The 288,358-nt window shown below is 43.2% G+C and overlaps 1 protein-coding gene across 3 annotated transcripts; it reads right to left on the bottom strand.

Annotated features, from left to right (window-relative positions):
- Positions 1-121,320: 121,320 nt before the first annotated feature.
- PGPEP1 (pyroglutamyl-peptidase I) lies at positions 121,321-265,850 on the bottom strand. Of its 3 annotated transcripts, XM_073595859.1 has the most exons (6): positions 265,653-265,850; positions 255,670-255,722; positions 240,280-240,393; positions 222,453-222,685; positions 219,203-219,403; positions 121,321-121,619 (listed from the first exon to the last, which is right to left on the bottom strand). In XM_073595859.1, exons 1-5 carry the CDS (start codon positions 265,684-265,686, stop codon positions 219,211-219,213), a joined length of 627 nt encoding a protein of 208 aa, XP_073451960.1. In that variant the 5' UTR covers positions 265,687-265,850; the 3' UTR covers positions 121,321-121,619; positions 219,203-219,210. The 3 variants fall into 3 exon arrangements, with proteins under 3 accessions (XP_073451960.1, XP_073451951.1, XP_073451970.1); XM_073595850.1 differs by lacking the exon at positions 121,321-121,619 and having other exon boundaries at positions 217,747-219,403; XM_073595869.1 differs by lacking the exons at positions 121,321-121,619; positions 255,670-255,722 and having other exon boundaries at positions 217,747-219,403; positions 265,653-265,841.
- Positions 265,851-288,358: the final 22,508 nt, after the last annotated feature.

Here is a 288,358-nt window from a genome sequence, read left to right as displayed (position 1 = left end):
TGTAGCATATCCAATATAGGCTTTAAAGGTTTGCTGCAAATCTGTGCATTTTTTTCTTTTAAACTTGAAACAAATAGTCAAACAGTCAGTATATAACAAATGTTTTATTTCCACAAGTAGTTTGCCTGCTCAATCCCTAAGACATTGTGGTCTGTCCAAAAAGGCATAATAGCTATGGTGCAAAACTGTAAAATTTTGCCCTCTTCATTCTCTGTGTCAAGACACTAACTTATTACTTACAGTTGCAATATGTACTCTCAGTTGCTAAGAAATTGCAGCCTGTCCATACAGGATTTACAGTATTTCTGTAGTGCAAAACTGTAGAACGTTTCCCTCAGTCTCTGAATCAAGATACAGATTTTGTTATTTTCAGATGTAATATACCAATCAGACTTTCCATACAGGCTTAATATCTGTGGTGTAAATCTGTAACATTTTTCCATCTTCAGTCCCCTAAAAATACGCTTTTTTTATTTCCAGACTAGATGTAATGTGCTTGCCTTCTCCCTCAAAAATTGCTGCCTATACAAGAAAGACTTAAAAGGTGTATTGATAAGGTGGTATGGGTATTACAGCACTACCATTATTTATCTAAGGACACTAGTCCACTCAGGATTATTATATTAAAGATCTGAGTTGTAGTTACTCAAGCAGTTTCACTAGGCATATACAGTGCCTTGAAAAAGTATTCAAATCCCTTGACATTTTCCAGATTTTGTCATGTTACAACCAAAAGGGTAAATGTATTTTATATTGTTTTTATGTGATAGACCAACACAAAGTGGCACATAATTGTGAAGTGGAAGGAAAATGATAAATGGTTTTCAATTGTTTTTACAAATAAATATCTGAAAAGGGTGGCATGCATTTGTATTTAGCCCCCTTTATTCTGATACCCCATAATTAAAGTCTAGTGGAACCAATTGCCTTCAGAAGTCACCTAATTAGTAAATAGAGTCCACCTGTGTGTAATTTAATCTCAGTATAAATACAGCTGTTCTGTGAAGCCCTCAGAGGTTTGGTAAAGAACCTTAGTGAACAAACAGCATCATGAAGACCAAGGAACACACCAGATAGGTCAGGGATGAAGTTGTGGAGAAGTTTAAAGCAGGGTTAGGTTATAAAAAATCTCCCAAGCTTTGAACATCTCACGGAGCACTGTTCAATCCATCATCCGAAAAAGGAAAGAGTATGGCACAACTGCAAACCTACCAAGACATGGCCGTCCACCTAAACCGACAGGCCGGACAAGGAGAGTATTAATCAGAGATGCAGTCAAAAGGTCCATGGTAACTTTGGATGAGCTGCAGAGATCCAAAGCTCAGGTGGGAGAATCTGTCCACAGGACAACTATTAGTTGTGCACTCCACAAACCTGGCTTTTATGGAAGAGTGGCAAGAAGAAAGCCATTGTTGAAAGAAAGCCATAAGAAGTTCAGTCTGCAGTTTGCGAGAAGCCATGTGGGGGACACAGCAAACATGTGGAAAAAGGGGCTCTGGTCAGATGAGACCAAAATTGAACTTTTTGACCTAAAAGCAAAATGCTATGTGTGGTGGAAACTTAACACTGCACAACACCCTGAACACACCATCCCCCACCGTGAAACATGTTGGTGGCAGCATCATGTTGGGGGGATGTTTTTCTTCAGCAGGGACAGGGAAGCTGGTCAGAGTTGATGGGAAGATGGATCCAAATACAGGGCAATCTTAGAAGAAAACCTGTTAGAGTTTGCAAAAGACTTGGGACTGGGGAGAAGGTTCACATTCCAGGGAGACAACGGCCCTAAACATACAGCCAGAGCTACAATGGAATGGTTTAGATCAAAGCATATTAATGTGTTAGAATTGCCCAGTCCATACCTAAATCCAATTAAAAATCTGTGGCAAGACTTGAAAATTGCTGTTCACAGACATTCTCCATCCAATCTGACAGAGCTTGAGCTATTTTGCAAAGAAGAATTGGCAAAAATGTCACTCTCTAGATGTGCAAAGCTGGTAGAGACATACCCAAAAAGACTTGCAGCTGTAATTGCAGCGAAAGGTGGTTATACAAAGTATTGACTTAGAGGAGCTGAATACAAATGCATGCCACACTTTTCAAATATTTATTTGAAAAAAATGTGAAAAACATTTATTATTTTCTTTCCGCTTCACAATTATGTGCCACTTTCTGTTGGTCTACCACATAAAATCACAATAAAATACATTTATGTTTTTGATTGTAACATAACAAAATGTGGGAAATGTCAAGGAGTATGAATACTTTTTCAAGGCACTGTAGTTTACTTTTGATGTCTTTGATTGGCACAGGATATTGTATTCCAGGGAAAAAGGATTGTTTGTTTTTTACATGTTAAAGTGGTTGTTAAGCCACTCTAACCTGTATACACCATCAGCACTGCCTCCTATTGTAGTATGCCGCTCTGTGTGTGATTTATAAAAATAAATGCTGCAAATAGCTAATTTCACTGCTGAGATTGCAATCACATGACTGGCCAGCTTTCTGCTTTCCTCCTCTGAAAGATGCAGCAGGCGGGGCTGAGATTCCTCTGCTTATGTCAGTCTGGAGGGGAGGAGGAGGTGAGGAGGAGGGGAGGAGGAGAGGAGGAGAGAGCTGGCTGGTCACGTGATTGCAATCTCGGCTCTTAAATTAGGTATTTACAGCATTTATATTTATAAATCATTCACAGAGGGGGAGACTACAATAGGAGGCAGTGCTGATGGTGTATACAGGTTAGTGTTATGAGAGCAGCAGGAGGGGGGAGGGGCGTCTCATACACAGACAGAGAGGGGAGGAGGATACAGGATCAGTGAGGAGAGCAGATAGCAGGCTACTGATGACAGAGGCACGTAAACAGACTACGCTGTCAAGGCTCAGCAGCCATAATACACCATGGTCAGTTTACAGAGGGGTGGGGAGGGAAAATGGCTAATTGGGCCCAATTTGGACATTTTCACTTAGGGGTGTACTCATTTTTGTTGCCAGTGGTTTAGACATTAATGGCTGTGTGTTGGCTGTGTGTTGAGTTATTTTGAGGGTACAGCATTTATTTTTGGGGGGGTTAACAAACGCTTTAAGTTAAGACAGAACCCAAAATTCCTAGGTATTTAAATAAATGGGAACAAAGATGAGGAATTACTTTAAAATGACCATCAGAAAGTAAAAGTATTGAAATTAGCAAGTTTTCCTTTTGTTGGTTTGAAAACTAAAGAATGGAGTATTAAGTTGTTATGAGATGGAATATACCCCAGTAAAGGGACAGAAGCTCTAATCAGAGATATCACCTTTGTTGAAGAGGGTGCGACTCCCTTGGAACCTTGTGCATATATGGTGGGCGTGCGTGTTTTAAGGAAAATTTGTTAATAATGTCCAGCATATAACAGGTATTAATATACTTATGGAACCTTAGTGATACAGGTATATCAAAGAAACAGTATAAGAAGCCACTTGTTCCTCATTTGCTAAATGCTGCTAAGTGACTTATTCCACTGTATTGGTAATAGGTTATACAGTATATGCTGTATGAAATAATTAAAGAAGGCACATACAGATATCCTTGAAATATTTTTGCTGATTTGGAAAGATTGGTTAATGTTTAAAAATTTAGCAAGGAAAGTAAAGTAAAAAGAATAGTAGAGGTACAGAAATAATCTGATGTAGGTGGGGTATAGCTTTGGTATGTGTATTAAAATAGGATATACAGTATCTCATAAAAGTCAGTACACCCCTCACATTTTTGTAAATATTTTATTATATCTTTTCATGTGACAACACTGAAGAAATGAGACTTTGCTACAATGTTAAGTAGTGAATGCACAGCTTGAATAACAGTGTAAATTTGCTGTACCCTCAAAATAACTCAGCACACAGCCATTAATGTCTAAACCACTGGCAACAAAAGTAAGTACACCCCTAAATGAAAATGTCCAAATTGGGCCCAATTACCCATTTTCCCTCCCCGGTGTCATGTGACTCAGTGTTAGAAGGTCTCAGGTGTGAGTGGGGAGCAGGTGTGTTAAATTTGGTGTTATCGTTCTCACTCTCTCATACTGGTCACTGGAAGTTCAACATGGCCCCTCATGGCAAAGAACTCTCTGAGGATCTGAAAAAAAGAATTGTTGCTCTACATAAAAATGGCCTAGACCAGTGATGGCCAACCTTGGCATCCCAGATGTTTTGGAACTACATTTCCCATGATGCTCATGCACTCTGCAGTGTAGTGGAGCATCATGGGAAATGCAGTTCCAAAACATCTGGAGTGCCAAGGTTCGCCATCACTGGCCTAGACTATAAGAAGATTTCCAAGACCCTGAAACTGAACTGCAGCATGATGGCTAAGACCATACAGCGGTTTAACAGGACAGGTTCCACTCAGAACAGGCCTTGCCATGGTCGACCAAAGAAGTTGAGTGCACGTGCTCAACGTCATATCCAGAGGTTGTCTTTGGGAAATAGACGTATGAGTGCTGCCTGCATTGCTGCAGAGGTTGCAGCATACCATACGCCGCAATTGCATCAAATTGGTTTATATGGCTGTTGACCCAGAAGGAAGCCTCTTCTAAGTATGATGCACAAGAAAGCCCGCAGTTTGTTGAAGACAAGCAGACTAACAACATGGATTACTGGAACCGTGTCCTGTGGCCTGATGAGACCAAGGTAATCGTATTTGTTTCAGATGGTGTCAAGCGTGTGTGGAGGCAATCAGATGAGGAGTACAAAGACAAGTGTGTCTTGTCTACAGTCAAGCATGGTGGTGGGAGTGTCATGGTCTGGGACTGCATGAGTGCTGCCGGACTGAAGAGTTAGAGTTCATTGAGGGAACCATGAATGCCAACATGTACTGTGACATACTGAAGTAGAGCATGATCCCCTCCCTTCGGAGACTGGGCCACGGGGCGGTATTCCAACATGATAACAACCCCAAACACACCTCCAAGATGACCACTGCCTTGCTAAAGAAGCTGAGGGTAAAGGTGATGGACTGACCAAGCATATCTCCAGATCTAAACCCTATTGAGCATCTGTGGGGCATCCTCAAATGGAAGGTAGAGGAGCACAAGATCTCTAACATCCACCAGCTCTGTGATGTCATCATCGAGGAGTGGAAGAGGACTCCAGTGGAAACCTATGAAGCTCTGGTGAGCTCCATGCCCAAGAGGGTTAATGCAGTGCTGGAAAATAATGGTGGCCACACAAAATATTGACACTTTGGTTCCCAATTTGGACATTTTCACTTAGGGGTGTACTTACTTTTGTTACCAGCGATTTCGACATTATTGGCTGTGTGTTGAGTTATTTTGAGGGGACAGCAAATTTATACTGTTATACAAGCTGTACACACTACTTTACATTGTATCAAAGTGTCATTTTTTCAGTGTGATGTCACATTAAAAGATATAATAAAATATTTACAAAAATGTGAGGGGTGTACTCACTTATTGAAATACTGTATATGCTGTTTTCTCATGTTTACTGATTAGATATTGGGATAGCTGAATATTTCAATAAGTGGATTTTTTAAGGGATGTTACATTTTTTAAGTGGTAATATTAATTAGGTATAAAGAAAATAATAAAAATAAAAAAGACGTGTTGCCTTATTTATGACATCTTAATCACCTTTCATTATACATTAGCTTAAAAACTGCTATCATAAGCTATATAATGTCAAAAAAGATACTCACCACCCTCAACCAGAAATATGCCAAGCATATATTAGGGATTACTTGGCACAGGTTTACCTTCCCTCTTTTTATCATCCAGTGCACTAAAATCTTAGAAGCTGATATTACTGAGAAATACACCTTCCAGGCACTGAAAGCTACGGCATCAGGTAGGGCCCCTGGCCCTGACGGCTTCACAATTGCCTACTGCAGATTTTTCCAAGGTATTCTGATCGCTCATTTACCATCTTATGTTAATTCCATTGAGAAGAGATTATATAGTGCATAGTGGGCAAATGTGCATGTAGGTAGCTTCCTCACATACAGTTAACTGTGACAGGACAGTCTTGCTGGCTGAGAGGAGAAGTGGGATTACAATTGTATCATACTTGCTTCCTCATGCAGAAATGTCATATTATATTCAGAATGTGTTTGAGTTTTCCTGCTGTTTTGTGAAATCCTGTTGAGGCTGTAACTTCTCTGAATTTGTCTCCAGCAGCCATCTTGGAGAAGCTTCATGTTCTGATTGGTACCAAGTTATCTCAAGATTTTGTCCACCATTTTCTGTTAGCTTCCATATAAAAGAGGGCCCAGCCACCATTTTGAGGAGACATGTGTGTGAAATGAGTGAGGGAAAGGTATACTGCCTGTGAGATAAAAAGCTAGACCTTACTCAGGGAGCGTGTTCCAGCCTGTAGGAACAGATCAGGGTTTCTCAGGAGTTCAGCCTATCAACACTGCTGCTGTGCTTGTGATAGAAGCTCATCTAAGACTGTGTATTTTCCTGTTAAATCATCTCTGCTGCATCTGTGGAACCTGCTTATGACAGCAGCCTATGGCAAGTAATCAAAAAGTGTCTTGTATACCACTGATGTGACTGAAGAGAGGAATAATAACTACAGTGCCAGTTTACTGAGCTACATTCTGTATCTTTGGTGAATGGACTGTGAATCTGCACCTTATATGCTAACAAGAGAACTGTTTACTCCACTGTTGTAAATATAATTTTCCATTGTTGCTTATCTGGCAATTAAAGTTACTTCATTTACAATAACACGCAGTGTGTTTCCCTCTATAATACAGCCACGCTAATTCCCCCGCTTACATGCGTATCCATAAGTTTTATACATATTATAATATTTTTGTATACTTGTACTGACATGTATTCAGTTTTTATTACTTGTATTTTATTATATATATATATATATATATATATATATATATATATATATATATATATATATATATTGTGTGTTTGTTTTTTTTATATTAGAGCTAGCTATATTGTTAATATTAATACTACCATTACTATTAATACCACCTGGCTTTCTATACATGCTCATGGTTTGTGAATTGTATAAGTGGGACACAGGTCTAGTGAGCATGTGTAGGGTGTAGATGGTGCAAGGCATTGTATGTACATTTTGCACATTTAAGCACCATTTTTAATTTTTTACTTACTGTAGATTCATAATCATCATACTATATAATATATATGTGTGTGTGTGTGTATATGTAGGAAGGCCAGTATGGTGGCCTGAATTTATGGGAGGAGCCCGGGGGGGTATTTAAGCAGCCCGCTCACCTGTGGTGCTTGTCGGTTTCCTGTGCGCGATATACGTCACTAGGCCGACAATTCAAGTACCAGCGTCCGCAAGTTCTTGTCTCGCAAATTCCCGCATTCGCAATTTCCGTTTTTTTTCCGAGAGTTTCGAAGTCCGTGTTACCAATTCGTAGTTCGTACCACGCGTCTGGCTCGGCTGTCGCAGGTAGGGTCCCGTCGGACTTTTGTTTTCACGCATTGTTAGATATCATGTCACTAAACCGTGATATCAAACTCACGAATCACTCGCAATTTCACAACGTAACCGCAATGCATACCACTCGCACCATCGTTATGTTACCATTTCTCGTTATTTGAATAAACCACCGCGACGTAGACGTCGCTTTATTTCAGGCATGTCTAAATTGTTACCACGCGTCAGTAGGCAACCGTTGTGATTCGCAATTCACAATTTCTTATCGACATCAGTTCGATACCAAGTCATTTCTCTTTTCAGAACATTTCTAAACATTTCTAACATTTCAAACCATTTCGAATCATTTCATTCATTTCAGTCACTTACCGCGCTCCGATTCGAATCCAGTCGCATCTAAAGATGCACTGATTCGCTCCGGTGTGCCCCAGTAGTTACGGCCTCATTTCAGTACATGCTCCAGAGTCACGTTCATTGTCAGTCGCTCGTCACGACTCACCGATTCGTACCTCTGTCATGGTTATCATTTCACTGCCACGTATCACGTTCCGATACGAATTCAGTCGCATGAAAATGCACCGATTAGTCTCGGCATGCCCCAGGTATTTGCCACATTTCAGTACATGCTCCAGAGTCTGATTCGCAGTCAGCCGCAACAGCGGCATGATCGATTCGCGCCTCTGTCATGGCAAACAAACTGTTACACCTGCACTTACCGCGCTCCGGTTCGAATCCAGTCGCATCTTCGATGCACCGATTCGTTACGGCGTGCCCCAGGGCTCGGCCTCATTTCTGAACATGCTCCAGAGTCCGGTTCGTTGTCAGTCGCAGTTTGCGGCTCACCGATTCGTGCCTCTGTCATGGGAAATCATTTCACTGTCATGTATCACGTTCCGATTCGAATCCAGTCGCACCCATGATGCAACGATTAGTTTCGGCGTGCCCCAGGTATTTTCGGCCACATTTCAGTACATGCTCAGTCCGGTTCGTTGTCAGTCGCAGTCGCGACATGATCGACTCGTGCCTCTGTCATGGCACGTGCCTCTACCATGACAAATCATTTCATTCATTTCAACATTTCACTCATTTCGCTGTCACGTACCGCGCCCCGATCCGAATCCAGTAGCATCCGAGATGCACCGATTCGTCCCGGCACGCCCCAGTTGTCTTGGCCTCATTTCATTCGTGCTCCATAGTCCGACTGTCCATTGTCGCAGTCCAAAAAAAAAAAAATAGAAAAAAATATATATATATACAAAAAAAAAATTGATACAAAAAAAAAAATAATAAATAAAGTAGTATAAATAAATAAAACGTTTCGGCCTCGTCCAACACCTGCATCAGAGCTTGGTTAGCTATCAGTCGCAGTTGCGGCATGACCAATTTGTGCCTCTGTCAGAGCAAACATTTCACTGTTACATACCGCACTCCAATTCAAATCCAGTCGCATCCGTGATGCACCGATTTGTTCCGGCATGCACTAGCGTTTTTCTTTTGCCTCATTTCAGTACATGCTCCAGAGTCTGGGTCGCTGTCAGTCGCAGCTGCCGCACGACCGATTCGTGCCTCTGTCATGGCGAAACGTTTTCATTCATTTCACTCTAATAGGGCGTACACACGGTCGGACTTTGTTCGGACATTCCGACAACAAAATCCTAGGATTTTTTCCGACGGATGTTGGCTCAAACTTGTTTTGCCTACACACGGTCGCACAAAGTTGTCGGAATTTCCGATCGACAACCACGCGGTCACGTACACCACGTACGACGAGACTAGAAAAGGCCGGTTCAGAACCAAGCGCGGCACCCTTTGGGCTCCTTTCGCTAATCTCGTGTTAGTAAAAGTTTGGTGAGAGACGATTCGCGCTTTTTCAGACTCGTGGCTTTCAGATCGTTTTCTGCCGTTCAGTTTGTGCTTGTGGGTTTGTATCTGCTCTTCAGTGCGTGCAAGCAAGTTCCGCGTGACTTTAGGTAGTCATTGTATTCTTGTTCGTTCGTTACTGGTTTTCAGGTCGCTCTTCACAGGCCTTGCTGTTCTTCAGTGCGTTCTGTTACTTCGTTCTGAGCAGCCGACCGTTTTCTAGCCATGTTTCGTATGCGTACTCCTCGTAGAGTTTGTGCTGGTGTTGGGGTCCTGACCTTGACACAAGTCCAGTCCATGAACAGGGTGAGGAGGAGTTCATGGACCAAGAATTGGTTGCTTCAGCGTGACCAGTTCTGTCATATGCCTTCGCTCCGTGAGATCCGTGAGAATAATCCTGATAATTTCAGGAACTTTCTCAGGATGACGGACCCCGTGTTTCACCGTCTGTTGGCTTCGCTGACCCCCTATATCAGCAGGCAGGATACCTGCATGAGGCAAGCCATCACTGCGGAGCAGAGGTTGGTCGCTACCTTGCGGTATTTGGCCACAGGGAGAAGCCTGCAGGACCTCAAGTTCTCGACAGGCATCTCCCCCCAGGCTCTGGGGATCATTATCCCAGAGACCTGTTCTGCCATCATACAGGTCCTGCAGAAGGAGTATATGAAGGTAAGATTTTTATCTTTTTATATCACATTTTATTGTATTTAATGTTTGATAATATATTGTATTTCTTTCCTCATTCTCTAATTACCATGATTGTAATATGATGTGAATGTCCCCTTTGTCCTCATGCATGCTGGATTTTTATGTAATTATTATTTTAGGTCCTTCATACATATTTGCCCTTCAATAACCTCTCCAGCATGGTGTCTCCTGCCCCGATATTCACCTCATGTAGTCACTTAACAATGTATTTTATCAGCTCTATAGTAGTGCTTTACCCCAAACACCCCCTAAAATGTTTGGAAATGTTATTTTTTATTTAAATTCAGGCAGAGTGCCAGAGGGTTTTTTTTTTGTGGTGTCCCCAAATTTTTTGTAACCCTCCCTCCCCCAACTGCTAAGTCAGCTGATCCCAATTCTCTATCCTCAATCATCTATCTGCTGACTTTGCCAAACCCATACACACTATACCCACCTCTTTACTGGTCAGATTTATGGATGAATTCCCCAAAGCATATAGTGCAAGGGCCTGCCTGTATACTTTCCAATGGTACTGTTTAAAGTTTTTGTATCCTATTATTATCTTGCTAGGTAATAGCAGAATGTTCAAATGTGCTCAAATGTGTACAGTGTGTATTTATATCTTTGTATTATGACACTTCTTACCTGTCCAGTGGCCTGCCAATAGTGTAACTAAGGAGGGTCTGTTCCAAGTAATACCCTGTATTTAGGCATTCATCTCTCAATGAAGTGAAGAGGGTTACCTGTCCAAGAGTTCCCCCCCCTATAATGTTAGAAATGGCCCATGAGGGGGGGAGGGGGGATATGATAGGTGTACCTTATACTTTGTTGTTGTTAAATTCCCCTTAATAAATGCTATCTGGAGGTTGCCCCATAATGTTTGTGTCTAATCTGCTTGCCATGTTTCTGTGAAAAAATAGTAATGTTTATTGTTTTTTCCTCAACAGTTTCCTTCAACACCACAGGAATGGCAGACTGTGGCCTCCCACTTTACCCAGCGGTGGGACTTTCCTAACTGCGGAGGGGCAATTGATGGGAAACACGTCCACATCGTTCCACCACCCAACTCGGGGTCGTACTATTATAATTACAAGGGGTTTAATAGTATAGTGATGTTGGCGGTGGTGTCGGCTAATTACGAGTTCTTGTATGTGGACGTGGGGAAGAATGGCCGGATGTCCGATGGTGGAGTGATCGCCCAGACGGAGTTTTACAGGCGTCTCCAGAATGGCAGCTTGGACTTGCCACCTCCAGAGGACAATGTTGAAGGTCTCCCATTTGTGTTCTTTGCTGATGAAGAAGGGTTTTTAATTACCGGCTGGCCAGAGCCCGAAGAGTGGTGGAGAACACATTTGGAATCCTGGCCAGCCGGTTCCGATTATTTCTGACACCCATCCATATGGCGGAGTATAAACTGAACCATATAATACTTGCCTGCTGTGTTCTCCATAATTTTTTAAGAAAACATTCAGCCAACTATGCTGGCTCAGTTGGGCCTGAGGCCGGAATCCCAAATCCATCAACACTGACGGCGCTTGAAAGTGGCCGTCCTGGCTTGCCCTCCCTGAGTGCCCGTGATGTCCGGTTACGCTACCTGGAGTTCTTTGCGGGTAGGGGGGCTATCAATATGCCAGACAATCTGTGAAACCTTTTTCAAATAAAAAACAACCAAAAGAAATTCTTTGTGGACATTTACTGCTTGTGTTTGTTTTAGCTGACCCTGACAGAAATGTGTTGAGTGCAGAAAATGGCGTGATTGGGTAACCTTATAAAAAACAGTGTTGGCTGGTACTTCCTAAATGCCAAAACACATTTCACTATAAGTGCACTTGCAACTGCACTGAACCTGCACTTGTAGTGCAAAGTGTATTTGCCCTTAGGAAATAACCCCCATTTTTGCATAAAACAGCAATTACATCACCCCAAAAGTGTTGTAGTGTTGAGACAATAATCCACACATTCTTGAGTAAGGCACTTTTTTATACCTGCACAATCACATGTGCATTTACGAAAGGTTTTTAAAACAAACCAACATGTTTGTTGTATAACAATTTTTGCAGTAGCATTATCAAAAATCAAAATATCCATTTCAGATAAAACAGGCCTGTGTAAAACCAACAAGAAAGCCAAAAAACTTGAACTTACAAAGTTCACATTTGGTAGAACTTGAAGGCTATATCAGACATGAGTATTTAGGAACTGGGTTTGATATAGCGTTCAGATGGGGGGAAATCACCCCTGGAAAAGCCAAATTTGGAAGATGCACACCAATTTACGAATGTCAACATGTGCTATCTGCCATCAGGGGGGATCAAGGGACGTGTTTTGGGGGAGCAAGCCCTTCCTCAACGCGACTTTATAATTGAGGAAGGGGTTGCACCCCCAAAACGCGTCCATTGATCTCCCGTGATGGCAGATAGCACATGTTGGCACACTGTGTGCATCATCCAAATTTGGCTTTTCTAAACATTGAAAAAATTTTTGGAAGATTGGACCACAATAAAACAGGTGATTTTGTGGGGTTTAAATTCGCCCCAAAACATCAATGATGTTATTATTTTTTTTAATAACATCACTGATTTGTTGCTGTATGTTGTGCAATTCGAGATTACACCCCATGATCTCCCCGATCAGTATCTGGGCACTTTCAGATGTGAAACGTTCTCTCTCCCTCACATCACGATCACCTAAAAAGAGATAAAGAACAAAAAAAAAAGGTCTCAAAAATCTGCCACCATCCATCTCTTTTACCTGAGCCTGTGGTCGCAGACACTCACCTGTTGTGGTGCCAATCTCCACCACATCTTCTTCTTCCTCCTGCTCAGCTTCTTGTGTTTGCGGTATTTCCCCTTCTTCCAGAGGTGGGGGGTCTGTGTTCTCCTGGGATGAGGGGTGTCCTCTGAGTCTTTTCTCCCCTATGTAAAACAAAAATGGTATACTTAGCACACAGATATTTGATGGCAGAACTAGAACTAGGAAACATTGCTTGGAAGTGGGGTACAATTGTCTATTTTAGCAGAGTTCCAAGATGTATATTTTTTATTGCCCTTTGTCAAGCTGCAATACTTTACCTGTTTGGTACAAGCTTCACAGATGTAGCCCCCCTATAGTATACACTGGAGCACCTGTGTGCCCCCCCTAATAAAAATGGTGTTCTTGTGTCCCACACTAGTGCTCCAGTGTCCAGATGTGAAAACAGCTGCTCAGTGTCCTCTCCTTACACACAATCTAGTTGGCATTTTATTCTAGTAACAAACCCATCTACCCAAACAAATATTTGGCATCCAAGTAGGCCCCAAAAAATGTGGGAAAATGCATATGGCCTAAACAATGGTGTTCTAGAGGCCGAAAGAAAAATGTTTGATACGAACGAATAATGGGCCCATGAACATTAAAGTTGCCCTTTTAAACGTTACAATTAATAAAAGCATATGGAGCAGAACGAACGGAATAAAGACAGAAAGAATAGGAACACAGCACAACTACTTACTTTTTTGCAGCACTCTCCGGATCTTTCAGTACTGCTCTGGCTCTCTCAACTTCAGGTCCGACCACCGCTTCCTGAGCTGATCTTTAGATCTTCGTACCCCGAAATTCCTCTCAAGACTCCTGACCACTTTCGCCATGATCTTGGCCTTTCGGATGTTGGGGTTGGGGTAAGGCCCATATTTTCCGTCATAGTCGGACTTCCTCATGATGTCGACCATCTCCAACATCTCCCCAAACGACATAATTGTGGCCTTAAAACGTCTCCTTCTGGATCGGGACATGCCTGGATCCGGCCTTTCCTCCTCCTCCTCCTCGTTGCTAGAATTAGCATGCACCTGCTGTAACTCCGCCATCATGCTCTTCACCCACTGCGCCGAACGAAAAGGGGCGGGGAATAGACTAGAAAGAACGTCAGGGGCGGGCGGAGTTACACGCATGCGCAGTGTGTATAAAGCGTAACGCGCGTGCGTATTACGTACGATCTGTGAGCGGAGGAAGGAGCATTGGACGCGCCGATCGTAAGAACGAAGGTAAGAGACAAACTTGTGCCTATACTGCTTCTAGATTGAGGCCTATATTGTAACAAGATTAGGAGAGTTTTGTCTGACATTAGGCTTTGTCTTGTGTTGTGTCTTGCAGTGAACATGGATATCTTAATGAAAGACAATGACTTCATGTCAGTATCCGTAGAGATGATAAGTGAGCTGCCCTGTCTGTGGGAGATTACCCACCCCCATTTCAAGAACCAAGCAAAGAGGAAGGCAGCACTGGAGCAATTGTGTGAAATTGTGAAGCAGGTGATCCCCATGGCAGACATCACTTATTTAAAGATTTTCATTGGTGGCCTGAGGAGCACATATCTGAGGGAGCGCAAGAAAGTCCAGGATTTGCAGAGATCCAGAGCAGCAGATGACATCTATGTCCCCAGGATGTTGTACTACGACAGGCTGCACTTTCTGGCAGGTCAGACTGAACCCAGGCCAGCACTCTCCAGTCTTCCTTCCACGCTTCCTTCCCCCCCGGCTGAGGCTTCTGACGCCCAACCTGGCCTTCCAGGCAACAACACAAGGAGGAGCCCAGATTGAGCCAGGTATAGCATAACTCTAAATATTTCTGCTTGTCCAATCAATGATGTTAACTAGATGTTAGTTGGGAGTACTAATTTAGGATTGTGATTGATGATGCAAAACATTACAACTATGTCCCTTTTTCATACACAGGGAAGTCTCAGCCAGGAGGTGGCCGGGCCGAGCCGGCTGGCTGATATCAAGGTCCCTCCACCCCCCCTGAAAACAGAAAGTGGCAGTAGGAGGAGTACCCTAGTGGAGGCTGCTATAGCATTCTTTTGGAGGGCTACAGAGGTCCTGGGAGCACCCCACACCATGGAGGAGAACATTGCTGCCTTCATAGCCTATAAAATGCAGAGGATGGAGGAGGGACAAAAAGTCATGTGTGAGGCCCTCATATCGGAGGCTCTGGAGAAAGGTATGAGGGGCCAAATTACACCTCACACACATCTTTGGGATGGTCCTCCTCCTCCTCCTGCAGGTCCTCCTCCTCCTCCTCCCTCTCCTCCAGGTCCTCCCAGTCCTCCTCCAGGTCCCCCCAGTCCTCCTCCTCCTCCAGGTCCTACTCCTCCTCCTGCCACATCTCCAACTGCACAGCCACAGCCCGGAAGGAAGCGTGGAAGGAAGACCAGACAGTGATTGCCCTGGATCCAGTCTGGTCGGCCAAAAGATGCAGCCTCTTGTGGTACCACAGCCTGGGGACACATATGTCATCTGCTGCTTTCCAGATCTCTGCGAATCCCGGACCAGACTGCCCTCCCTTACATATGGACTCCTCAGGCCACCAATTTTGATGTTGAAGAATTGATGTCTGCCGTGGGGGTCCCAGGCTTCACTAATTTCTCATGTTGATCCAGTGTTGCCTTCCTCTTTGTTTGGTTCTGATCCCTTTGAATTATACTCTCCTATGTGTTTTACTTCAAAAATGTCAGTTTGTTTGTGAGGATTCAGGTACATTTCAAATATACAATGTGAAATGAACAAGGGACACCAACAACAAACAATCTCCTGGAGATTAAATAATACAAGATATCAATGGTGTTGGGGTAACTTGACACACAAAACACAGACAAAAATATTCTGGAGTAAAAATAAAAATAAAATTGAACAAAGATCAGCCTTGGAAAAAATCCAAACATTAAAGAAAAAAAAAGGCTGAAAATCCATAAAAAAAAAATAAAAAAAATATAAAACTGTCAGATGTGACAACTAATAACAATATATTCAGGGAATCCCACTAAAAAAACACAAATAAAAGTTTGTGAGAAGTGTGTGTGAATATGAGCAGCAAAACTACTTAATTCTTGTCACATTATAAAGAAGAAGAGAGTGCGCTGTATTAAACCATTTTTAACATTGCAGCGTGACGAAAGTGCTGTATCCATTGCGAACGCTAAGTTTACCAGAACGAGCTGTCCCGTGTCGGAATTTCTTCTGAGCATGCGTGGCACTTTGTGCGTCGGAACAGGCCACACACGGTCGGAATTGACGCGATCGGATTTTGTTGTCGGAAAATTTTATCTCCTGCTCTCCAACTTTGTGTGTCGGAAAATCCGATGGAAAATGTCCGATGGCGCCCACACACGGTCGGAATTTCCGACAACACGCTCCGATCGGACATTGTCCATCGGAAAATCCGACCGTGTGTACGGGGCATAAGGCAAACTTTTCATTCATTTCGTTGACGCATGCCGCGCCCCGATTCAAGTTTAGGGCATCCATCAGGCATCAATTCATCCCGGCAAGCCCCAGTTGGCTTGGCCTCATTGGCGCAGTCATGGCACACCGATTCGTGCCTCTGTCATGGCATAAACATTTCACTCATTTTATTTAATGTCATGCACCTGTCACTTAAACATGTTACAAGTTACCTTTCAAGTCAGGTAGTCAAACCCTTCACCGGTTGTCATCTGTCATTTTCCTCTAGGTTAGGCAAGTTCAAAAAAAAAAAAGGGGCCACACCCCGTCTTCCTTCGAAGCTCAGTCATGGTCCCGATTCATTCATTGAAACCTTCGCCTCACTACTATCCCCCTCATAGTCACAGCACACATCCAAGCACAACTTCTTGCAATCGTTGCAAGTACGCATCCAAACATAACTTCTTGCATTTCATTGCAAGCACACATCGAAACATAACTTCTTGCAATTGTTGCAAGCACATATCCCATCATAACTTCTTGCAATTGTTGCAAGTACGCATCCAAACAGAACTTCTTGCAATCGTTGCAAACACGCATCCAATCATAAACTTCTTGCAAACATTGCAGGCATGCATTCAAGCATAACTTCTTGCAATCGTTGCAAGTACTCATCCAATTACAACTTCTTGCAATCATTGCAAGCACACATCCAAGCTTAACTCTTGCAGTCTTGCAAGCACATGCAGCAATACAAACTTTTCACAGTCACTACAAACACATCTCCAGCGACAGGAACTCCCTTGCAATCGTTGCAAGCACACATTCAAGCACAACTCTTATAGGGCGTACACACGGTCGGACTTTGTTCGGACATTCCGACAACAAAATCCTAGGATTTTTTCCGACGGATGTTGGCTCAAACTTGTTTTGCCTACACACGGTCGCACAAAGTTGTCGGAATTTCCAATCGACAACGTACACCACGTACGACGAGACTAGAAAAGGCCGGTTCAGAACCAAGCGCGGCACCCTTTGGGCTCCTTTTGCTAATCTCGTGTTAGTAAAAGTTTGGTGAGAGACGATTCGCGCTTTTTCAGACTCGTGGCTTTCAGATCGTTTTCTGCCGTTCAGTTTGTGCTTGTGGGTTTGTATCTGCTCTTCAGTGCGTGCAGTCAGTTCGTATCAGAGTTTTCTGTGTGATCTTGCCTGCTCGTTGCTGTTTTTCAGGTCGCTCTTCACAGGCCTTGCTGTTCTTCAGTGCGTTCTGTTACTTCGTTCTGAGCAGCCGACCGTTTTCTAACCATGTTTCGTATGCGTACTCCTCGTAGAGTTCGTGCTGTGCGGGGGCTTGGTGTTGGGGTCCTGACCTTGACACAAGTCCAGTCCATGAACAGGGTGGGGAGAAGTTCATGGACCAAGAATTGGTTGCTTCAGCGTGACCAGTTCTGTCATATGCCTTTGCTCCGTGAGATCCGTGAGAATAATCCTGATGATTTCAGGAACTTTCTCAGGATGACGGACCCCGTGTTTCACAGTTTGTTGGCTTCGCTGACCCCCTATATCAGCAGGCAGGATACCTGCATGAGGCAAGCCATCACTCCGGAGCAGAGGTTGGTCGCTACCCTGCGGTATTTGGCCACAGGGAGAAGCCTGCAGGACCTCAAGTTCTCGACAGGCATCTACCCCCAGGCTCTTCTTTGTGGACATTTACTGCTTGTGTTTGTTTTAGCTGACCCTGACAGAAATGTGTGGAGTGCAGAAAATGTCGTGATTGTGTAACCTTATACAAAGCACTGTTGGCTGTTATTTACTAAATGCAAAGACACTTTTCACTACAAGTGCACTTGCAACTGCACTGAAACTGCACTTGTAGTGCAAAGTGGATTTGCCCTTAGGAAATAACCCCCATTTTCTCATAAAACAACAATTACATCACCCCAAAAGTGTTGTAGTGTTGAGACAATAATCCACACATTCTTGATTAACAATCTTTTTAATACCAGCACAATCACATGTGCATTTACCAAAGGTTTTTCTGACAAACCGACATGTTTGTTGTATACCAATTTTTGTGGTGTCATTATCCAAAATCAAAATGTGCATTTTATAGAAAACAGGCCTGTGTAAAACCCACAAGAAAGACACAAATCTTGATCTTACAAAGTTCACATTTGGTAGAACTGGAAGGCAATATCAGACATGAGTATTTAGGAACTGTGTTTGATATAGCGTTCAGATGGGGTGAAGTCACCCCAGGAAAAGCCAAATTTGGAAGATGCACACAAATTTCACAATGTCAACATGTGCTATCTGCCATCACGGGGGATCAAGGGACGTGTTTTGGGGGAGAAAGCCCTTCCTCACCGCTACTTTATTATTGAGGAAGGGGTTGCACCCCCAAAACGCATCCATTGATCTCCCGTGATGGCAGATAGCACATGTTGACACACTGTGTGCATCCTCCAAATTTGGCTTTGGGAAAAATCACAAAAACATTTAGCACATTGTAGCACACAAAAGAAGAAAGTGATTTGGAGGGGTTTTAAACTCGCCCCAAAACATCAATGATGTTTTTATATTTTGGAATAACATCATTGATGTTTTGCTTGATGTTTTCCAATTGTAAATTACACCCCATGATCTCCCCGATCAGAATCTGGGCACTTTCGGATGTGAAAGGATCTTCATCCACAACCTCACGATCACCTAAAAAGAGAGGAAACCCAAAATAAATTAGGTCTAAAAAATATGCCGCCATCCATCTCTTATCTGAGCCTGTGGTCGCAGACACTCACCTGTTGTGGTGACTAGTTCCACCACGTCTTCTTCCTCCTGCTCATCTTGTGTTGGTGGGATTTCCCCTTCTTCCAGAGGGGGGGGGCTCTGGTCTCCTCGGATGAGGGGTGTCCTCCGAGTCTTTTCTCCCCTATGTAAAACAAAAATGGTATAATTAGCACACAGATATTTAATGTCAGAACTATAAAGATGAAACATTGCTTGGAAGTGGGGTACAATTGTCTATTTTAGCCGAGTTCCAAGATGTAGCTTTTTTAGTGTCCTTTGTCAACCTGCAATACTTTACCTGTTTAGTACAAGCTTCACAGATGTAGCCCCCCCTATAGTATACACTGGAGCACCTGTGTGCCCCCCCTAATAAAAATGGTGTTCTGGGGTCCCACACTAGTGCTCCAGTGTCCAGATGTGAAAACAGCTGCTGAGTGTCCTCTCCTTACACACAATCTAGTTTGCATTTCATTCTAGTAACAAAGCCATCTACACAACTCAATTCTTTGAAGACAAATATAGGGCGTCAAAATGGTGGCCAAATGCATATGGCCTAAACAATGGTATTTTATCTTCCGAAATAAAAATGTGTGATCCGAACGAATAATGTGCCCATGAACATGAAAGTTGACATTTTAAACTGTACAACAGTTCCTAAAAGCACATGGAGCAGCACGAACGTAATAAACACAAAAAAATAGTAACACAGCACAACTACTTACTTTTTTGCAGCACTCTCCGGATCTTTCTGTACTGCTCATGTTCTCGTAATTTGAGGTCCGACCACCGGTTCCTGAGCTGATCTTTCGATCGTCGTACCCCGAATTTCCGGTGCAGACTCTTGACCACTTTCGCCATGATCTTGGCCTTTCGGACATTGTGGTTGGGGTAAGGCCCATACTTTCCATCATAGTCGGCCTTCTTCAGGATGTCCACCATCTCCAACATCTCCCCAAAGGACATATTTGAGTCCTTTAATCTCCTTCTGGATCGGGACGTTTCAGGCTCCGGCCTTTCCTCCTCCTCCTCCTCCTCGTTGCTGTAATTAGCAGGATCCTGCTGTCTATCCGCCATGTGCTCTTCCTCCACTGCGCTGAACGAAAAGGGGCGGGGAATAGAATAGAAAGAACGTCAGGGGCGGGCGGAGTTATACGCATGCGCAGTGTGTATAAATCGTAACGCGCGCGTCTTACGTACGATCTGTGAGCGGAGGAAGGAGCATTGGAGACGCCGATCGTGCTAACGAAGGTAGGATCTAAACTTGGGCCTATACTGCTTCGAAATGGAAGCCTATATTGTAACAAGATTAGGGGAGTTTGGCCTGATATTAGGGTTTGTCTTGTGTTGTGTCTTGCAGAGAAAATGGATGGGTTCAACGACCACAATTTCCTGCCCCTGTTCATTGACAAGTACAGGGAGCTGCCCTGTCTGTGGCAAGTGAGACACCCCCACTATAATCACAAACAGAAGAGGCAGGCAGCGCTGGAGAAACTGCTGGAGTTGGTGAAGCCGGTGGTCCCCACAGCAACCATCCCCTATTTAAAAGCAAAAATTGGTGGCCTGAGGAGCACTTATCTTAGGGAGCGCAAGAAGGTCACGGATTCCCAGAGATCCGGAGCTGCAGCAGATGACATTTATGTCCCCAGGCTGTGGTACTACGAGAGACTGCGATTTCTGTCAGACCACACTGAAGTCAGGGAATCACTCTCTACTCTTCCTTCCACTCTTCCTTACACCCCAGCTGAGGCTTCCGATGTCCAACCTGGGCCTTCCAGCCAGGATGAAATGGAGGAGCCCAGCTGGAGTCAGGTATAGCATTCTTCTACAGATTTCTGGGCAATAAATAAATGATGTTTACTAGATGTTATTATTGATCATTAATTGCTGATTAAAAAAAGTGTTTTACATATCAATAGACAGTAGTGGGCACCCAAAATTGGGACAAGAATGCAAAATGCTGGGCTCAGAAGGATAGTCTGTTATATTTGTTAACATTCAATTTGCAACAGTCAGGAGGTGAAAATTGTGTGTGATTGATGTAAAAAATACTAAAACTATGTCCCTTTTTCATACACAGGAAGACCTCAGCCAGGAGGAGGCTGTGGAATGTGGCAGTCAGGAGGAGGCGGGGATTAGTGGCAGCCAGGAGGAGGCGGGGATTAGTGTCAGCCAGGAGGAGGCGGGGCTAAGTGGCAGCCAAGAGAAGCCTGGGACAAGTCGCAGCCTGACTGAGTCTCAGGTTCCTCCCCTCCGCCTGCCACATAAACGAGCCAGGAAGATGACTCCCAGTCCTGTGCAGGATTCAGCATACAGGCTGATCCAGGAGGCTTCGGCGTCCCTCAGAGCCTTCCCCAGTCCTGAAGAGGCCTTTGCCTGCATGGCTGCCACCAAATTGCAGGGCATGCAGGAGGGCCAACGCAAGATCTCTGAGGACCTGATTTATAAAGTCCTACATAAGGGGGAGAGTGGGGAACTGACACACAAGACGGATGTCATTGAGATCGACGATCCTCCTCCTCCTCCTGCTGCCACAACTCCACCACCACAGCCAAAGGCTGGAAGGAAGCGTGGAAGGAAGACCAAAGAGTGATGACTCTGGGTTCAGTCTGGTCTGACAGAAGATGCAGTCTCTCGTATGACCACAGCCTGGGGACACAGATGTCATCTGCTGCTTTCCGGATATCTGGGACTTATGGACCAGACTGCCCTCCCTTAGATATGGACTCCTCAGGCCACCAATTTTGCTTTTAAATAATTGATGTCTGCCCTGGGGGTCCAAGGCTTCACCCACTTCTGCAGTTTCTCCAGTGTTGCCTCCCTCTTTGTTTATAGTTGTGACCCCTTAATAAAAATTTTTAGGTAAATTATACTCTCCTGTGTGTGTTTTCATCCAAAAAGGACAGTTTGTTGGTGACGATTCAGGTACATTTCTAAAGTACAATGTGAAATTAACAAGGGACAACAACACCAAACAATCTCCTACAGATTAAATAGAACAACATATCAATGGTGTTGTGGGAACTTGTCACAAAAAACACACAAACATTTTCGGGAGTACAAATCAAAATCACCAAAAAACAAAATTAAAAAAGAGAAACACAAAAAAAGAATCTACATTAAAGTAAAAAAAAAAAAAAAAATGTTGTCAGATGTGAGAAATCAAAATATATTGAGGGAATCCCGATAAATAGTAACGAAAGAAGTTTGTGAGAAGTGTGTGTGAATATGAGCATCAAAACTACTTAATTCTTGTCACATTATAAAGAAGAAGAGAGTGCGCTGTATTAAACCATTTTGAACATTGCAGCGTGACGAAAGTGCTGTATCCATTGCGAACGCTAAGTTTACCAGAACGAGCTGTCCCGTGTCGGAATTTCTTCTGAGCATGCGTGGCACTTTGTGCGTCGGAACAGGCCACACACGGTCGGAATTGACGCGATCGGATTTTGTTGTCGGAAAATTTTATCTCCTGCTGTCCAACTTTGTGTGTCGGAAAATCCGATGGAAAATGTCCGATGGAGCCCACACACGGTCGGAATTTCCGACAACACGCTCCGATCGGACATTGTCCATCGGAAAATCCGACCGTGTGTACGGGGCATTACAATCATTACAAGACACGCATCTTAGCATAACTTCTTGCAAACGTTGCAAGCATGCATCCAAGCATAATTTCTTGCAATCATTGCAAGCACGCATCCAGTCACAACTTCTTGCAATTGTTGCAGGGACACATCCAAGCATAACTTCTTGCAATCATTGCAAGCACGCATCCAAACATAACTTTTTGTAATCGTTGCAAACACGCATCCAAGTATAACTCCTTGCAGTCCGTGCAAGCACATGCAGTAATACGGACTTCTCGCAGTCACTGCAAACACATCTCCATTGACACAAACTCCCTGGCAATTGTTGCAAGCACGTATTTAAGCACAACTCTTGCAATCATTGCAGGGCTCGCATCTTAGCATGACTTCTTACAATCAGTACAAACACATTTCCAGTGGCACACAATTAGTCACACATCATTCTTCAGTGGCACTTAATCGGCCAGTTGTCTCCAGTGGCATCTTCATACGAGCCACTCATCAATTTCTGTATAATTTCTCGCTTAGGTCAGTTGAGTTCAGGTTCCATCCCGCACCAGGTATCGTATTGCCACACACAGCTGGCTCCTCATAACACTATCAGGCTATACCTAGCCAGCATACAGCATTTCTTGTCTTTACAGGACCCCAGAGAGTCATCTGTGTTTACGGCTCATACAGTAGGATCCTTTCTACGTGGCGTCCAGAAGCATCAGCCCATAGCTAACGGCAAACACTTGCCCATCACAACTGCCATCTTTAGGGACATGTCAAAACCCTCAGACATTCCCCAGTCTAGTCATACAAGCAGCCATCTACCTGGCCCTCTGTGGTTTTCTACGGCCTAACAAATTCACTTTTACTGGCACAGGCAGCCAGGTACTATGTAGACACCACTTGACTCGCTGGTAATACCATTATGTCCTTCAGCTTGTAGTCTCTAAAACTCAACAATCCGGAACCAAGGTCTACAATAACCTCTTCCGAATTAACAAACTCCACGCAGGCCGGCCTCCCCCTTGACAAGCTGACCCACATTAGGCCAGTTCCCCAAGACTTCACCCATACACGGATGTGTACTAAGAAGTAGCTGCAGTCTTTCCTGAGAATGCGGACCTATCAATGTCAGAAGGTCCCGTACTACGTGGATCGGTGTATCAATGATTATACCATCTACATCGCCCTTGTCACCCCAGGTAGTGACAGATGCCACAGCCGCCACAGGCATTGCTGCAATTTTTGGCCACCATTGGTTTACAAGTACATGGCCTCCAGAGACACTCCTAAACCCCGGGTTTTCCCGGACTTCCTCCCTCTTCAAGCTACACCCGGTCATGGCAGCCGCTCAACTCTAGGGTCTTATCTGGACAGGACAGGCCGTGGCTTTGCCACTGACATCTGGTCCGAGGCGAGCCTCTTGATGAAGCCAGGTCCGCATCGCTCTGTTATGTCCTTCCTGCGCAGGCTGGTGTAATTATCTTGGCAACACCAGTTTAATGTCCACTGCACGTTCGTTCCAGGCTGCCATCTTCTGGGACATGTCTACTATATTAACCAGTTCGCCATTTGGCCTTCTCTCCAGTTTGGTCATACAAGCAGCCATTTACTTAGCCTACCACGGGTTCTGGCAGCCCAGCGAGTTCACCCGCAGCAATCCCGCAGGCCAAGTTCTGTGTAGTTGGCTCGCTGCCAACACCATTTCATCCTCCACCTTGCAGTGTCTAAAACCCAGGATTCAAGCTCCAGGATAGACATCCATCTCTATAAAAACAACGTCCGGTGTCCAGTAACCATACTCGACCGCCTGCGGTCACTCCTACCGGAACACTCAAACTCTAGTCCCCTATTACCTTTTCCGGCAACCCTCGAGTGCCTGCTAGTTCATCAAACACCTGGGGGTTCTTCTACGCTGCCTACACCTCGACCCCAGTCAGTACTCCGGTCACTCTTTAGTATTGGGTCAGCCTTGGCAGCATTTCGGCATGGGTCCCAGACCACGTCATTAAGAGACTTAGCAGGTGAAACTCTGCCTACCTTGCCCGGTACGTCCCCACTCCTTAGGTGGAAATGGCACAAGCATTCACCAAACTTGCTCAATAAATAAAGCTAACACTAATAAAACTACACCCCTGCCTGAATGTTTTTGCCCCCTTATTTTGGCATACCGACCAGCAGACCAAGACACATTTTCAGGTCCATTTCATATGGTAACTCCACACTTCCAGGTCTATTTCCAATGGTAAGTCTTATGTTAACTACAAATGTTATCTATGTCCATACCGGACTTAGGGCTCCAACCATAAGTAGGAAGGCCAGTATGGTGGCCTGAATTTATGGGAGGAGCCCAGGGGGTATTTAAGCAGCCCGCTCACCTGTGGTGCTTGTCGGTTTCCTGTGCGCGATACCCACCCTCCCATCCCCATTTCAAGGCATTTCTCAACTATTCATTTCTCTTTACAGAATAATCATTTCTTAAACTAGGGTATGCCCCCTTATTTTGGCATACCGACCAGCAGACCAAGGCACACTTTCAGGTCCATTTCATATGGTAAGTCCACACTTCCAGGTCTATTTCCGATGGTAAGTCTTAACTACAAATGTTATCTATGTCCATACCGGACATAGGGCTCCAACTATAAATATATATATATATATATATATATATATATATATATATATATATATATATAAAATTTAAGATTCATTTATTGCCATTTTCATTGACTGATCAGTGAACTAGGACCAAATACCATAATTGCCTCCCATACCGTCCCATCTCTTAGAGGATTTGAAACAATAATTATTATTTGATGGGTTATGACATAATTGTATTCACTTAACCTTTGCCAAAGTGCATTTTAATGTTATTTGTAGTGTATTTTATTGTGTATTTATATGCATACTACTATTTTCTAAGGTCATATCCTCCATCACATTAAAGGAGAAGTATGGCCAAAGCTCCTTAGAATAACAGGAGTGCGTTTTTCCCAACTGTGACCCAGATTCAGCCGACAGCGGGGACAGCAGCTAGTCCAGGCTCTGCAGAGATCCTAACAATAATGTCGGGATCTACCCAGATGCTGGCTCAGCCTCTCAGAGTGCAGCTGAGAGCCTGAGCCAGCCACTCCCACCCCCTCCACAGCCCAGCACTCCGGTGAGTGCTGGAGGGGCAGAGCAGAGACTGACTGACAGTTATCTGCTCTCTGCTCACTGTAGACTGAGAACTGAGTGATTGGCAGTCTTTGATCGCTGAGTTCTCAGTATAGAGGCAGTGGAGGACAGATGGGAGCATCAGATCGATGCTGCATCTACCTAGGTGAGTATTTTTTTTTTTTTTTGAATCCTGGACTTCTTTTTTAAGTGAGCCTTTCAGTCTACACAATGACACACAACAAAGGTTTGCTCTTTCCTCATTATTGTTCACCATATCCCTAGAACCATTCCTTTCCACTATCAGAAATAATCTGAATATTCATGGCATCCAAATAGCTGACCTAACCCATAAATACTGTATGCAACTTATGCAATATCTCATTTTATATTCAACAACCATGAATATCCCTTCCGAATTTAATGCTGGCATTTTCATCCTTTGTAGAGATTTCTAACTTTAAAATTAATCCTAATAAGATGGAAATCCTGAGCATCGCTCTCTCTGGGTCAGAAGTTTGGTGAAGTAAACCTTCCCTTTTTCTTGGAAATCGCAATACTTAAAATGTCTAGAGATGAACCTCACTGTCCATATAGCAGATCATTTTAAAGCTAACTATATACCCCTATTCAATACAATTAAAGGAGATTTACATTTCTGGTCCCCACTTTAGAACTCCGGACTAGGCAAAATTAATATAGTTAAATTGAATACTCTCCCAAGAGTATTATTCCTTTTCCAAATTATGACTCTGGGACTTGGACATTCTGATGAAGATATATGGTTGAAACACAAGTCACGTGCCATTCGACAAGGACTGGTGCCGCCACGGTTCCCTGAAACAGTGGGTTCAGGTGGGATGACTTCTAGCAGGGGCTCAGCTGGATGCGTTGCCTTGGTGCCAGAAGAATTTGCCTCAAAGGATTTTGAGCCTCCCACTGTGGGGGAGACATGGCGGATTGCCCAAAAAGCCTTTCATGATCACTCTATAGCGCCCACTCGCTCACCGCTCACCCCAGTGATAGGGAAACCAGACTTCAGTCCAGGACTCAGCGATCACAGATTCCAGGATCTAAAGGAGCACCAGAGACACCAGGTCTGTCATTTCCTCACAAATGGACCAGGCAACAAATCATGGACGACCAATCCTTGATGGGTCTCTCCTTCTGTCAAAAACTCAAATTAGCCCATTTTATGGGCTCTCTACCTTCTCGTGGACTGTTCTGGAGGAGACTCACGACCTTCGAGCTATTGTGCCTGGAAAAGTCTCCTACACGTCACATTGTCTCCCAGACGTACCAACTGCTATTAACACACCCCCCCGAACTTCAGACCTCCCTTTATATTGAAGTGGGAGCAGGAATTGGGACTTAAATTCATGAAGAATACATAAAACAGGAGAGTTGGGACTTTAAATGAGGTGAGCAAAGAAGACCAGGGGAGCAGTCAGACATAGCATAAAACACTTTATTGATACATAATAGTGCAATGACACAATTGTAGTTCCAGTGTAGATTGTCATAACAAGTCGTGTAGCAGTCACATCCTAACTGATACATGGCAAATATGGTAAACAACCCCCAAATGGATGCAGGGAGAATAATACTATTCTGGAAGAAATGTTCACTAAAGTAGTCATAGGGTGATAAAAAACTTGTAAGTATGTGGTTGTCTGGTGCATGTGGTAAGTCTGACGCGTTTCGTGTATTGAACACTCTTCAGGGGCGATATAGCACCAGAATCTACAAAGGAAAAGAAGAATGGGGTAAAAACTGTATATAAAAAAAACTCAAATTAGCCCATTTTATGGGCTCTCTACCTTCTCGTGGACTGTTCTGGAGGAGACTCACGACCTTCGAGCTATTGTGCCTGGAAAAGTCTCCTACACGTCACATTGTCTCCCAGACGTACCAACTGCTATTAACACACCCCCCCGAACTTCAGACCTCCCTTTATATTGAAGTGGGAGCAGGAATTGGGACTTAAATTCATGAAGAGGTAAGTGGAGAGACTGCTTCTCTTCTCTAGTAAAACTTTGCTTTGTGCCAACCACCAGGAGGCAGGTTATAAGGTGCTGACAAGGTGGTACTACACACCGGTGAGGATCAATAGGATGTTCCCTCAGAGTACAGACAGGTGCTGGAGGTGTGGAGAGGAACCGGGTACTCTCCTCCATATCTTCTGGTCCTGTTGCCTCTTGCTCCATTACTGGCCCGAGGTCCACCGCATTGTCCAGAAATTCACCGATAGAGAGTTGCCTTTGGCCCCCGCATTCTTTCTTCTGCACCACCACGAGATTCCGAGCAAGATCTATAGAAGATTCATCCTGCCTCTCCTGCTCACTGCAGCGAAGAGCTGCATCCCCTTGTTCTGGAAGCAGACACAACCGCCGGCGGTAGCCGGCTGGGTAAAAAGAGTAGCAGAAATCAGTACAATGGAGGACATGGTGGCCAGGGAGAGGGGCCTCCTCAAAAAGTGGTTTTATTGGCACCAATTCGTATACTCTGAGGAGCATGTTGGACTGGTAACTGGACTTCCTAAGTAGTGAGGACGAACTAACCGGGGACCGGGGGTACTGGATGATAGCTGACTCCCTCCCCCCATTTTTTTCTCTTTCCCTCTTCATCCCCCCCTCCTCCCGGCCTGTCTTTCCCCTTTCCTAGCATCTATTTCCCCTTAGTAGCCTGACCTCTAGGGTCATACCTACTCTGTACACAATCTGAGTTAACATGGTAATAACCGTCAAAAATTGTGCGGGATGCGGAGACTTCCCAGATCCTGATGCCCAATGTATGGATAGCTATACAAACGTTTATAATAGTGTGGACAATGTAATGTCCGTGCATATGGTCTTGTATGTTGAAGTGATCCAGTGGATGTTTACTAATACTATGGTCTCTGTATTGCCGTATGTCTTAAATAAAGAATTGATAAAAAAAGAAAAACAAGGCACTTTATTTGATAAATTTTGATGCACTGTGGAGCACGGAACACTTTTACATATTTATGAACTTATATATCATATGAATTTTGAAGATGATGGATTGCAATATATAAATAGACACCTACTGATTTGCACATGTCACAGATGAATTGACTTTGATTTATTGATTTATTTGCACATTTATTTATTTATTTTATGAATTAGCACAATTTTTTGGTTTGTGAAGCAATAATAAGTAGGGATGAGCTTTCTGTCCAGGTCGAACATTGGCTGTTCAACCGTTCGTCGAAAACCGAACATTATGGGCCGTTCGCGCCAAATTCGAGCTGCGCGTAATGGCCCATAATGCACTGCGGGAGCGCAGTGCATTGCTGTGTGATGATTGGCCAAAGCATGCACCATGACCTGCATGCTTTGGCCAATCCCAGAGCCCTCAGCTAAGAGAGCCATAATTGGCCAAAGGCAGGGTGCCTTTTGCCAATCATGGCTCAGGAGGACTAAGTTCATGCCCCACACTATATAAGGCTGCCTGCACGTCGGCCCCATGTAGTGTGTTGTGAGAGAGAGTGTCATTTAGATTCAGCAGGTAGGCAGGCTATTCAGTTAGCTGCAGTGTATTTAATATATATATATACAGACAGTCTCGTATATATATATATATATATATATATATATATATCCACTGTATCCAGTTTAGCTATATCTGACTGCAAGCCGTTCCTGGTGTACTTTTTCTAATATACTTCTGGCAGGCAGGTTATTCAGTTAGCTGCAGTGTATTTAATATATACCGTATTTATCGGCGTATAACACGCACTTTTTTCCCCTTAAAATCAGGGGGATATCGTGGGTGCGTGTTATACGCTGAGCCCCGCTGACCCCCCCCCGCTGATTATGAGCGGAGGAGCGAGCGCTGCCGATATACTGTACATACATAGCTGAGTGTACTCGGCTAGGCTCGGCTAGCTCCGTTCACAGTCACACCCAGTCCCACCCTATGATGGACATAATACAGCGACTGGGCGTAACTGTGAGCGGAGCTAGCCGAGCACAGACGAGTACACTCGGCTATGTATGTGTATCAGCGGCGCTCACAGTCACGCCCAGTCCCGCCATTGGACCTGTGTTATGTCCATCATAGGGAGGGACTGCGAGAGGAGCCGAGATACACAGGACCGGCTCTGTGTATCTCGGCTCGGCGGCGCCATATTTAAACTGCAGTGACAGTGACAAGGCTGCAATGTCACTGACAAGGCTGCAGATGGACACTGATAAGGCTGCAAATGACAAGGCTGCAGATGGACACTGATAAGGCTGCAAATGACACTGACAAGGCTGCAGATGACACTGACAAGGCTGCAGATGACACTGACAAGGTTGCAGATGGACACTGATAAGGTTGCAGATGGACACTGATAAGGCTGCATTGATGGGCATTTAAATGTAAGTTTTTTTCCTTAAAACGTTTTTTTTTCTTAAAATTCCCTCCTAAACTTGGGGTACGTGTTATACACCGGCGCGTGTTATACGCCGATAAATACGGTATATACAGACAGTCTCGTATATATATATATATATATATATATATATATATATATATATAGATATATATATATATATATATATCTATCAACTGTATCCAGTTTAGCTATATCTGACTGCAGGCCGTTCCCGGTGTACTTTTTCTAATATACTTCAGGCGGTATACACAGTACACAGTACTGTGCACCCATAGTGCAGTTGCTACTACTTTTCTGGTGGTGTACACAGTACAACCATAGTTGTTATTACACTTCTGTTGGTGTACACAGTACCGTGCACCCATAGTGCAGTTGCTACTACTATTCTGGTGGTGTACACAATACAGTACACCCATAGTTGTTATTACACTTCTGTTGGTGTGCTGTACACAGAACTGTGCACCCCTATTGGAGTTGCTGCTACTTTTCTGGTGGTGTACACAATACATACAGTGCACCCATGGTTGTTATTAAAATTCTGTTGGTGTACACAGTACTGTGCATCCCTAGTGCAGTTGATACTACTTTTCTGGTGGTGTACACAGTACACAATACATACAGTGCATCCATGGTTGTTATTACACTTCTGTTGGTGTACACAGTACCATGCACCCCTAGTGCAGTTGATACTACTTTTCTGGTGGTGTACACAGTACACAATACATACAGTGCATCCATGGTTGTTATTACACTTCTGTTGGTGTACACAGTACCGTGCACCCCTAGTGCAGTTGCTACTACTTTTCTGGTGGTGTGCACAGTACACAATACATACAGTGCCCCTATAGTTGTTATTAAACCTCTGTTGGTGTACACAGTACTGTTCACCCCTAGTGCAGTTGCTACTACTTTTCTGGTGGTGTACACAATACAGTACACCCATAGTTGTTATTACACTTCTGTTGGTGTACACAGTACCGTGCACCCATAGTGCAGTTGCTATTACTATTCTGGTGGTGTGCACAATACAGTACACCCATAGTTGTTATTACACTTCTGTTGGTGTGCTGTACACAGTACTGTGCACCCCTATTGCAGTTGCTGCTACTTTTCTGGTGGTGTACACAGTACATACAGTGCACCCATAGTTGCTATTAGACTACTGGTGGTGTACACAATACTGTTCACCCCTAGTGCAGTTGCTACTACTTTTCTGGTGGTGTACACAATACAGTACACCCATAGTTGTTATTACACTTCTGTCAGTGTACACTGTACCGTGTACCTCTAGTGCAGTTGCTACTACTTTTCTGGTGGTGTACACAATACAGTACACCCATAGTTGTTATTACACTTCTGTTGTTATACATAGTACCGTGCACCCCTAGTGCAGTTGCTACTACTTTTCTGGCGTTTTACACAGTACACAATACATACAGTACACCCATAGTTGTTTTTACACTTCTGTTGGTGTACACAGTACCGTGCACCCATAGTGCAGTTGCTAGTGCTACTACTTTTCCGGTGGTGTACACATTACACAATACATACAGTGCACTTATAGTTGTTATTAAACTTCTGTTGGTGTACACAGTACCGTGCACCCCTAGTGCAGTTGCTACTACTTTCCTGGTGGTGTACACAATACATACAGTGCACCCATAGTTGTTATTACAATTCTGTTGGTGTACACAGTACTGTGCATCCCTAGTGCAGTTGATACTACTTTTCTGGTGGTGTACACAGTACACAATACATACAGTGCATCCATGGTTGTTATTACACTTCTGTTGGTGTACACAGTACTGTGCACCCCTAGTGCAGTTTCTACTACTTTTCTGGTGGTGTACACAGTACACAATACATACAGTGCACCCATAGTTGTTATTACACTTCTGTTGGTGTACACAGTACCGTGCACCAATAGTGTAGTTGCTACTACTTTTCTGGTACTGTACACAGTACATAATACATACAGTGCACCCATAGTTGTTATTACACTTCTTACATAGTTACATAGTTACATAGTAGGTGAGGTTGAAAAAAGACACAAGTCCATCAAGTCCAACCTATGTGTGTGATTATGTGTCAGTATTACATTACATATCCCTGTATATTGCGGTCATTCAGGTGATTATCTAATAGTTTCTTGAAGCTATCAATGCTCCCCGCTGAGACCACCGCCTGTGGAAGGGAATTCCACATCCTTGCCGCTCTTACAGTAAAGAACCCTCTACGTAGTTTAAGGTTAAACCTCTTTTCTTCTAATTGTAATGAGTGGCCACGAGTCTTATTAAACTCTTTTCTGCGAAAAAGTTTTATCCCTATTGTGGGGTCACCAGTACAGTATTTGTAAATTGAAATCATATCCCCTCTCAAGCGTCTCTTCTCCAGAGAGAATAAGTTCAGTGCTCGCAACCTTTCCTCATAACTAAGATCCTCCAGACCCTTTATTAGCTTTGTTGCCCTTCTTTGTACTCGCTCCATTTCCAGTACGTCCCTCCTGAGGACTGGTGCCCAGAACTGGACAGCATACTCTAGGTGCGGCCGGACCAGAGTCTTGTAGAGCGGGAGAATTATCGTTTTATCTCTGCAGTTGATCCCCCTTTTAATGCATGCCAATATTCTGTTTGCTTTATTAGCAGCAGCTTGGCATTGCATGCCATTGCTGAGCCTATCATCCACTAGGACCCCCAGGTCCTTTTCCATCCTAGATTCCCCCAGAGGTTCTCCCCCCAGTGTATAGATTGCATTCATATTTTTGCCACCCAAATGCATTATTTTACATTTTTCTACATTGAACCTCATTTGCCATGTAGTCGCCCACCCCATTAATTTGTTCAGGTCTTTTTGCAAGATTTCCACATACTGCGGAGAAGTTATTGCCCTGCTTAGCTTAGTATCGTCTGCAAATACAGAGATTGAACTGTTTATCCCATCCTGCAGGTCGTTTATGAACAAATTAAATAGGATTGGTCCCAGCACAGAACCCTGGGGAACCCCACTACCCACCCCTGACCATTCTGAGTACTCCCCATTTATCACCACCCTCTGAACACGCCCTTGTAGCCAGTTTTCAATCCATGTACTCACCCTATGGTCCATGCCAACGCACCTTATTTTGTACAGTAAACGTTTATGGGGAACTGTGTCGCAAAATCCAGATACACCACGTCTACGGGCCTTCCTTTATCTAGATGGCAACTCACCTCCTCATAGAAGGTTAATAGATTGGTTTGGCAAGAACGATTCTTCATGAATCCATGCTGATTACTGCTAATGATATCATTCTTATTACTAAAATCTTGTATATAGTCCCTTATCATCCCCTCCAAGAGTTTACATACTATCGATGTTAGGCTAACTGGTCTGTAATTCCCAGGGATGTTTTTTGGGCCCTTTTTAAATATTGGTGCTACATTGGCTTTTCTCCAATCAGCTGGTACCATTCCAGTCAATAGACTGTCTGTAAAAATTAGGAACAACGGTCTGGCAATCACCTGACTGAGTTCCCTAAGTACCCTCGGATGCAAGCCATCTGGTCCCGGTGATTTATTAATGTTAAGTTTCTCAAGTCTAATTTTAATTCCGTCCTCTGTTAACCATGTAGGTGCTTCCTGTGTTGTGTCATGAGGATAAACACTGCAGTTTTGGTTACTGAAGCCCCCCGATTCACTCGTGAAGACTGAGGAGAAGAATAAATTCAATACCTTTGCCATCTCCCCATCCTTTGTAACCAGATGTCCTTCCTCATTCTTTATGGGGCCAATATGGTCTGTCCTCCCTTTTTTACTGTTTACATACTTAAAGAATTTCTTGGGATTTTTTTTGCTCTCCTCCGCTATGTGTCTTTCATGTTCTATCTTAGCCATCCTAATTGCACCCTTACATTTCTTATTTCTTATTACATTTCTTATTTCTGTTGGTGTACACAGTACCGTGCACCCGTAGTGCAGTTGCTAATACTTTTCTGGTGGTGTACACAGTACACAATACATACAGTGCACCCATAGTTGTTATTAAACTTCTGTTGGTGTATACAGTACCGTGCACCCTAGTGCAGTTGATACTACTTTTCTGGTGGTGTACACAATATATACAGTGCACCCATAGTTGTTATTACACTAATGTTGGTGTACACAGTACCATGCACCCCTAGTGCAGTTGCTACTACATTTCTGGTGGTGTACACAGTACACAATACATACAGTACACCCATAGTTGTTATTATACTTCTGTTGGTGTACACAGTATCGTGCACCCCTAGTGCACTTGCTACTACTTTTCTGGTGGTGTACACAGTACACAATACATACAGTACACCCATAGTTGTTATTATACTTCTGTTGGTGTACACAGTATCGTGCACCCCTAGTGCACTTGCTACTACTTTTCTGGTGGTGTACACAGTACACAATACATACAGTACACCCATAGTTGTTATTACACTTCTGTTGGTGCACTGTTCACAGTACCGTGCACCCCTAGTGCAGTTGCTACTACCTTTTCTGGTGGTGTACACAGTACACAATACATACAGTGCACCCATAGTTGTTATTAAACTTCTGTTGGTGTACACAGTACTGTGCACCCCTAGTGCAGTTGCTACTACTTTCCTGATGGTGCACACAATACATACAGTACACCCATAGTTGTTATTACACTTCTGTTGGTGTACACAGTACCGTGCATCCCTAGTGCAGTTTCTACTACTTTTCTGGTGGTGTACACAGTACACAATACATAGAGTACACCCATAGTTGTTTTTACACTTCTGTTGGTGCACTGTTCACAGTACCGTGCACCCCTAGTTCAGTTACTACTACTTTTCTGGTGGTGTACACAGTACACAATACGGTGTAGTGTGGTTTTGCTAATCAAAATTTACAGCATGTCTGGAAGGCCACCAAGGAGAGGCAGGTGCTCACAGGCCACTAAAAGAGGGCAAGCAGGCTCTGTGTCTACAGTTGACAGTGCTGATCGTGGACATGGTACATCCTCAGCACGTGGCCGTGGGACACGCTTGTCCTTTTTTTCTGCAGCTGGCCATGTTATTGAGCCACAACATGCAGAAGAGTTGGTGGAATGGATAACAAGGCCCTCCTCATTCTCCTCATCCTCTCTCACCCAGGCTCAGAGTAGTTTGCCAATGCAGCTGCCAAAACGGCCTATTCCATCAGCTCCATGTCAATAGTCACTCCTTCCCTAGCCCCACCATCATGCACGGAGGAGTCCCCCGAACTATTCGACCACAGTGTTGGGTACATGCGCAGTGATTTAAAGGCTCCGATGATGGTACCCAGGTTGAGGAAGGGAGTAACGTGAGCCTAGAGAGAGGGGGTGCCCAAGAAGGTCAACAAACTGGCAGTCATGTTCCCGGAGCTGCAGCATACTGCCTAGTTTGCTCCAGTGATGAGGAGGGAGGGGATGATGAGGCCACTGACTCTACTTGGGTGCCTGATAGAAGAGAGGTGGAGGAGGAGGAAGAGGAGAAGGCACATCTCCAATGAGGCAGGATGCCCTCCAGGGGACAGCTTAAGGGCAGCCACCCTATTGCATCATACCGCAGAGCTAGGTAGGTGCAGGGCGCTGCTGACTCCCCACATATTTTAAAATTCTTTGGTGTGGGCCATTTTTGACACGTGCAGCAGATCGCACCGTTGCTGTTTGCAACATATGTCTGAAGCATATCAAGCGTGGCCAAAACAGCAGCCGCTTGGGCACCACATGCTTGACCAGACATATGACAACCTCCCATGCAGTCTGTTGGCAACAGCACTTTAAAGACCCACATCAAAGAACAAGGCGAACCTCTTCTTGCTCCTCATCAGCTGGGATCTCCAACCCCACTATGCCTCCAGTCCTCTCAGATACCTGCACTGAGAGAAATGAAGGTATAGAAATAGGTGTCCCAAGTACTTGCTGTCAATCTGCTAGCGGTACACCAACATCAGATTTTAGCAGGCAAATTTCCCTATCCCAGTTGCTAAACCGTTGAAAGAAATTCAGTCCCAGACATCCACATGCTCAGCGTCTGAATGCTAGCCAAATTGCTAGCACTGCAACTGCTGCCTTTTCAGCTGGTAGACTCTGCCCCCTTTTGTGAATTTGTGGAATGTGCGGTACCTCAGTGGCAGGTTCCCAAACGCCATTTCTTTTCATGGAAGACCATTCCGGCTCTCTACCAGCATGTGGAAGGCAATGTCTTGGCTTCGTTGGACAGGGCGGTCAGCAGTAAGGTGCATATTACTGCTGACTCATGGTCCAGCAGGCATGGACAGGGACGTTACCTTTCTTTCACGGCACACTGGGTATCTCTGCTGGCAGCTGGGAAGGCTGCAGGACAGGGTTCAGTATTGTTGGAGCTTGTTCCACCACCACTCCTCCAAAATGCTAGTGGTGATTCCACAGCCACAGCTCTCTCCTCCACCTTTTTTCTTCCTCTATGGCCTCTTCTTCTGCAGATTTCTCCTCTGAACCAGCGGTGCTCTGTAGGCATTCAAGGGGCTACGCAAGCACTCAGGCAAAAAGATACCATGTGGTGCTTGAGTTGGTCTGCTTAGGGGACAGGAGCCACATTGGGGCAGGGTATCTGTCAGCTCTGCAGGGGCAGGCTCAGAGGTGGTTGACGACACGCCAGCTTCAGCCAGGAATGGTTGTATGCAACAATGGCACCAACCTCCTCTCCGCCCTCCGACAGGGATACTTGACCCATGTGTCAGAAACATCACACTTGTTTATTAATAAAAATATAAAGGTAAATAGAGTAAGCGTAGTCAAAGCACAGCCAGAGTCCAGTAACCGAATCGGGTAGTCAGCCAAGCCAGAGTTCAGTAACCAGATCGGGTAATCAGCCAAGCCAGAGTTCAGTTACCAGATCAGGTAATCTGCCAGGCCAGAAGTCAGGGATCCAAGTAGAGGAACAGCAAGCAGGATAAGGAGCCAGAAGGGATGTCAGCAAAGCCAGTCTTTAAACAGGAACGCAGGAGATTTTCAAGGTTTATTGTGATGTGACCAAGGTGAAGGCAGGAATGAAGTGAGCTGGAGATCTTTAAGGAGGCGGGATTGATGAGCAGATCCACAACAGCTGGTTAACTGTGGAGAGAGATGAGAGCTGGCAATTAGCCGACAGCTGAGCGGCCAGCTCAGAGAAGGAAGGGCTGAGCCAGCCCTGACACCATGTTCCCTGTTTGGCTCATGTCCTGAATATGGTGGTGCAGCGGTTCTTGAGTAGGTACCCTGGCTTACAGGATCTCCTGAGGCAGGCCAGGAAAGTCTGTGGTCACTTCCGCTGGTCATATAATGCCAGTGCTCGGCTGGCTGACATTCAAAGAGAATGCAACCTGCCCAAGAACCGCCTCATTTGTGACATGCCCACCAGGTGGAACTCAATGTTGGCAATGCTGCAACGGCTGCACACGCAGCAGAGGGCCATCAATGAGTACCTGTGTAAGTATGGCACCAGGACAGGGACAGGGGAGCTTGGCTTTTTTTCACCACGCCAGTGGCCACTGATCAAGGATGCATGCACTGTCCTGTCACCATCTGAGGAGGCCACGAGGATGGTGAGCATTGACAGTGCATGCATTAGTTATACTGTCCCTCTTGTCTTCCTGTTGGAGCACACGCTTTGTGGAATAATGGACAGGGCACTTGAGGCAGAACAACGGGAGGAAGAGGAGGACTTACTTACCTCTCAAGGCCCCCTTTATCCAGATACCAGTATTCCTGCAAGCCTGCTGATCACACAGGAAGAAGAAGAGGAGGAGGAGGATTATGTCAGCATGGAGGTGGAGTATAACACTCAGCATCAGCAGCAGTCTTCAAGGGATCGTTTGCAGTCCCCAGAAACCCATGGAGTTGTACGTGGCTGGGAGGAGGTGGTTGAGGATCATGTGATCCTTAGTGACCCAGAGGACTCAGGATCGAATGCCTCTGCAAACTTATGCTGCATGGCTTGCCTGATCCTGCAAAGCCTGCGAAAGGACCCTGGGATTCATGGTATCAAGGAGAGGGATCATTACTGGCTGGCAACCCTTCTTGATCCACGTTACAAGGGTAAGGTTGCAGACCTTATCCAGACTTCGCAGAGGGAGCAGAGGATGAAACACCTTTGGGAGGCCTTGCAGAAAGGTTTGTTCAATGTGTTTCCAGAGCCTGGGAGGTTACAATTTCCTGGTGCTGGACAACGTGTTGCTGAGGCTTCGTTCAGTCACAGAAAGAGCAGTGGAGCAGGTGGCCGGCTGACCGATGACTTCAGACAATTCTTCAGTCCTCAGCGCCCAGGTCTGATCGGTTCCAGCAAACATCGCCAGAGTCTGAATTACATGGTGCAGGAATATCTAGGGGCAAGATCAGACTTGGAGACCTTTCCACCAGAACATCCACTGGGTTACTGGGTCTTGAGGATGGACCACTGGCCAGAGCTTGCTCAATATGCAATTGCGCTACTGGCCTGTCCTGCATCCAGCGTTCTTTCTGAACGCACATTCAGTGCTGCCGGAGGCTTTGTAACCAATCACAGAGTGCGCCTGTCCACAGACTCTGTTGATTGGCTCACATTCATAAAAATGAATCAGTCTTGGATCACCAGCTACCAAGCACCTGATGCTGATGTAACCGATTGATTTTTCTGTGGATGTGGGATCCCTTGAAGACTGCATATGCTGAGTGACTATCCTATTATGCTGAGTGACTATCCTATTCCTCCTCATGCTTCATGATGATAGCTTCTAGGACTATTTTCAGTTCAGGGCACCACCACCACTGCCTAAGGCCCAATTTTTCTGCCTCTTTTCAACAGGGGAGCGTAATTACAATTTTTGGTCTAATATTTCACAGCAGGGCCTGTTCCTGCACTCAACAAAAGTATCTGTGAGGCTTTACAGTGTTGTGCCACTACCACCACCACCGCCTAAGGCCCAATTTTTATGCCCCTGTTTAACAGGGGTGCGTAATTACAATTTTTGATCTAATATTTCACAGCAGGGCTTGTTCCTGCGCTCAACAAAAGTATCTGTGAGGCTTTACAGTGTTGTGCCACCACCACCACCACCGCCTAAGGCCCAATTTTTATGCCCCTGTTTAACAGGGGCGCGTAATTACAATTCTTGATATAATATTTCACAGCAGGGCCCGTTCCAGCACCCACCAAGAGTAACTGTGAGGGCTTACAGTGTTCTGGTACCACCAACACCTAAGGCCCAATTTTCCGCAGAGTCAGGCAGGCCGTATAGTATATACAGGCATACCCCTATTTTCAAACATCCGACTTACAAACGACTCCTACTTAGAAATGGAGGGAGACAACAGGAAGTGAGAGGAAATCTACCGCTAAGAAGGGAAATTCTCTCCTGTAAGAGTTAATTTTTTTTTTCTTTCTTTTTTTCTGCCACATCAGCGAGGTGTTTATCCGGGAGACATATTTCATTTATTAAAAATTCAAACTCGTCCCTTCATTTTGTCACATCATAGTGGCAGTTTTTATCTGCGTTTTTACAAAACAAGTATGTCGCTGAGATATATATATATATATATATATATATATATATATATATATATATATATTACACTATAAAGCCCTCCTTTAATCCAACCTAGAACACTCCCACCACCTCCCTACCCCCAGACCGCCCCTCCCTTATTTCACCCCTCCTTTCCCACTCCCGCTCCATTCTCCTCTTGTCTTCCCCGATGTCTGCACATCACCCCTAATCTGTTTGTCATTGTCAGTCGAAGTCCCATACCCTATGCTAGATAGCCCATACCTCCGCGGCTCTAAGTGAGACCTTAAACTCCCCCCTAGCCTTCCACTTCGTCTCAAATATCTCCATTTTAGTCCCCTCGCTAAACATAAGAGGCTTTGGATTTCATTGATTTTGTTGAACCATTCACTCATCACGGGTCTTCCTTTCTTTTGCCAATACCTGGGTATGAGACTTTTGGCCGCGTCAGTGAGCTGTGGAAGTAGCGTTTTCAGGTAGGTTTTTGTGGGCATTTCGCTCTTATGAAATAGACATTCCCAGGGGTCATCAGCGATGTCTATACTAGTGATTTCTTTAATAATTCCCCTTACCTCGGCCCAGAATTTTTTGATTTCCGGGCAAGATCACCATATATGGGCCATTGACCCTATTTCTTTGCATCCCCTCCAACAAAGTTGCGAGGTTTCCTTCTGGCATTTATGCACACGATCGGGGGTCATGTACATTCTCGCTAAACACTTATAGTTCAGCGCCAATATTTTGCAGTTAACCGAGTTGGCGTTCGCTCTCCTCAGTATCTGCCACACTTCTGGGTCTGTAAGCTTACTATCCAATTCCTTCTCCCACCTCCTTATGTATGCTGGGACGTCTGTGTTCCCCAGCTCTATTAAAACTTTGTAGGTCTTAGAGAACCCCCCTTTTGTTGATTTCCGTGCATAATTTCTCCAATGGGAGTAAGTTGTCTGCCGCTCTAATTGGCTGTGGGAGAGAGTCAATGAAACTGACTTTAAGTTCCTGAAATGAGCAGATTTTGTCCTGACGCATTACGTCTTTTAATTGAGCGTTTTCCTCCAAAATCCACCTTCCAAACCACTCCTCCTTCCCCGGTGCAAAATAATCTTAAGTGGTATTAGGGGTGAGTTAAACCCCCAGTGCTCCCTTTTGTGTAATGTGTCCCAAATTTTAAGGGTGTCTTGTGATGTCTTGTGTTTCAGCACTGAATTTTCTAAAGTGAGGTGGTATGCATACAATTTTGTTCAATTTAGTTTTACTAATTATATTTTCCATTTTTACCCAGTGTTTTTCTACATTATTTTTAACCCAATCTATTACCCGTGCCAAGGCTATGGCCTCGTAATACTTACAAATGTCTGGTGCTCCCCATCCCCCCTTACCCTTCTCTTTAATCAATTGTGTGAATTTTAAACATGTTTTTTTTCCTCTCCAAATGAATTTTAGAAACAAGCGTGTAAACTTCTGAGGTATGCTTGTGGAAGTGTTATTGGAAGCATCTGCATTTTGTATGTAATTTTAGGCAGTATTACCATTTTATATATGTTGATTCTCCCTGCCCAGGATAACTGTCCGCGTGAGATTTTATTTAGTTCTTGTTTTATCTCATTGAGAAGGGACATAAAATTTGCCTGAAACAGCGCCTCTTTTGATGTAGTAATTTTGACCCCTAAATAATTGAGTTCTTTATTCCCCCAAATAAATGGGAAATGTTTTTGGTATGAGAAATCTCTAAGTTTGCTGTTATTGATACCAAACGTTTCTGATTTGGTTGGATTAGTCTTAAAATTGGAAAGTTTCCCATATTCTATTAGTGTGGAGACGATATTCGGGAGGGTTATCCTTGGACGCGTGACAAATAGCAGGATATCGTCCGCAAAAGCGGCCACTTTATACTCATCTTTACCGATTTTAACCCCGCAGATATCTGGATTAGCCCTAATCCTAGAGAGTAGGGGTTCCAGAGTCAGCAAGAATAATAGCGGAGAAAGTGGACACCCCTGTCTCGTGCCGTTGAACATTTCGAACGCCGCCGAAAGAGAACCGTTAACCCTAACTCTCGCCGTAGGTCGGGAGTACAGTGCTTTTATCCATCTAAGGATTCTATCCTAAAATCCAATCTCTTCGAGTGTGCCTATTATGAAGCCCCAGTCTACTTTGTCGAATGCTTTTTCAGCGTCCACTGACAGTAGTAGACTTGGGGCTCCACTCTCTTTAATTTTCTGTACCACTAGTAGTGTTTTAATACTATTATCCCACCCTCTCTTCCCGGGAAAAACCCGACTTGGTCTGGGTGTATGATCTTGTTTATTATTTGTTTCAGTCTTTCTGCAAGCACTTTAGCGAATAATTTTGTATCCACGTTTAAAAGCGATATGGGTCTGTAACTGGAGCATAAAGTACTGTCTTTATCCTCTTTGAGAATTAAAGCTATGTTGGCTTCCAAGGCTTCTCCCCTCATCTCCCCTTTTTCCCCGATTTCGTTCATATATGAGCACATTTTGGGGATTAAGTGATCCTGGTATTTTTTGTAATATAGGACTGTAAGCCCATCGGGACCTGGACTTTTGCCAACTGGCGTATCCTGAAGAGCCTTTCTTATTTCTTCTTCCGTTATGGGGGCCTCTAAGTTACTTTGGTCGATTTCCGTAATTTTAACCAACCCACTTCCTTTTACGTAGCTTTTGATCTTTTCTTGTTTTTGTTCCCTCCCCACTTGGGTGTCATTTTTATTGATGGCATACAACTCCCCAAAATATTCTTGAAAGATTGTCGCGATATCTTTGTCTGCGTATCTAAAATCTCCTGTCCTTGTTTTAATTTTTTCAATGTAGTTGGTGTTTTTCTTTTCTCTCAGTGCCTTTGCCAGAAATCCACCTGGTCTGTTGCCCCCTATATATCTTTCTTTTTTTACAAGGTTATAGAGTTTTCGGGTTTCTTGTTTAATTAAGATCCGCATAGCCTCTCTCCTTCTTAATAGATCGGCTAATACCCTCTTATCCCCCGTTTGCTTGTGTGATTGTTCGAGATCATGGATTTCTTTCGTCAGGGCAATTTTGTCTTTCTCCTTTCTTCTCTTTTCTTCAGAACCTACCATCACATAGATACCTCTAATATATGCTTTGTGTGCCTCCCATACTGTAGCCTCTGAGGTCTCCCCCGGCACATTCATTTTGAAATAGAGTTCCAGCTCATCTTTAATTCGCTTGTCAATGACACTGTCGTGAAGGAGATCCTCATCTGATCTCCAATTATTACACTAATTTTTTCAGCTGTAGACTAATAGGCGCATGGTCAGAAAAAGTCATCGTACCGATGTCTGAACTCGCGACCTCCTCGAGGAGGCAATGGTCCACGAGGAAGAAGTCCAATCTAGAGTACATCATAAGCACGGGGGAGTAGAATGTGTAGTCTCTTTGGTCGTAATGTTGCGACCTCCACACATCCACCAGTTGGCATTGGCGCAACTTCTTTTTTATTTTATGCAACCACGCCCCACCTGTCCCCCGTGCAAGTGACGTACTATCTTTGCCTGGTTCCAAGCACAGGTTGAAATCACCTGCTATTATGGCGCACCCTTTCCTAAATTCCTCGAACTTTGTGAGGGTGCTCAGGAGGTATCTACTAGAATCCTTATTCGGGCCATATATGTTAGCGAATGAACACTCTAGCCCGTTTACTTTACCTCTAAGAAACAAAAAATGCCCCTCAGGGTCAGTCATTCTCTCCTCTAATTTGAACGATACTTGCTTGGCAAACCCAATCGCCACTCCTTTTGAATCCCTAGTCGGGGAGTCCCCGTAGAACCAAGTTGGGAAATCCCTGGAAAAAATACTCTGGCTCTTACCCAAGAAGAGGTGCGTCTCCTGTAGGAGAACCACATCTGCTTTCAGGAATTTCAACTCGCCCATTATGTTGGCACATTTAATGGGAGAGTTTAGTCCTCTTACGTTGTATGATATTATATTTACCCTAGACATCTCTTTTTTTGAGCCAAAAGGGGAAATTTACCTTTCCTTGAGGATCTAAGGAGTGGGAGATGATGGGGTGAATACAAACCTTCCGCCCCCCCCACCTTTCCCTACCACACCCACCCACCCCCCTCTCCCTCCTCCGCCATACCCATCCCCCGAACCCCCCACCGCCCCCTTGCATTGATACCCACTTGGGGGTAACAGGCCTACCCATGGCCTAGATAACCGTGGCCCCACCAACACCTCCCGGCCCCTCGGTTGTCCCCCTGGAGGTTGAGCTCGGAATGAGCGTCACTGAATCCAATACACCCCCCCTGTATTGGGAGTTTCCCGTGCCTGTCCACCCACCCCCCCCATCCCCCCCCCCGCCCCTGCCCCCCTCCCGGCATCACCGTCTAATGTATTTATAGAACAATGCATTATTTTCAATTTCCCTTGAGCATATTTCTTCTTTGCTTATGATCTTTTCATTTTAAATACTGGTTTCCAGGCTTGCTGTTCCTCGATAGTTTCTCTATCTACTATTTTTTCCCACCAGGGTTGCCGAACGACCTTCTTTACGTCCAATTAGGCAGGCTGGGAAGCCCCAAGAGTATTGAACATCATATGCTTTGAGCTGCTCCGGTAGTGGTTTCAGGATTCTTCTCCTGGCCAGCGTCTCTGCTGCCAGGTCCGGAAAGATCTGCAAGTTTGTCTCTCCATACTTCGCTGGAGAGTTCTTTTTCAAGTTGGCCTTGATCTGCTCTTTGTCTTTAAAGTTATGGAATCTTGCAATAACAATCCTTGGAACCTCCCTCTTATTTCAGCTGGCTTTCTAATCCTATGGACTCTTTCAAACTTTATTTTTCTACTTGAATCCAGGGGATTTATCATACCACCAAAGATTTCATCTATTTTCCCTTGTAAATCCTCTTTTTCTCCTTGTATCTCTGGTAGGCCTCTAATCCGTAAATTTTTCCTTCTGTTCCGGTTTTTGTGGTCTTCCATTCTGTACAGTATATTTCTCTGTTCTTTCAGTATCTCTTCCATCTGAAATTTAAGGCCTTTTATCTCATCCCCTTGCCTATCCATCCTTGTTTCTGCATCTTTAACTCTTTTTAGAATATGATTCACATCTTCACGTAAAGAGTCTATTTCCCCTTTTAAAGATATTTCAAGCTTCGCAAACATTTCTGCCATATTACCCTTTGTTGGAAGCTGTTTTTTTTGTTGGGGTTCCGTTGTTATTTCCACTAGTGTCTTGCTGCTTGCTGTGTGGGTGTCGACCTCAGCTAGCTGTCTTCTCGTCCCTATCTTTGATGGGCACTCTGGGGATTTTCTTTTAGTCTCCTTTTGTTTACCCTGGCTCTCTTTGCCGCTTTCATGTACCATATATTTTCTGATGGTTCCCGGGCTTGCACTTGTCCTAGGCGGGTTAGCTGTCGCCCCCTTCGTTGATTTACCCCTCATTTTTTCCTAGTTACTGCGTTTAGCACGTTCGCCCGCTCCCCACCTACTCCTCCCCTCCCTTTTTTTTTGTTTCCTCCCTCTGCTGCCTGCACTCCTCCTCCAATCTCTGTCCCGAGCAGGCTCCCACTAGTATTACCTCATCTGAAGTAGGCTCTTGGGTGTATTGTAGAAAAAGTTTATGAAAAGTTCCCGGGGAGCACCCAGTTTTACCAAGGTGGGGATTCCAGATTTTTATCCTCTTGTAATCTATACACCCGTGGCTATTTATATGGGTAGAAGCGACTCTCGCGACCAATACCGCTGAAATACCACTATAATCACTGATCTCGTTTCTCTTGTTTTATTTATTTATTATTATTTTTATTATTTATTTTTTTATTTTTTTTTCCCTCTGAGTTAGTATCTCACCTTAGCGTGCTTTTGGCAGGTAACTTATGTAGGTTAGATCAGCATAGTCCTAAGAAAATCACTTCTCTCGTAAGTATTTTTACACCTGATGCACCAACCTGCTTACTCCACATTACTTAGCGTTCCGTGTCACAATCCCTACATCAGTCCACAGTCCATGCAGCGGTCCCATAGTCTACACAATTGTCCATGCTTCCGTGCGGCAAAGCCCTGTATACACAGCCTTTTGTACTGCTATGAATTTACTATGAAATTGACTTCACCTATAGTAATATGCACCCCAATATCACTTCAATTCAGACAGTGAAACAAACCCTGTCTGGCTTACTTCCGCGTGCAATATATGTTTTAACTGAGTATGCGTGTAAACAATGTGCATGTTTAGGGCAGATATTTGTTTTTCAGATGAAAATGCGCAACGGAACGGAAGCCCCGCAAATCTCGTAGTACGTAAAACCATCTATGCTCTACCTGTGGTTAATTTGGCTTTATAGAATTGTCCTTGTGCATTTAACATAAAATCTCCTTCATTATTAAACAAACAACATTGGTTACAGTTGATTAAAGTTGATTAAAGTTTGAGATTACTTGCCGGTCTCCGTGTGTTCGCTGGTCAGGGAGTCGCTGCTTCCCATAACTCCTATAGCTCACTTACCCCCTCATATGAGCTTGCGCAATTCGCCAGGCTCACGCCTCCTACGAAATAACAAACACCTTCGCAGGGTTCAGGGAGATCTTTGTGGTGTGCTACCAGGGAGAAATGACATAGGATAAAGCATCAGATCATGAAAAACTCTGTAAGTCTCCTGGGGCGTGGAACAGTCCAAGGCCCTCAGGCCCACAGATAGCCGCACCCGGCACAGCCTGACTCCAAACATCAACCTTATACATCAAACCCCCATTCTCATTAAATCATAAGCAGTCAAAGTTATAGTAAATATATTTACAATTGCGCTACTTGCCACTCTTCATGTGTCCGTTGTACAGGGGGTTGTTTCGTCCGGTATCTCCTGTAACTCCAGTATCTCCTTATAGTGCACTTACCCCATCGATTGGACCATAGTGTTTTTCCAGGCTCTCACCTCCTGCAGCTTTGCTTCTCAGCTTAGTTATCTCGGGCTCCCGACTACCATGAGCGCCATATCCGTGCCTTGTACTGAGCCTTGACAGGATGAGGAGAGCAGAGCAAGGCGGGATAGCATCGGCTCCACCTGGTGCGCCTGCTCGAATCCTTCTCACGTTATCTCCGGTGAGCTGGGAACTCCCTCCGCTCGGTCTCACAGCGGAGATACCGAGGGGGCATAAGCTTTGGGTCGGGGGGGGGGCGATGGGGGATCGAGGTACGGCGGCCTCTGCCTAAGCAAAAGCCGGCATCACGGGGAGGAGGTCTCCAGGCATCCCGGGCTTAGCATCGAATCTAGCCCAACGCCCACATCCGGCTCCTCCCTCCTCCTGTAAGAAATAATATGGGAAAAAGGTGTCTCCACTGATGCTTTATCACCAATCCTTGTTTCCCTAATAACCCAAAATTTTCTAAATCCAATTGTTATTGGTACAAAAAGTGAGGTGAAATCTTCTGAACAGGGGCACAGACAGCAAAACAAATGTTACAGGGGTGATGATAACCCTTCCCTATGTTATCCAAAAAGCTTAAAAATAGATTTTTTGGCTGGAGCTACACTTTAAAAATGTACCAGTTCCAAATTACAAACAGATTCAACTTAAGAACAAACCTACAGTCCCTATCTTGTTTGTAACCCGGGGACCGCCTGTATACTGCTGCTGTTCAGAGTATATAGGGCCTGGGGGCCCCACGCCTTTTTTTTTAAATTTGGGTGCGGGGTTCCCCTTAATATCCATACCAGACCCAAAGGGCCTGGTAATGGGCTGGGGGGGGGGGCAACATTACATTACAGCCGCAAGCAGTTTTAAATTACTTTTATTCCTTTAAAAATGTCATTTTGTGCAGGGACTGTTCTAAACATGGGAAAAATGTGCCACTTTACAGGCATACTATAGTCACCCCCCAGGCATGATATTTAAAGAAATATTACACTTTTATTGTTTCACTTTAAGCATTATTAAAATCACTGCTCCTGTAAAAATGTACTTTTTTAAAACTGTTTTTGGCATTGATTCATGTCCCCTGGGGCAGGACCCGGGTCCCCAAACACTTTTTATGACAATAACCTGCATATTAGCCTTTAAAATTAGCATTTTTGATTTTTCACGTTTAAAGTCCCATAGACTTTACCGGTGTTTGCACAAATTTTTTACCTGTTCGCATGTTCTGCTGCGAACCGAATCGGGGGGTGCTCAGCTCATCCCTAATAATAAGCAGTGCTGTCATATATTTATCTTTAATTACTTAATAACTAGCACCCATACTGCATCTATACCACACCCAGACTGCACCTGTACCACACCTAGACTGCACTTGTACCACACCTATATTGCATGCTAGTTTATCAAGACTGTCGTTAAATGCACCAACGCTTCTTAAAGGGCCCCAACTATAGCCAGCAGAAGAACATCATAAAGGACTGCCCCTACCAAGCCCTTCTACTAGTCCCTATTCATTATTCATTTAACAGGTACCTCCACCCAGTGAACCTAGGCCTAGCATAGTCTCCTGAACACAGTTAATTAAGCTACATTACTGCTCATTGCTAAAATTCAGTGGCCTTGTTACTGTTTACACTGATCTGGCGTATAGGGTCCTCCAATACCTAGTGCTTGCTACTGATCACACTGTATGCCAGATTGTGTCATTTTATTTGCCCATTCATCTTTATGCATTCTTTTGTTACTATCCACACTGTGTGACAGTACAGCGGTTAGGAGGGTACAGTACAGGAGGGCACAGTATGGGTGGGGGCGCAGGGGGCACAGTAAGGGGGGTAGGAAGGTACAGTATGGGGAGCAGGAGGATACAGTACAGAGGGGAGCAGGAGGGAACAGTACAGGGGGAGGGTAAGCGGACACAGTACAGGGGGCAGGAGGGTACAGTATAGTGGCTGTAATGTATAATACAGTTATGGTCTCCTTAAGCAGAGCTGCACAGGGAAGCTGCTGTCACAGATTCTAACATTTCTGGTAGGCTGTCACTGGGCTAAATATACAACTGGAATGATATCTCCCCATCTACTTTCCCCTCCAGAGTTTATGGCTCTCTTCTGGTGCTTTGCAGGGGTTAAGGAAGAACCCAGGGGCCGAGCATTTTATTACTACTGCTGCTTGTGTGGGCGGGATGTGTACTGCACCAAACACATGGGGTGAATAGGAGAGGAGGGTCAGCGGGTATTGGCGCAGTAAACATCCTGCCCACACAAGCAGCAGTAGTAGTAAGATGTTCCGTCTCGGGTTCTTCCTTAAATGCTGCAAAAAAATGGGGGGGGGGGATGGGAACCATGGGTTAGCGGAGGAGGAGGGTTGAAAACAGGGGGGCGTGGGTAGGAGATGAGGGATGGGTAGAGAAGAACTGGATTGAAACTGGGGAATCCTAGTCCGTAAAAAATTAGGATTTGGCATGAGGGAAGAAGAGGAGAGGAGGAGAGGCAAATAGATGAGGGTCAAGGGGACTGGAGAGGGATGGTCAAGGATGGGCATGGGGAATACTATTGGCTGGTGAGGAATAGCCATAGTATAATTAAAGCAAATGGGCTGGCTGGCCATTGACTAGTGAATAGACAGTGTTGGTGGGTGTTCAGGGTGGGGGATTCTGGTCATTTACAGTGTTTGTGTATCCTGGGACACACACCTGTTTACAGGGGACGTGCCTCCATAGAAGAAGGGGGGTGGTGAGGGAAAGTGAACTGGAGGGACTATTGGGAAAGTGTTATGAAGAGAATTTCGACCAGCTGGAGAAGAGGCTGTAAATTAGCAGGGCTGCTAGATGTCAGTAAACTGGCTGGCTGGGAGAAAGGAGCAAGGCTTAACAAGGACCTGAGGGAGAAGCAGTGTGACAGGCAGAGATGGATCAGTGTGAGAACGAAAGGGAACAGGATCGGATAGTGGCTGAGGCAGGGAAGAAGATGGTGGGGAGGGAGAGAACCATCAAGACAGCTGGAGATGTGAGAAATTAGATAATGGAACTGACCTGTAGGAGAAGCAAAAGAGCCGGCCAAAGTGAGGGAAACTGCGGGGAGGAAACTTCAAGGCCCCTCCATGCATCTAGGGCCCCTTTGCAGTCCCCAGACGTGCCTGTACATTAAGACATTCATTAACAAATAAAATTGTTGGGACTTTGTATGAGACAACAACTGCTACAGAGTTTATATGTCTCTATCCCTGAATCATAGAAAAAAAGAGGGGGGGGGAGAGGGGAAAGGTGAAATGGTGGGACTTTATATGAAGCACAACACCAAAACGAATGAATCAATCGGTAGATATTATAAAATATTTAATGGTGCACATGGATGCATGTGCATTTTCAACACTTATATGTGTGTGTACATTTCTATATATGTATTATATTACTTTATTATTATGTTATTTGCTACATGTTACTTACGGTCCCACATGCATCCATGTGCACCATTAAATATTTTATATTATCTACCAATTGATTCATCTGGTTTTGGTGTTGTGCTTCATATAAAGTCCCACCATTCCCCTCTTTCCCCTCCCTTTTTTCTGTGCGTTAAGACAGACCATTCCCCCGCTCTCAGTCCAGACACATTCACCTGTTTTCCCTCAGTGCCTGGCGGGACGGAAAGCCGGCAGTGCTGCGGGGGGGGGGCACATACGGGGGATCATATGTGGGCCAGACAGGGAGGCGGATCAGTGTGGTGTGGCAATTACCAAAACAATGCCCTGTGTGTTTCTCCCTCCAGCAGCTGAAAGCCGGTGGGAGAGAAACCGTCTTTCAGCTGCTGGAGGGAGAGACACACAGGTCATTGTTTCAGTAATTGCCACACCACACCGATCTGCCTCCCTGTCTAGGCCCCCCCCCCTGTGCTCAGGCCCCCTACCAGAGGACTGGTGGTCCCTCCCTATCAGTGGCCCTGCATACTGTATACCCAGTGAAATAACTGGCCTCGGGTGATACACAGAAATGAAATAAATTCTCCCACATAAGGTTTAATGGTTTATCTGCAATCTTCTCTTCTCTACATTCGTTCAATGTCCCAAATGTTTAAAGCTTGTCTGAGCTGTCAGAAAACAGGAGGCAGAGAGCTGAAATTACACACTGCAGAGCTGAGTGAGGAGAGCTCTGAGAGCTGATTGGAGGGAGGGGACACACTCCAATCACAGTCTGTGTGCTGAAGCTCCCTCCCTGTGACTTTATTTCTCTTGGTTTCAGAAAAATTTGTTAGAAATGACTTAGACAGATAGAAGAGGCTTGAGGTAGCAGACAGAAATGACAGTGCTCTGGATTGAGACAAGTACACACTATAGAGGGATATGCTTTGTTCACATTTCATGTTTGAGTTTTACAACCACTTTAAATCAGTGGATTTAGTTCTGCTTTAATTGCTAGTTTGGTTTATTCGTTGATGTCTAGGCTTGCCTAAACAATACTGATAGGACGTCCGGGAATCCCATTACCTCTATCTCTCTGTTAAAAAATCATCACGTCAAACTTTAATGATAAGACAGGTATTTACTACAGCATGTGTTCTGTATGTATACATATCGATTATAGGTAGATCTCTGTGTATATAGGTAATCTCTCACTTCTTTTATCACAACTCTCTACGACTGAAGTTACCTGATTCAGCTATCTACTTCACGTCAGTATCTGGGCCCAAAGTCGAAACTTGCAAGCCACATGTGATTGTAACCAAAGCTCAACAGCCTTAAGTTACACTATTAGCTTTGCTCTGCACTTTGCTGTCACTTTGAAAGCAGGAAAATGAAAATTCTATGTTGTTTTTGTTCAACAGCAAAATAATCATAGCAGCAAAAACTTCCAAAAGAAATTGGAACCTACATTGTAAATTGTTTAAAAAAAAATGATGTCTCTTCTTTTAATTTTACTTACAATTATAACTGAAAATGCAGGCAAACAGTATAAAGTAGGACTTCTTCCATTAAAAAAAAAATGTAATAATAAGTGCATTTGCACATAGTTTTCTGATAGTCCACAAATTTCTGTTGAACCTGGCAATAAAGTCTACCTAATTCAGCTTCCTGTGATGGTGTGGCAAAGTTATGCACTGCTCCTGTACAGGGCTCCCTTCCGTGTTGCAGAGGCAAGCCTATCAGCATTATCACTTCTGATTTACACGCGTACAGCTTGTCATCCAGGTTCTGCTCACTACTTTTTTGATTTACTAGACTGCATCTGCAGATTTTTGGGTTCAGATTTACCAAAACCATGTAGTGCAAGGGCCTGCCTGATTGCATACAAATTGAAACTCTTAAGGTTTGACCTCATTTTTTAATACAAAAATCTGCAGAAAATCTAATAGTGTGTATGGGGTATAAGGCCTCGTACACACGATACGAAAATCAGAAGGGAAAATTTGTAAGATGAGTTGTCTGTGGATTTTCGGATTGTTAGTACAATGGTTTCGACAGCCGATTTAACTTTTTTGTCAGACAAAAGCTGGATGTGCAGGCTATAAAATTTTTGTCGGATGTGAACTCAAGGTCTGATTTTCAGATGGTCAGTACAGAAATTGGCACACAAAAGTCAAAGTACAAACACGCATGCTCGGAATCAAGGAACGACTGGGAAGAGTTTGGTCTTGTAAACTACTGTTCGTAATCAAGAATTAACATTTGTAACGTGGCAATTGAAGAAATGTCAAAATGCAGCGCATATTCTCATCTTCTTTAATTGAATAATAATGAAGCTGCTTTGCTGGTGATACTGTTGTGTTTATACCAAACGTATTTTAAAAGGCATTTGTTTTGTATGATCTGAAAATCGTGAATCAACACTCACCAAACTTCTACTAACACGAAATTAGCAGAAGGGGTCCAAAGGGTGGCGCTTGAGAAATTAACTTCCTCTTTATACTCTCATAGTACAAGTACATCACTACGTTTGTGTTTGTCAAACGACAATTTGTGGATAGTTAGTATGCTAGACAAAATCCTGCAAATGCGCTTTTGACAAAAATCAGACACTCGGTCGTACAACAATCAAACCGTGTGTACGAGGCCTAAGTTGCAGTGTCTGTGAGGGGATGGGGGGGGGTTGCATGTGAGCCACAAATGAATAAGGATTTCGCTACATCAGGGAAGGTATAGGAAGGGTTTTTTTAAGTTTATGAAGCTTGTGCCTCATAGTAACTGGATTTGTTGTACTTGTTTAGACTGTTATACGTGAGCCTTTAGTTGTACCCTCAACTAATGTTCTGATTTTCTGCACAGCTAAGGATGTCAATGTACCATACCCTAGTTGCCAATTCAGGCAAGGTGGTAGGTGACAAAAAGGTGATACAGGATACTGCACTGCTGAACAAGAAAGAGCATGTCACCTTGTGACATGCCTGGTGGAGATGGAACTGGTAGAGGGCTTCTCTTCACCTCTTGTCCAATACCACTGCTAGTGGTGAATGGAGATATAAGGACACAGATTGGCATGAGGGCTGATGTTGCAGGCAGTGCAAGCTGTTGGATGTGAGGTGACTGTGGACCACTGGTTGAGGGCCAAAGGCAGAAACATGGCAGCAGTAGACAGGAATGAACCCAGGACACAAGCAGAAGGTTGTCAACAGCCAGTTAGCGAAGTACTAAATCAGAAGGCAGAGGCAGTGTCAGGATACAGACAGCTAACAGTCAGCTAACCATCAGGCAATAAGGTACTGAACCAGAAAGCAGGTGCAATGTCCAAATCACAGGCCAAGGTCACAACAAGCAGACAAGAATCCCGAGGTGTACAGTTTTTACAGATACATGGTTCATACATAGCAAAACAATGAAAAGCAAGGCGCTAACACATAAGTGATAATTGCATATATAACCAAAAATGACAATATACTAAAAAATGTGAAGCTGCCCCTTTAAGTGAATACTGTATACCGCCTCTGAAAAGCAAAGTGTTAACACATATGTGATAATTGCATGTGAACAAAGGAAGAAAAAAACAATCCAAATATACTTGAGAGTCCAAAAGTGAAAAAAAAAATTATTTGTAGGAATTATTAATAAATATTGCACAGTCCAAAAAAAACTTTTTTTATATTTTATTTTACTGAAGAAAGCTCTAATCACCATGCTCCTAGTTTTAAAGGTGCCTCAGATACTCCTTATATAAGTGATGGTTGGCAGCTGTTACCAAATGGTTAATGATGCCATTCAAACAGTGGGAGAAATATTAGTAAGCCCTGGCACCAACCAAAAAATCACAAAATGCAACAAAATATGAAGCTGCCCCTTTTAAGTGAACAAGCCACCTCTGAAAAGCAAACAAATGAAAGGCAAGGTGCTAACACATATGTGATATTTGTATGTGAACAAAGGATAAAAAAAAATCCAAATATACTTGATAGTCCAAAGATGAACAGAAAAAAAAATGTATTTATACAAATTATTAATTAATATTGCACAGTCCAAAACATTTTCCTAAATCTTGCTGAAGAAAGTTCCAGTCACCACGCTCCTGGTCTTAAAGGTGCCTCAGATATTCCTTATATAAGTGCTCCACCACAAAGTGTACAAAATTCACTCTTACCAACAGCATCTATGATATGCGCATTTGGTGTCATAGGGTACCACCTTTTTTGCACGTTGTTTTCACAAAGTCCCACCTTAAGAATGGTATATGGGAAACTACCACCAGCTGATCTCCTCAAACATCAATAACCGAGACCCAGGGAGAGATAATAATCCAGGATAGTGTGATACTGTTTTAGTAAAAGTAAAACAAGGATTAAAAATATAAATTTGCCACTCACATTTAAAGGTGCTATAGTAAGCACCAACACAACCAGCCTGTTCGATTATCCTGCCCACAGCTTGGTCCGAGCCGGCGTGCTTACCAAAGGCCGAATGTTCAAATCAGAACAAAACCCGGAAATGAGGAAATAACATCACATATGGTGGACGTGCAGCCTCAATACATTTTGCTTGTCAGCATCGTCAGCTTCACATACAGGACTCCACAGATCCCAGCAGCACAGGAGCGCAGAGAGAACAGACATAAAGCTCATTAGCCAATTAAAAAATCAATCTCCAGCATAATACATTTTTTTTTTTAAATATATGTGAGCTTTGTTATTTTTATATGATTTAGGGGAAAGAAAAAAAAACTGCAATACTACTTATGCAGACGTGTTTGCTTTTCTTCCTCAAATAAGTCAATGTGAATAAAAAGCAAATCGAAAGGCATTTTAGAAGTAAATTAGAAGCATCTCAAATGCAAGCCTGTTACATCTGGTTACACAAACCTTAAAAAGATTGGCTTACCCAGAATTTACAAAACCCAGTACTTATAAAATAAGCAATCTGTGACAGAATGCAAAGTGCAAGTAAGTAAAACAACAATGGAAATACAATCATTTTAATAGTACCTATTTTAACACAAAGGTTTAATTTCAATCCTCTATTCATGGTAATCGAAACACAACATTATGCAATGCACTCCAACATATTACAATGTTCCCTGTCTAGTTCTGACTCAGCAGGAGACATGTTGGACCTCTGCAGAGGGAACACTTTCGATATTTGATGAACCTGGTAGGAAGATGGTACTGAATTTAGCACAAAAAGCCTACTAAAATCTATTGGAGTTGAATCTTGTTATTTTTCCTAGCTATTATAAAGGCTAATTTGCAAGACTTACTTACAAAAACAGGCATTGGTCATTGGTAGCTGGGTACTACCATGGAGGATGAGTTCCAATGGAAACATTTAAAAAAAAATACCTTTCATCAGAGAGAGGTCTCTTATTGCAACAATAAAAATACACAAATCTTTTAAGTAACATGCTTGGGTCTGCCATAAAGCTGCAGTACAATTTAAAGAGGAAGTAAATTCTTCCTTTTTTTTTTTACCTGCAAAGTAAAGGCATAATGTGCTAGTATGCATCGCATATTAGCATATTATGTGCAACTTATCTCCAAACGAAGCCCGCGTCATCCCCGCTGGAGGCCACGTCTATCTTCTCCCTTCTTCCTTCCGGGTGTTGTGGAAATATTTATTAATGTATGTTGTCAGATGTCCCCCAGTGTTTGTTTTGCTGTAATACACTCAAGCGAGCGTGTTCGCACATACAGACATTGGTGGAAGACCATTGGCTGCGGAAACCTTCCCGTGGACATGGCTGATCTGTTTGCTCTTTTAGGGATATTCGTTTATGCCTCACAAAGAGAATGGCCACCTAATGGCGATTGCATTAACACTCCTAGCAAACAGATCTGCGTACATGGGAACCATAGCATAATCATACATAAATTATGGCCCACTGAGCCATGATAGAGTACCGCTCGCATCATTGGTAGCAGTGGGAATGTGCACATCGTGTTCAGAGCCCTGTAAGTAGTGTTCAAATTGTGAGACACTTTGTGTCTCAACAAGAAGCTGTCCGCATGGCTTTGCACAGGACAGTCTGCACATGTGACTACTGGAATTCTATTAGAATATCTACATGTCTGTGTGATCGGTTCTTTTGAAAGAATACCAGTGTCTGGCTGATTCTGAAGCCACCACCATCCTTTGTTATTCATGTTTACAGTATAAATAAAAGCAGCAGATCATGCTAGAGAGGATTTGGCTAAGCTCAACGTGATACCAGCGTCTGTCTGTGTTACTTGGAGATATACAAGTGCGCTTTCCCGAAATTATACAAGAGAGCTGTAAATTGTGCTTTTCAGTGCAACGGAATTATTTGTTTTATAAAGAGAAGCTTATAACATTTCCATAACAGAGATGGCGGGACAGGAATTTCAGAGCCAACAGAACTTTCTTATCCAGCAGACCTTGAGGAGGAATAGGGATCTAGAACCAGATCAGCAAAGGCCAGCCTATGGTAAGACAACCATACTTCAAGTTTTTTGAACATTTTTGCTGTTCTGTGTTCGGGATCTTGATTTCTCTGCCCGCTGTATGGGGTAAGTTCTGCTAGGCAAAAGAACTTTTTGTTTTTTTATCACTTTCTGTATAATGGCGGGACTTTAATTGTGGGTTATATTTTTGTCATTGTAAGTAAAAGGATCACACACCTTTAAACACTAGTCCTGACTGCTTCATATCCAAATATATCTCTATATATAGGAAACAGCGTACATGAATAACTCATGCTCAAAATTGCTTCGTACACTGTTCAGTTTATTATCCCGGACATGGTGTTAAATAGTGGTTGAAAGGTAGGCGTTGCAACCACCGTCCACCAATAAGGGTACATGTTCAAATTACGTTGTCAATCACAATGTCACTCACAATGTCACAATGTCATTATGTCACCTATATATACAGTATATAGGCACAGACTATCTCCTGACACATACGTTACATAGTTACATAGTTACATAGTAGGTGAGGTTGAAAAAAGACACAAGTCCATCAAGTCCAACCTATGTGTGTGATTATGTGTCAGTATTACATTACATATCCCTGTATATTGCGGTCATTCAGGTGATTATCTAATAGTTTCTTGAAGCTATCAATGCTCCCCGCTGAGACCACCGCCTGTGGAAGGGAATTCCACATCCTTGCCGCTCTTACAGTAAAGAACCCTCTACGTAGTTTAAGGTTAAACCTCTTTTCTTCTAATTGTAATGAGTGGCCACGAGTCTTATTAAACTCTCTTCTGCGAAAAAGTTTTATCCCTATTGTGGGGTCACCAGTACAGTATTTGTAAATTGAAATCATATCCCCTCTCAAGCGTCTCTTCTCCAGAGAGAATAAGTTCAGTGCTCGCAACCTTTCCTCATAACTAAGATCCTCCAGACCCTTTATTAGCTTTGTCACTTCCTATGTCTGGTTTCATTTTAAACACAAGACCCATTAATACAATAACACATATTTTTGCTTAAATCAGCAACAATGATAACTTTTAAAGGAACAGTCGCATATTTTTTATTTATTTTTTTTATTTATTTATTTCAGGTACTTATATAGCGCCGTCAATTTACGCAGCGCTTTTACATATATATATTATACATTCACATCAGTCCCTATACCCTCAAGGAGCTTACAATCTAAGGTCCCTAACTCACATTCATACCTATACTAGGGCCAATTTAGACAGGATCCAATTAACCTACCAGCATGTCTTTGGAGTGTGGGAGGAAACCGGAGTACCCGGAGGAAACCCACGCAGACACAGGGAGAACATGCAAACTCCAGGCAGGTAGTGTCGTGGTCGGGATTCGAACCAGCGACCCTTCTTACTGCTAGGCGAGAGTGCTACCCACTGCGCCACTGTGCCGCCCAGTTTACAAAACACAAGGGGGCTTTTTTATGATCCTTTCAGTAAGTAGGTCTATTAATTGGGGGGGCACCTATATTTAAATCTTCTATAGGTCCCATTTAATACAAACCTGAAGCATATGCTGTGTATGACTGAGCAGGCTGATAAGTAACTGCATGTTGCGTAATAAGTTTGTGATATATATGAGAAATAGAAATGTATGAATTGTGATTATTACCTATGTATGGGGCCAACAAGTCAGTTGCGTAAATTGTTTAACTGATACAAGACACATGTCCCCATAAGTTTGTAATAATAATTTTCACCTACAAATGGTTAAGTGAACTTTGATGTCATTTAGAAAAGGTTTAGTTTGAAGTTGTTTTGAAATGACTTCGTAGGAAGTTGTTTTTTAAAAAAATGGCTGCCACATATTCAAGTGGCCATGTGGCTGAGGGGGGGAAGGGCGGCAAAGCATTGCTGGGACATGTTTTACAGGTTACTGGGCAATAGCATTAACAATAGCATGGGGGAGCTCTATTGTTTTGAGATGAAAAGATCATGCATGCAACCATCGCTGTTTGTATTTCTCAATGTCTTGTTCCTGTGGAAGCTGATGCCAGAGTTAAGTATATGACCTTTCTTTGGGAACAGGAGTGTATGTTTGAGCCAAGTTATTTCGTGTTTTATGTAACTTTGGCATTTTTGGATGTGTTGTTAGGTTGGAAAGCCTGTGTTTTAGTCCTCCTATGTGCCCTAGTTGATGTAGCCTAAAGCAGTGTTTCTCAACTCCAGTCCTCAAGGGGACCCAACGGGTCATGTTTTCAGGATTTCCCTCAGTGGAAACAGCTGTGGTAATTACTAAGGCAGTGGATCTGATCAAATCACCTGTGCAAAATAATGGAGAGCCTGAAAACATGACCTGTTGGGGCACCTTGAGGACTGGAGTTGAAAAACACTGTCCTAAAGTGTTTGTCTACAGTTAAGTATTCATTCAGTGTCTCAATTGTGTAGTCAGTTTTTGTGGGGAGAAATTTAGGTTTTCTAGTGAAGAAATCTGGGTTTGTGTTGGTTTTGGTGGGATCAGCGACTGTTTTTTTTTCATTTTGTTGTAGTCCGGATTTCATCCACCATGTTGTTGTGGTCCGGCTTTCGTCTGCCATTTTGCTGTAGTCTGGATTTTATCCACCATTTTGTCGTGGTCCGGCTTTTGTCTGCTATTTTGCTGTGTTCCGGATTTCATTCACCATTTTGTCGTGGTCCAGCTTTAGTCTGCCATTTTGCTGTAGTCCGGGTTTCATCCACCATTTTATCGTAGTCCAGCTTTCATCGGCCATTTTGCTGTAGTCCAGATTTCATCCACCATTTTGCTGCGGTCCCACTTTCGTCTGCCATTTTTCTGTAGTCTGGATTTCATCCACCATTTTGTCGTGGTCTGATTTTCATTTGTTGCCATTTCGTGTCTGCTGTATTTTGGTTTTGGGTGGAATTGCTCTGCTTTTGGGCCAGGTTTCAGCATTTAGTGAGGGTGAGCCATCTTTTTGCAGGAGTTTCCGATTTTGGCTTTGGTTGCGTTGTTGTTGTGTGGTATTTCTGTCTCAAAACTTGTGGTCTGACTGCCCAGGGGATATGGGAGTCGAGGGGGATTCCCTCCCATTTGCAATATGTGGTGTTTGTTTCTCCCTTTCCTAAACAAAAGGCTTTTAGAGATGTTGACATTTCCTATATGATGTTATAAAGTCCAGAGGGGGGTAGCCATAGATTTTTTAGTGTCTTAATAGACATAATATGAAGTTCAGGGAAGCCAGGCTTCCCCTTCCTGTCCATTGATATGTAAATAAACCAGTTGGATGGGTTTTTAGAGCTGAGCAGAGTACCGGAAGTTCTTTGCAGGATGTGATGTATGCAACAGGAAGTTCTTTGCAGGATGTGATGTATCAACAGGAAGTGGTGGTAAAGGATTGGGGTCTTTTGAAACAAACATGTGGACACAAAGGGACTTGTATTTGGAAGGACGATGGAAATCACTTTGCTTTTTTAATTTAATTCCAGTTGTTTTACGGAGTTTTATACTGTAATTTAGTTTTGGGTAGAAAGTAAACATTCTGTGAGTAAACAGAGGGCATCCACATTATTGTTGTAACATCTAGGTACAGATAGAAGCCATAATATTGTTTTGAATAGTGGAGGATTTCATGATGCTTTGTAGTTGTCTGCCGAACACATTTAGAGGGCTGTATATCGTGAGACCGATCTGGCCGTGTATAATAGTCGGAATTCCAGTGCACGATTGTATTAGCGATAAAGGCGCAAACAATAACCGCTCCGAAAGTAAAGCGCAGGGTTCTCTGGAAGCAGAGTCTGCCAAAAAAAGTGATTTGAATCGTATAGGCAATGGGCCGTCCGTGCAGGGGTGGGAACTAGGCACCCCAGTCAGACAGCTGCATAGTACATGAAATCTGGGCATGAGGCTAAGGCCATTAGACCCCTTAAAGATTGGCATATATAGTCAGAGGGTACAGTAAGGTGTATTCCTTTGCAAGGTGCTTTTGATGTCTGGAGGTACGAGTACACAAATGTTATATTGTTTGCCATTCTTTGCAGGTTAAAGATGAAGGTCCAGTGAGTTTCTGAAAGTGTATGACATAGAAAGCAGGTGTATGTAGATAGCTGTACACATGCATAAATACACTTGCCTGAAAGAAGGTAAAAGTATAATAGGCTGTTTCATTGTTTCACTGGGTTTTTTTTTCTGCACCATTCTAAACTCTGCATCTCTTCCTCCGGTTTGTAATGAGGAAGTCATTGGGGGAGGGATAATGATAAGAATAACAGTTTTCAAACTAATAATACTAACCTTTCTAATTCTAACCAAGTTTGTGACCTTGTAGGATGACATGTTCCACAACTGTCTTCTTTGATGGAATATGAATCAGCAACCAGCAGTCCAGGTGAAGGAGGCTCCCATCCCAGATGTTAAGAACCTTTTTGTCAATGGTTCGCGGTATTACACCCCAGATGGTAAGTCACACACAGGTTCAGTGACCACAGTTGGTGAAAAGTGTAAAAGGGTTCATTGAATTCCCATATGTCTGGTTCATCTCCATAAGAGGTTTGTTCGGAAGTCAACAAAAAACAGGGTTGTACTCAACAGCTGGCGTCTTTACATTCTCGGCTGAAAGGGTATGTGTAGTCACTGCAACGTGAGCTCCAAAATATCTACCACAGAGTTCATGAGTGCCTTCCAGACCCTGATTTGATAACCAGTTTACATTCTATCTAACCAGGTGACTGGGTCGTTGTAAAGAAAACATCAGAAGATGGGATTTGAATCAAGATACCTCGGGCCATTCCAGGTTCAGCTGACCACGCCGACCTCTCTAAAGCTTGAAGGATGGAATCCACGCAAGCCACTGCAAGAAGCTGCGCAACTATACCAAAGAATGAAGAGTATCTTTTTTATTTATGTTTAGTTTAGTGTATTTTACCAAGTGTAACGATGAAGAGCATGCCAACTTATTGTTTAAAGTGTATTCTCCAACTAGCTAAGAAAGCGAACAAGACCAATTGCTGGGTCTACTCTGATTCTCCACCGAACTTTAGTACCCCAGCGATGACAGCGGTACATGCTATATATGATGTTCAGATTGGTATCAGGAATTTTGAAAAACGAGTAAAAACTCCAAACAGACATTTGTCAATAGAACGATACATTCATAGTTACATAGTTAGTCAGGCTGAAAAAAGACACAAGTCCATCTAGTTCAACCATAAAAAATAAATAAATAAAATAAAAAATATCATACAATCCTATATACCCAATCCTATACCTACAGTTGATCCAGAGGCGAAAAAAACCCCAGAAAAGCAGGATCCAATTTGCTACAGCAGAGGAAAAAAATCCTTCCTGATCCCAGAGAGGCAATCGGATTTTCCCTGGATCAACTTTACCTATAAATGTTTAGTGCCCAGTTAAATTATGTACATTAAGGAAAGAATCCAGGCCTTTCTTAAAGCAATCTACTAAGCTGGCCAGAACCACCTCTGGAGGGAGTCTATTCCACATTTTCACAGCTCTTGCAGTGAAAAAACCTTTCTGTATTTGGAGATAAAATCTCTTTTCCTCTAGATGTAAAGAGTGCCCCCTTGTCCTCAGTGCTGACCGTAAAGTGAATAACTCAACACCAAGTTCACTATATGGACCCCTTATATATATATATATATATATATATATATATATATATATATATATTCCTAGAGGGTAAAATTAGTTAGTTTTAACAATAGCTAATGGTTTTTGCCAGTTTGGGTATTGGGACAACTAGGTAGCCGACAAGTACGCTTCAACTTTAGTTTCCTTTTAATTATCAAAAACACCTGGTGCCAAGGGCACGGTGGAAAGAACCCCTTAGGGTCTTTAATAGATAGACCAAAACATGAAATATAAAAAGTATGAATTTTTGGAAGATTTCTAAAAATATACATGTAGAAAAAATACATTGGACATAAGAACAATATCTGATACCCAAAATGATACAGTTGTATGAACTGGTCACAGTTTCCTTTTAAGGGTTTGGGAAACTGGGGATTTTTTATTTTCCATCTGATCATAGTTGAAGGAAGTAGGGGTATATATACTCATGTTGTCTTTGTGTCTATTCCTTCTATATGTCGTGATGAGGTGCTCCTGTTGCCTGATTGGATGAGTGAACAGAGCCCGAGCAGATGACCACATCTTCCTCGCTGAGATGAGATGCCTTGAAGCCCAGCCCAGAGGATACCAGACCGACCAGCGATTACTACAGCTCACCATGTCGTGTCCTCCCTATAATGCCGCATACACATGATCGGGATTTTGGTCGGAAAAAGGTATGATGGTTTTTCCGATGGGATTCCGCTCCAGCTTGTCTTGCATACACACGGTCACACCAAATTCCAACCGTCAAGAACGCAGTGACGTACAACACGTACGACGGCACTAGAAAAAGGAAGTTCAATAGCCAGTGCGCCACCCTTTGGGCTCCTTCTGCTAATCTCGTGTTTATCTCATCTTAGTAGAACTTTGGTGAGAGACGATTTGTGCTTTTCAGCTTTCGTGCTTTTCGGTCCATTACTGCTCTTCAGTTTGTACTTGTGGGTTTGTATCTGGTTTTCAGTGTGTGTAGTCAGTTCGCATCTGTTTTTCAGTGCGTTCTTGTCCGCTCGTTTCTGGATTTTCAGCTCACTCTTCACAGGCCTTGCTGTTCTTCAGTGCGTTCTGTTAGTTCGTTCTGACCAGCCGACCGTTTTGAAGCCATGTTGCGGGTACATACTCATCGTAGAATTTGTTCTATGCGGGTGCTTGGTGTTGGGGTTATTACTTTGACCCAAGCCCAGTCCATGAACAGGGTGGGGAGGAGTTCATGGACCAAGAACTGGTTACTCCAGCGTGACCAATTATCAGGAGCATAGTCAAAACAAGCCAGAGTTCAGTAACTAGATCGGGTAGTCAGCCAAGCAAATGTCAGAGAGCCAGAGATAAATGTAGTAGTACAGCAACCAGGATCAGGAGCCAGAAGGAATGTCAGCCGAGCAAGTCTTCAACAGGAACGCAGGAGAAGGTCTCTGTGATGTTGACAAAGGCGAAGGCAGAGATCAAGTGAGCTGGACGACTTTAAGTAGGCAGGACTGACGAGCAGAATCAACAACAGCTGGATAACTGTGGAGAGAAATGGGAGCTGGCAATTAGCCGACAGCTGAGCGGCCAGCTCAGAGAAGGAAGGGCTGAACCCAACCCTAACACCAATTCTCTCATATGCCTTTGCTGTGTGAGATCCAGGAGAATAACCCTGATGATTTCAGGAATTTTCTCTGGATGACGGACCCCATTTTTCACAGTCTGTTGGCTTTGCTGTCCCCTTATATTACAAAGCAGGACACCTGCATGCGGCAAGCCATCACTCTGGAGCAGAGGCTAGTCGCCACGTTGTGGTACTTGGCGACAGGGAGAAGTCTACAGGACCTCAAGTTCTCGACAGGTATCATTATCCCAGAGACCTGTTCTGCTATCATTCAGGTCCTGCAGAAGGACTATATTAGGGTAAGTTTTCTCCTTTAGCATCACATTCTATGTATTTAATGTTTGCTAACGTCTTGTATTTCTTTCATCATTCCCTAATTACCATGATTGTAATATGCTGTGAATGTCCTCTTTGTCCTCATGCATGCTGGAAGTTTTTAATGGTCCTTTTTTGTCCTTCATGCATATTTGCCTTCACTAACCTCCCCAGTATGCTATCCTGGGGCCATATACACCTAGCCTAGTCACTTAATAATGTATTTTGTCAGCTCCATAGTACTGCTTTACCCTAAACAACCCCTAAAATGTGTCCAAATGTTTTTGTTGTCCTTAAATTAAGGCAGAGTGCCAGAGGCTTTTTTTTGGCTCCCAAACTCCTTTATACCCCCCCTAAAATTTTTCCAATGGGCCATCAGAGGGGGTGAGGAATCTAATAAGTGGACCTTATATTTTTGTCTTTAAATACTCCTTAAAATAAATGTTATACTGATGTTGGTCAAGAATGTTTGTGTCTAATCTGCTTGCAATGTTATATGCCAAAGTATTAATTTTTTTTTTGTTTTGACACCACAGTTCCCTTCAACGCCACAGCAATGGCAGACTGTGGCATCCCACTTTGCCGACCGTTGGGACTTTCCCAACTGTGGAGGGGCAATTAATGGGAAGCACGTCCACATCGTCTCACCACCCCACTCGGGGTCATATTATTTTAATTATAAGGGTTTCAATAGTATCGTGTTGATGGCGGTAGTGTCAGCGACATACGAGTTTCTCTATGTGGACATGGGGAAGAATGGCCGGATGTCAAATGGTGGAGTCTTTGCCCAGAGTTCTACCAACGTCTCCAGAGTGGTGGCTTGGGATTGCCACCTGTGGAAGAGAACGTGGAATGACTCCCGTTTGTTTTTATTGTTGATGAAGCATTTGGTCTGGGTGATCACCTGATGAGGCCATTCCCCCAGAGGACCCTCACCCCAGAGAAGAGAGTTTTTAATTACCAGCTGGCCAGAACCAGAAGAGTCGTGGAGAACACCTTTGGGATAATGGCCAGCCGGTTCCACTTATTTCTAACGGCTATAAATATGGCAGAGTACAAACTTAACCACATTGTGTTAGCATGCTGCATCATGCACAACTTTTTAAAGCGAAATGCTACTAATTATGTTGTCTCAGTTGGGCCTGAGGCCGGACTTCATGAACCAACAATGACAGCCCTGGAAGCTGGCCATCCTGGCTTGCCCCCCCAAAGCGCCCATGAAGTGCGTCAAAAATATGTGGAATATTTTATAGGTGGGGGGCCATTGCTATGCCAGCAAATTTTTAAATATTAGCAAAATTAAAAAAATGATATGATAAAATCTTGAATTTGATTTACTGCTTGTGTTTCTTTTATCTGTCTCCTAGGTTCTCCTAGTGCACTTGTAGTGCTAAGTGGTTTTTACATTATTTAAATAACACCCATTGTCACTGTAAACACCAACTTAATACAAAAACTGGTATTGAGCATTAAAAGAAGCCACACATTGTTGAGTATAAAACATTTTACTCCGTGCACATTCACATGTGCGTTGTAAAACCGTTTTTGGTAAAAAAATAACATCTTTGTTTTATAAATTTTTACCTTGAAAATTTTTTTTTGGTACATGAACAGGCATGGTTCAAAACATAACATACACAACTCAGGAACTTACAAAGTTCAACATTGAAAAACTGAAGGCAATTTAAGACATTATAGTGTCAAAAATGTCTTGATCTTGCCTTCATCAGATGGGGTGATGTCACCCCTGTAAAAGCCAAATTTAGAAGATGCACACAAATTGGGAGTCAAAATAGGGATTTCCCTCCTGATCCCATGCCTAATGTCAACATGTGCTATCTCCCATCATGGGGGATCAATGGACATGTTTTGGGGGTGCAACCTCTTCCTGTCACCTACTAAAGTTGTGAGGAAGGGATTGCACCCACAAAACGCTTACATTGATATCCCCTGATGGCAGATAGCACATGTTGACACACCGTGTGCATCTTCCGAATTTGGCTTTTAAAATGTATAAAAAGGTTATTTAAATTTTCTATTAAAAAAAAAAATGTTCTTCAGTCTTTGTTCAATCTCCTTGTTTTTTTCCTTTATGAGGTCAAAATTCCGACTACGCCACATGATGTCCTGGATTAGCCTTTGTGCACTGTCAGTCGTGAAATGAGTAGATTGTTCTTCCACAACATGCACATCTCCTAAAAGAAAAAATACACACCATGTTTTATAAATATGCAGGCATACATCTATTACCTGAATCTGTGGTGTCAGACACTCACCTGTTGTGGTGACAATCTGAACCACCTCTCCTTCCTCCACATCCTGAGGTTGTGTCCTCCGTTCCCCTTCTTCAGGAGGTGGGGGGGTGGTTCCTGGAGTCCTCAGACGTTCCAAAGCTTTTCTCCCCTATGAGAATGAAACAAAAGGTATACTTAGCACACAGATATTTGTGGCCAGAAATATGAATGTGAAACATTGCTTGGAAGTGGGGTACAATTGTCTGTTTGGGCAGAGTTCTAAGTTGAAGACATTATTTATTCCCTAAACAAAGCTGCAATACTTACCTTTTTCGGAAAAGTTTCACACACGTAGACACCCCAAGTATCCACTGGAGCACCTGTGTGGGACACCCTAAAAAGTTTATTCTTGTGTCCCACACTAGTGCTCTGAGTCCAGATGTGTAAACAGTTGCTGAGTGTCCTCTCCTTACATTACACTGAATCAAGTTTGCTATTCATTCTAGTTACAAACACATCTAGACAACAATGTCCTAAACTTCTTTTAAAAAAATTTGCATGACCAAATGTAGTTAACCCTGTATCTGCCTAAAACATCGTATTTAGTTGGTGAATGAACAATGTTTATTGTGAACGATTACTGTGCCCACGAGCCTGAAAGTTGCCATTTTAAACTGTACAATAGTAACGAAAAGCACATGGAGCAGCATGCAAGTAATAATAATAATCGCAACACATGACAACTACTTAATTTTTAGAAGCACTTTTTTGATCCTTCTGTACTGATCCTGCTCCCTCAATTTAAGGTCTGACCAGCGTTTCCTCAATTGCTCCTTGGATCGTTGCACCCAAAGATTCTGTTGCAGACTCTTCACAACTTTAGTAATGATCTTGGCCTTTCTCACATTTGGGTTTAGGTATGGTCCATACTTCCCGTCATAGTCGGCCCTCTTCAATATGTCCACCATCTCCACCATTTCTACAAAGGCCATATTTGAGGCCTTAAATCTTCTCCTCTTGGATCGGGATGTTTCTGGCTCCGGGCTTTCCTCCTCCTCGTTACTGCTATTACTTTATTATTATTATGTTCATCTCCCACTGCGCCGAAAAAGAAGGGGCGGGGAATATTCTAGAAAGAATGTCAGGGGCGACATGGGCGGAGTTTCACGCATGCACAGTGTATATAAAGCTAACACGCGTGTGTCGTACCTACGTTCTGTGTGTGTAGGAAGGAGGACCGGAAGTGCCAAACGTTCTAACAAAGGTAACATTTTAACTTGGGACATCAGTGGCCTATACTGATTAGAGATTGAGGCCTATATTGGGATAAGATTAGGAGAGTTTAGCCTGATATTAGTGTTTTGTCTTGTATTTTGTCTTGCAGCAAATTCGAAACAATTCAAAGACCCTGATTTCATGGGCCATTTCATTGACAAACACAGGGATATGCTTAATTTGTGGGAGGTTAAATACCCCTTATATCCCAATAAACCAGCTAGGAAGGCATCGCTGGAGAAACTGCTGCAAAAAGACACAGGTCCCCAAGGCAGACATCTAGTTTGTGGAGAGGAAAATCGGTAGCTTGAGAAGCACGTATAGGAAGGAGCTTAATAAGGTCCAGGCTTCCATGAGATCATCTGTGTAAATCCAGGAAGTGAATAGGCAGCCACTTCAGCTGCCTACATTTAAAATGGATGCAGCCAGACGAGCAGCAGCAGAGGATGTGTATGTACCCAGTCTGTGGTACTACAACAGGATGCAGTTTCTGGAAGACCAGATGGAAGTCAGGGAATCACTTTCTACACTTCCATCCAGCCTTCCCTCAACACTTCACTCAAACCCAGCTGAGGCCTCCGAGGACCAACCTGGGACTTCCATCCTGGAAGAAGTTGAGGAGTCCAGCTGGAGCCAGGTATAGTATTCTTTAACATATTTATTGTCCGTAAATTATTGTTGTTAACTAGATGTTATTATTGATAACAAATGAATGATTTAACAAAAACTGTTTTACATATCAATAGACAGTAGGGGCCAAAAATGATTGTGATAAGAATGAAAAATGCTGGGCTCAGAATGATAGTCTTTTCTATTTATTAACATTCAATTTGCAACAGTCATGAGCTGAAAATTGTGATTGATGAACCAAAAACTAATGTTGTTGTGGAAACTTGACACACAAAAAAAAAATTATGGATATCACTAGAAAATAATTTAAAAAATAATCCAAAAAACAGATCTTGATTAAAAATAAAAAAATGACTATAAAAAATAATTCTAAACATTATTATGGAGATCTGGCTTTAAAAACCAAAAATATTATTCAGGAGATCACTGGAATTCCGCCAGCAAAAGTCCGATGGAGCATACACACGGTCGCATTTTCCGACCAAAAGCTCTCATCGGAGTTTTGCTGGCAGCATTTCCGATCGTGTGTACGGGGCATTAGTCCTCTTTCCTGAAGAACAGAGTCTACAAGTCAAGCTGTGTTATGAACTCATATGGACTGTAGTAAGGACTGATTCATTTCCAGGTGTAAGAAGTAGATCAAGATTCATCAAGGGACACATGGGAGCATATGACAAAGAGGAGGGACTGTTGTGGAAATTTTTATTAATGTATGTTGTCAGATGCCCCCCAGTGTCAGTTTTGCTGCAATACGCTCATGCGAGCGTATTCGCACATACAGACGGTTGTGGAAGACCATTGGCTGCGGAAACCTTCCCGTGGACATGGCAAATCTGTTTGCTCTTTTAGGGATGTTCGTTTATGCCTCACCAAGAGACTGGCCACCTCAGGGCGACTGCATTAACGCTCCTAGCAAACAGATCTGCGTACATGGGAACCATACAAAAATTATGGCCAACTGAGCCATGATAGAGTACGGCTTGCGTCATTGGTAGCGGTGGGAATGTGCACACGATTGTGTTCAGAGCCCTGTAAGTAGTGTTCCAAAAAAGGTGCAAGTTTAGGAGACAGTGGCCAGTGATCTGTTATTTAGTAGTGGTAGCACTAACACTGCTAAATGACAGCTCTCTGGCCAGCTTATGTTTGTAAACAAACCAGCCAGGGACCTGTCATTTAGCAACAATAGCACTACTGATGCTAAAAACTGCCACCCTCTTGCAAGGAATGAGGTCTGGTATGGCTCAGGATTAGGGGTGAACATTCACTGCCATCCCTTACCTGGACACCCAGGGTGCATGCCTAGATATAAGAACCCTAATTTAATTTTTTGTCTTTGTTTCAGGAGTTTTCAAATTGTGTTGATTAGTACAGTGTGTCAAGGGCACGTTGAATGGTATGGTTCAGCTTGTCAACCGCCTTTTTTGCTTGCCTGGCTGCATACTTGGATAATGATCTAGTATTGATTTTTGGGGGGCATCTTACACTTTTTTCTTGCTTTTTTTTCCTAGGGTTCCCCTTAAAATCCATACTGGATCCAAAGGGTCTGGCATAGAATTTGAGGGGGACTTAACTCCTGGTATAAATTAGAGGGGGGAACCCCATACTGTTTTTTTGTGTGTGGGATGCTCAGCTGCCTAATTTAAAAACTAAACAAAGTGGCTGGGATCTATCAGTAATTTAAACACACTCTTTTCTTTGTGTTTGTTAATTTTGCTGCAGTAGGTTTTATATTTCAAGGACACAGACCTCAAAGGGTCACCCCCCCAGGTATGTTATTTAATGGAGTTCAGGCAGATGAACGGGCCAAATATAGCCATTTGTTTGGCCGTCTGCTGCACTGAGAACATGCTGGGTTTGGGTCTATCATTTGAACCGAAGCTTATAATTGCTTACTAAACTTCTTGTATTTGTGAATAATTTAATCCATCATTACATTTTTTGCATGTACTGTAGATTTTCTATATCATTATTTTGTGCAATCAGGATGGTAAATATTATTAGTTTTTGTCTATAACATCTCTGTATCAAATTCCATATCTCTTCCCCCATTTTCTCCTATTTTACTCTTCAGTAGCATCTGACCTCTATCTCACCCTTATATCAGTTTAAATAATCCCCCAACCTACTCCTTTCTCTTCCAGCTATAATCCTCTTCTGAAGCACAGCAAACCCCTTTCATTCAGGAGTAAGCTATGATAAAACATCAGCTTTAATGCTCTGTACACATGGTGGGACATTGATCGGACATTCCGACAACAAAATCCATGGATTTTTTCCGACGGCTGTTGGCTCAAACTTGTCTTGCATACACACGTTCACACAAAGTTGTCGGAAAATCCGATCGTTCTGAATGCGGTGATGTAAAACACGTACGTCGGGACTATAAACGGGGCCGTAGCCAATAGCTTTCGTCTCTTAATTTATTCTGAGCATGCGTGGCACTTTGTGCGTCGGATTTGTGTACACACGATCGGAATTTCTGACAACGGATTTTGTTGTTGGAAAATTTTATAGCAAGCTCTCAAACTATGTGTGTTGGAAATTCCTATGGAAAATGTGTGATGGAGCCTACACACGGTCGGAATTTCCAACAACAAGGTCCTATCACACATTTTTCATCGGAAAATCCTATTGTGTGTACAGGGCATTAGGTTGATTGAGTATGGGAGGGGTGAGTAAAATATACTGTGGGCTTCCCAGTCAATTGTTACTTTTGTAGGGGTTGCTGGAAGGGCAGCAATTCAGTCTCTTCTCTAGGAGTGTTGTTCCACTGAACACAAGCTGATGTATTGATAGTTTGAACATTTTTCACATTATTGTGTTTGTTTGTATGCATAGAAATTCTTGTTTTGGGATGTGCCTTCCCTTCCTCCTTACCTGTGGTTCCTGTCAATCACCTTTTGGGTCTCCCTGGTGAGAAGAACTAGATATCTGGGTTGGTGGTTGGTGTAGAACATGTTCAATAGTAGAAAGGGGCTGAGAGTTGAGTCCTGGATCCAGTCTTGTGTTAAGGTGTGTAGTGGAAAACAAATTATAGGAAAATGTCCTTTGTTCTGATCGGTTGCCACATTGTGATTAGGGCTTGGATTTGTCAGGGTTTCTTTTGTACTGTCATGATTCCTTTTTATTCTTAGTAAAGTTTTGTGTCTCTGTGTAGCTACTTTAGGTTTCGGAAGCAGTTCTTTCTCTAGTCTTCATAACCTGTTAAAAATTTGCTCATCTAGCTTTTTGTAGGATGGTAAATGGTTACAAAATACTGCCATTTTGCCAATAAATGGTTAAAAATGCAGCAGGAACCATGAGCTTGTTTTAACTCTGTTTACCATGCCATTTATAAATGTGCCCTGCTAGACAAGGGGTTAAAGAAATTTCTGATAATCAGAAGATAGAGTTAGTAAACTTTTTTCCGTAAGGTGACCAATTATTCTCTTTGCCTATTCATGTCAGGTTAAATTTTTTTGCTGAGTAACAAACTGCCTGTGGGCAGGTTGAAACATTTAGTTAGGTGCTGTCCGGCCTGGAGGGTGGGAGTTAGTGCCTTTTCCAGTTATTTGGTCTTATTGGTGGGTTTTTATCTGGATCTGGTCCACTTATCTTGTGACATATAAATTGGGACAGTGGTCCAGCACAATGGGTTCCCCCATAGGGAATCCCAGAGGGAGGCAGCAGGAGAAGGAGGGGAAGGATGCTATCTACCTAGAATCCAGCATCTATCCAGGAGTAGAGCTATCGGGACCAGGGGTTCGCCCTGAAGACAATTCATTCTATACGAAATTTGAATTTCAGAAGACATCTTCCGAAATTCGAATTTCGTATAGAATGAATTTAAATTCGAAAAGAAAAGTTTGGAATAGAATAGAAAAGAATAGCAAAGAAAAACAATAGAACAGAATAGAATAAAATACAATATATGTTTTTCTAGTTTATTCTTTTCTATTATTTTCTTTTCTATTCTAATGCCGTTTACACATGGGTGGACTTTTCGACCGGAATGGTCCGACGGGACGAATCCGTCGGACAATCCGACCCTTGTGTGGGCTTCATCGGACCTGCAGTGGACTTTTTTGGTCAAAAATCAGACGTACTTTAGATTTGGAACATGTTTCAAATCTTTCCGACGGACTAGAGTCAGGTTGAAAAATCCACTCGTCTGTATGCTAGTCCGACGGACGAAAACTGACGCTAGGGCAGCTATTGGCTACTGGCTATGAACTTCCTTATTTTAGTCCGGTTGTACGTCATCACGTACGAATCCATTGGACTTTGGTGTGATTATGTGTAGGCAAGTCCGTACATTCAAAAGTCCGTCGGAAGTCTGTCAAAAGTCCGTCGGAAAGACCGTCGGACCTTTGATGCCGGAAAGTCCGCCCATGTGTACACGGCATAATCTTTTCTATTCAAATTCGATTTCATTCTATATGATAATCGAATTTCTGGTCTATTCTTTTCTATTATTTTCTATTCAAATCTTTTCTATTCAAATTCATTCTATACGAAATTCGATCTTCAGAAGCCATGTTCCCAAATTCGAATGTCGTATAGAATTAATTCAAATTTGAATAGAAAAGACTTTTATAGAATAGAAAATAATAGAAAAGAAAAGCATAGAAAAATAATAGAACAGAATAAAAAAAATATTATATATATGTATTCTATTGCTTTATTATTTTATATTCTATTTTATTGTATTTTTTAGAAAATCGATTTCTATTGTTTTCTAATTCAATTCGAATTTGCTTTTGAATTCGATTCGAATTTGTTTTCGAATTTGATTTGAATTTGTTTTCGAATTCATTCGCTTTTTTCAGATTCGTTTAAATTTTTTACTTTTGTAATTCGGAAATTCAGATGCATACGAATTTCCGAATAATGAAAAATTTGTCCGAATTTTGATTCAGAACGAAACGGAATGCACATGTCTACTTATCTTTGCTTGCACTACAACTTTAAAAGTATGTTGGGGCAGCACTTAAACCTGTAGTTAAAGTTAGGGAATAAGAAAGAACAATGCCTTTATCTGTTGGACTGTGAAATGTCTATTTTTCACTTTCATAAAGCGGACCATCAGTCATTTTTTCAACTTTCCATCTATTAAATCTTCTGCCCTTGTTGTTTTAACTTTGAATAGTAAAGCATTTTTTTCCTGCCAGTAAATACCTTATACAGGCCTACTTCCTGTTTCTGGTAAAAAGCCTAGGCTCATGACATCATGCACAGCTCTCTCTCTCATGAGAGTTTGCCTGAAAAGAGGGAGGATGAGTCATAAAGGGCCAATGAGAGCTGCAGGGCTGCAGAGCTGGAGGTGTGCCTCTGTGTGTCTGTGTAAATCCAGTCAACAGGCAGCAGCTTCAGCTGCGCACAGTTAAAATGGTTTCAGCCAGTTTCAGTGGAGGGAGAATCCTGCAGCATATTTGGCTAGTACAGAATCACAGTATATATAAAATAATATTCAAAGTGGTTGGAGGGAAGCTTCAGAATGGCAAAGATGTTTCTATTACAAATTATGTGAGCAGACTGCAGTTCCTCTTTAAGCAAAGTGCTTAAACCTTTGTCCTTGCCTGGTCTGAAGTTACTAATAGGGATGTAATGTAAGTAACCACCACAAATACTGTAGTTCGCCAAGTCAGTCTTAAACACATTGGGGTATGAAGACATTGGTGTGGAGTGAAGTGGTGTGAGGACACCAGTGGTTACCTAGAGTAACGGAAGTTTAACAAGCAGCCTATCGATAGTGTGTACCTGTTATAGGTGGAATGGCCTTTAGCACCGAGGAAAATGTTGTTGGCACTCCTTCCGCTAGCGGTTTGTCTCCCACAGCAACGGGAGTGAATTCGCACCACAGTGGTTCCCATCCTGTATGGAGGCACAGAGGCTCAAGAGTTAAGTGCACGTGTGGAGCCCGCACAGAGTGCACAGCGGGGCCCACTCTGCTACTGGGGAGTAATAGCGGAAAATGCTGGACAGATGGATGTAGGCATTGGCTCAGTGTGTCCCCCCTAAATGCACAGTGCAGAGAAGGTGTACATTGGCACAGGGAGATGAGGGTCAACCGGAGAACAGTTGCAGTGTGAGTGTTAATGGTGCATGTTCATCTGTAAGCGTGGGGGCCCACCTTAAGGTTGAGTATTCCCCCACGGCAGCCTCAGCCTCAGGCTTTTTCCAGGGCATTGATAAAGGCAACCCAAAACAAAAGTACCCCATGTGTGCAGTAAAATGGCCTTGTAAAAAGTGCTTAACGTAGCCCAGAAGAACCCACATGGAGTAGGCCTCTCATTTTACCCAGTACTTGGTACCCAACGCGTTATTGGGAAAACATGGAGGACATAACTAACAACTTATGTACCCCTGTATACTCCAGACCACACCTGCCTACATGCCCACCAGTCTCCCTTTAATGTTCTAACATTAAAGCAGTTGTATCCTCCTCTTGCACATATTTACCTATAGGTAAGCCTATAATAAGGCTTACCTGTAGGTAAAATGAATATCTACTAAACCTGTACGGTTTAGCAGATATTCACCTTGCATGCAGCCACTGACGTCAGCGGCGCATGCACTTTAAAGGTCCGGTGGATGCTGCCGGAAAATCAGAGCTCCTTGCCGGAACAGAGGACACCCACACATGCGAACCCAGAAGAAACGCTGAGGCAACATGTCAGCTCCCTCAGCGGTGACCCAGAGGCGGTGCAGATGCTTCGTTCTAAAGGAAGTATTTCATAATGAGCTAGTATGCGGCGCATACTAGCTCATTATGCCTTTGCCTTACAGGTTTTATTTTTTTTGGTCAGGGCATACAACTGCTTTAAAGCCCAACTCCTAGAACATTAAAAATCCTCCCTTGCAATAGAGCTGCACCTGCAGTGCAAGAGTTTACTGTTTGTTTAGTCAAGCAGAGAGTAAAAGCACCTTAAAATGATTGTAAAGGCTCGTTTTTTTTTTTGTTTTTTTTTTAAATAACAAACATGTCATACTTACCTCCACTGTGCAGCTCTTTTTGCACAGAGTGGCCCCAATCCTCGACCTCTAGACTCCCTCGGCGGCTCTTGCAGCTCCTCACTTCAGATAACCCCCAAGGAGAAGCGCTCTCCCGAAGCGCTCCTGAGTCCAGCATTTGCGTCCATAGACATGAATGCCGGACTCCCCGGCACCCATGTCATTGGATTTAATTGACAGCAGCGGGAGCCAATGGCTGCGCTGCTATCAATCTATCCAATCAAGAGTCGGGACCCCATGCAGAGAGGGTCAGCGCATCTCCGGCGTGGGAATTATGGGGCTCAGGTAAGTAAAATGGGGGGAGGCTGGGGGGCCAGTGACTGCCAGGATAGGATGCATGAAGGTGGAAAAACATGAGGGTTTACAACCCCTTTAACTTATTTGATCCTTCACATCCCATGCTCCAGTGGTGGACTTTTCCTCAGTGTCATCACATCCAATGCAGGGCTATGGACCTTAGACCGCTGGAGCTTGGGGGGAGGAGCAAAGGATTAGGTAATCAGATCTTTTTTCTATGACTCCTAGGCATACATGAGCAATTAACACTTGCAGTGTGGGCCCAACCCCAAGGGATAATCTTTACCTTCCTGAAACCGGGCTTTAAGAAATAAACTAAGAAAGTCCAATGTATTAACAAACACTTATTCATGTTTCTATCATTTTAGCTCATTCTTGCCATCTAGTGTTTTGTTCAACAACTACAGCACACACAGATTTTCTTTTCCAATAATTTTTATTGAAAATAGATTTAGGCAAGCAATAAAGTACTAAGTTGTACAAATGAATATCAAACAAGGGTGTTACAATGGGGATTAACAGAGCCATCATTTTCAGATCATACCATGATTAAACAATATTAAGTGACTGTTCACGACCATCTCCACCCAGAGAGGTAAGATGGAGGCGTGTGAAAAGCACAAAATGCAGTGGTTAAGGTTGTCCATTCACTATAAGGTGCACACAGATGTTCAGTGAAGAAGGCTGATTTAGAAAATCTTCCTTGCAAATACCGATGAGCAATCAAATTATCTTGGTTTTTCCGAAAAGAAAGTACAAGAAAGTACTCAAAAGGCATCATACTAGATCTGAGGAAGTTTTGCTAGAAGACAGGGTATGAGAACTTAATTCAGAGAAAAAAATAACCAGAAAAGGAAATAATAAAATTATGTTATGTGCACTGAGGGTTTCTTTTTAGTTAAAAGTTGAATCTGCAGCTTTGTCAATTTTTCTAAGGATACATAAAGGTGACAATAATCCAGAAAAATCTGTTCAGTGGGTAACTTCCATTCTATGCTCCTTGGTTTGCATTTTGTCACATTTAAAGATCTAAAAAAAGTTGGGCCTTCATATGTTGTGTAAAAAAAAAGCACAGACATCAAAGATGCAAAGTCGTTTTTGTAACAAGTCGTGTATTCTCTTCCTTTGCATTTAATGGATATGGGATATAATAAGGAAGTAATGAAGATGATAGGGAATGCCTTATGTCAATATTCTTGGTGGAACAATACAGTATTTAAAGTCCACGAGACTAAACTAAAATCCCTGCATCTATAGACACCACGGATCTAACACTATCCTCTCTATCCCTGTAAAGAAGAAAAAACGAGTATACATACCTTTTTGGAAGCCGATCTGACCCGCTCCGACCGGATCCCACACTGAGCTTTCAGCTTCACTGTAGAGGCGGGTGCAGAGGAGATGGACAACGAATACCCCATAGTAACTCTATGGGTGACGTCACTTCCAGTTAATTTCACAGCCGTTGTTGGCCGCGTCCTCTGCAGAGCTTCCGCCGCTGGAGAGCGGGTCGGAGTGGGTCACATTGGCTTCCAAAAAGGTATGTATACTCATTTATTCTTTACAGGGATAGAGAGGTTAATATTAGATCTGTGGTGGCTATAGATGCAGGGATTTTAGTTTTTGCATGGACTTCCACTTTAATTGCTGAGTTATGTATGGTTTCACTGCTCATTGGTTCTGTCTGTCTACATTTTATGGGAATGTTAGCAATTGTGCATCATCTCATCTTCTATCTGAAAGCTGAGCTAAACCCTTAGGCTTCATGTACACTGCTTGTACACTGCTGCTGCTAAATGAAAGTTTAGGAGCAGTTTGGCATTTTTTTCAACTGCTCCTGAACTCTCCCCTATGTTATCTCATTAGTACATGTACACGGGCTCATTTAAGTCGTTTCTAGGCAGCTGAGTTTAGAGGCCTTTTTTGGAAAGCAAAAAAATGAGTTCGGACGCTGAGTTTAAAGGTATTTCAAGTGCCAAACTTTCTAAACGTGGGTAAACGCGGTAACTCGCATTTAGCCTTGTTTCGTGTACAGACGTTTTTCATTTGTGGCTATTTTGGAAAAAAAAAAACGTGGCAAAACGCCACTAAACACGGCATGTAAAGGTGGCAAAACTGACGTTTTAAAAGTGGGTTACTATCTGTCAAGGTAAATCGTTCAGGAGAGGTTGTAAAAAGGTCCCGTGTACATTAAGCATAATTCCATCATCCCAGAGGCAGAACCCCAGCTATTCCAAATAATATATTAACTCTCATCAGTGCCTTTTTGTTTCTTGCCACTTCTCAGTAACACTGCTCAGTAACAACTGTCATAAACCATTCAATGAGCAGGCTGTTCACTCATATCTTCTAACTGCAGTCACCACTTACACCTCTCTATACTTGCTGCTTCCAAATTGTTTTAGTAAAGCCTTCATATAGGCTGGGTCTACTGTATAAAAGCTTGCATGTTTAGTTGGTTGTGTATGCCCAACAGACCAAAAGTTCCCAATTCTCCCTTACTGCTAAGTGGGTTGAGCTTACTGCACAGTGCTGAGTGTAAAGGGGTGCATAGTAGCATTTGCTGGGTGCATACAATGAAGTGCTGAGTGTAACAGGGTGGGATAAGTATGTTGGAATGAATGATGTGGTATGTTGAATGCATTGGGATGCTTAGTGGGGTTACCCAAATGTTACTTGGTGCATTCTGCATAGTGCTGAGTGTACTGGCGTGCAAGTTGAGATGTGCCAGGTGTTACTGGCTGCATGCTGATGAGTATATTATGGTGCAGTCTACAGTTTCCTGAGTGTATTGGGGTGCTTGTTGCTGTGTACTGAGTGTGGACTGTATTACGGTCAATGATGCTGTCTGTCTGTCTGGTGAATTGGGGGTGTATGCAGTGGCTTACATGTAGTGAGGTGCGGGGCATAGTGTGTTTATTGTACTTTAGGTGCATGGTAGGGTGTGCAAATGTATTGTGTGATGTGCAATGTCTGACTCTCTTCCTGCAGCCAGCCTGAAAGACTCTTCCTTCCTAGTTGGCCTAAAGAACCAAAATAAATGTGGAGGCATGCATTATGGGAGTGTTATGTTGTGTGTGGGTGATTATGCTGAAAGCATGTAGTGGCTGAAAAGATACTTCTATTTATCCATGCCCCTTTGAACATACTTGTTTTGTTACCCACAACTAAACACCAACACTTAAGGCCTTATTTTTTTTATATATGTTCCTCCTAGTTATAGTCCTGTTTTTGTTAACATGCTGCTTTGTAAAGGATGTTAGCTTATGGGGCCCTAATCTATTTTTTTGCTTAGAGACCCATTTTGATTAAGGTCAGCCTTAATAGTGCAAGCATTTGTAAGTTAATACAAATTTAAAAAAGGAAAAGGAGGGCCTATGATTTAGTGAGGAGGGCATGCTGCCTTTATACACTACTGGCTGCACACTGCTGTAAACAAGCAGGTAAGCAAAAGGGAATAAGGGGTAAATGTAATGTGACTGTCACTGAACTACAGTATTTGGTGAAGATTATCAAATGGTAAGCAAAATGTGTCTTTGTGCTAAAAAATGTGGCTGCATGAGGGTTGGACAATGTGGTCTGGAGATGACAAAATGCCGCAATGCAGCCATATGGAAGATGGAGAAAGATTGTGGTTTATGAGGGGATTAGATGCTACTGTAAAGATGAATTTGGCTAACTGGGGTTAAAGCCCAACTCCAACATACTCCAATCAAACACTATAAATGTGCATTGGCTGTGGTCAGAAAGGGTATAATCCTATCCAAGTGATCCTCATTCCCTTCAATGCTTGTCCTGGCGTCATAGGGGTGTTAGTGAAACACACAATGAGGGTAAATCTCTCCAGCCTGTCACAAATTGTCACAACCAGCAATAAAAAAACTGATAGAGGTTCTACATTTTCCACCTCTATTTAAAGTTTAAAAAAAGTTGGATTTAAAAGACTGCAAATTACACCTATAGGTAAAAAATCAGCATACCAAGGGTTTTTGTATTATCTACCTCAAAGCTATAGTGGCAGCTGAAAAAACCCCACAATCCCAATGGGGAAACAACATATAAGTAAAAACAGCGCTCACTAAAAATAAACAAAATCTACTCATAAAGTCCCAGTCCAAAAAGTATCCTTCCAAAGGATTTATAACATTACCAAGTCCAAAATGAGACAAGCAACTCCAGTCATATCCCCTCTGATGAAGCTTCTTTGTGATGTTTCCCTCCCATCTATGAGAAATCTCAAAAGAAAAAATACTATATATGGTGTAGTATGTCTGATACCATCAGTAAATACCATGCATTTATATTGTGCTTATATCAAATAAATCTCCATCAGATCCAAATGTGTTCATCTACTGTATATGTACCCTTATCCTCATATATCTCAAATAAATTATTTCATAATATTCGCATTCCTCTGTTGTAGTTTGTCTCAATCTCTCCTCCAGGTGTATTCTTTCCCTCCTCACCACAATACGGTGTGTTAGAAAAATTGTTCAACTGTAAAATCATATTACTCATAGAAGTGCATCAATATGTGCATGTATCTCTTTAAACCCAGTATCAAATCCCTTGTGTATATATATATATATATATATATATATATATATATATGCCCCAGACGTACCTTACCGAAGATAAGATTATAAGTGCATCCTCAAATGACCCTCTCTGATGAACTTCAATCACTTTTGCATCCAAACAAAATGCATATAGCCTATGATGTCTCTTGAAGCCCAATGTCAGGTCCCTTATGCATATATATATATATATATATATATATATATATATATATATATATATATAGCATCAGCTGCTCTAAATCCCTTACCAGAGGCAAGATTATAATTGCAGCCTCAAATAATCCTTTCTGATGAACTTCAATCACTTCCACATCCAAAGAAAACACAAATAACCCTTAAAAAAAATAAAACATAAAAAAATAGTGTAATACTGCTTTAAATTTTTTTAAAATGTGCAAAGTGCCAATCCATTCACATGGTATTACATGGTCAACTACCCAAAAAAGTGAAATATTACTCCCAGCCACCTGGTATAGATTTAGTCACACCATGCACCTTACCAGAGTGTTACAAGTAAACGCTGTCTTAAATACTCTTGCCGGTCCTCCATCATCCAGGGTTAGGGCTCACTCATGCAAGGTAATAAAACAGGGCCCATAGTTCAGCAGTAAAAGCAAAGAATCCAAAGTTTAATGTTCACAATCTACTTACAAACAATCAAAAAATACAAACAATACAAAAAAACGCCTAAAAACCACATTTGGTACAGCTGGATTTTGATGTGTCCACCACCCCTTCTTACTGTTCTGCCATGGACATTAGCCCACATTTAGTATAGAAAAACCTTGTGCTAAATATAGGTAAGACTGCTGCACTTTTACTACTTCTTAAATATGAGGAGGTGAAGATACGGTGCTCAAAATATAAAAGATATGCGCTGTCTCATGTAAATCAATAAAGTGAAGTATTGTGAACAAACACAAAAATCACCACCATGTGATTAAACAAACATAATAGCATAATATGAAACCAAATTCATCAGAATATTATTCATCAAAAAGATATTATTCATCAAAAAATTAAAGTTCATCAAAAAAATTTAATTATATTTTGTTATCAAAAAAATATACATATAAAGTGTCCTGGTGTTTTCATTTCAATCCACGTTCAAATCTTTCTATAAAATCAAGTGAACCACTTCCAGTGAAAGAATATTTTCAATCCGTTTTTCTAAATATAATTAAATGTGCCGCTTACCAGATTCCAATGATCTCCAAGTTATAAGAGATCATTTATCGCATGAGGTGAATTTGTGGATTACTTCTGTATGTAACCCGACCTCCTCAATGGATCACTCCAGCAGCCTCCTAATTAGCTTCTCAGCCCTGCACACTCAAGCCTGAACTCGCTTGATGCCCTCCTCTCGGTGCATGTGTGGGGTTTAAACATAGGGAAGGCTTATCGTATAATACATTTACAAAAAGGTTTATTGAAGCTAAAATAATGCACTTACAGCAACTAGGATAAATCTAGGCAATAGAGAGGGTAATCAAACCAAGAGATCATCAACAAGTATGGATCATCACATCACAGCTCCCATCTCCTTCTGGGAATGGAGGATTGACATGAAAACACCAGAAGACTTTATATGTATAGTTTTTTGATAATTTTTGATTAAAAAAAATATAATTTTATTTTTTTAATGAACTTTTATTTTTTGATGAATAATATTTTTTGATGAATAATATTTTTTGATGAATAATTTTCTGATGTTTTTGGTTTCATATTATGTTATTATGTTCGTTTAATCACATGGTGGTAATTTTTGTGTTTCTTCACAATTTATTGATTTACATGAGACAGCGCATATCTTATATATTTTGAGCACCATTAGCCCACATGTATCCTATCATAATTGTTCTTGTGGGGATGATTGATGTCATGATAGTGTACTTATTAAGTTATACAATGGCAGACTTTTTTTTTTTTTTTTTTTTTTGGGGGGTGGCAAACAACCACCCCCCCGGGGTCTCGTGGGGGGGTTGTTTGCTGGATGACCAGTGCTCCTCCTTCACATCATAGCAGCTTCTGCTGTGCATCTCCTCCCTCCTCCTCCTAGGCGTCCAATAGGATCACCTGACTTTCCAGCCAATCTGGTGATGGGTCTCACGACCCGCTTCATGATTGGATGAGTGCTCTGCACCCCAAGCCCACACTATTTTGAAGCCTATTAGAATCTTTGGCTCTAATCACGTGCTTAAAAAAAAAACACACACCCCCATTGGAATCCATGCATCCGGCACCCCCGAATGTAGATCAAGGGGCCGGATGCATGGATAAGGGGCGGCGCCTGTGCGCCCCTAATGGATGGGCCACCACTGCAGTTATATCCAAGTGGCTAAAAACTTCCTACATAAAATCCTCCTTCATGTTAAATTGTACTCCTATGAAAAAAGAACTAAGTTCATAGCAGTTGCATGCAAATACCCAGAACGTTTACTCTACAATGATTAAAAATTTTCAGCATAAAGGTAGAACAAACTTTAATGGGAAGAGTTGTCCAATAGCAGCCTGACTAGACCCATGTCATGTATCTCTCCTTTGAAAAACTGTTCAAATCCTTGAACATATAGAACAGAACTTTCTGCACTTTTGCTATGCTTAACAGGGCATGGACCAGTGCATTTTTACACAAAGTTTAAAGCACTTATCCTTCACATGCCTACTTCTCTTCATCACCCTGAGCATTTTTGTATTGTAATTTACTTACTTGTAATGCAGCTTCCTGATAATCTTCACTGTTTTGCCTACCTGACACCACTCACTCCTGGATCAAAATCTTTAAGGTTCCAGTCTGTGTCTACAGTGCATAATTGGCTTTGACTCCATAGACTTTAATAAAAAACCTGTCAACAGCTTGATTGGTGGCAAATGGGCTTTCCACTGAAGTAACTGGAATCCAAAGTTTGCTTTGAGAGGGGAAATGTCTGCTTGTGGGGAGTTGTTTAGCCGGGGGGGGGGGGATTTTTTCTAGGAAGGCGGAGGAAATTTTGCTTGGGAGGGGGAAGAGAGGGGTAACTCTTGCTCTTGCCGGGCGGGGGGGGGGGACTGGTTGAGGGGAATTTATTCCTGGGGAGATGAGGAGAAACGTTTGCATTATGAGAGATGAACATTTTCTTGGAGATGTAGTGCAGCAGTCAGGAGTATAATGTACAGTGTGATTTACATACTCCTTATCGCCATACTCTGTACATTGTGCTGTATGTTACATATGCATGGCTGCTTACCCTGTAAGTTGTTGCATAGTCCTGACTGCTGTACTCTCTAAGCTGGGCTGGACATTACAATCTACTGACCACTGCAATTTGAATGCTGGTCTGTATGTTACACACTCCTGACCACTTTGTAGGTGTTTGTGGGACTCTCGCTTGTGGTACCTGATAGGAACATATTTTGTGGGTACAAGGACTGTGGCATACTACATGTACAGCAAGTAGAATCAGGTTATATTTAACCATACGCCTTTTATCCCCTCCAACTATCATTTGCTGGGTCAAGCTATACAAATTGCGTCACTGCATTCCTCAGGGTGCCCGAGAATACCCCTGGACAAATAATTCACCACCTCTGCTGCTGGAGATTGCACCTCCATGTTTACTGAAAGTGGAAAACCCCTTAAAGCAAAAAAAAAAAAAAAATGCAGAATGCTAGTTAAGTGTGCTATTGGCAGGAAGTTGCAATGTCTGAGTAATAGATTACTGACTATGACTACAGCTCTACATTTTTTCCATACCACTCGCATGTAATAGGTTAAAACACTTTGATGATTTGTCTTTGCCTATTGCATTATTTTTATTATATATTTCCTAATGAAACTTATGTCACAGCTCAAATATTTCTGCACGGTTGGAATTTTAAAGCTAGCATCTGTTTTAAACCATGAGAGTCAAATTTGGAAATTATGTAGAAAAATGTTCCAACTTCTGTCTTCAGTTTTAGCATACCAAGCATTAGGGCACCAGGTCTGCAGGGAAACATAGCTTTAATAGTGAGGAATGGTGCCAAAGTTATTTAATTAGACTGCTCTGGGCATTCTTTAGCAATGAAGCCTGAGCTTTTAACTGGGCTTTACAGCAAAAAATGATAATATTTTTATAACAAAATTGGCTGGTTAGCAAATAAGCACTGGGCACAGATAATGCATGGTGTTTTAAAGAACCAAACATCTAAAGTAGTTTCAAATAGTATTTTTTACTAATCTTATGTTAATGTAATGTTTTGACTTGCCTGGTTTAGTTTGGATTTAACAAGAAACAATGTGGCTTTTTAAATTAAATTTTTGCTATGGCCTCGATCAGACAGCCACTGAAGCGATTACACAGTTCACTATAAAACCCCCAATCCTAAAATATACATATGCTTAAACTCAAGGGGTCACAGGGACCACCCTCAAGTCAACATGGCAAAGCACTGCATAGCTACTTACTTGCCTGGGCCGCTCTGCCATGGCTACAACAAAATAGACTGGTAAGACCCAACCACAACAAAACTTAACAATATTATTAATAAATATAGATATATTGTAACTGGTTTAGACAACCTTTGGTTGGATGTGCGGTCCATGATGTGAGAGTACTGCCATGTACACACGATCGGATTTTCCGACAACAAATGTTGGATGTGAGCTTGTTGACGGAAAGTATGCTCCATCGAACATTTGTTGTCGGACTTTCCGCCAACAAATGTTGGCTAGCAGGTTCTCAAATTTTCCGCCAACAAATGTTTGTTGTCAGACTTTCCGATCGTGTGTACACAAGTCCGTCGGACAAAAGTCCATGCATGCTCGGAATCAAGTACGAGCCGGAAGCGCTCGGTCTTGTAAATGTTGGCCAACATTATTTTGTGACCGTGTGTATGCAAGACAAGTTGAAGCCAACATCCTTCGAACAAAAATCCACGGTTTTGTTGTCGGAAAGTCCGATCGTGTGTACGGGGCATAATAATACATAAAATTTAAATATAACAGACCCATCACATCAAGTCCACACACCCTGTTAGGATAGATGCAATCTGTAGCCAGTTGTTTTATAGTTTTTGATCTGGCTGAGAGCTTTCTGTTCTGTCATATACAGATTGCTGGTCCTTTTGTTTTTATTTATTTTTATTTTTGAAATCCAAAGTAGAATATGTGGATTGTGAAATGAAGTTCCCCCATTCCTTGTAAGTGCAGAGGCATAAGCAGAAGAATACTTTGGATTTATTGGACATCTCTGCATGACCGCAGGGTATTGTTATCATTTATTATGTTATGACATCAGGAAAATAATGTCAGATGGAAATTAAGGACTGTTAAGGTGTTATCTAGCTAAAACTAACAGAACAAGCAATGAAAAATTATAATATTGCCAGGAAAAAGTTGTCTTTTTGAAACATGAAACTGAAGTTCTGACACAAACAGTATGATAGAAAACAAGCCATTGTAATATATTTATGCAAGCTGGACCCAGTAATGAAAGGTTCACCCCAATATATCAGAGCTGTAGCTTTAGGCAAGGGTGCTGTTAGACAAAGTTACAGACATTATTTTGGTCAAATATTTAATTTTTAATGGTCCCACATTCTGCGCAGCAAATATACAGCTAACTAAATGTTTGTCTAATGAAAGGTTCAAAATATGAATTTGTTTTGTTTGTTTATGCACAAATCTAACAATGAAAAATGCGTACATTTGAATCAAGCCACCTTATTGCCTCTATTGGAGGAGGCTGGAGACAAAGGAAGCCACATGTGTTAAATTGATGACGTGGGAATCAGCTGCTGTGAGCCCAGTGCAGGTCACATTCCCTGAAGACCCAGATATTTAATTATTTGTAGATTTGATCCCGGATTTATACTGAGGATGGCAATACCCATACTGAGTATGCAGTTTATCACCCAGAAGGATACGCTGTATTTAGAGTCATTGGATCCTTTTTCCCCAGCTCAAGAATCAGAGCTCCGTGTTTTAGCAAGCCTGTGAGCTATAAAAAAAAAAGAGTATATATTTATATAGATTGTCGAGATATAGAGAGCTTTTGGTTCCATTTGAAGGGCCAGAAGTTTGTTTTTACTTTGGCAGGTAAGCCAATCAAGCATGCTAAGTTAATTTAATTGGCTGTGTTCAGCCTTCCAGGTTCTTGCTGACGTAGCCGTACTAACATTAAAATTCACACATGGTAGCAGACCTTGAGACTAAGGATGCTGCATTACAGCCCCGGACACTTGCTGGGTCTGTGCAACTCACAGATTCTACCCTAGTTCTGGCCCAGTATAGCTGGGATTAATAATTCAACTTTAAGGACCCCAGAACGAAAAGAATAAGTGGTCCACAGTGGGCAACTTCTTATGAAACAGGATTTTGGAAAAATGTGATCTTATGTCTGCCAGTCACTCTTTTCCCTCCAGCTTGACAGATTGACCGTGTCATCAGTCACAAGCAGTTATGGCTGCCTTAGTAAATGAGCATGGGATAGAGCCAGGGTTCTCCACAGTTGTTTTTTTTTTTTATAACATACCACTTCTTGTTTTACCTGTTAGCAAAGGTGTTACCAAAAGCTGAACAACCCATCCAGAAATTACAAAAAGATATATCCAGATGCCCAAGTCAGGATCTTACTAGTATGCATTTTGTCTGTATGGACATGTTTTCTGGATGTCCAGTGGCAAATGCTACTGCAAAGGCCACAGTAAAAAGTGTTATCAGAAGTAGTTTGTAAGTACCAGAATCTACAATAGAGGAAATCATTTTTATAGGAGAGTCATTAGTAGAAGTTTTGAGGTTTTAGTTTTACACTCCCTACAGTCTACAATAAAGCGGAAAAAGTAAAGTAAGAAACTAGAAAATTTTTACCTGAATGTTTTCTTATATTTTATCAAGATCCTAAGGGAATGTTAGACTCTCTCCCTATGGGATTTTGACTAAATTAAAGAAATCTCTGTGTTTGATTTGTTTCCCTCTTGGACTCAGTCTAGGGTACTATTTATTCGAATACTTTAATTGTAAGGAATATATATATAATGTGATTTGAAAAGTAGTTTAGCCATGTTGAAGTCATATTTGTCTTTTGTACATCTTCCATTTTAGGTAGAATTGTCTGTGTTTACATATGCTGATAAGACAGCATGCCAACAATTAAGCTAGAAGGCCATTCTGACCACAGGAGTGTACAGCCAGTGCTCTTTAAATATGTCTTATCGATCATTTGTTTTTTACAATGAAAAGTAATTTTGTAATGAAAAAAGCTGCTCAGCTATTATATTCTCCACAATGGAGTTTTGCCTCTTTGGCCAGGACTACCTTCACTTAAGTGTGTGAAGGTTCCATGTTAAAGGTGATAGCAGGTATGGTTATTGATCAAAATATTGATCAAAGGAGAGGTGACTGTAAAGGAAATGCGTAAGTTCTGTATATAATTGTATTCTATTTTGTATGTATTGCACACTGCCCTCACTGTGCACACAACACTAATAATGTTTTTATTACATGTTTGCATTCTTTCGAGTCCTGATTAGAATTAGTCTGCCTATGTTATGCCCCTTTTTACCATAAATGTACAATTGTAATATTAATGTGATACCTACGTAATCATGTGTATAAAAAACCTTCAATTGCGTCATAATAAAGCAGAACAGTTATTTGGAAAGATGTGGAGTGTATCTTTTGTGTCTGTTCCCTATGCAGTAGTTATTATTAATTTGGAACCACTAATCAATATGAGGATAGGAGTTGCCTATCTATAAAATTCCATGTCAATATATATCTTAAATTGACATTTATCTTATAGACATATGCATATGCATCAACTCCTGATGAAGCGAGCCGAGCTTGCAAAACGCGTTGAGTTTACAGATGCATGTGTATACCTTTTATAACTATCATTGTAAATATATGTGTATGGTTGCAAGCACTTTGTATCATGCTGTTTTCAATGGGTTTTGACATCCATGTCTATGTTCATTTCGTTATGATGTTTATAATAAATTCAGAGAACCTGTTTACTCTATGTACTTCTTTTGACCTTTATGCTCACCTCATATAAAGTCCCACGGGCTAAAGTTGGTTGTATTGTAAGTGGCTAAGTAATGTGCTGAAGCGCCAATTTATGCTGATCAGACACAATTGAGGTAATCTAGAGGATTATCTTTCACAGTCTCTTTTTCTAAATATTCTAGATTTTTGGAGAAGGGATATAAAGAAAAGGCTCTAGATATGATTATACAGCAGGTAGGGGAAATGAAAAGAGAATCTATTCTGGAATTAAAGGTAAGAGATTATCAGGAACAATGAATCAGACTGAGACAGAAGTATACAGTGGGGCAAAAAAGTATTTAGTCAGCCACAAATTGTGCAAGTTCTCCCACTCAAAAAGATGAGAGAGGCCTGTAATTGTTATTATAGGTATACCTCAACTATGAGAGACAAAATGTGGAAACAAATCCAGACAATCACATTGTCTGATTTTTGAAAGAATTTACCGTATTTATCAGCGTATAACACGCGCCGACGTATAACAAGCACCCCAAGTTTAGGAGGGAATTTTAACCACTTGACGACCGCCTCACGCCGATGTACGTCGGCAAGGTGGCACAGACAGGCAAAATCACGTACATGTACGTGATTTGCCTTCCGCGGGTGGGGGGTCCGATCGGACCCCCCCCGGTGCCCGAGGCGGTCGTCTTTTGTCCCACGGCGATCGGAGGTGAGGGGGAGGCCATCCGTTCGTGGCCCCCCCCTCGCGATCGCCGCCGGCCAATCGAATCATTCCTTTGCTGCTGTATGCTAAACAGCAGCAAAGGAAATTATGTCATCTCTCCTCGGCTCGGTAATTTGCGTTCCGGCCCGAGGAGAGAAGACAGGTATGTGAGTGCACAACACTACACACACACAGTAGAACATGCCAGGCACACAAAACACCCCGATCCCCTCCCCCGATCGCCCCCCGATCCCCCCCCAATCACCCCCCCCCCGTCACAAACTGACACCAGCAGTTTTTTTTTCTTTTTTTTTCTGATTACTGCATTGGTGTCAGTTTGTGACAGTTACAGTGTTGGGACAGTTAGTATTAGCCCCCTGTAGGTCTAGGATACCCCCCAAACCCCCCTAATAAAGTTTTAACCCCTTGATCACCCCCTGTCACCAGTGTCGCTAAGCGATCATTTTTCTGATCGCTGTATTAGTGTCGCTGGTGACGCTGGTTAGGGACCTAAATATTTAGGTTCGCTGTCAGCGTTTTATAGTGACAGGGACCCCCATATACTACCGAATAAATGTTTTAACCCCTTGATGGCCCCCTAGTTAACCCTTTCACCACTGATCACCGTATAACTGTTACGGGTGACGCTGGTTAGTTTGTTTATTTTTTATAGTGTCAGGGCACCCGCCGTTTATTACCGAATAAAGGTTTAGCCCCCTGATCGCCCGGCGGTGATATGCGTCGCCCCAGGCAGCGTCAGATTAGCGCCAGTACCGCTAACACCCACGCACGCAGCATACGCCTCCCTTAGTGGTATAGTATCTGATCGGATCAATATCTGATCCGATCAGATCTATACTAGCGTCCCCAGCAGTTTAGGGTTCCCAAAAACGCAGTGTTAGCGGGATCAGCCCAGATACCTGCTAGCACCTGCGTTTTTCCCCTCCGCCCAGCCCACCCAAGTGCAGTATCGATCTATCACTGTCACTTACAAAACACTAAACGCATAACTGCAGCGTTCGCAGAGTCAGGCCTGATCCCTGCGATCGCTAACAGTTTTTTTGGTAGCATTTTGGTGAACTGGCAAGCATCAGCCCCAGGCAGCGTCAGGTTAGCGCCAGTAGCGCTAACACCCACGCACGCACCGTACAGCTCCCTTAGTGGTATAGTATCTGAACGGATCAATATCTGGTCCGATCAGATCTATACTAGCGTCCCCAGCAGTTTAGGGTTCCCAAAAACGCAGTGTTAGCGGGATCAGCCCAGATACCTGCTAGCACCTGCGTTTTGCCCCTCCGCCCGGCCCAGCCCACCCAAGTGCAGTATCGATCGATCACTGACACTTACAAAACACTAAATGCATAACTGCAGCGTTCGCAGAGTCAGGCCTGATCCCTGCGATCGCTAACAGTTTTTTTGGTAGTATTTTGGTGAACTGGCAAGCACCAGCCCCAAGCAGCGTCAGATTAGCGCCAGTACCGCTAACACCCACGCACGCAGCATACGCCTCCCTTAGTGGTATAGTATCTGAACGGATCAATATCTGATCCGATCAGATCTATACCAGCGTCCCCAGCAGTTTAGGGTTCCCAAAAACGCAGTGTTAGCGGGATCAGCCCAGATACCTGCTAGCACCTGCATTTTGCCCCTCCGCCTGGCCCAGCCCACCCAAGTGCAGTATCGATCGATCACTGTCACTTATAAAACACTTAACGCATAACTTCAGCGTTCGCAGAGTCAGGCCTGATCCCTGCGATCACTAACAGTTTTTTTGGTAGCTTTTTATTGAACTGGCAAGCGCCAGCGGCCTAGTACACCCCGGTCGTAGTCAAACCAGCACTGCAGTAACACTTGGTGACGTGGCGAGTCCCATAAGTGCAGCTCAAGCTGGTGAGGTGGCAAGCACAAGTAGTGTCGCGCTGCCACCAAGACAAACACAGGCCCGTCGTGCCCATAATGCCCTTCCTGCTGCATTCGCCAATCCTAATTGGGAACCCACCGCTTCTGCAGCGCCCGTACTTCCCCCATTCACATCCCCAACCAAATGCAGTCAGCTGCATGAGAGGCATTTTCTTTATGTCCTCCCGAGTACCCCTACCCAACGAACCCCCCCAAAAAAGATGTTGTGTCTGCAGCAAGCGCGGATATAGGCGTGACACCCGCTATTATTGTCCCTCCTGTCCTGACAATCCTGGTCTTTGCATTGGTGAATGTTTTGAACGCTACCATTCACTAGTTGAGTATTAGCGTAGGGTACAGCATTGCACAGACTAGGCACACTTTCACAGGGTCTCCCAAGATGCCATCACATTTTGAGAGACCCGAACCTGGAACCGGTTACCGTTATAAAAGTTAGTTACAAAAAAAGTGTAAAAAAAAAAAAAATATATATAAAATAAAAAAAAATAGTTGTCGTTTCATTGCTCTCTCTCTCTCTATTCTCTCTCTCTATTGTTCTGCTCTTTTTTACTGTATTCTATTCTGCAATGTTTTATTGTTATTATGTTTTATCATGTTTGCTTTTCAGGTATGCAATTTTTTATACTTTACCGTTTACTGTGCTTTATTGTTAACCATTTTTTTGTCTTCAGGTACGCCATTCACGACTTTGAATGGTTATACCAGAATGATGCCTGCAGCTTTAGGTATCATCTTGGTATCATTCCTTTCAGCCAGCGGTCGGCTTTCATGTAAAAGCAATCCTAGTGGCTAATTAGCCTCTAGACTGCTTTTACAAGCCGTGGGAGGGAATGCCCCCCCCCCACCGTCTTCCGTGTTTTTCTCTGGCTCTCCTGTCTCAACAGATAACCTGAGAATGCAGCCGGTGATTCAGCCAGCTGACCATAGAGCTGATCAGAGACCAGAGTGGCTCCAAACATCTCTATGGCCTAAGAAACCGGAAGCTACGAGCATTTTATGACTTAGATTTCGCCGGATGTAAATAGCGCCATTGGGAAATTGGGGGAGCATTTTATCACACCGATCTTGGTGTCGTCAGATGCTTTGAGGGCAGAGGAGAGATCTAGGGTCTAATAGACCCCAATTTTTTCAAAAAAGAGTACCTGTCACTACCTATTGCTATCATAGGGGATATTTACCTTCCCTGAGATAACAATAAAAATGATTAAAAAAAAAAATATGAAAGGAACAGTTTAAAAATAAGATAAAAAAGCAAAAAAATAATAAAGAAAAAAAAAAAAAAAAAAAAAAGCACCCCTGTCGCCCCCTGCTCTCGCGCTAAGGCGAACGCAAGCGGCGGTCTGTCGTCAAACGTAAACAGCAATTGCACCATGCATGTGAGGTATCGCCGCAAAGGTCAGATCGAGGGCAGTAATTTTTGCAGTAGACCTCTTCTGTAAATCTAAAGTGGTAACATGTAAAGGCTTTTAAAGGCTTTTAAAAATGTATTTATTTTGTTGCCACTGCACGTTTGTGCACAATTTTAAAGCATGTCATGTTTGGTATCCATGTACTCGGCCTAAGATCATCTTTTTTATTTAATCAAGCATTTGGGCAATATAGTGTGTTTTAGTGCATTAAAATTTAAAAAAGTGTGTTTTTTCCCCAAAAAATGCGTTTGAAAAATCGCTGCGCAAATACTGTGTGAAAAAAAAAATGAAACACCCACCATTTTAATCTGTAGGGCATTTGCTTTAAAAAAATATATAATGTTTGGGGGTTCAAAGTAATTTTTTTGCAAAAAAAAATAACTTTTTCATGTAAACAATGAGTGTCAGAAAGGGCTTTGTCTTCAAGTGGTTAGAAGAGTGAGTGATGTGTGACATAAGCTTCTAAATGTTGTGCATAAAATGCCAGGACAGTTCAAAACCCCCCCAAATGACCCCATTTTGGAAAGTAGACACCCCAAGCTATTTGCTGAGAGGCATGTCGAGTCCATGGAATATTTTATATTGCGACACAAGTTGCGGGAAAGAGACAAATTTTTATTTTTTTTTTTGCACAAAGTTGTCACTAAATGATATATTGCTCAAACATGCCATGGGAATATGTATAATTACACCCCAAAAAACATTCTGCTGCTTCTCCTGAGTACGGGGATACCACATGTGTGAGACTTTTTGGGAGCCTAGCCGCGTACGGGACCCCGAAAACCAAGCACCGCCTTCAGGCTTTCTAAGGGCGTGAATTTTTGATTTCACTCTTCACTGCCTATCACAGTTTCAGAGGCCATGGAAAGCCCAGGTGGCACAAAACCCCCCCAAATGACCCCATTTTGGAAAGTAGACACCCAAAGCTATTTGCTGAGAGGTATAGTGAGTATTTTGCAGACCTCACTTTTTGTCACAAAGTTTTGAAAATTGAAAAAAGAAAAAAAAAATGTTTTTTCTTGTCTTTCTTCATTTTCAAAAACAAATGAGAGCTGCAAAATACTCACCATGCCTCTCAGCAAATAGCTTGGGGTGTCTACTTTCCAAAATGGGGTCATTTGGGGGGGGTTTGTGCCACCTGGGCATTCCATGGCCTCCGAAACTGTGATAGGCAGTGAAGAGTGAAATCAAAAATTTTCACCCTTAGAAATCCTGAAGGCGGTGATTGGATTTCGGGGCCCCGTACGCGGCTAGGCTCCCAAAAAGTCCCACACATGTGGTATCCCCATACTCAGGAGAAGCAGCTGAATGTATTTTGGGGTGCAATTCCACATATGCCCATGGCCTGTGTGAGCAATATATCATTTAGTGACAACTTTGTGCAAAAAAAAAAAAAGTGTCACTTTCCCGCAACTTGTGTCAAAATATAAAATATTCCATGGACTCAATATGCCTCTCAGCAAATAGCTTGGGGTGTCTACTTTCCAAAATGGGGTAATTTGGGGGGGTTCTGTGCCACCTGGGCATTCCATGGCCTCCGAAACTGTGATAGGCAGTGAAGAGTGAAATCAAAAATTTACACCCTTAGAAATCCTGAAGGCGGTGCTTGGTTTTCGGGGCCCCGTACGCGGCTAAGCTCCCAAAAAGTCCCACACATGTGGTATCCCCATACTCAGGAGAAGCAGCTGAATGTATTTTGGGGTGCAATTCCACATAGGCCAATGGCCTGTGTGAGCAATATATCATTTAGTGACAACTTTTTGTAAATATTTTTTTTTTTTTTTTGTCATTATTCAATCACTTGGGACAAAAAAAATAAATATTCAATGGGTTCAACATGCCTCTCAGCAATTTCCTTGGGGTGTCTACTTTCCAAAATGGGGTCATTTGGGGGGGTTTTGTACTGCCCTGCCATTTTAGCACCTCAAGAAATGGCATAGGCAGTCATAAACTGAAAGCTGTGTAAATTACAGAAAATGTACCCTAGTTTGTAGACGCTATAACTTTTGCGCAAACCAATAAATATATGCTTATTGACATTTTTTTTACCAAAGACATGTGGCCGAATACATTTTGGCCTAAATGTATGACTAAAATTTAGTTTATTGGATTTTTTTAATAACAAAAAGTAGAAAATATCATTTTTTTTCAAAATTTTCGGTCTTTTTCCATTTATAGCGCAAAAAATAAAAACTGCAGAGGTGATCAAATACCATCAAAAGAAAGCTCTATTTGTGGGAAGAAAAGGACGCAAATTTTGTTTGGGTACAGCATTGCATGACCGCGCAATTAGTAGTTAAAGCGGCGCGGTGCCAAATTGGAAAAAGACCTCTGGTCCTTAGGCAGCATAATGGTCCGGGGCTCAAGTGGTTAAGGAAAAAAACTTTTAGGAGGAAAGTTTAAGGAAAAAAACTTACATTTAAATGCCCATCAATGCAGCCTCATCAGTGTCCATCTGCAGCCTTGTCAGTGTCCATCTGTAGTGTTGTCCCTGATTGCAGCCTTGTCCCTGATTGCAGCCTTGTCCCCATTGCAGCATTGTCCCCCATTGCAGCCTTGTCCCCATTGCAGCCTTGTCCCCCATTGCAGCCTTGTCTGTAGTCTGTGCATCTTTGAAAATGGCGCTGCTGTTCTCGGCCGGTTTTGGTCATTCTCGGCGGCTATCGGCCGCTTTCGGCCATTCTCGGCGGCTCTCGGACGCTCTCGGACGCACTCAGCTTTCGGCTGCTCCCCTTAGGACTGTGAGAGGCGCCGAGAATGGCCGAAAGCCGTCGAGAATGGCCGAGAGCCGCCGAGAATTGTCGAAAGCGTCCGAGAGCCGCCGAGAATGGCCGAAAGTGGGCGAGAGCCGACGAGAATGGCCGAGAGCGGCCGAGAACGGTGGCGCCATTTTCAAAGCCGCCGAGAAAAGCTAAAAGCCGCTGAGAGCGGCCAAAAAGCTTACAATCGGCGGGGGTCGGCGTATAACACACACCCACGATTTTCCCCTGATTTTCAGGGGAAAAAAACTGCGTGTTATACGCCGATAAATACGGTATTTGCAAATTATGGTGGAAAATAAGTATTTGGTCAATATCAAAAGTTCATCTCAATACTTTGTTATTTATCCTTTGTTGGCAATGACAGAGGTCAAACGTTTTCTGTAAGTCTTCACAAGGTTGTCACACACTGTTGCTGGTATGTTGGCCCATTCCTCCATGCAGATCTCCTCTAGAGCAGTGATGTTTTGGGGCTGTCACTGGGCAACACGGACTTTCAACTCCCTCCAAAGGTTTTTATGGGGTTGAGATCTGGAGACTGGCTAGGCCACTCCAGGACCTTGAAATGCTTCTTACGAAGCCACTCCTTCGCTGCCCGGGTAGTGTGTTTGCAATCATTGTCATGCTGAAAGACCTAGCCACGTTTCATCTTCAATGCCCTTGCTGATGGGAGGAGGTTTGCACTCAAAATCTCACTATACATGGCCCCATTCATGCTTTCTTGTACACGGATGAGTCGTCCTGTTCCCTTTGCAGAGAAACAGTCCAAAGCATGATGTTGCCACCCCCATGCTTCACAGTAGGTATGGTGTTCTTTGGTTGCAACTCAGCATTCTCTCTCCTCCAAACACGGTGAGTTGTGTTTCTACCAAACAGTTCTACTTTGATTTCATCTCAATCCTCTTCTGGATCATCCAAATGCTCTCTAGCAAACCTCAGATGGGCCCGGACATGTACTGGCTTAAGCAGGGGACACGTCTGGCACTGCAGGATCTGAGTCCCTGGCGGCGCAGTGTGTTACTGATGGTAGCCTTTGTTACCTTGGTCCCAGCTCTCTGCAGGTCATTCACTAGGTCCCTCCGTGTGGTTCTGGGATTTTTGCTCACCGTTCTTGTGATCATTATGACCCCACGGGGTGAGATCTTGCGTGGAGCCCCAGATCGAGGGAGATTATCAGTGGTCTTGTATGTCTTCCATTTTCTAATTATTGCTCCCACAGTTGATTTCTTCACACCAAGCTGCTTGCCTATTGCAGATTCAGTCTTCCCAGCCTGGTGCAGGTCTACAATTTTGTTTCTGGTGGCCTTCGACAGCTCTTTGGTCTTCACCATAGTGGAATTTGGAGTGTGACTGTTTGAGGTTGTGGACAGATGTCTTTTATACTGATAACAAGTTCAAACAGGTGCTATTAATACAGGTAATGAGTGGAGGACAGAGGAGCCTCTTAAAGAAAAAAGATACAGGTCTGTGAGAGCCAGAAATTTTGTTGTTTGTAGGTGACCAAATACTTATTTTCCACCATAATTTGCAAATAAATTCTTTCAAAAATCAGACAATGTGATTGTCTGGATTTGTATCCACATTTTGTCTCTCATAGTTGAGGTATACCTATGACGACAATTACAGGCCTCGCTCATCTTTTTAAGTGGGAGAACTTAATACTTTTTTGCCCCACTGTAGTTTAATCACACTTGTTTAATAATAATAATAATAAGGTAAACAGAGTAAGTGTAGTCAAAACAAGCCAGAGTTCAGTAACCAGATCTGGTAGTCAGCCAAGCACATGTCAGAGAGCCAGAGAGAAACGTAGTAGTACAGCAAGCAGGATCAGGAGCCAAAAGGAACGTCAGCTGAGCAAGTCTTCAACAGGAACACAGGAGAAAGTCTCTGTGATGTTGACAAAGGCGAAGGCAGAGATCAAGTTAGTTGAACCACTTTAAGTAGGCAGGACTGACGAGCAGAATCAACAACAGCTGGGTAACTGTGGAGAGAGATGGGAGCTGGCAATTAGCCGACAGCTGAGTGGCCAGCTCAGAGAAGGAAGGGCTGAGCCCAGCCCTGACAGCACCCCCTCCTCAACGACCCCTCCCCCTCAGAGGGCCACCGGGCTTGAGTGGAAAACGTTTATGGAAATCACGGAGGAGGACAGGGGCATGTACATCCTAGAATGAGACCTAAGAGCGTTCCTCCGGACCGTACCCCTTCCAATGCACCAGGTACTGTATGCGCCCACGGAACCTACGGGAGTCAACAATGGATTGTACTTCATACTCCTCATGGTTCTCAACCGGTATAGGGTGAGGACGTGGCACAGAGGTGGTGAAGCGATTGCAGACCAAAGGTTTCAATAAGGAGACATGAAACACATTTGAGATGCACATACTAGGAGGAAGGTCCAAGGTGTAGACCACAGGGTTAATCCTGCGAATGATACGGAAAGGCCCAAAAAAAAGAGGTGCGAACTTTAAAGAAGGAACATGAAGTCGGAGGTTGCGAGACGACAGCCAGACTCTGTCCCCAACCTGGTAGGAAGGTGCAGGCAGGCGTCCAGAATTGTTGGGAAATGGCCCAGACGAGTTGATTCTTCCCAGGGTGGCCAGCTTCCTTGGGAGAATGGTAAGTCTGGAGCACGACAGTATGGAGATTCTCTGGGACAAAGCAGCGGTCACAAGGTTTCTCAGGTGGAGCATGGACCTGAACAGCAAGAATTTTGTCACGCAAAGGAGAAGTAAGGCTGGTGCGAACCGTAGCCAGAATACGATCAGGAGGAATCACAGGAACCAGAACCGACTCCAACTTGGAAGTGGAGGAAAATTGTTCTGACAAAGCGTCAGCCCTTACATTCTTAGTACCGGGTAAGAATGAAACAATCTATTTAAAACTCGACAAGAAAAGAGACCATTGCGCCCTTCTGGGAGAGAGGCACTTAGCCTCAGACAGGAATGTGAGATTCTTATGGTCAGTAAGAATTAGAACCGGAACAGTGGTACCTTCAAAGAGATGTCTCCATTCTTTCAGGGCTAAAATGATCACCAACAGCTCTCTGTCACCAATCTCGTAATTGCACTCTGCAGGTGACAATTTCTTGGAAAAGTAGCCACACAGATGCATAGCGCTCTCAGAGTTAGGACATTGAGACAGAAGGGCCAACTCCAGTCCCAGAAGCATCAACTTCTAGGATAAAAGGCAATGTAGGATCAGGATATGCCAACACAGGAGCAGAAACAAAGGCAGCCTTGAGATTCTCAAAGGCCTTAATGGACTCCGGAGACCAACTCTGTGGGTTACCGTCCTTTCTGGTCATATCAGTCAGGGACTTGACCAGAGACGAGAAGTTACGAATAAACTTCCGATAATAGTCGGCAAAGCCCAGGAAGCGCTGCAGAGAACGTAAACCCACGGGTCAGGGCCACTGTAGGACAGGAACGCAGGAGAAAGTCTCTGTGATGTTGACAAAGGCGAAGGCAGAGATCAAGTGAGCTGGACGACTTTAAGTAGGCAGGACTGACGAGCAGAATCAACAACAGTTGGGTAACTGTGGAGAGAGATGGGAGCTGCCAATTAGCCGACAGCTGAGTGGCCAGCTCAGAGAAGGAAGGGCTGAGCCCAGCCCTGACATAGATAAAGTCTGATTTATTTTGCCCATTAATCACAAACTTTTCATATTCAACACACCCTGGTAAAACATATTATTAATAGACATTGGAGTATTTTTAAAAAGTGATCTAGTTATCAATACTCTTCTTCCTAAAAATTCAGATGTAGTGTTTCGTAGGGCACCTAATCTGAGGAACAAAGTAGCCCCCAGTGTAGTGGATCCTCCATGTAAAGTAGGGTTTCTTAGAGACCTTAAGGGATTTTAATAATTGCATAATGTGCACGTTGGAAGATACAAGACTTAGAAAATGTACATTTATGTCTGCAATGACAGGGGCAGAATATGATGTGACCTTATTTATTACTTGTAATACGAGATATGTGGTTTGTTACAGTGACCCTGTAATTAGCAGTATATTGGTAGGACCACTAGGAAGTTGAAGGACCGTCTAAGAGAACAAATATACAACATTAGAAAAGGCTTTAGAGGTCACAATTTATCGGTACATTTTCGGAAACATCACCAGAGAGATTTCACAGGCATTTTTTTAACTCTTTTTATTAAAGTAGAACTATTGGCTTTTTTCATTTTGGATAGAGCAAGGGAGGGTTATAGCTCCTGTCATATTTTTTTCACCATCTTTGTCCCATTGTGGAGATTTCCATTCACTTCCTGTCCCAAAGCCAACCAGGAAGTGAGAGGAAATTCCTGCAAATTAAGGGAATTCCTTGGGAACCCCCAGGTCACCAGAACTGGTGTCACCATTGGAAGATTACCCTTCTTTCAAAGATAATAGTAAACAGGACAAATAGACAGGGTGAATATTACTAATGGAGCCACAGACAGCAATAAAAACTGACGGGGTTCTAATCCCTCTCCACTCTATCCAAAACAAAAAAAAAGTTTTGCCTTTAAATATACTTTAAGGAATTAAAAAACAAATTACAGTAACTACACTAAACTGCAAGGTAAGCCAGCTTGCCAGACAGACTAGTCACATGACACTCTCAGACACAACCAATTACTACTCCTCCCGCCCTCACCTTTTCTAACATAAATACCATATATATATATATATATATATATATATATATATATATATATATATATATATATATTTTTATTTTTTTTTTTTTTTTTTTTTTTCAAAATGTTTATGTCATTAGAATGTAGATTTTATGATTTGTATTTTATTAACTGTTATTTAGCCCCATAGGCAGCCTGCTACTTGATGAATACATCTTTTATGATGGTAGATTATATATTATTACTACTGGGCTTCATTAACATGACCGCCATTTATTCAGGCTTCAATATCATGAATTGGCTCCATTACCATGGCTGCCCTTACACTGGGTTTTATCATTAGTTATGACATCCAATAATATGGCTGCCATTTTATTGAGATTTATTGACAGGGAAGGACTTCAATATCAGGGCGCTCACCAGCTTTCCTTTTCTTTTTCTTTTTGCCTATTTGAATGGAGAGGCGGTCAGTAGCAGGCTACTTAAAGGAAGCTATGCAATATGTTAGCACAAGAGAGTCCAGTGAAGATGTGCCTTTGTGCAAAACATGCTGGGAGGAGCTTTGTGTGCTGATGTCATGTTGCCTCATCGAGCTCATACGGCAGCCATATTTTTGAGTGCTTTTCTCTCTTTTTTTACTTCAGATTGAGTTTTTATGGTTACATTTATGCTGGAATGTACTTACAGAGAATTTATAAATAAAAATATTGTACTATGATCTTCCTAACAAAGAATATGTAACATCCATGCTGAGACACTTGAATTAAAAAGCCACCGGTGATAAATTGTAGATTACAAATCACTAATAATAGATAACCTTATGCGGCGCTAAAACCAAAAAAACAATAGTCCAAATATAGTCCATAAAAGTATTCAGCCTTCAAAGGAACCACAACACTTGATCGCCACACATGCATTGGTCACCAGCCTCAGCAAATATAGCAATGCACCCCCCCCCCCCCCTTGAGGAGCGTCTTGATGTATCAGGTTTTTTGTTCATGTGCCACAACTCTACGAACTGCCCTGTCCTCTCTGACACATTTGACTGGGTAGAGGTTAGCTGCAGGCACAGATTTTTACAGTCAATTGCAGCTCCCACAAGTAGGTTTCCTACTTGTAAACAATAATCTGGCAAACAGGAAGTGCAGAGACATGGCTTAAATCAGGAAATTCATGGGAGGAGCAAAGAGTTCAAGGTTCAAGGCAGAATCATTTAAGGAATTGTCCAGGAAACCGTCCAGCATTTCAGGTGGCTCAGCAAGAAGAGATATTGCCTGACACAGCAGATATTTCGGGTTCAAATCAAGGCCCTGACACCTTTCCAAAGCCTTATCCTTATCTTCTTCTTCTCCTCTTATTCCTATCCTAGGACATCCTGCTGGAAATGTCTCAGATGTATAGAAATAGGGAGGATGCGTTTCGTGGGAATGTTGCTTCTTCAGGACCTCTTTGGCCTTTCTTGTATTTACATATAGCACAATGTAAAGTTAAAACTATAAACAAACAAAATGTTCAAATTAATAACATAAACAAACATAATTTCATACAATCATAATCAAAAACATAGGTTCAGAAAATACATACAATTGTGTGAAAAGTATTTGCCCCCTTTCTTATTTTTTTTTTTTTTTTTTACATATTTGTCACAACTTAAATGACTCAGATCATCAAACAAATTTTATTATTACACAAAGATAACCCGAGTAAATACAAAATGCAGTCTTTAAATGATGGTTTCATTTATTAAGGCAAAAAAGCTGTCCAAACCTGCCTGGCCTTATGTGAAAAAGTAATTGCCCCCTAAACCTAATAACTGGTTGTGCCACCCTTGGCGGCAACAACTGCAATCAAGCATTTGCGATAATTGGCAATGAGTCTATCACATTGCTGTGGAGCAATTTTGGCCCACTCTTCTTTGCAGAATTGTTTTAATTCAGCCACATTGGAGGGTTTTCCAGCATGAATGGCCTGTGTAAGGTCATGATACAGCATCTCAATTGGATTTAAGTCCGTGCTGTGACTAGGCCACTCCAAAACCTACATTTTGCTTTGTTTGAACCATTTGGAGGTGGACTTGCTGTTGTGTTTTGGATCGTTGTCCTGCTGCATAACCCAAGTGCACTTGAGCTTGAGGTCACAAACTGATGGCCAGACATTCTCCTTTAGGATTTTCTGGTAGAGCTCAGAATTCATGGTTCCATCAATTATGGTAAGTCGTCTAGGTACTGAAGCTGCAAAGCAGCCCCAGATTATCACCCTACCACCACCATGTCTGACTGTTGGTATGATGTTCTTGTTATGAACTGCTGTATTAGTTTTATGCCAGATGTAACGGGATGCACACCTTCCAAAAAGTTAAATTTTTGTCTCATCAGTCCACAGAATATTTGCCTAAAAGTTTGGTCAGCGGTGGCTTTGGCCTTGGAACTCTCCCATGGATGCCATTTTTGCCCAGTCTCTTTCTTATTGTTGAATCATGAACACTGATCTTACCTGAGGCAAGTGAGGTCAGCAGTTCTTGTTGTTCTGGGTTCGTTTATGACCCCCTGGATGAGTCGTTGTCATGTTCTTGGAGTAATTTTTGTAGGCCGACAACTCCTGGGAAGGTTCACCACTGTTCCAAGTTATCTCCATTTGTGGATAATGGGTCTCCCCGTGGTTCACTGGAGTTCCAAAGCCTTAACCGGTTCCCGACCGGCTCCTGTAGATATACGTTGGCAGAATGGCACGGCTGCGCAAAGTAACGTACCCGTTTGAATTTGCCGCTGTGTGCGCGCCTGCCGCCAGCTCCGTGAGTCGAGTCGCCGGTCCAACGGACTCGATCGCCGCGGGCATACCCCCGATCACCTCACGGAGAGGACGAACGGAGAGATGCCGTTGTAAACAGCATCTCCCCGTTCTGCCTAGTGACAGTGTCACTGGATCTCTGCTCCCTGTCATCGGGAGCAGAGATCAGTGACGTCACACACACAGCCCATCCCGCTGGCAGTTAGAATCACTCCCCTAGGACATAATTAACCCCTCCCCGCCCCCTAGTGGTTAACCCCTTCACTGCCAGTGTCATTTACACAGGAATCAGTGCATTTTTATAGCACTGATTGCTGTATAAATGACAATGGTCCCAAAAATGTGTAAAAAATGTCCAATGTGTCCGCCATAATGTTGCAGTCACAATAAAAATCGCTGATCGCCGCCATAATTAGTAAAAAAAAAATTATTAATAAAAATGCCACAAAACTTTCCCCTATTTTGTAAACGCTATAACTTTTGCGCAAACCAATCAGTAAATGCTTATTGCGATTTTTTTTACCAAAAATATGTAGAAGAATACATATCGGCCTAAACTGAGGAAAAAAAATGTTTTTTAATATATTTTTTGATGATATTTATTATAGCAAAAAGTAGAAAATAATGCGTTTTTTTCAAAATTGTCACTCTTATTTTGTTTATAGCGAAAAAAATTAAAATCGCAGAGGTGATCAAATACCACCAAAAGAAAAATCTATTTGTGGGAAAAAAAGGATGTCAATTTTGTTTCGGAGCCACGTCGCACGACCGCGCAATTGTCAGTTAAAGCAACGCAGTGCCGAATCGCAAAAAGTGCACTGGTCAGGAAGGGGGTAAATCCTTCCGGGGCTGAAGTGGTTAAAAATGGCTTTGAAACCCTTCCTAGACCGATACATGTTTGTTTCTAATCTGATTTTTTTAGATTGTGGCATGATGTGTGGCTTTTTGTGATCTGTTAGTGTGCTTCACTTTGTCAGACAGCTTCTATTTATGTGATTTCTTGATTCAACAGGTCTGGCGGTAATCAGGCCTGGGTGTGGCGAGTGAAATTTAACTCAGCTTTTCAAAAAATTGTGGTTAATCACAGTTCATTTATGAATCAGCATGGGAGGGGGCAATTACTTTTTCACATAGGGCCAGGCAAGTTTGAACAGCTTTTTTCCCTTAATAAATGAAATAATAATTGAAAAACAGCTTTTTGGATTTACTTGGGTCATCTTTGTGTAAGTAGCAGCGCTAAGTACACTATATAGTGCAAAACATACACCAATGATATTTAACAATGCGCAGTATGAAAACTAGAAAGGCTAAAAAATGAATAAATGTCCATCATCATAAGTAGGCAGTGCTCAAATGATTGACCAGATCGTTAAAGTAGTTCAAATGATTTATTTCATCCTCCACCGCACCACCAGTGATAAACCACACAAAATGCTTGCTTACCAGGCGGCAAGCTTTATAAGCTTGCGACCTATACCCGGCCAGGGCCTTTATCCAATGGAGAGCCAAGAGGACAGATTCCGGGCAAAACCCCTCTAGATGGTCAGCATGCAGAGCAGAGACCGTCAAACTCGCCAGTCACAGATCGTAAATAACGGTAGAATGTGGTGGCATTCAGATGTTCCCAGAACGAGAAAGGATCACCATAGCATAATACTGGTAAACATAGTTTATTTGTGTATAAAGAATGTCACTTACAATGTTCCGAAGTGCTAAAAGCAAATCAGCCGGCTGGCTAGTACAAACTCCCGTCCCTCGAATGGTACACGCGAGACGTCAGCACGTCAGCTCCTCCCGACGCGCGTTTCGCCATACGATGACGTCGTCTGGGGCACGGGCGACGCACTGACGTGTCGCGTATAAAAACCAATAGCATTAAACCAAGCCTCGATGTGAGTCCAGACCAGGAAATTATCTAGCGTTCCACACTAAAACATGGCACAAGCCCGGATACGCCATATTAGGTGCTAGAAAAGTAATCCCCTACGGCGGGCCGGACACAAAAAAATAATAAATCCAAACCTCAAAGTGGTATAATCATGTTCAACTTTATATTATGCCTAAAAATTGGCAAATAAACGGCACCAGTCACATTCAACATCTGCACCGAGAAAATACCAATATTAAAAACTAAAAACTGCTTTGGAATACCAATAAGTAGTGACATAAAAAATAGAGAATTAATTTAAAATGTGTAGAGGACAAGAGAACCAAGCTAAACCTAACAGATTAATATTGGATGTTTAATAATAAATTTTAGTGGGTAGCATATCACTGTAAACGATAATAGAAAAAGCTATCAGGCAATCAAAACCTGTCTGAATGTTTGGCTGTAAGGCCCGTGTGAGGGGACAACATATTGTAATCAGTGACCATTATCTTCCACCCCCCATGCATACAACCATTAATGGCAGGAAGAAATGTCACACCATCATTACAATAAAAGGTCAAAGATGATTTCCTCTGGCCCACATGGAGTCCAATTTGTATTATATAATTAGGTCCAATAACTGAGCCTATAATATATATAAACTGAGATATCAAAATAACATGATGTCAATCAAAGATAGGAAATCATCACAAAAAGGTGTAAAAATAAGAATATACATGAAGGTACAGGTGTATAATCTTCCCACAACGTCAGGCAAAAACGCCCTCATGAGTTATCTATAAAGGCATTTGTATCAATATCCACGTTGAGCCCATATGGGGTATAACATTTAATTTTATGGATCCATAGCATCTCAAGTCTAGAGATACTCCTGACAAGAGAGCTACCTCTCCAATGGGGACGGTATTTATTAATCCCCAAGAAGACAGTATTGGAGGGATCTTTGTTGTGTGTGATTAAATAATGTTTTGAGACTGAATGTTTTGGGAATCCATTTTTGATATTAGTGATATGCTCGTTAAGTCTGATGGAGAGGTGTCGTCTAGTAGACGAATAGACAAATAGACGAATACGTAGACGAATGCGAACTAAAAAGAAAAAAACTTTAGCTGGGATAGGTATTTTTAATCCAAGTACAGTCATTTTAAACGATAAAGAAAAACAGGTACTCGATAAAGGTCTTAAATTTGCACCCCCTCATAAACTTAACAAGCTTGAAACATATATGGATGTCCATAAATTTATCCGAAAAGTCAATGATAAACGTTATATGCTTTCCAACCCAGTTGCAGACAAAAGGGAGATGTTTAATGATTATCAACATACAGTACTTGGGGGGCGATGGCTCCGTCTGTAAAAGTGTTTAGAGATGTCCTACTTAGAGATCTTGAGAAGATGCCTATTAAAAGGGCAAGAAATAATAGGGAATTTCAGGCGGGTCTCGACTCACTATGTAACAACAAGGAGATAGTTATCAGACCTGCCGATAAGAGGGGGGGAATTGTAATCCTCAATCGAGGTGATTACTTAGCGGAGATGTATAGAATCTTGAATGATAGGGATACCTACACCCCCTTGAAATCAGATCCAAAAATTCCTTATCTTGGCGAACTAACCAAGATAGTAGATAGCGGTTTTTCACAAGGAATTAATAAAAAAGAGAAGCTCTATCTCATTCCGAAGACACCCCGCACGCCCGTTATATACTATTTACCTAAAGTTCATAAACATTCTACTTGCCCCCCGGGACGTCCCATTGTGAGCGGGATAGATTCCCTCAAATCCCGGGTGGGCAAGTACATAGATTTCTTCCTGCAGCCTCTAGTGGCCAAAATGCCCTCTCTCATCAAAGATTCAAGACATCTAATCAACATATTGTCAAATCATACTCCTACTCCGTCTATGTGGATGGTCACCGCAGACGTAACATCCTTGTATACGGTAATAGCCCATGATTTGGGTTTCTTTGCGGTTGAGTACTATCTGAGGCGAGACTCTGAGTTGTATGATGAGCAAATCAATTTCATCATGGATCTTTTGAGATATGCGGCATCACATAACTATTTCTGGTTTAATAAACAGTTTTACCGTCAAGACCAGGGAGTAGCTATGGGGGCTAAATATGCCCCCAGCCTCACAAATCTCTTTATGGCCTTGTGAGAGGAGGATGTCATCAATGTTTGCCGGAGGCCCCAGCTCAAGCTGTGGGCTAGCTACATTGATGACGTCCTCCTCCTATGGGATGGAGTCTGTAGCGAATTAGACCTCTTTATGGAAGACATAAATAAGAACAATAGAGGTATTTTTTTAACTTTGAGGCTAGCCAGTCTGGTATTAGTTTTTTGGATCTGAATATAACCATCCGTCATAATCAGTTTACCACCTCTACGTTTTTTAAAAGCACGGACCGCAACTCCTATATTTCTATAGACAGTTGCCAGTCTGTTCCCAAGAGCCAGTTTATACGCCTTAAGCGTAACTGTTCAGATGCCACTGAATATCTTGAACAGGCAGATGTTCTTATTGAAAGATTCCTAGAGAAAGGCTACCCCCTAGAAACTCTGAAATCCACCTTAGATGCAGTAAAAAATTTGGACAGAAGTGAACTGTTAAGCGATAGGCCACCTCGTGAGTGGAATTCTTCCCGCATTCCATTTATTACCACTTACTCAGTGCAGCATAACAGTATTAAAAACTTGGTACAAAAACATTGGCATATTTTGGAAAATGACCCCATCCTTAAACCCATCTTGCCTGCCAGACCACAGGTGGTATTTAGAGGAGCATCGTGCCTTAAAGACAGACTGGCCCCTAATGTCTTGGACCCTCCTACTACGAAACTAAGTTTTTTTGGTAATCTGACAGGATACTATAAATGTGGCAGGTGTCGAGTGTGCTCTAACAACATAGGCACACAAAGACGCACCCACAGGTTTATTGCTCATAGTACACATATGGAACATGAGATTGAGCCATTTATTACATGCTCGATGGAGGGGGTCGTCTATCTGCTCCAGTGCCCTTGCGGGTTACAGTATGTTGGTAGGACTAGACAACCCCTCTCCGTCAGACTTAACGAGCATATCACTAATACCAAAAATGGATTCCCAAAACATTCAGTCTCAAAACATTATTTAATCACAGCACAACAAAGATCCCTCCAATACTGTCTTCTTGGGGATTGATAAATATCGTCCCCATTGGAAAGGTAGCTCTCTTGTCAGGAGTATCTCTAGACTTGAGATGCTATGGATCCATAAAATTAAATGTTATACCCCATATGGGCTTAACGTGGTAATTGATACAAATGCCTTCATAGATAATTCATGAGGGCGTTTTTGCCTGACGTTGTGGGAAGATTATACACCTGTACCTTTATGTATATTCTTATTTTTACACCTTTTTGTGATGATTTCCTATCTTTGATTGACATCATGTTATTTTGATATCTCAGTTTATGTATATTATAGGCTCAGTTATTGGACCTAATTAAATAATACAAATTGGACTCCATGTGGGCCAGAGGAAATCATCTTTGACCTTTTATTGTAATGATGATGTGACATTTCTTCCTGCCATTAATGGTTGTATGCATGGGGGGTGGAAGATAATGGTCACTGATTACAATATGTGGTCCCCTCACACGGGCCTTACAGCCAAACATTCAGACAGGTTTTGATTGCCTGATAGCTTTTTATATTATCGTTTACAGTGATATGCTACCCACTAAAATTTATTATTAAACATCCAATATTAATCTGTTAGGTTTAGTTCTCTTGTCCTCTACACATTTTAAATTAATTCACTATTTTTTATGTCACTTCTTATTGGTATTCCAAAGCAGTTTTTAGTTTTTAGGTTTTAATATTGGTATTTTCTCGGTGCAGATGTTGAATGTGACTGGTGCCGTTTATTTGCCAATTTTTAGGCATAATATAAAGTTGAACATGATTATACCACTTTTAGGTTTGGCTTTATTATTTTTTTCTGTCCGGCCCGCCATAGAGGATTACTTTTCCAGCACCTAATATGGCGTATCCGGGCTTGTGCCATGTTTTAGTGTGGAACGCTAGATGATTTCCTGGTCTGGACTCACATCAAGGCTTGGTTTAATACTATTGGTTTTTATATGCGACACGTCAGTGCGTCGCCCGTACCCCAGACGACGTCTTCGTATGACAATACGTGCGTCGGGAGGAGCTGATGTGCTAACGTCTCGCGTGTACCGTTCGAGGAACGGGTGTTTGTACTAGCCGGCCGGCTGATTTGCTTTTAACACTTCGGAACATTGTAAGTTACATTCTTTATATACAAATAAACTATGTTTACCAGTATTATGCTATGGTGATCCTTTCTCGTTCTGGGAACATCTGAATGCCACCACATTCTACCCTTATTTACGATCTGTGACTGGCGAATTTGGCGGTCTCTGCTCTGCATGCTGACCATCTAGAGGGGTTTTGCCCGGAATCTGTCCTCTTGGCTCTCCATTGGATAAAGGCCCTGGCCGGGTATAGGTCGCAAGCTTATAAAGCTTGCCGTCTGGTAAGCGAGCATTTTGTGTGGTTTATCACTGGTGGTGCGGTGGAGGATGAAATGAATCATTTGAACTACATTCACGATCTGGTCAATCATTTGAGCACTGCCCACTTATGATGATGGACATTTATTCATTTTTTAGCCTTTCTAGTTTTCATACTGCACATTGTTAAATATCATTGGTGTATGTTTTGCACTATATAGTGTACTTAGCGCTGCTACTTATTGCCTTATTTACATTTGTGTGTATCCCACTTCTAGCAGTGGCTCTTTTTGATTTTTATTTTACATGTAATTATTTGCATCTTATCTCCTAAATTCACTCACAGCGCGGTATTTTTTGTTTAATATTAAAATTTGTTTGATGATCTGAATCATTTAAGTATGAGAAATATGTAAAATATTTTTTCACACAACTGTATATTGGATGGCACCCACATGAAGTCAGGAGATAGTACTGTTTTCCCAAATGTGGGGACTGGGGTGGCCTGTGGGGGGAGGGGTGAGGAATATCTCGACAGACGAACATGCACAAATTCAATCAATTGAACCAAGGCTGACAAATCCAAAAGGGTAAAAGTATATTGGAAAAAAAAAAATATACAGTATCTCACAAAAGTGAGTACACCCCTCACTTTTTTGTAAATGTTTTATTATATATTTTCATATGACAACACTGAAGAAATGACACTTTGCTACAATGTAAAGTAGTGAGTGCACAGCTTGTATAACAGTGTAAATTTGCTGTCCCCTCAAAATAACTCAACACATAGCTATTAATGTCTAAAGCGCTGGCAACAAAAGTGCGTACACCCCTAAGTGAACATGTCCAAATTGGGCCCAAAGTGTCAATATGTTCTGTGGCTACCATTATTTTCCAACACTGCCTTAACCCTCTTGGGCATGGAGTTCACCAGAGCTTCACAGGTTGCCACTGAAGTCCTCTTCCACTTTTCCATGATGACATCACGGAGCTGGTGGATGTTAGAGACCTTGAGCTCCTCCACCTCCCGTTTGAGGATGCCCCACAGATGCTCAATAGGATTTAGGTCTGGAGACATGCTTGGCCAGTCCATCACCTTTATCCTTAGCTTCTTTAGCAAGGCAGTGGTCATCTTGGAGGTGTGTTTGGGGTCGTTATGTTGGAATACTACCCTACGTCCCAGTATCTGAAGGGAGGGTATCATGCTCTTCTTCAGTATGTCACAGTACATGTTGGCATTCATGGTTCCCTCAATGGACTGTAGCTCACCAGTGCCGGCAGGACTCATGCAGCCCCAGACCATGACACTCCCACCACCATGCTTGCCTGTAGGCAAGACACACTTGTCTTTGTACTCCTCATCTGGTTGCCGCCACACACGTTTGACACCATCTGAACTAAATAAGTTTATCTTGCTCTCATAAGACCACAGGACATGGTTCCAGTAATCTTTGTCCTTAGTCTGCTTGTCTTCAGCAAACTGTTTGTGGGCTTTCTTGTGCATCATCTTTAGAAGAGGCTTCCTTCCGGGATGACAGCTATGCAGGCCAAATTGATGCAGTGTGTGGCGTATTGTCTGAGCACTGACAGGCTGACCCCCCAACCCTTTAACCTCTGCAGCAATGCTGGCAGCACTCATACATCTCTTTTTCAAAAAGACAACCTCTGGATATGACGCTGAGCATGTGGACTCACTTCTTTAGTCGACCATGACCAGGCCTGTTCTCAGTGGAAACTGTCCTGTTATACCGCTGTATGGTCTTGGCCGCCATGCTGCAGCTCAGTTTCAGGGTCTTGGCCATCTTCCTATAGCCTAGGCCAGTGATGGCAAACCTTGGCACCCCAGATGTTTTGGAACTACATTTCTCATAATGCTCATGCACTCTGCAGTTTATCTGAGCATCATGGGAAATGTAGTTCCAAAACATCTGGGGTGCCAAGGTTTGCCATCACTGGCCTAGGCCATCTTTATGTAGAGCAACAATTCTTTTTTCAGATCCTCAGAGAGTTCTTTGCCATGAGGTGCCATGTTGAACTTCCAGTGACCAGTATGAGAGAGTGAGAGCACCAAATTTAACACACCTGCTCAGCATTCACACCTGAGACCTTGGAGGGAAAATGGCTAATTGGGCCCAATTTGGATATTTTCACTTAGGGGCGTACTCACTTTTGTTACCAGCGGTTTAGACATTGATGGCTGTGTGTTGAGTTATTTTGAGGGGACAGCAAATTTACACTGTTATACAAGCTGTGCACTCACTACTTTACATTGTAGCAAAGTGTCATTTCTTCAGTGTGTCACATGAAAAGATATAATAAAATATTTACAAAAATGTGAGGGGTGTACTCACTTTTGTGAGATACTGTATATATACATAAACTTAACCAAAATAAATTAAATTAGCTTATCATTCCTATATTCCACTGAACCTAGGTTTTTGATGATTGTATGAAATTATATTTGTTTATGTTATTAATTTGAATATTTGTTTGTTTATAGTTTTAACTTTACATTGTGCTATATGTCAAATGCAAGAAAGGCCAAAGAGGTCCTGAAGAAGCAATATTCCTGCGAAACGCATCAACCCTAATTCTATACATTTGAGACATTTCCAGCAGGATATCCTAGAGATGTTTTCCAGATATTTATGGCCAAGTATATGCACCAGATTTGTTATGTATTTTATGATATATGGAATGATCAGGAGTTTTTATGCTTTTTAACATACAAATAAAATTTTTTAAAAAGGTGTTATTACTTTTGGTCCCATACCAAATTTACTTTTTTTCTGTGTGCATGTACAAGACCAAATTCACGCTCTCCAAATGTATGCCCGTATTGTATGAGTTTTACAACAAATGTGGAAAAAATCCTGGCAAGAACCCTTAGATCCCAATGGGATAACTTTTACATTCTTAAAATCTCCAAAGGCTAGAGGAACGAGGCATTCAAATCAGCTGAAACAGCTGACGTATTCAGAGAGCATTGTTCCTCCTTTTTTAAATCCTCCAGCTTGGGATCTCAGTGGTCTGCCCTCACAGAAAGGATAAATACTTCTCTGATCAATGCAAATCTTCTGAGCTTCCCGAGGGACATTGGACTCTCTGGAGCAATATTTCTCAACTCTAGTCCTCAAGGCACCCCAACAGGTCCTGGTTAAAGGGCTCCCCATTATTTTGCACAGGTGATTTGATCAGTTTCACTGCCTTAGTAATTACCACAGCTGTTTCATCTGAGGGAAATCCTGAAATAATGACCTGTTGGAGCACCTTGAGGACTGGAGTTCAGAAACACTGCTCTGGAGGAATCAATAACTTTTAAGGAGTTCTCTGTGGTGATCCAACAAACACAAACTGGAAAGGCCCCCAGGGCCTGATGGTCTCACTCTTCCATACTACAAAACTTTATCTCTATTTCTTAGTCTCTATTTTGCTAAGGGGCCTAAATTTCTAAATTAGGGTTATCGATTAGTGCCGACATGCCCCACTCAAACAATGAGAAACAGTAGAAAAGTGAGCATCGAATATCCTCTTAGCCATACTCCCTGATAATATCCCACCTGCAGTTAAATCACACTCTAACATTGGCACTACTTGGACTATTTGTAGGAGATTTTTCCCCAAGACAAATATCTCTCCTTCACCCTCACCTCCCCCCAATACTAGGAAATCCACTTTTCTCTCTGGGATTGGAAGACTCTGGCTTTCTGGAACTGATCAGCAGAAATACTCAATTTCCTATGCATCCACAGCTTATTCTCGCTTGAACATCTGAGCACATGTCTCTTTAAGGTTTCTGAAGAACAGTTCAACTATCTAATTTTCTCTGGTCCTTGTGCCCAGTGAGTGATACTACCTGACTACTTACAATATTTGAACATAAATGTGTTCAACACAACGGGAACCTCTCAGACATACAATTTCCTTGATGTACACACACAACAAGGCTTCATCCCTCTGTACATCACTAAATGCGAACAAGATCTTCATCTCACTTTAATGCCAGAACAGAGGGGTTACATCCTTTTTCACACACATAAAACTTCTCATAACACAAAATACCAACAGCCAGGATGCAAAATATTGACACAAAGGTACATGACCAAATTGGTCCCAAATGTTCCCATTGTTACTGCTCCATGTTGGAGATGCAGTCTGGTTACGGAATCTTACAAATGTACAGGTCTTGCCCTTCTTTATGCACGTCTGTGCAGAAGTTAGCCAGATTTCTCAGTAATGTATAGATTTTGCAATATTGGATGACCCCTTTATTTCACATTAATTGTTTTCCCAGGAAAAGATATAAGAAATCTATGCTCACACGCCTATTAAATGCAGCCAGAAGCTGTAACTCAGACCTGTGGAAGCAAGCCTGTGCACCCTAGCAATGTAGCAATGTGGTTTGCTAAAATAAGATTGCATGGAGGAATGTATATCTTTCAGTAAAAGCAAATGTGGTTTTACTGGCTTGAATTTCTAACCCCCAAATCATTTTAAATCTCCCCTGACTTCTTTACCCTTTCACTCTACTAATAAGCATCATTACTTAATTTACATACTTCGATGAAGTTATTCTACAGAAACCAGTGCACATGTGCGCTGGCTGGCAGGAGTATCCACCGCCATTTTTCTTTTGGAAAAAGCTACCCTCTTGTTAATAATGAGGGACAGAATCCCGGGAAGATCTATAGATCTCCAGGGATAATTAGAAGGGCTCAAACAGCCCTGGAGGTTTGGTCAGGCAGAGCCTCCTTTGCCTGGCTCTGGATCGTCCTTCTCTCTGCTTCTTGGGACAGGTGAGCTTTCCTTCAACGCCCCCTGCTGTTTGTTTCAGGTATGGCACCAAAAACCCCTCCCAAAAAAACAAACCCTGTATTTGTATGTGTGTATGCACGTATTCGTATGTATATGTATGGGCAATAGTTCATCTATCTTTCTTTTTTTCAGCTGGCCATCCTATTTGCCCTCAAACCATGAGTCAGTCACCATTTATACAAAAGACCCTCAAATTCAAAGGTGGGAGACCATCATGTGGTAAGTTTCAGGAAAAGAGTGCCCCCTTTTGCGGATTGCTTTGAATTTTTTTCAGCCCTGCATGCTCATGCTCTCTAAGTTCAAGAGCCACGGAAGGCGGATGCTCTTTGGAGGAACATAGCCTTAGATGCCACTCCCATTCAAGGGGAAAGTTCCAAGGATGACGTCTTATCACCTCTTCCTAGAGCAACGCTACCATCCCAACAAAAGTCCTGCAGCACCTGTGGCGCAATACCTATTCAATAGGTTGGTGAGTAAAGACTGCTTGGAGGAGTTTGCAGCTGACAGGTAACACTCAAATATCATTGTTATCGAAGAGGGTGGCGTGAGATTATATGCTGTACTTATTTAAATTATCACTAGGCAGACCCCTCCTAGTTACCTGTCACTAGAAGAGCATCCTGGCACCTCGGCAGGTGGCATTTATCCACTTAGTTAAGCTACTCTGGCGAGTGGACAGCCTGCGGATAGTAGTAGCTCCTCTTCATCAGAGGAAGGTCCCGAACTGCTTGGCTTCAGTTATCCCTCCATTAAACTATGTATCCAGACAGTCAAGCAGGCCAATTGTATCGGTAAAGTCATATTCCTCCTTTCTTCAGAATGGCACAGTCCAGAGAAAATCTCCTTTTTTTGTCTATAAAGGTTTTATCCTCGTTAGAGATTGGATAGCATCGGTTTAATCCCTGCCTACCCCTGATGTGATGTTTGAAACTTTGGGCTGCGTTTGTTTTCTCAGGCAAGTTCGGCGTAAGATACCTTATAACAGGAAATCTCTGTGTTGGTAGGAAACTTAACACAACAACACCAGGAGTGACAGGAAGTCCGTCCTGCTCCCGCAGGATGGGAAGCAAAGGGATAAGGAATGTTCCTCCTCTCAGCAGGTTCCATTCTTCTAGGGGCAACCTTTCCCAAAGCCCAAAATTAAACAACACTTAGCACTTGTGAGGTGAGAGCTAGATTGGCGCGCTTTATGGGTATCTGACAGCAAGTGGGGCAGATTCTTGGGTGAAGGTATCAGGCACTTGTGGTCATTTTGGGAGATTCCTCACTGCTCTTCCTCCAGACCATTGCTCTCCCACAAAGTTGCCAGATTTACCACAGAAGCAGATGGACTGCTATAATACATACATATCAGACCTGGGGGGGGGGGGGGGTTGTCCCGATTCCATTCACAAAAAGCGTATACAGGCTTCAATTAAACCCTGTATGTAGTTTGCAAGGGATGGTGGCTAGCGTCCGGTTGTAGATCTGAAGACAATAAACTTTTCTATCCCCTTAGAGATCTTCAAAATGGAGTCCATTAAACCAGCACAGCCAGATGGCAAAATGCTATTTTTGGATCTTCGCAATGACTATCTTCACATGCCAAAATATTTTTCTTTCATAATTGGTAAGCTTGCGATCAGCTAGACGCATTTCCAGTTTAACATTCTGCCTTTTTTCCTATGCAGGTCTCAAAGAATGTTCACAAGGGTTCTCAGTGCAGTGTTAGTTGCACTCAGAGAACAAGTTCTCTGGGGGTGTCACTACCTGGACAACATTATCCTTCTATCCAGAGGTCTGAAACAATTGCTAACGCACCAAGAGATTCTCATAAACACCCTGCAGGGATATGGCTGGTTTACTAACTCTCCAACTTAACAGTTAGTATCCTGGGAGGTACTCTGCCAACTCCTCTGTTCGGCTTCTACCAGAGAAAACGGTGGCAGTCAAAGAAGGTATGCTGAAGACAGTAATCTCCACTTGTGTGACCATTTCTCAGTGCCTCAATCTTTGGAGCACAATATCATCATACCAATAATCCTTTGGGCGCTCTGACTTCAACAATTAAAGCTGGGATTCTTGGCACAATAGAGGAAACAGAGTCTGGCACAGTTATCAACTGTCACTCAGTATGAGTAGGAGTATACGGTGGTGGCTGAAGAGGGAGAATCTGATGAAGTCGCCCCGTTAGAACCATTAGACTAGATCACAATTACTATTCATCTCGGCAAAGATAGCCTGGAAGGCAGACTGCAAGGAATCGTCGGTTCAGTCCAATGGGAGATTCCCAGTCAAGCGGGGTAGTCTTAAATATCCTAGAAATTCAAGCAGCTTCTTTAGCACCTTTTGCCTTACTACACAGAATCAAGGGAAGATCAGTCTCTCGCCAGTTGAACAACATGGCAGCAGTTGCCGATATTCATCACCAGGGAGGAACTTGTGGCAATATGTTATTAAGAGAGGTGAACCCCACGTTGTCGGGGTCAGGAAATCACCTTCAAATTCCAAAAGCAGTTTACCTCCTAGGATACTTGAACACACAGACAGACTGAACATCATGCAAACTTTCCAGAGCAGGACTCTACACCGTAGGTCTTCTATGGGCTGGTCCACAGGTGGGGCCAACCACAGACAGACTACATTGCTTCTCACAGCAATTACAAACTTAGGAAAGATGTCTGACTCGGTTCCGCATGGCAGAGGGGGCAAATGCTTTGATTTTCTTCATGGATCTGCAATCTAGCCTATATATTTTCCCCCAACATTTGTCATAATGAGATTCCTCTTGAGGCTATCGAGAGTGAACATGGTAGTCATATCCATTCCTCCATTTTTACAATGAGGGTCTTGAGTTTTCGTGGCCATTCATCTCATGAGACTAAAGCCAATTCCCCTTCCCACATACGCAGGCTGTGGCTGCAAACAGGACGACTGAAAGGGGAAGCTTGAGAACCTAGCCTGCTCCAGGATGATCTCTACCTTGTCGAGTGTGAGAAGGCACTTTACTAACAACATCTATGCCAAAATCTGGAACAAGTTTGTGCTATTTCTCAGCAGGGCGAGATATTGATACTACTGCACCTCCAGTGACAGCTGTTCTGGACTTCTTGTAGACCAGATTAGACCTGAGTCTTAGCCTATATTCCTTGAGATTGCAAGTGTCGACTAGGTCGGCAATACCAAGGCTTAAATGTGCTGGAAATCCTTTCGTTTGCACAAATTTTGAACACGGTCAGGAGGTTTTGACCAACAAAAAAAGAGGATCTTTCCTACTGGAATCAATCACTGTTGCTGGATTTCATATCAGTTCAATCATTTGCTCCAACAGAACAGTGTTCAGTTTGTGACATTACGTACTAGGCAATATCTATCGCAAGATCTACAAACAGAAGGATGTCAGAGATTCAAGCTCGGAGAGCTTCAGAAAAAGATATTGTTTTCTTTCCAGAAGGAGTAGACTTGTTTCCGGTAGATCATCTTGTATCAAGGTTACAGCCCTTCATCTAACAGTCATCTGGCCATTGCCTAACTTCCCAGTGGATCACTCAGGAGGGTCACACAAAATGGACATGTACAGAACTTGAAAGAAGTTCCTATCCGCAATTGCCCTTTTTAGATCATGTAATAAGCCTTTCATCTTTCCAGCTGCAATTTGTCAGGGAAAAGAGGCTACCTCCTGGACTTAGTAGGCTTGGTCGCGCATATAGGGTGAGGGGTCATGAACCTCCTTCAGCAGTGGATACATACTCTCCCAGAGAGTTTTCAATCCCATTGGATGCCCATTCGAAGGCGTCCATGGAATCCATCTGCAGGGAAGTATCATGGTTGCCCCAGGATACCTTTTCAAGTGGTACAGAGTAGATCCAGGGGTCTTTCCATTAGTGGACTGCAGAGGAAGGACTATTCCATCTTCTGTCCCATTCTAATTAAAAATTGATTCGACAAGTAGAACCCACCCTGTTAGCTAGTTATTTATCACTAGTATGCTGCCATATTGGCGTCAGAAAAATGGAAAATTGTATCAAATACTTACTGTAATTTTCCTTTCCTGACGCCAAACCATGGCAGCATACGGACCCACCCTTGTACGTTTCGGTATGAAGCTAATTACAAAGAATGGGGTGGGGCCTAACTAGGCCTTTAATTTATGCTATTCACTGGTCCTGAGGGAGTGGAAGAGAGGCAGAGCCTATCACTAATATGCTGTAGTCTAACTCTGAGGAAGGGGGTGCGCCCCAAAACACACTAGCTGTACCCCGTGTTCTGTGTATGTCCATGCATTGTTTTTATGGCATTTTGTGAGTACCCACTTTTATATAAAACATTTTTATTATTAAATTATCTTTGGTAATGCACTAGGTGCGCGCGCCTGTTTTTCTTGTATTTAGCAAATGCATTCAATATTTTGTGATATTTAGCACTTAAATTTAGTGTTATTTATATTAGTGTTTTTACATACTAACATTGCACCAGAAGAAGATAATTCTGTAAATGAATGCACACAGAAATATTGTGAAAGTGTGAAAACATATTAGTGTGCTTTCATTCACAGAATGATCTCCTTCTAGTGAAATATTACAATTTTTTTTTATTCCTGAGCTCAGGGCAGAACATTTTCACACTGATACATTGTATACTTTTAATTTATTGGCCAGAGTCCCCCTCATTGTTATTTTCCCAATTGCTAAAATACTGTCTGCCTATGCCAAGTGATAAATAACGAATGCGTGTGTTTTTTAGTGAATTGACTTTAATTTAATGATTCATCTTTTTTGGCGGTATTTACCTCACATTTTTAACGAATGTGCAGTTTCTACCTCACATTCAATATTTGACTTTGAAGAATTGACTAGTTTATCTCATGCGGCGTTTCCGAATAAAGAATCAAGTGACCTCCATATTGCATGCAGAATCTTTTAGTGAATTGACTCCCATGTCTCTTGGGGAGATTTCACCTCATGGCCTGCACTGGAAAAACAACAAAAAGTGAGAAGAAATCTCTCCTAGGTGAGGGGAATGCTGTCACCTTAATGGACCAAAGTACATTGTTATGGAAAAAATGTTTTATTATCCAACGACTTTCTGCTGGGACCCATTTTTTTCTAATACAGTTGTCACTAGAACAGGTGTTTCCACTGGAAGTTTTCCTCTCACCTCCTGCAGTGACAATTGTGACATTTCATATTTCCCATCGGCCAATGGTTGCTGTAACTAAGACAAATAGACAGGGTCAATTTCACCAGTGAAATCACAGAAAGCAGGAGCCCACATTCTGAGGTGAAAAAATTGGTTTCCAACTGTAGAGGTTAATGAGAAAGGGGTACAGTAGATATTTTTTTAAATTTAACTATAGCAAATATCTAGCTTGGCAAAGCAAATCACGAAAGGCCAAATTCAGACGATAACAGCTGTAGCTGATATACTGTTGATGACATTACACTGGCTATAAAAACAATGTGCAGACATACTGTTAAGTTATAAATTTTAAAATATGACATTTTTAAATACAGCAACATTTTGGGGTTTAAAAACAATGTATGTTATGTTTAGTCATAGTCTGTAAACACTTGGAATACTTGCCTCAAAGAAAAAAAATCTGAATACGTGGGTGGAAAACAAACACGTTTGGGCAGTGGCGTGTGCAAGAGCATACCTTAGTGTAAAGATTTTCTCCACTCCTTTGTTGGTTTAGAAAACTGTTATCCTGACGTAGCAACTATTCTTGAGCTAAAAATGTATTTAAGATGAGACACAGACCAAGGTGAAGTGTTTTGTGAAACTGATAGCTTGCAGACACCTGAATCACAGAGCTTATGGCTTCCTGTGCATAGCGAAATGTCAGAAGGGATTTTGTCACAGTGTAATTCATGTTCAGTGTATAATTCATAGATCAGAAAAAGGCCATTTAAAGGCTGAGAGAGAGAGAGCGTGAAAGGACTTTACACCTACATCCATACTGCTTCAAACTAGCAACATGGGGTGGTTCTAACAGTACTTTAAAAAAAACTATAAATAGCTGCTCAGAAAAAGGTTTTTCCAAAAATGGAATGTACAGGTACCCACATTCTAATTATCATAGGTAAAAGCAACAAGTGAGGTGTGGCAACAGTACCATCATATGACATTATAAAAAGGTTAAAATCACAAAATTTTATTGTTTACATATAATTTACAAAAAAACATAATAGGCCATGTAAACAGACAAATATGTAAAATAATTGTTGTATCTCTTGACGGTAATTACACCCCCAAAGTTGAGGTCACTTCTACCTGGGAAGATACTCCAGAGAAGGGATATGAGTGTATATAAAACATCATAGTACTAATGATAGAGCAATTTATACAAACTTTGAAAAGGTAATGATCAACAATTACATTGACCTACATATGTAATTTATGCAAGGCATATTAATTCAGAGGAGTGGTGTAGTAAGCACTTACTCCAGGGCCAGACAGGGTCAGCCAACAGCCATCATGGAGGCATCAGGGCATACATTGCTGGGCGAGCCTGGGAGCAAATAGAGTAGGGCCACTGGAATTCTATAAATGTATATGTGCATAAAATGTATTATTAGTCTAAATGCAGCAAGTAGTATTCAGAATAACAGAGGTACTAGGACACAAGGTATACACCAAAGTGATTTAAAACCAATAGCCAATTCTTTTATAGGCGGTGCAGTATATGGAGTATGGTAGGACTTCAAAGGGTTAAGATGATGTATTAAATATTCAATGCCCAGTAGAGTAGATAAACCCCTATTCAGTACTTTAAAAAAGTATTTGTGTCAATGACCCACAGTCAGGGACACATTAGGGGCACTATATAGTGACCTGCTACTCATTTAGACCTGTAATCAAAGTGTTTGTCACAAGGTCTTCCAGCACCAATTTTCTTTTTGGGTTTGGGATGTCATTTGAGCCAATGCCTGGGGCCACAAAAGAAATATACTTTCTTTAGCACATAAAAATCTGTCCCTGGATGTTTGTGGGGGGTACCCATAATGCTATTTTAATAATCTGTCAGTTTTATTAGGTGGTGGAATGTTTGCATTATTTGTAATATTTATAGTATTTATAGTGGAATTTACAACAAAGATGTTGCCTTTTATGAAAAGATGTACTGTGTAAGCATCTAAAAAACCCAAGCTGAGATTGGGCATGAGTGATTAGTGCATATTTTAAGGATGTCTAAATTTAGGAGATGGAGAGAGGTGGTAAAATTGGTTTAATTGTTTAAAGAGGAACTGAATTCTGAAAGTTGTTCCAAACAAAAGGAAAGGCAGAAGGCAAATTACTAGTCAACAGTATTGCCTGTGGTCTCCCTTTAGTTGATTTTTACCTTCTTACTGACTTACTATGTTTTATTATGCACTGGTGTATGTGATGGCGACCATCTTTGTAGAGAGGGCTTTGCTTCCTTATGTCAGAATTTCCAGCAAGGAGAACACAAGGAGCACAGTAAGCGATATCACCAAAAAACCACTCCAAATCTCTTGAGAGTAGCAGTCAGTACCTTAGAATCCACACTTCAGACATATCATAACTCCCAACTGTCCCTCATTTCGAGGGACTGTCCCTCTTTTGGAACCAAATCCATCTGCCCCTCTTTCCTTCTCAGTTGTCCCTCATTTCATAAATATGTGTAAGTCTTTATAATAAATGCAATACTTAACTACAAAAAATGTTCCATTACACTATATCTTTTACGCAAATCTTTTTATCATTACATTATTGTTTTAAAAATCCAGTATAAAGGGAACATAGTGATGAAAAAAATCACTTTTGGGTTTAGCCCATCATTTTTTGCTTATTAATTCTTTATGGGCGTGGCAGGAGGGTGACTTTTACCTACATCCTTTGTGTTAAAGTGTGTCCCTCTTTCCCATCCCAGAACGTTGAGAGGTATAGGTATAAAAGGTATAGGTATACAGCTATGGGACTGCATGCACAGTAATGCTTGGAAGCACACTGCTATTTTTCAGGAGGGATTTTAGGCAAGTTCATCCCAGCTTCAGCAATTCCTCTCAACTTCCTGCATTATCAAACCTCATTATGGCACCTCGTCCCACTATCCAGTTGTCAGAAACCATGAAATCAGATCGAGACAGAAGTACAGTTAAATCAGACTTGTTTAATAATAAAAGTAAAGAGAACAAACATAGTCAAAACATAGCCAAAGTTCAGTAAACGGAACGGATAGTCAGTCAAACCAAAAGTCAGGGATCAAAGTAGTGGAACAGCAAGCAGGATCTGGAGCCAGAAGGGATGTCAGCAAAGCCAGTCTTTAAACAGGAATGCAGGAGATAGTTTCTTGTGATGTGACCAAGATGAAGGCAGAGCTCCTCTGGACTGGACGGCTTAAGTAGGCAGGTTTTGTAGACATTATCCGGTCTTACTACTTTCATTATCTCTAGAATTAAATGTAAATAAAAAAAAAATGAAGTATAATTACCTTTTTTTATTATTATTATACATAATTAAATAGGGTCAACAGCTTGTGCAGCCAAATGGAGGCAGAGAGTACGGTTGCAATACAATTCAGTACAAGAAGATTCAGAAGGCCCTGACTGTTAGAGCTTACAATCTAAAAAGAAGGGTCAAGTGATCCAAAAGGTAATAGCTGTGTGGGATGAGCTGACAGAGAAAATAAAAGTTTACTTATTAGTTAAAGGCAGAATAGTCCTCTCTGAAGAGGGCGTTGGAGGAGATGACAAAGGAGCTAGAGAGCAGGAGGTCTTGGGAAGGGTGAAGAGAATGGTTTGGTTGGTATTTTTAGACAAAGTTAGTGATGTAACTGGCGACAGAGTTGTGGAGGGGTTTGTAGGTTGTTAATATTTAGAATTTTATTTGTTAAGTGAGCGGAAGCGGATGGAGGGATTGGCAGAGCGGGGTAGGAGACACTGAATTGTTGGTAAGGTAGATGAGTCTTGAAGCAGCATTCATGATGGACTGAAGGGGGATAGCCTATGTAAAGGTAGGCCATTGGGAACAAAGATTAAAAAAAACACTATGAACTAAAGATACTGTATATAGGAGGTCAGTCATTTAGTAATATTGAGGAGTTCTCTAGCCAGCTGGTGAAGAAATAACAGGAAACATCCAAAACATATCTCAATGTAAAGTGTGGAAGACAGTAGAAAACACAAAGATGGCCTTCAGTTACAGAAAGGGACACATGAATGTAGATTATCACACACACAGCAAAGTTATCTCGCTGGTCATATTGATTGATGTCACATATTATTAAGTCTCTTTTCCTTGGTTCACCATGATGTGGTGAATTATTAAGTTTTTTTCATTTTTATTATAGTTGTCAATCTGTTATTGTAGGTAATACAGCTATATCTGATGTTTGTAAATCTATATATTAAGAACACAGCTCCATGTAGGGAAAATAATTCTTGATTTAGCTCTCAAGGTATGCATTTTACCTATACTGCAATTGCAAAGCTCTGTACATAATATACGTAGCAAATGAAATGCCAGTGAATATCACAGTTTTGCACATTCAGCAATGACTATAGCATGACTGAAACTGAATCTTTGGCCACACTAATAAATTGCTGTGGAAGACAAATTTGTTTTAAATATTTACACTGTCTGTTCCAGGTGCAAGTAGCTCCATGTTGACTTAAAGAAGGCATAAATAGATCAAGGATTCCTATATCATGCGTCATTATCCAAAACAAACTGTTCTGAACCTATCAGTAGATTTTACAATAACCTGAATGTTTCTTAGCACTAGTCAGGGCTTGAAGTTAAGAAATTATGACTACATGTCTAAAACTTACATTTTAATCAGCCAAATCTAGAGACTCATGAAAATATCACATTCAAATATGGAACACGTACAATAAAATAATATTAGAACTGCATTGTACATTATGGTTACATAGGGAAATTTGTATTAAATGTTAATTGCATGAATAATAATAATAATAATATAACTGACATTTAAACTTCATAAAGTGGACTTAAAAAAATGTAGTTCTTCAAAAGCCCATAACAAGGATTCCCAAGCTATAAAAATACCCTTTTATTAATAAAAGCTATCAAACTATCTAACTGCTCAGCATATAATTCAGATAATTTACTCCACTTCTAGATAATTGTTAAAAAAAATACTTGGTGCCCAGACCAATGCAAACCAAGTTAAACTTATACATCCTTTGCACGCCTTATACAATATATGAAATGATTCTAGTTCACCACCTAAACAAAACCATACTGTCATTATATGTCATGAACTTCAATATATTAAAAACTTTTGACAGTCTTTCCTGGCAATAAATTCTGCAGTCAAATTATTCTAAGCCTTAAGACCTATTCACCTTAGGTTTGGGGGATATCTTCGTTATCACCACATAGCTACAGGTTTATTTGCTTAAAGTGGAACTACACTGCATGTGAGCACCACAAAATAAAAACACTATTTAATTCATTTTTTGTTATTGGTACTAATCTCCCCCATCCATCCATCCATCCATGTCTCCATGCTTTATTTTGTTGAGAAATCACTTTGAAAAACACCACCTTAGCATTTCTGCCTGCAGCCATCTTGAGTAAGGAAATGTAGCATTTACTTCCTGGAATCTATCTGCCCTTCACTCATGCATACATGTGCTTGGAAAACCCCTCCTTCCCTTCTGAAGCCCCCTGGGATGTATGACATCATTTGCCCAGGCATGGAAACCAGGAAGTAACTGAAGAAATGTAAAAAAAATAGTTTAACCCCTTCCCGCCGAGTGTATGCAGATGTGCGGCCTCGGCTTTCGGGGGTTATACCGGGATGTTGCCCGCAGCTGCAGGCATCATCCTGGTACTGTTTTTTAGAGCCGGTGATCGGCTTTCCAGGGATAACAACTGATGCGGCTAAAAGCTGCTCGTCTGTTATACCGGTGGAGCGGGAGGGGACGTCTCCCCATTCCGCCGCCTCCCGCCACTCTTACCGGGCTTCCCGTTCCACCGGGAGGCCCGATCAACAATCCGCCGCCTTCGGCAGCTAGGAACAGGCTGGAACAAAGTAGTAAGTGGCTTCATTTCAGTCTTCTAATTGTAAACACAGAAGCGACGTCATGACGTCACTTCCCGTTTACTCGGCTGCCAATGGCGCCGGTTTAAAAAAAATATACAGTATTCAGAATCGCCGAAAATGGTGATCTGAATACTTTGTGCAAAGTGCAAAGGAGGGATCCGGGGTCTTTTAGACCCCGGATCCCTCCATAAAGAGTACCTGTCACCACCTATTACTGTCACAAGGGATGTTTACATTCCTTGTGACAGCAATAAAAGTGATCAAAAAAAATGTTTTTTTTAAAACACAATTTAATAATATAAAAATAAATAAGAAAAAAAAATTTAAAGCGCCCCCGTCGATGTGAGCTCGCGCAGCAACGAAAACGCATATGGAAGTCGCGCCCGCATATGTAAACGGTGTTCAAATCACACATGTGAGGTATCGCTACGATCATCAGAGCGAGAGCAATAATTCTAATTCTAGACCTCCTCTGTAACTCTAACCTGGTAACCTTAAAAAAATTTAAAGCGTCGCCTATGGAGATTTTTAGGTACCGTAGTTTGTCGCCATTCCACGAGTGCGTGCAATTATAAAGTGTGACATGTTTGGTATCTATTTACTCTGTGTAACATCATCTTTCACATTATACAAAAAAATTGGGCTAACTTTACTGTTTGTTTTTTTTTAAATTCATGAAAGTGTCCCTTTTCCCAAAAAGTTCCTTTAAAAACACTGCTGCACAAATACCGTGTGACATAAAATATTGCAACAATCGCCATTTTATTCTCTAGATTCTCTGCTAAAAATATATATATAATATTTGGGGGCTCTAAGTAATTTTCTAGCAAAAAATACGGATTTTAACTTGTAAACACCAAATGTCAAAAATAGGCTTAGTCATGAAAGGGTTAAAACAAGTAAATATGATAATATTTCCTATTTATTTACTAATGCTAGCAGCATAAGATTACAAATAATAATTCATGTTGATTGAGAGAGTTTTAAAATGGTAATACACTATCCAGTTTCCTCTGTATTCCATATGAATACTGTATTGTTGCAAGCAACCTTCCAAAGATCTGATTGCTGACCATAAACCCAGAGGTGGTTTAAAAGCGTGTTTTGACTGAGCTTAGGTGCAAGGTCACACGCTCTAAGGTGATCGCATACACCAAAGGGGAGCACAAGAGTGGACACAAGCACTTTACTGTTTTATCATCTGTTTTATCATCTGCAATGAGCACCAGAAGAATGAAGTAGTTATGAATGGACTTTATGTTGCAATTCTGTGGACACAGATTAATGCATGAATTAGTTTGGCACAAGAGCACTTTAAACACGGTTCACTTTATTTCTCTATTGATTATTGTATATTGATGCACTTTTATATAGATTTATCCCTTTCCTGACTAAGCCTATTTTTGAAATTTGGTGTTCACAAGTTAAAATCCATATTTTTTGCTAGAAAATTACTTAGAGCCCTCAAACATTATATATATATATATATATATATATATATATGTTTTAGCAGAGAATCTAGAGAATAAAATGGCTATTGTTGCAATATTTTATGTCACATGGTATTTGTGCAGCGGTGTTTTAAACGCAACTTTTTGGGAAAAGGGACATTTTCATGAATTAAAAAAAAAAACAAAAACAGTAAAGTTACCCCAATTTTTTTGTATAATGTGAAAGATGATGTTACGCCGAGTAAATAGATACCAAACATGTCACGCTTTATAATTGCACGCACTCGTGGAATGGCGACAAGCTACGGTACCTAAAAATCTCCATAGGCGACGCTTTTAATTCTTTTTACGGTTACCAGGTTAGAGTTACAGAGGAGGTCTAGAATTAGAATTATTGCTCTCGCTCTGACGATCGTAGCGATACCTCACATATGTGATTTGAACACCGTTTACATATGCGGGCGCGACTTCTGTATGCGTTTTCTTTGCTGCGCGAGCTCGCGGGGACGGGGGTGCTTTAAAAAAAATTTTTATTTATTTTTATATTTATAAATCGTGTTTTAAAAAAAAAAAATATTTGATCACTTTTATTGCTGTCACAAGGAATGTAAACATCCCTTGTGACAGTAATAGGTGGTAACAGGTACTCTTTATGGAGGAATCGGGGGTCTAGAAGACCCCCGATCCCTCCTTTCCACTTCAAAGTATTCAGATCGCCGAAAACGGCGATTCTGAATACTGTGTATTTTTTTAAAAACCGGCGCCATTGGCAGCTGAGTAAACAGGAAGTGACATCATGACGTCGCTTCCGTGTTTACGATTAGGAGGCTGGAACCAAGCCGCTCATGGCTTCGTTCCAGCTCGCCCCCAGCCACCGGAGGTGGCCGATTGGTCATTGGGCCTCCCGATGGAACGGGAGGCCCGGTAAGAGCGGCGGGAGGCAGCGGGAGGGGGGGCATTCCCTCCCACTCCTCCGGTATAACAGCCGAGCGGCTTTTAGCTGCATCGGTTGTTATAACTGGATAGCTGATCGCTGGCTCTAAAAAACAGTACCGGGATAATGCCTGCAGCTGCGGATATTATCCCGGTATAACCCCGGAAAGCCGAGTACACAAATCTGCATATGCTCGGTGGGAAGGGGTTAAGTAAATTACAGGTTGTCACTGCAATTATCGCAATTATCGCACAGGGTTGCATATTTCTCTGTTGCATATGAATGCAACATGTGTATATAGAGGTGTGCATGCTACACAGGTTGACATTGGGAGTATCGCATAGGATTGCAATTTTTTAATTGTTTATGATCGCAATTTTAATCGCATAAGATTTCATTATTATGTACACTAGATTTTTACATAGGAATGGAATATCTCACCACCAATATTTAACTGCAGTCAGTAATATTAGGATTTAGTACGATTATCATTAGATTACATTTGGATAGCGCAGCATTATATTTGTATGAATTCCTATTTGGCACGAGCATATGAGACGTGGTCAATGCTAGCAGCTGTCCTTTAATCATCTCTAATTATCATTTGGATTTTCACACGATAGCTCACAAGAGTGTGTTTGTTTTTTAAATTTTATTATTACAAATGTAGCACTAACTCACGGTGGAGCATTAACTTTAACCCACAATATACACTTACAATTAGGGTTACCTCTACCAGGGTGCTGGTAGCTCCACCTGTAGGAGAAATGACAACACTGCACACAAACTTCAATAATGATCAAAAATAACTTCTTTCTTTGAGTAAGTAATATATTTATATAAAGAGTTATTTCAAAGAATATACTATCACACCAAGGTAGTGTGATAGTATAGGAAATGATTATGACAATCAATAACAATCACAGAAATGTATATGTATATACTGGTATGAATCTATACCCGGGAGCTCCCTCTGCTCTAGACTTTAAAGTCACTATACTAAAATGCAGGGTCCTGCAATGAAAAAGGCAGTCCAGACGTCTTCAGTTTTCGCTAGCTTTTATAATTGTAATCCGCAATGGGTTCCTCCTGGGTGTTGCGCAGTGTAGTATAACACACTAAAACAATTGTAATCCAACAGAGTAACTAGGTGTCTTTATACGAAGAAACAAACATCTAACATCCACTCTTGAACACTGAAGTCTATTCGGTTGCAATGCTCTCCGACTTAACTTGTTCCGTGGGACTATCAGTCCCAGCAACACTCTGTACAGTTCTAAAGATGTGTGTGTAATACTCAAATAAACTTCTGGGTGTCAACCCTCTCACGACACAGGATCCAAACAGGTGGATATCTCCGGTTCAGCAGTTCTCAGTTCCGTATGGAGGCATCACCACGCCGTCACACTGTTCCGTCCACAAACAACCGGGAGTCCTCGGTTATCTCCCCATGGGTCTTCCGGAACGATCACGTCTCTTGTCCAGCTCACTACGATGCGATGGCAGGATACTACAGCTGCTCCCACAACCCTGTGAGACACACACACACCCACAGAGTTCTGCTGACAGGCCCCGCGTCCCAGGAACAAGAGACCTAAAATGGCTGCTTCTTACCCTTTTATATCCCCCCACAATGCAGTTCAGTTCTGACTTTGTCCAAGAGCATTGTGGGTGGGTCAGAGCTACAGTTCCAAAGTAAACAATGAATCACTTCCGTGTCACTAAATCCTGAGACATAAACTTATTGTACTTTATCAATTGTCCACAAGATGGCAATAACACGACTATTGTACTGAATAATACACATAGAGCTAGAAACAACAGTTGTCAGCACTACACAAAGATAACCCGAGTAAATACAAAATGCAGTTTTTAAATGATGGTTTCATTTATTAAAGCCAAAAAACTGTCCAAACCTGCCTGGCTTTATGTGAAAAAGTAATTGCCCCCTAAACCTAATAACTGGTTGTGCCACCCTTGGCAGCAACAACTGCAATCAAGAGTTTGCGATAACTGCCAATGAGTCTTTCACACTGCTGTGGAGCAATTTTGGCCCACTCTTCTTTGCAGAATTGTTTTAATTCAGCCACATTGGAGGGTTTTCCAGCATGTGTAAGGTCATGATACAGCATCTCAATTGGATTTAAGTCCGGGCTTTGACTAGGCCACTCCAAAACCAAAATTTTGCTTTGTTTGAACCATTTGGAGGTGGACTTGCTGTTGTGTTTTGGATCATTGTCCTGCCGCATAACCTCAAGTGCACTTGAGCTTGAGATCACGAACTGATGGCCAACATTCTCCTTTAGGATTTTCTGGTAGAGCTCAGAATTCATGGTTCCATCAATTATGGTAATTTGTCCAGGTCCTGAAGCTGCAAAGCAGCCCCAGACCATCACGCTACCACCACCATGTCTGACTGTCGGTATGATGTTCTTGTTATGAAATGCTGTATTCGTTTTATGCCAGATGTAACGGGCCGCACACCTTCCAAAAAGTTAAATTTTTGTCTCATTAGTCCACAGAATATTTGCCTAAAAGTCTTGGGGATAATCAAGATGTTTTTGGTAAATGTGAGATGAGCATTTGTGTTGTTTTTGGTCAGCAGTAGCTTTGGCCTTGGAAATCTCCCATGGATGCCATTTTTGCCCATTCTCTTTCTTATTGTTGAATTATGAACACAGATCTTACCTGAGGCAAGTGAGGCCTGCAGTTCTTTAGATGTTGTTCTGGATTCTTTTATGACCTCTTGGATGAGTCGCCGTCATGCTCTTGGAGTCATTTTTGTAGGCCAGCCACTCCTGGGAAGGTTCACTACTGTTCCAAGTTATCTCCATTTGTGGATAATGGGTCTCCCCGTTGTTCACTGGAGTTCCAAAGCCTTAGACATGGCTTTGGAACCCTTCCTAGACCGATACATGTACATTACTTTGTTTCAAATCTGTTCTTTAATTTTTTTTAGATTGTGGCATGATGTGTGACTTTTTGTGATCTGTTAGCATGCTTCACTTTGTCATACAGCTTCCATTTATGTGATTTCTTGATTCAACAGGTCTGGCACTAATCAGGTCTGAGTGTGGCAAGTAAAATTTAATTCAGTTTTCCAAAAAATTGTGGTCAATTACAGTTCATTCCAGATTCAGCGTGGGAGGGGGCAATTATTTTTGCACATGGCAGGTTTGAACGGCTTTTTTCTCTTAATAAATTAAATAGTAATTTAAGCAGTAATAAAACTGCATCTTGGATTTACTCGGGTTATCTTTGTGTAATATTAAAGTTTGTTTGATGATCTGAATCATTTAAGTGTGAGAAATATGCAAAAAAATAAAAATTCTGGAAGGGGGCAAATACTTTTTCACACAAATGTATGTAGTGGAATAATGTTCTTACAGGATGTCTCCAAATTACAAACAGACCTTAATGCACTGTTCATTTGGCAGCTATCTAGCAAAACAGGTTTAATGTTGATAAAAAATATTTTTTAATTTAATATTAAAATTATGCATTTGGGGGGGGCTAAAAACATGCGTGCATCATACATTCTAGAAGCTTGGGGAGTCAGTGGTGGAAAAACAACTGGGTGTTCTGGTAGATCATACAGTAGACTTCAAAATAGCACAAAATGCCAAGCTGCAGTTTTTAAAGCAAGCAAAATACTTTCCTGAGATAAAAGAGGTATAGACTCCAGAGAGAGAGACATAATTTTTCCCCTGTACAAATTATTAGTAAGACCTCACTCATCTAGAATATGCAGTTCAATTTTGGGCACCAGTTCATAAAAAGGATGGAAAAAGACACACCTGTGCTCCAGGTGAGACCAGGAAGCCTAATGATCCAGTAGATGCTCGCCTCAGCTCGCCTCCGAACACACTGAAATTAGAAGAAATGGCCGCACACCATTGTAGATCAAAATCCTTTTTATTTGGACATCCCAAAAACTACAAGAATCAGAATCATTACAACTAAGCGCACATGCAGTGTGCGAAACGCATCTACCCAGCATTCTGATTCCTGTAGTTTTTGGGATGTCCAAATAAAAAGGATTTTGATCTACACTGGTGTGCGGCCATTTCTATTAATTTCATAAAAAGGATATTGGGAAATCGCCCGTTCCATATGACGACTTTTAGCCACTGCGTGTGTACCTGTCCTGGTGTGAATCAGGGTTTCTCTGGGTACTGCTTCAATCAATAGGGGAAACAAACACTTTTTGGTAGTGTCTACAGACACTCTTAGCCAGTTTGATGGTAACAGGCACTTTTTTGCAGAATATATTTCTTCCTTTTAATTTAAAGGGCTAGTTTACCAAAAAGCTTAGCCATGACTAAGGACTAACATTCGAAACACGTAGGCCGTTTTACAGCATTGTACATCTTACTTAATAAAGAAATACTATTTTAGATGTCATTCTGATTGTTGACCATCCCTTTACTTACTCTGGTAGGTTGGAGGTGTCGGCAGCCTCAAGGTCTGAGCACCAGGCGGAGCTTTTATGTGGGAAGGTTGTAGTGCCTATACACCTGTTTTCCTTTACCGAAAAACTGCCTATATAGAAAAAAAACTGTAGATAAAAACAAACTGTGCAGCTCTGACTACAGTTGAATTATGCCCTTGCTATAGGTGTAGGCAATTTACATACCTCATGAAGCCTGACTGGAATACTCCAAGGACATTACTAAGTGATGCCTAGTCGTTACTGCTCACCTCCACCATCACAGCTGTGAGCTCTCAAATGCTGAGCTCAGAGCTACTGCATCAGGGAAGAGAAAGAGCATAAGAAGAGGTTTGAATCAGAGATAAAGCTCACTACTGTGATGGTGAGGTGAGCAGTAACAACTATGCCACACTTAGCATAGTCCTAGCAACATTCTGGAAATATGACAGTCAGGCCGTGATGCATAGTTTGTTTTTATCTCCAAATATCCCTTACCTGCTCAGGCAGTTTTTTGTAAAGGTGAACTAACCCTATAAATGTCACATGAACACATTGTGTTATGTTTGAAGATAAACTTTAGGAAAACAGCTAAATACACAGATTAAGTACATATATGGGAGCTGTCCTGTCAAAAGATTATATTTTTGTTCACCAAGGTTGCCAACTGTCCATTTTTTTACATATCACTTGTAAAAGAAATTACCATGATTTCTCCCATCCATAAAAGTCCATTGTAGAAAAAAAAAGGTGTCTGACTGCAGCTGTCAGTCCAAGCTGAGTGTCTGTGACACTCTCTCTCACAGTGCCTAGCCAGTAACATGCCGACGGCCATCTTTAATGTGGCTAAATAGAGCTGCTCTGAACCTGTGCACAGACCCAGCCTCTCTTCTACTTAGACTACCCTTTGACAACTTCCTCCTGAACCTCCTCCATCCAGCCCGGGACACAGGAAACCACCGGCACTGCTGGGTGCGATGACACCGCGCCTCCCAGCTTCTGCCCTGGATCTCTGCAACAACTTGGCCAATGATTACAGATGTGCCTATATTCATCACTGTCTAGTGAGTGCATTACCTTTTAATAAAACTTGTTTGTGATATTGATACACTCAGATTGGCGCTGCTTCTCTCTCCTTGTCTCTTCTGCTCTCAAACGGGCTGCCTCTCAAGTTTGTGCAGAAGGATTACTGTTTTTTTCCTCCTGTGGGTACTACCCAGGACTAACGGACCAGATATATTATACATGGACTTCCTCCCTAACCCCTGATCTGGGTTTACTTATCTAATACCTATTGTGGCATCCACGCCATATCCCTACCTAGAGGTGTCCTCGCTCCAACTATAGAGTGCCTAGCACTCCAATCAATTGGTTTTAATTTGAGGTTTATGTGCGTTTGTGAGTCTGTCACTTGTAGCACAGTAATTAGGAGTATTTTGTGGGTGCAAAGACATGGGCATAGGCAGGTAGTGTATACAGTAATTGAATTAAAAAAGCCTTTGTTTAAGGATAATTAATAATGAATAAATAAATAAATAAATATATTCAAATATAGCCACCGCAAGTTTGTAGTGAAAAATCAAAAGTGCAATATAAGTGTAGTAAAGGTGCAAGTGAAATCTGTCTGCAGCAAAATCTAATAGTGTTCACATCACACACAAAGAATAAGTAAAATCGATAATGATCTCGTGCAACAGTATAAACAAATCTAATTAAAAATACTCTAAAGTCCAAATAAAAGTGATAAATTAATAATAACAATAAAAATAAATTAAGGAAGTATTTTGAGACACTCGGAATAAAGTATAATAATAAATAAGTCCATGTAGTGTTAAATAAATCCTCTTCTAATCAGGCATCTTTCTAGTTAATGGTTTTCTCAAAAATACTCTCATAAATATGCTAGGTTATCCGCAAATCCTTATGGGTAATGCCCCGTACACACGGTCGGATTTTCCGATGGAAAATGTCCGATCGGAGCGTGTTGTCGGAAATTCTGACCGTGTGTGGGCTCCATCGGACATTTTCCATCGGATTTTCCGATACACAGAGTTTGAGAGCAGGCTATAAAATTTTCCCACAACAAAATCCGATCGCGTCAATTCCGACAGTGTGTGGCCTGTTCCGACGCACAAAGTGCCACTCATGCTCAGAAGAAATTCCGACACGGAACAGCTCGGTCTGGTAAACTTAGCATTCGCAATGGATACAGCACTTTCCTCACGTTGCAATGTAAAAAATGGTTTAATACAGCGCATTCTCTTCTTCTTTATAATGTGAGAAGAATGAAGTAATTTTGCTGCTCATATTCACACACACTTCTCACAAACTTCTTTCTTTATTATTTATTGGGATTCCCTTAATATATTTTGATTTGTCACATCTGACAAAAAATTTTTTTAAAGCCATTTTTTTGGAGGATTTTATGTTTGTATTTTTTCAAAGGCTGATCTATGTTTAATTTTATTTTTAGTTTTACTCCATAATATTTGTGTGTGTGTTTTGTGTGTCAAGTTACCACAACACCATTGATATCTTTTCTATTATTTAATCTCAAGGAGATTGTTTGGTGTTGGTGTCCCTTGTTAATTTCACATTGTATTTTTGAAATGTACCTGAATCCTCACAAACAAACTGTCCTTTTTGAAGGAAAACACACATAGGAGAGTATAATTCAAAACAAAATTCCTTTATTAAGGGCTCAGAACCAAACAAAGAGGGAGGCAACGCTGGAGAAACAGGAGAAATTAGGGAAGCCTTGGACCCCCAGGGCAGGCATCAATTCTTGAACATCAAAATTGGTGGCCTGAGGAGTCCATATGTAAGGAAGTGCAGTCTGGTCCAGAAGTCCCAGAGATCCAGAAAGCAGCAGATGACATCTGTGTCCCCAGGCTGTGGTACCACAAGAGGCTGCATCTTTTGCCAGACCAGACTGGATCCAGGGTCATCACTTTCTGGTCTTCCTTCCACGCTTCCTTCCTGGCTGTGGCTCTCCTGTTGGAGATGTGGCAGGAGGAGGAGTAGGACCTGGACGAGGAGGAGGACTAGTAGGACCTGGAGGAGAAGGAGGAGGAGGACCTGGAGGAGGAGGAGGAGGACCATGTGTGAGGTCACAAAGGTGGGTATCAGATGTTATTTGGGCCCTCAACCCCTTATTGAGAGCCTCCAACATTAATGACTCACACATGAGTTGTTGCCCCTCCTCCATCCGCTGCATTTTACAGGCAATGATGGCAGCAAAGTCCTCCTCAACGGTGTGTGGTGCTCCCAGGGCCTCTGTAGCCTTCCAAAAGAGGCCTATGGCAGCCTCCTCTAGGGTACTCCTCCTCCTGCCACTTTCTCTTTGCAGGTGTAGGGGAGGGACCGGCATATCAGGCAGCCTGCTCGGCCCAGCCACCTCCTGGCTGAGACTTCCCTGTGTATGAAAAAAGGGACATGGTTGTAATGTTTTGCATCATCAATCACAATCATAAATTAGTACTCCAAACTAACATCTAGTTAACATCATTGATTGGACAACCTGAACTATTTAGAGGAATGCTATACCTGGCTCAAGCTGGGCTCCTCCACATGTTGCTGCCTGGAAGGCCCAGGTTGGGCGTCAGAAGCCTCAGCTGGAGGGGAAGGAAGCGTGGAAGGAAGACTGGAGAGTGATGACCCGGGTTCAGTCTGGCCTGCCAGAAAATGCAGCCTGTCATAGTACCACATCCTGGGGACATAGACGTCATCTGCTGCTCTGGATCTCTGCGAATCCTGGACTTTCTTGCGCTCCCTTACATATGTGCTCCTCAGGCCACCAATTAGGATCTTCAAATGTGTGATGTCTGCCGTGGGGATCACCTGCTTCACAATTTCCAACAACTGATCCAGCGCTGCCTTCCTCTTTGTTTGGTTCCTATAATGTGGGTGGTTGATCTCCCACAGACAAGGCAGCTCTGTATCATTCAAGATATCCATTTTCACTGCAAGACACAACCCAAGACAAACCCTAATGTCATCCAAAACTCTCCTAATCTTATTACAATATAGGCCTCAATCTAGAAGTAGTATAGGCCCAAGTTTGTCTCTTACCTTCGTTATTACGATCGGCGCCTCCAATGCTCCTTCCTCCGCTCACAGATCGTACGTAATACGCATGCGTGTTACGCTTTATACACACTGCGCATGCGTGTAACTCCGCCCGCCCCTGACGTTCTTTCTAGTCTATTCCCTGCCCCTTTTTCGTTCGGCGCAGTGGGTGAAGAGCACATGGCGGAGTCAGAGCAGGTGCGTGCTAATTATAGCAACGAGGAGGAGGAAAGCCCGGATCCGGAAACGTCCCAATCCAGAAGGAGAAGATTTAAGGCCACAAATATGTCCTTTGGGGAGATGTTGGAGATGGTCGACATCCTGAAGAAGGCCGACTATGACGGATAGTATGGACCTTACCCCAACCCTAATATCAGAAAGGCCAAGAGTCTGCACCGGAATTTCGGGGTACGTCGATCGAAAGATCAGCTCAGGAAGCGGTGGTTGGACCTGAAATTAAGAGAGCCCGAGCAGTACCGAAAGATCCGGAGAGTGCTGCAAAAAAGTAAGCAGTTGTGCTGTGTTCCTATTCTTTTTGTCTTTATTACGTTCGTGCTGCTCCATATGCTTTTCTTAATTGTTGTACAGTTTAAAATGGCAACTTTAATGTTCATGGGCCCATTATTTGTTCGTATCAAACATTTTTCTTTCGGCCCCTAAAACACCATTGTTTAGGCCATATGCATTTTCCAACATTTTTTAGGGCCTACTTGTCTGAAAAATATTTTGTTGTGTAGATGGGTTTGTTACTAGAATGAAATGCAAACTAGATTCTGTGTAAGGAGAGGACACTGAGCAGCTGTTTTCACATCTGGACGCTGGAGCACTAGTGTGGGACACAAGAACACCCTTTTTATTAGGGGGCCCACACAGGTGCTCCAGTGTATACTATAGGGGGGGTCTCTATCTGTGAAGCTTGTACAAGACAGGTAAAGTATTGAAGCTTGACAAAGGACAATAAAAATGCTACATCTTGGAACTCTGCCCAAATAGACAATTGTACCCCACTTCCAAGCAATGTTTCATCTTTATATTTCGGCCATCAAATATCTGTGTGCTAATTATACCATTTTTGTTTTACATAGGGGAGAAAAGACTCGGAGGACACCCCTGATCCGAGGAGACCAGAGACCCCCCACCTCTGGAAAAAGGGGAAATACCCCCAACCCAAGCTGAGCAGGAGGAGGAAGAAGATGTGGTGGACACTGACACCACAACAGGTGAGTGTCTGCGACCACAGGCTCAGGTAAGAAATGGATGCCGGCAGATTTTTGATACCTGTTTTTGTTTGGTTTCTCTCTTTTTAGGTGATCGTGATGTTGTGGATCGAGATCCTTTCACATCAGAAAGTGCCCAGATCCTGATCGGGGAGATCATGGGGTGTAATTTAGAATTGGAAAACCTCAAGAAAAAAATCAATGATGTTATTCTAAAAAACAATAACATCATTGATGTTTTGGGGCGAATTTAAAACCCCACAAAATCACTTTGTTTTTTTGTGTGCTACAATCTTAAAAATTTTTTAGCGATGTTTCGAAAAGCCAAATTTGGAGGATGCACACAGTATGTCAACATGTGCTATCTGCCATCACGGGAGATCAATGGACGCGTTTTGGGGGTGCAACCCCTTCCTCAATAATAAAGTAGCGGTGAGGAAGGGGTTGCTCCCCCAAAACACGTCCCTTGATCCCCCGTGATGGCAGCTAGCACATGTTGACATTCGTAAATTGGTGTGCATCTTCCAAATTTGGCTTTTCAAGGGGTGACTTCACCCCATCTGAACGCAATATCAAACACACTTCCTAAATACTCATGTCTGATATTGCCTTCAAGTTTTACCATATGTGAACTTTGTAAGTTCAAGATTTTTGTCTTTCTTGTTGGTTTTACACAGGCCTGTTTTATCGTAAATGGACATTTCTATTTTTGATAATGCCACCCCAAAAATTGTTATACAACAAACATGTTGGTTTGTTTTAAAAACCTTTTCTAAATGCACATGTGATTGTGCAGGTATTAAAAAGTTTGTTAATCAAGAATGTGTGGATTATTGTCTCAACGCTACAACACTTTTGTGGTGATGTAATTGCTGTTTTCTGTGAAAATGGGGGTTATTTCCTAAGGGCAAATCCTCTTTGCACTACAAGTGCAGTTTCAGTGCAGTTTCAAGTGCACTTGTAGTGCAAAGTGTCTACGCCTTTAGTAAATAACACCCAACAGTTCTTTGTAGAAAAGGTTACACAATCACGCCATTTTCAGGACTCCCCACATTGCTGTCAGGGTCAGCTAAAACAAACACGAGCAGTAAATGTCACCAAAGATTAGCTTTTTTTTTTTTTATTTGATAAATGCTTCACAAATTGTCTGGCATATTGATGGCCCCCCTACCCGCAAAGAACTCAAGGTATCTTAACCGGACATCACGGGCACTCAGGGAGGGCAAGCCAGGACGGCCACTTTCAAGCGCCGCCATGTAGAATTCCGGCCTCAGGCCCAACTGAGCCAGCAAAGTTGGCAGAATGTTGGAGTAAAAAGTTATGTAGAACACAGCACGCCAGGATTATATGATTAAGTTTATACTCCGCCATATGGATGGGTGTCAGAAATAGGCGGTAATTAAAAACCCTTTGTTCCGGGGTGAGGGTCCTCAATGGGAATGGCCGCATAAGATGGTCCCCAGGCGCAAATGCTTCATCCGCTACGAAGACGAATGGGAGTCCTTCCACATTGTCCTCTGGAGGTGGCAAGTCCAAGCTGCCATTCTGGAGTTGCCTGTAGAACTCCGTCTGGGCGATGACTCCACCATCGGACATCCGGCCATTCTTCCCCACGTCCACATACAAAAAGTCGTAATTAGCCGACACCACCGCCAATATCACAATACTATTGTGGGACGATGTGGACGTGTTTTCCATCAATTGCCCCTCCGCAGTTAGGAAAGTCCCACCGCTGGGCAAAGTGGGAGGCCACAGTCTGCCATTCCTGTGGCGTGGAAGGAAACTGTTGAGGAAAACAAAAAAAAATTAGTATTTTTGCACATAAACATGGCAAGCAGATTAGACACAAACATTCTTGGCCAACTTCCAGATAGCATTTATTAAGGGGAATTTAACAACACCAAAGTATAAGGTACACCTATCATATTCCCCCTCCCCCCCCCTCTCATGGGCCATTTCTAACATTATAGGGGGGGAATCTTGGACAGGTAACCCTCTCCACTTCATTGAGAGATGAATGCCTAAATACAGGGTATTACTTGGAACAGCCCCTCCTTAGTTACACTATTGGCAGCCCACTGGACAGGTAAGAAGTGTCATAATACAAAGATATAAATACACACTGTACACATTTGAGGACATTTGGACATTCTGCTATTACTTGTCAAGATAATAATAGGATACAAAAACTTTAAACAGTACCATTTGAAAGTATACAGGCAGGCCCTTGCACTACATGCTTTGGGAAATTCATCCATACATCTGACCACAAAAGAGGTGGGTATAGTGTGTATGGGTTTGGCAAAGTCAGCAGATAGATGATTGAGGATAGATAGAGAATTGGGATCAGCTGACTTAGCAGTTGGGGGGAGGGAGGGTTAATAAAAATGATTTGGGGACACCACAAAAAAAATGCCTCTGGCACTCTGCCTGAATTTAAAGCACAAATCACATTTAAAAACATTTTAGGGGGTGTTTGGGGTAAAGCACTACTATGAAGCTGACAAAATACATTGTTAAGTGACTACATGAGGTGAATATAGGGGCAGGAGAGCATGCTGGGGAGGTTATTGAAGGCAAATATGTATGAAGGACTAAAAAAATAATTACAGGAAAATCCAGCATGCATGAGGACAAAGGGGACATTCACAGCATATTACAATCATGGTAATTAGGGAATGAGGAAAGAAATACAATATATTATCAAACATTATATACAAAAAAATGTGATATTAAAGGATAAAAATCTTACCTTTATATACTCCTTCTGCAGGACCTGGATAATGGCAGAACAGGTCTCCGGGATAATGATCCCCAGAGCCTGGGGGGAGATGCCTGTCAAGAACTTCAAGTCCTGCAGGCTTCTCCCCGTCGCCAAGTACCGCAGGGTAGCGATGAGCCTCTGCTCCGGAGTGATGGCTTGCCTCATGCAGGTATCCTGCCTGCTGATATAGGGGGTCAGCGAAGCCAACAAATGGTGAAATACGGGGTCCGTCATCCTGAGAAAGTTCCTGAAATCATCAGGATTATTCTCACGGATCTCACTGAGCAAAGGCATATGAGAGAACTGGTCACGCTAAAGCAACCAATTCTTGGTCCATGAACTCCTCCCCACCCTGTTCATGGACTGGACTTGTGTCAAGGTCAGGACCCCAACACCAAGCCCCTGCACAGCACGAACTCTACGAGGAGTACGTATACGCAACATGGCTAGAAAACGGTCGGCTGCTCAGAACGAAGTAACAGAACGCACTGAAGAACAGCAAGGCCTGTGAAGAGCGACCTGAGAAACAGTATCGAACGAACAAGAACACAATGACTATAAGTCACGCGAAACTTGCTTGCACGCACTGAAGAGCAGATACAAACCCACAAGCACAAACTGAACCGCAGAAAACGATCTGAAAGCCACGAGTCTGAAAAAGCGCGAATCGTCTCTCACCAAACTTTTACTAACACAAGATTAGCAAAAGGAGCCCAAAGGGTGCCGCGCTTGGTTCTGAACTGGCCTTTTCTAGTCTCATCGTACGTGGTTGACGTCACCGCGTTGTTGGCGATTGGAAATTCCGACAACTTTGTGCGACCGTGTGTACACAAAACAAGTTTGAGCCAACATCCGTCGGAAAAAATCCTAGGATTTTGTTGTCAGAATGTCCGAACAAAGTCCGACCGTGTGTACGGGGCATAAGAGATATGTACAATCCAGAAAACGAGCTCACAGAACTCTCACTTCAACTCCTTCTGGTAAACCCATTCCTCCACGAAATAAACAGAAAAATCTTAAAGATGAACTATTCCGTGTGTCTCAAAATACTTCCTTAATGTATTTTTATTGTTATTATTTTTTGTTGCCGACCAGTGCATGGCGATATCCGTCGGCACAATGGCACGGCTGCGTAAAAGGGCGTACAGGTACGTCCCCTTTAAGACGTGGCATTGTAGGTGCGCACCCACCACGTATATCCGTGACCGTGCCCGTGGGTTTCACGGATTTATTGTCCGCCGGTGTCACAGAGCCTAGTGACATGACAGAGATCTACTGCTCCCTGTCATCAGGAGCAGTGATCGCTGTCATGTCAGTGGTAGCCCATCCCCCCACAGTTAGAATCACTCCCAAGAACACACTTAACCCCTTGCTCGCCCCCTAGTGTTTAACCCCTTCCCTGCCAGTGTCATTTATACAGTAATCAGTGCATTTTTATAGCACTGATCGCTGTATAAATGACAATGGTCCCAAAATAGTGTCAAAAGTGTCCGATGTGTCTGCCATAATATCGCAGTCATGATAAAAATTGCAGATCGCCGCCATTACTAATAAAATAAAAATAATAATAAAAATGCCATAAATCTATCCCCTATTTTATAGACGCTATAACTTGTGCACAAACCAATCAATATACGCTTATTGCGATTTTTTTTTTAACCAAAAACATGTAAAAGAATACATATTGGCCTAAACTGAGAAAGGAATTTGTTTTTTTATATATATTTTTGGGGGGGTATTTAATACTTTATAGCAAAAAGTAAAAAATATTGCTTTTTTTTCAAAATTGTCTCTCTTTTTTTGTTTATAGCCCAAAAAATAAAAACCGCAGTGGTGATCAAATACCACTGTCGAGTCCTTGGTGCGAGGCCGGATTGCTGAGAGGGCGCCCCTTGTGGTTAAGTGCAGCGTACCCCTGGGAATGAGACAGGGAGTACGGTGCCCAAAGGTGCATGGATTGCCGAATGCTGTTTGCTGGGTAGCTGGGTTGCTGAGGGCAGCTGGGGTGCGCTGGTAAGCAGATTGGGCAGCGTGGAAGGATCCCAGTGGAGCAACCAGGAACAGGGTCAAGCCAGGCCGGGGGTCATATACCACAGGATCAGTCCGAGAAGAGGTATAACAGGATCAATCAGGAACAGAGTCAGTAGCCAGGCCAGGCATCAAACACCGTGCAGACAAGCGAAGGTACAGGGGTGCAGATGGGAGCGTAGTATAGTCCAAGCCAGGGGTCGGTGCAGGCGGAGAGCAGGAGGAGTCAGGCAAGCTGAGTAGTCAACAGGAATCAGATAATCAGATACAGGCAGCAGGTACAGGAGACACAGGAAGCTGATGATAATCCAGCAACTTGCATACATCTGCAGCAGGCTTAAATAGGCCAGAGGGCGCCAACCAATGTCACTGTGCGCTGGCGCGCATCTGTGTGCACGTCTGCGCACACCTGCCTTATTGCATCTACGTGTACCCATCGTCGCGCACCTGCGTGGGTGCATGCGCCCGGGGATTCGCCCGACATGACCATGATGGTTACTGGCAGGATCGCTAGTCCTACGGCTATTTCCCTGACAGTGCCCCCCCCAAGGGGCAGCCTCCGGATGCCCAATCGGCCCATCTCTCGGGATGGCGAGCTCAGAACCTCTGCAACAGTCTGGGGGCATGAATATTATTTGCTGGTTCCCAAGATTTTTCTTCTATAGCATAGCCTTTCCACTTAATAAGGAATTGAATTGTCCTACCTCTCCGCCGACAGTACAGAATGGCTTCCACTTCGTATTCTGTTTCATCTCCCACTGAGGCTGGAGGTGGTGGAACTTCTTCTCTTCCTGGAAAGGGACTAGAGACAACAGTTTTAAGCAAAGAGACATGAAATACTGGATGTATTTTATAGGAACTTGGTAATGCCAGTTCAAATGCCACTGGGTTAATTTCCTGTTTAATTATAAATGGCCCGATAAACCTAGGACCCAGCTTCCGGGAGGGACAAGGAAGCTTCAGATTTGCAGAAGAGAGCCATACATTATCTCCAACCTTAAACACAGGGTTCTTCCTTCTTTTGTCATACTGCTTTTTGTAATCCTCCTGGGCTCTTTGCATAGTTACCTGGAGGGTCTGATAGTTAGCCTGGATAGCGTTTATCCTGTCCTGAACTGCTGGAACTGAAGCCTCCGGAATGACATTGGGCAGAAATGAGGGATGGAACCTGTAGTTGGCCCAAAAGGGGGATTGGTTGGTGGTTGCATGAATTGAATTATTATATGCAAACTCTGCACACGGGAGTAAGGAGATCCAGTCCTGGGAAAAAGAGCAGAAGCAGCGTAAATATTGTTCTAAAGTTTGGTTTGTTCTTTCGGTTTGACCGTTGCTTTGGGGATGATAACCAGAAGATAGATGCATTTTAATTGACAGAATTTTGCAGAGCTCTTTCCAGAATCTGGAGGTAAATTGTACCCCTCTATCGGACACAATACTGTTAGGTAAGCCGTGTAGTCTGACTATTTCTCTTATGAAAGTCTTTGCTGTGTCTGCGGCAGAAGGTGTACCCCTCATGGGCAGAGAGTGAGCCATTTTGGACAGACGATCCACGACTACCAGAATAGTTGTGAACTTTTCTGAGGGAGGTAACTCTACAATAAAGTCCATTGAAATTTCTTTCCATGGTTGCTCTGGCACTGGCAATGGACGTAAAAGACCCCAAGATTTAACGTTGGACCCCTTATTCCGCTGACAGGTGGTGCAGGAGTCAATGTATTTCCTACAGTCAGACTTCAGAGACGGCCACAAGAAAGATCGTTGGACCAGCTCCATTGTTTTTCGCACCCCAAAATGGCCAGCAAGTTGATCGTCATGCAAGGTCCTTAGGACCTGGATTCTGGTTTGCTGCGGGACAATGAAGCAACCCATCCAGGGTTCTTAGGGAAGAAGCTTCTGGTTCTGAGCAGTGGGAGGAAGCCTGTCTGAGTGAAGAGCTTAGGTCGGGTTGGATCATAAAAAAGTTCTGTGGTGACAGAATGGTGCTGGGATCCACCTCTTCGGGAGTATCAGAGAACATTCGGGACAGAGCATCTGCCTTCCCATTCTTGGATCCAGGGCAGAAGGTTATGTGGAAATTGAATCTGGCAAAGAACAGAGCCCACCGAGCCTGTCAAGGTCTTAACCGCTTTGCAGTGCAAAGGTACTCTAGGTTACTGTGGTCCGTAAATATCATTATGGGTTGAGAGGCACCTTGAAGTGGATATCTCCACTCCTCCAGAGCAGTCTTAATGGCCAAAAGGTCTCGATCAACCACATCATAGTTCCTTTCGGAATGGCTCATTTTTCGTGAAGAGAAGGCCACGGGATGCAGTAACGACTTAGGCCCCTGGCGTTGAGACAGAACTGCCCCAGTGGCAACTTCAAAGGTGTCAACCTCCAGGATGTAAGGCAGAGTGGGATCAGGGTGTTGTAGGATTGGGGCTGACGTAAATAGAGACTTCAGCTTGTCGACGGCAGATTGAGCTTCTGGAGACCACAGGAACAGAGCATGTAGACGGGTTACTTGGGTTACAGGTAAGATAATAAAAGAGAAGTTCTTAATAAACCTTCTATAAAAATTTGCAAAACCCACAAATCTTTGCACCCCCTTCTTGTCTGACGGAGTTGGCCAATCTAGGATTGCCTGCACTTTTTGTGGATCCATGGCTACACCACCCATGGAGATAATTAACCCCAGAAATTGTATGGACACCTTTTCGAAATCACACTTCTCTGCTTTCACGTAGAGTCTGTGTTTTCTCAGTGTGTGGAGTACTGTCTTTACATGTGTCCGATGAAGCTCCAGGGTAGTTGAAAATATGAGGATATCATCCAGTTAGATGATGACGAAGAAATCTAGGTATTCATGGAAGATATCGTTTACAAAATGTTGAAACGTGGCTGGGGCGTTGCATAGTCCAAAGGGCATTACCAATTACTCAAAATGTCCGAAGTGTGTTCTGAACGCTGTCTTCCATTTGTCACCCTCTCGGATGCGAACAAGATTGTAGGCCCCCCGTAGGTCAAGTTTAATGAATATCCGGGCAGTACGGAATCTCTGGAAGAGTTCAGGAACGAGGGGGAGAGGGTAGCGGTTCTTTATGGTAATTTTGTTAGGTTCCCTGTAATCCACACATGGCCTTAGGGTTTTGCCCTTTTTTTCAACTAAAAAGATTCCGGCACCAGCAGGAGAATAAGAGGGCTGGATGAAGCCTTTTTCTAAGTTTTCATAAATATATTGACGCAAGGGTTCCTAATTCCATCTCAGAGAGAGGAAATATATGTCCAAACGGAATTTCGGCTCCAGGGAGTAATTAAATCGGACAGTCATATGGCCTATATGAAGGTAGAACATCAGCTTTTTTCTTATCAAAGACATCTGAAAATTCGTGATAGATTGATGACACATTTGGATAACTGACCGATGTAGGTTGAACTGACAGACAACTGGTAGTGTCCTTGTGGCTAGGTGCTAGGCAATGCTGCAAGCAGTAAGGAGAGGAGAACACAATTTCTCTCTTGGCCCAATTGATCTGAGGGCTGTGTGCTTGGAGCCAAGGAGTACCCAGGATGACTGGAAACATGGGTGAACTCAGGACATCAAAACGTATGAACTCCTGATAGCCGTCAGGAGTAGTGACAGAGAGGAGCAGTCTCTTGGGTAACAGGACCAGAACTAGGCAGGGTACCATCGGCCAGGAGAACTTCCAGCCTATGTTTCTTGGGGAGCAGAGGTAGGCCAAGTCTTCTTGCCAGGTTCAGGTCCAGGAAGCAGCTGCATGCCCGGGAATCAACTATGGCCTGCAGCTGAACGCTCTCTTCCGCCAACTGCAACATATTGGAAACGACAAGGTGGGAAGCGGAAGTTCTGGAGACCTGAAAATACATTGGGGTGTATTTGAGTGACTTGCAGGGCCTAATGGGACAGTTGCACAGGAAGTGTCCATCTCCTCCGCAATAAAGACATAAGTTGGCTTGACAACAACGTTTCTCCCCAGGGGTCAATGCAGCTCGCATCATACTAATGGGCATAGCCCCAGTCTCTGGAATAGATGTACAGAAAGTCTGTGACCATTCGGCCTGGAGCTCCCGTAGACGTCTATCCAACTTGATAGCCCTTTGAATGAGACCCTCAAGAGTAGTAGGAATACCACTTCTGGCCAATTCATCCTTGAGATATTCAGAATGTCCTAAATGGAACTGATGTTTTATAACAGCCTCATTCCACCCTGTATCTGTAGACCACCGACAGAAGTCTACGGTGTGGTCCTCCACCGGCCACCGTCCCTGCCATAGAGAATGCAGAGCGGCTTCAGCAGTGGCTGTGAGCTGGGAATCCTTGTAGAGCTGTGACATGGCTGCGAAGAAGGTGTCCACTGTGCGGATAACTGGGTCTTTTTGTTCCCATAAACTGTGGGCCCATGCCTGGGGATCACAAGATAATAAAGAAATAAGGAACTCAACTTTAATAGTTTCAATTGAGAATGTCCGGGACTGCAAAGCCAGATATAGCAAACAGGAATTTTTAAAAGATCTGAACTTTAGTCGATCTCCAGTGAACCGCTCAGGAGTTGGTACTTGTGGTTCTGGAGGCGGGATCATCACCGTAGGGGTAGCTGGTTCCATTAATAGTTGTAGCCTACCCTCTAAATGCAGGTATCCTTCCTGTAGTTTTTGAACTTCTTGAGTAAGGGTAGAAGCCTGTTGGCACAAAGCCTCTACAGGGGACGCACCTCTGCCAGCCTCAGTCATGGCTGGATTATACTGTCAAGTCCTTGGTGCAAGGCCAGATTGCTGAGAGGGCACCCCTTGTGGCTAAGTGCAGTGTACCCCTGGGAATGAGACAGGGAGTACGATGCCCAAAGGTGCATGGATTGCCGAATGCTGTTTACTGGGTAGCTGGGTTGCTAAGGGCAACTGGGGTGCGCTGGTAAGCAGATTGGGCAGCCGTGCATCGAAGGATCCCAGTGGAGCAACCAGGAACAGGGTCAAGCCAGGCCAGGGGTCATATAACACAGGATCAGTCCGTGAAGAGGTACAACAGGATCAATCAGGAACAGGGTCGGTAGCCAGGCCAGGGGTCAAACACCGTGCAGACAAGTGAAGGTACAGGGGTGCAGATGGGAGCGTAGTCAAGTCCAAGCCAGGGGTACATCTGCAGCAGGCTTAAATAGGCCAGAGGGCGCCAACCACTGTCACTGTGCGCTGGCACGCATCTGTGCGCACGTCTGTGCGCACCTGCCGTATTGCATCTGCGTGTACCCGTCGTCGCGCACCTGCGTGCACGCATGCGCCCAGGGATTTACCCGGCGCGACCATGACGGTTACTGGCAGGATTGCCAGTCCTACGGCTATTTCCCTGACAACCACCAAAAGAAAGCTCTATTTGTGGGGAAAAAAGGACATCAATTTTGTTTGGGTGCAACGTCGCACGACCGCGCAATTGTCAGTTAAAGCGGCGTATCGCAAAAAGTGCTCTGGTCAGGAAGGGGGTAAGTTCTTCTGGGGGCTGAGGTGGTTAAGCTAGGCGGATTACTTGTTGCAGCATTGTTAATGTTTTCATATGGTTTATATTTTTTAAATATCAATTCTCCCAGTTTCCAATAATAGTTTGTCATATGTTAAGTTGTCAGTAAAAATGTGCCCTGTTAGTAAATTTCCCATGTTTTGTCAGAGAAAAGAATTGTGGGGGGGATTGGCAACCCTGATGTTCACCTAACCTCACCACAAAGTACAGTAGCCTCGTGACACAATTTTTCTCTGCTCCAGTTAAGCAACACAGCTTCATCACCTCCCTGACCCTAGTATTACTTAACAAAAAAACGGAAAATTTATATCAAATACTTACCGTAAATTTCCTTTCCTGATAGGCTCCATGGCAGCAAACGTGTGGGTTGACCCCGCCTCGTTAATTACCCAATAGGATCCCTCCCTATAAATTTCAGCTGTGAGCTCCCAGCTGTGTTTCGTAACTAGCCTACTCCAAGCATTGGGAGGGACTCCTGCTGCCATGGAGCCTATCAGGAAAGGAAAATTACGGTAAGAATTTGATATACATTTTCCGTTTTCCTGACAGGCGCCATAGCAGCATACGTGTGGGAAATAACTCGCCAAACACACCCGGATGGGCACAATGCTGAGCAAAAAAATACATTTATTTAACACTGTCAACTGACAGCACTTCCAAACCAAAATTAACGGATGACAAGGTGGCAGGTTCAACACAATAGTGGGAAACAAAAGTATTAATAGATAACCAAGAAGCCGCTCTACATATAACTTCAGGCGCGACATGACGAGAAGCTGCCCAAGCCTCTGCCTCTGGAGGAGCCAAGCCCTTCTCTTTATAGGCCTTTTTAATGGTCTGTACTATCCAAGCAGAAATGGATCTAATTGAAGCCCGTTTTCCTTTATTTTTTCCATGTATAAGAATGAAAAGAAAGTCCGTTTGTCTAAAAGATTCCGTAACTTCCAAATATTGACTCAAAGTATGTCCCACATCAAGGGGATGGACATCTTGACCCTCTGTTGTCCCAAAGGTAGGTAACACAATTTCTTGATTTTCGTGGAAGATAGATGTTACTTTAGGGTTTGAGCCCAGCATGGGAATTAACACTGCTCTATATGGAAAAAAGGTCAGGAAAGGTTCTTTTGAACCTAAGTTTCTGATTTCAGACACTCTTTTGGCTGAGGTTACTGCCACCAGGAAGACGGTCTTGTGTGTGAGGTCTTTGACTGATAGAGGTTTGTCAGGATCTGTTCCAAGCGTGAAAAGAAAATCTAGAACAAGAGGAAGATCCCATTTAGGAAACCTCAGTTTTCTTTGAGGTCTTAGCCTGATAGCACCCTTGAAGAACTGACGAACCAGGGAGTGGTTAGCCCATGAAATTCCTGTAAACGCCGAGATGGCTGATATTTGTACACGAAATGAACTCACTGCTAGAGGCAAATCCAACCCTGTTTGCAGAAAGCTAAGGATATCCTGGACTTCTGGAGAACCACAAGGATTAGGTCTAGAGGACATGTGTTCTGTGAACTTGGACCAGATACGCTCATAAACTCGATTAGTGCTCTTCCGTCTGGCATTAAGAAGAGTTGGAATGGCTTCTTCTGGACATCCTAAGGCTTCGAGCCTTCCCCTCTCAAAAACCAGACCCTGAGATGTAGGTGAGCTGGACATGGATGCAGTGTTGTGCCTTGGGACAGAAGATCCGGCCTGAGAGGCAGAGGAATTGAATCCCGATAACTGAGGAGTGATAAGAGGGGAAACCATGGCCTGTTGGGCCAAAACCGTATTATTGCTATGACTTCCACCTCCTCTGTTCTGAGAAACTGGAGTATCACAGGTACCGGAGGGAAGGCATACGCCTTGCTGAACCTCCAACGGTCCATGAGGGCATCTATCCCATAGGCTTGGGGATCCCGGAACCTCAAATAATACTTGGTCAGCTTGTAATTGCATGGGGATGCAAAAAGATCCACTTCTGGAGACACTCCCAGTGTTAGGAGCCATTTGAACACCTCTTTGTGTAGGGACCACTCGTTGTTGTCCATTTGAACACGAGATAGAAAGTCCGCTTGTACATTCTGAACCCCTGGAATGTAGACTGCCGAAATGTTGGACACATTCTTCTGAGCCCAGTTCATGATTGGCTCTACCTCTCATAGGAGAGACCAGCTGCGGGTTCCACCTTGCTTCCTTATGTAAGCCACCGCAGTTGTATTGTCCAACTGGAGCATCACTGAGGAGTTTTCTATCAGGTGGTGGAAGGATCTGAGCGCCTGAAAGGCTCCAGCAGTTCAAGTATATTGGATACAGTCCCTTGAGATGGTGAGTTCCATCTGCCTTGAGCCACTTCTGATGTTATTGTAACCCATGTGATGGGAAGAATCAAGTGGCAGTTGCAGAGATTTTTCCCTTGGAGCCATCAAAGGAGAGACTCTCTCATGGATGGAGTGAGGAGGATGCGCTGACTCTTGCTGGGGGAATCCCATTGTTGGAGAAACCCTTTCTGGAATGGGCGAGTGTGCCATTGCGCCCACTTCACCATGGGAATGGTGGCTGCCATTGTGCCAATCACTTTCAGACATTGAAGAGCGGACAGGTGAGATGAAGCGAGTGTTGAGCGGATCCTGTCCCCGATCACCACAATCTTCTCCTCGGGTAGAGAGATGGTGCCTTCTAACGTGTTGAGATGGGCACCTAGAAATATGAGAGACTGAGATGGATTCAGGTGACTTTTCTCCAAATTCAGGAGCCACCCAAACTCTTGGAGAGTGGCAATTACTAGACTCCTGGGCTCTAGAAGATGGCCTTTGTCCTGGGCTAGAAGGAGGAAGTCGTCTAGATAGTGGTGAAGACGAACTCCTTTGACTCGGAGCAGAGCAACAACAGCTAACAGAACCTTGGAGAACACCCGAGGTGGTGTCATGAGACCGAATGGAAGGCAGGTAAACTGTAAGTGTTGATCGCTCACTGCAAAGCGAAGGAACTTTTGGAAGTCTGCCGCCACTGGAACGTGAAAGTAGGCATATTTCAAGTCTTTTGACACCAACCAGTCCCCTAGATGAACTGACTGTTGAATCGTTAATAGTGATTCCATCTTGAATTTTTCCTTTCGGATAAACTGGTTGAAAAAAAGAAAGAGAAAACCTGCGCTATCAAGCAAAAAATTAATATAACTGCAGCTGCAACAAAACCACAAATATCAATGAGGTGAAAAATTACATGCAAAGAAAAAATTGTGCGCTTGCATTAGATATTTAAATCTATATTACTACATGATTATCATAAGTAGATAAACAAATAAATAAAAACATAAATAAAAAACACCATCAAAGTTAATTGTGAGTGAATTAGAAAGTCGCTATGCAAACAGCGATATGTAAGTCAAATACTAATATTGACCATTGCATACATATAAACCAACAATAAAGTTATAAACTGGTGTGCAAAAAAGAAAAAACAAAGGTTATTCCACCCAAGTGCAAAGTCATAAAGTTCAAAATTGCATCCTGAGTCGCAGGAAAAACGCATATCCAAAGTACATGAATTGCATTCCTTAGTGTGTATAAACATATATATAAATAAAAAACACCATCAAAGTTAATTGTGAGTGAATTAGAAAGTCGCTATGCTACAGAGCAAACAGCGACATGTAAGTCAAATACTAATATTGACCATTGCATACATATAAACCAACAATAAAGTTATAAACTGGTGTGTAAAAAAGAAAAAACAAACAAACAAAGGTTATTCCACCCAAGTGCAAAGTCATAAGTGAAAAAGTTCAAAATTGCATCCTGAGTCGCAGGAAAAACGCATATCCAAAGTTCATGAATTGTATTCCTTAGTGTGTATAAAGGAATAAGGGGACGTGAAGGGACCTCCAACCACCAGTGGATCCGAAGGTTGATAATAGATGTATCCTTACCAGATGCGTTGGACCTCCTTTATAGCAAGGTCTTAGAAGCATGCAGATTTAGCCCTCTGCAGGGACAGTAGATGTCAGCTCACCACACAGCTGGAGATGGTTCCGACACTTCCGCATTAATGTAAACACTCCCTCGTTTGGACTCGTAGGTAAAGAAGGGGAGAAAGAAAAAACTCCAATGGTATAGTATGTAAAAAAGGGGAATTTTATTGCCTCAGACAACTAGGCATCTTTAACCACTTGAGCCCCGGACCATTATGCTGCCTAAGGACCAGAGGTCTTTTTCCAATTTGGCACTGCGTCGCTTTAACTGCTAATTGCGCGGTCATGCAATGCTGTACCCAAACGAAATTTGCGTCCTTTTCTTCCCACAAATAGAGCTTTCTTTTGATGGTATTTGATCACCTCTGCGGTTTTTATTTTTTGCGCTATAAACGGAAAAAGACCGAAAATTTTGAAAAAAAATGATATTTTCTACTTTTTGTTATAAAAAAAATCCAATAAACTAAATTTTAGTCATACATTTAGGCCAAAATGTATTCGGCCACATGTCTTTGGTAAAAAAAATGTCAATAAGCGTATATTTATTGGTTTGCGCAAAAGTTATAGCGTCTACAAACTAGGGTACATTTTCTGGAATTTACACAGCTTTTAGTTTATGACTGCCTATGTCATTTCTTGAGGTGCTAAAATGGCAGGGCAGTACAAAACCCCCACAAATGACCCCATTTTGGAAAGTAGACACCCCAAGGAAATTGCTGAGAGGCATGTTGAACCCATTGAATATTTATTTTTTTTGTCCCAAGTGATTGAAAAATGACAAAAAAAAAAAAAAAAAAAAAATATTTACAAAAAGTTGTCACTAAATGATATATTGCTCACACAGGCCATGGGCCTATGTGGAATTGCACCCCAAAATACATTCAGCTGCTTCTCCTGAGTATGGGGATACCACATGTGTGGGACTTTTTGGGAGCCTAGCCGCGTACGGGGCCCCGAAAACCAATCACCGCCTTCAGGATTTCTAAGGGTGTAAATTTTTGCTTTCACTCTTCACTGCCTATCACAGTTTCGGAGGCCATGGAATGCCCAGGTGGCACAAAACCCCCCAAAATGACCCCATTTTGGAAAGTAGACACCCCAAGCTATTTGCTGAGAGGCATATTGAGTCCATGGAATATTTTATATTTTGACACAAGTTGCGGGAAAGTGACACTTTTTTTTTTTTTTTTTTTTTTTTTTCATAAAGTTGTCACTAAATGATATATTGCTCACACAGGCCATGGGCATATGTGGAATTGCACCCCAAAATACATTTAGCTGCTTCTCCTGAGTATGGGGATACCACATGTGTGGGACTTTTTGGGAGCCTAGCCGCGTACAGGGCCCCGAAAACCAATCACCGCCTTCAGGATTTCTAAGGGTGAAAATTTTTGATTTCACTCTTTACTGCCTATCACAGTTTCGGAGGCCATGGAATGCCCAGGTGGCATAAAACCCCCCCAAATGACCCCATTTTGGAAAGTAGACACCCCAAGCTATTTGCTGAGAGGCATGGTGAGTATTTTGCAGCTCTCATTTGTTTTTGAAAATGAAGAAAGACAAGAAAAAACATTTTTTTTTTTCTTTTTTCAATTTTCAAAACTTTGTGACAAAAAGTGAGGTCTGCAAAATACTCACTATACCTCTCAGCAAATAGCTTGGGGTGTCTACTTTCCAAAATGGGGTCATTTGGGGGGGTTTTGTGCCACCTGGGCATTCCATGGCCTCCGAAACTGTGATAGGCAGTGAAGAGTGAAATCAAAAATTCACGCCCTTAGAAAGCCTGAAGGCGGTGCTTGGTTTTCGGGGTCCCGTACGCGGCTAGGCTCCCAAAAAGTCTCACACATGTGGTATCCCCGTACTCAGGAGAAGCAGCAGAATGTATTTTGGGGTGTAATTTCACATATTCCCATGGCATGTTTGAGCAATATATCATTTAGTGACAACTTTGTGCAAAAAAAAAAAAAAAAAATTTGTCTCTTTCCCGCAACTTGTGTCGCAATATAAAATATTCCATGGACTCGACATGCCTCTCAGCAAATAGCTTGGGGTGTCTACTTTCCAAAATGGGGTCATTTGGGGGGGTTTTGAACTGTCCTGGCATTTTATGCACAACATTTAGAAGCTTATGTCACACATCACCCACTCTTCTAACCACTTGAAGACAAAGCCCTTTCTGACACTTATTGTTTACATGAAAAAGTTTTTTTTTTTTGCAAAAAAATTACTTTGAACCCCCAAACATTATATATTTTTTTAAAGCAAATGCCCTACAGATTAAAATGGTGGGTGTTTCATTTTTTTTTTTCACACAGTAATTGCGCAGCGATTTTTCAAACGCATTTTTTGGGGAAAAAACACACTTTTTTAAATTTTAATGCACTAAAACACACTATATTGCCCAAATGTTTGATGAAATAAAAAAGATGATCTTAGGCCGAGTACATGGATACCAAACATGACATGCTTTAAAACTGCGCACAAACGTGCAGTGGCAACAAAATAAATACATGTTTAAAAGCCTTCAAAAGCCTTTACAGGTTACCACTTTAGATTTACAGAGGAGGTCTACTGGAAAAATTACTGCACTCGATCTGGCCTTCGCGGTGATACCTCACATGCATGGTGCAATTGCTGTTTACATATGACGCCAGACCGCCGCTTGCGTTCGCCTTAGCGCGAGAGCAGGGGGCGACAGGGGTGCTTTTTTTTTTTTTTTTTTTTTTTCTTTATTATTTTTTTGCTTTTTTAATCTTACTTTTAAACTGTTCCTTTCATATTTTTTTTTTTAATCATTTTTATTGTTATCTCGGGGAATGTAAATATCCCCTATGATAGCAATAGGTAGTGACAGGTACTCTTTTTTGAAAAAATTGTGGTCTATTAGACCCTAGATCTCTCCTCTGCCCTCAAAGCATCTGACCACACCAAGATCGGTGTGATAAAATGCTTCCCCAATTTCCCAATGGCGCTATTAACATCCGGCGAAATCTAAGTCATGAAATACTCGTAGCTTCCGGTTTCTTAGGCCATAGAGATGTTTGGAGCCACTCTGGTCTCTGATCAGCTCTATGGTCAGCTGGCTGAATCACCGGCTGCATTCTCAGGTTCCCTGTTGAGACAGGAGAGCCAGAGAAAAACACGGAAGACGGTGGGGGTGGGGGGGGCATTCCCTCCCACGGCTTGTAAAGGCAGTCTAGAGGCTAATTAGCCACTAGGATTGCTTTTACATGAAAGCCGACCGCTGGCTGAAAAGAATGATACCAAGATGATACCTAAACCTGCAAGCATCATTCTGGTATAACCACTCAAAGTCGTGAATGGCGTACCTGAAGACAAAAAAATGGTTAACAATGGTTAACAATAAAGCACAGTAAACAGTAAAGTATAAATAATTACACACCTGAAAAACAAACATGATAAAACATAATAACAATAACAATAAAACATTGCAGAATAGAATACAGTAAAAAAGAGCAGAACAATAGAGAGAGAGAATAGAGAGAGAGAGAACAATAAAACGACAACTATTTTTTTTTTATTTCATATTTTTTTTTTTTTTTTACACTTTTTTTGTAACTAACTTTTATAACGGTAACCGGTTCCAGGTTCGGGTCTCTCAAAATGCGATGGCATCTTGGGAGACCCTGTGAAAGTGTGCCTAGTCTGTGCAATGCTGTACCCTACGCTAATACTCAACTAGTGAATGGTAGCGTTCAAAACATTCACCAATGCAAAGACCAGGATTGTCAGGACAGGAGGGACAATAATAGCGGGTGTCACGCCTATATCCGCGCTTGCTGCAGACACAACATCTTTTTTGGGGGGGTTCGTTGGGTAGGGGTACTCGGGAGGACATAAAGAAAATGCCTCTCATGCAGCCGACTGCATTTGGTTGGGGATGTGAATGGGGGAAGTATGGGCGCTGCAGAAGCGGTGGGTTCCCAATTAGGATTGGCGAATGCAGCAGGAAGGGCATTATGGGCACGACGGGCCTGTGTTTGTCTTTTTGGTGGCAGCGGGACACTACTTGTGCTTGCCACCTCACCAGCTTGAACTGCACTTATGGGACTCGCCACGTCACCAAGTCTTACTGCAGTGCTGGTTTGACTACGACCGGGGTGTACTAGGCCGCTGGCGCTTGCCAGTTCCCCAAAACGCTACCAAAAAACTGTTAGCGATCGCAGGGATCAGGCCTGACTCTGCGAACGCTGCAGTTATGCGTTTAGTGTTTTGTAAGTGACAGTGATCGATCGATACTGCACTTGGGTGGGCTGGGCCGGGCGGAGGGGCAAAACGCAGGTGCTAGCAGGTATCTGGGCTGATCCCGCTAACACTGCGTTTTTGGGAACCCTAAACTGCTGGTGACGCTAGTATAGATCTGATCGGATCAGATATTGATCCGTTCAGATACTATACCACTAAGGGAGGTGTACGGTGCGTGCGTGGGTGTTAGCGGTACTGGCGCTAACCTGACGCTGCCTGGGGCTGGTGCTTGCCAGTTCACCAAAACGCTACAAAAAAAACTGTTAGCGATCGCAGGGATCAGGCCTGACTCTGCGAACGCTGCAGTTATGCGTTTAGTGTTCTGTAAGTGACAGTGATCGATCGATACTGCACTTGGGTGCGCTGGGCTGGGCCGGGCGGAGGGGCAAAACGCAGGTGCTAGCAGGTATCCGGGCTGATCCCACTAACACTGCATTTTTGGGAACCCTAAACTGCTGGGGACGCCAGTATAGATCTGATCGGATCAGATATTGATCCGTTCAGATACTATACCACTAAGGGAGGTGTACGGTGCGTGCGTGGGTGTTAGCGGTACTGGCGCTAACCTGACGCTGCCTGGGGCTGGTGCTTGCCAGTTCACCAAAATGCTACCAAAAAAACTGTTAGCAATCGCAGGGATCAGGCCTGACTCTGCGAACGCTGCAGTTATGCGTTTAGTGCCTTGTAAGTGACAGTGATCGATCGATACTGCACTTGGGTGGGCTGGGCGGAGGGGCAAAACGCAGGTGCTAGCAGGTATCTGGGCTGATCCCGCTAACACTGCGTTTTTGGGAACCCTAAACTGCTGGGGACGCTAGTATAGATCTGATCGGATCAGATATTGATCCGATCAGATACTATACCACTAAGGGAGGCGCATGCTGTGTGCGTGGGTGTTAGCGGTACTGGCGCTAATCTGACGCTGCCTGGGGCGACGCATATCACCGCCGGGCGATCGGGGGGCTAAACCTTTATTCGGTAATAAACGGCGGGTGCCCTGACACTATAAAAAAAAAAAAAACTAACCAGCGTCAACCGTAACGGTTATACAGTGATCAGTGGTGAAAGGGTTAACTAGGGGGCAATCAAGGGGTTAAAACATTTATTAGGTAGTATATGGGGGTCCCTGACGCTATAAAACGCTGACGGCGAACCTAAATATTTACCTCACTAACTAGCGTCACCAGCGACACTAATACAGCGATCAGAAAAATGATCGCTTAGCGACACTGGTGACAGGGGGTGATCAAGGGGTTAAAACTTTATTAGGGGGGGTTAGGGGGGTACCCTAGACCTACAGGGGGGTAACAGTAACTGTGCTAACACAGTAACTGTCACAAACTGACACAGCAGTAATCAGAAAAAAAAAAAAAAAAAAAAAACTGCTGGTGTCAGTTTGTGACAGGGGGGGGGGGTGATTGGGGGGGGATCGGGGGGCGATCGGGGGGGGGATCGGGGTGTAATGTGTGCCTGGCATGTTCTACTGTGTGTGTGTGTGTTGGTGCACTTACTCACATGTCGTCTCTCCTCGGGCCGGAACGGAAACTACCGACCCGAGGGGAGATTACATCACTTCCTTTGCTGCTGTTTAGCATACAGCAGCAAAGGAGTGTTCCCATTGGCCGGCGGCGATCGCGAGGGGGGGGCCACGAACGGATGGCCTCCCCCTCGTCTCTGATCGCCGGGGGACAGAACGGGACCGCCTCGGGCGGCGGGGGGGGGGTCCGATCGGACCCCCCACCCGCGGAAGGCAAATCACGTACATGTACGTGATTTTGCCTGTCCGTGCCGCCTTGCCGACGTACATCGGCGTGAGGCGGTCGTCAAGTGGTTAAAACATCCAAAACATAAAAGCCGGCAAAATATAAAAACAACAACAGAGACGCCCGTGCTAGGTTACATGGGGCTCTATGGCGATCTGGCGTACACTGCGTAGCCACGCCCATAAACTGGTTGAGATGAGTCAAGTCTATGACTGGCCTCCATGTGTCGTTCTTTTTCTGCACCAAAAATAGAGGGAAATACATGCCTTCGCCTCGTTCGCCATCTAGAACATGAATGGCTGCGCCTTGAGCCAATAAAGAGCTTAAGTAAGCTAAAAGAACTTGTTTCTTCTCCTCTGAACTTGGAAGATTTGTTGGCATAAATCTTAGTCTGGGAGTACTGTTGAAAACCCAGGTGTGGCCTGAGGAGACCATCTTGACGGTCCAGAAATCCCGAATTGAGGCCGCCCAAACATGCCGGAAGTGGAGAAGGCGAGCCCCCACCTGACATGTTTGAGTGGGCTCAATTTTAAAAGGACTTAGTGGAGTCCTGGTTACCAGAAGAAGCCTCTTTTGTGGGCTTTTTAAAAGAGGACTGCCTGGATTTCCAAGATCTTGAAAATTCACGACCAGCCCTGTAGCTGCGTGCTTCCCTTGCACAGTCGGTGTTCTGCATTCTTGAAAAGGTGCGTTTCTGTTTCTGATTCTGTAAACGCCTATCCTGAGGGAGGAACCCCGACTTACCACCCGTGGCCCGGGTTATGGCGCTATCAAGTTTGTTGCCGAAGAGAGACGAGCCCTCAAAGGAAATACAGCACCAAGCTTGTTTAGAAGCTGGATCCGCCAACCAGGGTCGGAGCCACAAGGCCCGACGAGCGGTGACCGCGGACAACATCACCCAAGCCACTAAGCGAATAAGAAAAGGCGGAGGCCAGCCTGATTTCCTGAATAGGGGAGCTCTTGGCTGCTTCTTCAGAGATACCTCTTAGAGATTCGTTCACATTGTCTGACCATGCCTCTAAAGCTTTAAAGACTGCTGCTAAGGCCAGGACAGGTTTGTGCCTGCTGTCAAATGATGCTTGGATTTACTGCAGGTGAACAGAGAATGCATCAGACACAGCAGGAAAAAGTGAACAGACAAAATTCAGACCCATCTGAATTGCACTTACCTGGGGTAAGCTCTGCAGGTGCTCAGGAAAGTCGCCGCTATGCCCACAATCATTCCCGAGATCTGCAGGCCTCCCCAGGCATTTTAAATTTGGTGCCGCATGACGTCACAGCCACGCCAGGCCCGCGATCCTAGTGCTCATGTGTGAAACCAGGCCTCGCTTTCGTTCCGGGACCGCGCATGCACAGACGGAACCCGGAAGTAGGAGGGAGCGGCGGCTGGAACGCACAGGGAGCCAGCCGCTACATAGGCATATGTATATATGAAAAGAAAAGGCATATAAGGGAAAAACAAACCACAAACATACACACTGCTGGCATGAAGGCAATACATGCTTACCACCACCCACGATCGGTTCGGCCAGGAACACACCGGGCTTTCAGGCAGATAGTGGCCACCTGCAAACTGCTAGGCAAACAGGCCTATGCGCGCTCGTCATCTCCAATGATTCCAGCTCTTCAGCGCTTACTCTGCAATACACTCCATACCCTGCTAACAATCAAGGCTTATCGGAGGGACGTGACATCACATCGTTCGGCCGATACAATTGTAGGACATCGTCTTCAGGTAGGAGAACCAAAACATATGGTCCTACAGAGGAGGACAAAAAAGGAACAGGGCTGGGAGCTCACAGCTGAAATTTATAGGGAGGGGTCCTATTGGGTAGTTATGGAGGCGGGGTCAACCCACACGTATGCTGCCATGGAGCCTGTCAGGAAAGTAACAATTCATGGAACAACATAATAATAATTTAATTACTCCAGTTGTGTTTTTTCTCCTTATTGTTACTAACATGCCTGCAGATTTAAGCCATTCCACTTTGCTTTGCATGTATGACCCCAATTCCATAAGAGCTGTGACGTTTCGTAAAATCTACATAAAAACAGAATGCAATGATTTGCAACCTCCTAAAGTCATATTTTATTTACAATAGAAAATAGAAACCATATCAAATGTTTAAACTGAGAAAATGTACCATTTTAAGAAAAAAATAAGGTCATTTTGAAATTGATGGCAGCAACATGTCTCAAAAATGTTGGGACAGGGCCATGTTTACCAAGGTGTAGCATCCCCTCTTCTTTTAACAACACTCTGTAAACATCCAGGAACTGAGAAGACCAGCTGCTGGAGTTTTGGAAGAGGAATGTTGTCCGATTCTTGCGTGATATAGGATTCCAATCGCTCAATAGTCCAAGGTCTTCTTTGTCGTAATCCTCGTTTTAAGATGCACCAAATATTTTCAGTCAGTGAAAGGTCTGGATTGCAGACAGGACATTTGAGCACTCTGACATTTCTACTACAAAGCCATGCTGTTGTCATAGATGCAGTATGTGGTTTAGGCATTGATGGTGCCTTTCCAGATGTGCAAGCTGCCCATTCCATACACACTAGTGCACCCCCATACCATCAGAGATGCAGGCTTTTGAACTAAGCGCTGACAACAAGCCATAAGGTCCCTCTGCTCTTTAGTCTAGAGCACCCATGGTTGGCTAAAAAGGATGTCAAATTTCAAATTGTCTGACTACAGAACAGTTTTCCTCTTTGCAACAGACCATTTTAAATGAGATTTGGCCCATAGAAGATGGTGTTTTTGGATCATGTTCAAATATAGCTTATTTGCATGAGCTTTACCTTGCATTTTTGGATGGCACGATGTTCACAGACAGTGCTTTTGGAAGTATTCCTGAGCCCATGAAGTGATATACATCACAGAACCATGCCTGTTTTTAATGCAGTGCTGTCTGAGGGCCTGAAGATCATAAGCATCCAATATTGTGCTTCCACCTTGACCCTTGTGCAGAGATTTCTCTAGATTCTCCGAATCTTTTGATACTATATACTGTAAATCAGTGTTTCTCAACTCTAGTCCTCAAGGCGCCCCAACAGGTCATGTTTTCAGGATTTCTCTCATATTAAAACAGCTTTGGTAATTACCAAGGCAGTGAAACTGGTCAAATCACCTGTGCAAAATAATGGAAAGCCTGAAAACATGACCTGTTGTGGCGCCTTGAGGACTGGAGTTGAGAAACACTGCTGTAGATGATGATATATTTAAAGTTTATGTTTTGCAATTTTACATTGAGGAACAATATTCTGAAATTGTTTGACAATATTTAGACTCAGATTTTTGCAGATTGGTGAACCTCTGCCCTTAGAGACACTCTGACTCTCAAAGATGCCCTTTTTATACTAAATCATGTTACTGACCTCTTGCCAAGTAACAATTAGTTGCAAAAAAAAGCTCTTCCTTGTTAGTAGCACTTACTTTGCTGGTTTTGTTGCCCTGTCCCAATTTTTATGAGATGTGTTGCTACCTTCAGTTTCAAAATGACCTTATTTTTTTCGTATATTGGTACATTTTCTAAGGTTAAACATTTATTATGTTTTCTATTTTCTATTGTGAATAAAATATGGGTTTATAAGATTTGCAAATCATTACATTCCTTTTTTTATTTAGATTTTACACAACATCCCAACTTTTTTGGAATTGGGGTTGTTCCTGGTAAGCACAATTTAAAAAAAAATTAAAACAGCATCTCTGCATATCATTATTCAAGGAAAATAGGAAGCAAATTGTAGCAGGCTTCAGTAAAAAAATAAATAATAAATTGCAATAGCCTAAACAGAATTTTAAATTTTATTTTTCTGGTACTAATATTTGTGTTAAACCAGAAATCCAGCTTTTCAGTAAAACAGTTTCCTGACACAAGCTTGACAGCATACACGTATAGGTACAGGCTCCACCCCTCGCCAAATTAGGGCTGGTTATACTATATAAATGAGTTGCCTCCCCTAAGGCGGCATTCACTTTTTGTTCCTCAAATGCTCAGGCAGCTATAGCTGTGAAGCTAAGAAATTGTTATTTTTTTCTCTCAAATTGCTGGGTTCATTTGGCATATCCGCGTAGGTTCAGCCTCTCCTGTGGCAAAGCTCCCTCCGTTCGGGTGTAAATCACCTATAAGAGGGAAGCCTCCCCATGTCCAGGTATTGGGGTTGTAATGATCGATAGGGTGGCTGCCCCCTTCCAAGATGGCGTCCTGCAACTTCCGGCGGCCATACTGCAGACTGCCTCATCCAAGATGGCACCCAGCGGGGTAGCAGCAAGATGGTGCCAGGGTGATTTCCAATTTGGGCTCAAAGCAGCCTTTAAGGCTTTGAAAGCGTTCCAGGATCAGGTCAAGAGAGCAAATGTAATACTCCATATGGACAGAAAGACAGTGATCGTCTATGTGCATCGCCAGGGAGGAACGTGGAGCCAAACACTCCTAGCAGAAGTCTCGCCTATTATGAACTGGGCCCAGCAAAATTTGACAAATCTTTCAGCCATGTATATTCAAGCCCCACAGAATTACTTAGCAGATGCACTAAGTTGCAAAACTCTGGACAACAGCGAAGGGGCACTGAACCAGTCAGTCTTCCACAGGATCAGCAGTCAGTGGGGTCAACCAGACCTCGATTTAATGGCATTGCCAGTCAACAGGAAGTGCAAACGTTTCCTATCAAGAGGCAGAGGCAGAAGCAGTGGACGCACTCAGCTCTGAATGGGTCTGTGTCCTAGCATATGTATTCCCACTGATACCTCTAATTTCCAGGTTGCATAACAGAATATGCCAACACCCAGGGGAAATGATAGCGATCCAAATCTCATAGTCCAAATCTCAGCCCTATCAGCCTTGTCAGGAGTGAGATGGGCTACTCTGCAATTAGTCCGTCAGTTCCTGAAGACTAGTGCTGGGGTTTGTCCTCAAACCAGGTCGTTTGGTCCTCCTTGAGACTTGCAGGTGGTGCTGGATATGCTGTCCCAGCCCCCCTTTCTGGGGAACCAGTCCGCATCAACCAGTCCGCATCATTATAAAATAAACAATGACAGCAATGTTCCTCACGACCCTTACGTCAGGAATAGGGATATTGGATATTCAAGCTCTAGGCTATAAACCTCCTTACTGTTGCCACTTTCCAGATAGAGTGGTGTTAAGGACTCTTCCTCAGCATCATCCTAAAGAGAATAAGCCATTTCATTGGAAAGAGGATATTGTCCTTCCGACAATTCAAAAGGATTTATCTAATCTGGCACATGAGTTGGATGTCGGCTCTATCCTTAAGTTATATGTACAGAATACAGCCTTCTTCAGAAAGGCAGAACATTTTTTGTCATCCCAGGTGGGGTAAAAGGGCTGGTAACATCCACCAGAATGCTGGCTTTATGGCTGGCCAAAATCATTAAGAGAGCTTACAAAGCCTGGAACCTCCGATGGGCATGCGGGCTCACTCGACGAGAAGCCTGGCAGCTTTGTGGGCAGAATTCAGGGGTGTATTCCCGGATGTAATATTCAGAGCTGCAACATGGTCTACATATAGCTCATTTGGCTTACTATAAAGTAGATCCAGCGGCCTTGACTACAGTAGAGTTTGGTCTTTCTATACTGACCAGAGTTAATGACTAATAAAATAATTCAGCATACCCTCCCTTGTGTTTTTTTTTGTGGTGTGCTACACCCCATATGCATATGCTGTCATGTCTGTGTCAGGAAAACGGAAAATTGTATATACTTACCTGACGGTAATTTTACTTTCCTGTTGCATAAGCATGACAGCATACAGGCCCCCCTTTGGGGCTTTACATTTGAGTAAAGTTACGAGAATGCCGCCTTAGGGGTGGCGACTCATATATAATAACAGATCCTGATTGGGCGAAGCAGGGAGCATGTACTTATATGTGTATGCTGTCATGCTTATGCATCAGGAAAGGGAAATTATGGTCAGGTAAGTATACAATTTTCTGTTTTTATATACATTAAAAAGGGGGATTTCTGCTAGACAGTAGAAGTCACCAGTAAACATGAGCGAATCACAAAGTCCATGGGAGCCAAATCATGTTATTGTTCGTACACTGCCATGGGGGACATATTTCTATGCAAAGTTTTTTATTTAAAATATATCGTTATATCGTTGGTGAGAATGGAGTGAGAGTGCGAGTGAGAGGGAGCTGGAGAGGCACTAATTGGAGGCTTCTCTCGGATCAATCAATGCCTGATGCCTGGCGGCTGGTGTTAATCTCTAACTAACGGACTCCTGATGCTTGCTGTCTGATGCTGACACTCAAAATTCTGGCCAGTCTCAGAGTGAATGTGTGCCTCCCCTGATGTCTGCCGTTACCTGCCGTTATTTGTGTCCTATTTACTGGGGATGTGGATTCCGTGGCTGCTGAGACGGCTGATGATTTCAGATTTCAGAATTCGGACATCGCCTGTTTGCTGTAGTGCCGTGAGGACTGTCTATTGAACTATTGGACTGTCTATTGCTTTTTTCTGTCAATCCCAGCATTTGATCCCAGGACTATTGTGCGCTACAGTGTACTGCCTGTTTACTCTCTATTTCATCCCATCTCATCTCTCTGGAACAGGCTACCTGCCTTTTCCCACCGGGACCGGAGGGACAGAGGGAGACGCAGAGGGAGACGCAAGGAGATGCCCAGAGGCCCCCGTGCAGCCAGGAAAGAGCTTGGTACCAGACCTGCTACACGTAGCGCCCTACTTACCAGTTACTATCCCTTGCGATCACAGGCAGGCTCTGTGTTTCAGAGTCCCACGATACCTGCAGTGCCGGCATCACCTAAGCTGCTGCCCTCAAAGCCCTCCAAGTGTAATCAGGAGCTGAGTCCTGTTGTGAGCCAAGACCCGCCGAATAAAGCCGAGCGGGTACCTGCGCTATCCGGATCAACCAAGCGTGGACACTCAAGACACTCATGACACTCGGGACCTACAGTCTCTAACTGTGAACGTGGGGATATCAGAAGGCGATCCACAGGTTTTCACACAGACCGTCAATCATCAAGCACTGGAATCCCAGACAGGTGAGCTTGCTGGGAAGTTTACTGAGGGGCCTATTGGGGTTCCCATACAGGAAGCTAAAGGAAAACACACACCAGTAAACAAACCGGACACAAGAGCCAAAAAGGGGGTTAATAGCACTAACAATACTACAAGTACCAGTATAATTATTAACATGCAGACAGGGCAAACAGCTGATGGACTTTCGGGTCAGGTTAACCAGCATATACATCAGCTTACACACCAGCATATACGTCAGTATGCACCAACACCCTCTAAAAAAATATCTGGTATAATTGGCACAACTGGTACAACTGGATCTGCCATTCCGGTTTTGCCATCTCTGTCGGCCGATTCGGATACAAATTCCTTTTTTTCTACACTATCTACTAAGGCAGATATGGATCGAATGACCGCTACTCTACAGCAAGTACTTAGAGAAGAGTTCAAGGAGGTCAAAGAGTCATTGCATAGCTTGACATTCAGGGTAGACACCATTGAACAAAACCAGACCGCAGCAGAACAAAAAATAGCGACTCTGGAGGCTAAGTTAGCGGCACAGTCGCAGTATCTTCACAATGTGCGACTTCAACAGGACAATTTAGAAAATAGGACCAGGAGGAATAACTTAAAAATTCGAGGTATCCCTGAGACCACATCCTCTAAAGAGCTGCGCCCCACTGTTACGGTCATATTAAATAAAATCCTGGGGAGGGATTCGACAGCGGATATTGAACTAGACAGAGTTCATCGGATACAAGGCAATGCTCCTTTGTCAGATGGTAGACCGAGGGACACCCTATGCAGAGTACATTTCTATATTATTAAAGAAGAAATTATCCGGAAGGCATGGTCATTGGGTACTATTGATTTTAATGGAGCAACTATACAGATTCTGCAGGACCTTTCAAAATATACTTTACAGATGTGCCGTAGCTTGAAGCCCCTATTAGACAAATTACGTGAAGAAGGTGCTACATATAGATGGGGTTTCCCCTTTTCCCTGCATATACAGAAAGGCCAACAATTTTTTGTACTACGTGCACACACCCAATTGCCAGATATGTTTGCTAGGCTGTCTATGACACCTATTCTGCTTCATGACTGGACTGACACTGAAATTGGCTTGATATAGCATGATTGAACTTAATTTATCAGATATTCTATTCTCTACAAATAGGAATGATTTCCAAATAATGTTTTGACAAAGTACTGATTTGCTAATCCTTTATTTATCTGTTTATATGAGCATTATAGATGTCTAAGGCTCGATTCACATCTATGCATGTTGCTTTTGAGCGTTTCTGCAGTGTTTTTTGTGGTGCTTGTCGCGTTTTTGAGCAGCATTTTTGCTGTGTTTTTGCTGCGTTTTGCGTTTTTTTTTTTTACAGTTTTCTTTTATACTGTATACAGTGTAAAAGAAAGAAAGGGAAGGGCGCGGGGCGCGGCAGGGGCATCGCGGAGGTGCTGTGGAGGTGATGTGAAGACGCTGTACTTGCGTTTTTGATGCTTGTCTATTGAATTACATGCAAAATGCTGCATTTTGCATGAAAAAAAGTCCCAGACCCTTCCCAAAATAGAAGAGGTACAAAGAAGCATTGATGTGAACATGTTCCATAGGAACCCATATTAAAAATTTCCCATGCATTTCTGCAAAATGCATCAAAAAACGCATTAGTGTGAACAAAGCCTTAGAGGTGTTAGACCGGAATAGAACTGGGTGTTAGAATCTCCCTCCCCCACATCCCCTTCCTCTGTCCCACCCTCCCCCCCTCCCCCCTTTTTTTTTTTTTGCCCGCCCCCATGTAGGTGGGAGGGGGGAGGTGGAGGCAGCGGGGGCCACTTGATACTATTTAAGTGCTGTACTATGACTGGCAGGCACTGTGGAAAGTTACTTTACAGAAATAAGAATACTGGGGGTGGGAGATGTCTGGGGGGAGGGGAGGGGGGGATGGGGTAGGCATGGGTAATAACAGATAATGTGAATGGAGTATAAGTCATAAATATACAGGAGCTGTGTGGGTTTTTTTTTTTTCCCCCTCTTAAGGCGGGCATGGAATACGTGATTTGATATGAAACCTAAGCTGTAGATATTAGGATAAAGAATCACACGTGCTATATATGTTAATGTGATCCGAATTATCCCCACTATTGGTGTCGCTCTCCAGCTCCTCTACATAGGAATTTTTTTGCCTCCCAGTGCTATCTCCTCCCGGACTATTCTAGGAGGAGATCGCAGGGGCACGCAGGCTCAATTAGAGCCCTATTAGTAGTTTGTTGTGTATTCAATTTTGTGTTTTTGGTGTATTGGGGTGTGTGGGTTGTTTTTTTTTTGTTTGTGGTTTTTGTTTTTTTTGTTTTTGTTTTGTTGGGGTTTTTTTTTTTTTCTCGCTCTCTCTTCTTTCCCGTATTGGGCTTCGCTATGACCAGTGTGCGCTGCCTCTCCCTGAATGTCAATGGATTGAATATACCGGAGAAGTGCACAGTGGTCCTAGGTGAACTCTGGCGCATGCGCGCTCAGGTGGTATTCATACAAGAGACACATTTCCAATCCGGGAAGACACCAAAATTTAAAGATGAAAGATATCCATATGTTTTCCACAGTACAGCCCCAGACTCTAAGAAGAGGGGGGCGAGTATCTTGCTTTCTGGGGACGGTTCCATGGTCCTACGCCGACCAGATGAGTGATCCGGAAGGACGCTACCTTTTTCTTAAAGGTAACTTAGTTGGCCATCGAGTTACTTTGGCGTCCATCTATTTACCGAACCAGGCACAGTTGAGTTGTCTTAATGAAATTCTTAATAATCTACAGGTTTTTATGGAGGGTGGACTGATACTGGGTGGAGATTTGAATGTAGCCCTTGATCCTTTACTGGACATTTCTAAATCTGCTACACATCTATCTTATCAATATTTTAGACGAATAAAAAAAGCTATACAATCTATGCGACTTGTAGATGTTTGGAGAGTCCAGCATCCAGCCGAACGTGACTACACTTTCTATTCGGCGCCACACAATAGTTACTCTAGAATCGATTATGTGTTAATATCTCAATCTTTACTACCAGCGGTGGTCAACTCGACCATCGGGACATTAACGGTATCAGATCATGCTCCGGTGTCTTTAGATCTTCAGCTGTCTAAGCCAGCTAACAGACCATGGACATGGAAACTTAATGAATCACTACTACAAGAAGGCCAACTTCGGAACAAGCTTTCTAGCGAACTGACTAGAATCTTTAATGAAAATGACTCAGAAGAAATCTCCCCACTCATTCTATGGGAAACACATTAATGCGTTATGCGTTATGCAAGGCGTGTTTCAGGATCAATTAAAATTGGTAGCAGAGTTAGAGACTAAACATAAAAAATCACTTTCACAAACCGTAGTAGTAGATCTCAGGATACAGCGAAAAAACTATCTTCTTTGATGAAACAGGAGGCCAGCATACAGACAGCGAGAGCTAGAAATGTACAATACGAACAAAGGAACAAATCAGGCAAACTCCTGGCACATTCATTTAGGGAAAACTCACGTAGAAACTATGTCCCACATATAGACTCTGACGGAGGGAACCATTTCTTCGAATCTAATAAAATTGCAGAGGTTTTTCGAAAATATTACCAGTCATTATATAACTTACAGACAAATACCCCGTCAGACCAAACGGCACAAAAGCAACAATTAATTAGAGAGTACCTTGCCTCTTCAGGGTTACCATCAATCTCCGACGACAACTCGGAGGCACTAAATTCGCCGATATCAATTGACGAATATATGAACGCAATCAGTACGTTAAAGCCACATAAAGCTCCCGGCCCAAATGGATATACAGTAGTCTATTACAAGGTATTTGCTCCCATTTTAGGTCCAAGATTTACAAAAGCATTTAATTGCCTCCTAGAAGATCTACCCTTACTGACTGACACTCTTAGGGCACATATTGCAGTCATTCCTAAGGAGGGCAAGGACCTCACCCAATGTAAAAACTATAGACCGATCTCATTATTAAATGTCGATTTGAAAATTTTCACAAGGATATTAGCTACAAGATTACAACCTCTCCTTCAGACTGTCATCCACCCTGATCAGGTAGGCTTTATGCCTACCAAAGAGGCTAAAGATAATACCACTAGGGCTTTAGATATTATTCATCTGGCTCATTCTCGTAAAATAGCACTATGTCTACTATCGTCTGACGCTGAGAAAGCCTTTGACAGGGTGGATTGGACATTTCTGAAGGAGACGTTGACCCATATTGGAGTTGGGAAAGCATTTGGTAAATGGATAGAGGCTATATACTCTGTTCCATCTGCAGCGGTAAGAATTAATGAGGTAACCTCCTCATACTTTAACATGAGCAACGGTACTAGACAGGGATGCCCTTTGTCCCCAATGATATTCATATTAACCCTCGAACCATTTCTGCGACATGTTCAACAAAATATCGATATACAGGGTTGCTCAATCGACAAAACTGAGCACAAAACTGCGGCGTATGCAGAAGACATATTGTTTTTCAACACCTCACCAGAAACCACGTTACCAAACCTTGTAAATGAGTTTGATCGCTATAGCTTAATCTCTAATTTTAAAATTAATACTCAAAAATCAGAGATATTAAACATTACATTGCCAACAGCACGAGCACAGGCTCTTCAATCGTCTTATTTATTATACACCTACAGTGGGGCAAAAAAATAATTAGTCAGCCACCAATTGTGCAAGTTCTCCCACTTAAAAAGATGAGAGAGGCCTGTAATTGTCATCATAGGTATACCTCAACTATGGGAGACAAAATGTGGAAACAAATCCAGACAATCACATTGTCTGATTTGGAAAGAATTTATTTGCAAATTATGGTGGAAAATAAGTATTTATAATACGGGAATTTTCATCTGATTTGGAAAGATGGAATAAAGGTCCCTATACATGGATGGGTAGGAATGCCATTCTTAAAATTAATATTCTTCCAAGGTTACTATACCTCCTTCAGACTCTGCCAATAGCTATTCCAGAGTCCTTTCTGAAATCAATACGTAGTATTTTTATTAAATTTATTTGGGCAAAAAAGCATCCGCGTCTATCTTTCAATTTACTGGCTATGCCAAAGTCTAGAGGAGGTATGGCTTTTCCCGACTCGATAAGATACTACAAAGCAGTACACCTTGCTAGGGTACTTGCTTGGTGCAGAGACGAGGGACACAAAACCTGGATAGCGATTGAACAATCATGTACGGAGATTTCTCTTCGATGTCTGCCATGGCTACAACTTAAAACTCTTGGAACTTTAAGACATCATCCCTTGATAGGGGCAACTTTAAAAGTAATCCAACAGAGCCACTTTTTCTCAAGATTTGACGGAGAAATCACTCGGCTCCATCCTGTGTTGGGAAATCCACTATTTCCCTCTGGCTACACAGACAGCTGTTTTAAGCAAATTATGCGCCATGGCAGATTTCGATTAGGGGATTTTCTTGAAGCATCAAGGTTGAAGACAAGGTCGGAAATGCAATCGCTGTTCTGTCCGCCACTGGATCCATGGCAGATGCAACAGCTTACACATTTCCTAACCTCCCTTAATAGGGGGGAAAGATCAGACTGCTTAAATACACCATTAGAAAATGTATGCCTTTTGGAAGAGCCTTCTGCACATGGAGTATCAGAGGTATATAAAATATGAATAGATCCCCCTGAAGACTTTGTCCCAAGATTTCTTTCGAAATGGGAAAGAGATCTGGACATTACACTCTCCAAAGAGCAAAGGAGCTATATTTTACACTTTGCTCATTACTCCTCAACTGCCAGCAAATACCAAGAGTAATGCTACAAAATTCTTACAAGGTGGTATAAAGTTCTAACATTACTACAAAAAATGTATCCAGAGCGGACAAATAAATGCTGGTGATGTGGAGAATCAGAAATATGCTCCACATCTTTTGGTCATGTCGAAAGTTAGTAGATTTCTGGTCTAAAGTACGAGATACTGTAAGACAATTAACAGAGTATGACCCGGGGTCGGACCCAGCAAGATATCTTCTTCATCTTTCGGATCTCTCAAAGTGTATATATCGAATTCTCTGGTGGCCCATTTTTTGAATGCGGCAAAGGCCTGTATCCCGGCCGTTTGGAAGCAAGAATCGCCCCCCTCGATCTCACTATGGTTAAAAAAAGTAGCAGATATATACGCCATGGAAAAAGGCATTGCGATTACACAGGGTAAGGTGGAGAAATTTAATAAAAAATGGAATTCATGGTCTCTTCTGGTCTGCACCAGGGAGTACGGATATGCGCTCGGAGAGCAGGATGGGTCATTATGAGGGGGGGGGGGGAGGAGAGCGAGAGAACCTAAATAATGCCATAGGGAGATTTTTGTATTTGGGGTTTTTTTTTCTTCTCTTTCTTTTTCTTTTTCTGTCTTGTTTGATAATAAGTCATATGTGTCTACTAAAATCTGAATCACAATGTGCTAAGTTATACTCTGCAAATTGGAAGCAGCAATAACAATATTTGTTTTATATGTATATATATATATATATATATATGAAAATGTATTTTTTTTTTCTTTTTCTGTGTTTGAAAAAATAAAACATAGAATTAAAAAAAATAAATAAATATATCTTTCAGCAAGGGGAGGGTGTTTTAATACAACTTGAGAGCCAACATTACACATATACACAAAACCTTTAAATAACATGCTTGGGGGATGTCTCAAAGTAGTTGCATGTGAAGTTATGAAGCAGTAGAATTGAACACTTTAAAAGTAATTGATTTGCTTGCACACAGCAACAGGGGGTCTATCTTTTATTGGTTGTAGCACTACCACTGCTAAATGACTGATCCCCAGCTGGCTTCTGTTTGTAAACAAACCAGCCATGCATCCATCATTTAGCAGCGGTAGCACAACTGTTGCTAAATGACAGATTCACAGCCAGCTGGTGTTTCTGATCAAACTGGTCTGGCATCCTGGATGCCATCATGAATACTTGGTCAGCGACAATACCCAGGATCCCCAAGCAGTTGGTTTAAAGCCAGCTATACGGATGGACTGGATGGACTATATGAACATATGAATAAAGAACTTTATCATGGTGTGGCTTTCTTTTTTTAATTTTTAATTGTCTTGTGGCATGAGTAAAAAGTGTTACTAATGTGCTCCATAATCATTCCTCTGGGGGTCCAGAAATCTGCTGGCTCCCTTATTATAAAAGGGGCACCCAGATTCCAATAAGTCCCCTCTACATCCTCTTTGGAATCGATGGATCTTTGTCCCTTCAACATGGGGGCAAGGTGCCTTGCAAAAGGGTAGGCTTTGCTGCCCTCCCTTATAATGTGCACATGCTCACTGCATTCCCTTTCCTTGAAAGCTAGACTGCATGCCTAGATAAGGGTCTAGTTTGAGTACTAGGGGGAACCCCATACCGTTTTTTTCACATTTTTAATGTGTACTGTCCCTTTAAACAAAGAGTCACTGGGTCCTCCTTAAAATTTATACCAGACACTTAACATTGGTACTTTGGTACCTTGCAAGAGGAGAGGGTAAAACCTCCCCCCTTTGCAACGCACCTTGGCCTGAACTGAAGCCCATCTGTGGCCGCCAGTCCTTTCTTTTCTTCTCCTGCGGCAGCGGTTGGTAGTCAGTGTTCCTGCACTGAACAACACTCATGTATTCATGTGAGAGTGCCATTCAGTGCAACATACTGAGCCCAGGTTGGCATAATAGCATTGAGCGGACAGATGCATGACAGCCTGACTGCATAAAGCAATTTGGTTGAAGGATATTGGCTGTCATTAATCCTAGAAAAGTGTTACTAAAACTATTGTTATTGTGGGGGGCAACACCAGATTGAAGGTGAGTATTGCAACAAAAGCACTTTTTAAAAAAAAATCTTTAACGTTGTTGATACCTGAAGTTTTACATTAAGCTAACCACAAAGTGTGATTTCTTTTTGTTCATTAATATGATAATAATGGATTTATATAGCACTGACAGTTTACGCAGCACTTTACAGCATATATTGGAAGTTCAGTCTTAGAGTATGATAATCAGGACACATTAAACAACCAAAAATAGTTTTCATCTTAGTACAATACATTATGTAAGATAGTGTAAACAATAAAATGAGGTCAGAATAGAAGAATATCATGTGGAAGATTTACAAGCATTATTCTAGAAACTGCAATACAACTCATAAATGTCTTCTTGAAACAACACGTCATGAAAAATACCAAAAGGATAAAACATTAATGATGACCAAGTTTTAAATGCATCAAATACAGGAATTAGAACGTATTCTACGGAACAGAATGTCTGTGTTATTGACAGGGGTTGTTCTCTATAAGAAGTTATTTCTACAAGAGAAAAGCGAGATTTCCAAAATCTCAGTTACCATCATAGCAACGTAACAAAAAAAAAAAAAAAAGATAACCACTATTTTTCAGTTACAGAACAATAACCTTTCGTTAGCTCATTACAGTTACATCAAACTACTAAGGCTAAGCTCTAGGGTTCCAACTGAATTTTGCTTGTTCTGAGGTTCAGTGAAGGGCCCGCCACTGGAAATAATTAGTGAATAAACACTCGCTGCCGCTCATTGGCCGCTTGCCACCGCACTATGCGGTGCCTTTTGGCACGTGCGCGGTGGCCTGTGGCCGGTCGTCGTCACTTCCGGCTGGAGTGACGAACTTCCGGTCCTTGGTTGTGGGGCTGTTGCTCGCCTCCCCTTGTCCAGCCCCTGCTGCCGTTCCATTGGCCGGATGCCGCAGTTTTTGCGGCGCTTCTGGCGTATGTGCGGCAGCCTGTGGCGCACTTCCGGTCGGGACCCATTTATATGGGGCTGTTCCCCGTTCTTACCAGTCAGGCTACACCTCATCCAGGAGAGGCTTCGTTCCTTAATCTTTTTTCCTGATTTGTCCACAAGAGGTATGACTAGTGGGTTTCTTATGGTCTTCTATGGTGTACCTATCTAGTTTAGTTTACAACTTTATCAATATTTTATTGCCCTCTTGTTTCTGAATTTTTCCATTACGAAGGACTGGCCTTCTGAGCCTAAAAATCTTCCCTCTTTTGGATATTAGTGGCCACTGACTCTACAAACAGTGACCATTACTAATTTATAGTACTGTGATAGACTATCTTCTATCAAAGCGTGTGCTCCCCACTACGCTTCCTGGATCCGCTGCTTATCAGCTGTATAGAGTGTTGGATATATGCCTGCATTAATCACTTGGTAAGCCCTTGATATATTATTTATTATACACCTACAGTGGGGCAAAAAAGTAATTAGTCAGCCACCAATTGTGCAAGTTCTCCCACTTAAAAAGATGAGAGAGGCCTGTAATTGTCATCATAGGTATACCTCAACTATGGGAGACAAAATGTGGAAACAAATCCAGACAATCACATTGTCTGATTTGGAAAGAATTTATTTGCAAATTATGGTGGAAAATAAGTATTTTGTCAATATCATCTCAATACTTTGTTATATATCCTTTGTTGGCAATGACAGAGGTCAAACATTTTCTGTAAGTCTTCACAAGGTTGCCACACACTGTTGCTGGTATGTTGGCCCATTCCTCCATGCAGATCTCCTCTAGAGCAGTGATGTTTTGGGGCTGTCGCTGGGCAACACGAACTTTCAACTCCCTCCAAAGGTTTTCTATGGGGTTGAGATCTGGAGACTGGCTAGGCCACGCCAGGACCTTGAAATGCTTCTTACGAAGCCACTCCTTCTTTGCCCGGGCAGTGTGTTTGGGATCATTGTCATGCTGAAAGACCCAGCCATGTTTCATCTTCAATGCCCTTACTGATGGGAGGAGCTTTGCACTCAAAATCTCACGATACATGGCCCCATTCATTCTTTCATGTACACGGGTCAGTCGTCCTGTTCCCTTTGCAGAGAAACAGCCCCAAAGCATGATGTTGCCACCATCATGCTTCACATTAGGTATGGTGTTCTTTGGTTGCAACTCAGCATTCTCTCTTCTCCAAACATGACGATTTGTGTTTCTACCAAACAGTTCTACTTTGGTTTCATCTGACCTTATGACATTCTCCCAATCCTCTTCTGGATCATCCAAATGCTCTCTAGCAAACCTCAGATGGGCCCTGACATGTACTGGCTTAAGCAGGGGGACACGTCTGGCACTGCAGGATCTGAGTCCCTGGCGGCCTAGTGTGTTACTAATGGTAGCCTTTGTTACTTTGGTCCCAGCTCTCTGCAGGTCATTTACTAGGTCCCCCCCGTGTGGTTCTGGGATTTTTGCTCACCGTTCTTGTGATCATTTTGACCCCACGGGGTGAGATATTGCGTGGAGCCCAAAATCGAGGGAGATTATCAGTGGTCTTGTATGTCTTCCATTTTCTAATTATTACTCCCACAGTTGATTTCTTCACACCAAGCTGCTTGCCTATTGCAGATTCAGTCTTCCTAGCCTGGTGCAGGTCTACAATTTTGTTTCTGGTGTCCTTCGACAGCTCTTTGGTCTTCACCATAGTGGAGTTTGGAGTGTGACTATTTGAGGTGTCTTTTATACTGATAACAAGTTCAAACAGGTGCCATTAATACAGGTAATGAGTGGAGGACAGAGGAGCCTCTTAAAGAAGAAGATACAGGTCTGTGAGAGCCAGAAATCTTGCTTGTTTGTAGGTGACCAAATACTTATTTTCCACCATAATTTGCAAATAAATTCTTTCAAAAACCAGACAATGTGATTGTCTGAATTTGTTTGCACATTTTGTCTCTCATAGTTGAGGTATACCTATGATGACAATTACAGGCCTCTCTCATCTTTTTAAGTGGGAAAACTTGCACAATTGGTGGCTGACTAAATACTTTTTTGCCCCACTGTAGCTTATGCATGTGTGCCATTAACATATGATCAGTCCTCTGTTATACCGGACTATCCTACATCTATGTATATTGATGTAGTTCTGTCCGGTTTTGATATATGTATATATATTTCAATATATATGCTATTACTATATGTATCTTAATTGTTTATAGGCTCTTTCCGACTAGCTGGGACACCCAGCTGACCTGCATCTTTATGCAGCTTTCAGGCTGTGTTTTTTAGAAACTCTTTTCACTATGTGAGTATGTATTATTTTCATAGTATGATTACTAATGCCTAAAGGGCTTTTCACATATGCATATTTGTGAGTTTATCTAGGGGTCTTGCTTCCTGTTCCCTAGTGGTCACTGGATTTGGGCCTTTTACCTTGCTGGACTCTATCAAAGTGATCATTTCATTGTCTATAATTGTTTTTGTTTTATTTGTTTGGGTATTATGATATACTTATCTGATGTTTTTCTGACATATTCACCAGATCTACAAACTCCTGAAGGAGAGCAGTTATGCGCGTAAAATGTAGAGCAAACTTTTTGTGTGACCTCATACTGTGACTCAACTACTTTTTATTTCCATTGGATGCTGCCACTGCTTAATTGTTCTTTTCGCACCAATTTGAAATAATATATATACATTTGGAGGTGTTACTTGAGTCTTTGGGGTTGCCCAACAATATTATGTCTTTCTTTTAATATGTGTTTGTAATACTATGTTTTTTAACTTTATCCAATTAAAAAACTTAAATTATTTTTATTTACATGTGTGCCTACAAAGTCCATTTTTTCAAATTCTATAGTTTTTCTTCTCAAGAACAATCAGGATGTTGGCACATATTTATTTGTGTATCCACAGTGTCACTCTGTGAGGATACAACCAAATCTTCATCTTTTTTGTCATATTATTGGGGTGGAAGCACCCATGAACTTTTTTGGTGATTTTTACTATTTTGTACAATCCACTATTACCCCTAATGCTTTAAGGCTTTTTTCAATATGGACTTTGTGGGTACAGCCTGGATAGGCTATATGAACGAGATTCAGACCAATTGTAATGTCAAAACAGGACAGGAGATATGGATCAACCAATACATGACTAAAATGAAACGACTGTTGAAAAAGTAGTCCAACCCGCATTGGCATGTGGACTTCTTGCAACAGTATGTATGTGAAAATATTAGCCCCCTTGGTTTGAGGATACAACTCTATCCCTCTTTCCAAAATGTCAGTCCCGAACTTAAGACATCTTGGGAAAAAACACTGACACAGTGCAGTACAGAAATCATAAAGTTACTTATTTCTTATTATCAGACTGAACTAACAAATCTTGACCAAGATATTTTGTCACTACAGTCTACGAGTGACAATTTAAAAAATCATGTACAATTTACTAAAAAATGGCAGGAAGTCAAAGACTATATCACCAAAATAAATAAGGATATTTTCTTTAAAAAACAAACTAAACTAGTCAAAGATAGAATGGCATTTGTGGAGGGTTTAGCCTATCATTGGCAAACCCCATTCCAAGGGCAGGGACCTAAGAAAAACAACTTTAGGAACCAACGTTTGGGGAATGAGTTTGGTGTTACTGATGAGGATACAGAGTCCGATTCATCCATGTCTATTGTTTCTTCACAGCTATCCACAAGAAGAGGAGCTAATTCCACATACAATGTGTCAGAAACCATGAGTCAGACTGAGACAGAAGTAGAGTTAAATCACACTTGTTAAATAATAATAAATAAAAGGTACACAGAGTAAACGCAGTCAAAACATAATGAATGGTAAAAAAATATAGAAAAAAAATTGCGCTGAGATCAAACTAAAAAATGGTTGCGAAACTGATTTCCAACCATCCAATGTTTCGGGAGCTGCAATTTATGTGTACAACATCAATAATATAGTGAAAAAAATAAAAAATCGCGCTACCCATAAACACCTAACGAAAAATTAATTGTGAACCAAATCTATATAAAGTCCTGTGTAGAAGTGATCAACATTATGAGTGATGAATATAAAAAAATAAATGAATAAATAAAAATCACCAGTAGCTGATTAAACAGAAACCAAAATGAATAAGTCCATGTGAGATGAATTGATGGAAATAAACATCAATAATTAAATAAATAAAAAACCATAAGTGCACAAATTAAATAAATCTTAGAAAACATAACATGAGTAATTGAATAAAAATGAACCAGTGCACTGTGAAGTGAAGTCCATGAATTATAAAAATGTTATCCTCAAAATTCTGTGAATAAAAAGAAAGGCTTTGTAGAATCCACCACCAATTCAGCAGGAATGCGCCCTTACCAGAACGTCATTACATTACAGAGGATCAAGGGGAGCATGTATTTTTTATTTATTAATTTATTTTTTTATATTCATCACTCATATTGTTGATTACTCCTATGCAGGACTTTATATAGATTTGGTTCACAATTAATTTTTCGTTAGGTGTTTATGGATAGCACGATTTTTTATTCTTTTCACAGTCAAAACATAGCCAGAGTTCAGGAAGCAGAACGGATAGCCAGACAAGCCCAAACGTCAGGGAGCCAGAGAACTGCGTAGTAGAACAGCAAGCAGGGTCTGGAGCCAGAGGGAATGTCAATAACCAGGATACCAGACCCTTTGATCACTCACTGCGTCATGGTGTCACTCCTGATAATGGTGTTGGGAATATGTCGCAAACAAAATATATGGGGCCCACTGCCCTAAAAGCACTACAAATGCTCACTACACAAATTCACATACAGAATACACCATCTGTACCTCATATGTCCAATACATCAGGCACGGCACCTACTAGTACACAAATATCAGTACAACTACAAATGTTTTAAAAAAACAGAGCACGCTTGATCCTCTTATTAATCAAAATAATACACAAATTCAAAATTTTCCTGCACGCGAGACTCACTTGTCCCAAACGTAGAATTAGATATACTCAATCTTACTCCTTATCAATTCACAAGGCAAGAACTAGATGTGCTCAAATACGGTCTAAGCTTTTGCCCTCCCAAAAAATAGATAGATACGAAGTAATTAAACATGTCCACATGTTTATTAGAAATCCTACAAGGTTATGTTCGATAAGGATCGTTTACAATACAAACAAGAACGAGAATTTTCAGACAATATTAAACACTTTAAAATGGAGGACCTTAGAGCCCTTCGGGATCTTATACTTTTGTTGGATGAAAATGAGGACATTGATGTTTCTGATACTCCAGCATCAGTTGCACCACTACCATCCCTAAATAGGTTCAAACTTAAATCAAGAAATTTTCCAGATCTCACTACTAATCCCCAGGCCTGGGCATTCCGACAGAACGTAGTTAGTGACATTAAACGACTTGATGTTACTCCTATAGGGAATAATCTGACACAGACACAGCGACAGACTATTCTAAAACTACAAAATCATCCTGATTTAGTAGTAAAGGCTGTGGACAAAGGTGGGAATGTTGTATTGATGACTAGGATCCAAGATCCAACTATGAAATTATGTGCTTTAACATTCTATCCAATTCGCACTGGTACAGGCCGTACTTACATCCGTACCTACATCCCGTACTTCTTTCAAAAATGAATTTTGCAGATTATCAATGATGCCCCTTTTGAAGGACTCATTGATCAAGATTTTTACGATTACCTGAATGTTCAGTGTCTCAGGGTGACGACATTCTATGCACTACCCAAGGTGCATAAGAATCCTTTGTCGCCCCCCGGGAGACTGATAATTTCAGGTATTGGACCCCTCACAGAGAATGCTAGCAAACTAGTGGATTCAGTGTTGATGCCACATGTCATATCTCTACCATCCTACACAAAAGACACATTGGATCTTCTCAAACAAATTGAAGGAATGGTTGTTCCTCCTGACGCCCTGCTCGTGACATTGGATGTGGAGGCACTTTACTCCAGCATCCTGCACGGGGGTCGGGATGATTCGTACCGTCCTGTATGAAGAAGATCATCACCATTGGAAATTTATTGAATTAATTTTGAAACTTCTTTGGTTTATATTTACCCATAATTGGTTCAGCTTTAAGGGTTCCCACTACCTCCAGAGACAAGGTGTGGCCATGGGCACTTGTTGCGCAACGGCCTATGCCAATCTGCATCTGGGGGGGTGGGAGCGTAACCTGTTTGCCAATAATCTCTTATCCAACTTTACCAACCATATCCTATGTTGGATGCATTATATTGACAATGTTTTCATCGTGTGGACCGACACAAGGGATTCATTGGATGAGTTTATCAAACTACTGAACCAAAATAATTTCAATTTGAAAATCACATACAACTGTGATAGACAGAAAACCAGTTTTCTTGATCTCACGATTTTTAAAGATAAGGACAACTATTAAGCAACGGATTTTTTCCGCAAAACAACAGCGGGCAATATGCTCTTACACGCGGCAAGTGCACACCCACCAGCTCTAATACGCAGCATACCTTATGCTCAATATAATAGACTGCAACGGAATAGTACACACTTAGCAGACTTCCAGAAACAGGCTAAACTCCTACAAGCACGTCTACTATCTAGAGGATACAGTAAATCCCTTTTAACTTTAGGCAAGGCAATATGCCGAACACACAATGAACTGCTATTTAAAACAAAAATTCCCATTGTGAAACCTACAGTCAAATTTATTACGAGGGTGACCGGAAGCGGATGCTGGCGCTAGTGCGGCGCGGGATGTGAGATGTGAGATCTCCCTCCCTCTCCTTCTCCCCCCTTGTTTACCCATATTTCAGCCATATCCTTATCCATCTCATGGAGATCCTCTCTGGACGTCCCTGGGCACTATCGACCAGTGCTGCTGACCAGTTGATGCTGGACAGACGGCTGTGCGGAGGGGTCCCCGGCAGCGTTCGGATTCCGGCTTGCTTCAGCTTGTCCCTGCTTTGTGGACACCGACTCGCTGTGGACGGCGTTGCCTGGATACGGGAGGGAGTGACGGCACCGGAGTGCACCTCCCATTGGAGACTTGACACGCTGACAAGCTGAGCATGTTGAACGTAGCGGAAACCCAGAGGAAAGAGACGGGATCATAGCGGGGAGGTGACGGCGGCAGTGTGAGAGACTCCCGCTGAACCCCCCCCTTCACCTGGATAAGTCAAGATCATTACTGGCAGTACTCCTGCTGAAACCGGGCTGATGAACACCAGACCGGAAACTTAAAATAGAGGACGCTGGACTTTGGTGAGAGATACCCATTCTTTCTTCTCTACTGAATTGTGTTTATTTTCTAGTATTTCACCAACATTTACATCCTATGATCTATATTTGGACAGCAGGGGTTGAACCAGGCAGCTTCCCTTAGTCTTTTGCGTTTTTGAATCATGGGAGAGAGTCCCTAACAGCATACTTTCCCAACTTACACATTATGGTATGAGTATGCCATCACAAAGTACCACAAAAGTGAGTCAAGCAGCTGCTGCTAAACTAAAGGAATTTACACACGGGCAGACCCCTCCAAAAAGTAACCAACAACCAGCTCACACCAGCATGCTGTCAAAATTACAGTCAGGGGCCAACCATGCCAGGAGAAGCCGGGGTCAAGGTCCGGGTCATGTAACCCCGGTAATAGGAACGAACACTTCCATAGGAAATACAGCAACAGAAGGGCTGGAGGAAGTGCAGGGTCAAACAACATCACCTCCGACTGCGGCAAATTCGGGGGAATTAGAACCATCAATTAAAGACATATTACAAGCAATTAATTCCTGTAAATTCTCCATAGATGAGATATCCCCACAACTTAAAACAATGCAGGAAGAATTGACACTTGTGAGACATGATATGCAGAAAGTACGGGGAAGAATGACGGCTTTAGAGGGAAGGGTCAGTACATTGGAGGATGATGTAAACCCAATAAAAAGGGAGATGGATATCATAAAGGAGCAAATGACCAACTATCAGTTAAAATTTGATGAAATGGAGAACAGGATAATAGGAAGAATATACGGATAGTAGGACTGCCTGAACGAAGTGAAGGCCTGGACCCTATTCTCTTTTTAGAAAAGTGGTTTAAGGAGCTGTTTGTCGATCAGCCCTTCTCGCCTTTTTTTGCTTTGGAAAGAGCCCATAGGCCCCCCCCCCCAGATCCCTTTTGGTGAAATTTCTTTTCTATAAGGATAAAATGATCATCCTAAATAAGGCCAGAGAAATAGGCAACATCATGTAGAATGGGAACCGGGTTTCTATGTATCCTGATTTTTCCCCAGAATTACAGAAAAAGAGGGCCAGGTTTGGGGAAGTCAAGCGGAAGCTACAACAACTAAAAGTGAAATATGCCTTATTATACCCAGCAAGGCTACGTATAAATGCCATGGGAGAGACTGTGTTTCTTGATAGTCCAGCGAGAGTGGAGGAGTGGATAATATCCTACAAGAAGGAACTTTAAGGAAGAGGGAGGGAAAAAAGAAAAAGTATAAAATATGGGAACAGGGAATTTTCTTCCTCTTCTTCTCTCTGGGAGCTTATGAATACCAAGATACTTGATTATATATGTTCAGAATTTAATTTATTGACACTATAGGACAATTTTGAGTGTATAAGATAAGGATAGGCTTTTTATTTTCTTCTTTTTTTTTTTCACATGAATTGGCACCAGGTTTGGAAGAAGAAATAAGTGGGAGGGGAGGTAGCGAGGAGGGAGTTGCTTATGTCACCATTTACAATGGTGAGACACTGTGAAGAATTTTTCACTTATGTGTTTTTCGTTGTATGTCTGGTTTGTCTTGTTTGTTGTTTATGTGATTGGTTTTGTCCTGGGGGGGGGGGTGGAGGGGTTGGGAAGAGTGGTAGGAGAAGGCATGCAAAAGCGGTATATGATGAAAAGAGTTGTTAAAACCAATTGAAATCACTAGAGTGTGGAATGGTCACATGAGGGTGCCCCCTAGAAGGCCCAGTGGGTAAAAATGGGATGCAAAAAGGTATGTAAGAGTTGCAAGTGGTGTGGATGGTATATAAGAGTGTTTGGATTCACACATAGGCAGAAAAGTAAAAAAAAAATGATGCCACGGATTTAATATATATGGAATTTCACGAAAAGAACTTTCTTTTGTTTTCTACAGAATTAAGTTATGATGGTTAGAATTATGCACTCTAAAAAAATTTACTTTATGCTCTTGGAACATTCGAGGAATGGGTGACCCAGGGAAAAAGGCGGCAATTCTTCTTATAGAAAATAAAAAACTAAAAGTGTTTCACCAGACCTGCATAAACACTACTCAGCGCCAGGTCACTATGCTGATCCGAAATGCAGATGTATAAAAATATTCAAGAGTGCATAAATGTGAATAAACATCAATTTGCAGCTATATAAATATTCGAAACCTTTCATAAATACATAAATAAAATTAAATTAGACTCCACTTTGCCGTTAGGCAGAGAGGAGACCCGGGATAAGTTCTCCTTTTTTTCCTCACCTGATCAAGACTGGACAGGATAATTACCACCGCTCTAGGTGATCGGGTTCAAGCTTCCCGTCCTCCGCTGTGTGGATGATTGTGAGAGCCCCAGGTGCCGGCAATTGCTATTCCAATGGTATGTATGTGATGGAAAAATCTGGACAGCCGCACTCCGGATTGGAAAAGTGAAAAATAAAATCCTCTTTATTGAAAAAGTAATAACATGATTAAAATCCGTACATGGCTTTGTTGGGATAATGCAGCTTAACCGCTAACGCGTTTCACGCTCCCATAGAGCGCTTACTCATAGCTATGAGTAAGCGCTCTATGGGAGCGTGAAACGCGTTAGCGGTTAAGCTGCATTATCCCAACAAAGCCATGTACGGATTTTAATCATGTTATTACTTTTTCAATAAAGAGGATTTTATTTTTCACTTTTCCAATCCGGAGTGCGGCTGTCCAGATTTTTCCATCACATACATACCATTGATCAAGACTGGAGTCGCAAGACTTATTATGAGCCCTGAAAACCTGTGACCCTTCATGAAGTGATGTTTACAACAAGCTGCTGGCACAGAATTTTTAGTCTGAATGCTTTATTACTCCCCATTTCTGGTAAGTTTAACCCCCTAGGGGGAGAGTGTCTGCACCGGGTGGATTTCCTAGTGATCGGTGGAAGGTGCATGCGGAGGAATGTTTTCATGATCACCTGATTAATATTTGTGAAATACACCCTGAACTTTACATCACTGCCCTTTATAAGGGACTTTCTCCTAAGGAACTTTTCTGTTATAGGATTTTCCTTTGCATGTGTTGTTGGCCACATGTGTTAGTCGCTCAACATTAGCGCTGTCTAGTGTGATGATTTAGTCTAATTTTGGATTATTTTCTAACACAGTGTTCACAATTCTTCTTATAGCAAAAACATATGAAGCAGCCATTCTATGCCTGCAGGAAACGCATCTCACCAAGGCCTCCGTTCATCAACTGAGATGTCGAGAATACAAGACACAAATTCACTCTGTTCACACTTCTTACTCCAGAGGAACTAGTATCCTTATTAGGAACGATGAGGCCTTTTTCCCTATACAGTCCAAAATAGATGAACATGGAAGATATGTTTTTTTACGTTGCAGAATTGAAAATAGACCCTGCATAATGGCAAATGTTTATCTTCCTCCTCCTTTTGACACCGCGATTCTTGGTGGCCTTGTTGAGTTTACGCTGGATAAGCCTGGGGTGCCGGTAGAAGTAGTGGGGGATTTTAATATGGTAACAGATTGTGAGTTGGATAGATTTCCCCCCTCTACACAAACTAAGTGCACAGGGAATAACCGTCTAACTGAGTTTATGATGGAAACTGGACTAAGAGATATTTGGAGAACTCGGAATCCAGAGACCCGTCAATATATATGCTTTTCTAAGACACATTCCACACTCTCCAGAATTGATCTAATCCTGGGGAATGAGGAAAAAGGTACCTCTGATAAAAAACATAAATTACAATCCGAAAGGTTTGTCAGACCACTCCCCGGTGACGGCAGTATTACAAATGGGAGAACGCCCCCTAGTGAGGGAGTGGAGGATAAGCCCTTTCTGGATTGGTTATCAATGAGATGACAAGCCAGAAAACACCGGGCCCAGATGGTCTTCCGGTGGAAATATACCGACAATATGGGAGGGTTTTGCTACCTGAATTGCTGAGGGTATTGAATGTCTCAATGATAGAAGCCCTACCCCCATCAATGATGGATTCAACCATTATAACCATATATAAAGAGGGCAAGGACCCACTTGATGTGGCTTCATATAGACCTATAGCTCTTTTAAACACAGATATAAAAATCTTTGCAAAAATTTTGGCAGCACGGCTGAATAAAGTTATTGTGAAACTTATCCATTCTGACCAATCAGGTTTTATGCCCAGAAGAACTCCAAGTATAAATATTAGACGTCTTTATTTGAATCTACAAGCCCCAATGGAACAGGATTATGAGAGAGACGTTCTTTCGTTAGATGCAGCTAAGGCTTTTGATTGCTCGGAGTGGCAATAGCTATGGAGGGTCATGAAAGCAGTCCAACTTGGACCGAGATTTATTGGGTGGGTTAGAATGCTATATGGTGCCCCTGGGGCTAGAGTCAGGGTAAATAATGAACTGTCGGATAGATTTAGCTTGGGGAGGGGGACGAGACAGGGCTGCCCCCTGTCCCCCCTCCTCTTCGCCCTTGCAATAGAGCCTTTGGCTGCCACCCTTAGAGCCTAAGGACGGGTGAGGGGGTTTGGGGTGGGTGAACGGGAAGACAAACTTACATTGTATGCAGATGATTTGCTGCTGTTTCTGGGGGATATGCGAGAATCTCCCAGAGAAGCAATGAGGATTATTAATAATTTTGGGGCAATGTCAGGGCTGAAAATAAATTGGGCAAAATCTTTCCTGCTGCTGGTTGACCCGCTGCATGCCCCCTTACCAGAAGAGGTCGCCCAGATTCCAGTGGTGAATAAATTTAAGTATTTGGGTATAACCATATCCGGAGATCCTTCAAGTTATGTTTTGGATAACATCGTCCCATTACTGACTAAGTTTAGAGCCAATACGAAAATTTGGAAAAATTTGCCAATCTCAGTGGCGGGACGATGTAATTTAGTTAAAATGATCTGGATGCCGCAACTTCTTTATGCGCTGCACAACTCCCCGATATGGCTGTATAAAAAATGGTTTCAGAAGATTGATAGCCTGTTTAGGGAGTTGATTTGGAGGGGCGGAACCGCTCGGATTCGGCTAAGCGCCCTTCAACTTCAGCAGCAGGAGGGAGGAGTAGCTCTCCCACATCCATTTAGCTATTTTTTAGCGTTGCAACTTAAACATGTTGGAGGGTGTAATTTAGCAGAACAAGGGCCAAGGAGAAAGAGGCTGTTATTAAACACTTCACATGACTCAATAGTCGAGGCTCTGGAGGCTGGCTCCTTCCCCTCAAAAAAGCCCACCCTGAACCTCTTGGTGAAAGTCTGGGACACAGCAAAGACAATTTTGAAATATGAAGGCCTCACTGAATTTACACCACTATGGGAAAACGATAAATTGGGAGAACTGCAGAAGATCAAGACGGTAGAGGATTGGAGGAGAGGAGGAATAATGTTTGTCTCCCAACTATATACAAATGGATCCCTGAGGTCCTTTCAGGACCTAAGAGATCAATACGCCCTTTCAAACAAATCTTTCTTTAACTATTTACGAATCAGGCATGCACTTAAGGAACAATTCAGGGAAAGGACTATAGAGTGGAGTGCAATTCCTGTACTTAAAGATCTGGTTAACAACGAAGCAGGGAAAGGCCTAATATCAAAACTATACTCACATATCAATAAGAAAAAACTGAGTGAGGCGGAACCCTTCCCATATAGGGAAAAATGGGAAAAAGAAGTGGGGAATATCACCGTACCTCAGTGGAATAGAATTTTGGAATTGGCCCCAACAGTTTCTTTGTCTCCCTCCCAAAGGATGTCACATTTGTTTCTGCTTTATAGAACCTACTATACTCCTTTAAAACTTTTTCAGTTTGGCTGCCGAGCAGATTCGAACTGCCCTAGATGCGGAGACGCAGAGGCGGACATGCTCCACATGTTTTGGAGATGTCCGAAATTGTTTCGCTATTGGACCAGAGTAATAGAGTACATTGACTGGGTTTTTGGTACCTCCATTGAGAGAGAGGCAAAACGATGTTTGTTGGGACTGGAGGGGGGAGGGGGGAAACTGGGAAATAGACAAATGGCGATCTCAAGGTGCCTATTCCAGGCAAGGAATTTGATTGCTTGGAGATGGCAGTCGGCGACTCCCCCTTCTAGTGAGGAATGGGTTAATATTATGACCACTGTTATTCTTAAAGAAAGAACAGTATATATAAAACAGAGGGCACTCTGGAAATATGATTCGATCTGGAGACCTTGGTGGGATGCAAAGGAAAATGATACATAGAATTCTAGATACCGATAAAAATTATAGAGAAAGAAATGATTTAATAGGGAATAGCCCCCTGTGAGTTTGTGGTATGCTTGGCTGGATGCAAGGAGTGGAAGGAATGTATAGGTTAGGCATCATGATTGTTGATAGGCGAGTGTTAAATGACATACCAGACAGTTTTCCTTTCGGGGCATCAGTTCTCCCCCCAGGTCTTGCCGCCCTTGGATTGTGGGGGGGGGGGGGGGGGGGGGGAGAAGGGAAGGAGGAGATCTTTCTTTTTTTTTTCTCTCTCCCCTCCTTCCTTGCCCGTCTCCTCTCCCCTCTGAGCGGTCTGAATAGAGGAGGGAAAGGACACTTTGGAGACATGTCTGATTGTTATATGTATGTAACTTGCCTTCATCTTTCTTTTTAAAAATTGTTGGATTTGAGAAAATCTTGAATAAAGAAATCGAAATTAAAAATTTATTATGAGATTTTCGTCTCATCATACTGAAAGGTATGGAATGTTATGGCCACCCACTGGCACCTCCTTAGGGAGGATCCAATCTTAAACAAATACATTGGCCAGCACCCTGAAATAACTTTCAGACGAGCCACATCTCTTCGGGATAGACTTGTTTCTAGCCACTATACTGGGGAAAAACTATGTATCTCTATACAACCCCTAGGTACTTCATGATGTGGGAGATGTTCTTTCTGACCCTGGGTTTTGCCGGGTCAAAAGTTTACACTCCCTAATGGGGAAACCCTTTACCCCAAATTCTCTGCGCTCTGTGATAAACAAGGTTTATTGTACCTTATGATCTGTAAATTTGGGGCGTTTTATATGGGGAAGACAGCACGACAACTAAGACAAAGGATAAGTGATCACATGTACTATTCAGGCAATGGAAAGATGTTGACCCCCATTAGCTGGTAACTTGATCTCTATCATAAATTTGACACATCATCCGTCTCATTTTTTGTCTTGGCCGTCGTTCCCAAAAATCCAAGAGGAGAGGAGTGGGACAAACTTATTCTCCAGCAAGAAACCCTCTGGACTGAACGATTAAAATGCCATTCACCCTCCTGGATTGAATGAAACCCAATCCTCCAAGCCTTTTCTCTAGTCTGTTGCTGTGTCTGTCTCCTTTTCTCCCTTGGCCCTTAATCTGTGGGGTTATTCATCGGCTCTAGTGTCAGTATTTCATATTTTCCCAACATAGTTTTCTTTATTTACTAGATTATCTAACATGTTACTTATCTCTATTACTGACTGAAGCACAATGTCCCCACACATGATCCAATTTGTACTCCATACTTTTTTGTACTCCATACTATATTGGTCAACTAGTCTCTTTCATTGAATCCCACAACCTTAGAGATTTATATACCTCAACTTAAGACAATACAATATATTTTTGGGGTTATGGATTTGTATTATATTTTATTCTTATTCATTGTTACAAATTATGTCTTTTGCATCTATTAATGTTTCTATATTTTGTTATGTATATGAATATGTTATGCTTTGCTTTTGTCCAGTTGGTTTCCGCCTATCCTTGTGACCCTGGTGGGGTTATGGAGGCTCCCTTGCCCTCCTATGTGGCCACACAGCGGCGCTCGCCCTGTCTCCTCCCTTGATTGGGTGCATGGCGATTGGCGGGCCTTGGATGGCTTGTATCCCTCCCCCTTTCTCGCTCTCGCTGCCGCTCATTGGCCACTGTGTCACCCTGTGAGGATACAACCAAATCTGCATCTTTTTTAGTGAATAAACACAGTGAAACACATAGACAAGTCCTTCATAAGGAAAAAAAAAGTCCTACAACGTAAATCCATTGTCAATCACATCAACCAGCATTGTCGATCCTCATCAATCATGATGAACAATGCCTCCCAACCCGATGAAAGAAAAAACAAACCGACCTGCCAATACATCTGATCCGGATGACCGATTGACTTAAATAACAGCTCCACCACTCCAGGCATACCCTGACCCTTTTTTAAAATTCAGCCATAAGTAAGAAAGCTGTCATTCGCAGCAACCAGTCATTGGGAGCAGACTGTCAGGGGTCTGCATTTTTCTCCTTTTGGTGGTTTGGCAAGTGTCACTAATCGAGATTTACAAGGATCTACAATGTTAGACAACATAATTAATTATTGATTCATATTGTGCAACTTCTTTTTTTACAAAGAACTTGGCAAAGTGTGGCGGTGTATCTTATTTAATTTACATACTTTACATTTGCAAGGGGGAGGGGGGCAGATATATGGTGGCCCTTCCCCCATGTTGAGGGCATGTGGCCTGGTATGGTTCAGGTGAGAAAGTTGCATACTTGCCCCATCCTTTCCTGGCATTTCAGGCTGCTGCATGCTCAGGATGCATCTTATAGATATCGTATAGATCTTGGGGAGACATCATGCTTTTTGTTTTTTGCATGGGGTCCCCTCTCAAAATCTCTTCCAGACTTAAAGGTTCTGGTAATGAATTTTGGGGGACCCCTCAACTTTTTAGTTTTTTTTTTGCATGGGGCCCCTCTTGATATCAAGGATAAGTGTCTGGCATGTAGTTTTAGGAGGAACCCTTTGCTGCTTTTTTTTTTTTTTTTGTGTGGGGGGTCCACCTTTACATTCTCACCAGAACCCTATCCAGGATAAAGATCTGGTATAAATGAAGGTAATCCTCAGTCACTTTGTAAACCAACAGAAGAAAGCAGCCTGGAGCTGTCATTTAGTGGCAATTTAAACTGCATTTTTTGCTTTGTAAATATTAGCTTTACTTTAGTAGGTTGTATCCATTCAGAGATGCACCTTCACAGCAAGTACAGGGCCTCCCCAAAGCTTGTTATTAACCACTTCAGCCCAAGACCATTTGGCTGCCCAAAGACCAGAGCACTTTTAGCGATTCGGCACTGCGTCGCTTTAACTGACAATTGTGCGGTCGTGCGATGTGGCTCCCAAACAAAACTGACGTCCTTTTTTTCCCACAAATAGAGCTTTCTTTTGGTGGTATTTGATCACCTCTGCGGTTTTTATGTTTTGCGATATAAACAAAAAATAGCGACAATTTTGAAAAAAAAAATCATTATTTTTTACTTTTTGCTATAATAAATATCCCCAAAAAATATATATAAAAAACATTTTTTTTCCTCAGTTTTATGGAATTTTTATTAATAATTTTATTTTACTAGAAATGGCGGCGATCAGCGATTTTTATCGTGACTGCAACATTATGATGGACACATCGGACAATTTTGACACATTTTTGGGACCATTCACATTTATACAGCGATCAGTGCGATTAAAAATGCATTGATTACTGTGTAAATGTGACTGGCAGTGAGGGGGTTAACACTAGGTGGCGCTGTAGAGTTAAGTGTGTCCTAGGGAGTGATTCTAACTGTGGGGGGAGGGGCTACATGTGACACATCACTGACACATCACTGATCACCGCTCCCGATTACAGGGAGCTGTGATCAGTGACAGTGTCACTAGGCAGAACGGGGAAATGCTTGTTTACAATAGCATTTGCCCGTTCTTCCTCTCCATGAGACGATCGTGGGTATCCTCGCGGACATCGAGTTCGCGTGACCCGCGATCCTACTCACGGAGCTCGCGGTGGGTGCAAGTACGCCCATTTGTTCAGCCGTGCCATTCTGTCGACGTAAACATACAGGCGGCGGTCGGGAACCGGTTAAAAGGAATTTAGAATTTTTAGTGTTTTACTTTAACCACTTGAGCCCCGGACCATTATGCTGCCTAAGGACCAGAGGTCTTTTTCCAATTTGGCACTGCGTCGCTTTAACTGCTAATTGCGCGGTTATGCAATGCTGTACCCAAACGAAATTTGCGTCCTTTTCTTCCCACAAATAGAGCTTTCTTTTGATGGTATTTGATCACTTCTGCAGTTTTTATTTTTTGCGCTATAAACGGAAAAAGACCGAAAATTTTGAAAAAAAATGATATTTTCTACTTTTTGTTATAAAAAAAATCCAATAAACTCAATTTTAGTCATACATTTAGGCCAAAATGTATTCGGCCACATGTCTTTGGTAAAAAAAATGTCAATAAGCGTATATTTATTGGTTTGCGCAAAAGTTATAGCGTCTACAAACTAGGGTACATTTTCTGGAATTTACACAGCTTTTAGTTTATGACTGCCTATGTCATTTCTTGAGGTGCTAAAATGGCAGGGCAGTACAAAACCCCCCCAAATGACCCCATTTTGGAAAGTAGACACCCCAAGGAAATTGCTGATAGGCATGTTGAACCCATTGAATATTTATTTTTTTTGTCCCAAGTGATTGAATAATGACAAAAAAAAAAAAAAAAAAAAATATTTACAAAAAGTTGTCACTAAATGATATATTGCTCACACAGGCCATGGGCCTATGTGGAATTGCACCCCAAAATATATTCAGCTACTTCTCCTGAGTACGGGGATACCACATGTGTGGGACTTTTTGGGAGCCTAGCCGCGTATGGGACCCCGAAAACCAATCACCGCCTTCAGGATTTCTAAGGGTGTAACTTTTTGATTTCACTCTGCACTGCCTATCACAGTTTCGGAGGCCATGGAATGCCCAGGTGGCACAACCCCCCCCCAAATGACCCCATTTTGGAAAGTAGACACCCCAAGCTATTTGCTGAGAGGCATATTGAGTCCATGGAATATTTTATATTTTGACACAAGTTGCGGGAAAGTGACACTTTTTTTTTTTTTTTTTTTTTTTTTGCACAAAGTTGTCACTAAATGATATATTGCTCACACAGGCCATGGGCCTATGTGGAATTGCACCCCAAAATACATTTAGCTGCTTCTCCTGAGTATGGGGATACCACATTTGTGGGACTTTTTGGGAGCCTAGCCGCGTACGGGGCCCCGAAAACCAATCACCGCCTTCAGCGTTTTTAAGGGCGTGAATTTTTGATTTTACTCTTCACTGCCTAACACCGTTTCGGAGGCCATGGAATGCCCAGGTGGCACAAACCCCCCCCAAATGACCCCATTTTGGAAAGTAGACACCCCAAGCTATTTGCTGAGAGGCATGGTGAGTATTTTGCAGCTCTCATTTGTTTTTGAAAATGAAGAAAGACAAGAAAAAACTTTTTTTTTTTTTCTTTTTTCAAATTTCAAAACTTTGTGACAAAAAGTGAGGTCTGCAAAATACTCACTATACCTCTCAGCAAATAGCTTGGGGTGTCTACTTTCCAAAATGGGGTCATTTGTGGGGGTTTTGTGCCACCTGGGCATTCCATGGCCTCCGAAACTGTGATAGGCAGTGAAGAGTGAAATCAAAAATTCACGCCCCTTAGAAAGCCTGAAGGCGGTGCTTGGTTTTCGGGGTCCCGTACACGGCTAGGCTCCCAAAAAGTCTCACACATGTGGTATCCCCGTACTCAGGAGAAGCAGCAGAATGTATTTTGGGGTGTAATTTCACATATTCCCATGGCATGTTTGAGCAATATATCATTTAGTGACAACTTTGTGCAAAAAAAAAAAAAAAAAAAAAAAAAATTGTCTCTTTCCCGCAACTTGTGTCGCAATATAAAATATTCCATGGACTCGACATGCCTCTCAGCAAATAGCTTGGGGTGTCTACTTTCCAAAATGGGGTCATTTGGGGGGGTTTTGAACTGTCCTGGCATTTTATGCACAACATTTAGAAGCTTATGTCACACATCACCCACTCTTCTAACCACTTGAAGACAAAGCCCTTTCTGACACTTATTTTTTACATGAAAAAGTTTTTTTTTTTTTGCAAGAAAATTACTTTGAACCCCCAAACATTATATATTTTTTTAAAGCAAATGCCCTACAGAATAAAATGGTGGGTGTTTCATTTTTTTTTTTCACACAGTATTTGCGCAGCGATTTTTCAAACGCATTTTTTGGGGAAAAAACACACTTTTTTAAATTTTAATGCACTAAAACACACTATATTGCCCAAATGTTTGATGAAATAAAAAAGATGATCTTAGACCGAGTACATGGATACCAAACATGACATGCTTTACAATTGCGCACAAACGTGCAGTGGCAACAAAATAAATACATTTTTAAAAGCCTTTAAAAGCCTTTACAGGTTACCACTTTAGATCTACAGAGGAGGTCTACTGCAAAAATTACTGCCCTCGATCTGACCTTCGCGGCGATACCTCACATGCATGGTGCAATTGCTGTTTACGTTTGACGACAGACCGCCGCTTGCGTTCGCCTTAGCGCAAGAGCAGGGGGCGACAGGGGTGCTTTTTTTTTTTTTTTTTTTTTTCTTTATTATTTTTTTGCTTTTTTATCTTATTTTTAAACTGTTCCTTTCATTTTTTTTTTTTTTAAATCATTTTTATTGTTATCTCGGGGAATGTAAATATCCCCTATGATAGCAATAGGTAGTGACAGGTACTCTTTTTTGAAAAAATTGGGGTCTATTAGACCCTAGATCTCTCCTCTGCCCTCAAAGCATCTGACCACACCAAGATCGGTGTGATAAAATGCTTCCCCAATTTCCCAATGGCGCTATTTACATCCGGCGAAATCTAAGTCATAAAATGCTCGTAGCTTCCGGTTTCTTAGGCCATAGAGATGTTTGGAGCCACTCTTGTCTCTGATCAGCTCTATGGTCAGCTGGCTGAATCACCGGCTGCATTCTCAGGTTCCGTGTTGAGACAGGAGAGCCAGAGAAAAACACGGAAGACGGTGGGGGGGGGGGGGCATTCCCTCCCACGGCTTGTAAAGGCAGTCTAGAGGCTAATTAGCCGCTAGGATTGCTTTTACATGAAAGCCGACCGCTGGCTGAAAAGAATGATACCAAGATGATACCTAAACCTGCAGGCATCATTCTGGTATAACCACTCAAAGTTGTGAATGGCGTACCTGAAGACAAAAAAATGGTTAACAATAAAGCACAGTAAACAATAAAGTATAAATAATTACATACCTGAAAAACAAACATGATAAAACATAATAACAATAACAATAACAATAACAACACTGCAGAATAGAATACAGTAAAAAAAGAGCAGAACAATAGAGAGAGAGAATAGAGAGAGAGAACAATAAAACGACAACTATTTTTTTTTATTTTATATATATTTTTTTTTTTTTTTACACTTTTTTTGTAACTAACTTTTATAACTGTAACCGGTTCCAGGTTCGGGTCTCTCAAAATGCGATGGCATCTTGGGAGACCCTGTGAAAGTGTGCCTAGTCTGTGCAATGCTGTACCCTACGCTAATACTCAACTAGTGTATGGTAGCGTTCAAAACATTCACCAATGCAAAGACCAGGATTGTCAGGACAGAAGGGACAATAATAGCGGGTGTCACGCCTATATCCGCGTTTGCTGCAGACACAACATCTTTTTGGGGGGGGTTCGTTGGGTAGGGGTACTCGGGAGCACATAAAAATGCCTCTCATGCAGCCGACTGCATTTCGTTGGGGGATGTGAATGGGGGAAGTACGGGCGCTGCAGAAGTGGTGGGTTCCCAATTAGGATTGGCGAATGCAGCAGGAAGGGCACTATGGGCACGACGGGCCTGTGTTTGTCTTTTTGGTGGCAGCGGGACACTACTTGTGCTTGTCACCTCACCAGCTTGAACTGCACTTATGGGACTCGCCACGTCACCAAGTGTTACTGCAGTGCTGGTTTGACTATGACCGGGGTATACTAGGCCGCTGGTGCTTGCCAGTTCAATAAAAAGCTTCCAAAAAAACTGTTAGCGATCGCAGGGATCAGGCCTGACTCTGCGAACGCTGCAGTAATGCGTTTAGTGTTTTGTAAGTGACAGTGATCGATCGATACTGCACTTGGGTGGGCTGGACTGGGCCGGGCGGAGGGGCAAAACGCAGGTGCTAGCAGGTATCTGGGTTGATCCCGCTAACACTGCGTTTTTGGGAACCCTAAACTGCTGGGGACGCTAGTATAGATCTGATCTGATCGGATCAGATATTGATCCGTTCAGATACTATACCACTAAAGGAGGCGTATGCTGCGTGCGTGGGTGTTAGCGGTACTGGCGCTAACCTGACGCTGCCTGGGGCCGGTGCTTGCTAGTTCACCAAAATGCTACCAAAAAAACTGTTAGCGATCGCAGGGATCAGGCCTGACTCTGCGAACGCTGCAGTTATGCGTTTAGTGCCTTGTAAGTGTCAGTGATCGATCGATACTGCACTTGGGTGGGCTGGGCTGGGCCGGGCGGAGGGGCACAACGCAGGTGCTAGCAGGTATCTGGGCTGATCCCGCTAACACTGCGTTTTTGGGAACCCTAAACTGCTGGGGACGCTAGTATAGATCTGATCGGATCAGATATTGATCCGATCAGATACTATACCACTAAGGGAGGTGTACGGTGCGTGCGTGGGTGTTAGCGGTACTGGCGCTAACCTGACGCTGCCTGGTGCTTGCTTGCCAGTTCACCAAAATGCTACCAAAAAAACTGTTAGCGATCGCAGGGATCAGGCCTGACTCTGCGAACGCTGCAGTTATGCGTTTAGTGTTTTGTAAGTGACAGTGATCGATCGATACTGCACTTGGGTGGACTGGGCGGAGGGGCAAAACGCAGGTGCTAGCGGGTATCTGGGCTGATCCCGCTAACACTGTGTTTTTGGGAACCCTAAACTGCTGGGGACGCTAGTATAGATCTGATCAGATCAGATATTGATCCGATCAGATACTATACCACTAAGGGAGGCGCATGCTGCGTGCGTGGGTGTTAGCGGTACTGGCGCTAATCTGACGCTGCCTGGGGCGACGCATATCACCGCCGGGCGATCAGGGGGCTAAACCTTTATTAGGTAATAAACGGCGGGTGCCCTGACACTATAAAAAATAAACGAACTAACCTGTGTCACCCGTAACGGTTATACGGTGATCAGTGGTGAAAGGGTTAACTAGGGGGCAATCAAGGGGTTAAAACATTTATTAGATAGTATATGGGGGTCCCTGTCACTATAAAACGCTGACGGCGAACCTAAATATTTACCTCACTAACTAGCGTCACCAGCGACACTAATACAGCGATCAGAAAAATGATCGCTTAGCAACACTGGTGACAGGGGGTGATCAAGGGGTTAAAACTTTATTAGGGGGGGTTAGGGGGGTACCCTAGACCTAAAGGGGGGTAATATTCACTGTCCCAACACTGTAACTGTCACAAACTGACACTATGCAGTAATCAGAAAAAAAAAAAAAAAAAAAAAAAAAAAACCTGCTGGTGTCAGTTTGTGACAGGGGGGGGGGTGATTGGGGGGGGATCGGGGGGCGATCGGGGGGGGGATCGGGGTGTTTTGTATGCCTGGCATGTTCTACTGTGTGTGTAGTGTGTTGTGCACTCACATTGATGTCTTCTCCCCTCGGCGCTGGAACGGAAAATACCGAGCCGAGGGGAGATGACATCATTTCCTTTGCTGCTGTTTAGCATACAGCAGCAAAGGAGTGTTCCCATTGGCCGGCGGCGATCGCGAGGGGGGGGCCACGAACGGATGGCCTCCCCCTCATCTCGGATCGCCGGGGAACAGAACGGGACCGCTTCGGGCACCGGGGGGGGGTCCGATCGGACCCCCCACCCGCGAGAGGCAAATCACGTACATGTACGTGATTTTGCCTGCCCGTGCCGCCTTGCCGACGTAAATCGGCGTTAGGCGGTCCTTAAGTGGTTAAAGCAGTTCTTCAGCCAGGTTTCAAGAAAATAAAAGTCATCAGCTACAAATACTATAGCTGCTGAGTTTTAATAAAAGGACATTTACCTTTCCAAGCCCTCAGGTGCCAGCATGTTTTCGTGTGGGAATCCGGCTGGGACTCCGTGTGGCTTAATATCCAGCTTCCCATTGCGCATGCGTGAGCAATGCTACGCTGTGTGAATGGTCTTGCAGCTTTCTGGGATCTGTGACATGTCCCAGAAAGTTGCAGGTGGGGGGGAAATGGGGTAGAAGTTCCTGTGACTTCACCTAGGCTATTGCAGGAAAAGTGGGGGGTAGGTCACTGTCAAAACTATGTACCCACTGCCCCCCAAAAAAAAAGTTCCAAAAGAAGAAGAGGGGGTGGGGGTTATAAAGACTGAAGTTCCGCTTTAACCATTAATAAAACTGATGATCCCTGCCAAACCAAATTTGTTTTTTTTTGCTTTGATGCATGTTCCCCAAGACAGTGCCCCCATCCCCTTTGACAACTGCTTGCCTATTAGCCTAAAAAGTGTCCATTTATTTCTAAGATTCAGATACCATCAGTGGTGGCCGGTCCACAAGGGGCTTGGAGGCGCCAACCCCCAGATCTGTGTGGCTGTGCGGGGTGCCGGACCAATAGGTTTCTACCAGGCCCGTCACCCCCTCACAGGCATGTGACCACATCTCAAGGCCCAAATAGGCCAGTTCTATGTTATCCTCGGGGCGGAGTGCTCTGTGATGCCAATGAATCAACATCGGCTTCCGGCTTCCCGGCCATTCAGAACCAGGAAAGAAGACCGGATGAAGAAGCGGCGGCGTCGAACAGTCCAGGGGAGCTCCGCCATAGGGTGAGTGCAGACCTGGAGGGGGCCGGCCGTGCCTCCCCCCCCCCCCCAAAATCCTCTCGCACCAGCCGCCACTGGATACTATTGATTTTAATGGGGTTCAGACTCAACATCTGAACTTAGGTAAAGTGTGCTGAACCCGCCCTGAGCGAAGCCTAGGTACCAACCCCCTAAACCATGTGTGCGGCCCCTGATCTCCAAGCAGGGTGTCAGACGCATGGATTCCAATGTTTTTTTTTTTTTTTTTTTAGAAGCACATGATTAGAGCCAGGTTGGCCCGGGGCGCAGCTGTGTGACATTAGCGAATTAATATTTTCTAATGACTTTCTGACGTGGGGGGAAGCCGCCATCTGGATGGGGTAAGTGCAGGGCTGGCAGGAGGCCCACAAGTTGTGGATTGTCACATCACCTGCCACATGTTGCAGATTGTCAATTGCCATAAGTTGCGGATTGTCACGTGCCACGTCACTTGCCACGTGACCTAATGCAGATTGTCACTTGCCACGTTACATGCCACACATTTCGAATTGTCACTTGCCTGCTACAATTATCATTTGCTGTGTCACTTTCCTTGATTGTCACTTACCACGTCGCCTGTCACCAGATGCAGATTGTCACTTGCCACGTCACCTGCCACAAGTTGCGGATTGCTGTGTCACTTTCCTTGATTATCACTTGCCACGTCACCTAATGCAGATTGTCACTTGCCACATCACATGTCACACGTTTCGGATTGTCACTTGCCTGCTACAATTGTCATTTGCTGTGTCACTTTCCTGCTAAGGTGGGGATTGTCTCTTCCTGTGTCCCAGAGTGAAGTCAGGCAGCAGAGAGATGATGTAATCTCTCTTCTGCCCACGGCTGCCTGCACAGTGAGGGTGGAACTGCAGGGATGCAGGGCGGGAGCCAGGTAGTGAGAGATGATGTAATTTCTCTGCTTCCCTGCCGCCCGCCCACCCACCTGCCAGCTTACCCACCGAGCCGCTTAGCTGCCTGCCCGCCGAGTCGCCCACCCACTGAGCCGCCCGCCCGCCGAGCCACCCACTCACTCACCTGCCGTGCGCCCACAACTAATTTCCTGGGGGGGGGGGCAATCACCCCGTTGCCTCCCCTGGATCCGCCCCTGCACAACATAAGGGGGAGGCTGGAGGAAGGAAGTTATCCATCATTTAGCCACGCTGTATCTGAGATCTGTAAGTTTCAGGTAAGGTGAGGGATACAATGACCTGGAGGAAAGGAGGGTAACAAAGACTTGTGCTGGGGTGGGGGAGAAGGCTTATGCTGGGAAGATGTATTTGGGTGGAAGGATTTGTGTTGGAAGTAGGGAGAGGATTTGTGCTGGGTAGAGGGAATGGGGGAGAGGATTTGTTCTGGGAGATTGAATTGGTCTGCTTTAACCTTTACTGGGCTGAACAATAATCACTGCAATCTCCTAGCTACTAGGTGTCTTGGCTGGGGAAGTGCATGCAGGAAGGGGGTGGTGACAAAGGAAATGGGGGCAATGTGCATAGGGGAAAAATGGGCAGTGGGTGCAGGTAGGGAGACGTGTGAGAGGAAAAGGGTAGCAATGTATACAGGGAGGCATTTTCTGGCATTGTACGCCAAACAGCACAGAGACAAGCCTTAAACCTTCTGGCACAAAGTCATTTGGAGTGATGAGACCAAATTTATATTTTTGGCCACAACCATAAACGCTACATTTGGAGATGAGTCAACAAGGCCTATGATGAAAGATATGGAGGTGGATCGCTGATGTTTTGGGGATGTGTGAGCTACAAAAGGCACAGGAAATTTGTTGGCAAGATGAATGCAGTATGTTATCAAAATACTGGAGGAACATTTGCATTCATCAGCCAGGAAGCTGCACATGGGACGCACTTGGACATTCCAACATGACAATAATCCAAGACATAAAGCAAAGTTGACATTGGCTACAGCAGAATAAAGTGAAGGTTCTGGAGTGGCCATCTCAGTCTCCTGACCTCAATATTATTGAGCCACTCTGGGGAGATCTCAAACGTGCAGTTCATGCAAGACAGCCCAAGAATTTACAGGAACTGGAGGCCTTTTGCCTAGAGTTATGGGCAGCTTTACCATCTGAGAAGATAAAGAGCCTCATCCACAAATACCACAAAAGACTTCAAGCTGTCCTTGATGTTAAAGGGAGCAATACACGGTATTAAGAACTGGGGTATGTAAACTTTTGATCAGGGTCATTTGGGTAGTTTCTGTTGCCATTATGATTTAAAAAGAGTAAACACAGTTGATTGGTAATAAATGGCTTCAGCCAGACACTATGAGTGAAAGAAAAGTTTTGTGTTATCAATCATATTCTCTGAAAAATGGCCAAGAAATCATAAATTCTATCAGGGTATGTAAACTTATGAGCACAACTGTATATATAATTTTTTAATAAGGAGGAGTCAGGAGAGAAGAAAATTAGAAGGGGAGAGGGTCCACTTTAAAGGAGGGAGTATGAGTTTTACAATTGACATAGGTTGATTTTCTACCTTAGAACTGCAGCTAAGTATTGCCACCTTGTGGGGAAATACAGCTTTGTATTCTTAAAATAGAAGAAGTTATTTCTTTATCTATATATCTATATAGATATATATATATATATATATATATATGTATACAGTGGATATAAAAAGTCTACACACCCCTGTTAAAAAGTCTGACTTCTGTGATGTAAAAAAATGAGACAAAGATAGATCATTTCAGAACTTCTTCCATCTTTAATGTGACCTATAAACTGTACAGCTCATTTGAGCAACAAACTGAAATATTTATTTTAGGTGGTGAGAAGTAAAAATAAAAAAATAAAATAATATGGTTGCATAAGTGTGCACACCCTTAAACTAATACTTTGTTAAAGCACCTTTTGATTTTATTACAGTCTTTTTGGGTATGAGTCTATCAGTATGGCACATCTTGACTTGGCAATATTTGCCCACTCTTCCTGGCAAAAACACTCAAAATCTGTCAGATTGCGAGGACATCTCTTGTGCACAGCCCTCTTCAGATCACCCCACAGATTTTCAATTGGATTCAGGTCTTTGCTCTGGCTGGGCCATTCCAAAACTTTAATATTCTTCTGGTGAAGCCATCTATTTGTTGATTTGGATGTATGCTTTGGGACGTTGTCATGCTGAAAGATGAAGTTCCTCTTCATGTTCAGCTTTTTAGCAGAATCCTGAAGGTTTTGTGCCAATATTGACTGGTATTTGGAACTGTTCAGACTTCCCTCTATCTTGACTAAGGCCCCTGTTCCAGCTGAAGAAAAAACACAGCAGACTTTTTCGGTTGAAAATCTGACGGACTTTAGATTTGGAACATGTTTCAAATCTTTACATCGGAACTCTGCCGGACCCAGTTCCTATAAAGAAATCTGCCCACCTGTATGCTAGTCCGACGGACGAAAACCAACGCTAGGGCAACTATTGTCTACTGGCTATCCACTTCCGTATTTTAGTCTGGTCGTACATCACGTACGAATCCGTCTGACTTTGGTGTGATCATGTGTAGGCAAGTCCGTTCGCTGGGAAAGTCCATTGGCAGTCTGCCAAAAGTCCGTCGAATAGTCCGTCGGACCAGTCCGGATGAAAAGTCCGCTCGTGTGTACGCGGCATAACACATTTTCCCACATGCTTTTGGGAGACTTCAGATGTGTTTTTGCAAAATTTAGCCGGGCATGGATGTTTTTCTTCATAAGAAAAGGCTTCCATCTTGCCACTCTACCCCATAGCCCCTCTACCCCATAGCCCAGACATATGAAGAATACGGGAGATTGTGGTCACAGATCTGGCAGATATTTCTGCAGCTCCTTTAATGTTGCTGTATGCCTCTTGGCAGCCTCCCTGACCAGTTTTCTTCTTGTCTTTTCATAAATTTTGGAGGTATGTCCAGTTTTTGGTAATGTCACTGTTGTACCATATTTTCTCCACTTGATGATTGTCTTCACTGTGTTCCATGGTATATCTAATGCCTTGGAAATTCTTTTATACCCTTCTCCTGACTGATACCTTTTAACAATAAGATCCCTCTGATGCTTTGGAAGCTCTCTGTGGACTATGGCTTTTGCTGTAGGATGCGACTAAGAAAATGTCAGGAAAGACCTACTAGAACAGCAGAACTTTATTTAGGGTTAATCAGAGGCACTTTAAAAGATGGCAGGTGTGTACTGACTCCTATTTAACATGAGTTTGAATGTGATTGCTTAATTCTGAACACAGTTACATCCCCAATTATAGGAGGGTGTGAACACTTATGCAACCACATTATTTTATTTTTATCTCCCTCCCCTAAAAGATTTCAGTTTGTTTTTCAATTGAGTTGTACAGTTTATAGGTCACATTAAAGGTGGAAAAAGTTCTGAAATTACTTATCTTTGTCTTATTTTTTTACATCACAGAAACCTGACATTTTAACAGCGATGTATAGACTTTTTATATCCACTGTATATATATATACATATATAGTGAGAGCCCCCGTCTCTGAAAATGAGTGTAAAACGGACACAGGACTCTAGAAAGAGGCAGTTTGAGATGTTCCAGCAGAAGATTGGTGAGCAGAAAAAACTATGCTTTAAGTCTTCTCTGGATTTTGTAAGTCTGGATTGGGGCTGGAAACTTGAAGACTTCAAAGAGCATTGGAAGGGATGGAGTCTTCAGTCTTGTGTCCGGGCTTTCCAGAAGTTCTGTAGTTTGTGTGAGAGTCCAGGTGCACACACTCATTATAAGGCAAATCTGAGCATAGCTCAGGAGATGTGGGATTGGAGCAGTTGCTGCAGCCAGGAGGGAGGTGTGCTACCGATTAAGAACCCAGGCAATATCCTTGAGACGGCACTCCATGTGGGAGAGGTTCCAGGTCAGTGAACTGAGAGAGTTGGGCCAGCTGAGGGAGTCAAGGAGACCATAGCTGAGACAACTGGAAGAGAGAGTCCTGGGGACCAGGAGTGTTGGAGGAGTGTGAAAGCCTGGAGTGTAAAGAGAACCCCTTCCTAGAGGCCAGGAGTGGGCCTGCGCAGCTTTGTACTGTGACCAAGGCTGAGTGAGCCTTAAGAGCCAGGTGGCTTGGCATTTTTGTTTGTGCTGTAGTTTTTAGGAGAAGAACCCGTGTGGGCAACCCATGCATGTATGAACTTTCATTTTTGTTACTTTCAATAAAAGCGGGCTACCACGCCCTTAAACTGAAGTTCCTGTTGGCTGTGAACTCACTAAAAATGCATCTACCACGGAGCTAGACATCCCCAATATCACAAGTGGTTATCGAATGCGGGCACACAGACGGTTGAAATCCAGGTCTCTGCTCCAGCAGTGTGTTTGTCAAGGTACTGTGAGTGGCTGTGTGTGGAAGGGCAGCCACGCAATGAGCATTGTGTGCAGGTAGTGCACCTGTGAGAATTTTTTTTTCTACTGCTGTGAACTGTGTAACAAGCTGCTGTGCATGTGACTGCAAGGATGAGGCAGTCAAAACACAAGAAGTTCACGTTAAATCAAGTTTAACGTGAAGCCGGCTGTTCCACGTCCTTTGTCCCTGGCTGCAGAGTGGGAAGTTGACATAGTGGCGTCATTCGGCCAATGCTGCCTAGAGGAGGCTGAAGGTTTCCTAATGGATTTTAAAAGAGTTGCAACATGGATGGCATGGCCTAGAGACCGGTGGCCAGAGTTGCTGCAACCCTTGCTGCTGAATCGTTTCTGGGTATCCTAGCAACAGATGGGTCCAAGCCGAAAGGATTATGACCAGTCTAAAGCTGAGATTCTGCTCGGGGAAATGTTCTGGTGAGAATGGGAACGCAAGCAACATTCCAGCAAAGGGAGGTCATCACCTGTAGCAATGGGAGAGGTATCACCAGGACAACAAAGCACCAGTCAAGCAATGGCTCAGGAGAGCATGAGTGTGCATCAGTGTACCAGCCCTGGGTTTTCTACAAGCGTATCGGTTGTCACCCCTGGCAACAGTGGCAAGAAATCTGTGTGGCCTGCAGGGGGTACCAATGAGCATGAGGAAGGTAGAGAGGTGTATTATGGCCGCTTATGTGAAGTGGTCAGCTCAGAAAGAAGGGAACAACAGTCTGCAACCTCCATGAGGTGTAGCCAACCATCTTAGGCGTGCTGGTCTGCTGTTACCCCTAGCAACAGGGATCCTGTGTTACCTGCAGGGGGTATCAGTGGGTCTGGAAAGGCTGCAATGTTGCTCCATAACCACATGGAAGAGTCAGACTGTGGAGACACCTCAGATGAGAGACAACGCACTCAAATGAAGGCTATGACACCGGCTACAGGAATTGGTAAGACTGTTGCAGTTTATGGGACTGAACCCAATGAAGTGGAAGTGTGTTCAGCAGGGAGACCTGGAGTACAGGTGGACTTGCTGCAGTGTGCTACCCGGAGTAGTGGGGAGTCACAGGGTTAAGCCCGACTGGCTGGACTACAGACTAAGGCTGGATTCACACCTATGCAGTTTTAGTGCTTTTTGCATTTTGCAGATTATCACTACAGAACGTGTTCCATAGGAAATCATGTTAAATGGACTGTAGTGCAAACCTGCAAAAAGCACTAAAAATGCATAGGTGTGAATCCAGCCTAAAAAAGGGCACGGGGGACTCTGTATGTACCTGGTGGAATCCAGCAGAGTGCTGGAAGAGCTGTACTAAGGGTGACCAAAGAAATCTGTATACCATGTTCCCTAGTGACAGAGACAGGTGCTGCAGGGTTGCCGAGGGAAACCTCCCAGGAGCCCAGTATTGGAGTGGAAGGTTTACCAGGTCAGCTGTGGAGCTGCTCAAGGGGGTAAGAGGCCACCCACAATAGCTACGTCTAAGCGTCATGATGATCCTCTAGAGCAGGGATATGCAATTAGCAGCCCTCCAGCTGTTGCAGAACTACAATTTCCATGAGGCATAGCAAGATTCTGAGAGACACAAGCATGACTCCCAGAGGCAGAGGCATGAGGGGACTTGTAATTTTGCTCAGCTGGAGGTCCGCTAATTGCATATCCCTGCTCTAGAGGTTGAGAAATGTATTTCTGGAAATGCCATATTTGAGAATAATGTTGGTAGTGTGTTTACTAAAAAGGATGGGAGTAGGATGTCTCCCGTGTCCACCAGAGGCAGAGCTGCAGGGTTGTCTGTGGAAATCTCCAGGGATCTCCCTGTGTTGGAACTGGAGGTTTTCCAGGACCGCTCTGGCACTACTCTGGGGGAACAAGGTGGGACTGCATCACACAGTGAGAGTGTGTGGGTACAGACCACCCCCCTGGTATGTGACCAGTTTAGCGAGCAATTTATTCACCCTGTTAATGCTTGTAGTGTAAAGCTGGGTGTGATGGTAGTGCCACCAGAACAAATTCATTAAAATAGTGTATTGCACCATACCTTGTGTGACGAAGCATCGTCCCAATTTGACATAAGTAAACCTGTACAATGTGATGCGTATAAAGATGACAAATGTACAGTATTGGGTAATGAGTCCCAGGTTCCTTTAGTGCCTCTTGGAACAGGTGATGCAGAATGCCTTTTAGAGAGGCACCACGGACTGGGAAGCATGGTGCAAGGAGGCAGTCACAACACTAAACAAAGTGACCATGAGTTACAAAGCTATGATGTGTAACAAAGATGTGGACATAACACCTGTTATGCTCAACAGAGGAATTGCAGGGCGGCTAGTGGCGCGTTGGCCCGAGCAGAGATTGGTCCCCTCCAGTCAGAAGGACTGGTTAAGGGCACATGCATGGCAGTTGTGTTAGTAGGTACAAAATGGCAATGTAACTTATGACCTGCAGTAGCTCACAGATTCTGTGGCAGAAAGGATACATGTCAGATGTACATCTGACAGCGCTCCAATTGAGCACCAGGCTGTGAGGACAGTTACCGCCAGTGAGGTGGCAGTCCCTTTAAATGTCTCTACCTTTCCAGCTTCAGAGGATGACCCTCTCCACGTCCTTGATTATGAAAAAGTCAAGATCTTGTATGTAGATGTGGATTGCATTAAGATGACTAATGTATTGCTGAAAATGCTTGAAGTCCAAAAAGCACATTTGCTGTACACTTGGGTGTCTTCACCATGGTCAGACAAAGTGGTATTGTGTAGTACCAGTAGGTGGAGCCAAGTATTACACAAGCTATGTTTGGTGATGTCAATCACGAGAGGAACTGGTTGGCATCATATTTATTAGCAGTGTGGCAAATGGTCTCATGATTCACTGAGAGGGTGCTTCCAGTTACCGGTTTGGGTGGAAGGAGCTCAGGAGAACATTTGAAAACATCAGAGGTATCTCCGCCTGCTGCGGTGACTAAGAAAACCCCTGCTGGTGCGGTCCAAGGTGCACCTGAGCAGTGGTCAGTAGAAGGCACAGACACTTCCTCACCCACTAGACCTCACGTGAAGGAAGGGCCCGAAATAGAGGTGGCAGTAGCAGATATTTTTCCTGTCATTCGCAAACAGGTACAAATTAAAGGTACCCGGAGACACTGTGGGGGGAAGCACTGATGGTACTGGAATTTAAATTTGTGAACTGTTGCTGGTTGGTACTGCCAACAAGGGTTTCATTGCCATGGGTGACCTCAGAAAAGTTGTTAAACCAAAAAAACCCGTTGTGATGGGGAAAAACTGGTATTGGTGAGGAAAAAGGTGGTTCCCCATAAGGCAAAGTATTAGGAGCAGGTTCCCTATATCAAAAAAGTGAGGGTATCGGGGAAGGCAGAGTTCCCCAGAAAAAAGGCAAATAAGCCCAGGAACCCCAGAAGAGGGAGAAAGCGTAGGATAGAAACTAGTGGGATTCCATAGGGAGTCAGGGTAGGACTTACCTGGAAAAAGGGTTGGCCTACATGGCTGACAGCCAGCACAGAGGTGTCCCAACCCTGATGACGGGGGCTGGTGTTCCTCCTTCTGGATCAAAACAAAGGGGGTGATATGTGAGAGTGAGAAGCCCCGTCTCGGTGAAAATGAGTGTAAAATGGACACAGAACTCTAAAAGAGGCAGTTTGAGAAGTTCCAGCAGAAGACTGATGAGCAGAGAAAACTATGCTTTGTCTTCTCGGGATCTTGTAAGTCTGAATTGGGGCTGGAAACTTGAAGATTTCAAAGAGCATTAGGAGGGATGGAGTCTTCCGTCTTGTGTCCGGGCTTTCCAGAAGTTCTGGAAGTTGTGTGTGTGTCTAGGTGAACACACTTGTTATAAGGCAGATCTGCGCATAGCTCAGGAGAGTTTGTGTTGGAGCTTTGCTTCAGCCAGGAGGGAGGTGTGTTACCGTTTAAGAACCCAGGCAATAAATATCCTTGAGACGGAACTCCATGTGGGAGAGGTTCCAGGACAGTGGACTGAGAGAGTTGGGTCAGCTGAGAGAGTCGGGGAGACCATAGCTGAGACAACTGGAAGAGAGAGTCCTGGGGACCACGAGTCTTGGAAAGAGTGTGAAAGCCTGGAGAGTCAGGAGAACCCCTTCCTAGAGGCCAGGAATGGGCCTACGCAGCTTTGTACTGCGACCAAGGCTGAGTGAGCCTTGAGAGCGAGGTGGCTTGGCATTTTTGTTTGTGTTGAAACTTTTTAGGAGAAGAACCCCTGTGTGGGCAACCCATGCATGTATGAACTTTCAATACAAGTGGGCTACCACACCCTTAAACTGAAGTTCCTGTAGGCTGTGAACTCACTGAAAACACATCTACCACTGAGCTAGACATTATATGTATATATATATAATTTTTTTTTGGGGGGGGGGGGGGAGCACTAGCTCGGTTCTTTACTGACAGCCTCTGCATCAATGCAGTTCTCTATTGAACCGCCACTGTGCTTGTACACTGCACCAACACACCACTGACTGCGACTGCACTAGCGCACTTCTCCATTGCACACCCCTTTACCTGCACTTTTCTCCACTGTACCGGTGTGGTAAAAAATTCATTTATTTTGTAGCAGTTCCACAATTATTATTTGACCATTTACTGGCCCCTTTTTGTGGTTCACTGTATACATTTCAGCAGTTATATTCTGACACAAATTGCTCTTATTGTACTGTTGTTTTTAGATGTCAGTATGTGTTTTGTATATTTTGTATTAATAAAATTTGGATACTTTGACTTAATTTTTTGTACTTCATCTGCATTTTTCTGATCCTTGTTGATCCACTGCCCATATTATCCCCTTGGGGTACCTAGGTTCTGTGTTTTTCTCTTTCATTATGGGATGTGGCAGTGGCTCCTAGGATCAGCCCAACTTTAGTTCCTTCTTGCCAATTTTATTCTTTTTAAATCACAACAGAAACTACCCAAATTACCCTGATCAAAAGTTTACATAACCTGGTAATTTTGGCCTGATAACATGCACACAAGTTGACATAAAAGGTGTTTGAATGGCTATTAAAAAGGTGACCATTCTCACCTGTGATGTGTGTGTGTGAGAAAGGTCAAAGTTTCTGGACTCCTGACAGACCCTTGCATCCTCCATCCAGTGCTGAACTGACGATTCTGAGTCATGGGAAAGCAAAAGAATTGTCAAAGGATCTGCGGGAAAAGGTAGTTGAACTGTATAAAACTGGAAAGGGATATAAACAGATATCCGAGGAATCGAGAATGCCAATCAGCAGTGTTCAAACTCTAATCAAGAAGTGGACATTCCAACATGACAATAATCCAAAACACAAGGCCAAGTTGACCTGTCACTGTCTACAGCAGAATAAAGTGAAGGTTCTGGCGTGGCCATCTCAGTCTCCTGACCTCAGTATCATTGAGTCACTCTGGGGAGATCTCAAAACGTGCAGTCTATGCAAGACAGCCCAAGAATTCACAGGAACTGGAGGCTTTTTGCCAAGAGGAATGGGCAGCTTTACCATCTGAGAAGATTCCGTTTTATTCTATTCAAAATTAAAATTTCGGAAGATGGCTATATGGTTTCTTTTTTTTTTTTTTTTTTTTTTTTATTCTATTCCTTTATTTTTTATTCCATTCTGTTTCTCTCTATTCTATTTCTTTTCTATGCTATTCTACTCTATTTTTTTATTCTTTTCAAAATTCGAATTTTGAAAGATGGCTGTATTCTATTTAATTCTATTCTATTTTTTTCTATTCCTTTTATTTTCTATTCCTGAAATTTGCATTTCGGAAGACAGCCAACAATAGTTTTTGAAGGAAATCAGTAAAATTCAGTAATTTGTTTATATTTCAATATTATTTTCATATTCGATTCAAATTTCAGACGAAATTTAGTTTAGTAATGAATTTAAACAAATACAAAATAAAACAATTGTAATTTTGGGATTTTCTTTTAATTTTCAATGATAATGGCACAACTGGAGAGCATGAATCTCCTTAATGGGGGCACAGAGAGCAATACAAACTGACTGGTGTCCTAATCTATCTCTACTATACAAAACTAATAAAAAAAAAAAAAAGAAGTTTTGCCTTTAGTTATACTTTAACCACTTACAGACCACCCTCTGTCATTATACCCTGGCTCTTTGAAGTGGAATTTATGGCAGCTGCCATAACCCCGGTATCCACTTTTTCAGCAGGCGGTCCGCTTTAAATAAAAGGTGGTCTCAGTGGTGGATTTGCCTCAAGATCACTTTTAAATCGGTGGCGGGAAGGGGCCCCCACTCCTCCCGCCGCTTACCCGAGCTGGCAGCAGCGATTGGATCCTGTCCCCTCTGGTATGGAGTGAGGGGAAGATGGCCCCCACCTGGCTCCATACCATTGCAGGACGGAAGCGACATCAAAAACGTCACTTCCGCCCATAGCTCTTAAAATTTTAGTGTAAATATGAGATCTGAGGTCTTTTTGACCCCAGATCTCATTTAAAAAGGAGGTACTGTCACGCTTTTTTCTATTACAAGGGATGTTTACAGTTCTTGTAATAGGAATAAAAGTGACAATTTCTTTTTAAAAGAACAGTGTAAAAAACCAAAAAATTTAAAATGTTTAACCCGCCCCGTCCCGCCGAGCTTACGTGCAGAAGCGAACGCATATGAAAAACTGTGTTCAAACCACACGTGTGTTATTGCCACGATCGGTAGTGCGAGAGCAATTATTCTAGCCCTAGACCTCCTCTAACTCAAAACATACAACCTGTAGAATTTTTTAAACGTCGCCTATGGAGATTTTTAAGGGTAAAAGTTTGTTGGCATTCCACGAGCAGGCGCAATTTAGAAGCATGACATGTTGGGTATCAATTTACTCGGTGTAACATTATCTTTCACAATAGAAAAAAAAAATTAAAAAAATGGGCTAAATTTACTTTTGTCTTATTTAATTAAAAAGTGTATTTATTCCAAATAAAGTGTGCTTGTAAGATCGCTGCGCAAATATGGTGTGACACATTATATAAAATTTTTTTTTTTTTTTGATGTTTGGGGGGGTTCCAAGTTATTTTCTAGCAAAAAAAAAAAGGTTTTAACTTGTAAACAAGTTTTAAAAGTGGTTAAAAAGAGGATCTGAGGGGGGGGGAAAAAAAAAAAAAAAGGGTTGGTTGTTATAACTCTTACAACTCTTGTTATAACACATTTCTTGGAGCCTTCACCATGTGTATGTGTGAAAAACAGGTGATACACACAACCCTGCCAGCCAGTACCTCACAATTACTAATAAACCGATAGACAATAGCAAAATATAAATGACACGCAGATATCAAACACATAATTAATGTTACCATTTATTAAAGACCTGAACATATGCATTTCTGATTATACAATTTATGACAACGTATTGTGCAAAAGTAGTAGACTGTCACTAGGTTAGCTGGTAAATAACGTATTGCAGTCTAGAACCAATTTATGCCTTTTAGAGCAAGAGGTAGAATTTCAGTTATGGCTGTATGCAAATGTACGGAGCCTTAAGTTAAACATTAAGGCCATTTTTTGTTCATTTCTGAAAAGGCAGTAATTCTATATTCAGCCCATACATTGCAGATTTTTTTTCTGACAGTTTTGTGTAAGGCACTGACGAATTAGGGTGAATATAAAAACACAATATATACAAACTGCAGAGGTAGTCAGATGCGGTTTCATATATTAGAATTAACCAGAGAAGAAAGCAGTGACAAATAGCTGGCAACATGTTGTTCGGTCGGACGTTGTTCCTGAAAACATTTAGGCTGCTAGAAAAATGAGAGCTATATATTTTGGGTTGGGTTGTAGTTCTATGATTTCTAAATCATTGCATTCATTTAAGCACTTCAGCCCCCGGAAGATGTGGCTGCTCAATGACCAGAGCATTTTTTGTGATTCAGCACTACGTCTCTTTAACTGACAATTGCGCGGTCAAGTGATGCTGTACCCAAACAAAATTGACGTCCTTTTTTCCCACAAATAGAGCTTTCTTTTGGTGGTATTTGATCATATCTGTGTTTTTTATTTTTGCGCTATAAACAAAAGAGCATCATTTTTTTTTTTTTTCAAAAACACAACAAAAACACAGTATTTTGTACCTTTTGCTATAATAAATATCCCCAATTTTTTTTTTAAAAAAAGCACTTTTCCTCCGTTTAGATATAGAGATATATATTTATTACACACACTTCTACATATTTTGGGGAAAAAAAAAAATAAAGCCCCCGCAATAAGCGTATATTGATTGGTTTACGCAAAAGTTATAGCGTCTACAAAATAGGGGATAGATTTATGGCATTTTTATTTTATTTTTTTTACTAGTAATGGCGGCGATCTGCGATTTTTATTGTCACTGCGACATTATGGCGGACACTTGACACATTTTTGGGACGATTGACAATTATACAGCGATCAGTGCTATAAAAATGCACCGATTACTGTATAAATGTAACTGGCAGGGAAGGGGTTAACACTAGGGGGCGATCAAGGGGTTAACCATGTTCCCTGACTATGTTCTAACTGTAGGAGGAGGGGACTGACTAGAGGGATGACAGATCGTGATTCCTAGCTATTAGGAACTCACGATCTCTCTCTCCTCACAGAACAGAACAGGGATTTGCGGGTCTATACATACACACACACGTCCCTGTTCTGCATTTCATGCCCGCGATTGCTTGTGGCCAGCAGTCGAGACCATTGGCACCCCCGCAGTGCAGCAGGCTCGCGCGCCTGCTATCCCGCTTAAAGAAGCCAAAGTATAGCTACGGCAGCTTATGGGATTATGCTGACCTGCCACAGTATAATGACGGCGGCTGGTCGGCAAACGGTTAAATTAGGAGTACCATCTCTTTAATGTGGTGCACCACAACTGCCTGTCTAAATTAATTTTATCATCATCTGGATTTATCAAATTAAAACAGAAGAGAGAGACTAAAATAGAGGTTCCTATTGCAAATACATATAAAATCACACTGCTGTGTCATACTTTGCAAACTGTAATTTAACAGAGATGATCAGTATTAAAATTAGATCTCTCTCTCTCTCTATATCTCTCTATAACCATATCGATCTATAACCATATCTATCTATATCTATCTATCCCCATCCTTCTTAAAAGGTGCAACACCACACAAGAAGCCCATAATCAAAGCTTAATTTAAAATAATTTTCTGCTATTGGAATTTCATTTTTTTTCCTCTTCTAGCAGTTTCTCTTATTACAAGATGGGGACCCATCAATGACTATAGCAGGAATGTCTTTACACTGGCACTACCTCCCTCATTCCTTAGTGACAAGTGAGAAGTTTGCAAAATTAATTATAATGTATATAACCAAGATGCTGGTTTTATTTGTATTCATATTCAGCAAAATCTGAGTTGAATTAACCACTTGACCTCCAGAAGATTTAACCCCCCCCCCCCTCCATGACCAGGATATTTTTTCGCGATATGGCACTGCGTTAAAGGGACAATTAAGCGGTTGTGCGACACCGTACCCAGATAAAATGTACGTCTTTTTTTCCCCACAAATAGAGGTTTCTTTTGGCGGTATTTATTTGATCACTTTTTTTTGTTTGTTTTTGCACTATAAAAAACAAAAGACAATTTTGAATAATAAAAAAAAAAAAAAACCTCCCCCACCCCCCCCCCCCCAATTTTTTTTTTATACTTTCTGCTATAAAACAAAAAAAATCTAAATCTCATCAAAAGTTAATATGTATGTATTCTGCTACATGTTTTTGGTAAAAAAAAAAACAAACAAAAAAAAAAAAAAACCCTTAGACTTACCGGTGACGGTATTTCTACAAGCCTTTCAGGACACCACCTTGGAGAGAACGTAGCTCCACCTCTGAACAGGAAACAAACACTGCGTAAAATTGGCTGCTTCCACCATGCCATTGGTTGTTACTGAGAATTCCTCTGCCATGCTGGAAGATATAAACAGACAATTACCGAGCCCAAGGATTATAAACTATACATAATAACCTAGGGAGGGAAGTGGGCTGCTGTCCTGAAAGGCTCGTAGAAATACTGTCTACTCCCTCCGCCTTTCAGGACAGCACCTTGGAGGTGATAATCGAGAACTTACTTCAGCGTGGGACCACTGCTTGTAAAACCTTTCTGCCAAAAGGACTGGTCTGAGGCTGACCATAGATCCAACCTGTAGTGCCTTAATGAAGGTTGAAAAACTGGATAACGTGGCAGCCTTGCATATCTGCTCTGGTGATGCCCTAGCCCTCTCTGCCCACGTAGCCGCCACTGCCTGTGTAGAGTGAGGCAATATACCCTCTGGAGGTTCTAAACCCAAGGACAGGTATGCTTCTTTAATAGCCTGTTTTAACCACCTTCCTAGGGTACTTTTGGAAGCTTTATCCCCTTTAGGACTTCCTTCCATTAGGACAAAAAGAGAAGATGACTGAGATTCTGTTACTTCCAAATACTTTAGGAGGTACCTTCTGACGTCCAGAGTATGGAAGGCTTCTTCTCCTGACCCAGAGGTCATGGGACAGAAAGTAGGGAGTATGATCTCCTGTGTGCAGTGAAAAACCAAAGACACCTTAGGTAGGAAGGCTGGATCTGTCCCCAGCTGTCTGGAAGACATCTCATAAAAGGGCTCCTTGATTGATAATGCCTGTATTTCACTGTATTTAAGTTTTGGTTCGCAGAACCAAAAGATAAATCCCACTTGGGAAAAATAATAAGAGGCCTGGGCCCCAATTTTTGCCATAGCCTAAAAAAAAAAAAAAAAAATCTGACTATCAAGGGTTCCCTTGACAGGGTTTTTCCCAAAAACTGATAATGCAGCTACCTGCGTCTTGAGAGTACTTGCTGCTAAACCTCCATTCCTTCCTGGAGAAATTCTGAAAAACTGAAATAGTGCTAACGAAATTAAAAGTTCTTGCTGGAACACCAGGAATTGTAACACTTCCAGTACTTTGAAGTAAATAGCCCTGGTGACTTTCCTGCTTGCTGGAAGGGTGTTAAGTTTTTTCTGATAGCCCCCTTTTTGCTGGATCTGGATGGAGAATCTGACCCTGACCCAGAAGGTCCTCCCTGATTGGTAATCTCCAGGGAGGTTTTGCTGAGAGATTCAGAGGGTTGAGAACCAGGGTCTCTTTGGCCAATAGGGAAAAATTAGGATGAAATCTGTGGACTCCGTTTTGAATTTTGCCAACACTCTTGTTATTAGCTGCAAATGGGGGGGGAAGTGTAAGACAGGGGGAAGTCCCATTTGTGAGCTAAGGCGTCCACTCCCAGTGCTTGATCCTGCCTCTGGAGAGAGAAGGCTGATGTTTTTGCAATTATTTGGTTTGCAGAGGTCCACCTAGGGAAGGCCCCAACTCTGATCGTTTTGAATAACTCTTGCTTTAACGACCATTCCGCCTCCCTTACTTCACTTCTGCTGAGAAGGTCTGCTAAAGTGTTTTCCGTGCCCTTCAGATGGACTGTGGACAGCAAGGCCAAATTGTCCTCTGCCCAACTCAGTATTTGGTGAGATAGTCCCATCAGGGTCTTGCTCCTTGTGCCACCCTATTTTGTTAGTTATAATACTGTTGTCATGTTGTCCGAGAACACCTGGACATGCTGTTCTTTTAGGGTCTGCTGGAGGCTTAGATAGATAGCCTTTAATTCCTTCCAATTTGAGGCCCTTCTTGCCTCTGGCTTGGACCAAACTCCCTGTGTTGTCTGCTCTTCGAGGTGAGCTCCCCAACCCCATGCGCTCGCATCTGTCATTACTCTCCGCGTTACTGGAAAAGTCCAGGGGAGTCCTTTTGAGATGTTCCTTCGGTCTCTCCACCACTAAAGTGACCTTTTTGTCCTCGTTCCTATTTTGAACTTCTTTTTCAGAGGTTCCTGGTGTGTCCAATTCAGCAGAATGTCTACCTGCAGATGTTGAGCATGTAGCCTGGCCCACTGCACTGAAGGGATTGCTGCGGTTAACAGACATAAAACTCACATGGCTTCCCTTACTGAAACCTCTGTGTTGGTTTGAAGTGTTCTTAAAGCCAACTGCATTCTTTTTCTCCCTTCTCCCATGGGAAAAAGATTCTTTGTTCTACTGAATCTATTTCATATCCCAGAAACCTTGCTCGTTGAGACAGTATCAGATTTGATTTCTGGAGATTCAGAAGCCAAACATAGGCTGTTTAGATGTCCCTGGGTTACTTGCAGATTGACCACTACCTGATCTTTTGTTTCTGCGAACAGAAGTAGATCGTCCAGGTATGGTACTATGGAGATCCCCTTTAGTCTCAGGGACACCAGAGCCTCTGCCATCACTTTCGTGAACACTCTGGGAGGGGGAAGGGCAGCGCCATGAACTGAAGGTACCAAGCCCCCCCCCCCCCCCCAAGTTGACTACTGGTCGCAGGAATTTCTGCGATTTAGCTGCAATTGGTATATGGAGATAAGCATCACTTGATGGATGTCACGTAACAGTTGGGGGCGAGTACATTTTTCACAGAGAAAATCGTGTCCATCCGGAACCTTTTGTACTTTATGGATTGGTTCAGAATCAGACGAAATTTCCCAGATGGTTTTTTGATCAAGAAAATGTGGGAGTACAAACCCCTTCCTTCTTGGTCCTTCGGGACTTGGGAAATGACACCCTGTTGGATCAGTTCTCTCAGAAGAGACGTCATCGCCAGGGCTTTTTCCTGATCCCTTGGAAGGTTTGTAATGTAAAACAGACGTGGGGGTGTCTGAGAATTCTAGCCGATATCCTTGACTGATTAGATTCAGAACAAACTGGCTTTTTGTTGCTTTTTCCCCAACCTGGCCGGAAAGCCTGCAACCTCCCGCCTACTGGTAGATGGTCGTCATTGCTTTTTTTGAAGGTTTGCTTGGGGTGTATAAAAAAAAAAAAAAAAAAAAAAAAAAAGGGAGGGAGTACCCCTCGTCTGCCTCAATCCATTTGAGGATTCCAGGGTCTTTTCTGGGTCTGATCTTTTTCTTTATGGGCTAACTGAAAAGGACAAAAATTCTTCCTTTGCTGCACCATTTTCTTTTTCTGCAGAAAGGCTTTCTTCTTGTCCGTCGTTCTATCAAGGACGTTTTCTAATTCTGGTCCAAACATCAGATTTCCTATAAAAGGGAATTCCGCATAACTTTAGCTTTGAAGGGGAGTCCCCTTACCAGGTCTTAAGCCAAATAGCCATCCTAGCTGAATTAACTAGGGCTGAAGACCTGGTCAACATGCTAATGGATTCCGAGAAGCATCTGCCATGAATTTGACTGCTCTTAACAGGGTAGGGATCGAACAAATCTTTCCTACCTACATGGCTTTTAAGTTGTTCCAGCCAGCATTCCATGTTTCTGGCTACTACTGTATCGGCCATCGCCAGCTTTAGGTTATACAAGGATGAGTCCCAGGCTTTTTTTAAAAGTGCGTCTGCTGTTTTGTCCATGGCGTCTTTAAGTACGCTCATGTCCTCAAATGCTAGATCAGTCTGTCTAGACACTTGGGAGAAGGTGGCATCAATTTTAGGTCTTTTATTCCATACCAACGCTTCATCCTCCTCAAAAGGAAACCTCCTTTAGAGGGCTCTAGAGAGGGAAAAAAAAAAAAAAAAAAAAGGCTGTCCTTATGCTGGATCCTTCCATTCTTTAATTGTATCGGTCAGAACTTTATGGACAGGAAAAACGGTTTTGTCTCTAGACTGGACTGGGAGCTCTGTTCCTGGCTGGAACTCTGGACCTGTTTTTTCTTAAGGTACCGTACTGTCCCTAGGGCCTCTGCACCTCTCCTACCTAGGCCTGGCCAGGAACCTGACCGCCTGCATCCGCCATCGCTGCGGACGACTGTCTCCTCCATCCCGAGCGCCGCCTGTTTGTTCCTTTAATGCAGCTACTCTGGCGTCCATCGCTCAGGAGCAGAAGGAAGTCCCGGCCAGATGACCCGCCCCTTCCTCCTGCTTTCCAGCAGCTGCTATGCCCCCCGTTAATGACGTCACCCGCCATCCCGGACTCAGCGCCGACATGCCGAGACCTGGCATAGACGTTCTGAGCACACCCGCGGCCCCCCACCCCGAGCACCCGGGGCGGACGAACACCGGCGGACCCTTAAGCCTGTGAGCCGGCGAAGGCATGGGCCCCGGAGCAACCCACCTCTTGTGTGGGAGGGTGCTGGGCTGGTCTGATACAGAAACAACAAAGGTAGTGCCCAGCAGTGCATCCACTATGGCAGAGGAAACACTAAAACTGATAGCATGGTGGAAGCAGCTGATTTTAAAGGGGCGTTGCCACGCAGAGTTTCCTGTTCAGAGGTGGAGCTACGCTCTCTCCAAGGTGCTGTCCTGAAAGGGGAAGGGAGAAAAAAATTCCAATAAGCGTATATTTATTAGTTTACGCAAACGTTCTAGCGTCAAACTATGGTATATATGCAAGCAATTTTTTTTTTATATACAAAATATATATTATACTAGTAATGGCGGCAAAAAGCAACTTATAGGATGACTGCCATATTGCGGCGAACAGACACTGACACTTTTCGGGAACCAGTGATACTAATACAGTGATCAGTGCTAAAAATATGCACTGTCACTGTACTGACACTGGCTGGGAAGAGGTTACACATCTAGGGTGATCAAAGGGTTAACTGTGTGCCTAGCTAGTGTTTTTGTGTACGGAGTTTGTCAGGTGCTTTTACTAAGGCAAGAGATTTTGCAGGAACACAAAGTCCTCCCTTCCTCCTTGTCAAAATGGAGATCTGTCTTGTTTGCAGAGCCCCGTTCTGTGTATTTCACAGAGGATCGGTAGTGCTGGCAGACATCCAGTGCCCAGCACCTGCATATAGGCTTCTGCTGTGAATGATCACAGCAGAAGCGGCCTGTGCTCCTTGCAGGCGGAAGTGCACGCAATTCTGCACAGGAGAGCCAGCCTGTAGCAGTAAAACTGCTATGGGCGGTCTAAGTGATCAAAAAAAAAAAAAAAAAAAAAAAAAAGAACTCTGGGGGATAGTTTTATCCCTTCTTGCTATGAGTGGCGCAGGCAACTTTATTCATCTGCACACCCCAACTATTTACTACATTGCACCCTGCATCCCCAAAATCTGTGATGCAAGTAACAAATACCTAGAGTTGACCCTGTTCCTACCCTTTAAAAAACTTTACACTTGGTTAGCATGATGTACCAACAGTAAGTTGCATGAAAATGAAAGTGAGCGATTGGGAACTGGTGAGTACTAGCACCCTTTCTTTGGAGGTGCAGGGGGCACCACATGGGGATTGGGTGAAGCATTTTTAATTTTAATTATATTATGAAAAAAAAAAAAAAAACCAAAATCTAATAACTTGGATTTCTAGAGGTATAACACAAGGTGTTTAAATGCTTCCTACTTTGATAACTTTGAGCAACGACTTTGATTATGGAATCAAATGTGGGCGGTTATGAAAGTTAAAGCAATATCATTAATGCTAAAACAAATCATATACAGCAACATTAAATTGGAATTTCTGTAAATGTATGTTGTATAGAGATTATGCATGGCTCACGGGCAGCAGAAAACTAACCATTTTTGTCAGTGGCTAAAAGTCTCACATCTCTATACCCTCTTGACCACACAAACATTTAACAGGAATGAGAATGCAAGCAAAATCAAGAATGGAAATCTGTAACATCAGACTAAAAAGCAAGGCTCCGATATGGAGTTTTAATACTTAAGATTAAATTTGCAGAAATAGCACTTACATTCTTTTTGGTAACATTTTGCCAATGAATCATTCTGAACAATGCCAGGTTACTTATACAACCCAGGTCCACAAAAATCCATTGAGCCTAGAAGTTGATGATCATAGCAATTATATTCAGGTAAGTGTCTATGATTTCAGGCCAGTATCTGTGTGAAAACTGCCAGCCTCAGTCTATTTTTCAAGCAGTTAAGATTAACCACTTGCTTACTGGGCACCTAAACCCCCCCCCCCCTCCTGCCCAGACCAATTTTCATCTTTTAGCGCCGTCACTATTTGAATGACAATTGCGTGGTCATACAACATTGTACCCAAAAGAAATTTTTATTTTTTCCCCCACAAACAGAGCTTTCTTTTGGTGGTATTTGATCACCTCTGGGTTTTATTTTTTTTGTAAAAAAAAAAATGTAAAAAAGGCCGATTAAAAAATTATACAAAACAGTTTTACATTTTGTTAATAAATTTTGCAAACATGTAATTTTTCTCCTTCATTGATGTACGCTGATGAGGCTACACTGATAGGCTGCATTGATGGGCACTGAGAGTCGGCACTGAAAGGCACCAATAGGTGGCACTGATCGGCACCGGTAGCTGACACTGATAGGCATAACTGCCAGGTGGCACTGCTGGTGGGCATTGATAGGTAGCACTTATGGATTGGTGGGCACTGATTCGTTGCACTGGCAGACGGTACTGGTGGGCACATATGAGGTGGCTTTGCCTCTTCCTCTTCGGGACCGATGTCCCTTCAACAGAAGCCGGTGTTTTTTATTCTCCTCACGCTGTCAGTGCGAGAAGAAAAAACAAAAACAGTTACCGATCTTCTGTTTACATCACGTGATCAAATGTCATTGGCTGACAGATGATCACGTGGTAAGGGGCCGGGATCGACCCCTTACTCCGGATCTGTGATCATCCGAGTCTCATTGACTCAGTGATCACAGGGCGCGAAAGGAGCGTGCAAAGGGGAGGACGTCTACTGATGGCCTCCCAACAAAGCAGATCCGTGCTGTAGTAGTCATTTGGCTATAGCATGGATCTGAAGGGGTTAAGGCTTTCTGGCTATACAGTCTAGAGGGAACATCCATACTCTGATTTTTCCCACAAAAAAGTGTACTGTGTGTCAGAAATAATTATGTAGCAAAACTATATTGTGCTATTAGAGTTATTTATGTGTAAAACAGTCACAAGTCCTCTGGTAATCAGAGACAGGTGGAAGGGCCTAGAAATGACAGCAATAAACTGTTCCATAACAATATTCTTTACAAAATCCTCACATGCTCAAGTCATGATCCCTTTTGGCTTTATAGATTTTAACCTAAAAGGCTTTTATTGTTTTGTTCTAGGTGTATTAACAGGAAATGATATCTGGACCATGAAAGACAAAAAAACTATTTAATTACAGTGACAATGACACACACACCAAAAAAAGGTGATCATCTGTCTTTAGGAATTTTAGAACTAGCCAAGTGATCATTTTAGTCCAGTTTCAAAATCCCAAGGCAGTGAAAGCTCACATATACTAAAATTCTCCCAGATGTGTATTTTTTTCCTTTATCTAGGTGTTAAAGCTGTACAAAAAGTAGTTTATTGTGCAATTTACTAAATCACATTAATGCACCATAATTGCATTGAAAAATTATCTTAATTTGCATCTTCCCTTTACCTTAAAGATAGTACAGGTAATTGGTTATTTTTGGCAGTGGTTGGAAATAAGATTTTAAAATATTGCAAAGAGGACAAAACAAACCTTATTTAAACTAAAACATTTTCAGTGTTATAAAAGCACATTATCATTTTCATGTTTTTGTCCCCCTCTTTAACAAGTCTGCTGAATTTTCCATATACAAACTTTTCTTGTCAGTGGTTTTGATGGCAAGTGATTTCATCTTCTGATTGCTCCAGCATGTCCAGAATAATATTTAAAATGGTCTGTAAAGCACGGCCCAGTTGTGAAGCTGTATACGGCTTTCCTAGAGGAGGCACATGGATGAACACAGATTTGCCCTGACTCTTGTACAGAGAGGTATAGTAGGTAAAGTCACACAGGTATCTACAAGGAAAAAAAACAAAAAAAAAAACAAAAAAAAAAAAACAAAAAACACAGCCAATTACAAATACAGCAAAACTATCATGCTGGCTAGATCTGTACCAACCATATCTGGACCTTTTCAGGGATTTACTTTACATTGACAGTATTTTTAGCCACAGAGTACCCAGATTATTTATATTAAAATACAGCATTGGCATAAGATAAAACAATCACGGCTGCTTGGCGTCTTAAAGTGTATATCTATTTTTGCAGCCTAGGTGGGATAATATCTACTTTATGTGTGTTACATGTTCCCATTCACATAGCATAACCTAAAAAAAAAAATGAAATAAAATTAAAATTCAGCAGAAGAAAAAGCACTCACATGAAGAGAAATTGGATGCAGGAGGATACAGAGATGTTCCTGGGTTGGAAGTGAGGTTCCCCCCTCCATTTTCGGTCCTCCAGTGGCCACTACTTCCTGTTCTATACAGGATGTAATATGGTCTCTGACACAGAGACTTCACTTCCTGTGTAAATGTGTGTTTTAGACACTTAATGTGGTTTTCTCCGCCTTTTTGCTTTGTTATACCTCAGAACTTCCTCTGTGTCCTATTGGTTAATTTTTGGCGCCAATATGGTCTGCCACACCCCCTTCCCTCCCCTTTTGGCACCAAAACACACTATATAGCAGTTGCTCACTCACTTCCAACCCAGGAACATCTCTGTATCCTCCTGGGGACTTACATCCAATTTCTCTTCAAGTGAGTGCTTTTTTCTCTGCTGTAATGTTATTATATTCACTCCTATTGAAGCACCAATATACCTTTTAATTCTCCCCCCCCCGTTATTTTTTTACCATAGGCTCCCCCCAGTGCATTCTACATGGTTCTTTATGGACCATTGAGCAGATATGGTCTATGGGCTCTTTGATGCCCTCTGATGGTTGCTGCAGTGTGACTATTTATCACTGGCTAGTTATTGGCTTTTTCTTTGTTGCAACTGAACCGAGATTGGTTATAACTGGAAACAGGTATACATCATCTTGTCCTCTTACATTAGGACGTCTGTATGCACATATACATTTTTTTTCTTATTTTTCTCTGTTATTTTTTACCATAGGCTCCCCTAGTGCATTTTGCACGGTTCCAGATGGACCATTGAGCAGATACCATATACGGGCTCTTTTTTGCCCTCCTATGGTTGCTGCAGTGCGACTATTTACCGGCTTTTTCCTTGTTGGAACTGAAGCCTGAATTTGGAAGTAAATGGAAACAGGTATATATCATCATGTCTTCCTACATTAGGATTTCTGTGTGTATGTATATATATATATATATATATATATATATATATATATATATATATATATATATATATATATATATATATATATATATATAATTTTTTTTTTTTTTTTTTTTTTTTTTTCAGCTTTTCTTTAGGGTTTTTTTTTTTTTTTTTCTTTCCCTTCCCTAGTTGATGGTTATCCACATCTGCTGCTAAGACCTTGACGTCTATACATGAATAATTTTCTACTGTTTTTAAGCTTGTGAAAGCCTCTCTACAAGGTAATATAGTGTACTAATTTAGCGTCTGATCTCTGTGCATGGGCTATTACCTTTCATCCATTATTGTACGATATTATATGTTTGTGTGTTCATGTTTTTATATAAATCTCTTTTCATTTTAGTGAAACCCTTTTGTGTATTAACTGAAGCCTGAATGTGTCCTGAAGAAGTTCTATATGAAACGCATAGACACATCTGGGCTTGTATCATGTACATTTCTATATAGATGATATTTTATTACCTTTTGTCAATGTCTTTGTACTGTATGTATATTATATAAAATTGATTATATTGTTATTTTGATTATGCTTTCTCAGGTTTGTTGTGCCTCTAAAGCCCGCCCAGGGTGTCCTTGGTGACCCCCCCTTTTTTTTTCTTTTTACGACATATAATTTTTACGGATGTGGCTATAGGAGTGTTCATTGTCTTCTATTTTGTCCCCACTAAAGGATAGTCTCAGACCCTGGATGTCTCATTAAAGAGAGCCTGTCACCAAAAAATCATCACATGGGGACTTTTAATCCTCTATGCCAGGGATATGCAATTAGCAGACCTCCAGCTGTTGCAGAACTACAAGTCCCATGAGGCATAGCAAGACTGACAGCCACAAGCATGACACCCAGAGGCAGAGGCATGATGGGACTTGTAGTTTTGCAACAGCTGGAGGTCCGCTAATTGCATATCCCTGCTCTATGTGATGGGGGGGAGTGGGGGAAGAGAGAGAGAGAGAGAGAGAGTTACACCCAAGCACATAATATCCCCCCCCCACCCTGTACAAACATGTGGCCGCATGTGCACTGAAACATTGATGGAGAAACACGTTACATATGGTCATGCACGCCGGAGCGAGATCAATATTTCTAGCACCAGGCCACCTACGTAACACTAAACTGGACGACCTATAGGGGGCTTTTAAGGCATCGCCTATAGAAAATATAGGGTAGTGAAGTTTGTTGCAATTTCACAGGCTCTCAAAATTTAAGGGTTAACATGTTGGGTATTTACTCGATGCAACCTTATCCTTGTACTAAGAAAAAAAAAAAAAAAAAAAAAGGGAGTAATCTATAGCGTTTGAATGCCCTAAAATTAAATTTAGTGTATATTTTACTAAAATTTTAGGTTTCCTAGACTTTTGCATTAATATATACACCATAAAAAAAAAAATTTGAAGTACCACCATTTTATTCTCTAGGGTGTCTGCTTTCAGAAAATATATAATTGTTTGGAAGGGCTTATGCGCGCTTTAGACCTAAAATTATTTTATTTTTTAAAACATGTGTAAAAACGGCTCTGGCAGCAAAATTATTAAACGGTGGAATATAGGAATCAGTATTCATAGATGTGCTACAGCAGAGACACTTTACATCACATTTAAAAAATGCTTTATCACAGCATTCATGTTTGTTATGTTTTTATATACGAGTTACTCATATATGGTGCTGGTAAAATTGAATTTACAAAAAAGAGTTTTAAATGTGGTAGTTAAGTAGATCCCCTACCTGCCCGCATCTGTAGACACTGTAAACTGAACATCCATTCCGGCTTCTGTTGCTTTCTTGCAAACAAAATCTATGTCTATAACAGAGTGTAAGCATTCTGGGCCTCCATCCACACAACACTTTGAATCTGGACAAAACTGGCGAACATCCAGGCCATGGTATCCCTTGTTGTGACCACATTTCTCTAGTGTCACCATTGTAGCCATACCAGAAACTCCGACATGAACAAAGAGCTGGGGGTAGAGAGAATAGAGAAAAAGTCTGTTAGCTGTATTCTGCATAGTAAAGTAATCATGCATTTATATGGACAAACTGATAACACCGTAAAAAGAGCATGGTCAAAAAAAAAAAAAAAAAACCCAACCACCCTTGTCCAAAAGTGTACAAACGAGTGAAAAGATGAGCCCTCTGTTCACTATACGAAAACACTAAAAAATTCCTAGATTGCCAATCGGTCAGTAACCCATGCATTGGTACTTGGAGGACTGGGCCCTGGTATTTTAGATCATTGTAAACTGAAAAGTATCCTAAGAGTAGTCTTTGCACTGTCTGTACTGCATTGCAATCCCAAAGGGCTCTTTGGATATAAAGAGCTGTAAGGAAATCCTAGCTTTTTCCCCTCACACAAACTCTTGGGTCAGTACAGAAAGTAATGGGGAATTCAGGAGAAACCTACACCCAAATAAATAAAATAAATAAAAATTAGGCATGTAAAATCTGCCTGGTCCTAATCACCCTCTTTACCTCTGGGGAACCAAGTTTTGGGACTTTCCCATTTTCTTCCAAGCAGGCAAGTTAGTTTTGGGCAACAGCAGAATAGAACATATTGAGCTATTAAGAGCTCTGGTACACCAATGCAGAGGTAAAAGTAAACTGCATATGAGCAATATGTATGGACAATCAGATCAAATAGTGCACTCTGGGACCATGGGGCTTGTTGTGATAGTGGTGTGAGATTTTGTGTAGAACACCATTTCAGGAGACTGAGTCTATCAGTAACACAACATTCATATTGACTTGTTACACCAGGTTCTGTTGTGAAGGCCGTATAAAAGATACATATTGATTCATTCCCCCCCCACCCCCATACCATAACTATAGTGGTAGCGAGTAATGATATATCTACAGGCTGAAAAACTGCCCTTAACATGTGCTGCAAGGTAAGTATTGTGTGAATGACCTGGCTGCCTCTGATGCAACCTAGCCTGGTTTGTACAGTTGTATGGAACAAACGCTATGAAATAGTGTAATGAACACATTTACATGTAAAGGACCTAGTGTTCATACAGCCTCTTATACAGTGCTATAAACATGAAGAAGATCATCTCCACTGTATAAAAGGACTACAAAATACATACAACATATGATGGTGAAAAACTCCTCATGAGCTACGTATATACTTTAATAAGAAAAAATTATAACATTTTTCCAGTGGTAGATGACTGGAACCATGGCCTAAAAACCTACCAGTTTCAGGCCCAGGGAATGCATCTGATAATGCCTGACTGAGGGATTTGATTTTCTCCTGGATGAAGCCTCAGCAGCTAGGCCTCCTGGGCCATCCATGTACATATACAAGAACAAATACAACCTGAATATAATGAAAGTGATACATGTATAAAGAACTGACGCTAATGTCATTTATACAATACGTAAAGAAAGTTGAATTATTGTGTATAAACACTAATGCAGAACCTTCTGCAACAAAGCCTATTTCTTAAAGAAGTCCATCAGAAATATCACATACAGTACCGTGCAAAGGGTTTAGGCAGGTGTGAAGAAATGCTGTAAAGAAAGAATACTTTCCAAAATATACAATTTTATCAATTTACAAAATGCAAAGTGAGCAAACAGAAAAAATAGTTAGGTACCTGGTAATTCTTTTTTTAAGAAGTTTTCCAGGGCAGCATCCGAGAGATAGGCTCCTCCTCCCTGAAACAGGAAACACATTAGTCCACCATTATAAATTTCACAGTCTTATCTGCATGCCTTAGTTGTATTAAAGCACCGAAGGGAATCTCACTAAGTTTAAAGCTCCCCCCTTGTACCTGGTATTTGTCGTTTTAAGGGTGGGAACTAGTGCTGCCCTGGAAGACTTCTTAGAAAAAGAGTTAACAGGTACCTAACTATTTTCTCGAATCATCTTCTAGGGCAGCATCCAAGAGGATGAATCAAGCAATGCTTACTAGGGTGGGGATAGAGACTGGAGCACCTTGCGACCAAATGCCTGGTCTTGGTCGGACAGCTGGTGTATACGGTAGTGCCTTATGAAGGTACTGAAGCTCGACCATGTCGCTGCCCTGCAGATCTGCTCCGGAGTTGCCCCTGCTTTCTCTGCAACTGAGGTTGCCCAGGCTCTGGTTGTGTGTGCTCTGACCCAGTCAGGAGGGATGAGGTTTTGTGCCTTGTAGGTCATCTGTATAGCCATTCTTATTCATCTGCTGATGGTATTCTTAGAAGCCTGCTTTCCTTTGTTGACTCTCATAGACAGGGCTTGGATTTCACCCATTCTTCTGGACGATACTAGGGCCACAAGAAGTGCCGTTTTTAGAGTGAGGTTTTTGTCTGAGCTGTCTTTCATCGGTTCGAATGGAGGGAAGAGAAACCCTCTGAGTACCGTGGACATGTCCCAAGTTGGAGTTCTATTCATTTTAGCCAGTCTAGCTCTTTTGAGCAACATAAGGAATCGTTTTATCAGTGGATCCTCTGAGAGTCTGGTGTTCATGAACGAGGACAGTGCTGCCACTTATACCTTCAGCGTGCCCAGGGAGATATTTTTGTCTGCCCCATCTTGCAGGAATTCCAAAATTGTTGGGATTACCCCTCTGTTGAAAATTGGTTTGTTTTTGTTCGAGGAGACAAACCTTTTCTTCACTTTCTCGTAGACCGCCCTAGTCACTAGCTTTCTGCTGTCTAGGATGGTACTGATCACCTTGTCTGACAGTCCTTTATTCTGAAGTCTTATCCTTTCAGTAACCAAGCCGAGAGCTTCAGGATTCTGTTGTTGGGATGGTTGACTGGGCCCTGTGATAAAAGATCTGGCCGGTCCAGCAATGTCAGATGAGGATGGATGCTGAGGTTCAAGTGGCTGAACCATGCCCTTTGGGGCCAGTGCGGTGCTATTAGTATCACCGTTGCTCTCTGTCTTTTTGGCGGTTTTTTTGGATCACTCTTGGTATTATGGCAGTTGGAGGGAATGTATAACACAACTGTCATCTCCAGTTGTGGCTGAAGGCATCTACTCCGCTGTTGCCATCTGTGGGTTCTAGTGAGAACGTTGGTGATTTTGCATTTACTTTGGAGGTAAACAGATCAACCTCGGGTATCCCCCACGTTTGAGTGATTTGTGCGAAGATCGATTGGTTCAGTGACCACTCCGTCTGTTTTATGGTACTCCGGCTCAGGAAGTCCACCAGTGTATTTTCTGTCCCTTTCAGGTGGATACCGGATATAGACCTTATGTTTGGTTCTGCCCATAGCAGGATTGTTTCCGTCAGCCTCATCAGGCTTTGGGACTTTCTCCCTCCCTGCCCGTTTAGGTATGCCACAGTCGTGGCGTTGTCCGATTGTATTCTTACGTCTCTCCCCTGTATTGCTGGTTTGAATGCTTTTTCCACAGCTTTTAGCTCCCTCATGTTTGAGGAGGCTTGGGACCATCTGGAACTCCATTTTTCCTGTGCGCAAAGGTCCTCCATGTGCACTGGCATCGGTGGTGATCCTAAATGGGATGGATGGAGCCCATTTGCGTCCTTCCATGCATCGAAGCAGATGGAGCCACCATTGGAGTGTTCGTTTGACCGTGGTTGGAACAGGAATGGACTTGTCTAGGGATGAGTGGCTGCCATCCCACTGGGACAGAATGTAATTCTGTAGTGGTCCCATGTGGATCTGTGCCCATGTGATGGCTGGTATTGAAGCCGTCATCATTCCTAGTACTGCCATTCCCTGTCCAATTGTAATGGCGCTGGTCCCTTTTAGAGAGGTTACTGCCTGCGTTATCTTTTCGCTCTTTTCTTCCGTTAGAAAGATCTTGTTTAGTCCGGAATCTAGTACATAACCCAGATACACCACTCTCTGGCTTGGGGTCATCTGTGATTTTTCTGCATTCACTATCCACCCCAGGTTTTGCAGGTAGGACATACTTGTGCGCAGGTTGATCTCTAGGGTCTCTGCTGAGTCTGCAAAGAACAGTAGTTCGTCTAGGTATGGTATGATGCCAATGCCTTGTTGTCTTAGACCTTTTAGCGCTTCTGCCACCATCTTTGAGAAGATTCTGGGTGGGGAAGAGATGCCGAAAGGGAGAGCTGTATATTGCAGGTGCAGAGTGGTTGCTGGCCCTTGTATGGCGAACCTCAGGAATTTTTGATGCTCCTCCTTTATGGGGACATGTAGGTAAGCATCCTGTAGGTCTATTGTCACCATAAATGACTAGGATGTTTCTGACCGAACTCCATTCTGAATTTTTTGTATTGTATTCCTGTTGAGTGGTTTGAGGTTCAGTATGAGCCTTAGCTTGCCTGACGTTTTTTCCTTTGTAAAAATATGAGAATAAAATAGGATTTTTAGAACAGCTTACCTGTAAAAATCCTTTTCTTTTGGAGGTACATCATGGGACACAGAGCCTCAGTAATTACTGATGGGTTATAGGGTATCACTAGGTGATTGGACACTGGCACACCCTAGACAGGAAGTTCAATCCCCTATATAACGCCTCCCGTTACTGGGGATACCTCAGTTTTGTAGCAAAGCAATATAAGTGTATGAGAAGAGGGGCGGGACCCCTGTGTCCCATGATGTACCTCAAAAGAAAAGGATTTTTACAGGTAAGCTGTTATAAAAATCCTATTTCCTTTCTTGTACATCACAGGACACAGAGCCTCAGTAAATTACTGATGGGATGTCCCAGAGCAATGCTATTTGAGGAGAGGGGAGGGGACCACACAACGTAGGGTGTAATCAGACCTGAGGACCTCATACCTCTGCCTGCAGCACACTACACCCAAAGGCGATATCCTCATGCCTTCCCACATCCACCTGATAAAATCTGGTGAATGTATGGACTGAAGACCAGGTTGTGGCCATGCAGATTTGAGCCATAGAGGCCCGGTGATGCACCACCCAAGAAGCACCAAAAGCCCTTGTGGAGTGTGCCTTGATTTGAAAAGGTGGAATTTTCTGTTTCAAACCGTAAGCTTGAATAATCATTTGTCGAATCCATTTTGAAATGGTGGACTTTGACGCTGCCTGTCCTTTATTGGGACCTTCTGGCAACACAAACAAAACATCCGTTTTGCAAATTTGAGCAGTTGCCTCCAGATAGGCTTTGACTGCTCTTACTACATCCAAAGACTGTAGTGACCTTTCTTCCGTAGAACAGCGATCTGGAAAAAAGGAAGGTAGAACAATATCTTGGTTTAGATGAAAATCTGAAACCACTTTCGGTAGAAAGCTAGGATGAGGGCGCAATACCACTCTATCCTTATGCATGATTAAATAAGGCTCTTTACAGGAAAGCTGCTAATTCTGATACCCTTCTAGCAGAAGAAATAGCTACCAGAAAAATTAACTTTCTTTTCAACAAGACCAAGGGAATTTGACGTATTGGTTCAAAAGGCTATTTCTGTAAAACAGACAGAACCAAATTCAAGTCCCAGGGGTTTAGGGGTGCCTTAACCGGAGGATTAAGACGCGTTACCCCCTGCATAAATTTTCGGACTAAAGAATGTCAAGCAAGTGGCCGTTGAAATAATACTGATAAGGCCGAGACCTGGCCCTTGATGGTACTCATGGCCAGCTTCATTTCTAATCCCATATGTAGAAAGTCAAGAATTCTACCTATGACATATTTTCTGGGATGTCAACCCCTGGCTTCACACCAGGATACATAAGTCTTCCAGACTCTGATAAATTACTCTGGAAGCTGGCTTCCTTGCATTGATCAAGGTAGAGATCACAGGACCTGAAAGCCCACGATTTTTCAGAATGTGGGTTTCAATAGCCAAACCATCAAATTCAGCGTTTGTAAGGCAGGATGGAACACTGGACCTTGAGATAACAGGTCTGGGCGTGACGGTAGGGTCCACGGGGAACCTACTGTCATCCTTACTATTTCTGCATACCAAGCTCTCCTGGGCCAGGCTGGGGCCACCAGCAGTACCGACTTCTTTTCCTGCCTGATCCTGCGAAGGAGTCGTGGCAGTAGCAGAATAGGAGGAAATGCATAAATCAGTGAGAACCGATGCCACGGAATCACCAACGCATCTGTCCCGCATGCAAGAGGATCCTTTGTTCTTGCCACAAACTTGTCGATCTTTTTGTTGAATCTGGATGCAAAGCGATCTACATCTGGAACCCCCCCCCATCTTTGGCATATGGCCGAAAAGAGGTCGGGGTGAAGAGACCATTCCCCTGGGACTACCCGCTGGCGACTTAAATAGTCCGCCTGCCAGTTCTCTATCCCCGGAATGAAAACTGCCGATATGCATGGCACATGCTTTTCTGCCCAGACTAAAATCTGGTTCATTTCTCCCTGAGCTGCATGACTCCCCTTGCCTCCTTGGTGATTGATATAAGCCACTGCTGTGGCATTGTCGGACTGGATCCTGACAGGGCAACCCTGTAGCCTGAGAATCCAGGCCCTTAGGGCTAGATACACCGCACGGATCTCCAGAATGTTGATGGGTAAGGTCCTCTCGATTTTGGACCATTCCCCTTGGACCGCAGACTGTTCCAGAACTGCTCCCCAAACCGAAAGACTGACATTCGTTGTTACCACTGTCCAGGTAACCGGTAAAAAGGATTTCCCTTTTTGCAGGTTTTCGGGTATTAACCACCAACTGAGGCTCTGACGCACTGTAGGAGACAGACGCATCGGAAAATCTAATGCCTGCACTTTCTTGTTCCAGGCAGACAGGATACTGTGTTGCAGCATTCTCAAATGAAACTGAGCATAGGGAACTGCTTAGAATGAAGCCACCATCCTTCCCAGCAGCCTCATACAAAAGGTGAACAGAAGGACCCTTTTTTGTCCCGACTACCTGAATTAGTTCTTTTAAAGGCACTGATCTTTGCCTGAGGTAAAAATACCTTCTTTTGGCTTGTATCTATGACCAGGCCTAAATACTCTAGTCTTCTTACTGGTTTTAAAGGAAGACTTTTTCTAAGTTGAGAATCCAACCTAGGTATTCCAAGTAGTTGATTGTGGTGATCAAGTTCTGGTCCATGCAGGCTACCGACCGGTCTATCAAGAGCAGGTCGTCTAGGTATGCTATGACTGTTATACCTTGGGCCCTTAATCTGGCTAGAGGAGGAGCCAAGATCTTTGTAAACACCCGAAGTGCAGTGGCTAGCCCGAAAGGCAGGGCTATAAACTGAAAGTGGCGTTTTTCTACTTCGAAACGCAAGTACTTTTGATGAGCAGGGAAAATGGGTACATGCAGGTATGCATCCTTGATGTTTATTGACGCCAGAAGTTCTCCTCCTTGTAGGATGGAGACTACTGATCGAATTGATTCCATGTGAAAGGATCGAATCTTTAGGAATCGGTTTAGATCCAGAATGGGTCTGACATCTCCATTTGGTTTTGGAACCGTGAAAAGGCTTGAATAAAACCCTAATCCCTGCTCTTCCGTTGGAACACCCACGATGACCTTTTGCGACAATAGCCGCTCCAATGCTAGAAGGAGAGACTGCTTTTTCTCTGGATCTCTGGGGACATTTGATCTGGGGAAACAAGGAGAGGGCAATACTCGGAACCCCAGTTAGTAACCTAGAGTTACCGTGGAGATCACCCATCTGTCCTGGAAATCTTCCTGCCAGAGCTTTGAGAACTGTAGCAGTCTTCCCCCCACCTGAGCGAGCAGGGGCGCTCATTCATGAAGAGGCTTTAGCGTCTTGTCTAGTAGGCTTCTTCCCCCAGGCCGACTCTGAAATGTATTTCTTGAGCCTGACGGAGGAGGCCGTCGCGACTGCCTGGAGGCTGATGCTCCTGGCACTGGGGAAAGAGCCCGTTTAAAAAAGGAGGGACGTTTACTCCTTTTCTTAACTGGTAAGAGTGTGCTTTTTCCACTAGAGATTTTTTGGATATAATTGTCCAAATCCTCTCCAAACAGCCTTGCACCACGAAATAGAAATCCAGCCAGAAGCTTCTTACATGGTGATTCAGCTGACCAATTTTTTCAACCATAAGATATTACGCATATGCACCAACCCAAGCGAAAGGTTTGGATGATAGAATCTCTGATTGCGTCAACAACCAATCAAAGCCGCTGGAAGGTTGGCCAGCCCCCGGGCTTGCTGTTCAGGTAAAACTTTGAGGACCTGTTAACATGGCCTCTCAAGTACTGACAGACTCAGACTGCTGCCACTGCAGGTTGAGCTACTGAACCTGCCAAAGGAAAAAACGTTTAACAGGAATTCCATTTTTTTATCAGTTGGATCCCTAAGCATCTGAGCATTGTCGATAGGACAAGTCAGGCTTTTATTAACGGAGGAAATGGCGGCGTCAATTGCCAGTATACCCCACATTTTTCGAAATTTTTCCTCCATAGGATAAAGCGTTAAACATTTTTTCCGCCTAAAAAGTTTTCATCTGGGTGATCCCACTCAGAATAAATGAGCTTTTCTTGTAAACTATGAACAGGAAAAGCATGTGTTGCTTGAGGAGGCTTCAGTGAACCCAAAGAGGAGAGTTCTTTAACTGACTCAGATACGGGTAACTTAAATGTGGAGCGGACCAATCCAGCAAGAATTTGCACTAACACCTTCTCATCCTGAATAGCTCTCCACTTGATTCCTCAGAAGAGGAATCATCAGTCTCATCCCGATCCTCAGAGGGATTCCTCTCCTTTTCCCCAGAGTTCCTCTGCTTGAGGGTCCTGGGTGACAGAGGGAGACCTAGTGCGTTTTCTTCCACTGAGTAAAGATGCAATTAAGGCCATTAGTCTTTCCTCTAATCCATTAATGGTTGAGGAAAAAACCTCCTGCGTAATGTATACAGGGGCTGAAGTGCCAGAAGCAGATGCAACCCCTGACCCTGACGGCTCACCCTGACCAGCCATCCCAGGTCCTTCGGGGGGGAAGGTGCTGCAGAAGGGGGGTCCTCAGAGCCTGAGGGAGATCCCCTAGAGCCTCTGGTTTTCGGGGTATTTTTACCTCTTCTACCCATAGTGCCAAGCAACAAAGGTGGAGGTACCACAAAAAAACCCAAAAAAACAAAAAAACACTGACTGCTGAGCGATGTAGTTCAGCAACTGCCGCTGCTACCAATGCTCAGTCTGGGGTTTTAAGTAAATGCTCAAGGGGTAAATATGGCGCACAATGGATGTAGCCGAGTACATATGACTAAAAATGGTGGGGGGAAGGGGGTGGACTGGGGGTTCCTGAGAGGGGGAACTTGGTGGTGGTAGTTAATGTTTTACAACAAGTTCAGGTATGAGTCCATATAAGGATAAAATGATGCTGAATAAATGGAAGGCAGCCAGTCTATAAAAGCTAGAAGAAGCTCTGGAACAATAAAAAAGAAAGAAGGATGGCGCCTTCTAAGTGCAGCATGTATGTTAAAAATATTTATTACAATAGATAAAAACCAGCATATAGAGTAGTTTCATCCGCGTGCTCTCGGGGGATGTGGGTGTCACGGGCCAGTGGGGGGGTTCCAGGGATGCGAGTCCTGTGACCTGGGTCCTGGTAGCTTTTTCGGTGGTGCCGAGGGTCCTCAGAGCCTCCGGGTGGCCAGGATATCGGTCATGGATCCTCCATGGAGCGCCGTGCTGACCTGCGTCTTCACTTCCGGGAGTGGGGTGAGGCGGGCGGTGCTTCGCGTTCGGAGCATGCATGCTCCTTCGTCAGGCCATGCCATCCTACGTGGAGCCTGGCTGGAGGACTGTACAGTGTGGACACTGAGATGGACGGAACAGGCATAAAAGGTATGTGCTCTTGACAGCCCCCCGGTGGCGACAATAGGCATGGCATACATTTACTTAAAAGGAGAAACCTGCTAGAATTAAAAAAATCCCTGAGGAGTCTCCCTTACCTTATCCAGCTGCAGAGTTCTGTTATACAGACCCAATCTTTACCTCTCTCACGGTGGGCTCCGTTTGAAAAAACCTTCAGAGACTGGGGCCCCCTTGAATAGGAGGATCCGCAGTTCTGGCCCCGTAAAGCACCCCGCCAGGGATATGGCTGGAAAAAAAAAAAAAAAAAAAAAAAAACAAACAAATACTGGGTCCAGCTCTCTAAAAGAGAAGCGTTACAGGTAAAACCTTGTTTCTTTGGACACGAGGCCCCGGGTACCATCCAATTTGGCCTGAAAAAGCACTTTGAATGGATCCGTTTGCATGGCTTGCCCCAGTATAGGATATTCCTTTGGAGCTCAGCACAGCACATCTTATTCGTGACAAACACCTAAGACACTGGCGAAAAAACTGAGGTATCCCCAGTAAGGGGAGGGGTTATATAGGGGGTTGAACTTCCTGTCTAGGGTGTGCCAGTGTCCAATCACCTAGTGATACTCTATAACCCATCAGTTACTGAGGCTCTGTGTCCCCTGATTTACGAGAAAGAAAAACCTTTTTGTTTCTCTTGAGGTACATGGCGAATCACTTTCTGATCTAGCAGATTCTCTAGTGACTCTAGAAAGGCTTTTGCTTGATCTTTTGGTAGCATGGGTACTAGGTACTTGGTTGGGGGGCGGGTGGAAAATTCTATCGCGTAGCCATCCGTTATGGTGCGTACAATGAATTCGTTTTTTGTTGCTTCCATCCATTGGTGGGAAAAAGCTGCAAGTCTGCCCCCCACCTGATGGCAGTCATTGTTTTTTGGGTTAGGAGGCTTGAGGACGAATTCACCCTTGCCTTTTTTATTTTGTTGTCCCTAACGTTTCTTGGCTCCCGGCTTGTTGAATTTTTTGAACTGCCGAAAGGGCGCCTTCTCTTGTTTCTTTCTGGTTTGGGGAAAACCCTTATTCTTTGCTGCAGTTCTGTCTAGTACCGTTTCTAGTTCAGGCCCGAACAGTAGGTCTCCAGTGAACAGAATTCCGCACAGTCTGTTCTTAAAAGAGATATCACCTTCCCAAGATTTCAGCCACAAGGCTCTTCAGGCTGATTTGAGTAGCGCTGTGGCCCGTGAAGATATTCTGATAGTTTCAGCTGAGGCATCTGCTAGAAAAGCTGCCGCTCTGGTCAGTGTAGGGACAGTATTTATTAATTCTTCCCTAGGTGTGTCATTTTCCCAGCCAGATTAGCAAGGTGTGGGCTGTGCAGGTGGAAGCTATTGCTGGATTCAGATTTGCAGCCCCAGCTTCCCAGGCCCTCTTTAAAAGGGCTTCTATTTTATTGTCCATGGGGTCGCTTAAGGTACCTGCGTCGTCAAAGGCTAAGTCAGATTTATTTGTGACTTTTGCCAGAGACACATCCACTTTGGGGCATTTAGCCCAGGTTTTGGTGTCTGTCTCCGCAAATGGATATCTACGCTTGACCGCAGCTGGTATGAAGAGTTTTTTTCTCTGGGTCTTGCAACTCTTTTTTGACGTTATCTTTAAGAGTTTGGTGTACAGAAAATGTTCTAGGTTTCCTGGGTTGTAACCCTTTGTACATTTTGTGTAGTGCGAGCTCTGCACCTTTTTGCTCTTTAATACCTAGTGTGTCGGCTATGGCTTTTAGAAGGTTATTCGTGTCTTCTGAGGGAAATAAATTGCCTTCTGAGGCCGGATCTTCCTCCTCAGAGTCTGAGCAGAGTCCATCCTCAGATTCGGATTCATCCGAATCCTCCTTTTGTTCCCGTCGTTCTGCCTGTTCCCTATTACCTGAAGGAACGCATGTCCTGCTGGTAGATGGGGTACTTGCTTGATCGGCATTCGTTGGTGCTTCTAATTTCTCAACTGCTGAGCGTAGCGGTGCCATGGTGCTCTTTATCTCTTTTTTAAAAGAGGTGAGCAGATCTCTCAGGTAACCTTGCGACTCTTTGGCCACCATTTTGTCTATGCATTTTTGGCATAGGGTTTTTTTTTCCATTCAGGTGAAAACCGGTGGCTTCACAACACACGTTTTGCTGCTTTTCGTTTTCTTTTCCTCTGGGGTCCTTTCCTGAAATCAAGCATAAAGAGTTCCCCATGAGGAAGGTAGCTAAAGACTGCCTGTAAGGGCAGTTTTTGCAGTGAGGTTAAGACAGAGGTGACCCTGGAGTATTCTGGCTTACCTTGGAGCTGTCCTGGCTTGCAGGATCTGCAGGGCAGGGTGGAGAAGCAGCAGACACGATCAGCCACCAGGAACCTCTGCTTGGAGAGGCCTTTTAACTGCTTCCTGCTTAAGCTCCGGCCCCACCCTCAGCTGACCCCGTGCAGATTGGTGGATGTACCTGCACATGCCACTGTCCTCCTTCCTGACATTTCATTAGGGAGGGGGACTCTGCTGTGTTATTATATATATTTTTTTACATTTCCTGCCTCCCGGAAGTGATGTCACCGCCAGTGCTGCTTTGTAATTCCCCCTAGAAGTCTCCAGACTCCGAGAAAATGGCCACCATCCAGAACCACGTGACCGGAAGTGGCGTCGGCGCCATCTTGGTACACCCTGCAGGGCCTCCACAAGGGAAAACCGGCTCTGTAGGATGCGGCGGAACGCCGAGGGCGGCGGTGACAAGGAGGGGGCAATCGAACGGGCGGACAGTAGGTAAACAGATAGTGACAAAAGCTGACACCTACCCGTGCGGTACCATCTGTGGGATCCAAGTGCGGCCTGAGACTTAGGGGCAAAGCAGATCACCAGCCATGGATTTAAACAGCAGCAGGTTCCTTCAGCATGTGGTATGGGGAGAAAATGCCAGTGCATTTGTTCTAGCTTGGGGGGATGATTGCAGACCCCTCTGTAGGGGTGAAATCTCAGGCAGAGCAAGTCTTTTTGCTGCTCCTGCTCGCCCTCCCAAGGCCCGCTGGGCTGAATGGGATGCTGGCAGGGGGTCTCCTGCAAGTAGCACAGAGACAGGATTTAAAATAATAAACGTTTCTTTGCAGCTCCTGTGGATCCGGAGGAAACACAAACAACTGAGGCATGCAGGTAACACTGAAATCTATAATGGTGGACTAATGCGTTTGCTGTTTCAGGGAGGAGGAGCCCATCTCTGACACTGCCCTGGAAGACCATTCGAGAAAAAAATCTAAATCAAATCAATAGTTGGTGTGACCATTCTTTGGCTTCAAACCAGCATCAATTCTAGGTACACTTGCACACAGTTTTTGAAGGAACTTGGCAGGTGGGTTGTTCAAAACATCTTGGAGAACTAACCACAGATCTTCTGTGGATGTAGGCCGACTCAAATCCTTCGGTCTCTTCATGTAATCCCAGACAGACTCGATGGTGAGATCAGTGCTCTGTGGGAGCCAAACCATCACTTCCAGGACTCCTTGTTCTTTACACTGAAAATAGTTCTTAATGACATTGGCTGCATGTTTGGGGTCCTTGTCCTGCTGGTCCCGTATAAATTCAGGGCTAATCACACACCTCCCTGATGGTATGGCATGATGGATAAGAATCTGCATGTAGTTCTCAGCATTGAGAACAACCCAAAATAATTTCTCCTGCACCTGGCAACACAGCAATACCACATATGTCTATATTAATTGTCATTTGTACCTCTAGTGGGGTACAGAAACAATAGTGCACATAATGCCTTTTTATCCTACCTAAAACACACAGACGCAAATTTAGCTTTTTTTTTTTTTTAAACCTACCAGAAATATACTGACCCTAACCTTTACACGAACACTAACTCTGACACCGACCTAGATCAAATCTAGTTTTTCTTTATTTTTTTATATTTGTTTTGGATACATACAATACATCTCTCCAATCAGAAGAGGAAAAAAACAAACAAAAATAAAAACAATAACACACACACACCAACACCACAACCAACCAGGGGCAGGCTGTACAGTGAGTGATCATGATGCTATCCAATCAGAGGCTATCACAACAATCAAGTGATTGGGAAGCAGGACTCCCAGGTCTTGATTTTTAGTATGGGACTGGGGATTCGGTGAAGAGCCCAGTCTCTGCTGGGAGACACGCTGTGCAGCACGCTCCCAGTACAAAACAGGTATGCATATATGTGTGGTGTAGTCCCTCGCGCTATATTGAGTAAACGGACTGAGTCAATATCAACGTAACTAACTAAAATAACGGATGATATAAAATAGTGAATGTTAAAAAATGGTGAAAACGTGTAAATAGTGATGATGAAGTTGGCGTTTACTAACCAGCCCCACTTCCGTCTGCTGGTGGGGGCCGAGTCCTGCCCCACTTCCGGTGTTTGTTTAATTTATTTTTTTTTTTACTCACCGCCCAGAAAAAGTCCCTTAGTGACTACGTCATGTAGTTAGGAAGTAACCCGGAAGAGCGAGAGAAAACATCTGAGGGGAGGTTGTGAGGAGCCCGAGTGGTGTGCCAGGTACACAGAGCAGACTTCACCCAGGAGCTGAATTCCATTGCACTGGACAGAAGCAAAGAGCGTCCTCTAAGATATATGACTGATCTGTGATAATCTGACAACCAGACACCAAATTCATCTTTATTTTTTTTTTTTTTTTTTTTATCAGGTGGGCAACCCCCTTCTTTCCTCTGATAGATGCTTTATATCGGGAGAACCATTACACCACCAGAGAAGCCCTACCTGAATTACACCACACTACATCCAATAAAAAACCTGTTTTGATGCCCAAATTTATCTTATTTAAGGTGAGAGTCCAGAGAGCCCGGTTTCACCGGATCACTTCAATTTAAAGATATTACCATCACCTTCTTCCTCCATTATATGGTCCCAGTGGATGAAGCACAATATAAACTTTTGATTTATTGATGCACATCAGCACTTTTGATGATCACTCATTAACATTGAGCACTTTATACTATGTTGCACGGTTTATTTACACCTGTAGAACGCACTTTACTTATACAATTGTATATATAATCATGCTTTGATGTGATAGATTTGAAGCGCAAAATCACTTTATTATCATTATTAGGTATGCATATATGCGGCCTCACTGAAGAAAACACTTGCATAGGTGTTTAGTCCAGGAGCCTATCAATTAAATGTTGCAGGATCCACAATTTATGTCTTTACTTCAGCCTAGGGGTGGGCTAATGTAGTACATGGTAAAAATGGAGTAAGCAGACCTCAGTTGTCTTGCACCTGCACAAAACGTAACATAAGTAAGATGGAGTTAACAGATTGGAGCTTTTGCTTAACTCTTGAGCTGCTGGGCAGCTTGAGAGGTGCAAGGGCTGCAGCCTCTGCCTCCAACTTGCCACACTAATGGCGGACGGGATTCACCTTGCGTTTGTAAGAAGCCCCCCAAAACAAATAATAGCAACCAACACCCAAAGAAAGGACCTCCTCCCAAGGGTACCCCACAGTGTGCCTCCCCACAGTATGAGTATAATAGAAAGAAGAGCAATAAGAAAACCTCCAGCCAGCCTACCTTTGAGCCATCTACCAGATTCATAGCAGCTGTCATGGCAGAATCAGACTGCATAGTTTAGCAATGCTGAGAGGATGAAATCTACATTAACACTATTTGGACGATTCAGGTCCGCTTACTGCTCCATGCTCCACCTGCTTGTGCTTCTACCCTGGTGTGTGGATACTGGCACCAGGGTATAACAGCGCACCCACCATGGGTGGCACTTCTGTCCGTTCAAGGGGCAGCACAGGGGAGCGCCTTACCAAAGGTGAGTAAGAGGCTCCATTAGAGCACTGCGCCCATGGGCACAGAAGCTTCTCTTCCAATGGAGAAGGATGCTTGGGGGAACACCAAGAAGGTGATGGGGAGGGAAGGTCCCACAACTAGGACACTAAAAAGAGTAGCCTAGAAAAATAAAAAAATAAAAAATATATATGATATGCAAACTCTCCAAGTCCACTGTCCCTGGAATCACACAAAGCCTATATTAGGAGGCCCCTACAACTAGCACAATAGCCCAAGAGCATAGGTAAAATATCACCCCGGAAGGAAGAGGGGTGAAGATGGATGCGGCCTGCACGGGATTCGTTTGCAGGCAAGTGTCACATAATGGGCTAGTATGCGATGCATACTAGCCCTTTGTGCTTTAATTTGCAGGGTTTGCTGGGAGCAAAAGAGGAAGTAAAACCCATCAGGGTTTACTTCCTCTTTAAATAGTCCAGACATAAGGCACACAGTAATTACTTGTATGTTAAATCACTGAAAATGGCATTAGCTAGAGAGATTTAAACCAGTAGGGATCAACAGATCAAAAGCACAGCGGCAAATCGTACTCACTTGGCAAATGATGTTCAGAAGGAGCAAGCGATACAACCAAGCAAGAAACTGTAGCAGTAGGTAGAATACAGAAGATAACAGCTTGCAGATGAATATACTCAAATTGCTGTATGTGTCATCTCTCTAAGCACTAATCATATGACAGATACCACATCAATGCATACAGCAAAGCATAGTGATGAATAGGTTGTAGAAGAGAATGGCTTGCAAAAGCATTTGCATGTCAGATTGCTGTATAGTTCTGGGCACAACCTGCTTTTTTCCCCCCCACTAGTGTGAACCTGTGCAATACGAATCTCAAAGGGACTTATGTCACATCCAAGTCAGTAGTATCATAAAATTGAGCCTTGAAGGGTTACTAAAGGCTGTTTTTGTGTTTTTTTTTTTTAAATAACAAACATGTCATACTTACCTTCTTGGGTCCCCAGCCGGAACCCACTTCAGTGTCTGCCCCCATAGCTTGTGCTTGATATGTGGGCAGATGGGCAGGCTTGCTCCCAAGTCGGGCTATAGACTCACACATAGCGTGGCTCGGTCCTACCCTCCACTCCCTCCAAACTGGATTTGATTTACAGCAGAAGCCAGCTGCTGCCTCTATGTGCTGCTCTTTGAAGAACTGGAAAGATATCAGGCTTAGGTAAGCCTTTAGAAGGGCTGGGGGGGGCCTCATCTTGGAATGTTTTTTTACCTTAAATATAGAGCATTCATTAAGGTGAAAACCTTCAGCCTTTACAGCTACTTTAAAAACAGACCTCAATCCCTGTTCTGCACCAGCATTTTTAAAACAAATAAGATGTGGGTGGATGTGCTGCTGGTCTCTTCCAGGAGTTTGGGAGCTGGCAGAGAATGGCAGAGGATTTCCATGTGTGCACACAAATACCACCAGCTTCTGGTGGATGGCATTTGTGTGCAAGGTAAAAAATACAACAAATATTTTTAGCATTTGTGGAAGAGTAAGAAAAGTGACAAAGTAAGACGTTGTTTAGGCAAGTTTAGTTCTTCTAATGCTTTATGTTGTGACACTCTTAACACCTCCCTGTAACTGGTATTAGGTCCATATACAGTATTTTTGAACTAAATGAGAACGACCCCACGGTAGAATATGCGTAATCTTAACTCGTTTCACCATACTAGGAAGCTTCATTGGAAAGATGTTTCTATACTTTTCACATTCACAAGATTATTTCAACCAACAATCTGCATCCCCTCTTAAAATTCACCTCTGCATTATTACCCAGAGACAGAGTTTCAAAAGTAGCAAGCTCATGTATGAAAAAGCAAAAATAGGCTGTTGCAACTGAATTTTTCCCAGAGCTTAGCAAGAGGGGCGAAGCTCTGCTGACTTTAATCATCCAATCACGTGCAAACGAGAAATTTTTTTTTTCCCCTTGCATGTGATTGGGTATTCTTTGCAAAGTGACATTTCACAACATTCACTAAGCTCCGGGGAAAATTCCCCTTTTAAGGTTATCAGTCCATGTGCTTCCAGTAAATATACCCCACTGTGTTGAGTGAGTATCTCTTCCAACTTACCTCAGGGTTGTAGGTCATCCATAGGTCTGGGATTAACCTTTGCACAGTCTGATATTCAACTGGAACTTCATACACATGCAAGTCAACATCTCCTAACCCAATCTTCTCAAGTTCCTGCAAGAAATTAAAAATAAAGCAACATGCAATGCGTTTTTAACCAATAAATAATATTTAGATATAGGCAGAGTTTGGATGGCTGCATCAAAACCTAAGATAGAACTAAACCCATTGTTTTAAACTGTTTCCAAAACAGTTACATTCAAGGCCTGCTGTGAATGGTAACTGTCAGTTGCGTGCTCTCAACTGAACTGGCAAGACAACACATGGCTAGTGTCACAGCTGATCAGATGTGCAACATCATGGTACCTGCAGATCTAACAGAGGGCCAAGAAGGCAGCTTCCTTAGCTGTAAAGAAAAGGAACCTTTAGTTTAGAGTCAAGGTCATAAGGCAATAACATTTTAAAAAAATTTTTTTTAGCAGGTCTAGGTTTTGATTTTTTTACATCAGTTCATATTTGACATGACAAATTTGGAGGACAGACAGCAAATTGTAGACATGGGAAATATACAGATCAAAACAGGTCTGCTTAGTCTGCATTTAGTACTGAAACCAAATACAAAGTAAAATAAACCTGTGTATACATACTCACTGTATGACTTGTGGCTATTAAAAGTAAACTTTCACAAGGTCCCCCATGCTCTAAATTGGAGAAAGCCTATTCTTGTGGAAATCAAGCGCTCTAACAATACATTACCAGGCTACCTCAAGCAGCCAACATTTCCCAAGCAGGGACTGTACCAATGGACAGACATAAGTTGCTCAGCTCAGAAAAGAAAATACCCACATTCCCTGCAATTTTTAAAGAACGAAACTTTGGAAGGCGTGTCCAAAGATAGGCATGGAAAAGGCAAACCAGTATTGCCTGTGGTCTTTCTAAACTTTCAACATTAGTCACTTAGGCCCCTTTCACACTGGGGCGGTTTGCAGGCGTTATTGCGCTAAAAATACCACCTGCAAACCACCCCAAAAAAGCCTCCGCTGTTTGTTCAGTGTGAAAGGCCGAGGGCTTTCACACTGAAGCGGTGCGCTGGCAGGAGAAGAAAAAAATCTCCTGTCAGCTGCGTCTTTGGATCGGTGAAGGGGCAGTGTATTCACGGCTCCTGCCCATTGAAATCAATGGGACAGCGCGGTTATAGCCGCGCTATACGAGTGGTTTTAACCCTTTTTCGCCCGCACCGCTAGCGGCCGAATACCGCAGTAAAACAGCGCTAAAAATAGCACTGTTTTACCGCCGACGCCCCCTACCGCCCCAGTGTGAAAGGGGCCTTACCATGTCTTGTTCTGCACCAACTCTGTGTGCAGGTGGCCAACCTGGTAGGGGCAGGGATTTGCATCCTCAGAGTCCACAAAGCCTCTAGCAAGAACAGTGAGCAGCACAAGAGTGATATCACCAAATCTCATGAGACTAGCAGTCAGAGGCACAGTGACTTAACCACTTCAAAACAGGGCACTTATACACCTTCCTGCCCAGACCAATTTTCAGCTTTCAGCGCTGTCGCACTTTGAATGACAATTGCACGGTCATGCTACATTGTACCCAAACTAAATTTTTATCATTTGGTTCCAACAAATTGAGCTTTCTTTTGGTGGCATTTGATCACCTCTGGGATTTTTATTGTCTACTAAAAAAAAAAAAAAAAAAAGACCGAAAACTTGGGGAAAAAAAAAAAACCAAACACTTTTTTTGTTTCTGTTACAAAACTTTGTAAATAAGTAAGTTTTCTCCTTCACTGATGGGCACTGATAAGGCAGCACGGATGGGCACTGATAGGCGGCACAAATGTACACTAATGGATGGTACTGATGGGCATCACTGATTGGCATCCATTGTGGACACTGATTGGCATCCCTGGTCGCCATGGGTGGCATACCTGGTGGTGATTAGTGGTGGGCATCCCTGATAGTCCTGGTGGCGTCCCTGGTGGTCCAGTGTGGGCATCCTTGGGGGGGGGGGCTGCGCTGATAATCAGCACAGACCCCCCCCCTGTCAGAGGGGCAGCCAATCGGCTCTCCTCTACTCGCGTCTGACAGATGCGAGTGAGGAAAAGGCGATCAACGGCTCTTCCCGTTTACATCATGATCAACCGTGATTGGACACAGCTGATCATGTGGTAAAGCGTCTCCGTTAGAGACTCTTTACCTAGATCGGAGTTGTGGTGTGTCAGACTGACACACCGTAATAACGGTCGCTGTGATGCACGCCCCCGGGGGCGCGCAGCGGCTCGTTATCCTGAAAGACGTCATATGATGTCCGGTCAGGATAACACAACCACTTTGCCGCCGTCAATTTGCTATATGGCGGGTGGCAAGTGGTTAAACTCGCACTGTTGATATTCTTGTGTGTTCGCATATCTAAATCCAACAAAACCGGAATGAGATCTAACCCGGATCGCCAGGGGTTCTATTTCTAAGGTGAACAGGAGAGGCAAAAGAAGGCGTCCCTGCCTAGTACCCCTCTTCAGATCAAAGGGGTGAGATCATTTTCCGAATGCCCCAATTGCAGCCTGTCGTTGAGCATAGAGTAGGTGCACCCATGAGATGTACTGTGGGCCAAAAACAAAGCATTCCAGTAGCACCCATAAGTACCCCCAGTCAAGCTATCAAATGCCATTGTGGCATCCAATGATAGCAATGCCCTACTGCCTACATTGCCAGCTGGGGACTGTATGTCTAGAAAAAGCCTTCTCAAATTAATTGCAATGGACTTGTTCGGCATAAACATGGCCCGATCAAAGTGTACAATTGAGGCAACAACCTCATTTAGCCAACACCATTGCAAGAATTTTTACATTGCACTGTAAAAGTATAAATTGGTCTATAAAGATCCTGGATCAACTGGGTCTTTACCTGCTTTCAAAAGTAAAATGATACATGCTTTGGACATTGAGGGTGGCATAGCTCACAGCTTTAGGGACATATTAAAGACCCTCAGCAAGCACAGGAGCAACATTTCAGGGTATTGTTTATAAATTTCCATGGCGAAACCATCCTCCCCAGGAGCTTTACAATTTGGAAATGTGCCCACTGCTTCCTGAAGTTCCCCAATAGTAAGCGGGGCATCAAGCTTCTGTCTAAACAGCCATTCGGCTGGGAAAGGTTATATCTCATAAGTAAGTTTCAAGGTCCCCCGGGGCATAAGAAGTACCAGAGAGGTAAAAGTTTTGTAGAAGCTAGCCAGCTCCTGTATAAACAAATCTGGTGAATGAATCAAGGATCCCGTCCGAGATTTAATAGCTTCTATTGCAAGGGACCTTTGCTGAGAGGTGGCAATCCACACCAGTAGGCGACCAGTTTTCCCCCTCCTCAAAGAATGCCTGTCTGGAGCCGAGGAGGAGAGAAAATGCTCATAGGCAGCTTGGGCTGACTGCCAAGCCCCCTTAGAGTTTGAAGGGTCCGCAATGTATCTTTGCTCCAGTTCTTGGACCTGAGCCTCCATTTCTTCCCTCAGGCCTGAGGAGGCATGCTTAACCTTGTTAATTTCCACAATCAACAAACCCTTCAAGTATGCTTTAAAAGTGTCCCATTGCAATATACAAGAACCGGATGGATCCTGAGATGTAGAAAACTCCCGCATATCCCCGTTCAATCATCTCATGTGAGCGCAATAGCTTCAACCAGAATGCATTCAATTTCCAGGGGGGTTTGGCTAGTAAAACTGGTGGGGATACAAGAATGTGCAGTATTAAGGGAGAGTGATCGGATACGCTATGGGGTCTATAAGTTGTATCAGACACAAAACGGAAGTGAGCCTGAGCTGCCCATTCACAAGATCAGTCCTGGATAAGGTACCGTGGGTTTTGGAGGAACAAGAAGATTGCTTAACATTCGGATTACGGAGCCTCCAGAAATCTACCCATCCCACCTCTTGCATCAATCTCCCCAGGGGAGTACCCCTGGAGAGAGCAGAGGACTGAGGAACTTGGTGTCTATCCAAGGCTGGATGTAAACCGCAATTAAAGTCACCCATTATGAGCAGCGGTAGCTCAGGTCACCCATCCAAATTGGAGATTAGAAGCCTGAGCACCGTAGCCCCAATGGGTGGTGGGATATACACACACCAATATACACGTCAGATTACCTATAGTGTAGGAATACAAAATGCCCATCAGAGTCAATTAACCTGTCAAATTCCTGGAAGTCCAGTGCAGCATGTACCAGCACACTGACCCCTCGCAAGTAAGTTGTGTGTTGAAGGATATGCCCACCCCACCCAAGAGTACCCTAAACATTTAATCAAATCAACAGTGGAGTTTTTTGGAAGCAACGAATGGCAGGGTGAAACTTTTTAAAGGCACATAGAAACCATGGTTCGCTTGAGGAGGGTAGTGGACACCCCTAATGTTCCAAGAGATTATCGGTACGGTTGTCATAGGGAAGTTGTAATACCACCTGCTATGGCCAAGAAAGATATATCATGACTGGGTACATGTACCAGGCCCTCGTTGACACGTCCAACTGTCTTGGAAAGTCGACCTCATCCAGTACAGACCGTCTCAGGTGGGTGCAGTAGGCTAGTAAAAAGGTAACATTAAAGCAAAACTGTGTGGTCTCCATAGAAGTTGCTGCTAATGTTGTGCCTGTATGTGAAAAAGCGTGCAACCGAAACATAAATCAAAAAGGAAGATCTGTCTTGAGCAATCACTGCCGACAGGGCAGCCCAAACGTGCAAGTTCTCACACCATAAACAATGAGACAAACATCAGTTCTCTCAATCCAATAACTTTGTGTAGCTCACATCTTCAGCTGTAAGATTATGTCCCCCAGCCAGAGAACAGTGTACCATAGGAAAACAAAAAGCATAAGTGCAGCAGACAGTTGAGATGAGGAACAGATCATTACCTGGCAGCATACCAGGAGCATATTCCTCAGTCTCCCGCTACCTCCTCCTCACGGTGACGAAGAGCCTGCTCATTGCGATCTAGCCAAGCCATCGCCTCCTTAGGAGATTCAAAGAATTGCACTTGACCTTTTTCTGTAACCCCAAGTTTTACCGCATGTCATAAGGCAATTGTAGAAATCGGAATCTTCTCTTGACATCTGTAAGGCTACTTTCAGACTGTCGGAGGCAAAACGGCGCTATATTTAGCGCCGCTTTATCATAGTTTTAGCGGCGCTGTTCAGCCGCTAGCGGCGCGGTCTTAACCTCCGCTAGCGGCTGAAAAAGAGTTAAAACCGCCCGCAAAGCACCGCTGCAGCTTCGCTTTGCAGCCCTGCTCCATTGTTTTTAATGGGAAGGGGCGCTTTAGGAGCGATGAATACACTGCTCCTATAGAGCTGCCAAGATGCAGCTTGCAGGACTTTTTTGACCACCCTGCAAGCGCACCGCTTCATTGTGGAAGCCTTCGGGCTTTCACACTGGAGACACAGGAGAGGCGCTTTACAGGCGCTATTTTTAGCTCTGTAGCCCCTTTAAAGCGTCTCAGTGTGAAAGTAGCCCAAATCTGGCTCTGCGCCTTTGTACTTCCGCAGAGAAATCCGGGTAAAAAGAAACCCTGGTACCATTATAAAGAAAGTTGTCGCGTTCCCGCGCTTGACGTAGCAGAGCCTCCCGATCACGGTAATGGAGCAATTTTGCCAGCACGGACGTCGGTGGGTTGCCTGGTGGTGGTGGGACTCTGAGCCCTTTCTACTGCACAGAAGGGTGAAAAGGCCCCTCACCCAAATACTACCAGGAGACAGTTATCTATGAAGACCGTGGGGTCCCTTTCCTTGGCATGCTCAGGTAGGCTGAAGATTCTGACATTATTTCTTCAGAGACGGTTTTCCAGGTCCTCTGCCTCTTTTGCCAGCTGAAGAGCCACTTTAGTATCCCGTGCCAGTGGGGGCAGCTGGTCTTCCATATCACTAAGCTGGCTTTCCACTGCTGTGGTTTTCACCCTCATCTTTTGTATATCCGGGCGTAGAAAGGATACCTCTTCTCTCAGCCGACCAAATTGTTTTTTTAGCGTGTTTACTGAGGCAGTGCAGTTAGGCACTGCCCCGAGGATGCCTGCTAGTATGGGTTGCTCCTGTTCAGGCAACCAAGTCCTGCAGCACCTGGGAGTGGGAATCTGCAGACTTGGTAGCCTCCATGCATAGTGACAAGCCAGCCTGCTCCTGCTCTCTCATCTCTTCAGGTTAAGCTGCCTCCCGGAGGGGGGGGGGGGAGGCTGTAGAGCACATACCAGGAAGCATACTGCTATTTTTCAAAAGTGATTTTGGGCCCAAAAAAAAAAAAAAAGGAAAGTCTTCAGGGTATGATTTATCATTTCAGTGAGCTATGCAGAATGTACCGTCAGCTCTGTGCTGCATTTTTTCTGATTTCTCAGACAAGCATTAAATGTCAGCAATTTGAATGGAAAAGAAAGGGCTGCAGATAGGTATAACATATGAAGGAGGATTTGATTCTTCTCTGTATTACCCGAGGTCAGTCACTTTACTGGGCGTATGTAAGGGCTTAAACCAATGTGTGGTTCAAGTGCGCCCCTCCCTCACCCAGTGTAAGTACTGCTATACATAGTATTCAAAGAGGATGATATCAAGTTAAAGTGTTTCTAAACTCAAAATGTTTACCTTAAAGTGGATGTAAACCAAATGTCATCCTTTCTAAACTACTGCCATAGGGGTTATCTATAAGGATATACATGCCTCCTGCATGTATCTTTACCTGTCAAATGTCTCCCCTCTGTCTGTTATGAGAGCTGAAAAACTGCATATTCTGTGGGTGGGTCTGTTGTCTGGAGCTCGGTGGGTGGAGTCATGATTTCATTATACTCCCCGCCCACCTCTACACTCCCCTTGTCAATATGCATTTTCTCCTGTGTATTTCTAACTGAACTTCTGCTATGATCTCTAACATCCAGTGAAAAGACAGGAAATTAACCACATGACTTCAGCATGCCAAATCATGGTGAGGTGTGGAACAGCCAATCCTTGCAGAGCTGCTGAAGAAAGGAGTGGGGGTGGGAATTAAAAAATCATGCATGTCTTAGGCTGTCACTCACAGCAAGGGGGAGTATTTGACAAAGTTTTTCTCAGTTTGTCAAGATTTTTCTCACTGAACAATAAAAGAGGATTGCTCAGAGATGGATTAACTGTGTGTGGCAAGACTGGGCTCAAATGATAGGAAATCTTATACTCCACAGTATGATATCAAACAAAAAAAAAAAAAAAATTTCGGGTTTACATCCACTTTAATGCATTCCTTGCATTAAGACAAAAAAAACTCCCCACTACCCGTTTTTCTCTATTCTAAAAAGACAAAAAACGCTTTCCTTCAATATCAGCTTAAGTTCAAGAGCTTTGACTAGCTCCATAAAAAAAGTCCTCCTTTCCACTCTCAAACTTTCATTTCCTTTTTTAAAGTTATTTATTCATTCAAGCAAGCACATGTAAAAGAAATTAGCTTTATGTGGATGACAGTATATTAGAAAAGCCATATTTCTAAAAATGTGTACGCATGCAATAGATGTCTGCATAAATTAACTCCTGGGGTGGACTAAACAGACTGCATTCTCTGCATGACTAAAGGACTTGAAGCAGATTTTAGACTGAGGCCAAGAGTTGCTATCACTGTGGTCTTCTGACCATGTTCACCAGTGTTATTCAGTTTTAAAAGCGGAATTCCACCCAAAAACGCTTTAAGTGAAGATGACCCCCTGACATGCCACATTTGGTATGTCACTTTGAGGAATCCAGCTCCCACTTCCTCCCGGGGCTCCGCGGAGTCGGAAGGAAGTTCACCTCTCCCCCCCTGCAATCTTCTGGGACACGTCAGAGGTCCCAGAAGACTGCCCAACCAATCAGTACGCGCAGCGCGGCTGGCGCATGCACAGTGCGTGCCCGGCGGTAAAGCCACAGCCGGGCGCCCAAAGTCAGAATGCCAGCGCTGCAGAGAGCAGGGCTTTGTTTTTTTTTCACATAAAATAGTTTATTGAAGAAAATGAAGCATATATAAACATACATGAGTGCAGATAGGAGCTGATATACATCAATCAACTGGTGTCAAACTTAAAGTCAAAATCGTATCTAACATGTCCGTGAGTCATAGCTAAGCATTCTGACAATTAAGTAAGCTGTCTTTGGATAAGAACTTCTGTGTGTTCAGGAAACTATGTCCACCTTTAGGTATCTTTTTGAAATCTGCATTTGTTTGATGAGTAGGGTAAAGAACAGAGTGGAGATAAGAAAAGAAGAGGTAAGAAAACTGGAGAAAAGGATAGGTGTTATGACCTATAAGTCACAGTGATTTGAGGGAGTTGTTTAGAGCTTGTTGGGTTCGAACGTCTAATGTACTTTCTTAAATTCAGTATAACAAAACAGTTCAGGTTATTACATGGTTATGTATTTGATCAAGTAATGGTAAGTATTGACCAGTTATTTAATCAAGTTTTCATAATCCTGGGAGTATCTATATATGAACCAGGGAGACCAAGTTTCGTGATAACGCTCAACTTTTTCTTCTGACTGTGCCCGTGTGTCTTCCATTTCACAAATATATGAAATTTTGTGCAACCAGTCTTTCAGAGAAGGGACTATTGTTGATTTTCAAAACAGTGGAATGAGAGAGCCGCATTTAGTAGGTGTCTGGTGAGAGAGTTTTTGTATCTTCTAAAGGTAAAATTTGTAATGTGAAGCAGGCAACATGCTGCGTTAAGTTTGAGCTTGGTCTCCGTGATTCGGTATATTACCTCTTTAACCTTGTTCCAGTACGGTGTTATTCGTTCACATTGCCACCAAATGTGCATTAGAGTTCCTTTCTCTTTGTTGCATCTCCAGCATGTGTCTGGCGACTGGGGGAACCATTTGTGAATCTTTGCTGGGGTTGCATACCAATGAGTGAGCATTTTATAAGCCGTCTCCTGCATTCTCGTGCTCAAGGAGCATTTATGCGCCATAGTACAGGCTCTCTCCCATTGGGTATCTGAAATTGTCATGTCAAGGCAGTCTGACCATCTCTCTCTGGGCCTATTATCTGCGGGTTTTTTTGAATTTTGTAACCACTGGTAAGCGACTGATGTGGTCTTTACAACCTGCTCTCCCTTTAGGCACACCGACTCCAACTCAGTAGGTTCTCTAGTGAAGTGTCTCTTACGGGTGGCATTGTTAACGTAACTTCTGACTTGAAAGTACGACCACAAGGGAAGGGAAGGTATATTGTTGTCATCCTTTAGATTAGTCAAGTCTTTCATTATCTTGTTATCGAAGCAGTGGGAAGTCAGAAGTGGTAGTTTTTGATCAGAGGAACGCAAGAGGCTGTTCCCCACTCCAGGTGGAAAGTCAGGGTTGTTTTGCAATGGGGTGAGAGGACTGAGAGGAGAAGAAAGTTTAGGTTGTTCAGCTAGATGATGAAAGATTTCTAAAGTGGTCCCCATCAAAGGGTGGACTCTCAGAGTCGAGGGGTATTTGAATTTTGGTATCCAGGGGGAGAACATCAGGGGAATTGGGCTCAGATCATTTTCCAACGACACCCAATCCTTTATGCCGCAATGATAGTGCCAGTCTATGATCCTGGCAATGTGCGTGGCATGGTAGTACATTTTAACGTCTGGTATCCCCAACCCACCCACTGCTTTGGCTCTTGTTAGTAGGGAAAATTTAATACGTGGCGATTTGTGTGCCCAAATGAATCGCATTTGAAGGGCCTGAAGCAATTTAAAAAAGCTTAGTGGGATTTTAATGGGGAGTGTGCGTAATAAATATAGAATTTTAGGCAGTATGGCCATTTTGCAAATGGCCACCCTGCCAAACCACGAAAAGAACCCCGTGTGCCAAGTTTGTAAATCCTTTTCTATGGTTTTGAGAAGGGGAAGGAAGTTTCGGGAGAAGATAGAGGACAGCTTAGGTGTAAGCCAAACTCCCAGGTATTTGACGGCCTGTGTTTCCCACTTGAATGGACTATTGTTCTGAATTGTCTTTAGTGTTTGTTCTGGGAGTGAAATATTCATCGCCTCCGACTTCTAAAAGTTTATCTTAAGGTTAGAAATATAACCAAATATTGCGAACTCTCTCATAAGGGAGGGGATGGATATATGTGGATCAGTCAGGAAGAAGAGTAGGTCATCGGCATATGCCGCTACTTTGAATTCACGCCTTATGACCTCAAATCCCTTTACAGCTGTATTAGCTATGATTCGTCTAATAAATGGTTCTAGTGATATTATGAATAGCAGGGGTGACAATGGACAACCCTGTCTTGTCCCATTGTTTATGCTTACTTTATTGGAAAGTGAACCGTTTATTTTGAGTCTGGCTGAAGGGTTTTGGTAGAGGGAGGTTATCCAGGCCATCATTCCTGGTCCCAAGCCTATGTGTTTGCAAGTTTCAAACATGTAGTCCCAGGCTACTCGATCGAAGGCCTTCTCCGCGTCCGTAGACAGGAGAAGACCCTCGATCTTTCGTCCATGAGCAGCATGAATCAGGTTTAGGGCTTTGGTGACATTATCCCTTGCCTCTCTTCCAGGCATAAAGCCCGCCTGTTCCGGTCCTATCACATTATGTAGTAGAGGTTTCAGTCTATTGGAGATGATTTTGGCCAATATCTTCACATCTAAATTCAGTAGCGATATAGGCCTATAGCTAGAACAGTGAAGCGGATCCTTATCTGGTTTGGGTAACACGGTAATAAAGGCCGATAAAAACTCTGGGGGGACCGTTCTTGGCTTTGATAGGGAATTTAATGCGTCTTGGAGGTGTGGAGATAATGTGTCAACGAATGTCTTGTAGTATATGGCCGTGAACCCGTCAGGACCCGGGCTCTTACCGTGTTTTAAATCTTTAATAGCGAATTTGAGTTCCGACAGGTCCACGGGACTCTCGAGTGATGCGGCGTCCTCCGCTGTAAGCGAAGGGAGGCCTGAACCCCTCAAGAAATCCCGCATCACCCGGAGCCTTTCTCCCTGCAAATCATGTGGTCTGTGTTGGGTTGGGAGATTGTATAAATTGGTATAGAATTCCTGGAAGTGTTGTGCTATTTTGTCCGTTGTTCTATCCACCCTGCCATCCTTATTTTGAATGCCTGAGATGTTATATTTAGGAGTGGGTCCCCTCAATGCCCTGGCAAGCAGATAGCCGGGTTTGTCACCTTGCTCGTAGTATATTTTTTTTCTAAAGAAAAGGAAACGTTTCGTTTTGGATTCTAGAAGCTGTTTAAGGGTCAATCTTGTCTCAAGGAGAGTGGTCGCCGATTTGGATGTCAAGGATTGCTTGTGTAAGGTTTCTAGATGACAGATTTTTTGTGTTAATTGGAGAATTTCCTTTTCTTGGTCTTTCTTTTTTTGTGCACCCATCCTAATTAGCTCTCCCCTGATGGAGCACTTGTGGGCCTCCCAAACCATCAGTGGGTCCATGCCCGGGGTCACATTATGCCTGAAGAACTCTTTCAAAGCTGCGGTCAGTATGGACAGCAGAACTGGATCTGTTATGAGAGAGGAATTTAGTCTACAAGTTCCCGATCTGGCCGGGGTATCAGTCAAATTTAGGCATGATCAGAAATTGTCTGTATCCCTAGGTTTGCCTCTCTGACTATATGGAGATCCCTCTGTGTGATAAAGAGGTAATCAATCCTGGAGTGGCGTTCATGTGGGATTGAATAGAAGGAGAAATCTTTGTCCTCAGGGTGTAGGAAGCGCCAAGTGTCAACTAAATCTAAAGAGTGGAGGAGAATTTTAATTTTTTAAAATATTTTATAGGTAATGAAGGTTTTCCCTGTTGACGTATCTACTAACGGGTTTAAGGGAATGTTAAAATCTCCCCCTAAGATTAAGCGGCCTGTGCTGAAACCCTCTAACTCCCTCATCAGCTTTTTGCAAAAGGACAAGTGGGAAGTATTAGGGAAATAAACATTCGCTAATGTGGTGGGCACCCCAGAACATTTCCCTTTGACAAAAATATATCTCCCCCCTGGATCAACCAATTTGTCTGTGATCTCGAATGAAGCCTCCCTACTGAGCAGTATTGACACTCCTTTAGATTTGGAGCTGTCGTTTGTGGCGTGGTGTGCCTCTATGAAGTAGGAGTCGGTGAGCCTGGGAACCTGGTTTGTCTTAAAATGGGTCTCTTGCAGGAAAACAATTTTAGGCTTACCTTTTTTTAATTCCCGCAAGAGAGTAGTGCGTTTCTCCGGAATGTTTAGGCCTTTGACGTTGTGAGATACCACCGTAGGGGCTCGACCTAACGCAGAGTAAGCCATTGTTCAGGGCCAGAGAGAGACTGCAGACAGTACCTGTAATCACAACTATAAAAAGTACTTGTTAGAATTTAAATACTTAAACGTAGTTGTACCACCTCAGTGACTAAGAAAAATGGGAAGAAATAGACAGAAAGATAGGAGTATAGTGAGAAATTAGAAATAAGAGTACGGAGAGTGAGATTTACAACCCTCCCAGACAATAACAATGTCAGAGTGGGTCAATATTTAGTGTGTGAGAGTGGGTCTATAACCCCTCTGACACACTGTGGGGACGCGAGAGGCACGCGGTCAGATACCAGTCCCAACTTAACAAAAGTAGGAAAAAAAATTGAAATGAACTATCAGGGACTTAGGACAGCCAGACCACGGCCCATTTTAGCAAGTGGGTAGTGCCAGATGGTCATTTCTGCCGCTTGGACTGTTAGAGCGGGGCTCCAACCAAGAAAACGGAGTGGAACAAGCAATAACTATAATAATAACTTAAAGAAATATATGGGGTGGTGGGATCAGGACGTGAAAGGCATAGTTGCCTCCCTACCCCTCCCCTCCCCGTACAGGACTCACTTAGTGCAGGAACCAAAAAACAAAAAAAAAACAAAAACAGAAACACACAGAGGGAAGTATAAGCAGAAACTCTACATTGAGCTAAGAGTCCCCATCCGGCTTATAGTAACATTTAAAATAGATAGGAGGTAAGAGAATCTTGCTAAGTCCCTAGGTAGGCCAAACAAGCATCATAGTCCATCTGGGCTTCTTGTAAGGACAAGCCAACCAGCAAGATGTGTCGTGTCCTCTGAGTGGGGTACATGGCAATGCCCTGGGCTGAAACTTTGTCTCCCAAGTTCCCGTTAGGCTGACAAGTTCACAATGAATGGAGCAAAGGTTGGTGTGATTCACCATAGGGATCTTGTGGGACCCCCTGGTGAGTGGTTAGGAGGTTCCCAGGTCTCCGCCAAACAGCCCACGTTATCCCTCCCACGTGTTAAAGAAAAAAAAAAAAAAAAAAAAAAAAAGGAAGAAGGGGGGAGAGGGACCATAGACAAGGACGACATTAGTAGTAGTAGGTCTTTTCCTCCAGGTGTCAAATGATCCGGAATGGGGAGTCCTTGCGTGAAAACTTAGCTGTAGAATTAACAGAGTATCTGCTCAATTAGCACATATGCTAAGGTGCGAGCTGAAACCTGAGCGAAACAGAACATCGTTAGGTGATAGGATTCTCGCGCTCATGCATCCATTAACATCCTGGAGGAGTGTGCTTTGCCCCTTGGAGTGCCAGCGATTGAACCATCCTGCCGACTCTGCTTCTGTTTCTTTGCGTGATGTTTCTCTGGGGTCACCATAGGGGAGTGTGGTGGGCTTCTGTCTCCGGATGGGAGTAAAAACTCCTGATACCACTCCGGTAGGTCAATTTCACCTAACTGCAGGGCGCTGCAAAACTCCTGAAGGTCACTTGGAGTGCGGAGAAAGTGTTGTTTGCCATTGTGCGACACAGAGGGCAAAGGGGAAGCGCCACGTGTACCGGAGATCTTTTGCCCGTAGCACCTCTAACAAGGGTCGCAGGGCCCTGCGATTTTTCAGCGTAATTTGGGAAAGATCTTGAAATAGAGTTATGTGAGCGCTGTTGAACACAATCTGCTCATTTCTGCGTGCCTTGTACATGATCTCCTCTTTAAGAGAAAAGCTTTGCAAGCAACAAATGATGTCACGAGGGGGAAGTGTATCTGGGCCTCTGGCTCTTAGAGCTCTATGCGCTCTGACAAATTCAATGTCCGTGTCCTCTGGTCTCTCCAGGAGGCTATTAAAAACCCTCTGCAGTACATGAGTTATTTGGTCTGCATCGACTGATTCTGGTATTCCTCGAACTCTAATATTGTTCCTTCTCCCCCTGTTATCGAGATCTTCCAGGTGTCTGTTCATCTCAATAAAGTGGAGTGCATGAGAGGAAACCACCCTGTCCAGCCTGTTTATGGCTTTATCTCTGTGCTTTCCTGCTGCTTCAGCGGTGGCCATCTTCTCTGTTAGTTCGAACTAACAGATTGGTTTTGAGGTCCGTGATAGCTGCAGAGAATGAGGCTTTGATGTCAGCAGCAAAGCCTGACATATCTGCATAAGTTAGTGGATGATCAGGACATGCCCCTCTCCTACCATTGTCCTCTGTAGCAGACAGGGAGTCTTCGCTGAGATCCTCCTCACGCTGCACCGGCGCCATCTTCCCTCCTGCAGTAACTTTCTGTATCACAGCTTGATTCCTGAAAATCTCTGAGATGTTCCTCCCGGCTGATGCAGCGGTAGAGCGGCGGGAACGGGTGTGCTGTGAGCAACGATTCTGCCTGCTCATCGTCGCTTGCTGTGCGGCAGAAAGACTAGTTTGGGCCGCTGGTCTGGCAGAGCTCCTCGTTTAGGGTGCCATCTCCATCGCGCGCCAAGCCACGCCCCCGAGAGCAGGGCTTTGTTCATCTGCTTCACTGGACCGTAGGACAGGTGAGTGTCCGATTATTTAGGCTGCATTCACACCTGAGCGTTTCAAAGTTGCGCGTTTTTGCCGCAATTTTGTTCAGGTCACAATGTAAAAAGTAGAAAAACACCTGTAATCTGTCCCAAAGAAGCTTGTGTTCTTTTTTCTTCAGGTGACAAAACGCTCAGATGTGAACAGGTGCCATTGAATGGGATTTTGCTTGTTGGGAGTTTTTCAGGCGTTTTATAAGCTGAAAAGGCTCAGGTGTGAATGCAGCCTAAAAGTCAACAGCTACACTTTTTGTAGCTGCTGACTTTTATATAGGTGGAACGCCGCTTTAAGATTCCAAAAATAATTCAGTCATTGCCACAAACATATTGTGATGTGTTGGGCAACTAATGGGTGGGCTGATTTACTAAATACACAAAGAAACTTCAGTCAACTGTGTGTGAAAATGTTATGGAATACAAATTCCTGTTCTCTTTGAATAACGGATCATGCACAGATGAAATGGTAAACAGGAATTTGCTTAGCACGCATTTCAAAAATGTAAGTGAATATTCAACCTCTTTATTTAATCAGCCTCCATATCTAAGAGTGCATGGTCTGAATTATTGTCAAGATTTCAACCTAACTTGCTGCAAGGGTCTGCTCCTTGCTACACAGACATTCATAAATATTTTTACCACAAATAAATCACTAACCTGTACAGCCACCCAACTTGCATTAACAGCATGCTCGCCAAAAGGACCAAACCCTGCAGAAACAATGAGAAGATTACAAACACAATTCATCTTTGTGACTCATTTTAAGGCCCCATCCACACTTACAAATGGTACAGTTTGCAATTAGCCGCAAGAGACTCAGCAGGGTTGCCTTCAATTGGCTAGGGACAGGGAGCTTCATGCAAAGCAAAGGGAGGCTGCCAAAACCCACAGATATTTGTGGCCATTCACATTTAATCAATCATGCAGCGACTACCCTGTGAGCATTCGCAGCTGGTCCCTTTGAAAGTGCAAATGGGCCCTGAGGCTGAGTTCACACTGGCACGACACAACAGCCGTCCTACTTTGGATCCGACTTTGCCCTGCGACTTAAAGCGGACATACATCCGTTTTTCAATTAACAGGGATCCAACTTGGATCCTCGCCAATACCAGGCACTGTGTTTGGTATGAATCTTGAGGGGGAACTCCACGCAAAATTTCAAATAAAAAAACTGCATGGGTTCCCCCTCCAAGAGCATACCAGGCCCATGGGTTTGGTATGGATTTTAAGGGGAACCCCCTACATCGAAAAAACGGCGTGAGCCCCCCCAAGATCCATACCAGACCCTTATCCGTGCATGCAGTTCAGGCCGGTCAGGAAAGGGGTTGGGGACGAGCGAGCGCCCCCCCCCCCCCCCAACCGTACCAGGCCACATGCCCTCAGCATGGGGGGTGGGTGCTTTGGGGCAGGGGGGCGCCCTGCGGCCCCCCCACCCCAAAGCACCCTGTCCCCATGTTGACGGGGACAAGGGCCTCTTTCCGACAACCCTGGCCGTTGGCCGTCAGGGTCTGCGGGCGGGGGGCTAATCGCAATCTGGGAGCCCCCTTTAATAAGGGGGCCCCCAGATCCCGGCCCCCCAACCTATGTGAATGAGTACCCATTCACCTGGGGAGAAAAAAAAAAGCGTAAAAAAAAAAAAGCGTAAAAAAAAAAAAAAAAAAAAAAAAAACACCACACACACACGACAGGTTTTTAAAGTAATTAGTCTTCCTTCGACTTCTCCACACTCTCCGGTGCCTTCTGCCGGGCTCCTCCGCTATCTTTAGCCCACTCTTCTTAGTCGCCTTCCGACGTTGACACGACGCTCTCTCCCTCAGTAATGTCGCATGCGCAACGACATATAGGCATGGGGCGTGGTCACCAGGTGATGTAATCTGGTGACGCCACCCCTTATGATGTCACTACCCAGGGCATGATGGGACGGTGATGTCATAAGGAGCAGAGTCACCGGATGACATCACCCGGTGACCACGCCCCATGTCTATACAAGTCATTGCGCACCACGCACACGGCATTACCGCGAGAGAGAACGTCGTGTCAACATAGGAAGAAGAGAAGAGGGAAGAACACGATGGAGAAGACCGGGCCACCGCTAGTAAAAGAGCGGGCAGAAGATAGCGGAGGAGCCTAGCAGAAGGCACCAGAGAGCGGGAGGAGAGGCCGGAGAGCGTGGAGATTACCTTTAAAAACCTGTCTAGTGTGTTATTTTTTTTTTTTTTTTTTTTTTATTGACAATTTTTTTCCCCAGGTGAATGGGTAGGGGGTACGATGTACCCCCTACTCATTCACATAGGGTGGGGGGCCGAAATCTGGGGGCCCCCAGATTCCGATAAGCCCCCCGCCCACAGACCCCGACAACCAACGGCCAGGATTTTCGGGAAGAGGCGATTGTCCTCATCAACATGGGGACAAGGTGCTTTGGGGTGGGTGTGCCCCAAAGCACCCACCCCCCATGTTGAGGGCATGCGGCCTGGTATGGTTCAGAAGGGGGGCACTCGCTCATCCCCACCCCCTTTCCTGATCGTCCGGGCTGTGTGCTCGGATAAGGGTCTGGTATGGATTTTGGTGAGTCCACCTAGCCGTTTTTCAGTGTAGGGGGTTCCCCCTTAACCTCCCTGGTGGTATGATTATTTCAGATTTTAGGTGCTGAAAGCGGTACAGTTATTTTGCATGGAAATTTGGCGTTTTATATTGTAGGTCTGTAATTCTTAACAATAACACACTTAAATCTGTCCAAACAAGAGTCTAGTAGATATCCCGGGTATGATAAAGTTTGAAACACAAAAACAAAATTATAATCTGTAAGATTACAGTACTGTATGTGTTATGTTTTTACAATTTTTTGAATTTGCCGCCAGGCTCTGCCCCCGTGCGTCGCGCCACTCGCAGGGAACGGAGCCTGGCACGGAGAGGCTTCGGAGGAGGACGGAGCCCGCAGACAGCGGGGGACATCGCAGGATCCCGGGGACAAGGTAAGTAAAGCCATACCAGGATCCTGCGATGTAATCCCGATTGTGGCTTGGGGTTACCGCTAATGGTCCTGAATTTTAACCCCGAGCCACACTCGGGAAAACCGCCAGGGAGGTTAAAATCCATACCAGACCCAAGGGCCTGGTATGCTCTTGGAGGGGGAACCCATGTCGGTTTTTCATTAAAAATTTTGTGTGGAATTCCCCCTCAAGATCATCAGAGCACAAGTTGCATGCCAAATGCCGAATCAGGCAAGATGGCGTTCCGACTTTAATGATATTAAATGGGCTGAAGTAGGATCAAAGTCGGACCAAAGTAGTGCAGGGAGCATTTTCAAAGTCGGACCGACATGTGTCGGACCAGTTAAGACGGCTCCCATAGGAAAACATTGATTTTCACACGTCATGCGACATGAGCTCCCAATGTCGGAGTGTTTTTTGCACCAGTGTGAACCCGGCCTAAAGGTCTATGAGCTCTGTATGTAATTAGGTTTGCAACCTCATCCCTTTAAACTGAACACTTTATTAACTGAATTACACAGGTCCTGAGGCTAATTTAATGCCAATACGGCACGATGTGAGTTTAATTACCACCCTTATCAGCCACAGAACCTGGGTAATATTGGTTCGGTTTCGAAGGGATGAGGTGGCAACCCTATGTGTCATACACACTTGCATAAAAATAAATTGACATGCCACTCAAAAAAAAAAAATTACTTTTAGCCATGGTTCACATTGATGCTACTTTGAATGCCTGTGTAAACTTGGTCTATGGACCTCAGCTCACATCAAAGTCAGACCAAAGTAGTACATGGACTAATTTGAAGTCGGTACGACTTGAAGCCGCACAGATACGAATGGTACTCATTGGAAATTATGGGGTACGATTTTGCAGTTCCAAGTCGCACAAGTATGAAAGGGGCCTTAAGGAAAAATAAAAATGTTTTGACTTATAGCGAAACTTCCCAGAAAGGGAAGCTTTGCTCTCTGTTAAGCCCCATCTTTTTTCACATCTGGCACTAGTGTGTGTTTGTTCCGGCCCCCCCTCCTTCCCCTGTAGCCTTCTGGGACACGTCACAGGTCCCAAAAAGCTGCGGTATCATTCAGACAGCACAGCTTGTGCATGCACAGTGAGTAGCTGGCTGTGAAGCCGCAAGTAGTCACAGTCGGCTGCTTACACTGCCAGCGTCGGGGACCGAAGACCAGTGAAGGAACTGGTCGGACGAGGACAGTGCTGGATCCTGGGGCAGGTGAGTGTGTTTATTACAAGTCAAAAACTACAGTTTTTGTAGCCAACTTAGCCACAGGTGACTGAAGAACCTCTTTAAGCTGCACTTTAAAGCAGTGGTAGGCAACCTTAGAGGAGGTGGAGATCTACCTGAACAACATGGGAGAAATCAAAGATCACCAGACACAAGGTCTTACAAGCATGACAGGGTGCATCACCCATACTGCGGCCGCAACACATGCACACCCCTGGACACTGCAGCTAAAATGGGTGTGGTTTGGGGGGGTAAAAAACACAACTCAACTATTCGATTTCATCTCCCCTGCCCCATAGCACAAATGTAAATGAGCCCTTACTGTCCTTAGCCCCCTAGAAGGCTGCTTTCACAATGATGCACCTGTGGCTTTCCTGCTGGTTAGCTGCCCATTGACTTCTATGAAATCCTGCATGTTTGGTGCACGTTCTGAGATCGCACCAAAACTTCTGTGTTCAGGAGTTTTGGTGTGCTTTCAGAAAGCGCACCAAACCCTCAGGATATCAAAGAAATCTATTGCTAAAGTGCAGCTAACCCACAGCAAAGCTGCGGGTACACTGCGCTGCACCTACAGTGCATCAGTATGATAGCAGCCCAATAGTTGTTATCCCTGTTATAGGTGCTATTGTGCAGTCATATGGGAACAGCAGCATCTATATGGGAACTACAGCAGCTATAAATGGCACAATAGCATAAAGATGCTATTGTGCCCCTAAAAATGCTACTGAATCCAGTGTCATGAGTGATTATGCCCAGTGACACTGCGGCTACCAGGAATAAGAGGTGGAGTGCTGTTAGTATCACTGACATAGAAGTAGTAGTTTCTCTGCACCTTCATCCATGGTATGTGACAGCAGGTCGGCAAGCCCAGGTGATCTACCAGTAATCGCACTGCGATCAACTGGTAAACTAGCGATTGTAAAAGTTTTAAGAAGTGGTACTAGACCGCAGGCAATTAAAAAAAAAAAAAAAAAAAAACAACCTGCAAGCCAATGTCATAATCTGCTAGTATGCATTGCATATTAGCACATTATGATAGACTTACCTTAGAACGAAGCCCTCCAGCACCACACTGTCACAGCTGAGACATCTTCCCCGGTCTTCCTTCCAGGTTTGCGGCCTTTGGCTACATGAGTGGCCAGGGGTGTGATGAGGTCACTCCCGTGCAAGCGGGCGAAAGACGTTGTTTCCGACACGGGTTCTAAAAGTCCGGCACTGCAAGCCGGACCTTCAGAGCGCATGTGCCGGTGATGTCATTGGCTGCATGCACTCTGAATATTCCCTAAACTGTGCAAGTTTAGGAGATATTCACAGTACCTACAGGTAAGCCTTATAAGCTTGCGTATAGGTACAAGTGGTAGTACAGGAGTTTACTACTAAAAAAAAAAGAAAAAAAAAAGAAAAAAAAAAAAAAAAACACACACACAGGAATCGGCTTGGACCTGCCCCCTCTCTGCTCTAAATTGGCTCACTGGCTGCAATTAACGGCAGCAGAAGAAAATGGCTCCCGCTGCTGTGTGAGCCAACAAGGAGAGACCCAGGAGAGCGGCTGCTCTCATGCACAAAGCTGGATTGAGACGAGGCTCAGGTAAGTATAATGAGAGCAGCACCCAAAAATTTTTTTTTTTTTTTTTTACCTTAATGCGTATAATGCATTAAGGTAAAAAAACATTCTGCCCTTAAAACCATTTTAAATAAAACTTTGGCTCAATACAGGCTTTTCAATGCGTTATTAGGCATGACACGTTCCTGTGACCTCATCCATATTGTCCTCAGCAAAATACCCTGAACATCCTGTGCCAAGTGCACTTTGGATTACCAGTTAACGTTTCAATGCTTGTTAACTTTCTTGAGCTTCCTCTCTCCTGCAAACAGATTTGAAAAAAAAAAAAATGTGCTATGAGAAATACAGGGACTGTCACTGCTTAACTAGTTCTGAAAATGCTAGAAGCCTGGCAGCACCAAGTTCAATACTTTGAGTCGCTGCCTTGGAGCAAGCACATAGCCAGTGAAGTCAGAACACCTTAAGCTGCACACTTCTCCTGGGTCACTGCCTCTGGAAGCAATGGAGCAATTGGAAAAGCTTGACAGCCAGACAACTAAGAATTTCAAATTGAAAAGCAATGGCAGCCCCCATATTGCTCTGATCACAGGCTTACTTGAAAGTAAATCTGATACTCAGGGTTAATGGAGTTGCCAGCATCAGTCAAATGGCAAGCTCCAGCATATGTCTTAAAGTGGAAGTACATTTTTTTGCACTTGTACCAACAGGTAAGCCTATAATAAGGCTTACCTGTAAGTACCGTGAATATCTCCTAAACCTGAACTGTTTACATAGGCGTGCGCAAGGGATGTGCCAGGTGTGCCTGGGCACACCCTAATCCTGGAGTTGACAATCCATCAATTGTGGGCAGGTGACAGGTAAGCCGCGATCCTTACTTGCCGACCCCCAGAACCTGGACAGGATAGGCAGCTGGAGTGGAAATCAATGGACTAATCTGTATTTTCTTCTGCAGCAGCTGAAAGTAGGCTTCTCCTCCTCTTGCCGATATTCAGCTGCCACGGGAGGAAAATACAGGGGATTGGTACCAATGTATGCCACCCCTCTTGTCCCAGTTCCTTTTCTTTCTGCTGCCCAGGTCCCCCTGTGTGCTCACCTGCTCCCCCCCATTGTTTTAGGATGACGAGTGGGGAAGAGGCCGGTTAATATGTCACAAAGGCATATGTGTTGGAGCTTTGAGGTGCACACCCTAAAACGATAGGCTGCACACACCTATGACTGTTTAGGAGATATTTACACCGCATGCAGCTGGCGATGTCACCGGTACATGCACTCTCAAGGGCCGGCAAACCCGTACCACCCCTTCAGAGCCCTGTGCTGCTACCAGACGGCCAGGGGATGGAAACTCGAAAGAAAGACCAGGTGAAGATGGAAGCCCTCTCAGTGGTGACAGCGCGGTGCTGGAGGGCTTTGTTCTAAGGTATTTCAGAATGTGCTAGTATACGATGCATACTAGCATTTAATGCCTTTACCTTGCAGGGTTTATTAAAAAAAAAAATCATTGCAGTTTAAGGAAAAAGAGTCCTCAGGTGAGCAACTACCTGACCAGGAACACAAGCATATCAGGGTCAAGGTGGAGCCAATCATCTCTTGTAGTTGTCCTGGAAGATGATTTGGGAAACCGTGTTAACCCCTTTTGCTGCCAGAAATTATTTATTTATTTTTTTTTTTTTTTTTAAATATATGCAAAAAATATCAATTTAGGCTGAAGACTAGTAAAAATCTAGCAAACATATTTCTTAAAAGCAATTTTGAAAACAAAATACGACCCCGAACTACACAAGTGAAAATATGTGAATAACTAAGTACAAAGCAAACAGAGCCGCTCACACTAATGTGTGCTAATACCTCAACCTAGAAACCTAAATCTATAAAAATTATGAAGCGCTCATATACATATGTGCGAATGTCCAAAACCAGAAAAACAAAAAACATGCGTTTACCATACATGCATTTGCAAACCAAAACACCATATATGCACAAAACTATATAAAAACTAATTTTCTTAATTGTGAGGTAATATATAGGTATAAACCTTATTTCTTCATATATAGATCAGACAGTCTTTTGGGGCTTTGCGTTATAGAAATGTTTTACCATGCCTTTAAATAAAACACGACACACTGTTCTATCACCAAACGTGCTGTTATAGGTGTGCCCTCACCTCAAATGATGGACCCCACCATTGTACAACAGGAGGTCAAACTGCGCTTGAATAAAAGTAATCCCAGGGATGCAGGTTATCCACAACTTTCAGAGGCATGGCAATGGTCCCCAGGATATCATAAAACCAGATAAAATCTCCATAGTGTAAAACCATAAATAATATTTATAAAATTAGAAATGCACTTACAATATCAAAAAATGCAAGGGACATGATTATACAGCTCTCTTTACATCAAAGCAACTCAGATGGGAATCCAAGATGGCATACCTGTGGGTCACAGGTGTGCACTTACTTGTGCTCTCCTGTGACCCAGAGTTGGCTGATAGCAGGCTAAAGTCTGCTGTCAGCTGATGTCACAGAGCTGCCCCAGGCTATGGAATGATCGCAATCATATTGCGAGGATAAACCTGGCTTCCCGATTGATAGATGGTTCTTAGCGCACGGTTGAGTGTTGAAAGCAGCTGCACCCGCCCCCCTTCCCGGCACTCCAGTGAGCACTAGAGGAGTATAGCGAAGAGCGATGACTGCAGTCACCTTTCTCTACTCTGAAAAGACCAAGAACTGAGCGATCAGCAGTCATGTGATCGTTCACTTCTTGGGCTTAGAGCAGGTCTGAGACAGGTGCAGCATAGAGGCAAGTATGAATGTTTGATTCATACAGATCTGGCGGTTGCAGACCATTGCAACAAAGGTGAACAAGGACCATTCCCGATCATCTCTATGTTCTAGGAGACTGGAAGCAATGAGGATGTCATCACTTCCAATTAGGGAAATAGTAGGCACAGCCATTTTTGCTTTCAAGGGTAGAGGAGAGATGTGGGGTCTTACATAAGTCATGCTTTATTACTATCACAAGGGAGGTTTACATTTCTTGTGACAGCAATAAAAGTGATAAAAAAAAATGTATTATATTAAAAAGGGAGGGGACAGTGTAGCGATACATATTTTTAAATAATACATTTTTTTTTTTTGTTTTTAAAGCCCCCCATCTCACCAAGCTCACGCGCAGAGGCGAATGCATACGTAGGTTACGCATGCTTATGTAAAATGGTGTTTGCACTACACGTGAGGTTTTGCTGCAAACGTTATACTGAGAGCAATAATTCTAGCCCTAGACCAACTTTGTAACTCTAGACTGGTAACCTGTAAAAAATGTTTAAAGCGTCGCCTATACAGATTTTTAAGTATCATAGATTGTCGCCATTCCACAAGCATGCACAATTTTCTTTTCCAATCAGTTTTATTGAAAGTTTCAAGGAAAGAATACCAAAATTCCAATACTTACTCATAGGAAAAACAGTAAGCTATAAATATACATCAAGGTACAAGGGATTTAAAAGACAAAATAGAGATATAGATATATTCCATCAAGTATTGCCTTATAAATATGGACTTGGGTGTGTTCGAAATCGCACATGTCTGATCCCACCAGGAAGCCGACAAACTACACTAATCACAGGCAGCGAGACGTTTCCTGGTCCACAGCTGCACAGATTGGGAAATGTCTCACTGCCTGTGATTAGCGCTGTGAAGTGTCGGCTTCCTAGCGGAATCGGGCACATGGGATTTCAAACATGCCTGAGCTCATCTCTATTGGCTTGTAAAAAAATGAGCTCAGAGGGCAACAACCAAAAGCAATAGAAAGAAACAGAAAAAAAAAAATGGGAAGGGGGGAAAGCATAACCAAAATTTCCCTGTCGCTCTTTTGAGCTCGATATTAAGAGAAAAAAAAAAAGGGAAAGGTGGGATGACATAACCATGTAACAATCATCTATGTAGCCATATGCCATAGAATTGGTGGGGATAATAGGGCATAAAGGGGGGACAGTATCCACCAAGGCTCTACCACACCCCCACAACACCTTGTATGCAGGGTTATGCCCCATGTTGTATGACAATATGGGGCATAACACTGACAATTTAAGGGGAGTGATAAAAGAAAGAAAAGAAAGGAGCCGCATTTGCAAATTTTGAAGCATGACATGTTAGGAATCTACTTACTCTGCAGAAAATCATCTATTTATATATTTTTACCAAAACTTCGGTTATATAGTGTTTTTTTTTTTGTTGCATTAAAATTAAAGAGTACTTTTCCCCAAAAAGTTTTGATTAAAAAACTGCTGCACAAATACCGCCTGACATGAAAAACTGCATCACTATCAATTTATAGTCTAAAGCCTCTCCTAAAATATATTTTATATATATATATATATATATATATATATATATATATATATACATATACATATACATATACATATACATATACACACACACACATATATACATATACACACTTTAATTAAAAAAAAAAAAAAATTCCGGGGTTCTAAATTTTCAAAAAAACAAAAAAAAGCCACCGATATTTACATGTAGGAGAGAAGTGTCAGCATTGGCCTGGCCATCAAGTGGTTAACCAACTCATTAGATAAAAGAATAAAAATGTGCGAAGATTTTCTGGAAATGAACCACTGGCAGGTGCTAAGCGAATAAATCCATAGCCAATCCTTGCACAGCACTAAGACATGAAAGTGACACAAAGACTGATGAATTGGACTTCCTCAATGAACACCAAAAAGATGTCATTACTATACTAAATTCCAGTCATATGCAAACCTATATACAGCACGGTGCTAGAGTTTTTATTCAAATTGCTTGCCCCCCAGCTCCCTTTTACTTACCTGTGACAACAACACACTTCTTTGGCTTCTCCATGCCGCTGAAAGAACTTCCGGTCCGAGCACCGGGCACCTGAGACTCTCAGCTGGATGAAGCAAGCATTTCCCCGTCACGTGACGTTACCCGTCCACTCTGCGTTCCAGAGCTGCCCAGCTGCGAGCAGAAAGCATTTCCCCGTGACGTGCCCCGCCCTTCCTCCTGCGTTCCGAGCCTCTTTCTGGTGTGCTTATGAAGATTCTAACCAATTACAGACAGAGTAGGCTGATCTAATGAAGCGCAAGGCTTTCTTTTACTAGTGCTTACAACTAGTGGGGATGGTGTAGGGAGCGGAAAGCGAAGTTTAGGGTGGTACGTTGAGGTTCCTAAACTCATAGCTCCCAACTGTCCCTGATTTGGAGCTCTGTCTCCCCCCCCCCCCATTTCTCCCTCATTTTGCTCTGATCTATATAGTATATAAAATGCACTATTTATCTTTCGAAAAGTGTTTCCCAGTGCTAAACATTTCATCCAAATTCTAAATTGCTGCATTTGTAAGTTCCAAAATAAAGTAATAGTAGGGTTAAAAAAGCACTTGTGGGTTTAACCAATCATTATTTTTTGTACAATTCTCCTTTAAGGGAGGCGTGATGGGGGCGTGTCCTATGCCTACATACTTTTGCTAATAGGTGTCCCTCATTCCCATCTCAGAAAGTTGTAAACTTCCTATGCTAATAAAACATTTTACATAGCTCTCAACTGTCCCTGATTTGGAGCAATGTCTCTCTTTATTTGGTCCTCATTTTGGTCTGATCTCTATAGTTGTATATAAAATGCACTATTTATCAAAAAGTGTTTCCCAGTGCTAAACCTATCACCCAATTTCTAAACTGCATTTATAAATGTCAAAAGCCAATAAAAAAAAAAAAGTGTTAAAAAAAAAACACTTGTGGGTTTAAATAATCATTTTGTAATATAATTCTCCAAGAAGAAGGCATGGCTGGGGGTGTGTCTTTTTCCTACATACCTTTGCCAATAGGTGGCCCTGGTTCCCATCTCAAACAGCTGGGAGTTCTGCTCATAGCTGCATTCACACTTTTGCGTAACAAGAACAAGCGTTGCCACGTGATTTCACGGAGGGCAGCCCATTCACCTCATGGGCTGCCCTGTGAGCGTTTGTCACCCAAAAAGGAGCTTATGCTTCTTTTCAGGGCAACAAGCTTCACACGATTTTAAAAGCACAGTTGTGCGGCAAAATGGCATCGCATTTGGGGTGCCATAAAGGATAAAGGCAGCCAAACATGTGTGGTGCAGCGATTGTGATGTGATTTAAAATCGCAATGTGTGAATGGAGCCTAGGGAAGTTAGAGAATCACTTAGGGTCCGTTCACACAGAACGCAGTGCAGGAAACGTACCGTGCGTGCTTCCCACACTGCATTCACACTGCACTTGTCATCTGCAGCGGGTGTCAATGTAATGCTAACGACACCCCAAATGTAGGTCACAAACGCGATGCATTTGCCTGTACCAGACACATACTACAGAAGTACCATGCGATCCGGTTGCAGTGCATTTTTAAGCACTTCAAAACAGGGCACTTTCACCCCCTTCCTGCCCAGGCCAATTTTTGGCTTTCAGCGCTGTCACACTTTGATTGACAATTGCGCTGTCATGTTACACTGTACCCAAAATACATTTTATCATTTTTTTTACACAAATAAAGCTTTCTTTTGGTGGTACTTTGATCAACAAAAAAAGATCAAACATTAAAAAAATAAGAATAAAAAAAGCAAGCTTTTTCTTAGTTTCTGTTATGAAATTTTGCAAATAAAAAATCTTTCTTCATAAGTTTAGGCCAAACTGTATTCTGCTATTTGGTGAAAATAACCCAAACCAGTGTATATTTAGTCTGTAGGGAAGTTATAGAGTCCACAAACTATGGTTTATATATACTGTATATCTGAAAATGGATTAATCCTGCTGTACCTATCCTGATGCATGAAGGTAAAAACTTTGAGCCTTTTTAACCTTTTTTAACCAGATCAGCCCCGGAAGGATTTACCCCCTTCCTGACCAGACCATTTTTTTGCGATACGGCAGTGCGTCGCTTTAACTGACAATTGCGCAGTTGTGCGACGTTGTACACAAACAAAATCTACGTCCTTTTTTTCCCCACAAAGAGTTTTCTTTTAGGTGGTATTTGAACACCTCTGCAGTTTTTCTTTTTTGCGCTATAAAGAAAGAAACTTCAATTTTGATTAAAAGAAAAAAAAAAAAAACAATATTTTTAACTTTCTGCTATAATACATAACCAAAAAACAAAGTGTAAAAAGACAAATTTCTTCATCAGTTTAGGCCAATATGTATTCTATATATTTTTGGTAAAAAAAATCCCAATAAGCGTATATTGATTGGTTTGCGCAAAAGTTATAGCGTCTACAAAATAGGGGATAGATTTAGGGACTTTTTTTAAAAAAGTTATTGTTTTTACTGGTAATGACGGAGATCTGCGATTTTTAGCGGGACTGCGGCATTGCAGCGGACAAATCTGACCCTAAGTGACACTTTTTTGGGGACTAATGACACCAATACAATGATCAAGGCTAAAAATGTTTTTAAAAAATTCACTGCTCAATGTATAAATGACACTGGCAGGGAAGGGTTTAACACTAGGGGGCAATCAAGGGGTTAACTGTGTTCTGTGTGGGGGATGTGCTCACTGGGCCAACACAGAGATCACTGTTACTGATCACTAGGAACAGCAGATCTTCATGTTGTCCCGTCTCAGAACGTGAAACCATCCTGTTTACATCCCTGTTCTGCCTCTCTGTACCAAGATCGCCGGTGGCCGGAAGACCTCAAGTCCACTGGACCCGCGTGCGTGCTCCCCCAGCGTGCGGTGCACGCCCACAGTACCTCATGCACGAAACGACGTATCGGTACGTCGTTTCGCGCAGCCAGGTTGCCTTACGGCAGTATATGTGCGGTTTGGAAGTGGTTAAAGTGGTTGTAAAGGCAGGTTTTTTTATCTTAAAGTGGTGTTTCGGCCGAACTTATAATTTTTAAATAAAAATCCCCCATAATACACAAGCTTAATGTATTCTAGTAAAGTTAGTCTGTAAACTAAGGTCTGTTTTGTTAGTTTATAGCAGTAGTTTGTTATTTTATAAACTTACAGCAGGCTGTGGCCATCTTAAGTGTGGGCATCTGAAGCCAGACTGTATTTCTTCCGGGATCTCATGCTTGCAAATCTCGCACATGCTCAGTGCAGCACAAGCAGTGTAATAGGTTTCAGGTCAGGTTTCCATAGCAACGGCAGTGTCAGAGGAAGTTGTCGCCCCTTCCCAGAAGGCATTGCAAACAGGAAATGATGCGATGGGCCACGGCCAGGGAGGAGGAAGTGAAACATAAATACAGCAGATATACAGTAGGTGGTGAGAAAAAAAAAAAAATATCCAATTCGTTTACAGTGCACAGTTCAGTAAGGGATGCTAAAGAGTTGTAAGTGTGTGGAACTCCACTTTAATGTATTCTATGCATTAAGATAAAAAGCCTTCTTTGTGCAGCAGGTGCCCTAATACTTACCTGAGCTCCATCTCTTTCCAGCGATGTCCCAGAGTGTCTCAGCTGTCCAGGACTCTCTCTCCTAATTGGCTAGGACACAGCAGCGGCGCCATTGGCTCCCGCTGCTGTCAATTAAAGTCAGTTAGCCAATGAGGAGAGAGGGGGCGGGCCAAACGTGACTCCATGTTTGAATGGATACACAGAGCTGTGGCTCGGGTGCCCCCATAGCAAGCTGCTTGCTGTGGAGGCACTCAACAGGAGGGAGGGGCCAGGAGCACCAAAGAGGGACCCGAGAAGAGGAGGATCTGGGCTACTCTGAGCAAAACCACTTCACAGAGCAGGTACGTATGAGACTTTAATATCACTTTAGTTCTGCTTTATCTTGTTTCCATTGGTCGTACGCATATAGGCTATGGCTAGCTATATGCCTCCACAAACGCACATATACCTCCATGAGGAACTGCTTTTCTGTGTTGAGAGCGTGCTCTCAACACAGTAACAATCCTTTCACGGGCAGCTCCAAATGCATACTTGCAATCAGGAGCTTTCGATAATGTGACAGGCAATCATGCGGTTGTAAAGCCCAGCTCTGCCTCTCTGCATTTGGATCCTCTTAAAGTGCTGGAGAACAGCGTCAAGAAGTTAATTACTTTAAAACAAAAAAACAAAAAACAAAAACAAAAACAAAAAAAAAAACAAAAAAAAAAAACTGGAAATACTAGTAACTGCCACTGTCTATTGTCATTTTCCAGCACACAGTGCAGATTCAATTTAACAGAAAATCCAAACCCAATATGCTTTATCATGCTAAAACAGAACTCCAGCCAAAAATAACAGGATATTAATTGTATTGCACATTAACCACTTCAGCCCTGGAAGATTTTAGCCCCTTCCTGACCAGAGCTCTTTTTGCGATTCAGCACTGCGTCGCTTTAACTGACAATTGCGCGGTCGTGCAACATCGCACCCAAACAAAATTGACGTCCTTTTTTCCCCCACAAATAGAGCTTTCTTTTAGTGGTATTTGATCACCTCTGCGGTTTTCATTTTTTGCGGTATAAACAAAAAAAGAGCGTCAATTTTGAAAAAAAAAAAAACACATTATTTTTTTTACTTTTTGCTATAATAAATAACCCCCAAAAATAAATATAAAAAAAACATTTTTTTCCTCATTTTAGGCCGATACGTATTCTACATATTTTTGGTAAAAAAAAAAAAAAAAAATTTGCAATAAGCGTATAGTGATTGGTTTGTGCAAAAGTTATAGTGTCTACAAAATAGGGGTTAGTTTTATGGCATTTTTATTAATAATTTTTTTCTTACTAGTAATGGTGGTGATCTGCGATTTTTATCAGGACTGCGACATTATAGCAGACACATTGGACAATTTTGACACATTTTTGGGACCATTGGCATCAGTGCTATAAAATTGCATTGAATACTGTAAAAATGTCACAGTGAAGGGGTTAAGTGTATCCTACAGTGTTTTCCAACTAAAGGGGGTATAGGACTATGCAAGGGAGAGGACAGATCGTCTGTTCATACTCTGTATGAACAGACGATCTGTCTGTTCTCCCCTCAGAGAACTGGAAACTGTGTGTTTACACACACAGATCCCGGTTCTCCATGTGCCCCAAGCGACCGCCGGGCACTTGCATCAGCTCCGTGGGCGAGCACGCGCCCCCTAGTGGCCACAGGGCGAAGCGACATTACATAACGTCGTTTCGCCCAGCCGTGCCATTCTGCCACAGTACAACTGCGGCGGATGGTCGATAAGTGGTTAAGATAAAATACCAAAACCAGCTTTTGCTGCAAAATCCAGAGCTTCCCCCAAGTTATTGTTTTTGATGATTAATGTTCTGTTTGATGGCCAGTGTCATTCCACTCCATTAAAAGAGAAATGTGTTTTGTTTTTTTTTTGATTCATACTTACCTAGCTAGATGCCGCATCGGTCCGATGCGGCATCTGTCCCCTGGCACCTCTAACACTGAGAACCGAGCAATCAGTGGTGTTCTATCTGTCAGCAGCTCTCTGTTCTGCCCCCTCCTCGTTCACTGGAGCGCTGGGCTGTGGAGAGCGTGGGAGCAGCCGGCTCAGGCTCTCAGTGGCTCGCTGAGAGGGTGAGCTGGGTGCCAGTCCAGGAATCTGAGCGGATCCTGACTCCATGGTCGTGATGAAGCCCAAGGCTGGACTAACTCTGTGACTTCAGCAGAGAGCAGATTTCAGCCCACTCTCTGCTGAAAACGGGTCACAGGAGTGCAAAACAAACTGCACCCCTGTGATTGATAGGAGAAGTACAACCAAACAAGCTTTGGCTGTACTTCTTTACATTTTCCACAGCAGAGGTCCAGGCTTACATTAGCTGCTGCTGCTTCTCTTTCCAAATTATTGCTAGTCCTTCTTTCTTGTTGTCAGGCAATTCCTTGTCCTAGCTAGGTCCTATAGAGACACCCATTTGCACATGATCCTGGCTGCAAGTACATCCAAATGCTGCCTCTGCCCAATGCAACCCCTGCCACTGGTTGCTCCTCCAATGTAACAAAAGGACTGCTCCAGTAGGAGGGGCATGGTGATTGGGATGATGGGACAAGTAGTCCCAGAGAGCGTGTTAAGGTGTTTGTAAGAGCCCTTTCTCACTGAAAGCATTTTACCGGCGCTATTCGGCCGCTAGTGGGGCAGTTTAAACCTGAAAAAGGGTTAAAACCACCTGCAAAACGCTGTTGCGCTTTGCTGACGGATTGGCAGCGATGCCCATTGATTTTAATAAATATAGAGAAGAAAAGCAGGACTTTGCGTGAGGCAAGTTGGTGGAAGTGTCAACTGGATAGTATATGCTGAAGTGACGTATCTGGGGTAGGCCCTATACATAGTTATGTCCACAAAAAGTAAACAGGTAGTAATAGTATAAAGGTTTAATTACATAGGTTCTGGCACCAAATACAGTCATTAATAAAAACATCCTAAGCAACATTTCGGCATATTATAGACAATATATTGAAAGGCATAACACAGACACTGGTTGTATAGTTACAGGAAAAAATACATTGTATACTAAATGGGTATGTGCATCAATAGTTATTAACTCAACGCGTTTCTTGGCTTATAACCAATCATCAGGAGTCCGATGCAATGTCAGCTGCATTAAAACAATGGAACATGTATTAATATGTGAACAGATATATAGGAGAAAGATGCAAAAGAATTCAAATTTGCATTCCTACTCACGAACAGTGTCTTGATCTGTGATAACCTGAATCCTATAGCGCAGCATTGGTCTGGGTCTCCAAAGTCTCCCCCGGGGTTGAGGCAGAAAGCTCGCCCCAGGAAACCATCGGCAACAGCCACCAAAGTGACCAAGGTAGCCATAGGGGCCGCCAGGCAGGGACAAACAACCAGGCCAACATGCCCTGAGATGGCTGTGAAGAAAATAGAATGGGTGTGTGAACATGGGACCAAACGTGACATATAATGGGTGACACCATAGTGGGAAACCAAAAAGTGAATGGATATACGTGTGACCGGAGCCAGAAAGGACAAGGAAGAGAAATTGAAGTATGTAGTAAGAGTGAAGGAGAGAGAGTGTGTGCAGCTAGGAGGCCAGTAGACCTACGAAACCTGCACATATTCTTTGTAACTAACTTTTTATTTATTTTCATGCAACCCAACCACACCCTATTTTATCTCCTATTTTTTATCTCTCACCTCAACATTATTTGTTTGTTCTTTTCCTCCCCTTTTTTTTTTTTTTTTAAATTTATACTAGATAGAGACCTATGGTCCCCCCCTTGTCCATTGGTTATTTCCAGTGCAAGAGTCGCGTATCTATTTTTGCATATATATCCCTTTATATAATATCCATTCTAGTGAAAAAATTCGGAATTATTTTTTCATTTCTTAACCCTTTTCACACTTCTTTCCCCTTGTTGTCTCCCTTTAGTCAGATAAATACTGATTCAATTCAGGGCTAAAGCTTTTTGTTTTTGTTTTCCCTTTAGTCAGAAAAATACTGATTTAATTCAGGGCTAAAGTTTATGTTTTTGTTCCCTTTAGTCAGGTAAATACTGATTCAATTCAGGGCTAAAGTTTTTTGTTTTTGGTTCTGTTTCTCTTTAGTCATACTTACACTGATTCAATTCAGGGCTAAAGTTTTTACATTTCACACTCTTTTGCATAGTGATTAATTCAGTGCAAAAGTTAGTGTGTATTCTGTTACTGTCCTTGCTGAATATTGATCCTATTTATAGCAACTTATGTTTTCCCCTGCTTTCCCTTCTCTACTTCTTTGGTTTTCTTTTCCTTTCTCTTCCTTCGTTTTGCCTCCTTTATTCTTTATTCTTTTACCGATATTCTCTCATATAAGTGGCTCATACACCCTTATTCCACTACTCCCTAAGCGCAGTTGGTACTGGGGTCGATCAGGTCTATTTCCCGGGGTTGGGATGCGCCCAGTTCTCGACCTGTCACCCGTCTCGTCACGTGACGAGGGCGGGCCTTGACCTTGGCGCATCGGCATCATGTTTCCACGCCCCGCATGCGGCGCCGTGCGCCGCCGCTTTGCGGGAGTCTAATGGTACACCACCCCTGGGCCTTTGCGCTGCGGGGATGGGAGGCGGCCGCAATTGTGTTTAGGCTGTCTGTCCCTCCCCGTTGCGTAATCACGCCCGCACATGACGTTGGCGGGTGCACGCCCCCCGGCCCGCGGCATATAACGGTGACCTCGGCCGGGTGCATGTAGGTCTCGCTACGGATGTGGGGCAATTGGCCTGGCCCGGCTCTTTCACCACACAGGTAACTTGTTGTACACCTTTACTATGGTCTACTGGCCTCCTAGCTGCACACACTCTCTCTCCTTCACTCTTACTACATACTTCAATTTCTCTTCCTTGTCCTTTCTGGCTCCGGTCACACGTATATCCATTCACTTTTTGGTTTCCCACTATGGTGTCACCCATTATATTTCACGTTTGGTCCCATGTTCACACACCCATTCTATTTTCTTCACAGCCATCTCAGGGTATGTTGGCCTGGTTGTTTGTCCCCGCCTGGCGGCCCCTATGGCTACCTTGGTCACTTTGGTGGCTGTTGCCGATGGTTTCCTGGGGCGAGCTTTCTGCCTCAACCCCGGGGGAGACTTTGGAGACCCAGACCAATGCTGCGCTATAGGATTCAGGTTATCACAGATCAAGACACTGTTCGTGAGTAGGAATGCAAATTTGAATTCTTTTGCATCTTTCTCCTATATATCTGTTCACATATTAATACATGTTCCATTGTTTTAATGCAGCTGACATTGCATCGGACTCCTAATGATTGGTTATAAGCCAAGAAACGCGTTGAGTTAATAACTATTGATGCACATACCCATTTAGTATACAATGTATTTTTTCCTGTAACTATACAACCAGTGTCTGTGTTATGCCTTTCAATATATTGTCTATAATATGCCGAAATGTTGCTTAGGATGTTTTTATTAATGACTGTATTTGGTGCCAGAACCTATGTAATTAAACCTTTATACTATTACTACCTGTTTACTTTTTGTGGACATAACTATGTATAGGACCTACCCCAGATACCTCACTTCAGCATATACTATCCAGTTGACACTTCCACCAACTTGCCTCACGCAAAGTACTGCTTTTCTTCTCTATCTCTATTTGCTACCTAATTGGGATGGAGGCATGTTGGTGCATTTCTTTACAATTCTGTGGACAGGTCACACCCCCATTTTTTGACACATTGATTTTAATGGCCAGGGGCACTTTAGGAATGGTGTATTCACCGCTCCTACAGCGCTGCAAAGAAGCTGCTTGCAGGACTTTTTGTGACGCCCTGCCAGCGCAGCGCCCAAGTGTGAAAGCACTCGGGCTTTCACACTGGGATTGCAGCTGAGGCTTTTTTTCAGGTGCTTTACAGGCGCTATTTTTAGTGCTAAAGCGCCTGAAAAACGCCTCCAGTGTGAAAGGGGTCTAACGCAGCGTCATCCGCAGCTCTTCTCTGCCCTCCTCCCTGTTAGCTCCAACTGCTGCTATAATTTCTGAAATCCCCTCTATATATATACTATATATTAACTGATGTGCCCCAGTGTATGTGGTTTTGTGAAAATAAGCCATTCCATACCGTATTTCGGAGTGCTGCTCACGTGACCGGCTGGCTCTCTCCTCCTCCCAGCTGATGTCAGCGGGGGTTTCTCGGCCCCTCCCGCTATAGCGGTCAGACTGAGAGAGGAGAGAGGTGGCCGGTCACGTGAGCGCTCAGAAATACAGTATGGAACAGCTTTCAGCCTGTACCTATGTATGGGCTTTCTGTTTGTAAGCCAGAGGAAATGTCAATGGACTATAAGAGCGCTCATTAGTGCCATTGCAGCCCATCAAATCCATCTGCTGTGGTGGCAGATGGTACTTGTAGTTTGTTCATTTACAGGAAAATGAATGACGTGGCTGTGTGGGCAGAGCTATGCATAGCTGTGCATTTTTAAAGACGTGACAACGGATGCAAGGAAAAGAACCTCCACCCGCTGTCACAGGGGGAAGGGGGCAGGAGTTGGAACATGTTACATGTTCCAAAGGTGAGCTTACCTTTTACAGTGATTGTAAAGTATAATTTTTATAAAAGACATGTCATACTTACCTGCTCTGTGCAAAGGTTTTGCACAGAGCAGTCCCCCAATCCTCCTCTTCTCGCTGTGCCACCATAGGAAGTCGCTTCCTATGGTGGCATACCTGCAGTCTCAATCACAAACTGCGCTGCCTGCGTTCATAGACAAAGACAGTGCGGCTCAGCCCCAGGCCCCCATCATAGGATTTGACTGACAGCAACAGGAGCTAATGGCTTCACTACTTCAGCAAAGTCTGTGAAAGCGGGGAGAGCCGCTACAGGTGGGCACAGCGCTGTATCAAGTAAGGGCTCAGGTAAATGTGAGGGGGCGATAGTTACTGGAGCAATTTTTACCTTAATGCAGGGAATGCATTAAGGTAAAGATGTTTAGGCTTTAGAACCCCTTTAACAGCTTGCCGACCAGCCGCCGCAGTTTTACTGCGGCAGAATGGCACGGCTGGGTGAAACGACGTTACCTTATGTCGCTTTGCCTTTTGGCCACTAGGGGCGCGCACCCGCAGCGTGTGCCCAACCCCAATGTCTGTCACGAGCGATCGCGGGAGCTCGAGCGAGAACACACAGATCCTGATTCTTTCAGGGGGAGAGGAGACAGAGTGTGTGTTCATACTATGTATGAACACCGATCTCTCTCTCTCCTCCTAGACAGTCCCATCCCCCACAGTTAGAAACACACATAGGGAACACAGTCAACCCCTTCCCTGCCAGTGACATTTACACAGTAATCAGTGCATTTTTATAGCATTGATCACTGTATAATTGTCAATGGTTTAAAAAATGTGTCAAAAGTGTCCACCATAATGTCGCAGTCCCGAAAAAAAAAAAAAAAAAACGCAGATCGCCGCCATTACTAGTAAAAAAAAAAAAAAAAAAATATTTAAAAATGCCATAAACCTATCCCCTATTTTGTAGACCCTATAACTTTTGCGCAAACCAATCAATATACGCTTATTGTGATTTTTTTTTTTTTTTTTTACCAAAAATATGTAGAAGAATACATATCGGCCTAAACTGAGGAAAACATTTTTGTTTTTTTGATAAAAATGTGGGATATTTATTATAGCAAAAAGTAAACGATAGTGTTTCTTTCAAAATTGTCGCTCTTCTTTTGTTTATAGCGCAACAAATTAAAAAACGCAGAGGCAATCAAATACCACCAAAAGAAAGCTCTATTTGTGGGAAAAAAAGGACATTAATTTTGTTCGGGTACAGTGTCACACGACTGCGCAATTTTCAGTTAAAGCGACGCAGTGCCCAAATTGCAAATAATAGCCTGGTTATTGAGCAGCCAAATCTTCCGGGGCTGAAGCGGTTAAAGAAAAAAAAAAGAAAGAAATATGACCATCAGCATTATACAATTCTAGTCCTGTGAGGTTTTATTTTTTACTGGATGATGTGCTGACCTGGAATGCTGAAGCATCACGTGTGGCTAAATGACTGTCAACCCACTATCAATCCTCTGTGCAGTGATATCTGATGTATCTTACTCCAAGCTTGTCCTCATTTTTCATGTGATGATTCTATTATTTTGTCAGCCTGTAAGTATAATGACTTTAATGTGGTAGTAAACTTTTTTTTTTTTTTTGCTGACAGGCAGGGTATTTACCATATGACAGAAGAGACCCCATCAGTCTCTTCTGTTATACAAGCTTCCCTCTGCCTGCCTGTCATCCTGTATGTGGAACCTGTACAGCTCAGGGTACATTTACAGCCCCAATCCGTGCTGCAACTTCAAGTTAGAAAGTCAGGGAAACATAATGGCAGGCTGCTAACCAGCATTTTCAGAAGAAGGTAAAAAAAAATAAAAAATAAAAAATAAAAAAAATAGAAGCCTCTGCAGTTTTTCTCTCTAGAGCTTTCCTTTAAAGGGTTTGTAAACTAACAATTTTCTTCTCTTATTTGGTCCCTTTTGGCCTGTTAAAAAAAATGAAGTCTCTGAAGACTGCATAAGCTCTATATTATTGAAAAGAGGTGTGGTTACGGTAGTCTCATCTTTACGTTATAATAACGTTATAAAAACGCTAAAGTTTTTCAACGTTTCTGCAAAAAGTTTTTGTTTTTTTTCCTTCAATGGGATCAAAAACGTTAAACGCTGGTGAGCCACGTTTGACTGGTTTTTGGTGTTTTTAGACATTATAGTGTATTTACAGCTGAAAAACTCATCTAGTTTTTGGGGGTTTTTTACAGTAAAAAAAAAAAACGCCCCAGCCAAAAACAGCTGATAACAGCCTTTGTGTGCATGGACACATAGGATAACATGCTGGAGAGTTTGACTGTAGAAAAATAAAAAACATCATCCAGTGTGCTTGAGGCTTTAGAGCCCTTTCACACTGGGGCGGTGCGGGCGCCGGCGGTAAAACTGCGCTATTTTCGGCCGCTAGCGGGGGCGGTTTTACCCCCCTGCTAGCGGTCGAGAAAGGGTTAAAACCACCGCAAAGCGCTGCTGCAGCCGTGATGCCCCATTTATTTCAATGGGCAAGAATGGTATACACACCGCTCCAAAGATGCTGCTGGCAGGACTTTTTTACCATCCTGCCAGCGCACCTCTCCAGTCTGAAAGCCCTCGGGCTTTCAGACTGGAGCGTGAGGAACGGCTCTTTCAGGGCGCTTTGCAGGCGCTATTTTTAGCACTGTAGCGCCTGCAAAGTGCCCCAGTGTGAAAAGGGGTCTTAGGGTAATGACGCTGCTTCTCCATGGATACAGTGTAGTGAGTGTTCTCACCCTAGCATGGGTTGAGTATTACTGGCAGGATCATCAGATAAATATAAGGGAAAAGCCTGAAAATAAAGGAAACTTAATGCAGCTACCATATTAAAAGGTTTGGGCAGCTGCAATCAATTAAATATATGTTCAGGGGTTTAGGCCGGGTTCACACCGGTATGACAAACGCTCCGACATTGGGAGCTCATGTTGCATGACGTGTGAAAATCAATGTTTCCCTATGGGAGCCGTCTTAACTGGTTCGACTTTGAAAATGCTCCCTGCACTACTTTGATCCTACTTCAGCCCATGTTGATAAAGACAATGGCCTCTCCCCGACAACCCTGGCCGTTGGTTGTGGGGGTCTGCAGCCAGGGGGCTTATCAGAATCTGGAAGCCCCCCCTTTAACAAGGGGGCCCCCAGATCCCAGTTCCCACCCTATGTGTATGAGTATGGGGTACATTGTACCCCTACCCATTTAACTAAGAAAAAAAAAAGTCAAAAGTAAAACACAGAACACGTTTTTAATTTATTAGGCAGCTCCGGGGTCTCTTCCGCAATGTCTTCAGCCTCTGCTGGTTCTTCTCCGCTCTCAGCTGATGTCTTCTAGCCCTCTCCGGTTCTTCTCCCTCTGTCCGCTGTCTTTGTGCTCTTGTGCTGGGTCTTCTCCGCTGTGTTCTCTCTCTGTTCTTTTTGCGATGTTGAATCAACACTCTCTCCCACTTGAATGTTGGGTGCGCGGTGTGCCGCTACTTATATTGGCACAGGGCGGGGTTACCACCCCATCATGCCCTGGACGATGACATCATAAGGGGTTGAGGCCTCCGGATGACATCACCCGGTGACCCCGCCCCATGCCAATATAAGTAGTGGCACACCGCGCACCCAGCATTAGAGCAGGAGAGAGCGTCGAGTCAACATCGGAAGAAGAACAGAGGGAGAACACAGTGGAGAACACCGAGCAAAAGAGGAAGAAGACAGCAGAGGGAGAAGAATCGACATAGGCAAAAGACGTCAGTGGAGGACACAGAACGGCCGGAGGGGAGATAACAGATCAGAAGAGACACTGGAGCTGCCTAATAAATGACTTTAAAAACACGTGTAATGCGTTTTATTTTTGACACTTTTTTTTTTTAGGTGAATGGGTAGGGGTACAACGCCATGCTCATTCACATAGGGTGGGGGGCCGGGAACTGTGGGCCCCCTTGTTAAAGGGGCCTTCCAGTGTCTGATAAGCCCCCCGCCTGCAGATCCCCACAACCAACAGCCAGGGTTGTTGGGAAGATGCCCTTGTCCTCATCAACATGGGGACAAAGTGCTTTGGAGCTCCCCTGCCCCAAAGCACCCCCCCCCCATGTTGTGGGCATGTGGATGTGGCCTGGTACAGTTCAGAAGGGGGGGGGGCACTTGCTTGTCCCCACCCCCTTTCCTGACCTGCCAGGGTGTGTGCTCGGCTAAGGGTCTGGTATGAACTTTCCCCTTAAAATCCATACCAGACCAAAGGGTCTGGTATGCTCTTGGAGGGGGTAACTCATGTCGTTTTTTTTTTCAACAATCTGTGTGGAATTCCCCCTAAAGATTAATATCAGACACAGTGTCTGGTATTGTCGGGGATCAAAGTCGGATCCCTGTTCATTGAAGTCGGATGCATGTCAGAATTAAAGTCGAGGGGCAGAGTCGGATCCAAAGTGGTATGACTGTCATGTTGTACCAGTGTGAACCCGGCCTTAGACACACTTCAAGATACAGCTGCAACAATTAATAAAATTCACATTTGGTGTTCAAAATGCAGTTCATTTGAACCTAAAAATTGGGCCATTTGCTGCATTAAAATAAAAACTTTTGATACCTGTCCCATGTTTGGCTACTGCTCTTTCATTCAGCATGGAGTCTTCTAATTCCAGCTATAGAACACTGATCATAGCAGGTTGTTTACTGTATACCTCCACAATTCAGAAAAAGCCAATTACAGAAAGCAAGGCTTTCTTTGATCGGAGGAGAGGAGAGTGTGACATTTATCTGCTCTTCCTTCAATCACAGAAAGTCTTGTATTCAATGAAAAGAATATGTTTGTTTATTGTTTCTGAATGGGAGGTGTACAACGAGCAACCTGCTATGATTAGTGCACTAAAGCCAGAACCACGCAGGACGCCGTATTACTGTAAAGGCCCACCTGAAAATAACAGTGTGCCCAAATGGAACAGCAGTCACACATGGGATACCAATAATCCGTAATTCAATTTTATACAGCAGATGGCCCAAAGCCCCCCCCAAGAGTATAGCTTTAGGCTATTTCTGAGCTGTGCTTGAGAAGAAAGACAGTTTAAAGCCAAACATTATCAAATAAAATCAATGTTTAAGGCTGAATCATGATCAAAATTATACCATTTCTAATTTTTTGCTCCAGTAAAACAACACCCAGTTAAGAATCAAAAAGGAATATAATCAGGAACTGGGTGAGGTGGGAAAAATCTGTGATGGCAGAGGAAGTCATTACATAACCAACTTCTCAGTCTGATGAGATCTTCCTTACTTGGCTGGGTTCACAATTATGCCAGATGCAGCTCGCAGCAGGGGTCCGGTGTGACCCGGTTCTCCGTTTCAGGGATGAATCAGCCCCGAGTTTTTGAAATGGTGCCAAAGACGCACAGCACCACTGTGCAATCCACTCTGTAGACGCCCTGAAGATATACAGTCAGGTCCATAAATAAATGGATTTTTAAAACAGCTTACCTGTAAAATCCTTTTCTTGGAGTACATCACGGGACACAGAGCACCATAATAATAACTATGTGGGTTATACGCTTACCTTTAGGTGATTGGACACTGGCGACCAATAGCAAGACGGTTCCTCCCATATAACCCCTCCCACACCGGAAGGACCTCAGTTTTGTAGCAAGCAATGACGATCCCAGAAACAGGGGAGGGACCTCTGTGTCCGGTGATGTACTCCAAGAAAAGGCTTTTACAGGTAAGCGGTTTTAAAAATCAATTTTTCTTTATCGTACATCACGGGACACAGAGCACCATAATAATAACTATGTGGGATGTCCTAAAGCAATGCATATGAAGGGGGGGACACATTATCCCTAAGCCCAACGGGCCTGAGACTATAAAGCTGCCTGTAACACGCTGTGGCCAAAACCAAACTCATTTTGAGATCTCACATCCACCTGGTAAAACCTGGTGAACATATAAACTGAAGACCAAACGGCTGCTTTGCAAAGCTGAGCAATAGACACCTGCTGGCGTACTGCCCATGATGCACTAACCCCTCTAGTGGAGTGTGCTCTTAAATCCCGGGGTGGAACCCTGCGTTTTAATCCATACGCCTGGACAATAGTCTGGCGAATCCATATAGATGAACTTGTTGCCTGGCTGTCCTCTTTTAGGACCCTCAGGCAAGACAAAAAAACAGTCAGTTTTCCGAAAGGGAGCTGACATTTCCAAGTAAACCTTTATCACTCTCACCACATCCAGTGACTGAAGCGACCTTTCCTCCCTAGTTTTAGGGTTAGGAATAAAGGAAGGTAAAATGATATCCTGATTCAGATGAAATTTGGAAACTACCTTTGGTAGAAAATCTGGATGAGGACGCATGACCACCCTATCCTGATGAAAAATCATGAAAGGTTCTTTGCAAGAAAGGGCGGCCAATTCTGACACCCTTCTAGCCAATGTTATAGCCATTAGGAAAGTTAATTTCCTGGTCAATAGGACAAAAGGAATATGCCTAATAGGTTCAAAGGACTGACTCTGTAAGGCTGACAGTACCAGATTTAGGTCCCAAGGACACAAAGGTGGTTTAAGCGGTGGCCTCAGGCGTGTTACTCCTTTGACAAAGGTTCGCACCAAGGAATGGGATGCAATTGGTCTTTGGAAAAAAAACGATAAGGCCGAAATCTGTCCCTTAATTGTCCCTAACGCGAGCTGCAAGTCCACTCCTGTTTGGAGAAAGGCGAGAACTCTTCCAATCGCATACCTACGAGGGTTCCATTTCCTCTTCTCACACCAAGAAATGTATGACTTCCATACTCTATAACAGATAGCTCTAGAAACTGACTTTCTAGCGTTAATCAAAGTGGTCAAGACTGAACCCATAACACCACGGTCTTTCAATAGCCTGGTCTCAATAGCCAGGCCATCAAATTCAGCAACCGTAAAGAAGGATGGAATATGGGCCCTTGAGACAACAGGTCTGGGCGGCAAGGAAGGACCAACGGGTCCCCTACTGCCAATTTCACAATCTCTGAGTACCATGGCCTCCTGGGCCACGCTGGGGCCACTAAGGTCACCAGTTTCCGTTCCTCCCGTATCCTGCGTAGTAAGTGCAGCAGAATCTGGATCGGAGGAAAGGCATATATCAGGGAATACTGATCCCAAGGAACCACTAACGCGTCTGTCCTGACAGCAAGCGGATGCTTGGTCCTGGATACAAACCTGTCTAGTTTGGCATTGAATCTGGATGCCAGCAGATCCACATCTGGGGTCCCCCAGTATTGGCAAATCTGTAGAAAAACTTCGGGATGCAGGGACCATTCCTCTGGTAACAATTTCTGGCGACTTAGGAAATCCGCCTGCCAATTGTCCACCCCCCGGGATAAACACTGCCAATAGAAACGGCACATGTTCTTCTGCCCAGATTAGTATATGATTTACTTCTCTTTGGGCTGCCCGACTGCTGGTACCTCCCTCGTGGTTGATATATGCCACTACTGTGGAGTTGTCGGACTGAACTCTGACAGGAAAACCTTGCAACCTGGACGTCCAGAATCACAGGGCCAGATGAGCTGCCTGGATCTCCAAGAGATTGATGGGCAGAGTCCTCTCTGTCTGGGACCATACTCCTTGAACGGATGCTTCCTCTAGGACTGCTCCCCAACCAAGAAGACTGGCGTCCGTGGTCACGACCCTCCAGGTCACTGGTGGGAAAGACTTCCCTTTTCTTAAGTTGCTGGTTTTTAACCACCAAGAGAGGCTCCATAGAACCTGTGGAGATAGCACCATGGGCTGATCCAAGGTTCGAGCAGACTTGTCCCAGGCCTTCAGGATACTGTTCTGAAACATTCTGGAGTGGAACTGTGCATATGGCACTGCGCTGAAAGCCGACACCATCTTGCCCAATAACCTCATGCACAGCCGTACAGAAGGTGTTGGTTCTTTCTTTACCTTCTGTACAAGGTCCACTATGGAGGCGACCTTTAAGGGCGGAAGAAACACTCTTTCTTGAGCGGTGTCCAAGACCAGACCCAGATATACCAAGGTTTGGATCGGACAAAGAGCTGACTTGTCCACATTCAGTACCCAACCTAGGCGTGGTAAAACCCGTACTGTTCTTGAAACGTTTCGAACTAGCATAGGGCGAGAGCATTCCCTTAGAAGTAGATCGTCCAGATATCCTATTATGGAAACCCCCTGAGATCTTAGGGAAGCCAACACTGGGGCCAGAATCTTTGTGAAGACCCTGGGAGCAGTGGCAAGACCGAAGGGCAGTGCCACAAACTGGAAATGACTGCCCTCTACAGCGAAGCGTAGGAACCTTTGGTGAGGACCAAAGATTGGCACATGAAGGTACGTGTCCTTGATATCTATGGACGCTAAATAGTCTCCCTTTCTCAGGGATCTTATTACTGAACAAACCGACTCCATACAGAAAGATTGGACGTCCACAAAAAAGTTGAGAGCCTTTAGGTCCAAAATGGGCCTTACTTCCCCATTTGGTTTTGGCACAGTGAATAGGTTTGAGTAAAACCCTTTGAATCTTTCCTCGTGCAGGACCCTCACAATTACTCCCTGCAACAGCAGATGGTGTAAAGCTAGGAATAGGCACCTTCTTTTCTCTGGATCCGCCGGAACCCTTGAGTATAGAAACCGGTTCGGGGGAAAATCCCGGAACTCTATTTTGTAACCGTATTTTACAGTGGAAATGACCCATCTGTCTCGAACCAGTTCCTCCCAGGCCTCCCCAAACAGCCGAAGCCTGCCCCCCACCCGTGAGAGCAGGGGCGCCCCTTCACAATGTAGACTTGGAGTTGGGCTTGGATGGCTTTTGGGTCCAGAGTTTTCTCTGACCCTGAGGTTTTTTAAACCCAGACAGCTGAGGCCGTCGATACCGTTTAGGGGAAGAGGCACCAGGCCCTGGGGGATTAGGAATATTGTAAGAAGGCTGCTTCCCCTTCTTTTTAATAGGAAGCAGAGCGCTCTTTCCTCCGGAGATCTTCTGGATATGTTTATTGAGATCTTCGCCAAACAGGCATTCTCCATGAAATGAAAACGCAGCAAGTAGCCTTTTACATGGTGTCTCAGCCGCCCAGTTCTTTAGCCACAATACTCTGTGCATATGAACTGATAGTAACGCAAAACGAGACATCTGTTGGATTGAGACCTTTAAAGCGTCAACCGCAAAACACAAGGCATGAGGGATCTCTGATAGCTCCTCAGCAGATTCCTCCTGGCAAGGTATGTTCTTCACTAACCTCTTAAAGCGATCCTTTAGGGATTGACAAATCCCAATGGCTGCAACAGCAGGCTGAACTGCTGCACTAGCAACCAAAAAGGAGGCCTTTAATAAGGACACTAGCTTCTTATCAGCCGGATCTTTGAAAACCTGGGCATTATCCACTGGACAGGTTAAATTTTTATTCACAGAAGATATGGCAGCGTCTACCAAAGGTGTGCTCCATTTCTTCCTGAACCTTTCCTCCATATGGTATAAAATAGAAACCCTTTTGGGAGGTAAGTATATTCTGTCAGGATGCTCCCAGTCCGCATAAATCACCTGCTCCAGTAATGGATGCAAGGGAAAGGCTTGGGAAATTTGTTTAGGTCGCAAAGATCCCAGAGTGGAACAAGAGAGTGCAGACTCCTGAACCGGGGGTAACTTAAACCCAATTCGTACCATCTCCATCAGAGATTGGATAAATAATTTCTGGCAATGGGAGGCTGAAATTGGCTCTTCAGAGCCAGAGTCCTCAGCCGAGGAATCTTCAGCCTCTCCTACCTCCTGGTCCTTTATGACCACCTCTTCTGGATCCTCTGCCCATTCTGGTTCCAGGTTACCTGGATCCATCTGGCTATAAGAGTCCTGGGGATCTAGTGACTCACCACTTGGCCCAGGCTCGGGGGAGGGAGATCTATTACGCTTCCTTCCCCCCTGCGTTACAGAGGCAATCATGCCAGCTATTTTGCCTTCAAGACCCTCTAAGGCAGATGCCAAATCATCTTTTGTAATGTAAGCCGAGGCAGGTATATTGGTAGTGGCCACTATGCCTGACAAGTGTAATGGCTCAGCCAGGTCAGAAGCCGCAGGTCCCTTAGTAGAGACTGAGGCTGCATCAGGATAGGGTTGGTCTCCTGCTTTTTGTGGAGGGACTCTTACCCCTGGGCTTGCCTTGTTCCCTGTTCCTCGTTTTTTGGAAGACATAGCTTACCCACGAGAAATAACCAAGGAGTACTCCCCACAATTACAACCAGTCTTTAACCTGTCACCGTAGTGTCAAAGACCATCCGACTCACGTGCCCACCGTTCGCTCTGCCTCCTCCGTGCGCATGCCAGGAGCTCCATGCTTAAAAGCCCTAGCATGGAAGCTCGGTGACCCGCCCACCGCACGTCGCATGCGCCGTCCTGACGCACGCGGTGCCCTGACCGCAGCGGCGCACTCGCACGGCGGCGGCGCGCACGTGGTGGAAACAGCGCGCACGCGCACTCACACGCCAATTTAAAAATAATGCACGCCAAACCGGCCTGTAACCCCGGACACCGGATCAAGGCTCCTCTGGCAGTTTTTTTTAAACAAAAAGGGGAAAACACATATGTGTATATATATATATATATATATATATATATATGAACCCCAAAGGGGAGTACTCACCATCCCATGACTGTCTGTTCCAGGCCCAATCTTCCCCCATCACGGCGGGTAGCGCCTCTAAGGATCTTCAGGGATCGGGTCCCCCATTATTGGGGTCCACACCCCTGGACCTATAAAGCACCCTTTGTGGTTTCCTTGGGCAAAGTAGACCAGGAATACCAACCTTAACAAGGGTCCAGCGCCTAAATAGGACACATTACAAGCAACACCTTGAGCCGAGGTTCGGGTACCATCCACTTTAGCTTAGTAAGCCATCCGAATGGATCCGATTATAATGTCCTCAATGGGACATTCTTTGAAGAAACTGAAGAGCTTCAACATCCGTGACCATCACCTTCAAGACACTGGCGAAAAAACGGAGGTCTTTCTGGTGTGGGAGGGGTTATATGGGAGGAACCGTCTTACTATTGGTCGCCAGTGTCCAATCACCTAAAGGTAAGCGTATAACCCACATAGTTATTATTATGGTGCTCTGTGTCCCATGATGTACGATAAAGAAATTGGGACATTGACACATTTCTAATCTTTTTGGCTCTATACACCACCACAATGGATTTAAAATGAAACGAACAAGATGTGCTTTAACTGCAGACTTTCAGCTTTAATTTGAGGGTATTTACATCCAAATCAGATGAAGGGTGTAGGAATTACAACAGTTTGTATATGTGCCTCCCACTTTTTAAGGGGCCAAAAGTAATGGGACAGATTAACAATCATCCATCAAACTTTCACTTTTTAATACTTGGTTGCAAATCCTTTGCAGTCAATTACAGCTTGAAGTCTGGAACGCATAGACATCACCATACACTGGCTTTCATCCCTGGTGATGCTCTGCCAGGCCTCTACTGCAACTGTCTTCAGTTCCTGCTTGTTCTTGGGGCATTTTCCCTTCAGTTTTGTCTTCAGCAAGTGAAATGCGTGCTCAATCGGATTCAGGTCAGGTGATTGACTTGGCCATTGCATAACATTCCACTTCTTTCCCTTAAAAAACTCTTTGGTTGCTTTACAGTATGCTTCGGGACATTGTCCATCTGCACTGTGAAGCGCCGTCCAATGAGTTCTGAAGCATTTTGCTGAATATGAGCAGATAATATTGCCCAAAACACTTCAGAATTCATCCTGCTGCTTTTGTCAGCAGTCACATCATCAATAAATACAAGAGAACCAGTTCCATTGGCAGCCATACATGCCCACGCCACGACACTACCACCACCATGCTTCACTGATGAGGTGGTATGTTTTGGATCATGAGCAGTTCTTTTCCTTCTCCTCCCATCACTCTGGTACAAGTTGATATTTTTTCTCATCTGTCCATAGGATGTTGTTCCAGAACTGTGAAGGCTTTTTTAGATGTTGTTTGGCAAACTCTAATCTGGCCTTCCTGTTTTTTCAGTCATCCACCACAATTGTTCTCCGTGGTCTTCCGGGTCTTTTGGTGTTGCTGAGCTCACCGGTGCATTCTTTCTTTTTAAGGATGTTCCAAACAGTTAATTTGGCCACATCTAATGTTTTTGCTATCTCTCTGATGGGTTTGTTTTGTTTTTTCAGCCTAATGATGGCTTGCTTCACTGATAGTGACAGCTCTTTGGATTTCATATTGAGATTTGACAGCAACAGATTCCAAATGCAAATAGCACACTTAAAATGAACTCTGGACCTTTTATCTGCTCCTCGTAAATGGGATAATGAAGGAATCACACACACCTGGCCATGGAACAGCTGAGCAGCTAATTGTCCCATTACTTTTGGTCCCTTAAAAAGTGGGAGGCACATATACAAACTGTTGTAATTCCTACACCATTCACCTGATTTGGATGTAAATACCCTCAAATTAAAGCTGAAAGTCTGCAGTTAAAGCACATCTTGTTCGTTTCATTTCAAATTCATTGTGGTGGTGCCAAGATTAGAATTGTGTCGATGTCCCAATATTTATGGACCTGACTGTATGACTGTCATAGAGAGCAGATCACAGTCCCCTG

Source organism: Aquarana catesbeiana, linkage group LG01 (assembly GCF_042186555.1).
Source record: "Aquarana catesbeiana isolate 2022-GZ linkage group LG01, ASM4218655v1, whole genome shotgun sequence".
In the NCBI taxonomy this organism is placed as follows: Eukaryota; Metazoa; Chordata; class Amphibia; order Anura; family Ranidae; genus Aquarana; species Aquarana catesbeiana.
Note: the sequence above shows the minus strand (reverse complement) of the source record. Positions and strands in the feature narration are given on the sequence as shown.

What these genes read in the sequence shown, in the direction of transcription:
- PGPEP1 (XM_073595859.1), bottom strand. Translation starts at nt 265,686, where the DNA reads ATGGAGAAGCCAAAGAAGTGTGTTGTTGTCACAG. An exon ending in GAAGTGTGTTGTTGTCACAG is followed by an intron (nt 255,723 to 265,652) that starts GTAAGTAAAAGG and finishes TTGTTTCTGCAG; the next exon opens with GGTTTGGTCCTTTTGGCGAG. An exon ending in GGATGACCTACAACCCTGAG is followed by an intron (nt 222,686 to 240,279) that starts GTAAGTTGGAAG and finishes CTCTACCCCCAG; the next exon opens with CTCTTTGTTCATGTCGGAGT.